Source organism: Sinohyriopsis cumingii, chromosome 18 (genome assembly GCF_028554795.1).
Source record: "Sinohyriopsis cumingii isolate HCF-2022 chromosome 18, ASM2855479v2, whole genome shotgun sequence".
Taxonomy (NCBI): Eukaryota; Metazoa; Mollusca; class Bivalvia; order Unionida; family Unionidae; genus Sinohyriopsis; species Sinohyriopsis cumingii.
This window is the reverse complement of record NC_142978.1, coordinates 80,716,434-81,004,791: the sequence shown is the minus strand read 5'-3', so window position 1 is coordinate 81,004,791 and position 288,358 is coordinate 80,716,434. Positions and strand designations below refer to the sequence as shown.

At 37.0% G+C, this 288,358-nt stretch overlaps 2 protein-coding genes across 2 annotated transcripts; one reads left to right on the top strand and one right to left on the bottom strand.

Annotated features, from left to right (window-relative positions):
• Positions 1-68,329: 68,329 nt before the first annotated feature.
• Positions 68,330-219,403, bottom strand: LOC149777149 (trafficking protein particle complex subunit 11-like). Its single transcript, XM_089941840.1, has 31 exons — positions 219,308-219,403; positions 209,992-210,200; positions 206,377-206,546; positions 200,688-200,873; positions 197,997-198,096; positions 196,419-196,492; positions 190,671-190,767; positions 186,194-186,327; positions 168,865-169,006; positions 168,171-168,261; positions 167,731-167,810; positions 165,798-165,876; positions 164,823-164,877; positions 157,309-157,454; positions 156,451-156,512; positions 149,073-149,199; positions 147,255-147,327; positions 146,237-146,294; positions 133,601-133,759; positions 129,937-130,121; positions 118,732-118,857; positions 112,703-112,746; positions 111,789-111,880; positions 109,948-110,007; positions 102,691-102,816; positions 96,732-96,839; positions 95,449-95,497; positions 93,734-93,839; positions 81,265-81,496; positions 79,798-79,965; positions 68,330-71,695 (listed from the first exon to the last, which is right to left on the bottom strand). The coding sequence occupies exons 2-31, from the start codon at positions 210,193-210,195 to the stop codon at positions 71,663-71,665; spliced, it is 3,366 nt and encodes a 1,121-aa protein (XP_089797966.1). The 5' UTR covers positions 210,196-210,200; positions 219,308-219,403; the 3' UTR covers positions 68,330-71,662.
• Positions 219,404-219,585: 182 nt separating this feature from the next.
• LOC149777148 (RWD domain-containing protein 4-like) lies at positions 219,586-243,324 on the top strand. The gene is made up of 7 exons (XM_089941839.1): positions 219,586-219,675; positions 224,034-224,111; positions 225,993-226,073; positions 229,572-229,681; positions 231,129-231,174; positions 231,545-231,655; positions 241,676-243,324. Exons 2-7 carry the CDS (start codon positions 224,088-224,090, stop codon positions 241,868-241,870), a joined length of 567 nt encoding a protein of 188 aa, XP_089797965.1. The 5' UTR covers positions 219,586-219,675; positions 224,034-224,087; the 3' UTR covers positions 241,871-243,324.
• The last annotated feature ends 45,034 nt before the right edge of the window (positions 243,325-288,358 follow it).

Here is a 288,358-nt window from a genome sequence, read left to right as displayed (position 1 = left end):
AATAATGATTGATATCTGGGGACGACCGGTTTCGGCGCTGAAAAAACCCACGGAAACGCTCGCCACCGATGACATAAAAAAACTAATCGAGGATGAAATCGCTGATACGTTAAATTTAATCAGTGTTGACCCGGGCGAAATAGTTGTATTTCAAGACCGCCAGGGTAAATTGAAATCCAGTAATATGTCGCTGAATGACGTTTTAATACGACAGCGTGATGCCGCCGAGAACACCATCGCGTTGTATACCGATGACGGACGACTTAAATCAGGTGAATCCATCTTGACGATAAATGGAAAAATAAGTACACTTGGCAACAATTATATAACCATGTCGGATTCGTTAAAAAATTTGTATGATAGACTTAACGCGCAAGCAAATCAGTTCGAGGGGATACAAAAGTCTGTCACCGATATACAACTCACTACTGCTAGTTTTTTTGGAACCCCGACGGTAACCGAACCGAATCTTGTGGGGATAAAAAATACTATTTCGGAGTTTACAACGCTGTCGGGCCAATTTTACACGTTACGAAAAAATTTTAACAGGGCTGATAACACCATTGATAAATTCTTTGGTAAAAAAAATACCAGACCGGATGAAATTACAATAACTATAAATGATATCACTGCGTATAGACAGGAAATAGAAACAATCAAAACTGATGTTGAAGCGAACAAAAGGAGCGTAGACGCGCATACACAGGAAATAGAAATAATCGGCGCTAATATTGAAATATTCAAAGAGGGTATAGAAACGCATACAGGGGAAATAGGAACAATCAAATTTGATGTTGAAATGATTAAAGACAGACTACCGGAGGTGACAAAAATAAAAATCCCTAATTGGAACACCATCAACACAGTATACACGATTCGGCATAGATCATTCGTTTGGACTCCTACACAGAATACAGTAGAAATCACCGCAACTGTTAAGGGTATTTATCGATTGACACTGGTTTCAATGATGCAGTTTAATATATTATCGTCGAGTTCATCCGGGTTTAACAATACAATATCAACAATTATAGACAAGGACGCAACTGAACAGTTTACAATTTATGCCGTCGATAGACATTTAATCGAGGCAAACATTACATGGTATGTGGAATTTGTAACGGATCTAAGTAATTAAAAACACTAGCTCTTTTAAAATAAAAATAACCACCAAGGTAATTGAATCAGAGGTATCACCGACGTCACATCAATATCGATTCAATACCGTAAAAGAATTCTCCGCGAATTTGAAAACGCTTTCCGAACAATACCGTGTAAAAATAAAAAAATACCGTCGAAAAATAACCACCATCGACGCGGTCGTGTACTCGGTGTCGGGTATAGTAGCCGGTACCGGTGTTATTTTATCCACGGTGACCATGATGGCCCCGATCGCTGTTCCAATCGCTATCTCCGCGGCGACAACAATTGCTGGAGTCGCCAACGCAATCACTAGAAAGATATCATCGTGTTCTCAGAAAAAACTCAACGAGTATACAGTAAAACATCAAATAGTATCCGACGCGTACTCGAAATTATCCGGGTTGATCTCGTTGGCGATAGATAATTCGTTTATATCCGATAATGAATTCTCCACGATGGTCCAGTTGCATGACTCCGCGATATCAAAAATCGAGGATTTTCAACTGGAAGCTGGAAACCACGTGGCTGAAACAACTTCAATGGGCTTAAAACATTCTCCTGAAACAACTTCAATAGGGTTAAAACATTCTCCTGAAACAACTTCAATGGGCTTAAAACATTCTCCTGAAAACAAGCAGGTTGTTAATATTCGGTGTTGAAATTAAACACTAGAAACAGATTCCCAAAATTATATTATGCTGACTGATTATCAAAAACGTTCAGCTCTCGGTGGGGAGAGCTTTCCAAAACAGAAACTTTTCCTTTTTGTATGCGTGGGTGTTTGGGTTTTTTTTGTGGGTTTTTTGGGGTTTTTTTTTTGTATTTCACACCTTCTTTCCAATGTCGTATCTTCCTCTGTTCACAGTATTGTCAAATGGTGAGCACTCCAATTGATATTTCGACAGATAATTTGTACTACTCTGTTGTTGTACACTAAGTAAAAGTAAAGCCAATAACAACATGTTTAGAAAAATCCAACAAAATAATTTAATTATCTTAGCTATAAAATGAAAATTTAAGAGAAACTTATAGTATTTTGAACTAAATCCCAAATAATCCTAAATGCAGAGGAATGTAGTAAAGTCGACTGTAAAGATTTTTACTGCATATTAGAGGTAAAGTTGACTGTTGAGGGTTTAATCGGAAATGTAGGGAAATGTAGTTAAGTCAACTGTGGAGATGTTATTGGATATTTACGAGTAATGTAGTATAGTCGACTGTGAAGGTTTTTGTGGTTATTGTAGAGGAATGTAGTAAAGTCGACTGTGGATATTTCTGTGGGTATTGTAGAGGAATGCGGTAAAGTCGACTGTGGAGATTTCTGTGAGTATTGTAGAGAAATGTAGTAAAGTCGACTGTGGAGATTTCTGTGGGTATTGTAGAGGAATGTAGTAAAGTCGACTGTGGAGATTTCTGTGGGTATTGTAGAGGAATGTAGTAAAGGCGATTGTGGAGATTTCTGTGGATATTGTAGATGAATGTAGCAAAGTCGAATGTGGAGATTTATGTGGGTACTGTAGAGGAATGTAGTAAAGTCGAATGTGGAGATTTATGTATGTATTGTAGAGGATTGTAGTTAGATCGACTGTGGAGATTTATGTATGTATTGTAGAGGATTGTAGTTAGGTCGACTGTGGAGATTTATGTGGGTATTGTAGAGGAATGTAGTAAAGTCGAATGTGGAGATTTATGTGGGTATTGTAGAGGAATGTAGTAAAGTCGAATGTGGAGATTTATGTATGTATTGTAGAGGATTGTAGTTAGGTCGACTGTGGAGATTTATGTGGGTATTGTAGAGGAATGTAGTAAAGTCTAGTGTTGAGATGTATGTGGGTATTGTAGAGGAATGTAGTAAGTCAAATGTGGATATTGTAATGGGTATTAAAGTGGAATCTAGTAAAGCTGACTGTAGAGATTCTAATGGATAGGTAGTAAAAGTCTACTGCGGAGATTTTAATGGGTATTGCAGAGGAATGCAACAAATTCGACCATGGAGATTGTAATGATATTGTGAAAGAATGAAGTAAAAGTGACTGTGGAGATTTTAATGGGTATTGCAGAGGAATGCAGTAAATTCGACCATGGAGATTGTAATGATATTGTGAAAGAATGAAGTAAAAGTGACTGTGAAGATTTTAACTGGTGTTTTTAGGGAATGTAGCAAAGTCGACTGTGGAGACTTTAATGGGTACTGTAGAGGAATGAGGTTAGGTCGACTGAGAAATGAGAATTTAATTATGATGCAGAAGATAGAAAATATACATAAATAGATTAACCAGTAATTCATGTTGTGTTTTTAACAATGAAAATAACAATAACAACGACAAGTATAACGTTAATATGTTATTTAAGGTCACCTGCCCTGATGCAATTCGTCTTATGACAAATTTTACATAAGAAAGTCTTAATAGAACATTAGTGTATTTAGTGCTAATTAAATTCAGATGCCTTACATCTTCTTGTGTGTGTGTGTGTGTGTGTGTGTGTGAGAGAGAGAGAGAGAGAGAGAGAGAGAGAGAGAGAGAGAGAAACACTACATAAAAAAGAACACGTTAACATTAACTTTACAGTTGGAATATATCAGACTGGTAAACATTTTTAAAACTTTATTTTCTTTTGAAAAGCGTGATAAAGAAAGACAGATAAATATAAAGAATTATTGATCTTTAACATTTTACTATGCGATTAACATTTTTCTTTTGTAGGACAAGATTAACAAACTTACGGATGATAAAAATCAATAGATCATGATCAGATGATGATATTTGTAAGTCAACACATACAGACGCGTTAATTTAGGTTAGGTTGGCATCCGTTGGTCTTGAGAGACAATGGAAGTGCGCCCATGAGAGATGTCCCGGTTGGTGGTTGTGCAGCGTCTGCTGTGGCTATGTAGCAAAACACGGGAGTGGCAGTCCTTGCTGCACTTGCTGCACTTGAAGGCTGTGTCTGGTGTTGATTGGAGCTGCTTCTTCGTCAGCTAGCAAGCGTATCTTGTCCTCATCGGCTTTCATACCAGTGATCAGAGCATGTCGCCAACTGGACCTGTCTAGAGCAGGCTCTTCCCAGGTGTTGACATCGATGTCAATGGCTTTCATGTCGCACTTACAGACATCCTTGAAGCGGAGATGTGGCCGTCCGATTAACCTTTAGCCAGAGGCAAGTTTCGAATAAAGAATGTCTTTGGGGATCCGTTCATCATTCATCCGACGTACATGGCCCACCCATCTGATGCGACGTTGGCAGAGGAGTGTGACCCTGCTAGGAATCTTGGCACGTTCAAAACCTCGTTGTTTGTTACTCGATTGCTTCTTGTGATCCTGACTATGCGTCGGATGCATCGCATGTGAAAGGCGCTCAGTCGTTTCTCTTGTGAGGCGAACAGAGTACATATTTCACTGGCGTACAGGAGAGTGCTTAGCACGCAGGCGCGGTACACAGAGATTTTAGTGTTCAGGGTCAGCATGCTGTTGTTCGACACTATCTGCGACAACCTGGAGAGACTTGTTGATGCCTTTCCAATCCGCTTGTTGAGCTCAGCATCGAGCGAGAGGCTGCTGCTGATCGTAGAGCCAAGGTACGTGAACTGACTGACTACCTCAAGCTTGTAATTGTTGATGATGATGCTTAGGGAGTCCGCGTCCTGAACCATCGCCTTTGTTTTTATTTAGGCTAATGGTCAGTTCAAACTCATCGCATGCTTTAGCAAAGCGGTCCATCAAGCGCTGTATCTCAGCTTCTGTGTGAGTGGCTAGAGCAGCATCGTCTGCGAAGAGCATGTCCCTGATGGTTGATTCACGCACTATGCTATTTGCATTCAGTCATGCCCGGTTGAACAGTCTGCCCTCTGATCGCGTGTGCATGTAGATCTCTTTTGTGGACGTCGCAAAGGCGTGATTGAGCAGGACAGCGAAGAAGATGCCGAAGATCGTGGGGGCAAGGACACAGACCAGTTTCATTCCGCTGCGGATGTCGAAGTGGTCGGTCTTTGAGCCATCGTACTGCACTGTACCTTCCATGTCATCGTGGAAGGACTGGATCATGCTTAGCAGCTTTGGAGGGCATCCAATCTTCGCCAGGATTGTGAAGAGTCCGTCTCTGCTGACCAGATCGAACGCCTTGGTGAGGTATGTAAAGGCCATGAAGAGGGGTCTGTGTTGTTCTCTGCATTTCGCTTTCAGTTTCCCGACAGAGAAGATCATGTCGATTGTGGACCTCTTTGCGCGGAACCCTCACTGCGACTCTGGATACACTCTGTCAGCAAACGTCTGAAGTCTGTTCATGATCACTCGTGCGAAGACTTTACCCATGATGCTGAGAAGGGATATGCCCCTGTAGTTGTTGCAGTCGCTTCTGTCGCCCTTGTTCTTGTACAGGGTTATGATGTTGGCGTCTCTCATGTCCTGAGTCACTGCATCCTCATCTGAGCACTGGCAGAGGAGGCCTTGCAGATGTGTGAGCAGCACGTTGCAGCCGCACTTGATGACTTCTGCTGAATGAAATCCTTCCCTGAGGCGTTAATTTACTGGGGTTTGTGTTGTGTCTGACACTTTTAATCATTAAATAGTAGAACATCAAAACTTGAACGGGGACCAAACTTAAGACAATATTTAACATTTAGCTTAGATTTAAATGATGCCCTTTTATACATTTCTATATGGTTGAACTCCATCATTCGTATTGCAAGGTATCTTATAAACATTGTTTGAAGGATAAAAAACAAAGTTCTCCATCACTTAAATCTTGTCAGATCCACAGATGTCCCAAGATATATCGATAATTTCATTTTTGCATCTATAGGTTTATCTTGACCATGCCCCACGATATATATATATATATATATATATATATATATATATATATATATATATATATATATATATATATATATAGTGAAAACATTTACATTACAGTATGATGTAAGAAAATTAAAATGAAAAATTAAAGCTGACAAACAAACATATTAAATTAAAATAAATATATATTAAATCAGATATACGTAAAACCTTCCCCCATGAAAAAGAAAGATTTATATGCTATAATTTTCTTTTTACCACAGACTAATTATACGTGAGTTTTAAGAAAAACACAAGAAGTACTCTTATGAACTATAAACAGTATACATTAAATAATATATTTCTATACACGGGAAATTCAGAGATAGCCTTGTCCTTGGCATCTATAGGTTTAACTTGTCCATGTCGCACGATGTGTCCCAGAAATGTTATACTAGCACGGCAGAACTCACTTCTAGACAAATTAATTGTCAAGCATGCATCTGTGAGTTTGTCAAAGTATTTCTGAATCGTTGCTAAAAGTTCTTTCCTGGTGTCGTTGTAGGTGATGACCTCATCGATGTAAGCATCACAGTCGTCTAGACCAGAGATAATCATATTCATGAGGCGTTGAAATGTACTTGGTGACCCTTTCATCCCAAACTGCATTACTTTATATTGGTAAAGTCCATCTGGAGTCACGAATGCCAATATTTCCTGTGCTCTTTCCGCTAGTGGAATTTGCCAAAATCATTTCAGACGGTCAAATTTGGCAACATACTTGGCATTCCCGATCTTATCAATACAGTCTTCAATTCTTTGTAATGGGAATGAATCTGTTTTGTTACACTATTCACTTTCCTATAATCAGTACACATATGGAATTTTTTTACCTTGTTTTGGAACAAGTATGCATGGTGAACTCCAGTCACTTTTACTGGGCTCTATAAAATCATTCTCCGGCAAATACTGATTTTTTTTCCCCAAGTATTCCTGGTTGAGATGGTCCATCCTGTACGGGTGTTGTTTCACAGGTTTGGAATTTACAATTTCAAGGTCATGGAAAATTGTGTTCGTTCTTGTAGGAACATCTGGAAATAAGTGTTCAATATTTAATAACTAATTAAGTTCATTTTTTTTCTTGCTCTTGCAAATGTGAAAGTTTCTGGTCCAGATCTTTCATAGTTTCTGAATTTTTATCATATCTTGACTTCATATTTGATTGAGTAGAGTGCAGATTTGCTCTTGCAACCTCACACGCCTTTGACAACTTATACTCAAAATTGGAAACATAATCAAGAAGATTATTTTCAGTATCTTCATTTTCTCTTTCAACAACTTCAATGGTCCACGTACAGTGTGTCCAAAACCCAGTTCAAAGGGACTGAAGCCTAGAGATTCTTGAACGGATTCCCTAACAGCAAACAATAGTAAATGAATGTCTTCATCCCACTCTTTAACCGTATCAAAACAATATGATCGAATCATATTTTTTCAAGGCATGATGAAATCTTTCTAATGCCCCTTGGCTCTTAGAGTGATATGCAGAAGATTTGAATTGTTGGATGCCTCATTCGTACATAACTTGCTGCAAAATTGCAGACATGAAATTTCAGCCTTTATCAGACTGGACATATTTGGAAAGGCCAAACTGAGTAAAAAAAAAAACTTTAACAAAGCTTTTACTATTGCTTTGGGTTTAATATTCCTAAAAGGAGTTGCCCCTGGAAACCTTGTTGACGGACACATTATATGACTGTGACCTTGACCTCTAAGGAAATAAAATCATTTAGAATAGGTCTGTCTTGATTTAAAAAGAAATTTTGAGTTAGAAAATACTCATCATCAGCACGAGCAGCATTTGCCAAGGTTTCGATCTGATGCTCGTCAAGATAAGTTGTTTGAGACTTTTATAATCTTGTTAAACTGTCTTGGCTAAGCACCATCTATCAAATAACTGCTCTTTTTTCTCTCGCAAATTCGACACGAGTTTTTCCGGCTTCTGATTTATAGTTTCTGAATTTCTGCCGATAAACTTTAGGAACAAACTCATAACCCCTTAAGATGCATTCCTTATCTGTATCATAGTCACCACTTTGTTGAACTGACAGTGAACGGTAAATATCACTAGCTTTACCAATTAGTGCACACTGTAATAATTTAGTCCAATGCTCCCATGGCCATTTCAAATTTTCAGCAGCTTGTTCAAAATATGGAAAATATTTGTTTACATATTTTTCTTTAAAAGGGGGCACTAACCTAATATTTTTGCTACATCAAAACTTAAATTTGTATTTGAAGTGGGAATGTGCTTTTTCTTGCCAGCTCCATTTATTTTATTGTGCATTGATATTCCCTCTCTTCCGTCTCTCTTTGCATTTGCATCTCTCTCTCTCTCTCTCTCTCTCATCTAATTGCATTTGCATTTGTTTTTCTTTCTCTATTTGCTGTCTCTCTCTCTCCTCCTTCTCATATTATAACTGCGCTTGTTTATCTTGTAATAGCATTTGTCTTTCTTTCTCTTTTTCTTCCGCTTGTAAATGCATTTGTTCTTTTTCTTTCTCATATTGCAACTGCATTTGTTTTTCTTCTTTATCTTTCTGAAGTTCCAGCTTCCTCAACTCCAATTCCATCTTGTATTTTAGTTCTAATTCCTTTACTTTTATGTTAGAGTCTGATACAGACTTACTCATGGAAACCAAAGCACTTTTATCCAAAACATTTTCTATCAAGTACTAGACCACAATATTTTTATTTCTTGCTTCGTCAAGGAAGCCTTTACCTCAGAAAGATCATATTTTCTGGCATGTTGAATTAATTCTTCATTTTTTAAAAGGCCTAATTGTTCCTCGGTAGGACTTGAAAGATGTGTTTCCCATTTTCATGAGATTTTAGAAATTGCATGCCGATTTCACCAAAGATTTCAAAAACTAGGGGAATTTAAATTTAAAAAAACAAAGTTTTCTGAAATATTCTAGCCAAAATTCAAAACTCGAGGACGAGCAACCCAGATCTTATCTTACGTGTTTAGGCTATAATTAACAGTAACCCAAAAAAAGAGTGAAAACAACACATTTTAAAAATTTAACAAATAATTTTTTCCAAGGAAAGAAAAAAAATTTTAAAAATGACAAAATAAGAACTTACTCTTTCAAGAACCAATTGCAAGAATAATCCACGAATTGCGTTTTAGAAGTCCTAGTAATGAAATATTCTAATGAATTCAAGTTCGAGTCCCGACGAAAATATCAAAATGGAAGGCGATGACGTATACTGTAGTCAGTATAGAGCTGATGTGTACAGTCCTTTGTGAACCACAGAAAATAATATCCCGGTGTTTGAATTCCGAATAAAATTTAAATAAATATCTTTGTTCAAGAATTCTGTATGAGCACTGACATATTTCCAGGAAAAAAATAATTATCCTTTAGAATCCTAATAATCTGAATAAAATTAAATAGAACTCCAAACTGCCACAACAGACACTTTCCAGAGTAAAGAAAAAAGCCCAACTCTGAAATATCTCTATTGACATCGGTATAAAACCTGACTACTGCGCAATTTCGGAAAACCCAGAATTGCGAAATAGAGGCGGTTTACATATAAAAAATGATGTACTCCTAGTATGACATTGATAAAAACAGATCATTTCACTCCAATAAAATAAAAATAAAAATTTGTTCACTTGACCTTCAATCAAGGCCAGGAACTAAGTCAGAAATAAAAACAGTGTTTCTATTAGTAGGTAATTAAGAAAAGATTCAGGTCAAACTGAATTTTCTGGAAAATATCAAATTCCTAGTAAACAAAGTTACATTACATTGACATATAATGAAATTAACAATTAAAAAAATTAAATCTTACAAACAATTAAATTAAATCAAATATAAATTAAATCAAATATACGTAACACGGGAAGTGGAGTTGGAGCATATTTTACAATTGACATAGTCAATCTTTGTCAGTCAAACATGGACGGATTCAGACTGCTACAATGCTGAGAAATTATGAACGATACGCTCGATATTGAGACGGAATAGGAATATTGTTTTAAAATATGTAACAAAAAGGGTGAAACAATCATTTAAAGTAAAATCAACAAATTGTTCGTTTCCTTACAATACATAGTAAAAATTCAAGGGACACATCTTTATGAATTAAATCCCAAATAATCCTGAGTGTCCTGTCACAAGTACAAATATATAGAATGTTATGAATGGATTCCAATAGTTATGAATATTATGATGTACCGCAATGCTACAATCCAGAATGTCTTTGAATGAATTCACAAAAATCCAAAATAGTGTATAATGCCAACAGTCAACGAGCACTTTAGTGATTCCAATGAATATTTTAAATAAATAAGGCCTCTCCTCGAATTATATCTGATATCTAAATCTCAACAGCAAACTTTGATCATGGAGACCCACAGACTGTGATAGAAGAGGAATGAATTATTTGTTTATGAAATTCCTATTTATACACATTTTCAGTTGATCATAACGTATTAGAATGGGAATATTTGCAACGGTGAAACCTAGTCTAACTGTCAACAAAACTAACGTTTAACTCTTGATACAAAAAAATAATGTTTTTTTTCTTACAGCTTACAATCATAAACAAAAGTTAGATAGATAAACATGGTGTTTGTTTACGATTTTCAACCATGGACTAGCGTTAAGCACACAACAGACACAAAAAACATGACAATAACGAGGAACTGTTTGCAGATGCAACGAAGTTCTCAAGAAAAGAAGCAAATTTTGGAAAATGAAACGAAAGTTTTTCTATGTTATTTGTGAGTAAAAGAAAAATTTCTTGATCTCTATTGGGAAACTGAGTTTTCATGATTAACTCACAGAAGGGTATATCGTTTTGGCAATTGTTAAAATGACGAGATCCGTTTTTCTAAATTTCTTCAAAATGTATATGTATAGTCAACTCCATTTAAGTCTAACGCGGAAGATACAAATTTGGACTCAGTGCGAACACATTTATTGGGAGTTAAACGTATTTTATTTGCTAAAGTATGAAAAAAGTGTCGAGCTATAAGTTCTCACAACATTAGCTAACCCCTTCCCAATAAAAATACAGTGGTACAAACTTAATCCAACATGACAAGATGCAGTAGAGAATGAAAACAACAACAAATAACGTGTGTTGATAGTTAAAGAATAAAGCTTCGAAAAAATAATAAAAGCAGAGAGATATCCAAGACAAGTAAACAGTGAATGTTACCAAACTTTGGAAGGAATTGCATTTAGTATCTAATATACCTACATCACTCTCAATTAGTCATTATACAGTCTGAAGTTGATAAATATTAATAACCGCATTTATATTTAGAATAAAAAAGAAACATTAGTTAAAACACTTCGTATTCTTAATTTACTTTTATAACAATTTAAAGATAATCCAAAGTTGTTCAGTTGCATGTTGTGGTGTGCCAAATAACAGATGTCTTTAAAAATCTGGAAGAGCATTCTGTAAAGACTAAGTATTCGATTTTGCCTTTGATCTGTGTATTAAGTACATATGAAAATAGAATGGTACGCACTTGCTGCTTCTATCCACGTTATTAAAGGGATTGTCTATCAGGGGATTGTATTACTGATCATTTTTATGTCGCAGCATTGGTTTCTCGTCCTTAGTATAAATAAAAGAGTAGTATCGATTGCCAGAAAGATGATAAAAAGGAACGCTATAGTTTATCGGATAATATGCTTTTGTACATTTTAAGAAATCACATTCTGAGTTGATATTTTCATGTGGTGCGTTCAACGTGAGAATAGAAGAGCTAAGGAAAATTTTTTTTTTTTCAAGTCTGGCATTTCATATAGAGATTTTGTAATTAACATAGATTGTATCTTGACGTTTCTCAAAGATGGAAGCGGTTCATTTAAATAACTAGGCGAATAATTATAAATAATTAAATGACAAGTGCAGAACTTGTGAACATTTCTTTTTTCTGCGAGTGGGGGCCAGCCGCACTCCTCATAAAAATTGCATGCGTGGGCACTTTCTGAATAGACCTGTGACTATCCTAACTGCCGCTAATGGACACTTTCTGGCTAGACCTGTGACTATCCTAACTGCCGCTAATGGACACTTTCTGGCTAGACCTGTGACTATCCTTGTAGCCTCTAACTGAAATCTCTCTAATCTATGTGAGTCTGCTTTTAAGCATCCATCCCAAACGATATTTGCATATTCTAAAATAAGCCATATATGTATATATAAGTAAGTAAATGTGTCAAGAAGGCATTCTAATATATATATATATATATATATATATATATATATATATATATATATATATATATATATATATATATATATATATATTAGAATGCTATCTTGACACACTTACTTGCAGTTCCATATCCACGTTCCAAAATAATCATATGAAATTATTTCCGCTTGATAATAACGTTGTTGAGATGATGTTACGAAAAAATATTTTCCCCCGTCAACTTTCAGGTGTAATGATTTATTGATACCCATGCTACCAACCATATAATGATCGCAACTTTTTTCAAAGTTTTCTAAGTCATACACTTTCAGTGACGAAGACTGCCATTGCATACATCCCGATTTATATGTTCACTGAAATTGTGAACCTCTCTTCATTGTTTGCCTAATATAACACTTCAAATCACGAATGATGTGTGTAGTTTGGGTTCTTTTAATACGCTACACAAACTTAACAGTTTTCAGATTCAAAGAGATGACGCAGAACTCGGTACTTCATTCATGTTGGACTGAGATACATGCTATCAACCCAAATTTCAAAGAAATAACTATTTGAACAAATAATGAAATTATCAATTATGTTAATGACTGTCCGTTTCACTGTCTGTCTGTATACGTACCTACTCACCTACCTATTGATCTATTTATATAGCCACCTCGAATCTGATCTCTCAATCTATCTCGAACGACTTGCAGTGTTGTGCAGATCGTGACGGTAATCACTGTATTTAATTTAATGAGTAAATTTATTGTTAAAAAGCTACGTTGCTTAGCTTTGTGCATACTCTACGAACACTTTTGCACCAAGTACTTAAAAACCCAGGCATGCGCAGTATCGACATACAGGCAGGTACAATGCGTTTACAGACCAAAAGTTTCAGCTATTTGAATACCCCATGAAAGAGTATACCCAATGTGTAAATAAGGGAACTGCTTAGTATGAACTTTTTGGTTATCAATAGGTGTAACGGAAATTAAAAGAGTCATATTAGTGGTGGCTGCGTAACTGAGTCTATAATGGTCAGATTAGCTGTGCCTGGGTAACTGAGTCTACAGTGGTCAGATTAGCTGTGCCTAGGTAACTGAGTCTACAGTGGTCAGATTAGCTGTGCCTAGGTAAATGAATCTACAGTGGTCAGATTAGCTGTGCCTGGGTAACTGAGTCTACAGTGGTCAGATTAGCTGTGCCTGGGTAACTGAGTCTACAATGATCAGATTAGTTGTGGCTAGGTAACCGAGTCTACAATGGTCAGGTTAGATGTGCCTGGGTAACTGAGTCTACAATGGTCAGATGAGCTGTGCCTGGGTAACTGAGTCTACAATGGTCAGGTTAGATGTGCCTGGGTAACTGAGTCTACAATGGTCAGATTAGCTATGCCTGGTTAACTGAGTCTACAATGGTCAGATGAGTTGTGCCTGGGTAACTAAGTCTACAATGGTCAGATTAGTTGTGGCTAGGTAACCGAATATACAATGGTCAGGTTAGCTGTGAGTCTACAATGGTCAGATAAGCTGTACCTGGGTAACTGAGTCTACAATGGTCAGATGAGCTGTACCTGGGTAACTGAGTCTACAATGGTCAGATTAGTTGGGGCTAGATAACCGAATCTACAATGGTCAGATTAGATGTGCCTCGGTAACTGAGTCTATAATGGTCAGATTAGCTGTGCCTGGTTAACTGAGTCTACAATGGTCAGATTAGCTGTGCCTGGATAAATGAGTCTACAATGGTCAGATTAGCTGTACCTGGGTAACTGAGTCTACAATGGTCAGATAAGCTGTACCTGGGTAACTGAGTCTACAATGGTCAGATAAGCTGTACCTGGGTAACTGAGTCTACAGTGGTCAGATGAGGTGTACCTGGGTAACTGAGTCTACAATGGCCAGATTAGCTGTACCTGGGTAACTTGGTCTACAACGGTCTTTAAACTGCCCAAATACGTTTTGCACATGCTTTCAGGCGATGACATGTTAATTTGTAAACTGATAGAAAATACAATTTACTACGGGGTTTTTTGTGCACTAATGATACCAAATAGTTCATCAGGTCATCTTAACGAAACGTAAAATTACATCACTAAAAGAGAACATTCCTTTACACGTTTTGACATTTCTGAAAAAACGTTACCTTTAAACCATACACATCGTATGCATCATGTGGCATAAATGAAAATAAAGCCTCATTTTATACTGGATTACATCCCTAATAGTAAGAAAACACTTCATTTTATACTGGATCACATTCCACACTATAAGACAGTATTTTTTTAAATACTTGATTACATTCCTCACTATAAGACACTACTTCTTTTATAATGGACTACATTCCTCGCCATAAGATAGCGCTTAATTTTTATACTGGATTACATTCCTCACGATAAGACATCACTTCCTCATATATTGGATTACATTCCTCGCTATAACATATCACTTCCATTTATAATGAATACCATTTCTCATGATAAGGTAGCACTTCCGTTTATACTGGATTACATTCCTTGCGGTCAGATAGCACCTGAGAACATTAGTATAACAAAGAAAGCACGAGCTGAGACTTGACCTGTTCGAATTTTCACATGCTGTTTCATTTTTGTTGTCAGTTTCTAAGCAGTGGTGCCATGATGGAGGATTGAAGATGATATATTTTCAGAAATTATATGTGATACACACAACTGTTATTCTCATTAAAGTGAGTACAAATTGTGAATTGTGTGTTTAATTACTATTACTAGAAAGAATTGGGCCATCTCCCAGAGGATAAATAGAGTTTATATGCTGAAAATAAACGTAAAATTTATCAATTTCTTCAAATAACCAAGATGAATTTTTTATCCAAAAAAAAGCCCCCAGAATATCCGTTTGAACTGGTGTGAAGGTGAATTATGGGTAATTTGTATTACGTTATTCAAACAAACCTAGATATTTGGCTTTTGTTTTGGACTTGGTATTTCTGTGTAACTCTAAATATTTGCTCTCCATGTTCCAATAATGCACCCTGTACACCGTCAACAACCACTCCTGAACCATCAGATTGCTTAAACAATGAATGTAATAGGTGTATATTTGTCAATGCAATTCCTGTCAAAAAAGGATGTTAATGCAAAGTAAAAAGAAAATATCAGATGTAAAAAGCGTTCGAAGAAAAAATGGAAATGAAACAAGCAGATAATAATATTCAAATTAGAGGTGTTATCATGATAAGGCTTTTTTCATTTCATATGAGAGTAATAACTTTCCAACCATTGATGGACTCCCCCTATTCTCGATCCGACGGTATTTCATGTCTAGATTTCTAATTTCTGGACACAAGATCGGCCGTTCACGTGAAAAGTCCAATCGTCTACACATTGTCAAGGACAACTAGCAGTCATGGCTTCCAAGCTTATTAAAAGGTAATCATTTGCAGCTCATTGTTGCTCAAAGTGACGATGGAATAGGTTGATGGATGGGATTAGCGTGCCAGTCACTGTCTAGCCGTCACATTTCTATCGGATTGGCGAAAATAGTTTGCGTATGTTTTGATTAAATTCTCATATTTAGATGTTTTTCATTTCCTCCTTGATATATTCTAGTCATACTTGAGATAAAATCGTTATGAAGCTACAACAGTTCATTCTAAGACATGCTCACTTCTGACCTTGAAGTCAAGGTTATGCATAGGAAAATCTGAGTTTTTGGGTAAAGGTTTATTGAATTGCCTATGTTTCCTAAATACCTTGGTGGATGTTGTTCATTTTGAAGATGACTCCTAAGAAAACTAAGGCAAATCAATATATGAGTTGGTCGGATAACCTTTGACCTTGGGATTAAGGTCACGAAAATCACAGGAATTGGTTGTGGGCTCGACATATAGGTCATTGTCTTATTGTATGTATCAACTGGTTATATTTTCCCAAATGGCTACTAAATGTTATAAATATATTTTGGCTATGGCTTTTCTTTATTTGGTCGTTGTAAGCTGGGTACGTGCGTCGTGATAACCACGAACATTTAGCCTATTGGTGTACTTTTGGGCTTTGCAATACGTATTTTATTTGGAAGGTGCATAAAACATTGTGGCAGACTTAATCTCCGTTGCTGTATATAAAGCATTATTTGGAAAATTCTGAATTCGGAGAGGAAGATGGTTCATGCGAGTACTGGCGAATATTTCAATTTCGAAGATCAACAACGTTTGTAGCGTAGGCTATGCACACGCTAAATATCTACAATCAAATAGATTGATTAATCCAAATGCAGTAACTCACAGTCACCATATATTATATTGAAACATTACCTTGAAATCAATGTTTATTACAATCAACCGAACCAAATGAGTACGTCATGTAATGGAAGTAACTTTGCCATTGCTTATAGCATGAATGATTTAAGCGAATAATTTATTGATTAAATTCCATATAACACAGTTTGCGTAAATGTTCTTGTTCTCTCTCTCTCTCTCTCTCTCTCTCTCTCTCTCTCAGTGCATATTAGAGCAACGGCAACCTACTTCTCTTGAACATTATCAGGCAAGCGGAGATCTTATTTTAATCGGGTTGAGAATGATACATTTTGTCCCGATAAAAATAAAAACTGGCAGTTGTAATAAAATTTTGCACTATAACAGAGAATGGCCTTTCTCTGGTCAAAAAAGTTTCAACTGCAGAGCAAAATGGCAGCAGCAACAACAATGATTGGTTGAGCAATATATCTCGGAATGGCATTGCTAGACACGACTACCTTTGTTCAAGTATGCGATCCAGATGGGTTTCAAAACAGAAATAAAGCAGTATGGTAGCATCGAAGGTTAGCAAAGAGAAACTTCAGAGTTAAATGCAAACGTTGAGCAAAGACAATGGAGTACTTGAATGACAGAATGAGAGAATAAGGTTTGGTGACTTAATATTTAAATGACTTCTATATTATTTTTACCTATGTGTATCTACTTATCCTGATGCATCTACTCCCAGAAAATAAACCAAAACCCGAAAAAACATGATAATCTCAATCTAACTTCTGATGAACAGATAAAACACGGTTGTATATTCATTGCACTTTTGATAGATATTGCTGTATTTGTTGCTTACGAGTTTCGTTGATTATGCTCCGCTCAACCTCGACTGGGGAGAGCGCGTTTCTACCTTTTTGTTTTTGTTTGTAGCATATAGATAACATAGTTTAAATGCTAGATGGATAGCGTAGCATCTGCATATCAGAATAGTGTGTGCGAAAGACACAGCATTTATTGGGTTCTTCGTATCACTATAAATTCATGCCTCCTCAAAAACACACAAAAAAAAACCAATGATATACTTAATCCTGCGTCATCTGGATCATTTTTAGCAATATCCTTTACAGTTTCCCGTCATAATTTATCAGAGTTTTCATAAACAAAGCCTTGTAAATTCTCCAGTACAATCTTTTCCTCAATAATTTTTCATAAACAAAGCCTTGTAAAAAAATCAGTAAAATCTGTTCCTCAGTAAATTATTGGCTGGTATCTCTTGTTGATTGGTTTATGTAAATTCAAACCTTAATGAAATGTGTTTGTCCGTTTTCATTGCTCAGCATTTGTCAGATAATTGTTTACAAGTTTGTTTCCTTATCACGACATGTTCCACATGCTCGTGTAAATAATCAACAACAATAATTTTAGGAATGATGACTGCGTAACAGTGATATGTATATGTGTAAAACAAGACCCTAACCTACCGATCATGCAGGAAGTATGAAACAAAATCACACTCTCCAGCAAAATATTATGTGCACCTGCATAGTGAGCTCAAGATATAACAAGAGTCCCTCGGGGGGACCGATGCTTAAAAGGGTTTTAAAAAAGTCTAGGAATTCAAGAAAAGACCTCCCTTCATTTTAAATGTATTGGAATCATATCTGATACTCTACAGTGATAACAAGATTTGTTAAATCAACAGATGTGGTGGACATACTGTAAATCAAATTGCCACTATTTGCATTTAGAACCAAGCAGACATCATCACAAGTGCGAACCATATGTGGGGTAGTGACAGTAAGGTTTGTATTACAGCTGTCATGGATGCCATAAAGGATTACAAATGACACCATTTTAATTTCGAACCAAATAGGTCTCATAAGAAGTTTTTTGGTGTAAAGCTCATCTTGATATGACCATCCTTTTCGGAAGAATATATGTTCCCTCAAAAAGTCTCAGATTTTCTGTGGTTGTAATCATCATCGTAATGTTTCTTCATTGATTTTACAACAAAATAATTTTGTCTGACAAGATGAAAGTCAACACACTTGACAAGAATGTGTGCCACTGTCAGTGGACAGTGGCATACTATGCACTCTAGTCAAGGTTCGCCTACAAGAGGCATGCATGTGTCATGTATGCATCGTATGCACTCTAGTCAAGGTTCTCCCAACAAGAGGCATGCATGGGTCAGGTATGCATGCTATGCACTCTAGTCAAGGTTCGCCCTACAAGAGGCATGCATGGGTCATGTATGCATCGTATGCACTCTAGTCAAGGTTCTCCCTACAAGAGACATGCATGGGTCAGGTATGCATACTATGCACTCTAGTCAAGGTTCGCCCTACAAGAGGCATGCATGGGTCATGTATGCATCGTATGCACTCTAGTCAAGGTTCGCCCTACAAGAGGCATGCATGGGTCAGGTATGCATCGTATGCACTCTAGTCAAGGTTCTCCCTACAAGAGACATGCATGGGTCAGGTATGCATGCTATGCACTCTAGTTAAGGTTCGCCCTACAAGAGGCATGCATGGGTCATGTATGCATCGTATGCACTCTAGTCAAGGTTCTCCCTACAAGAGACATGCATGGGTCAGGTATGCATAGTATGCACTCTAGTCAAGGTTCTCCCTTACAAGAGACATGCATGGGTCAGGTATGCATGCTATGCACTCTAGTCAAGGTTCGCCCTACAAGAGGCATGCATAGGTCAGATATTTTTCTGATACTCGATCTGTACGATAACACTTCATCTCTGTGATTTCATCTACATGAGGTATGCCACTCTCCAACGTTGGGTCGGATGTTCTTATGTTTGTGGAGTTTTCATTCCACATGTTTTAACAAGTATGAATGACAAGATGATTTATATAATATTTTAAGTCGGTAGATGGAATCTTACACTTGGAAAGTAGTGGCTGCTGGAATCAACCATCTTAGCTTTATGGCGATTCACCCAAAGTAAGAATAAAATCCATCAATGGTTTTTGGAACTGCAAACGGATGATAAAAATATCAAAATGCATTAATGCAAATTTTCTACAATTGTGACCTTGACCACCAGGACAATTGTGTAAGTGATCGTGTGGCAGAGAGACTTGTCTAAGCTCCATTACGATTTACCACAAGTGTAAAGAAAATACATTAGGCAAATGTATTTTTTTTTGTATAAAAAAACAATCCTTCTCACAAAATTTCTATGACTGTGACACTGATCCCAATGTCACAGAGGTTAGAGAGTGCCGATAAATGAATCCTCTTCGATTTGTAATGATTCGATTTTAATAAGAATCTATCAAGGGATTTAGGAAATCTAAGCAACAAAAACCTTTAACCAGAACCTTAACACAATTTTTCTATGAGTACCTTGATCTCAAGGTAAAATAGACGAACGAGCTTGATACGAATATATCAATGGGTTTACGAAGTACATGCAAAAACAAAAACGCCCTAACCAAAACCTACAAATTATTTGGACACAATGATAATGCTGAAGAAAAAGTGATTTTGACTCATTTTCCACCAATTTGGGTTCAGCAAAACTTGTAAGCACTGGAATATCAATGCTAGGCAGATTTTCAGACGGCTGTTTTGTGCTTTCGCACAAGAGTGTTCATCTGTGATGATGATACTATTCATTCTGAAATTTCATTGTCAGATATTCAATCCTCTAATGACTATGCCTGCAACATCAATATAATTATCATCATCATCTGCGATAGAGAGGGAGAAAGAAAACGATCATGCATTCATTGAGGTCTTATTGGCCAGGCCTATTTTTCTCGACCTAAACAAGAAATTCAAGTGAACGAACTATAATTGTTGATGTAAAGTAGGCTTTTCTTTAATGTTATTGTTAGCAATGAAGGTATCGGTAAGAGAATATCATGACGCCATCAATAATTACATGCATAATTTGTAACTTGTGTACGCTATTCAGCTTAAAGGAAAAATAATATTCAACAAAGCGTTTACTGAAGCCATCCTTTTTGCAGGAGAAGCTGCGTTGGATACCAGTACATCACGTTCTGCAAACAGGTTTCTGTCAAGTTTGATAAAATATGATTAAATAATTCATAAATAGATTTTCATATGTTTTCTCAAGACATTAACTCAGACACGATTACATTACTGCACTAGGGCAAACAAATCTATAATGCAAACTGTAATAAGACTGGAGACATGCACGGTCAGTTTTGCCATGTGTTTAGAATAGAAGCAGTAACGTTTATTTGTTGCTTGAGAAAGTTGTGAGTTAACTATTTATTGACTGAGAAAAAGACGGATACGTGCAGTTATGAATTACCATTGATGGCAGTTCAATGAAGTAAAACTGAACACCAAAAACATACTGTTTAAAAACTTAAAATAATAAAAACTGCCAAACTTCCAAAGTTTGTATTGAATAATATTGTACTAGGGTTTATTTTATAAACAAAAAGAAATTCTGCCTAGAAACAATATATCAGGTGGAGTAAATGTAAATAAAAGTGTGAGCTTATGGAAAAGGTATACAACATTGGTTACAGAGATATAGCACAGTCGTTTAAAAATGTTTTTAAATGGATCGATAATCCACATTGTACCGCAACTGTATAAGGGCGGTTTCTTTACCAAACTTATGTTTTAATTTGGTGTTCCATGCAACGCCCATCTCATAGAACAATGAAAAACTCTCCCCCGGGTGACAGTTAAAAGAAATGTGGTTTCCGTATATAGTTTCTTATAAGTCAGGTTCAACTGCAAACAACACAGACCCGAATCTGTCATTGCATATTGTGCCGGGAGATCAGAGTCTTTGGTGTTTGCTCTACTGATTATTCATGGCAAAGTGCACAAACCCAGATCTGACAGAGTATGATGCGATGGCAATTATGGGTCTGTGCAGTTTGCAGTTGGAAACCTCTTATAAGTGAGCATAATTGGTAGTAGTGATGTGGGTCACCAAAGCGTAAATGGAAAACCCAGTCGAAAAAGTCGTTGGCCACTATAGCGTCAAGGGTTATTTAACATGGGAAATATTGGGCTTGTATAGCGTCAAGAGAAAGTGGTGTTGTTGATCAATTTCGTATTTTTTTCTGCCAGGTGTTTGGCAAAAGAGAAGACTACATGTAGTTCTTGTTCTGGCAATTGGGCCATCTGGACCTCATCACTATATCCTTTTCGTATTTGTCTTGACGTTCTGCTTCCACTGCATCCTTTCATTCCATTTCCATAGATTCTCCACCATTCAAAGAGGGATTACAGTCTTCCATAGTTTCTAATAGTCTAGAATGACTTCTCTTAAGCTGTTGATTTTTATGGTATTATCGAATTCGGCATACAAGATGACGTTCACAGTATTGTCTGCGCGTAGAGCTTTTGCAAACTGTATTTCCACACGAATCTGGCCGGATTTTATAGGGTATAAACGTCCCTCGTCGCTGCCTTGGTCTATAGTGAAATCAAGAGCAGACAAAACATCGCCTCCTGCATAATCCTCGTACGTAATGCCGTGACTGGTCTTAGGCCCTATCTGTCCCGTGACTTTGAACAGGGACAAGTACGATCTCAAGTATTTCTTCTCGTTACCAAAATTAGGTTCGAAAGGTCTAGTACGCAAGGTATTGCCATCACGACTGACCTCAGTTTTGGACACGCTGTTATGCTGAGACTGGAAAGGCTTTCAATGGGGGCTCCGTTGAAGGCATTTATAGGAGTTTCTCTTCGGCCCAAAATGTCTTTGCCCGTTTGACATGTTTGCCTGCTCTCAAGAAAGTTTCTTTGGGGTTTGGTTTGTCGATGATGATATTTTGCAGAAATTCTTTGCCGTGCGTCAATGCAGCATATTTCAAGGCGTGCAATCCTCGTGTCAACATCGGTTTCAAAAGGGGGCCACCGAACAAAAAGCCGATTTCAGCATATCTCCTAAACCATCTCCTCGCTGGCGAGAGACGCCTCTGTACACAGGATACATGACTTACGAGTCGTTAGAGAATCGTTTTCGAAAATGGTGTTTCACCGTGACTTTCCCTTTGGTGAATGGAATATTTTGTCCCAGATCTCCTTTTATAGCAGTGTTAACAGTGTCGAAATACGACTTACTGACGGGCAAATAGTTAGGATGTACAAATCGCGGTTCGTGATAGGTGTTTCCACCTTCCTCGTCAGCGTTCGTGGCAGAATCCATTTTGAAAGGAATGACAGGCAGTTACGGTGCGGATGTGTGTCCCACCACGTTGTATTCCACGACATCGGAGTATACAAAGAGCAAACTGAGTCCTTGGTTCAATTCGACCGGGGAACTAAAATATTTTGCAAAATCCAGGTTGCTGGTAATGATTTGTATTGGTTCATTTCTCCACCCAAAATGTCATACAATTGAGGACAAAATCTAATACCTACCACTTAGTCCTCAGTCAAAAATTGTATCTGTAGGTGACGAGCTACTTTATAGTACTCAATGGTGACACTTGTTTGTTTTTTGTCCAAATTATTTTTACCAAGCAGTGCATTGAGTCTGGTAGCAATCATGTTCACCAAATGTTGACCGCTAAAGTAATAGCGGAACGAATATGCAATCCAAAGGTGTACTATTTAATTAGCTCGTTTGGTGGTATTGGCTGAGCGTGAGCTTTAGTTACAACAGCTGAGTGAGTGTTCAAGTATCCTTATACTTGAACGTCATAAACTTCGACCTTAAACCAGTTTTAATTTTCGACGGCATTTAGGATTTGTGTAGCGTGAATGATTTCTATCAAAGCCACTTCCCAATGGGGTTCATGATCCAATTGGATGGCCTGAGGTAATTTGGCCGTGAAACAACACAAAGTATTGCTAGTTAACACCTCCATGGAACTGTCACTGGGTAGCGTCAAGTAAAATTGTTTGTTCTTGTTCATAATTCCAGACTTCTGCTGCACGAGGGGTCACTATAAGTTAGACGAGTGTCTAAAAGAGGATTGTTTTTGGGGTGGTGACTGATGGGAGGGTGACTGACGTTAGGCGCAAGAGTACCGTTGTTACTGTTAGAGGAGTATTTAAGGGAAGGATTGGGAAGAAGGTAACCAATGCAGCTGCTCAGTAAAATGGTCCACAAATGTTTTTCTCCTTATTGCAAACTCAGATTGACAATGATCACACCGATGACACAATACACCACACAGATTTGGCAGGAAAAGACGATTTGCGCTTTAGGCACACGTTCTCCGCACCACACCCACACTAGTTGCTTTTGTAGATCTTGCAGAGAAGAATACGTTGAAGGAGTGGTCACTGTGGTGGTAGCGGTTGAGGCTGTGTTTCAGGGCATGATGGTCACTTCTTTTTTCCTACTTTACGGGTTCTTCGTTCGAGAATACTTTCAATCTCGTACACTTCATCTTCATTTTTGGTCACCTGTTACTTCCTTTTAACACTTCCCCGTTCATGTCTTCCCATTTATAGATGGCAGAATGGCGTCCACGCACTCGTCCAGTGACACGAAATAATTCGATCGCCCAGTTGGGTAAGTAAAAAAAAAACATAGAGAATCCATGGTGGGGGGAGTATTCTTCTCTATGTATGTCATTAGTTATAACAGACGTATTGATCTAGAGACTATTGGGGTACAGAGTATCTGGATCGAAGTAACTCTTGCCCAATCAAAGCCAATGCTCTTATGTTCAGTTTACAGGCCAGCTAGTTCCACAGCTGATTGGATTGATAGACTTGAGGTTCAAATTCAAAAAGCATTACTAAAGGAAGATTTAGAAACTATCATATTAGGTGATTCTAACTTTCACTACATGAAAACTCCACCATTAACATGGATAAGTAGCTTTGTAACTTTCAACTTTACTTAATTAATTAACACCCCAACTAGAGTAACAGATAAAAGTGCTTCTATCATTGATCTTGTCTATACTAATAAACCTGAAAACATACGAGAAATTAATGTGCCAGTGTATGCACTGAGTGACCACTACCCAGACTGTATAACTAGACATGTTCCGAAATCATTTAAAAATGGCCAACACATTGAAATACAATACAGGGACTTCAAACAGTTTGATGAGGAAATGTTCTTAAATGATTTAGTTTGCAAACCCTTCCAATCAGTCTGCATTATAGCTGATGTCAACACTGCCTTTGACAAATGGTATCTGATGTTCAATGCAGCCTTAGACAAGCATGCCCCAATTAAAACAAAAAGGGTTAAACACCAAATTACACCCATGTGGATTACCCCTGCGATCAATGAGGCTAGGAACCTAAGAGATAATTTCCACAAGAAAAAAGAAATGAAAAGCTAAAGAAAGTGGAGGAATAAAATTAAGCACCTGATAGATAAGGCAAAAGAGAATTACTATAAACAGGCTATTGATGAAAGTAAAAGTACCAAAACATTGTGGAGGCATCTAAAAGAGCTGAACCCACCCAAGAACAGTTGCAGTTGTCTTCTCCCTAGACTTAAGCAAAATGATGATACAACATCAGTAGTGAAGTGGGATACTATACGTACAATGGGAATTAGCATTAAAAACACCCCTGGGTCAATATACGTACAACGGAAATTTAACATGGCGAAAAATCGTGGGTCAATATACGTACAAGGGGAATTAACATGGCGAAAAATCGTGGGTCAATATACGTACAAGGGGTAATTTAACATGGGAATAAATCGTGGGTCAGATTACTTACAATGGGAATTAACATGGGAATAAATCGTGGGTCACTTTACGTACAAGGGAAATTTAACATGGGGAATAGATCGTGGGACTGTCTAGGGACAATGGGAAATTTAACATTACGGAAACCCCTGGGGGATATAGCCTCAAGGGAATTTAACATATGGAAATTGAACATGGTGGATCTGTATAGCGTCAAGGGGAATTGAACATGGTGGGACTATCTAGGGACAATGATGGTAGAGGGTCAAACACAACAGAGAAAGAAACATACATACACTAGTACAAGCGTGGGATTTATATATAAAGCATTACCAAGACCTGAAATCTTGCTGGGGTGCTCAAAAATTTGCATAATTGTAATGATGCTATAAATAGCTATAATCAAGGAAATGCTCAACGACAAAATGGATGTGACTAAAAGTAACGTTAAAATGACGAAATTGTCCCAGAATTTAAAGGAAAATAAACATATCCCCGAAAATTAAGTTACCATGGTTTAGACTAAAATGGATAAAATTAGTAACTACTTACAATATCAACTTCTGTGACGATCGTGGATAAATACCTATGTATCTATAATCAGCTGAAATTCCTATGAAATCCCACTATCTATTTATAGCTCCAACTTGTGGGTTTTTCCTTTGGAAAATCCCACTATCTCTTCATAGCCTCAGCTTGAGTGACGTTCCTGTTTATGAATTCTAGTATATATGTATAGCTACAAAATGTGGAAATCCCCAAGTCGACATTTATAGTCTCAAAATTTCCAGCGTCAGTGACGTCACTGTACTGAACACTAGGGGATAAATGGCAACAGTGTTGCAAGTGGCTGACCTGAATACGCGCTACTGTAGGTAGGTAGGTAGGTAGAGTGTATCTGATAGGGATAAAGTGAGTTTTATAGGGACAAACAGAGACCAATACACACACACACACACACACACAACATACGCGCGCAGACACACTCACACACACACACACACGCACACACACACACACACACAGAGGGAAGAGGAAAAAACAAACCCCAAATATACTATCCACACTCGGGAGGAAGAAAAAAAAAACAACCAAATATACGATCTACACAACGTACGCTAACACACACACACACACACGCGCGCGCCCACACCACAGAGGGAAGAAGAAGAAAACCATTATACACTATCCACACGGAGTGAAGAAATAACCCTTTATATTTACTATCAACAGAGAGTGAAGAAAATAACCCATTATATTCCATCAACACAGAGTGAAGAAGAAAAAGTTTTTTGAAAGCACCTAAGCCCTCACCTGCAATGACCAACTCTGCCAAACACCTACACCTCACCCCACCCCCACTCCCAACACTACAAAACCCATTTAACCCGTTATTTTATGGCATCAGTGTGTGATTTAGGAAACATCAAGACACAAAAATGATGGATGAATAGACTGACTATTGTTTACGGACTTGCATGCCTAAAGAGCGTGCGTGAAGGAAAACATCCTTTCATTTCAATTCTAACTAAAACATGATCCAGAGGGATAGAGAGAGGTGAAAGAGCACAATTTCATAAAGTGTGAGTAAAAACAAAACACGCCATCCTTATTATACAATGTCAAGACCAAGAGACACTTACGTTTTCTTTCTGGTCTATTCTCTTTTAGAAGGTAGTATGAAATTTCACATCAGGGCCAACGCATCGGCTCACATTGTCAATTTTTCCATTTCCATGTCTTTACTGGCACAAGTTCTTCATCATCTTCAATTTCTTCTTCTTCTTCTTCTGAATCCCTCTTCTCTGTTTCGTCTTGTTTTTTGTTTCTTCTCTTTTCTCGTAGGGCACTCTGAATTCCAGTGTCCTTTCCCCTGACAACGATATTAGGTATCTTGACTTTTGTCTCTCTTTCTTAGACGAAGCAGGTATTTTGGAGACAAATACCCATTTACCTTTGCAGATATAGCAAACTTCATTAGCACACACTTTCGTATGACTCTCATCAAATCAACGACCAAAGAGTAAGTTTTGTTGCCACTTTCGCCTGTGAATTACGCTTTCGTATGACTTTTAGCAAATATTTGACCAGCAGGTCGATCTGTGCTGACTCTTCCATCTTCGTGATCGTTTGAGAGCGGAATGAATACTCTGACGCTAAGACACTCTCCTTATATACAGGGACCTGCTGCGTATGAAACCTAGTCAAATGTAATTTTGCAATAAGATGAAACGATTTCATTGAGGAAGTAAAAGGCAATGATGTACCGTATCGCCTCACACAAAACCTGAAGTGTTAGCTCAGATCCGTGTCAGCAATTTCGAAGACGATATAACTGAGCTTTCATCAATGCTCTCCAATTATGCCACAAAACCACGAGTCCTGATTCACGCCAAAAGAAATTTCGTTCGGTCCATAAAAAATAGTATCACATCTGAGAAACGCAAAAACGAACTTCCAGAAAACTGAGAACGACGGCTTACACCTACAACGTAAATGTATGAGTTCAAGTAGTGCGTAAAACTTAGTGAAATTACATTTTTATAGTCAAGACGAAACGATCTCTTTTCGAACAAGAAAGCAGACACCAAGCGACAATGGCAATCCGTGTCACACAACACTTTTCAAAATGTATATTATCAGAGGTTTGTTCTAGCGATCTGCACGGTTAAATTAAATGTTGATGTATTTTGCAATAAGACGGACACAATTTCCGTGGGATCGCCCATGGTACGATTGTTCGTGCATTAGTTTAATTTTTACAAATATTTTTTTATATAAATCGCCTATAGGATAGACCCAGTAAAGCATGGCCATTCTCGTCACTGTCTGAATAGATACTCAAGTCAATTCGAAGTGAACGCGGTAAGAAAATAAGTATAGCCAATGAAATGGCTTACAACGGGTGATGCATTGTTTTGTTCTAGGACTGTGTGGCATAATAATCCCTATGTTCTTGCGTTGTTACCATTACAGTGCAGACAGACTGAAATGTGAACTTACAAGCCCTCTTTGTCTGTGTTGTACCATTTCTTCTTACCACATCAAAATACTGAGCGTCACAGTATTGGTTCGCGTTTTCAAGCTGACCATTTTTTTATATCTCACTTAAACATTTTAACATAAACACTCACACTCACATCGGTAGAGTCAGAACAGATGTGTTACAGTATTGAGGGGCATGTTATCTTTTTTTTCAAACTAATAAATTTGGGGTTTGTATGAAGTAAAGAACCGAAAGTACAGTGAAACTCAAGGATGATGACCCAATCTGTCTGTCTATTGATGCGTGTATTTACTTAAGAAGAAATATGACCTCTAAAACACAAAGAGATACGGCAAGCATGATTAGAATGAACATAACGATGTTTTCCTTCACGTCCGTGTAATTTAGAGCTTCAATCCTCTTTGAAGACAAACTTGGTCTCCTTTTGTAGGGCTTGAAATAATAAAAAACCTGAAAAAATTTTAAGCACTTTGCTATAGATAATTTCATCAACAGACTAAACAACATAAATACCGTTACAACACTAGAAAGCCTTAAATCTTCTATCAAAAAGAAATGCATCAAAAAATTAAAGATTAACGATAACTAACCAATGAAACCGAATTTAACAAAGGCAGTGACATGTGAAGAAATGGCTCTCACTTTGGAAAGGTAGGCGAATGTACTCTGTCATGCACCATCAACTTGAAAAAAAATTATAAACAGAGAGAAACCTGAATTCAAAATTCAGTTGTTTTTTCTTCAAAATTGTTTCGTTTCTTTTTTCTTTTTTGGAACAAATCTAAGCACTAATATAGAGTGGAAAAGGGAAAATGCACATACAAGCTTTGATATTTCTGAAAAAATGAGGGGATATTCCTAACGTTCATAACCACCCATATATGCTTGGACTTGTCTGTGACTTATCCACAAAACAAGATGTACATATTTCTGGTCAAGCTGCAAGTGTGTGCGTGTTTTTGAAAATGGTAAAAATTGGATATACAATTTTCTCGTGACACTTATAAAGTGAAGAGTCTGTGCAAGTGTCAAAAGCCAAAGTCATATAAGTTTTGTATTTTGTACGGCTTGTAAAGATTTCCACTTTAGAAAATGTGAAGTATCACAAGTTATTATCACAAACAGAAGTGGAACATAGGGGCTTGCAAGAAAGAAAATAACCCAGACAGTTGGTGTCATCAAGAGTGCTAGAGACGGTACCCGAACTTGCTTGCTTGCTTACTTGAATTAAAGTGATTTTCGCTCTAATGGAGCATATATCACTGGTTTAATAACGCACCGCGTGATTTTTAATTACTCCTGGGGAAGGAAAGAGAGCCTCATCCCCCAGGCTTTTATGTACTCACAGACTATTTTTAAATTTAGCCACTCAGGTGTAGGACTAACTAGTCCTTAACAACCTGACTGAAAGGCTTTAAACATGAGTGGGAATAGTCTCACCACACACTCATTTTTCTGTCCGAGCGTGGTAAAGGAGGGAAAAGGTGCTCAGCAAGACAGCCATGGGTGTTAAGTACTCAACAAAACGCTAGCCCGTACTTATTTCAAATCAAGTCCCGTTTTTGCTAATGGACAGTGAAAAGTACCAATAATGTGTTAACCACTTGTGCAATTAGTTCAAATCTAACGATTCTGTTAAATTTCCTACTTCCTAACATATCTATCTAATATTAGTACTTAGTGTACATAAAAATAGCCATACTGATCTTATTTAAATTATTATGTCTAAGCGACATATACCAGTTTGGTCACTGTTAGGTTTAAAAAGTTAAGTTTGTTGCGGTGTTCCAATGGGTCAAGTTTGTTTCGAGAATAGTTTAGTCAAGGAGGGATACCAAGCCAAACATGGTTCCCTAGTTAATAAAAAGCAATCTTTTGGAGCCCTAAAAAAGGCTGTTTTTTCTGTTAGAAGGTAACACGTCTCTCTTTTGCTTTCACGTTCTTTCCCGCACTCCTAGTCTCATGATTCTTGATATCAGGAAATGCGTAGCCATGATGGGCGGCAATGTAAGCAGCGGCTTCTACCAGTTGACTGAGGGGGTATCCAGTGTAGGTTTGTCTGTAGAATTGGGGAAGAACTCTGACCCTAATCACCATTGAGAAGGTCTTGGTTTAAAGGTGTCTAGAGATTTGTAGGCAACGTATTGTATGGCTCTAATAAACTACCCTGCTTTGTTGACGTCATACAATGCTTGATCTAGTCCCATTTCGGTGTACTTCTCAACGAGTGTCAGCGTCCCCCTCCTCCTCCTCCTCAACCGTCTCAATTTCCTCTTCTGGTTCTGATACTAATTCTTTAGTTGAGGTAGATAGTTTCAAATCCGCTATTTCAAATCTGTCGCTGTTATTGTTGCTGTGGTTGTTCTTTCAGCTGAGATTGCCTGTAGTATCGGAGTGAGAAAAGAACGTTGTTGTTGTTGTAGGGTTTAACGCCATTTTTCAGCACGCGATAGGCTATACATGGCGGCCAGTATTAATGGTGGAGGAAGAACCCGGGAAAAACCCGGAAAGAACCACCGACCCACGAGAAGCTACTGGCAAGCTTTCTCACATACCCACATTAGCCGAATCCGAGACTCGAACCCACGCAGACAAAGGTGAGATGACAGTGATCCGTAACGGAGAGCGCTCTAGACCACTCGGCCACTCGGGGCCCCAGAAAAGAACGTAGTGCCTCCGATAATTACATTTGAGTTTGCCATACCGTTTGTCTAACATAATTGGCCCTTTGTTTTGCCACCACTCTTTCCGGGGCAGGTTGTTTGTTAGGTATAGTCGGATGTTGACTAGATGTTATTTGTGTTCTCGAGGTGGGTGGAGTGCTAACTGTCTAGGTCTGCATTTCTTGCTCCCGCTACTGTTGCGTATATTTCTTGCCTCCACACCGAGTTCTGGACCTAATTCTTTTAATTTCGTTGTACCCGAACTTACATTATCCATATTATCATCAACAACAAAAAAACGCACAAACCTAAAAGAAACACTCACTCACTTTTTTACAGAACATTACTATTTTTAAAATTTTGATAAGCAACGGAAACGAAGGACTTAGAGTCGCACTTTCTAACCAAGATAAAGAAATCATGTGCTGATAGACTCACTTCTGTATTTTTTCTTCTAACTGACTAACATATCATAGGCAATGGAATGTTATTTCTTTTCGAGAGAATGGGGTAGCCCTGAATATTTTTTTTGGAACTTGAAGCTATGGCGGTCGCTTAGGTTATAAGATGGCGACCTCCTCTGACGACAGGCTTTCTCACAGGATAAGGTCTGCTTCTTCGGAAAAGAGAAGAAGAACTCTTTGGTGTCGATACAACTGTTGACAAAGCCTCTGTCAGGTTCATGCTGCTGCTGTTGCTGCTCTCTCTGCTGTTTATGAAGTCTGTACTTCTCCATCCATTCTTCTTTCTCCTTCTTGAATTCCTCCTTGAAGAGCTCTTCTTTCAGGTCTTCAGTGACTTTTAGCATTCTCACATTTTCTATCTCTTCTGGCTTCGGTATCAGACTATGTCTGACCCTATGCAAATTCACGTAGGCTTCGTTTAGCTTAGCTAGTTTGGAGCACATCTTCGTAGGAGGATGAGTTAACAATGGATGGGCAGACTGGAAACTTCCCCGGTTCTTAAAGTCAAAGCGCGGACGTGAAGGAAAACATTACTACACGGTTTTCTAGCCGGAACGTTCAAATAGTGTTATGGGAGGGATAGAGAGAAGTCAAAGAGCATGAATCAACATTCCTATAGCCAAACAAACCACAAAGGCATTTTTTTTCTTCAAAACACAACATATTATTTATACTAACAAACAACTCTAACATGTTTTTAACAATAATCCAACGCTATAACATCAAACATTTTTTTCAAATACCAAACATTTTTTTTTTCAATTCACACTCTACTTTAAACAGGGCTGACAACGTTGTGAATGAAATTGTGATTTCCACTGTTGGAAGTCATTAGGCCATTGATGGACACTACGTTTCCTAGTTAGAGACAAAAGATAAGCGTACTGGTCACAAAACCATCGATCTACTTTCACATCGTTTCTAGAAGAATGACGAGGATCAAAATGAGTCACTAAATGTTCTAAACAATAGCCCAGGCTGCAATGATGCAGAAAATACACACAGTACTATCCACACACCAAGGAATATGTGCCTTGTTATTTCACATTATTGAATCGTGTGGTCTGAGCATTTCTTCTCATAAAGTCAATGATATCGTCTTCCAAAGGGGGCAGTCCATAGGAATCAAAATATTCCACACATCCTTCTTGAGGAAAGTAGACGGCTACCCAGTGGGTTCCTGGGAGATGACTGTCGTCCGTGTTGATCACATAAGCTTGATGGTTTTGAGGTGTGCAATGAGGGAGTTCATCTTTAGCACAGACGACAGGATTCCAAGAAGCAGTGTACAAACTGTGGTTCAAAAGGTAATAAAATTCTCAGGTATCCATTTTTTGTTTTTTTCTTCTTCACAGGTAATGATAAGTCATCAATTCGATCCTGACTTTTTGCTTGAAAATGTCTGACAAGTAACCGTTTCTTCACCTTGTCTCCTCACTCTGATCCAACAGAGCTTCGATGCGATGGATCTCTTGAGTTGTTAATGGAGGACAATAATGTTCACGCAAGCCTTTATACCACTGTTGTAACACGTCTTCTTCCGAGATGAGACTCCAAGCTTCGTCCAGATATTCGTCCAATTTTTCTTCTTGACTCAGCATCAGGCATTTATCGTGTTGAATTTCACTGGGATGATCGTTATGACATCCATAGCAATCTTTCTTAATCAATTCCTTAATTTTTTTTCTGTCAAGACTAGAGCATAACAGGAAACTAAATGTGATTCTTGTTCTGGCCATCTAGACTTCATCATGATGACTTCTTCGTCTTTGTCTTGGGGTTCTCCTTCCTCAGGATCTTCACATTCCATGTCCAAAGAATCCCTACTATACAAACATTGATAAAAGTCTTCCATGACTTCTAATAGTCTGGAATGACTTCTCTCAAACTGTTGGTTTATATCGTATTGTCCAATTCAGCATACAGGATGACGTTCACCGTATTATCTGCGCGTAGATTTTCTGCAAACTGAAATTCCACACGCATCTGGCCGGATTTTATTGGGTGAAAATGTCCCTCTTCGCTGTCTTGACTTACAATTTGTTAGAGAACCGTTTTCGAAAATGGAGTTTCACTGTAACTTTCCCTTTGGAGAATGGAATATTTTGTCCCAGATCTCCTTTTATAGCAATGTTGACAGTGTCTAAATACGACTTACTGACGGGCAAATAGTGAGGATGTACAAATTCACGGTGTACGTGATAGGTGTTTGCACCTTCCTGGTCATTGTTTGTGGTACTATCCACTTTGAAAGGAATGACACGCAGTAATGGAATAGAGGTGTGTCCCACCACGTTGTACTCCACCACATCGGAATACACAAAGATCAAATTAAGTCCTTGGTTCAGTTCTACCGGGTTTCCAAAAGCTCTGTAAAAATCCATATTACTTTTGATCTTGGGGCTCATATTGTTTGCGACCATTTCTGCATGTCCACCCAAAATTTCAAACAAACTACCATTGAACCTGAGGGACAATGTGTCCGTATCTTGAAATTTGATCACGAGACGATGAGCCACTTTATGGTACTCAATCTTCACACTTTTTTGGCTCTGTTCAGTGCTTTGCCAAAGGCTAAGTTGAACCTGTCCGCAATAGTGTCCACCAAATGTTCACCACTAAAATAATAACCTGAAGGAATTTTCAAGGTGTAGATAATGAAGGCTGGATTGCTGGCTGGTCTTGTGTCCCCTAAAATCCCGATTTTGTTGATTTCTTCTTCCAATTGGGCATTCAGGATTTCCACCTCGAAAGTGTTTTGCTTTTCGGTGATGTTTTTGATTTGTGTTGGGTGAATGATTTCCACTAAAGCCACTTCCCAATGGGCTTCGTGATCTAACTGGATGGTCTGAGGCAATTTGACCGTGTAACAGCACAACGTGTTCTTGGGAAACACCTCGATGGAACTGTGACTGGGTAAGGTTAAGTAAAATTGGTTGTTATTGCTCATAATTCCAGAGTTTTGTGGCTCTCCGAGGCGATACTGGAAGTTAGAGGAGTGTCTCCGCCCAAAATGGGGTTGTTGTTGTTGTTGTGGTTGTTGTTGTTCGACTGGTGACTGGCACTGGCACTGGACACTAGGTTCCCGTGGTTCCCGTTCGAGGAGAATTTCAGGGAGAGATTAGGAAGCAGGTAACCGATGTAACTGCTCAATACAATGGTCCACAAGTGTTTGTCTTCTTGTTGCAAACTCAAATTGGCAATGGATGCACCGATGACACATCACACTACGAAGGTTTGGCAGAAAAAGACGATTTGCGTTTTAGGCATACCACACACACAAGGGTTGTGTTTGTAAATCTTGCAGAGAAGAATTGGGTGAAGGAGTGATCGCAGTAGCTGAATCTGTGTGAAAGGGCATGATGGTCACTTCTTTTTATAGTGCGAAGCGTCGATGCAAGAATCAAAACTGGCTGGATATCCTTTCCAACGTACTTTGACTTCTTTGACACGTCGTTTGCCCACTTCACGGTTTCTGCGTTTGACAATGCCTTTGATGTCGTACACGTCGTCTTTTTTGGTGACACGACTTGATTTTGAAATAAGTACGGGCTAGCGTTTTGTTGAGTACTTAACACCCATGGCTGTCTTGCTGAGCACCTTTTCCCTCCTTTACCACGCTCGGACAGAAAAATGAGTGTGTGGTGAGACTATTCCCACTCATGTTTAAAGCCTTTCAGTCAGGTTGTTAAGGACTAGTTAGTCCTACACCTGAGTGGCTAAATTTAAAAGTAGTCTGTGAGTACATAAAAGCCTGGGGGATGAGGCTCTCTTTCCTTCCCCAGGAGTAATTAAAAATCACGCGGTGCGTTATTAAACCAGTGATATATGCTCCATTAGAGCGAAAATCACTTTAATTCAAGTAAGCAAGCAAGCAAGTTCGGGTACCGTCTCTAGCACTCTTGATGACACCAACTGTCTGGGTTATTTTCTTTCTTGCAAGCCCCTATGTTCCACTTCTGTTTGTGATAATAACTTGTGATACTTCACATTTTCTAAAGTGGAAATCTTTACAAGCCGTACAAAATACAAAACTTATATGACTTTGGCTTTTGACACTTGCACAGACTCTTCACTTTATAAGTGTCACGAGAAAATTGTATATCCAATTTTTACCATTTTCAAAAACACGCACACACTTGCAGCTTGACCAGAAATATGTACATCTTGTTTTGTGGATAAGTCACAGACAAGTCCAAGCATATATGGGTGGTTATGAACGTTAGGAATATCCCCTCATTTTTTCAGAAATATCAAAGCTTGTATGTGCATTTTCCCTTTTCCACTCTATATTAGTGCTTAGATTTGTTCCAAAAAAGAAAAAAGAAACGAAACAATTTTGAAGAAAAAACAACTGAATTTTGAATTCAGGTTTCTCTCTGTTTATAATTTTTTTTCAAGTTGATGGTGCATGACAGAGTACATTCGCCTACCTTTCCAAAGTGAGAGCCATTTCTTCACATGTCACTGCCTTTGTTAAATTCGGTTTCATTGGTTAGTTATCGTTAATCTTTAATTTTTTGATGCATTTCTTTTTGATAGAAGATTTAAGGCTTTCTAGTGTTGTAACGGTATTTATGTTGTTTAGTCTGTTGATGAAATTATCTATAGCAAAGTGCTTAAAATTTTTTCAGGTTTTTTATTATTTCAAGCCCTACAAAAGGAGACCAAGTTTGTCTTCAAAGAGGATTGAAGCTCTAAATTACACGGACGTGAAGGAAAACACCGTTATGTTCATTCTAATCATGCTTGCCGTATCTCTTTGTGTTTTAGAGGTCATATTTCTTCTTAAGTAAATACACGCATCAATAGACAGACAGATTGGGTCATCATCCTTGAGTTTCACTGTACTTTCGGTTCTTTACTTCATACAAACCCCAAATTTATTAGTTTGAAAAAAAAGATAACATGCCCCTCAATACTGTAACACATCTGTTCTGACTCTACCGATGTGAGTGTGAGTGTTTATGTTAAAATGTTTAAGTGAGATATAAAAAAATGGTCAGCTTGAAAACGCGAACCAATACTGTGACGCTCAGTATTTTGATGTGGTAAGAAGAAATGGTACAACACAGACAAAGAGGGCTTGTAAGTTCACATTTCAGTCTGTCTGCACTGTAATGGTAACAACGCAAGAACATAGGGATTATTATGCCACACAGTCCTAGAACAAAACAATGCATCACCCGTTGTAAGCCATTTCATTGGCTATACTTATTTTCTTACCGCGTTCACTTCGAATTGACTTGAGTATCTATTCAGACAGTGACGAGAATGGCCATGCTTTACTGGGTCTATCCTATAGGCGATTTATATAAAAAAATATTTGTAAAAATTAAACTAATGCACGAACAATCGTACCATGGGCGATCCCACGGAAATTGTGTCCATCTTATTGCAAAATACATCAACATTTAATTTAACCGTGCAGATCGCTAGAACAAACCTCTGATAATATACATTTTGAAAAGTGTTGTGTGACACGGATTGCCATTGTCGCTTGGTGTCTGCTTTCTTGTTCGAAAAGAGATCGTTTCGTCTTGACTATAAAAATGTAATTTCACTAAGTTTTACGCACTACTTGAACTCATACATTTACGTTGTAGGTGTAAGCCGTCGTTCTCAGTTTTCTGGAAGTTCGTTTTTGCGTTTCTCAGATGTGATACTATTTTTTTATGGACCGAACGAAATTTCTTTTGGCGTGAATCAGGACTCGTGGTTTTGTGGCATAATTGGAGAGCATTGATGAAAGCTCAGTTATATCGTCTTCGAAATTGCTGACACGGATCTGAGCTAACACTTCAGGTTTTGTGTGAGGCGATACGGTACATCATTGCCTTTTACTTCCTCAATGAAATCGTTTCATCTTATTGCAAAATTACATTTGACTAGGTTTCATACGCAGCAGGTCCCTGTATATAAGGAGAGTGTCTTAGCGTCAGAGTATTCATTCCGCTCTCAAACGATCACGAAGATGGAAGAGTCAGCACAGATCGACCTGCTGGTCAAATATTTGCTAAAAGTCATACGAAAGCATAATTCACAGGCGAAAGTGGCAACAAAACTTACTCTTTGGTCGTTGATTTGATGAGAGTCATACGAAAGTGTGTGCTAATGAAGTTTGCTATATCTGCAAAGGTAAATGGGTATTTGTCTCCAAAATACCTGCTTCGTCTAAGAAAGAGAGACAAAAGTCAAGATACCTAATATCGTTGTCAGGGGAAAGGACACTGGAATTCAGAGTGCCCTACGAGAAAAGAGAAGAAACAAAAAACAAGACGAAACAGAGAAGAGGGATTCAGAAGAAGAAGAAGAAGAAATTGAAGATGATGAAGAACTTGTGCCAGTAAAGACATGGAAATGGAAAAATTGACAATGTGAGCCGATGCGTTGGCCCTGATGTGAAATTTCATACTACCTTCTAAAAGAGAATAGACCAGAAAGAAAACGTAAGTGTCTCTTGGTCTTGACATTGTATAATAAGGATGGCGTGTTTTGTTTTTACTCACACTTTATGAAATTGTGCTCTTTCACCTCTCTCTATCCCTCTGGATCATGTTTTAGTTAGAATTGAAATGGAAGGATGTTTTCCTTCACGCACGCTCTTTAGGCATGCAAGTCCGTAAACAATAGTCAGTCTATTCATCCATCATTTTTGTGTCTTGATGTTTCCTATAGCACACACTGATGCCATAAAATAACGGGTTAAATGGGTTTTGTAGTGTTGGGAGTGGGGGTGGGGTGGGGTGTAGGTGTTTGGCAGAGTTGGTCATTGCAGGTGAGGGCTTAGGTGCTTTCAAAAAACTTTTTCTTCTTCACTCTGTGTTGATGGAATATAATGGGTTATTTTCTTCACTCTCTGTTGATAGTAAATATAAAGGGTTATTTCTTCACTCCGTGTGGATAGTGTATAATGGTTTTCTTCTTCTTCCCTCTGTGGTGTGGGCGCGCGCGCGCGCGCGCGCGCGCGTGTGTGTGTGTGTGTTAGCGTACGTTGTGTAGATCGTATATTTGGTTGTTTTTTTTTTCTTCCTCCCGAGTGTGGATAGTATATTTGGGGTTTGTTTTTTCCTCTTCCCTCTGTGTGTGTGTGTGTGTGTGTGCGTGTGTGTGTGTGTGTGAGTGTGTCTGCGCGCGTATGTTGTGTGTGTGTGTATTGGTCTCTGTTTGTCCCTATAAAACTCACTTTATCCCTATCAGATACACTCTACCTACCTACCTACCTACAGTAGCGCGTATTCAGGTCAGCCACTTGCAACACTGTTGCCATTTATCCCCTAGTGTTCAGTACAGTGACGTCACTGACGCTGGAAATTTTGAGACTATAAATGTCGACTTGGGGATTTCCACATTTTGTAGCTATACATATATACTAGAATTCATAAACAGGAACGTCACTCAAGCTGAGGCTATGAAGAGATAGTGGGATTTTCCAAAGGAAAAACCCACAAGTTGGAGCTATAAATAGATAGTGGGATTTCATAGGAATTTCAGCTGATTATAGATACATAGGTATTTATCCACGATCGTCATAGAAGTTGATATTGTAAGTAGTTACTAATTTTATCCATTTTATAGTGTGTGTGTGTGTGTGTGTGTGTGTGTGTTCGCGTACGTTGTGTAGATCGTATATTTGGTTGTTTTTTTTTCTTCCTCCCGAGTGTGGATAGTATATTTGGGGTTTGTTTTTTTCCTCTTCCCTGTGTGTGTGTGTGTGTGAGTGTGTCTGCGCGCGTATGTTGTGTGTGTGTGTGTGTATTGGTCTCTGTTTGTCCCTATAAAACTCACTTTATCCCTATCAGATACACTCTACCTACCTACCTACCTACCTACAGTAGCGCGTATTCAGGTCAGCCACTTGCAACACTGTTGCCATTTATCCCCTAGTGTTCAGTACAGTGACGTCACTGACGCTGGAAATTTTGAGACTATAAATGTCGACTTGGGGATTTCCACATTTTGTAGCTATACATATATACTAGAATTCATAAACAGGAACGTCACTCAAGCTGAGGCTATGAAGAGATAGTGGGATTTTCCAAAGGAAAAACCCACAAGTTGGAGCTATAAATAGATAGTGGGATTTCATAGGAATTTCAGCTGATTATAGATACATAGGTATTTATCCACGATCGTCACAGAAGTTGATATTGTAAGTAGTTACTAATTTTATCCATTTTAGTCTAAACCATGGTAACTTAATTTTCGGGGATATGTTTATTTTCCTTTAAATTCTGGGACAATTTCGTCATTTTAACGTTACTTTTAGTCACATCCATTTTGTCGTTGAGCATTTCCTTGATTATAGCTATTTATAGCATCATTACAATTATGCAAATTGTTGAGCACCCCAGCAAGATTTCAGGTCTTGGTAATGCTTTATATATAAATCCCACGCTTGTACTAGTGTATGTATGTTTCTTTCTCTGTTGTGTTTGACCCTCTACCATCATTGTCCCTAGATAGTCCCACCATGTTCAATTCCCCTTGACGCTATACAGATCCACCATGTTCAATTTCCATATGTTAAATTCCCTTGAGGCTATATCCCCCAGGGGTTTCCGTAATGTTAAATTTCCCATTGTCCCTAGACAGTCCCACGATCTATTCCCCATGTTAAATTTCCCTTGTACGTAAAGTGACCCACGATTTATTCCCATGTTAATTCCTATTGTACGTAATCTGACCCATGATTTATTCCCATGTTAAATTCCCCTTGTACGTATATTGACCCACGATTTTTCGCCATGTTAATTCCCCTTGTACGTATATTGACCCACGATTTTTCGCCATGTTAAATTTCCATTGTACGTATATTGACCCAGGGGTGTTTTTAATGCTAATTCCCATTGTACGTATAGTATCCCACTTCACTACTAACATCATCTGTACAAGACATTGTGGAAATGTTCAGAAATTTCTTCATAAGCATCTCCAGTAACAATATTCAGAACCAGACTAACATCCAAATTGAACTTGATGCTCTTCTATTATTTATGAGAGCTAAAATTCCTGAAGATAATTATTTTTCAAAAGCTAATGTTAGCGAAGCTGATGTCTTTGATATGCTAATTAAGGTGAATATTAATAAATCCTCTGGATTGGATGGTAGTGGTTCACGAATTCTTAAAATTGCTGCACCAGTAATAAGAAAGTCACTAACGCATATCATAAACTTAAGTATAATGAGTGGTAATTTTCCAGAAACACTGAAATGTGCAAAGGTTACACCTATCTTTAAGAAAGGAGAAAAGGAGGATCCAAGAAACTACAGACCAATATCAATTATACATGTATTGTCAAAACCCTTTGAAAAGCATGTAACCATTTAGGTCAATAATTTGTTTGAAACATACTCTCTATTTCATAAAGCGCAATCAGGATTTAGAAAGTACCACTCGTGCCAAACATAACTTACAAAATTAATTGATCTTTGGCTGAAGGATATGGATAATGGACATATGGCTGGGATTGCTTTCCTTGACTTCAAGAAAGCCTTTGATCTGGTTGATCATGAAATTCTGCTGCAAAAGTTGAACTGTTACAGGTTTGAAAATCCTTTAAACTGCTTTAGAGCATATCTAAACCAAAGGTCTCAACAAGTAAGCATTGGCAACATTAGCTCTCAAACTCGCACTATTCATTCAGGGGTCCCTCAAGGCTCAGTTTTAGGCCCTCTCCTCTTCCTTGTCTATATCGATGATCTACCATTAAATAATGAATCCACAAATTCAGATTTGTTTGCAGATGATGCAACCTTGTATACATCTAGTTCTGATACTGAAGCTATCCAAAAAGATTAAACTCAGACCTTATTAGAGTCCAAAACTGGGCATAACAAAATAGGTTGGTAATTAATGAAGGTAAAACAAAATGTATGATTTTGGGGACATCACAAAAGCTACACAAGTCAAGGAACCGAAAACTATCTCTTGCAAAAAATAATTATCCATTAGAAAATGTCAAACATGAAAGGCTTGTAGGTGTGTCCGTAGATAATAATTTATTATGGAATGACCATATTGATAAGCTTTGTAAAACACTTTCATCCAAAATTGCCCTTCTCAGCAGAATCAAGAAATATTTACCTATGGAAACTCGCAATCTATACTACAAGTCATATATTCTTCCAACAATTGATCATTGTTCTAATGTATGGAGAAACTGTGCTAAATCTGAGCTTGACAGGATTTATAAACTTCAGAAACGAGCAGCACGTGTAATTTTAGATGCATCTGTTGATCATCCCTCAAAAGCATTATTTACAGAACTCAAATGGGTCACAATATATGACAGGATAGATTTTCACAAGGCAGTTCTTTGATATAAATGTCTACATGGAACTGCACCAGAGTATCTTCAGGACTTATTCAGGCCTTTTTCAACACAATACCAGTTGAGATCAATATCACATGGAAACCTTCTACCACCAAAACCATGAACAGAGCAATTTAAAAAGAGTTTCCAATACTCTGATACAGTTCTGTGGAATAAGCTTCCACTACATGTAAAATCTGCTGAAAATATTGGAGGATTTAAGAAGAGATATCATGAGCATTTATGTTTTTTTCTAATAGATAATGGAATTTAGTATTTTAATACTAAACATGTTAAAATGAACAGTATTTATTGCTATCTTTATATAAAGTGCATTGTTATACTCTCCTTAAGAGGGCCTCAAGGGAGAGTAGTCCTTTACTAATGAGTCACCCTCTATAAATAAAGCATTATTATTGTTATTATTATTATTATTATTATTATTATTATTATTATAACCTTTGTCGAAAGTGCGTTTGGATTTGCCAATGCGCACCCAATCTCCTGCTGCCAACACTTCGCCTTTCTTGGGACAGCCACAGTTCGGGACTCACCAAGCAGGCTCTGCAGACGGTTACTTAATTGTTGCGAGTCACTTCTTGAGATTCACGTCCGATGCTTCAATGGTAAGATTAGTTGTACGCTTGAACCATGTGCGGTAAGACGTCGATGTACTTGAAAGTGTGTTGATGCGTAAAATACTTTCACGTGCGTTCTTTCAAGGTGCGTTGAAAACGTTCCACGATGCTGGCTTTGGTTTCGGGATTCTCGGTGGTAAAACAATGAATGTCATGTTTCTTTAAATCTTTTTTGAAAGCTTGGTTCAAACATTCGGTGCCTTTGTCGGTTTGCAGTCGAAGAGGGTGATGACTTTGTTTCAACACCAGTTTGAGGGCTCGCATTAATTCACTGTTCGATTTGGAAGTCTATGGCACGATCAAGGCAATTTTGGAAAAGACGTCGATCACACAAAACAAATATTTGTAACCACGATTGTAGGTGGGCAAATGAAAGACATCGGCTAAATCGGCTTGTCATTGCTGGTCGATGCCCACCACTCGAATGTGACTTCACTTCTGGAACATTTTCGTCGAATGGGTTTGTGTAAATGTGTACGTGGCTTGTTCTTGTAACCATCGTTGCACTTGGGGTAAACGGAGACTTTTCAGACGGATTTTGGAAACACGATACAATTTCTGAACTCCTCCGTAACCTTCAGGATGGGCTGGATGGTAGTAAATGCTGGCTAACACCTTTTCCATTTTTTAATAAGTCACCCACTCTTCGCTGATGCTAATTTGGATGGTTTAGAAACGGCTCTACGTATCCGATGTGCCACGGGAGTAGAAGTCGAGGGTGGGGGTGGTAATGGGATGGCTTTGGTCTTCTATTCTTTATTCTCTTCTGGTTTTCCTTTTTTCTTTTTGACTTTTGTCGAAGGAGGAGTGAACATCATCTTTTTAACCCAAGCTTTAAGTTCTCGTTGGGGAGTGGGGGAAGGGGTCAACAAAGACGCTGAGATCTTACAAGGAATGGGAGCTGCTGACGTTGTTTGAAAGACTTTCTGGGGCTGCGTCTACCTTGGTGGTGTTGGTGCTGGTGGTGATCATAGATGTTTCATCAGGGTCTTAAAATCTTTCAGAGCTGGCAGAGTTGTTTCATCTAAAGCTTTCTGGTGAAAGAGGTGCAGCCGTTGCAAAAATTGACCTTACCGTTGCGATTTATCCGTTTCTGACAAATCGCTGCGATCCATCAACAATTGCAATTTGTGTTGTAATTGGCACATCTCGGTCAAATGAGATTTGGGAAGTAAATGTGGGATCCGTTGTTCTTGCCAACGATGGATTTGCATTCATCGTTTGTAAGGCACTGAAGTCAGTTTTCGTCCTTCCATCATTTCTTTAATCTCTAGAGGTCCCTTGTATCTTCTTGATAAATACTTCCTAGGAATCATCAACGTAGGTCATGTTATTGCTTTGGTAAGAACTCCCAACAGAGGTAAAAAAAAACCTCCGCGTTGCGCCAACATCTTTTCTTTTGACGAATGGGTATTTTCCTTTGGACCGTTTGGCGAAGAACGTGTCGGTGCTTGGCTAAGCGTTTTTTCTGATGTTTAGACAAAGGTGTCGTGCCTTACAAGACAGTCAAACAACATTCACACGCGGTATCTATGACATCTTTGGAGGCCGTTTGAATGATTTGTTTTCGCATGGGTGGAGAGGATTTGGACAGGACGGACAACACGTCCCAATGTTTGGCTAACTGAGGAGGCAGTTCATTCCTTTTCTTTCCTTTAGAGGTAGAAGAGGAATATCTTCTGGGGGTGACATGTTTGTTTGTTTGTTGGTTTGTTGGTTCCGGGACACACACCAGAAATACACTGACGTTTCGTTAAAAAGGTGTCCATGTCTTTTCCAAAATCGCCAAACAATCCTCCCTTTTAGCTGCTCCTCCTTTTTTTTTTTGGACGACTGTGTCTTTTCTGAGGGTGACGTCGGTTCTTGGCTATGGGTTTCTCGGATGACAAGACTGTCCTTTCCTTTTTCCTTTCCTCTTTGGACAGAAGAATGATGATGGTGATAACGGTGTGCACTTCTTTGAGGGGACATCTTTGGGCGTGCAGAAACACAAAACACTGATTCCTATCTTTTACTGATGATCTTTTTTAATACGTCGCCACTGATTGTCTTTACGACGTATAAACTTGATGATAGGTATCACGCGCCGTGGAGGGGTTCGCAACGGACTAAATCGGGACATTTGTTGCTTGGAAAATCCAGTAAACTCTGTAACATGCCCGATCTCTCCTAACTTTGATTATGGGGGCAGGTACTTTGTAAGCAGCTGCTACTGCAGCTTAAGAGGCGGAGGGTGTCACCGCTGGAGAAGACGTTCTTGGAGACGCGGGTTTCCATTGCTTCATCAAATGAGGAAGAACATGTCTCAAATTGGGTTTGGCTGGCATCACCAAGAACGGAGAAGTGAACGAACCTGAGGACGCTGGAGGTCGTGAGCTGCGTATGTAAGTTTGAGTCCTGACCGAAGTGCCTCTCTTGGGGTTAGAAGCTGTTTTTCTGGGGGCTTTTCCTTCTCGGGGGTTGTGACTTGATCTTGACAGCACTTCTCTTTTTTGGGGTCCGTTTGCCTTTTTTGGGAGTGGTTTTTTTCTTGGGAAGGACATAGGGGGCATTGGGATCCCATTTTAAGAGGGAGCGAATGATGACACTTTCTAGAGAACCGATACCTCCAGGTTTCAAAATGATTTGCTTTTTGGTTTGAGTGTCGATGCGGAGATCGCCAGTTGCGTCAAGGCTAGTTTGTTTCTCTCAAAAAAGCGTTTGGTTTGATGCGGTAATTAACGTGCTTTCACCGTAAACCATCGTAAGACTTTTTTGAGACTGGCTTCAAAGACAAGAGCACGTATTTGTGGATTTTTTTCGCGACTGATGTCGTACAATACACGAATCAATTTGACGGGAAGATGAGACTGAATTGACGCCATGTTGACGCTGTGTGAAACAGACCCAAAGTGTCCGAGGATTTTATATATTTTTGTTGTTGTAGTTGTTAAGTCAACGAAGGGGATGTGTACACGACAGGCACCAGTGGTTAAACAGATGGGTACGAAATCGCAAATAATCGGGGCGGTGGGTTTTAAATCCACGAGTAAATAGGCTGGTGGGGTTTGAGTGGCATGAGTCGGCTAAGGAGTTCCTTACTATTTCGCTAAGACTTGCACTTGTGATTTATCTCTATCTGTTAAACTAGACTACATAATGAGCACTGAGACTGATGGTGCGATGGGCTTTACTTTGTTGAAACAAATTTTGGGTGATGTAAATGATACTGGCATTTCGATGATGCAGTTTTCTCGTAAACCAGTTTAATTTCTTCTTCGTCTTCTCCTAACATGTCGTCGAAAATGACCAGATGGGTTTGTCTGGGGTCAGAAACGATCACGTCGTCTTCGCTAGGAATGCCATCCACAAACACGATGGAATCACCTTGACTATCTCGCAAGAGGTTGAACGCCGATTGCCACTCTTCGTAACATCACACGATCCGTTGAGGTGGACGCTCGATCAAACGACGTTTATATTCGATCAAATGTTTGATAAATAAAGTTTTGCCTGAACCGCTGGGTCCTGCAATTAACAGTTTAAAGGGATGGCGAAGATATAAGGCCTCTCAACTAGCACAATCTAAGTGTTCGTCGATGACTTTGAAAGTGGAGGAAGAAGGAGTAGAGACAGCAGAGGTAGCCATAGTGCAGGAAATATCACTTTTGACACGAATACAAACAAGAGTTTTTATACTTTTTTCAGGACACGTTTATTTCAACACATGTTTAAAATGGAAGAACACGAAAGACAAAAATATGTAAAAGCCAAAGGGTTAAGTACAACGATAACATACACATTACAACGATTAAAGTGGTATATAAACATGTCTCTGTACAGTATGTTTTTTCTAACAAAAGTGTCTGGGGACAGTATAATGTTCTTACAGTCTCTACATTGGGTACAGTCACACAGGGGTCCTCCCGGGATGACCTTTCGGGAATGTCCTTGACAGTCCTGTCCTGAAGGAAGTGGTTGTCCTCGGTGACAGTTTCTTCTTCGTCTTGTAGCAATGTTACTAACACAGGTTTAAAAGTTAAATTTTTCACTGGACGTTTGAATTCATGATCACATTTCTTGGGCATAATTGGCCACTTCTTTGGTCCAAGCCTCGAAACCCCAACTTTTCCAGTCACGTACATCTGTCCAGTGAGGGTGTAAGTCACAAGCTACACACACATTGTCGTACACATCTTCAGTACTTAAAGTTGACGGATCTTGTTTTTCCGTAGAGATCGATGATTATCTAGATGAAACAGAAGGAGTCTCTCATGGACATTTAAAGGGACCACTTTCATGTTATTTTGGAAAGGAAGTCACTAAGACACACATAACACGTCGACCCCAATTAATGGGACACGGTTCTCCTAATAAGTGTTGGTAATCCTCCACCGTTTGAAGACTCAATGATTTTCTTCCACGGAATCTGTTATATCCCACTGATAAAGCTCGTGGCATGGTAGTCCATTTTTGTGCTACTTTTTGCCGGAAGAAGTGTACTTTCTACAGAGAGATGATCGTACTCCAGTGGCGAATCTAAATGGTTTAGTTACTAACTTGCATATCACACACCGTTCAGAAGTTTATTCTTGAACTTAGTTCACGTTGTGTATTAAGTGTTGGTAATCATCCACCGTTTGAATACTCATTGATTTCTTTCTGCTGAATCCGTTTTATCACCACTGATAAAGCTTGTGATATGGTAGTCCGTTTTTAAACCTCTTTTTGTCGGGGGAAATAAGTGTATTTTCTGCACAGAGATGATCGTACTCCAGTGGCGAATCTAAATGGTTTAGTCACTAACTTGCCCATCACACACCGTTCAGAAGTTTCCTCTTGAACTAAGTTTACGTTGTGTAAAAGATGTTGGTAGTCCTCTAAATTGTCTTCTGAAATTCGTTGCGGTATGTCTACCTTGTAGAATAAAGAAGTAGTCACAATAAACCAAAACTTCTACCCACGTGCAGTTTAACAATGTCTGACCACTAAAACACTTTCATCTGAATCAGTCCTCTTATAGCATTCAGGTACCAGTGGTTTAAACATCGGTGACGTGACGGATGCAATTGTTATTTGCGTTGCACGTGTATTTTGACCATCTCTCGGGAAATGCGTTCTCTCAACTCCACAGGCAAACCACGAATGTTCTCTTGTAAAGTATCCATGATCATGTCAGTCAGTATTTATACCCATGTAGGGTCAATTCTAATTGTACTTATTTTATTTAAATTCTTCTTCTAGAGCAAACGTAATGGACATAGTGAGTAATTTATGACCACTACTATTCAGGGTAACGGTCAAGAATGGTAATATAATTTTCTGATGTAAACGGTCTAAAGCGGAATAATCGGATGAGCACAGACTAGATCCAGAAATATCTGACAAGCTTGTTGACTTTTGTCAATTTACACTTGTGAATTTCTCGACACAAACGTTCTTCAGTTACCAGTTGAGATTTTGCTCTGTCATGTCCCTGCCAAACTTTCTTGTAGATCTTCTCTTGCAATTCGTTTGGTAATCCTTGAATATTATTTTTAAATGGGGTTAAATACTTGTATAGGTGTTGCCCAACGTTTGGCTCCTAGCCAAGCTGGTTTCTTAAACAACATGGTATACCACTTCAATGACTAGGGTCCCACTAAATGTAGGTAGTGACAATGCGGAGACCATCGAACATGTTCCAGGTAAGCCGAATCTTTCTGCTTCCACACGTGAAGTGGCACACCGCAACTGAAGCATTTGACTTTATCCCCTTCACCCAAGTAGAAAAATCCGGCTCTGGCTAATTCTTCGAGGGTAGGTCCTCCCATATATTTAGGCCATTTTCCTTGGAATGTTTGAAAACGACTTTCAAAGTCGCAGTATTCCAGCAAACACACAGGTAACCAATATTCGTCTTTCACAGGCTCATTTCGATGAGGATAGGGTAAAATCCGCAAGAATTTACTTAGCGTTGGATGAGATCCATAGGATGGTAGCCGCATGGTTTCACGTGGAGGATGACACTGACAATGAAAACCGGTGAAGTGATAAGGTGTTCTGTGACGAGCGGCATCGCTTTCGCATCCGTCAGATTTGACACGCACAGCATCACATTATGTAGTAGTGGTAGTAATAGTCATAGCAAAGTTTAAATGATGTGATACTGAATTGCTGAGGTCAAAGCGTACCGCATCGCTCTCATCGCAAGTCACAGCATCGCACTCCACTTGAAAATCGCCGAACTTGAATGATGCCTATTTAAAAGTATTAATCTTTCTCGCTTGGTCTTTGTAGTTACAATGATATATCGGTCTTGGACGTTGTCCCTTTTTATATGCTGACCAATATCGATGTGACCGTACGGTAAAGTGAAATAGTTGGGAAGCCGCACTCGCTTTTGGTACACGATTTGATACACTTTTTTTTATAAAGGTCGACTGACAATTTGGTGTGTGGGTAAAGGTACAATCTTGTGCGGTTCGTAGTTGGTCGCTGTAAAATCTCCATCCTGTCCAGACTGCAAGGCTTCTTTCAAGACTCCAAAGTTCACAACGCGACTAGTGCGATAATTGAGAATCAATATTTTCACTTTGCACTTCGTGTAACCTCTGTCTGCGTGAGTTCGAGTCTCAGGCTCGGCTAACGTTGGTACGTGAGAAAGCCTGCCAGTAGTTTCTCGTGGGTCGTTGGTTCTTCCCGGGGTTTTCCAGGGTTCTTCCTCCACCAATTATACTGGCCGCCATGTATAGCCTATCTTGTGCTGAAAAATGGCGTTAAACCCTACAACAACAACAGCAACAACAACAATCGCTGTAGACTTCGCCTTGTTTGTTCGGTATTCGTAGCCGAAATGTTTAGGACCGCCACTAGCAAAACTTAGAATCTTGTCGTCGGGGTGCTCGTCCGTCTAGGCTCCTAAACCGTATCCTTCGATTTTAGGCTAACAGTGACCCAGGCGATCGATGTAGACGCAACTGTCCGTGTCAAAGTACAGGACGCGATCTCCTAACAGTTCTAAAGTTTCGTACAATTTTAAGTGAGCACGGGCTGTCACATAAGCCGCAATGATGACATTTCCAAATTCGTCGGCTTCTACAACGTCGAGTTCTTCTTCGTAATTGACCAGGATCAAGTCCTCATGAAGGACGTCCACGTGTTTCATGTATTTGGTTTTGTCGTGAATCATCTGGAAGTAGCGGTAAGGTTCAGACAAATACCCAGCCTTGGGTAAACACGGTCGTTATGCCATTTTACTCCACCAGCAATTTAATATTACTTTGGCAAACCATCGCCTTCCTTCGTTTTTCTCAATGTGGTTTAAAGTGATACCTTCCTGCCCCCAGTATTTCTTTTTGAATTTATCTTGGTCTTCGGGAGTGTGGCATCAGGAAGGATAGCCACTGGTATCTTCTTTCAATTCAAAAAGGTATCCACATAGTCTGTGAAAATGCCTTTCTGAGTCTCGTCACTCTTGTGGTATTCGTCTGTCTTGGGAAAGTGGTAAATTTTGTACACTTCGAACAATTGGTATCCCAGGTCCAGAGCTTGAAATAATTTCATGCTGACCCACGTTCACCTCAAGGTGCGTTCTTCCTGGGTGTGCTAACAAGGTCGGTCTTCGTTGCACGTTTCTGTACAAGGGAAACATCAGTTTTCTTGACAATTGTGAGGTAAAACGGGATGGTACAAGTCCGTGGGAGGCACGACTTTACATTTAATCAATCCTTCGTATTGATGAATGTTGTCCACGTCAATGTGTTCCGTCAGCAATTGCGGGTGCCCTGCGGAAAAGTTAATTTGCACACGTAAGGATACAGCGAACAAACGTCCAAGTATTTCATTTCTTCTCCTTTCTCCTTGTCGGCATTGTACAGCAAACAGGTGGCATTCGTGCATCCTCCGTACAAACTATTCCGTGGGTTCAGTGGGTCCACCAACTTGTAACTTTCCACGATGCGTTTAAACTCAGGATCTGTTTTCAAACGGTGATCGTACTCGTATTCCCACATTTCCACCACTTTGTATCCTTACTGCTCTAACTTCAAGCGCCACTGACAAGTGGCCTGGTACAACTCTTCCATGGTACGTTGTAAAAACTGATTTTCTTTTGTCATGTTGAGGATAGCAGATGGGACATTTGTGAAATAAGCACCCGTTAAACTCGTACACGATCTGGGGTTTTTCTAAGTCCCAGCCATCCACCGAATACGTCCCGATGGTCTTTTCGCCTCCTCCGTTGCGGGTGTGTTGGATCCATTTGTCTTCCTTGTCGCACAAGTAATGTAGCCAGCGTACGGCTTTGACCGAGTATTGACGTTTGACAAAACTGGTCGTTTGAGGGCTGATGACTGATGACAGCCAGTGTGTTTTTGGGCATGAATCGTTGACGGTAAACTAAGGAACACGCTTTAGCACGGGTGCAGGTTTCTTTCAAAGGATTGAACCCTCCTTGCTCCATCAATAATTTTCGAAATGTTCCACAGGAATTCCGTACAATGTTCACGTCGGCACGACAATACTATAACATTTCTTCTTGAAAGTCGAAGGGGTCTGAGGCGTGAGCCTGGTACCAAGCGTAGAAAGCTTCTCGTTGTTCGGTACGTATGTTGTCGGGGTACTTTGTTCCGTATAGTATCTGAAAAGAAACTGTCCATTGTATCCCGAGAAATTGTGAGCCATCACTGTGGCATGGCGATGACACTTTCTGTAACGTTCGATGTCCTCTTGACTCCACATCTTGTCGATGGGGTATAAGATTCATTGGGCGAAATCGGTCAACGTGTTCGGTCACCGAAAGATTTTTTCACGTTCTCCAGGAATCTCGCTGCAATGAGGGCAATGACTAAAGATAGGCTCTAGGATGCACTTCTCGCACGTTCGGTGCCACGCAGAAATTAGGAATGTGAATGCCAGTCTCTTCATTGCATTCGAAATCGAAAAAGATGAAATTCCCTTTCTTCTTTTGGTCATCTTCTTCCTCTTGATGTTTGGAATGGTATTTTTGAATGAAACATTCGTGTTCCAAGTTCACGATTTGGCGACAAATGTGACATTCTTTCCTGGGCATACGTGTGCGTCTTCAAATGTTGCTGGTAACAGGTTGGTCTGACAAAAGTGTGCTGACAAGCAAAGCAATGCATCCGTTCTTGTCCTTTGTACATACAGGGTTGAGAGACCAAACATCCTGAGCATTTCGATCCACAATGCTTGTATTGCTCTCAATAGCTATATCCATAGTTACATTTCGCACAATAATATCTGTATCCCAGGAATCCGGTGATACTGGTGATGGCATCGAAATGTTCATCGTGATGATAGACGTGAATGTATTTTCAGTCTTTGAAATCTTGGCCTCGAAACAACAGCGGTCCACTCACTTCTTGAGGGTGCATTTTTAAGGTGTAGCGAGGAGCTAAGACATCTTGCAAATCTTTGCATTTCATAAATGCCACAGGGTGTGTCTTTAGATAGTCCTGCTTGCTGTAATAGGAGTTCTGCTTCTCATTGTTGTTTAGCTCGGTCCGATTGTTGAATACTTTTCCAGGCTCTTTTCCGTTCTGCCGTGTCGTTCTTGTCGGTATACGTTCGTCCTACGACGCTAGCACAGGCTTAACACATCTGGTCTTGAGGGTTGTTAACTTGAACGAGAATAGGCTCAATGCTGCGAAGGTCGTCCACCAATAATACCTTTTTGCGTCCTGTCCATGGGCTAAGAGACACTTGGGCCATGTGTAGTGTTGCTTTTTCATAGGTTATGTGAAATTTGTCGTTGGATTGATGTACGTGTTGAATCTTGTCGATGACTTTGGAAGGTGTCAATTCTGATGGTCTGCTAAACTCGATCCAAATGGGGGACTTCAGACTGTAACGATCAATGGAGAGGGTCAAGTGATCGTCTTCTTTGGCTTGACATTGCCGTTTCAGTGTGGTTAACAAAGAATACCACACCTCGGTGATGATCTTTTCTGCTTTCTCCAGCAGTGCATCGGACTTGAAATCTTTAAACTTCACCGTGTACGTGTAGGCAATGGTTCTAAATTTTATAGAGGAGCGTTTGTCCGTCTCTCGAATGTGGAAGTACTTTTCAGGGTTTACTGGTTGTGGTGGACTTTGGATGGGTGAAGACTCTCATGGCCTAGATTCGAGCTCACTCATGTCATTTTCAAAATCGCTTGGATGAATTTGGGTCAAGACTATATCTACTATGCGAGACGATAAATAACGTTTCTGCCTCTTACTTTCTTCTCCTTTCTCTTCGAAATGATGTGATCGTTTCATCTTGACTGCAAAAAGTCAAATGACTACATTTTAAACGCTACTGGTCCCTATATTCAAGTTAGACTAGTCTTTCCTATATAACGGGTCAGTGTCTTCCCTGCCAGTATTCATTTCACTCTCAAACCGAGCAGAACGATGGAAGAGACCACATAGATTTGAACTTCTAATCATAGCTTTCATACGAAAGTTTTCTTCAGACAAACCAACGGCCTGCTCCCTCTTCTTTCGAGAAAAAAGTCAAGATACTTGTTATATTTGTCAGAAGAAAGGGCATTGGGCTACAGAATGTCCAGACCATCATAAAAGGAAAACAGGTGTCAGAAGAGACGAAAGTCAAGATACCTGTTATCGTTGTCAAGAGAAAGGACATTGGTCTTCAGTCTGCCCTAAGAAATAATAGCACCAGGAAGACGAGAGGGGTTTAGAAAAAGAAGAAGGGGTACCCTCCAAAAAGAAAGAACCCAAACACGTCAAGAAAAACAAGAAAAGAAGACGAGAAGAAAGTGATGAAAAGAAAAGACCTGTGACAGTGAAGAATTTCAAAAAACAGAGAGAGAGAGAGAGAACAAAGATAAAGAAGAAACTAATGAACTTTCTAAAGTGTTGTGTTGTAAATTGGATTGTGTATTTATACCAGAATAGACCAGTAAGGAAAACGTAGGTGTCTCTTAGTTCTGAATTTTATAATGATCAGGACCTACACTCACGCACTCACACGTACATGTACATCATAAGCAAAAAAGGGATTTTGTGTTTTAATTTATTTTGGCAAAATTAATACTATCTCTTTTCGAGAGAAGTGAGTGTCCCTGAAAAGGACTGTTGGGTGTTGCTTTTTTATAATAAAAAAACAAACCCAGGAACGGGACTCAATCAGCTTTAACTGCCTTAAGCCTTTGCCAAGGCCAAGGCCTACTCCTGGACTTGCTAGTGTCGATGATGATTTGGTAGCAATCACTAGTTTTGGTATCTCAGGCGTAGTAGATGTATGAACGGGGTTGGACTGTTTGGCCCAGGAAGGTGTTTCTCTCTTGGGTCCTATTAAAGAAGTCTGATACATTTCCTTAAGACTCCTTAACTCTGCTCAAATGTCTAAGAGTACCGTCACCGTTTGACTTTCACCGACCTCCTTCTCTCCTAGACCTTGTTTCTTCTCTGCTTCTTCCTCTTCTTCCTGTCGTTTCCTTCTTGCCTCTTCTTCTTCTTCTCTCTGTTGCTGTTAAAGGAGAAAAGCTTGTTCTGCTTCTTTCTGCTGTTCTTAAAATTTCTCCAAGTCTTGTTTCTGTCTCTGTTTAAAATCCTCGACGTGTGGTACAGAAGGAGAAGGCGGTGAAGGTGCTGATACTGTAACAAATTCTTGCGAAGAAGAGAGAAAATCCACTAAATCCCAATTAAAATCGATCTCTTCTGGAAGTAGGACTGTGTTGACTTTAGTAGCCGCTGCTATGCCATCCCTTCTCGTCTCCACGGCCGGTGCACCCCAATTAATCGTCTTCTTAGTTTCAGTCATGTTTGAAAACTTTGTCTCATTGATTCACCTCGAAAAGACGCTAGCGCTTCTGTATAGTGAATGTGGCGTCACAGGCAGCTCTCTTCGGATTGGAAGACAGACTCAGCACTGTGACTGAAGTTTGTAACGCGTCTTGGGATAGGTGAAAGAACTCGATCCGTTTCGATCCGCTCTTCCATTATGGATAACAACGGTTCACTACATTCCCATCACCTGTTCTCGTCACAAGATTTGGACTAACGTTGAATCATCTACCCTCGTATCGTCGATGACCTTTCGTATCGACTTACCCATGTATGTCAGATCATCATGGACAATCATGCGGATCACCAATATGAGCGTATGGAAAATAAGAATATATGTGGACAGACAATGCTGTCTGAAAAAAAGTCCTCCTATACGGACCAGAGGTCAGACGAAGTTTGAGGAAAAGAAGATCTGTGATATGCCCTCGATGTTAACGGAATGGTGTGTACATAAAAACCCAAAGGCCCTTTTCAGGTCCACTCCTAGTTATTCTCTTGGCTATGTCTGTGTGTTTGTGTGTCTTTGTCTATATCTCTATTGTATTTGTCTCTCACTAGAGTAGCGCGTATTTTGGTCAGCACCGTGCTACATTGTTACCAACGTCCATTACCGTGAAGTCACCTCACCTGTTCCATTTCTGTTATCCCTATGCAACAACCCCACTTTCCCTTGACACTATACAAGCCCAATCTTTCCCATGTTAAATTTCCCTTGATGTTATATTGACCCTCGGGGTTTCAGTAATCCTTGACGCTATAGAGGCCACGGACTCTTTTTACTTGATTTTCCACTGACGCTATTGTGGCCCACATCACTACTATTGGTACTTTTATTATTGCGTGATGAAAACATCTATCTTAATGATTCTTTTTCGTTAATAGTTTTAAAAGTTAGAAGAACAAATGAAATAAAAGCAGAACGAACCACTTTTCAAAACAAAGAATAATTACTGCCTTGGACTTTTCCTAGTAACCATTTTAATATCACTTTCACTTTAATAATGGTAGATCTGAACAAAACTGAACAACAAATTTAACCGCAATAGATAATAAACATTAAAGTTTAAGTGCTCACGATTCAAGCAGTAACTGCTGTTAATAATTATTAACTTTTCCATTATATATATATATATATATATATATATATATATATATATATATATATATATATATATATATATATATATAGTATCTTATTCTATGACTGAATTTTTAAGGGTAATGGCAGAATCAGATGCTGCAGTCGGAGATTTTACTCGAATTAAACCCATTTTGCTCTTGAAATTCATGTACAATGAAATATATCCTACTTCATTAGGTTCAAGTTGTTACCATGATAAAGCATGATAAAGTAAAAACACCAAATTATTGTAAACCTACTCAACATCCGAGAATTTGATGCAATTATCAAAGAAAACGTGTGTGCGCACGCACGCGCCAGTGTGTGTGTGTGAGAGAGAGAGAGGGAGAGAGAGGAGAAAGAGGGAAGCAATATATATCGAACATATCAAGTATAACAGTTTCCTACTTTATGATTCATATTAGCAAAAAATTATTTAAGTTTTATAACTGATAATAATTAAACTTCAGCTAATAATTGCTTGGCTATGATTTCCGGGCTGCCCAGTCCAAATGGCTTCATTACACCTTTCCCAAGCCAGATGGCGTCATCACACCTTTCCCAATCCAGATGGCTTCACTACACCTTTCCCAGCCCAGATCGCGGCATCACACCTTTCCCAATCCAGATGGCTTCATTACACCTTTCCCAAGCCAGACTGAGTCATCATATCTTTCCCAATCCAGATGGCTTCATTACACCTTTCCCAGATCAGATGGCGGCATCACACCTTTCCCAATCCAGATAGCTTCACTACAACTTTCTCATGGTACATGGCTTCATCATACTTTTCTCAGGCAGAGATGTACAACTGACACCCTATTCAAATGCTAATTGTGTCGATACTTTAAAACAATGTTGACACAAACTGAAACTGATCATAATACATTACATATTCGGTCCAATTGCAACAAAATTACAGCTAGCTCAAAATCGTGAACATGTGTTATTATTGACATTATTCCATTCCTGTTTGAATATTTAAAAAATGGTCTGTATTTCGGTGTAAATATTGTACAATTCTCTGTGATTTATTATAGCAATTGTTGTCACATTAATTTTACTTGTGCATACTTCTTCAAATCGTTTTTACTGTCAAACAAGATACATTTATGCCTTAGATAAAAAACAATTTATTCTAGTAAATGTTTTTTTTTTTCAATAATACTTACCGGATTATAATACCTTATCAGAACTACTAAAACATCAGTGGCCTAGTGATTAGAGCGTCCGCCTTGGAAGCGGGAGGTCGTGGGTTCGAACACCAGCAGAGTCATATAAAAGACTTTAAAAAATGGTACTAACAGCTGCCTCGCTAGGCGCTCACCATTAAGAGGTTAGTGTTAGGATTGGTCGGCCTGGTGTCAGGATAATTGACTGGGTGGGACATCATACTACATGTCTGCGGCATGATGCCTCAGCGATAGACATCACAATAAACTGCCACACTGCAGATTCGTAGCGATATGACTGAAAAATTGTTAAAGCTACGTTAAAAATCCTAACCACACACAAACACACACACTAAAACAACGCAAATCCAGCACTACCACGTTAAATGGTTAAACTAAAAATCTAAAAGTTACCTGCTAACCTAAATGGCAGTTTTGTAGTGATCTCCCCTTGATACGGTGATTGGCGCAAAATACCATGAATACTTCAGTTGCTACTCGAGCGGAAGGCACGCTTTCTATATGAATGTAACTACTAGCAGGCAGCGAGAGTGATTGTGTTTTATCATCGAGTAAACGTTATTGAAGAAATACATTTTACTAGAAGAAAAAAAAACTGGTTTATTCTTTAGATACGCTACCCGATCATGATTCCTAAGGAAAACAGGTTGGAGCGATATATATCCCCTAACCCCAGACAGACCATCTCCAGTCACATGGGGTATGTGAGACAGTCTTTAGCTAACCCGAGTGGAAAATAGACTATATATTGGGGAGCGGCTTCAAAAGGGAAAATGTTTCCTCCCGCAAACTCAGCAGAAGTCAGTGATCTGAGTCCTATAAAGGTATCGAAAACAGTCAGGCAAGTTCATGTATTCCGATGACATTGCTCTCGGGACCCAAAGTCGCTCATTTACTGAGCTTGAGGGGGTCCTCAACAATGACCTGGAGGATATGACAGGCTTCTTCAAGAAATGGCGTCATTAGCCAAGCGCAACAAAGACAGTCTCAAGCGTCTTCCACCTTAGCAATGCAAATGCAAACCGTGAGCTTGGCATCCTCCTTCAATGGACACCAAATAAAACACGACCCGACAGCAACATATCTTGGTGTGACTCTGGACAGATCACTGACATTCTACAACCACCTCAAGAATACTGCAGCAAAACTTACCATTCAAAACAAACTACACCGCAAACTGGCTGACTCACCTGGGGGCAAGTGCTCAGACACTCAAGACATCAGCACTGGCCCTCTGTTATTCGACAGCCGAGTAATGCGCTCCTGTCTGGGTACGATCATCCCACACCAAAGTAATTGATGTCTAGCTCAACACAACAATGCGCATACTCTCTGGAACACTACGTCCTACTCCTTTACCATGGCTGCCGGTACTCAATAACATTTTTCCTCCACATCTGCGTTGCCAGGAAGTAACCACAAAAGTGTTGGCTCAAGTCTATACCAGTGAGAAACTTCCACTATACAAGGATATCACTTCACATCCAGCAGTCCGTTTAACTTCGAGACACCTAGTCTGGTCTGGTTCGTTGCCCGGGGGGGGGGGGTCCCGAGTGGCCGAGTGGTCTAAAGCGCTCTTCGTTACGGATCACTGCCATCTCACCTCTGTCTGCGGCGGTTCGAGTCTAAGATTCAGCCAATGTGGGTATGTGAGAAAGCTTGCCAGTAGCTTCTCGAGGGTCGGTGGTTCTTTCCGGGGTTTTCCCGGGTTCTTCCTCCACCATTAATACTGGCCGCCATGTATAGCCTATCGTGTGCTGAAAAATGGCGTTAAGCCCCACGACAACAACAACAACAACAAAAATCGTTGCCGGGGGATATGACAGCTATTTCAGCAAGAAGTGTCGAGTGGTCTTCAACAGATGTTGTAAACCACTCCTTCATAGCTGAATCATATGTCTGCCCTCCTGGCTTCACGTCATATGTAGTCCACACTGAGCCGCTTTCAGACAGGACAGGGTCGTTGTGCAGTCAACTTTGTCCGATGGTGCCAGGCCACTGACTCTTCCTGTTGCGGTTGAACTCTACACATTGTGTCACTCACTGTTAACAACTGTTCACTGACAAAGTTCCCCAGTGGACTGAAGGCTCTGCACTTTGAGGATGATGAAGTTGTTAAATGGCTGAGAACGCACTGCACACAATAATAATAATACTCAAACGACCCGAGAAGGTAACCTGTTGCGACACGGATAAAGGTCCAACCAAATCGGGTTGAGTCTTTTAGGATGAAAGATCTCTGAGACAAAAGCTGGAAAAGTGGACTCGGATCTCCATCCAACGGCACTGATAATGACAGAGAACAGTTTCGCTCAAACTGTGTGAGCCACGGTGCGAAGCAAATTAAATTGGTATTGGTTTTTTCCGATATACGGAACGAATAGCTCACTTCATCCAGGTCGAACGCGTCTGTGCTGATATGTCGTCCTTTTACTCTGTGAGGGATACGAAAAGGTATTAACTCCCTCTACGCAACGGCCGAGTCCTACAGACGATCTTGAGATGAATTATACAGGATTTTCATTAGAAAAGTCCGATTCCTCATAAATGGGAGAAAGTTCTTGGCAATAAAAGCAGAAGCCGCCATGAGTGCTACTGGCCCATCTTGACAGAACTGCATATATTTTGGGTCCATTGAGTGATCATGTATTTCACTGATTCTGCCTGCTGCATTGAGGAAGCAAATCTTGTATGAGAAGTGAAACAGAGCGACTCTTGGAAGTAGTTTAAATGGTGTCTTGTTCAGCCAGGTTAGTACCAACGATAGTTTCCCTTTAGATAAAAAAACTTAAACGTCTTTGGATGTGTGTAATCGAAATTGGACAGAAGATCGGATAGTTCTTTGATTTGTCCCATCCAATCAATGAAAAGAGCATCGGTTGTCCATGCCTGAGACTGGTGGGATGAAGATTGGGAGTTTGGCGTTGTCGAATGGTGGATCCCAATCAGGCACATAGTTGAGTAAAATCCGAGGGGTGAAATAACCATTCAGTTTGAAGTAGTTAATTCTTTCGGGACGATGACTCCGCTAATACATTTAGTCGGAGTGGAAGTTGACGAAGTGGAGCATGGATTTGTCGTTGAAGACAACACTTTCGAAAATTACAAACAAGAACAAAGAATTCTGGGGACATGATTTCACCTTGCCATTTGAGATAGGTCGTGGGGACCTATCTCAAATGAGTTGTCAGTCAGAATAAGAACGCCCTTCCCATGAGATCCTCCTGCCACCAATGAAAGGCTTTTGTAATGGCTTTCATCTCGAAAATGTTGATACGCAAATGACGATCATGAGGGGCAATACTCATGATGTATTTCCGGAATGATGGATGGTGTGCCCTCCCCTCCCCCTCTGCTCACATTCATACAGATCGCAATTTCAGGAGGTTGTACTACAGAGGTATATCCGACTTCAGCCATGAGAGGTTGCCCCATCTTTTGAGACGGAACCTGATATTAGTTCAGATTGTGAGAATGGGCAAGGTCTCCTTCTCTATTGGAAAACAGCTTAATTTGTAACAGGCGCATAAATAGGCGATCTTGGTCTAAGAGGTGCACTGCTACATTTAACACGCCCAGCAGGCGAAGGAATTATCGGGAGGATAGATCGTCCCGTATACGCAAGGAAGCGTGTTCAGTATATTGAATTTTGAACTCTGTACTTATATGAACAAAATGTTAAGATAGTGCAAGGTCGGATTTGTCTTTGTTGACAAGGAAACCAACGTTAAGAATGGTAATAACAAGGGGTATCATGTCTTGCTTTAAGATATAACTCACCTGATGTTTTTCCAGAATGTAGTTGATGTTGCTGCCGAGGAGCTGATCCGGTCCTTCAATCGACTGACACTCCAGGGACTGATGCCGAGTCTAACTGGGAGTGTCCTGAACTGGCAAACTGTGTCTTTGTAGGAGAATTGCAGGAACCCCCTGAAGATGTGTGAAAGGGGACGTGAAGATACGTTATTTTGCATCTTCCAATTCCACACTGATTGCGTAGTCTGCTTCCTGGATGGCATTTAAAACCCATCATGGTGTTTACATCATGACTCAAAGGGCGTGAATGGAACGAATGAGTGTGCTTTGTTCAATGATATGGATAAGAGTGCTGCGTTTGTAGTGGAAGGAACTCCCGACAAAAGAGGTGCGGTGAAAGTTATACTTAGTCCCTCAAAAACCATTCAATTTAGACAACCTGACTATTAAAGAGAAGATTAGATGAAAACGTTTGCAGTCCCATATCCGGTGGAATTCAGCATAAGAGAAGATGCTCTGTGTGTTCCACCTGTTGAATGGTCGCCATATGTACTAGAACCCACATAGAACGCATGGACAACTGCCGTGAGTCATTAAAAGACTTATAATCCATGAATACAGAGGATAGCTTTGTCATCCTCAAAGCTGTGATATCTCGGCTGACTGCCACGGTACTCAAATAGAAAACAGGTGTGTGGGACTAATAGAACCACCAACTAAAGTTCGAGAGAAAGCGTAGTTGTAATATATGCAGCCCAGAATGTCAATAAATTCTTCCTTTCTTAGTCAATAATGAACTGATGCCAGAACTTAGACCAGGCAGTTGTTGTAGATGGAGGAGGACCCAACTCTGGTAGTAACAGGCGGAGAACTTCTTCAGTTGACGCCTGTAAAGCTGAAAATTCGCACATCAAGTAATATCTAATAACGCCAAAGGGACTTGCAAACTGCACATGTTGCTGCCCATACCTTTAGAGTATTGGAGCATTGCTATTAATACTTAAAAAGTGGAAGCTAAAATATCAACTCCAATAAATGATACCTTTAGGAAAAGCCAATTGACTGCCTATATAAGTAAAATCACAGAAGCGTTGCTTACAGTAACTTTGTAGTTGATGCTGCGACTAAATCATGCACAGAACACTTACCTGTACATATCTAACTGCAGCAGAAACTATACAGCATTATAATCGAGTTTTCTACAGTATACATCATATATTCCCATATAAATGCACTGAAAATTTCATAACTGATACATTTGAAGTGGACATTAATATTAATTGTAATACAATGTTCCCTGTAGGAAAGGCCAAAGGATGGTCTATCCATGCAAAATGTATACAGTGTCATGTATATAACTATAAAGTGGACACTAAAACAAGACAAATGTACCTGTGTATATATATATATATATATATATATATATATATATATATATATATATATATATATATATGACTGTAATGAAAATTATACAGCAGTATTATAAGTTTCTATATCGCACACCATATCTGCACCTATTTAAATACTTCCTTTGCGATACAAGGGGATGCAATCCAGAAACGTCATGGGGGGGGGGGCATTTGTACCCCCCCCCCCCGAATTCGCATGTGCTGTAAAATTGCTGTAGCCTATATACGAAAATTAATCAGCTCGTTAAGTTTTGCCCACCCCACCCCAAAGTTGAAATGACGTCCTTGATGCAATTGCGACATGCTGGTACCTATCAGGGGTGCATAAATTTGTGAGGGTGGCAAAGTGATTACACTGTAAAGCAGTTATATTTATATAGTGGGTGTCCCTTCTGCTCCAGTAAATAACTGAAATAGTCATAGGATTAGACAAAAATCCCTGTATCAAGAGGAGATTAAACTATATAACAGCCACCAAGATGGGCAGAAAACTTCCACTTTTTAGCTAAACGTTTTATCCAGGAAGGGTTAGATTTTTGAGGTAGCAATGTTTTACCTAAGTTATTATGACCAGGTAATGTATTTGAAGAAGAAAGTTTAAAGTTGTACCTCTCATCAAGTCACTGCACAAGTTGGTTCAGATTTGTATACACATTATTTTGCTCTTTTTTTGTTGGTACCAGTTGATTTTATCTAATTCGGTTTGTTATTCCTAACCATTCTTGAATCTGATCATCTGTAAGCTCTCCAAAGCACTTTAGTTGTTTGAAACGAAAAGGGTGTAAATTACTTTCCAGATAAAGCTGGGATAAATTTTTGCTTGTGTTACACTACAGGCACTTTAAAAAGGCAATCTTGATAACATAAAAATGTGCAGTAAATTAATGGATGAATGAAAATCACAACTTATCATAGTAAGTAACTCATTATTCATACCATCAGAAACTATATATTTTGTTATTTGCCTTTTTTAAATTTATTTATTTATTTATATATTTATTACCAGCAGCATATGTGAACACAGTTCATTGTTCTATGTTTGAAATTCTGAGAATTGTCATGATCATGACAATAAATTTAAAAACTGAATATCAAAATATAAAAAAATTCAATTTTTACAAATTTCAACAAAAAATACCAACCTGTTTTAAGTGTGCTAATTCTTACAAATATTACCATGACAACTGTCATCAATATAGTTTGTGGAGAATATACTTGATTGTATCAAGTGAATAATGGATATATTTTATTGAGTCTGTGAAAGCAACAAGCTAAAACAAGAGTTTTTCACTCAGAAGATGAAATATATCCATTTCTCAGTAGAACAAGTATATTTTTTATTTTAGACTCAAACATATTGCTTAGCAAAATGTATTCTAGTACTGAAGAAGCAGATTTCTTACAGCATCCTACAAAATAATATCAAGTGTTTACCAATTAAATTCATATGTTTATATATATATATATATATATATATATATATATATATATATATATATATATATATATATATATATATATATATATATATATATATATATACACATATATATAAATTGGTTAATTGAAGTGTGTAACAGAGTGTATATATATATTTGCATGTAAAATTTGGAAAGTAATACAATTCTCTTTCTAAACTGAATGTAAAACATAGCACGTTAAAAAATATATATACATATGAAATTTGGTACTCCTGTCTGATAGATTACCATGCTTACCAATAGATTAAGTAAAATGGCATCACAGATGAATTTCTTTGGTTATAATGTTATTTTTTATAATTTATATATAACATGAAATATACTGTAATTAACTCTTATCAGAATTATTTCTCTCAGATAATCCACTATTCACAAACTGGATTGAGATTATTTGCTTGTCTTGAATGTAAAAAGAATAAACTTTTATCTAGCCACAAGTGAAGATACACAAGTTTTCAATTGTCGAGTGTAATATATTGATAATTCATTCGTAAACAAGAAATTTTCTTTTCATTTTATGTTTAAAAAAAATATTGGCTAATTGAAGTGTGTAACAGAGTGTGTGTGTGTGTGTGTGTGTGTGTGTGTGTGTGTGTGTGTGTGTGATTTGGATTTTTAACGTAGCTTTTTAAAAAATTCAGTCATATTGCTAAGATGTCTAAAGTGTGAAAGTTTATAGTGATGTCTAGTACTGGGGCATCATGCCGCTGACATGATGCATCATGTCTCACCCGGTTATATTATCCTGACATCAGGCCGACCAGTCCTAACATTAAACTCTTAATGTTGTGCGCCAAGCGAGGCAGCTGTTAGTACCATTGTGTATAAGTCTTTAGTATGACTCGGCTGGGGCTCAAACCCGCGACCTCCCACCTCCGATTTAACAGATTGAAGTAGCAGATTTATTATGGTATGAGTGCAATAATGTCAGCTGTTTTATCATTTATGTTCTGTTGTGTTTCGTGTGTATTCGCACAGTAAATAGGAAAAACAAAATTCTCTTTTCTAACTGAAGGTAAAAAGCACACACATTAACAACAAAAAAGTTAATTAATTGTGGGATTCAAAACTGGTAGTTCTGCATGTAAAATTACAATGATTACGACTGGACCAACGAACTGACAAGATAGCCATTGAAAGCAAATATTTTAAAGTAAATTGTCTTTCCTGAGAATATATACCCAATCACATACGTTTAGGGATATTAGCCTGCCACCATGCGAATCTAAAAGAATAAAGTCTTTTTCTCTCCATCACACAGGGAATTAGCTCTTAGCCATTACTTCTCCTTGCCACCACCAGGTGTCATTTTAACTAAACGATACACTAACGAGGATGCTCACATGGCGGGGTGTTTGGGAGGGGTTTTAATTAATGTATTATCGAGAAACATAATTTACAAGTTTGCTTTCTCCTTCAAATACGTTCTCCAATCACATTATGAAAATGGACATTAGAAGGATGGAATGCTGAGCATCTGACCTCTACCTCGGGTATCATTCCCTCGAATGATAGCCGGATACCTCATGCAAACGATAACCCATTTAACTAATTACATAAGCAACACAGCCTAGGGCCACTTGATCTGTGGTTAAGGAGATAATTATTTAAGTCTTGTTACAATTAAAATTTCATTGTGAATCCAGCGAAGAGGATAGGCTGTGTTGTTTTAATTGGGTCTGGTGGTCAACTGGGCTTCCACCACAGTACCAAACAGATTCAACATTTGAAACTGCGAAGCTAAATCTCTGAGATAAAAACTCAATAAATGTTGACTCTGCTTGCCAGCCTACAGACACTCTACTATATAACATATAAAAACGTTACGTTCGAACGCGAGGCTCTAATCTCACGAGCAGTAATCTTCATTAGACAACTCTAATCTTGTGGGATTCATTTCAGCCATCAAGAATGGGCTTGATGGGTGTCATTTTGTTTCCCAGCTTTCACAGGAAGTAAGAGGCCCTGGCATGTGCAACGACTTGTCTCTGTGTTTCACGTAGTACTTGAGTACGCAAACAGTATCTTCCATGGCCGTTGCTCTCGACCTCTCTATGGAAGAGAGTAGCGGAAAACTCCTTGATTAGCGACAGACAAAAACCTATTTTTGTCTACAAAGCCTAGCCATGTTAAGAGGACCACCGAACCATACTTGATATCATTTCTACCATGATGCTGGAATATGTCAGATATCATGGAGTGGTAGCCTTTGATAATAACTGGGGCCAACTGTTTCCCTTTGAAGAGCCAGAGAAAAGTCAGCCAGTTCAGGGACTGATACACTCAAAAAGATGATGTTATTCATATAGCACCAGGTTTAAATTGTCCCTCTCGCAAGGCTGTCCGGACAAGTACCAAGCTTGAAGAAGACGGTCCAGACAGGGATGTAACATCCATGACCTGACTGCTTGAGAAGATTCGGGTTGGCCAGAATCTTCCTTGGTAGACCTATCCCTAGATCGAGTAGATCGGTAATGCAGGACTTGTTCCATCTAATTGGGGCTATTATAATCATCTTGCTTTCTGACCCCATAACTTCTTGACTATTTTTGGTACCAAGACCGTGGAAGGGTAGGCAAATGCCCACAAGCCCTCCCAACTGATTCACAGCGTCCACGGTCCTGGATAAAGGGTCGGAAACTGGAGAGACAAAGGTAGGCCAATCGCAAACAAATATCGATCATTGCACACACCTAAAGTGCATAGACCCGAATAAAGACCAATTGTTGGAGAAACCAATCTGTGTGAAGGACTTGACCCTTCCTGGATAGAATGTCTGCCAAGTCATTGAATCTGCTGGGAATGAGTCTGAATTGTTCACCGATGTGGAGATTGTCCCACTGTCTTAGAAACTGCTAACTCAAAACACGCAGGTTGTGTGATGTGGTGCCACCTTACCTGAGGAGGTAGGTCATCTAACAGGTTGATATGAAGAGGCCGCTCCCCATGCCCCCACGCCCCGCTGAAGGTAGTTAAGTCCGGCAACAGGTGGGCACTCCAACTGTACGTACTGGCATTGGTACATACTGTTATTTCGATAGGGCTTCTACAGCGGGATCCGCATGGTCAGCCAACCTGGGTTGCACATCTGACGCAGGCATGATTGTCTCTTGGTAGCGATCATGGACTGGCTGATCAAGGAGACTTGAAAAGGTACGCCATTGTGCAAGCTACGTCTTTGTAAGAGGTGCATAAAAAACACGACCGAGCGGGATCAAATCTGCTGACACATCTAATGATTTCACTGATTTCCAAGTCCTGTTGGAAATGGATTTGACGATCCTGATTACGTGAACACGAGAAAGCCGTAGCAGATTCTGGTAGACGATCAACTCCATACCCAGACGGATAAAAAGCTGAGATAGATGGAGGCTGGACTTTTCCCAATACAATAGAAGACATAGATGATCTAAAAATGAGAGATTATTTCTGTCTTGGAACAGAAGAGAACTTACCATACGTTTTTGGAGGACGTCATCCAGATTATTGGAACAGGATGGCGACACTATCCACAATTTTGGTTTTAAAAAAAACAAGGACTGATGTTGAGGCCAAAGAGTAGGACACTGGAATGACAGAACGAGTAATGGTAAGCAAAAGGTAGAAATCTTCGTAACGCATGGTGGACAGGGACGTGAAAATGTGCATCGGTTGGATCAAGACTGATGGCGTACTTGTCCCATCAGACTGACAGACGGATCGATCTTGCCATCTCCATCTTGAATTTCGGTGACAAAATGAATTAGTTGAGGAAACTCAGGTTGATGATTTGCTTCAATTTGTCATTTACCTTCTGAATAAAAAGCTACTTTGGATATAACCCAGGCGATTGTGGTCTGTGCACAAACTCCAATGCCTTTTTCAATGAGTGACTCTATCTCCTGTTATAAAAAGGCAGCTTTTTCCCAAACTGACATGATGTCTGTGAACAGAGAAAAGGAAAAGGTGAAATCTGAAAGCTTTCCAAAATGACCTGGATCACACAATCGTTTTAAATGAATAGGGTGATCCTGTAAGCCTGATATAGCAGAAGTTGTCCATCCACATGCAAGCTGTCTGCAGGTGGTGGGGAGGGTGGGACAATGTTTAAAGCTAGGGGACTTCAAGGTGGAGAAGGTTGGTTTCTTACCTCTTTTGTATGGTTGCCTCCTAGCATGGTTAGGCTGTTGTCTCTTGGAATTGGGCTGGGATCTGTATTGCACATTTGACTGAAAAGATCCCTTGTCTCTAGTCTGCTTATCATCCTTCTGCCTTTGCGACAGCCGATGGTTTCAAAACACCTATGTAGGTTAAGTGGCAAATTGGAGGGGCAGTTCCTAAGCTGCCTGCATCAGAACTTCTTCAAATCTTCCTCCAAAATGCAATGGTGACTCAAACAGGGTCGTCCATAAAGCCTGTTTATGATGAGGCTTGAGCAACATGGACTGCAGACATGCATCATGTTGTATGAAGTCTAAGTTGGCCAAAGCAGTCAAAGCATTGGCCAAGACATGGTCAGCAACCCAGTAATGACTCAAGCAGTTCTGGCTGTTGCCTCCCAAGCATTGGTTATTGCCAGATTTCTCTATTGGTCGGAAAATGCCAATGATGTCAAATCTAACACTAAAGACGTAGTGACTACATTCTGGACTAGCTTTGACATGGCATGGAACACATTTTTGTCCACTTTCTAAAACAGTGGAGTGGACATAAGAATGGCTGCTAGATTTTTATCAAGTGCCAGGAGATCAGTATTTAATCATTACTGTAATCTTAAAAAGATAAAGTCTATAAGATTGACAAAGTCACTTAAATTGGCAGAATTTTTTAAAATAATGTATACAACCTGTATTTAATTATTGTCCAGCACAATAAAATCCAAAATTATACATGGATGGTCCAATTTGACAACTAAAATGGCTTGGATTGTCAGAAGTAAAATGTATGATGCAATCAGTATAGCAGTGAAGCTAAAACCTAACAACACCTGGCAGCTGCAAGAGGATGTGATGGAAAAGAGTTATTGCCCTTTATCTACATTAAACAGGAAACACCTATAGCAAGGTAGCAGGCTAATATACCATACATAATATGACTTGGGCATGTATTTGAAGGAGAAATTCGTTGGTCATAATGTTACTGATGTCCAGTGAATGTTACTGATATCATATGAATTTACTGATGTCCAGTGACCATACATTTGATGCTTTGAATCTAAGTATTTTTGTCTGTCTCTTGACCATATCTTTATTGCAGGCCTTATATATTTGTTAGAAGGCCTCTGTAGACAGTGCATATCATGTTTAGTCAGTGGCAAACTTTTTATATTGATTAGTAGACAGTGATGTCCAGCAAATTATCAAAATTATTTTCTTGGAAAATCTACTTATTCACAGGTAAGTATGAGATCTACCGTAATAAAATAATACTGCATAAATACAGATATTAAAATCACATTATTTAAAAATAAATGACTGAACTAAAAGTGTAAATGACATAGAAAATATCTTGTATTTAATAATATTTTATTTCTTGCTTTCATATTCAAAATCGCCATTACTTTTGATTTTGAAAAGAAACAAAAGAACATAATTCAGAGACATAATTTACCCCCCCCCCCCATGTTAAAACAGAAAAACAGAAAAAACTCTTCTGGAATGATACTCACAGGAACAAAGCCATGTGTGTACATAACAAATGTCACCCTTCCAACATTCATAACAAACACATGTGATACACTCAAACTGTTACATTATTGGCATATATATGTATACACAACATGTGAATAGAAGTACAATTATATTGCACATATGTGGATTCTTAACAAGTCCTAAAACACACTGCACATTTAGGACTGATAACAGAAGTCCTAAAACACATAGTACATGTAGAACTGATAACACAAGTCCAAAAACACATTGTACATGTAGAACTGATAACACAAGTCCTAAAACACATAGTACATGTAGAACTGATAACACAAGTCCTAAAACACATAGTACATGTAGAACTGATAACACAAGTCCTAAAACACATAGTACATGTAGAACTGATAACACAAGTCCAAAAACACATAGTACATGTAGAACTGATAACACAAGTCCAAAAACACATAGTACATGTAGAACTGAAAACACAACTAGTTTTTGTGCAACCTGAATAATCAAAGTATTTGGAATACCACATGTATTTACTGCAAAATGTATAGATAAAGATTTGCCATTGCATAATGCATTGGCAGATTGTGGACTATGCAGTTTTTTAGGAGTAATAAGTAGAACAAATAGGAAGGACTCTTATCTGCCAGTTCAATGATGGCAAATTAGGGTCTATGCTGTTTGCAGTTAATTTGAATTGACTTATAAAATAGCACTAATGGTATTATGTTTTGGAGGAATAGGGAAATATGACAACAAAAAAAAAGAATTTACATCCGTTTTCAAATAGTGATAATCATGTAAAATTTTATGACTATAAGCACATACCAACACCCCTGTGAATACACAAAATCTGAATTTTAAATGTTTAAGTCATTTCTTCTCTTGGGCTCCTTATTCAATTAGGAAGTCATAAAACATTCTGATAGAAAATGTTTACACAATTACCTTTTGTAAGGATTTTGTATTGAAATGAATCTACATAAAAAGTGTAAAATATCAAGGTAGGTAGATATTATCATTTCCTCAGGTGATAAAACTTTGAGTTATGTCCCTTTATATAGCTAGCTTTACTTTTTTGATGCCAAGAACCCATTGGAGGTCAGTAAAGAAAATGGTCCATTGTTTGCAATGTAAACTGTTCTTTCTGGTTAAAGATAGCATGCCATAAGCTTGAAAGGGATATATCAAAAGGCTGCATGAATGCTACTGTTAATTACCCCTACATATTGGCCACCTCTATATACTGGCCACCTCTATACAACGACTGAGGACCTACTGTGAACAAGCAATACCTATGTAATCATAATCACTGGCATGTGAATGACAATTTTACATGTGGATTAAAAATGCAAAGTTGTCTGTCTGGAAATGCACCCATAATCGACTCCCAATACATATGAAGATCCTGCAGATTCTGAAGAGAAGAAATGACAGGTCTAAAATCAAAATCTTATCCTTCTCAATTTAATCATTCAATATCAAAAAACAGAAATCAGAGTGAGTCCTTTTAAGCATTAACATTTAACAGCATGTCAACACAATAATGACCACATGCACCTAATAAAAAGAAACATTCTAAGAAAATGTAAACCTGCACACAAGAAAATGATTATTGTAATGAACTGATCATAAATTTTGTCATACTCTGATTTTATCCTACATCAACTGCTACAAGTAAATTGCTGTTTGCAATAAATCAGCCCATGATTCGGGTCAAAACAGCATCTGTTCTGTAAGTAATATTGTAATTCTTTTTGTTCTTCTGAATACACTGGATATTCTCAATTCTCATTCCTAAATGAATATGCGGTAAGACATGTCTCTTGAGACCACCCTTCTGCCAACAAAAAATGGCCTAACAAGACAGGTGGTCTTTGAAAAGAGGTTTGTGCAAGATCACAATTTTCCATGGTCAAAATGCAGCAGGTTTATGAAGGAAAAATATCCACAATTGCTGTACATGTGTATTTCTTGTTATCCATATTTCTTGTCAAAATATTGCAATCATTTCATTTTAAAGTAATTTTCTACAGCAAGAAACATAGACATCTATCATAAAACATTTACCGTTATATTTGAAGATCATTTTGTTCATGTAGGAAAGCATATGATTTGCAAAATTAAAAAGGTAATGTTTATTTATCCTGTCCAAAAGTTCACCTGACATATACACAAATTTCATTACTGGGGTTTTGTGGTTTTTCACGAAAGATAAACAATACAAACTCTGAATTGACTATGTACATCAGTTAAAGCTCCTTTTAAAGATGCAATAGTTAATAAGAATGGGGATTTACTGGACCTCAGCACTACAACGGCAGTTAGTAACATGTACTTTAGTTTGGTTTCAAGTATGTAACAACTTATGGAGAACCTACATAATTTAAGAACTACTATCCGGACTCAACAATTACAAAAATATTTTTTAAAGAAACAAACACTCTCATAAACATTCATGACTTCAAACAATTAAATAAAGGAAAGTGGTAGTTATCTCTGTTGTCTTAGAACAATCTGCTCTTTGTTTCTAGAAACTCCTAAGTGGTCATGGTTAAAACAGATTAAATAAATAGCAGTGTTCATTTGCTTTTTGCAAAAAAATGCATTTTTTGCCAGAAAATCATCATTGCTGGTGGTGTTCTGCAGGCGGCACTGTCAACAGTGCATTATTATATAATAAAAACAATTCATGTATGATGATTGTGGTCATAAATAGCCAATGGTCACTCAAAGTAGTGGTCACTCAAGACAGGTTTAACTGTATAATCATTCTGGAAAAATCAGGAAATGTAATTCTTCTGAATACATATTATTTTTAGGCATTATTTCAAATCCACATGAAATTTTAGCACATAAAATACATACTTAGAAGTACTGTACTGTCACATTATGAAAACCATACTTCACATAGTAATGCAGCCCCAACAACATCACATATTGTTAAGAAATAATAAGTCTTTGAAGTTCAGTCATAAGCTGAATCTCAGCTCAGTTATCACTTGCAGCAACTTCATGTTAAGCAAACACTTAAATAACATCCTTTATTTATTTCACAAGGTATGACAGGTCACATGTCTTACCTTTTGAAATATTTTGCAAAAAGAAAAGAAGTTTAATTTGCCTTTTATCATTATTTTGTATTAGGAAAGTGATGCCCATTTTCTTCAACATCCATCTTCTATCATGCTGCTCTTTCTAAAGTTTTTCCCATGGGCTGAAAAAAGACAATAAAATGAGTCAAATATTCTCAAAATTATGATAGCATATCAAAGGTAGACACATCAATCTCTGTCTGTCTGTCTGTCTCTCTCTCTCTCTCTCTCTCTCTCTCTCTCTCAGGGAGTGTGTGGTGCTTAATCATGAAATACCTTAATCATGAAATACCTTTCTGACTATTCAGAAGAAAGGTCACAAATGCAGATGAAACAGTTGTAGTTGTAGTAGGGTTTAATGTCATTTTTTCAGCACACAACAGGCTATACGTGATTACGAACAGAAAGATAACAACCAAGTGCAGTGTGTGACATATCATTTAATGAATTTTATATTGTTATGACTCTAGATCTTCAAATAAGAAACAGGAAGTGAGCCTAACAATTTAAGCAACACTGAAAAAACAATTTATTTCCCAAGAATACATAGTGAAAATTCAAAAGACACTTACAGTATTGTGAATTAAATCCAAAATAATCCTAAATGTTACAAGTCCAAAAGTACAGAATGTTCCAAATAAATTCCAGTAGTTTTGAATTTCTGATTTGACACTATGATACAAGTTCTCAATAATCCCAGAGTAGTGTTTAAGTCTAAATGGTAAATGAGAACATTTTAATTCCAATGAATAATTTGAACAAATAATTCCCCTCAAATTATGTCTGGACACAATTATAAATGATTCCAAAAGACTGATCACAGATTCCCAAAGACTGATATGAAACAGGAATGAATAATTGTTTACCATATTACCATTACATAAAAATATCAATTGACATAGAACATTATAGATTTCCTACAGAAAGACCCATAAATCAAAAACAAGGTCAGGTCTTAAACTCAAATTCAAGTAAACATCTTGTTTATTTCATAGAACCATGACAAAACTCAGGTAGGCATTAATTCCACAACCCTTAATCACGGACAAAGAATAAGCACACAGCATAGATATACATACCAATATATATATATATATATATATATATATATATATATATATATATATATATATATATATATATATATATATATATATATATATATATATATACACATATATATATACACACATATATACATGTGTGTGTGTGTGTGTGTTTGTATATATATACTAAATTTCAACAGATGGCTCTAATGTCATACAGCAGTACGGCAAGTATGATAGCAAACTTAAAACAGACAAATGACCTTGACCTTGAAGCTTAGAACCCCAATACATTATACTACATGCTCTGTAGTGATAATATATACCTGTAAGTATACACAGTTCATCTCAATGGCTTTAAAGGTATAAAGTAGAAAAAAATGACAGATGGAAGATGGAAATTATTAATACTATGACACCCACTGTTGATATCTCTGAAAAAAAGTGGTTAAAGATGAAGATCTGGTGTCACTATGAACTGTAAAGTCATATTTCATATCTGATATTTATATATGGGAGCTAAGTTGTTTAAATGTCGGATACATTCATTGCATATTCCATCATATATGACAGTGAAAGACATTGGTGACTGTAAAAGATGTAGGAGCAAAACTAGTAATTTGGAGTTTGTATTTACAAAATTAATATTCCTTGATACATAGTTAATATGTACTTTTGACAGAGCGACGCATGTAAAGTGAAGTTGTTTGCATTTAAAACATGCACAGTGGAGAGAATGTTGGCATACCTCTATGATTCTTTAATGTACTATGGCTGACATTTTTTTGAATACTGTACTATTGTAAATTGTAAATGATATGAGCACATTGCTAACTAAAATAACTGCTCCCTTGTGCTCTAAATATCAGCCTGAATTTGTATAAAGTACACTATCCTTACCAGCTATTCAAATAGGGTAAATGAATTTTGCCCGACTAGACAATACCAGCTTCTGAAAGTGCAATGAATGAATTACCAAATATAAAAAAGGTAAAAAAAAAGTTATCGGCTCTTTTTTATACAATTTACCTCTGAAGTTCAGGAAGTGAAAAGACCAAGTAGAGCTAGTACTTTTTTGAAAGGTGCACATCTGCAGCAAGGCCAAGCTGTATACTCTGTAACCCATATTACACCCATCAATCATACAGCAACATAATGGGAATTTAAGGTTCTTTGAACCATACCTAAGATATACAAGGTCTTTTTTAAAAGGCCAGTATAACCAGTGAGGAAAGCCAGGGAAATTCTTTTTCTTTAAAATTGTAACCCTACGCAAAATATGAAACTGTAGAGCGCCACCTTAAAACAAATATAAAAATGTATGCAATTTTTTTATTTATTTTCATATTATGTACGATGTTCTGAATAAAATTGTACATTCATATTGATGTTAAACATGAAAATAAACTAATTATGCTCATTTTGCTCTTGCTTACATAATTTGCCATGAGGCATGTTTGTGTGACTAGTGACCTTAATTATGGGAAAATTAGAAGTCTTAGAATATAGGAATAGAGTCAACTTAAATTTACAACTGTTGCATTAAGTAAAAGAAATATCTAGTGAAAATGTTTCTTTTGATTTACTTGCAATGAAATTAAAAAGGAAATGCTGAAAAAGCAAATTCGCTTCTTCCATATTAAACAATAGGCAAATATGTTACCCTCTGACCTTTGACCTTTATTAACCTGATCTGTTCCATCCTTTTCAAACTGTAAAATGTGTTGTTGATATTTCAGAAATAATTCTGGCTAGCTTCATGTTCCTGTCTTTCAGCATAATATTGGTTGCTATTCACAAAAAAATGTAATGTGCATTTTAAAATAGCTCACTTTTTGTCGGGGTGGGGGGCTGGACTTGTTAGAGACTCTGACACTCATAAATACTGTTCTGTGGGGGAAATACATGAGAATTATTCAAAAGGACTGTTTTGATGCTTGTGACTTAAATGTTTCAGCCATACATTCAAACTTAAATCATACAATATAATACCAATGTTCTCTTTAAGGGGGCACCCACCAGTTATTATGTACTTTTGAGAGAGTGACATATGTAAAGTGCAGTTGTTTGCATTTAAAACATGCACAATGGAGAGAATATTGGCATACCTCTATGCTACATTAATGTAGTGTGGAAGATATTACTTTGGATATTGTACTTTTGGAAATTATACATGATCTAAGCAGACTGCTAACAAAAATGACTGCTCCCTTGTGCTAAAAAATCAGCCTGAATTAATCTAAAGTACACTATCCGTAGTAGCTATTAAAATGGGGAAAATGAGTTTTTCCAGACTAGACAATACCAGCTTCTGAAAATGCAATGAATGAATTACCAAATATATAAAAGGTAAAAAAAAGTTATAAGCTCTTTTTTTAATACAATTTACCTCTGAAGTTCGGGAAGTGAAAATGACCAAGTGGAGCTAACACTTTTTTGAAAAGTGCACATCTGGAGTAAGGCCAAGCTGTATACTCTATAACCCATATTACACCCATCAATCATACACCAAAATAAAGGGAATTAAAGGTTCTTTGAACCATACCTAAGATATACAAGGTCTTTTTTAAATAGCCAGTATAACCTGAGAGGAGTGCCGGGGAAATTCTTTTTCTTTAAAATTGTAACCCTATGCAAAATATGAAACTGTAGAGTGCCATCATATGGCCATGACAAAATCTTACTCTTTTATGAGTAAATCTTTTATGTTCTTCTAAATAGAGATCCTTCCAAGGCAGTAAACTCTAATTAGATTTAAAGTTATATTACTATTCTAACCCTAATGCCCTACAGAATATTTCCTTTGAAATAGCACAAGATCTCACATATATTTTGTCTTATTATACTAAGGCCAAATAAAACAGTGTGTTATTCTGGATACACCTGACTGACCCTATTTTTTCCTGCTGACCTGACATTAACTGAGGAAAAAAATTAGAAAAAGAAACAAAAATATTCAAAAGAGAAAAATGTTTTAAGAAAAGGGATGTAGCTATGATCAAATTTAAAGTTTACTGCAGATCCAATGGTATTTGGGAAGAAGAAAAATTTGAGAAAAAAAATCGGGAGAAAAAAACATTAATAATAATAATAATAATAATAATAATAATGAGGACTTTGTATAGCGCCTAATCTTTAGAAGCTCTAAGCGCTTTACAACTTTAGACAACACCTATAAGATAAGAAACATAATAATATTATTATAAAAACAAAAAACATGAAATTAGAAAAACATTAAAAAATAAAATACATGCTGATAATATTTCAGGTAGGAAACATTATTAGGTCTTTAAGTTTGTTCTTGCAGTCGAAATAAGTGAGTTTTGAGAGCCCTCTTGAATGGGATCACTGTGTCTTTGTGTCTAAGTTCAGTGGGCAATTCATTCCACGTTGCTGGGCCCTGGTATGCAGAAGAACGCTGTCCATATGACTTTGTTTTCATAGTGGGAATAATGAGTATACGATTGTCAGAAGAGGAGTGTAAGTATCTTGCTGGTGTGTACACATGGGTGAGGTCAGATAGGTATGTTGGACTGGAGTCTGACAGTAAAATGTAGCACAGAGAACAAATTTTGTGTTTGATTCTGGATCGAATGGATAGCCAGTGTAGGGTAAAGAGCAGCAGGGAGGTGTGCTCTGATCATGGTACTCTAAGTATGATCCGAGCTGCTGTGTTTTGAACTTTTTGAAGTTTCTGGAGTAGATATTGAGATGAACCAGACAAAATTGAGTTACAATAGTCCAGTCTTGAATGTACTAATGAACACACAAGTGTTTTAGTGGCATCAACTGAAAGATATTTGCGAATTGAGCTGATGCGTCTCAGCTCAAGATATGCAGCCTTGCATATGTTCATGACATGTTGGTGCAATGTGAGAGTACTGTCCAGAGTAACACCTAGGTTTCGTACTGATTGTGTGAATTTAATGTTGGTGTTGCTGATATTTATTGTTTGAGGTAAAGGATGTGAATGAGAAAGTCTTTGTGTTGTGATCAGAATGGCCTCAGTTTTATCATCATTCATCCGTAGCTTGTTACAAGTCATCCATGATTTCACATCAGAAATGCACCTCTCTACACCCTGGATGGTAGCATCAACTTCAGTTGGGTGGCTAGATTTGTATATTTGGGTGTCATCAGCGTACAATTGGTGAGACACTGGATGATCATCTATGACACTTGAGAGCGAGTGAGTGTACAGAATGAAGAGAACAGGTCCAAGAACAGACCCCTGTGGAACACCACAAAATAGATCAACTGGGCTGGAGTGTATTCCATTTGCAGATACAATTTGTGTCCTGTTGACTAAGTAGGACTTGAACCACAGTAAGACTGTATCATGAATGCCAAATACATGCTGGAGACGGTGAAGTAATATATCATGGTCTATTGTGTCAAATGCTGCAGACAGATCAAGGAGGGTGAGGACTAATCTTTCCACTATCCAATGCAGAGAGAATGTCATTAACTACTTTTAGAAGAGTAGTTTCAGTACTGTGGCAAGGGCGATATGCAGATTGTACATTGCTAAAAAGACTATTTGAATTTAGATGAGATACAAGCTGGGATAGAACAACCTTTTCTAAGATTTTTTAAATGAATGGGAGATTAGAAACTGGGCAGTAGTTCTTTAAATCATTATGGTCTAGCGTTGGTTTCTTCAGCAGAGGCTTTACAATGGCAGTTTTGAAAAATGATGGTAATTCCCCAGATGAGAGAGAGGTATTAATAACATCAGTTAGTGAAGGCAATACTGGATCTAAGCACTCAAGCAGCAGTGATGATGGAATTGGATCAAGTTCACATGACTTTGGTGCACTCTTCATCACGATTGTACGTACGAAATCCATAGAGACAGGTTCAAATGCTGCTAATGGTTGCCGCTCAAATTCTGTATCCCAACTGTATGGTGACGACGAGTCAATTGAAATTGTGGTGTCAAGCTTATCTCTAATTGTTTGTACTTTGTCACGGAAGAAATTTGCAAACATGTCTGGAAGGTTGACTGAAGAGAAGGTAGTTGGAAGTGGTGTTGATTTGTTCCTTGACATTAGCTTGTTAGTAATCTCGAAGAGCTCTTTGTAGCTGGAACTTTCCATGATCTTATTAGTGTAGTGGGCTGATTTCGCTGCATGGACTATATTTGTGACATTCTTCTTAGCAACTTCAAAGATTTGCTTATGAATAGTGAGTCTGGTGGAAAGCCAGAGCCTCTCAGCTATACAGTGGTCTCTTTTAGCAGTGCGAAGCTGGTCCCTAACACTGCTATACCATGGAGAACACTTTTGAATTGATACTCTGCACTTGGTAGCTGGGGCATGTTTGTCAAGTAATGAATGCAGACAGTTATCGAGTTGTTCTGCGGTAGGAGGTAAGCAAGTTGTTAGGTTAGCTTGGATGTCGTGCATTAATTTGGTTCTATTTATCATATGGAGGTTTCTCTTAGTAGCAGATAAAGTTGGAGGGTTAGGGACTGATATGTCAAGATGACATATAATGCAGAGGTGATCTGATGCAAGGTCATGGTATACAGGGAGGACTGTAGAATGTTATCATCAGGTCTATGAAGAATCCAGTCTAAAATGTGACCATGTTTATGGGTGGGTTGTTTAACTGACTGTTTGAGGTTGAAAACTTTAATGGAATCTATGAATTTTGATGTATTTGAGTTTCCGGGACAGTCAAAGTGAAAGTTGAAATCTCCAAGAAAAGTCAATTTGCCACCTATTGAATTTCCATAGTCCAGGAGATTCAGAAACTGCTCCAAAAAGAGAGAGTCAGCCAGCTTGTTTTTTCTACTTGGAGGAGGGCGGTATAGGCAGAAAAAATGGACTGACCTTTGATCCAGTGTGAGTGTGGTTTGGACTAGTTCAAACGATGTGTGGTCGAAATTGAATGTTGTGGTATAGTTAAGATGTTTTATCATGGAGTTCTTTGTGATGACAGCAATTCCACCTCGGCGAGAATTATGGGGGAACGACTTGATGGAGTAACCAGTGGGTGTTAGATCTGCACACTTGGGCTCATCACCTGATGTTTTTAGCCATGTTTCTGTCACGAAAAATATGTCAACATTTTGATCATTGATAAAATTAACTATTTCTGTGTGCTTTTCCAGTGGTCCTACTGACTGGGCATTGAATAATGCAATGCGCTGAGGTATTTCTTGGATAGTTGACACAAAAGTTGACGAATTGGGATTTGAATTAGGTTATCTAAATTAACGGTTGAAATTTTTTTAAATGGTTGTGTTGAAATAAGGGAGATAACTGGAATTCTTCTTCCTGTTCTACGCCGGCCAGCTTTGAAACAACGTTTCTTTTTTCGCTTCTGTTTACATTTAGGTAATGATGAATGTAGTCCCAGTTCATTTAGTTTAGAACACAATGTAGTGTGGAGAGCCAAGGAGTGAACATTTAAAGCAATTAATGAGGGTCCATCGTAACATAAACGGGTCGACTGGCGAGTATCACGTGATGGCGGTTTGTTCAAAAACAGTGGAGCAAGACAGCTGAGAAAAAGTCTAATTATTCTCGTTTCCAAAATAAGGAGATGAAGAAACACATCCGAATTTAACAGCCAATACATAATGAACACAATAACGAAGATGAAAACAGGCAACAAGCACAAATATCATGAAAACGTCACTAAAAAACAAAACAGCTGCTTCAAGCTAATTAAGCGATAGCGGCCATCATGTTCAACATTAACTAATGGATGTATCTATGGTCAAAATTTAAATTTTCCTGCTGATCCGACATTATTTGGGGAGAAAAAAAATTGCCAAAAAAAAAAAACAAACAAGTCAGTGAAAAACAAATTGACAAAGGGATGTAGCTACAATCAGTCAAAAACTTCCTGCAGACAAAACATTATCTGCTGAGAATAAAAATATAGAAAAACCAAAAAAATTCAGGAGTAAAAAACCCAAACTGATGTAACTACAACTGAAGTTAAATTCAGGATGCAGATTAATTTCTAGTTTATGCATCATTTTAATCCATACAGACCAAAGAAAAGAAAAAAAATTTTTACCAAACTACCAACCCTAATCTTTTTTTCCTCAATATAACCAGACCTGAACATATATGTTTTTTTCCCCGCTAAATTAACTGCTTTAGGAAAGCTGTATATTTTCATAACTGTAATTTATCACAAAAAGTCAAGAAAAAGGTTACCTTTATAAATATATGTGTTGGTAAAGACTTTTGTAGAATCAAGTCCATTGTTCCAGGATATCGCAACATGTTCAGATGCATCTTGGGAAGCATCACATGACCTGGCACCAGGGGGAATAAGTTGTACATCAAATTATAAGCTTTTCTGGGCAGAACTCGAAAATGGACCTGATAAATTAAGAAAAATAAAACAATAGTTTTAGAATGAATATAAGCATCATAGAAAGTTTTATGTAATTTTATTTTCAGCCCTAATCTGATTTTGAAACATTGAACATTTTGGTGAAACAGCCTGTAAGAATAAATGAATCACTCTTAATCACCAATTTTTTAAAATTAGGATAAAGTGATTAATTAATTGTTAAAGCTGATGGAAAAGCAGGGATAGATGGCAAGTAATTTTAGCAAGGTGCTCTTTTTAGACATTGTGACCAAAGAAAACAAGGAAAGATATTGAATAAAACTGCAGTAAAATTTTCCATCTCTGACATCCTATATGTGATCCTTTATTCATGCACTACCCACACAATAAATTAAAATAGATGATGTTCAATAAGTTCACAAATTTATGAAAATATGAAAATTTGATATAAGGTATACAAATTCATTTGCCTACATCATATGGTTTTGGCTAACATGCTAACAAGTTTTTCATTAATAAATGTGTAAAAACAAGTATAAAATTGCTATAAAGGCTTGAAAATTAAATCAGATTACATACATATGAATCCAATTAAGCCTAAAAAATTTCAAGTCTCAGCAAGGTTTTTGTTCAAATGTTATCTACAATGAATATGAATAAACTACCAAATTTATTTTTGCATATGCTAAATGGCTTTTGTGCAAACCCTGCTAACAAGCTTCTTGGGACAGATGAACAGACAACCAAATCAAGATAGCTTCACTGCAATAATTGGGAAGCATAAAAACATACAGTACTCCTGCATTAATAATGTTGTCTATGAGTCAGTGAGTAAACCACCTTATAATGAAGATACATACAATTTTATACTGTTTAATGAAGGGCCTTATAGTGAGGGAATGATGTAAAGTCAAACTCCCCTAAACCAGCCTCTCTGTAACAATGTTTCTTTTGTAGACTGGCCAATTATTTTCATCCCAACAAGGTTATTTTGATATTAATTGAACCTTGATATACTGGCCAGCTCAACAAGATGGCTAACACTTTATTATCTCAGCAGCGTCCAGTTTAGGGAAACTTCACTGTACATAAGTTGTGAGGACCTGTCATGCCATCAACAAAAACATAAATTAAGGTTGAGCTACAATGAAAGACAGACAAGGTTTGAATGTGAAAGCCATACTCACATAACATTTTTTGTTGTCAAAACCATATCAAAGTGTGGACATCAAAGATGTCATCATTGTCACAACCCCCACCCCCTGAAAAGTGTCCGCTATATTTTGCCTCCCCACTTATTTGGTCTCCAAAAGAAAAAGACTAACCTGTTTGTTTCCAGCAAACATGAAGCTGTCACTGGCCTCCACATTAACCTCAATCTCCTGGGGATAAGGTGTTTTGTTGTGAATAGTGTAGCAGACAGGAAGCAGAGTTTTCACGCTTCCGTATGCAGGCAGATGCAAATCAACTGAGATGGGAAGTTGCTCAAGGCTCACAGTTGGCAGAGGGAAGACTGTCGACACGAATGGCTGTTCTGTGATAGAGCTCTCATATTTCCTGTAATTAATGCAGTGAGTAGTTAAATGATAGTTTTTTATCCTGGTGGAAGCATATATTATTTCTTAGTCCCATTTGTAGTTGTAGCGAAGGATCCAAAGTCTGTTATTGTAATATTGACAGCAGATCTAAGATAATGTATTAACTCATTTCATACATGAGCTTGACAAATTTTAACCATCCCAGATACTTATATGATTGAATCCTGATTGTGTTATGCTAAATAATGTTGAAAGAATTACTGCATGAACACTTGATTATTGACTAAAACAATGCGCCCATAAAACTTAATTCCTGGTACATATTTTGAAGATAATTTCATACATAGCTGTAAAGTAAAAAGCCTCAGAAAAAGTTTATTAAACTTTTTAATTAAAACATTGCTGGGATCTAATACACATTTTGTCTCTATAACCTATGCAGGTATCTAATATAAATTTTATCCTTGTATCCGTTGCTGGTATCTAATATAAATGTTGTCTCTGTAATCTAAGCTGGTATCTAATATAAATTTTGTCTTTGTATCCATTACTGGTACCTAAGATAAAATTTTGTCTCTGTAACCTATGCTGGCTTCTAATATAAATTTTGTCTTTGTATCCATTGCTGGTATCTAATATAAATTTTATCTTTGTATCCACTGCTGGTACCTAATATAAATTTTGTCTCTGTAACCTATGCTGGTATCTAATATAAATTTTGTCTTTGTATCCATTGCTGGTATCTAATATAAATTTTGTCTTTGTATCCATTGCTGGTACCTAATATAACATTTTGTCTCTGTAACCTATGCTGGCATCTAATATAAATTTTGTATTTGTATCCATTGCTGGTATCTAATATAAATTTTGTCTTTGTATCCATTGCTGGTACCTAATATACATTTTGTCTTTGTATCCATTACTGGTACCTAATATAAATTTTGTCTTTGTATCCATTGCTGGTACCTAATATAAATTTTGTCTTTGTATCCATTGCTGGTACCTAATATAAATTTTGTCTTTGTATCCATTGCTGGTACCTAATATAAATTTTGTCTTTGTATCCATTGCTGGTACCTAATATAAATTTTGTCTTTGTATCCATTGCTGGTACCTAATATAAAATTTTGTCTTTTTATCCATTACTGGTACCTAATATAAATTTTGTCTTTGTATCCATTGCTGGTACCTAATATATCTTTTGTCTTTGTATCCATTGCTGGTACCTAATATAAATTTTGTCTTTGTATCCATTGCTGGTACCTAATATAAATTTTGTCTTTGTATCCATTGCTGGTACCTAATATAAATTTTGTCTTTGTATCCATTACTGGTACCTAATATAAATTTTGTCTTTGTATCCATTACTGGTACCTAATATAAATTTTGTCTTTGTATCCATTACTGGTACCTAATATAAATTTTGTCTTTGTATCCATTACTGGTACCTAATATAAATTTTGTCTTTGTATCCATTGCCGGTACCTAATATAAATTTTGTCTTTGTATCCATTGCTGGTACCTAATATAAATTTTGTCTTTGTATCCACTGCTGGCACCTAATATAAAATTTGTCTTTGTATCCATTCCTGGCACCTAATATAAATTTTGTCTTTGTATCCATTGCCGGTACCTAATATAAATTTTGTCTTTGTATCCATTGCCGGTACCTAATATAAATTTTGTCTTTGTATCCATTGCCGGTACCTAATATAAATTTTGTCTTTGTATCCATTGCCGGTACCTAATATAAATTTTGTCTTTGTATCCATTGCCGGTACCTAATATAAATTTTGTATTTGTATCCATTGCTGGTACCTAATATAAATTTTGTATTTGTATCCATTGCTGGTACCTAATATAAATTTTGTCTTTGTATCCATTGCTGGTACCTAATATAACTTTTGTCTTTGTATCCATTGCTGGTACCTAATATAACTTTTGTCTTTGTATCCATTGCTGGTACCTAATATAAATTTTGTCTTTGTATCCATTGCTGGTACCTAATATAAATTTTGTCTTTGTATCCATTGCTGGTACCTAATATAAATTTTGTCTTTGTATCCATTACTGGTACCTAATATAAATTTTGTATTTGTATCCATTGCTGGTACCTAATATAAATTTTGTATTTGTATCCATTGCTGGTACCTAATATAAATTTTGTCTTTGTATCCATTGCTGGTATCTAATATAAATTTTGTCTTTGTATCCATTGCTGGTATCTAATATAAATTTTCTATTTGTATCCATTCCTTATACCTAATATAAATTTTGTCTTTGTATCCATTACTGGTACCTAATATAAATTTTGTCTTTGTATCCATTACTGGTACCTAATATAAATTTTGTATTTGTATCCATTGCTGGTACCTAATATAAATTTTGTCTTTGTATCCATTGCTGGTACCTAATATAAATTTTGTCTTTGTATCCATTGCTGGTACCTAATATAAATTTTGTCTTTGTATCCATTACTGGTACCTAATATAAATTTTGTCTTTGTATCCATTACTGGTACCTAATATAAATTTTGTCTTTGTATCCATTACTGGTACCTAATATAAATTTTGTCTTTGTATCCATTGCCGGTACCTAATATAAATTTTGTCTTTGTATCCATTGCTGGTACCTAATATAAATTTTGTCTTTGTATCCACTGCTGGCACCTAATATAAATTTTGTCTTTGTATCCATTACTGGTACCTAATATAAAATTTGTCTTTGTATCCATTACTGGTACCTAATATACATTTTGTCTTTGTATCCATTGCTGGTACCTAATATAAATTTTGTCTTTGTATCCATTGCCGGTACCTAATATAAATTTTGTCTTTGTATCCATTGCCGGTACCTAATATAAATTTTTTCTTTGTATCCATTACCGGTACCTAATATAAATTTTGTCTTTGTATCCATTACTGGTACCTAATATAAATTTTGTCTTTGTATCCATTGCTGGTACCTAATATAAATTTTGTCTTTGTATCCATTGCTGGTACCTAATATAACTTTTGTCTTTGTATCCATTGCTGGTACCTAATATAACTTTTGTCTTTGTATCCATTGCTGGTACCTAATATAAATTTTGTCTTTGTATCCATTGCTGGTACCTAATATAAATTTTGTCTTTGTATCCATTGCTGGTACCTAATATAAATTTTGTCTTTGTATCCATTGCTGGTACCTAATATAAATTTTGTCTTTGTATCCATTACTGGTACCTAATATAAATTTTGTATTTGTATCCATTGCTGGTACCTAATATAAATTTTGTCTTTGTATCCATTGCTGGTACCTAATATAAATTTTGTCTTTGTATCCATTGCTGGTACCTAATATAAATTTTGTCTTTGTATCCATTGCTGGTACCTAATATAAATTTTGTCTTTGTATCCATTACTGGTACCTAATATAAATTTTGTCTTTGTATCCATTACTGGTACCTAATATAAATTTTGTCTTTGTATCCATTACTGGTACCTAATATAAATTTTGTATTTGTATCCATTGCTGGTACCTAATATAAATTTTGTCTTTGTATCCATTGCTGGTACCTAATATAAATTTTGTCTTTGTATCCATTGCTGGTACCTAATATAACTTTTGTCTTTGTATCCATTGCTGGTACCTAATATAACTTTTGTCTTTGTATCCATTGCTGGTACCTAATATAAATTTTGTCTTTGTATCCATTGCTGGTACCTAATATAAATTTTGTCTTTGTATCCATTGCTGGTACCTAATATAAATTTTGTATTTGTATCCATTGCTGGTACCTAATATAAATTTTGTCTTTGTATCCATTGCTGGTACCTAATATAAATTTTGTATTTGTATCCATTGCTGGTACCTAATATAAATTTTGTCTTTGTATCCATTGCTGGTACCTAATATAAATTTTGTCTTTGTATCCATTACTGGTACCTAATATAAATTTTGTCTTTGTATCCATTGCTTGTACCTAATATAAATTTTGTCTTTGTATCCATTGCTGGTACCTAATATAAATTTTGTATTTGTATCCATTGCTGGTACCTAATATAAATTTTGTCTTTGTATCCATTGCTGGTACCTAATATAAATTTTGTATTTGTATCCATTGCTGGTACCTAATATAAATTTTGTCTTTGTATCCATTGCTGGTATCTAATATAAATTTTGTATTTGTATCCATTACTGGTACCTAATATAAATTTTGTCTTTGTATCCATTGCTGGTACCTAATATAAATTTTGTATTTGTATCCATTGCTGGTACCTAATATAAATTTTGTCTTTGTATCCATTGCTGGTACCTAATATAAAATTTTGTCTTTGTATCCATTGCTGGTACCTAATATAAATTGTCTCAGGTTGTGAGTTCTTCTGAACAAGAGTCATGTAGAGATGACATGGTTCTCCACTTATTAACCACTCCTACTACAAGTACCCCTTGTTCTACTCTCTCAATTTGTATACCACTCAGGGGTCACGCTACCAGGCAGAGTGGGTGACTAAGTCACCTAAAATGTAAACTTTGCCACCTTCTGTTAGGAAAGCAAGAACAACTTTGCCCTATGAATTTTTTAGAGGAACAAGGAATGACCATCCTTTTTGAGATGCTCCCTCATCTTGGTCAGATGAGTTCCAGTGTTATGTTTTTTGTATCTCAAGGCAAAATGTAGGCTTCAAGCCATCAAACAGTTAGTGTTGATATCAATTACGCAGACAAACAAACTCTCGCACATTCACGGGCATGTGTTTTGAGAGCTGATTCACCATTAGCAACCATTACTGCCCAATTTCCTCAAGTTTTCCTTTGATGATAAAAACATACAAACTTGTGTTTCAAAACTTAAACTTATGTAAATAGCAATTTGAATTTTAAGAATAGAACTGATAACATAAATATTTTAACTGCTGCATGTACATTATTTTCTTGATAAAAATCAGTTTGGAGCCATAAGCGAACATGTCATGGGGAAACAGACTAACATGGTTGTTCTGGAAAGTACTGTTTTATTAGATTGTCTCTTTTCATAAACCATTGGACAAAAATGTTTGCAAAAATTGATTTAGCTTAAAAATGTAATTATGTAGGTCACAAATATACGGAACAATGCTATGTTGTGGAATTCAAGAGATACCATAAGATCATGGTTCATGAAAAAAACACCAAAAAAAAAAAAAAACAAACAAACTGCAAAGCAAATACTATTTAACCAATGCCTACCATTACACCAAGCATGTGTCTTGACAAACAATAAAACCTTATATTTGCAATCATATCAATTGACTGTCATAACAAAGCTATAAAGTGAGTGGTTACATTAAAAAAAACCTCTTCCTAAAAGTAAATGCACTTGTATGTCAGCTATGTAGATTCAGTTGGAAAAAAAGGTTTAGTTCATTCATATACTGAATTTAATTCTTCAGTGTGCTGTCTATGAACAGTTATGGTAAAATTTTATCGGCAACAAAGAAATTAGGACAAACAGTATGATCTGAAAGACGTGTGCATTTGCTCTAATGTACACGATACAGGGGTTGACTAAAACAGGTTTAGAAATCTTTTCAAATGCCATTTTATAATGGACTTTCACAAAGTAAAAAGAAAAAAATCTTGATTAAGGGTAGTTGATTAAGCATTTGTACTAACTTGCAATTACAATACTGTAATCTAATTACTTAGTTAAAATTCATTACAATGTATAGCTTCTGTTGTTCTCTTTTTAAGTCATATTGCCAAATCACACTGAATATGAATATGATAGTTTTAAACATGCACCAAATGTGTTTATAATATTGATAAAACTCAGAAAATTTTCTACTTGAAAACAAACAATGTTAATTGCAAATATGCTTACTGGGATATAGATGGCATATTTCAAATAAGAGAATGAAAACAACACACACACACACACATATTGTGTGTCTCGCTTTGCTCCAACTGGGGCCCCGAGTGGCCAAGTAGTCTAAAGCGCTCTCTGTTACGGATCACAGCCATCTCACCTCTGTCTGAGTGGGTTCGAGTCCAAGGCTCAGCTAATGTAGATATGTAAGAAAGCTTGCCAGTAGCTTCTCGTGGGTCGGTGGTTCTTTCCGGGGTTTTCCCAGGTTCTTTCTCCACCATTAATACTGGCCGCCATGTATAGCCTATCGTGTGCTGAAAAATGGCGTTAAACCCTACAACAACAACAACAACAACAACAACATTTGCTCCAACTTATCCCTGTTCAGATTCCACTTCTCCCTGTTCTATCCAAAAGGAGAAGTCACTTCTAACAAATATTCAAGTCTAGCTTGACCTCTGCCACTTATGCTAGTAAGTTATGGTCCAACATTCTCAATTTGTTTACTACTATTGCTAGTATGTTATGGTCCAACACTCTCAATTTGTTTACTACTATTGCTAGTAAGCTATGGTCCAACACTCTCAATTTGTTTACTACTATCGCTAGTAAGCAATAGTCTATCACACTCAGTTTGTTTACTTCTTATGCTAGTACCCGACGATCTAGCTCCCTCGTATTTATTCCATTTTATTATTTTTTGGAAAATACAAAACAACAATTCTATCTTCAATAAGTGATTGTTTTCTATTCTCTCATATAAATTCATGTTCTGGCAAAATTCAATTGGCCCCACTAGATGGAATTGAGCTCATGGAATAAGAAAATTCTGAGGTATAAGCTAGAAAAGAAGTCTGCTGCACAGTATGAATTTAAGAGTCATTCAAATCCTAGTCTTGTGGTAACTGCCTAATTTTGTGGGAGGAAATATGCAATAATTCATATGATCTTGGGTTATCTCCCCTATATGCTGAAAAGATAACAAAAAATATCTGGAATGATCGTACCTACTTGAGGGAGGTGTAATTGACATCTCCCTCTTCTGACTGGCATGGTGTGCTGGAGGTACCACTTCAGAGTCCTGACAAAGTCTTGTAAACAGTGTGTTGACTTTGCCCTCACCCCACCATATCTTACAATAAACTAGGTAAACAGAATGCTTATTTTTTTTTATATTTTTTTAATTCAAAAAAGACAAATGTATCGACTAAAATAATCTGGACCTGTTATGTAGCATATAAATTCATCGCTTAAACATCGGTAAAACATCGCCATTTTTGCTAGCATGGGTTAAAAAAGTAAAGATAATTAATCCACTGTATGACGCTTTACCTTGCTGACATCAATGCCTGTTTGTATCAATTAGGATAACAATGTGGCAAACAATAGCGTGTGATCTGGATTTGTAACAGAGCTATATATAAAAAATCAGTAATATTGCTACGATGTTTGAAGTGTGACAGTTTATAGTGATGTCTAGCATTGGGGCATCATGCCATAAACATGTAGAATCATGTCCTACCCAGTCACATTATCCTGACACCAGGTCGACCAGTCCTAACACTAACTCTTAATGCTGAGTGCCAAGCAAGGCAGCTGCTAGTACATTTTTATAAGTCTTTGGTATCAATCTGCCAGTGTTCGAACCCGCAACCTCCAGCATCCGAGGTGGACATTTTTAGTTACTTGGGCCACTGGAGCAGTGCAAACAACTGAAGTTTGGTTGAGGAGTAAACACCACATAGAGAGAAGTAAACCCATTGTCTCAACTCACACTATCAAATACAAAGGTTATTTTAGTTACAAAGTAAGTCGAGTCTGAAACAGACTTTGAATTCTTTTAAGCATGCAAATCTTTTTTTACATACAATGTTTTGGCTGTCCGGTATTCACCAAAATTTCAAACACAGACTCGGACACTCTGAGCATACATCAATGAAAATGCATTTAAGCATACGTTACACAGAATAGGTGTCAATTAAGTGGCATGATCACAGAAAGTGCAAACTCTGTTAAATGAACACAGGGATCAACTTGGCAGTGAACAAGTATCAAATTCACAGTTCATGAGTTGAGAATACAAACTGAGTGCTGTCATTACAACCTAAAGGCTTAGCACTGGCAGATAACTAAATGTTACTTGGGAATTAGATCTGACTTCCAAAAAGGCAAATATCAATCAAATCTGAATTTTAATTTATCAAGAAGAAACAGTTTATAGTAAAACACAAAATATAATACAAATACAAGTTGTCTGGTCATAACGAAAATGGAAACAGCATACTAGTAAACACATGAGGGTAAACAACACTGAGGACACTTGACGTTCTAGTGAGTAATATTTAATGTAATATTTTCAAATTGTTAAAATCCAAATTAAGTAATAGTTTAATGAATACCAAAATGAAACAGATAAATTCAGTGCCTACCATGGACTAAATGAATATCTGGATACAAATATTGTATTTTGTACATAATGCAAATATAAAGTTTCCAATATTGCCCATAGATTTATCACACTGTTCTCTTCAAATGTTTGCAGCTAGGACCCCATACCATACTAACGAAACCCAAAAGATGAAGATTTCAAAGTCTGAAAATAGATTCTTTGAGTAAATAATAAATACCAACAAAATGATTCAAGATAAATTCCCAAGAGAGAATAGTATTCAAAAGGGCTCAGAAATATGCCCAAATGAATTAAAAGATGGGATGTGATAAGGTCATATTATCCCTTGCTGAAAAGGAAGCTAAAGCAAAGCAGTGGTCAAACAAGTACTTTACAATCTTAGTGTGTGTGTGTGTGTGTGTGTGTGATTTGGATTTTTAATGTCGGTTTAACAATGTTTCAGTCCTATCGTTATGATGTCTGCAGTGTGACATTTTATAGTGATGTTGAGCACTGGGGCATTATGCTGCAGACATGTTGCATGATGTCCCACCCAGTCACATTATCCTGACACCAGGCCAACCAGTCCTAACACTAACCTCTTAATGCTGAGTGCCAAGCGAGGCAGCTGTTAGTACCATTTTTGAAAGTCTTTGGTATGACTCAGCGGGGGATCGAACCCACGACCTCCCCCATCCAATACGGACGCTCTAACCACCAGGCCACAGGAGCGGACTTTACAATCTTAGTACAACAATGACTAACTTGATTCTTTTGAGGAATACTAATCAGGTAGTTTGATGTCACAGACATGGAAGAGGTTTAGAAGTGCAACATAATACATGATTCACATGAAGGTAATATTCAAAACAAAGCAAGTACCTAAACTGTACACAAACCTTTATGAATTATAGGATGTCTTCTGAATGTGACAGTCAAGGTATGCACTGGCTGTGGCAACATCATCTTGAACAGTGTTGAGTACCAATCACAGTGTCTGCATTCAAAATGTGGTGTCAAAATGAAGTGGATGACTGAGTTTGATCCATTAAGTAGATGATGCTTACCATTAACATCAGGACCAATGAGAAGGCATGGAGTCAAATCCTAGTGAATTTACCAAGTGAACAATCTCAACTGCCCTTTGTGTAACGAAAGTATTGATTTCTGCTGCTGAAAATCCACTTGAATGGGACACTTGTGACTCATTAGAAAAAGCAGACTTTGAGGGCTTTGAACATGGTATAGCAGCCCTCTGAAACAATATGTAAAACCCAGAGGTCAGTTAGGCAGTATCCACAGGTCATTTAGGCAGTATCCCTTCCATGCCTTAGAAAGAGCTAAACAAATCCTCCCCCTTCTTTTCCATGAGTCCATTTTTGATTGGATACACATCATTCCCACGCTTTTCTAAAGATAAATTTCCAGGTCATTTCCAGGGTTTTTCCAGGATGAAATTAATTTTTCAAGGTTTACATATGACCATTACTGAATGGAATTAAAGAACCTTTTAGATTATAAAACATGCATTTTCTAAATCTAAAGATGTTTCTTTTTCAAGACTCTCCAAAACATATAAGTCAGAAAAGATGATGATGTACAAAACCATACAATGTATCACGTGAATCAAGTTTGGTCATATTCCTATAAATTGGCATGTAAAGTCATTTCAATGTATGGAATAAAAATTCTAACTTTATTTTGCTGACCTGCATTATGTTGCTAAGTGGGAACAACATAATGAACATAAATTAGTTTTGTTTCTTTTCAAACCCTTATAAATAGTTAGAATCTTGTCTTGTAACAAAACGAGTTTAACCCTGAATTTATCTGTGTCAATAAAATCCCGAACAAGATTTTTCAAACAACCTAATCTTCTTAAGGCAATCTGGTTAAAAATCCATCATTTAAAAAAACAGTTTCAGAAGAGTTGATTTAAATTCTGACAAAAGACCTTCAAAATTATATACTGATGTATAAACAAGGACTGAATTTTCTGTAAAATCAACTTGTCTTCTTGTAATTTGTTAAACCAGTCCCCAAACCTGTATTGATACAGAGGCTCATATCATTTTTAATATATAATACATGTACAAGAGACGACAATTTCTCATTTCAGCTCTGACAGTCAACAATTCGGACTACAAATTTGGCTTAAAATGAATAGCAGTCCATTTTCTAATCTGGGTTTCCTCCTAATATTCCCACCCCATTTTTCATATTTGGACATCTGGGTGTGGGGTAATTGCAATTGCATATTGAAAATTTGGAATTTGCTGCCACCATGCGGTAGCGACATATGGAGATGGCAATAGGTATATTGCTCCTGTTTACTCTACAGGGGGAATAAAAAAGCTTTTTCCTTCCACCCACCCACTTTTCGTGTAAAGTTCACAAGAAATTACCTTACTGTACTCAGAATTTTCTGCAAAACCAAATAAAAGAGATGAATGAAATACAAAAAGTATAATTTTCAAATTTTCAATAGGTCCTTCATAACTAAAAGTATATTCACAGAAATTAATCTGGCAGCTGGATAGCATAGCTATCGTATTTTGCTTGTTTTATATTTTCTGTTCCTAAATTCAATTCAGTAAAATGCCAATTTCTCAGACCCAATGGGAAACATGGATTTTGTATAGATAATTGGTTGTCTGACTAATTGTTGTTGTTGTTGTTGTAGGGCTTAACGCTATTTTTCAGCACACGATAGGCTATACATGGCGGCCAGTATTAATGGTGGAGGAAGAATCCAGGAAAACCCCGGAAAGAACCACCGATCCACAAGAAGCTACTGGCAAGCTTTCTCACATAACCACATTAGCCGAATCCGAGACTTGAACCCACGCAGACAGAGGTGAGATGGCAGTAATCCATAACAGAGAGCAATTTAGACCACTCGGGGCCCCTGTCCGACTAAATAAACATAAAGAAACATAAAGTGTTCATCGTGGAAAACCCCACTGTCCCATATAATCAACAAGTCTGGACAACCAATATTTAGATATCAACATTTTTCTACATAATCAGATCACTGCAAGAGTGTGTGGTTGCACATCCAAGGTCAGTGGTTTCCTTTTGATACTTTAGTTTACTCCACCTCTAAAATCAGCTTATGCTGACATCTAAGCCATTCAAATTACAAGTTCTTAACACTTTTTCCAGGTTATAATGAAGGTTACAAAAGAAAAAAAAATTTGATATAGAATTTTTTTATGCTAATGGGTAAATGTATGTCATGCTAATGTGTCAGTGTAAGTTATGCTAATGTTTCAGTGTAGGTTATACTAATGAGTCAATTAAGGTTAGTCTAACAAGTAGGTGTAATTGTAATGTGTAGGTGTAAGCAGGTGTATGTTATGCTAATGTGTAAGATTAGTTTTGGTAATGTGAAGTTTAAGTCAAACTAATGTGTTAGTGTAGGTTATGATCATGTGAAGTGTACGTTACACTAATGTGTATGTGTATGTCATGCAAATGTATATGTGTATCTTATGCTAATGTGTAGGTGCAGGTTATGCTAATGTGTGGGTGTAGGTTATGCTAATGGATAGGTGAATGTTATGCTAATGAGTAGGTGTAGGTTATGCTAATGGATAGGTGTAGTTTATGCTAATGGATAGGTCTAGGTTAATGTGTATGTGTTAGGTGTAGGTTATGCTAATTTATAGGTCTAGGCTATGCTAATGTGTAGGTGTAAGTTATGCTAATGTATACGTGTAGGTTATGCTAATATGTAGGTGTAAATTATGATAATGGATAGGTGTAGGTTATGCTAATGGATATGTGCAGGTTATGCTAAAGTGTAGGTGTAGGTTATGCTAATGTGTAGGTGTAGATTATGCTAATGGATAGGTGTAGGTTATGCTAATGTGTAGGTGTAAGTTATGCTAATGTGTAGGTTATGCTAATGTTTAGGTGTAGGTTATGCTAACGTGTATGTATAGATCAGGCTAGGAAGTTGGCATAAGCATCTTGACTATGTCAATTTTGTATTATCCCCATATTTTTTGTGTTTAATGTTCTCAGCTTACCTTCTCCAGTGTAGCATGTACGTGCCAAGTGAAACTGTGGGATGAATCGAGTTTAAAGGCTTTAGACTTATGCATTCTGCTGCACATTCTGTTTTCTTCAGGCAAACTGAAAATAAATATATATATATATATATATATATATATATATATATATATACATCAGAACAATGCATGGTTAATATACATGTACTAGCTCATAATGTACAATGTATATGTACAAGATATCAGAAATTTTGCTTTATTAAGCCAAGCTCTCTTCTTGCTATAATAGATCACTAGTAAATCACAAATATAAAACTGTGTTGCTCCAATGACTATACAGTCTCTTTCTTACATCACCTTGAAAACACTGGTCCTAGAGAAATAACTTGTCAAGAAAGTTAGATTCTATCAATCAATCCCAATATGGTTTGGTTTTATGGGTTTAAATCCCATTTTTCAGCACATGATAGGCTATATATGGTGGGCAGTAAATCTGGTGGAAGAAGAATCTGGGAAAACCCCAAAAAGAACCATCAACCCACGGAACACTACTGGCAAGACTTTTCATATACTCATACTGACTGAGTCAAGACTCAAACCCCATGTGAATAGAGGTGAGATGTCTATGATCAGTACATGCAAACACCTTAGACCAACTCTTTCCACTTGAGGCCCCTGTCCCTGTATAAACTTAGCATATTTTACTCAGTAAAAAGAATTATAAGTATCAAATTCATACCAAAAAAATGCAAATTCTTGAAATTATACAAACATTACTAGTGTGTAGCTATTAATTTTGTTTATCACATATTTTTTGACTTTCCCTACATCAAAGTACTGCAAATACTGATGACTTGATCTGTTGATGTGAGATTAATATGAGACTAATATACACAATATCTGATGGTAGAATAAAGAGCCTGAGACATCGCTATTTGTTATCCTTTTCACTATCTTAAACATACTGCTTTAGATAATATTTATAATAATTTTCTAAAGTTTGTTTTCTTTATATGTCACCAGAGAATTTATATTAACATCTGAAACATTACTGACAAATTATTGTGGTGATTTCCTTTTTTTTTTAAAAAAACACTTGTTACTATTGTTTTAAGCATTATTAATTGAGCAATATTCAGTGGAGACCACTATTATTAGGTGTAATCAATTACCTAAATTTAAGCTGCTTCCCTTGACATAAAAGAACTGACCTGAAAGGCCAGTGGATCTATACTTTGTTACTAAATTTAGAAAAACCATAAAGCTTGCTACTATTATTAATAATACAAACTATACTTGGTAAAAGAGAATAAACAGTATGCCATGTGCATGGAGAGACTGAATTTCCTCCAGGTTAAAAAATCGTCATCACAGTTGTAAAGTATGTCAACCCTCAACCTCTTGTTTCAAATGGATTGAACAAGATTTTAGTTCTAGGATGTACCAGATTTGTGACACATTGTAACATCATTTATTTACAAGCATAATTTAGCCGTCATGTCTGGCAACCAAACTGTCATCTTCACATACAGTGCATACATCAACTAACTTACGAGTTTACTTTGGATAAATGAGTACAAATCTCATGCTTCATGAAGCATATAATCCACAACTACACTGTAATACCTTGCTTTTTAAGAACATTATTTGTTGGGGGGGTAAAACAAATTGTATTCCTTTATCTGAGTAAATATAATGGTTATAAATTCTGATTTGAAAAAATAAGTGCTTACCTCCTTGTAGCTGAGACTGGAATGTATCAGTGTGAACTACATAGGAAGTCTGAAAAAAGAAATTTAAAGAAATATTGCATATTATCATCTGCTGTTAATTAAGTTTTCTAAAACCTGAAACACTTTACTCCTAGGATACCAGTATTCCTAAATTTCATGGTTACTGTAAATTACAAACTTACCTAAAGTTCAAGTGAACAAAAATCCATCTGTGAAAATAATAGGACCCCCTTCCCATCAGAAATATATCATTAAGAAAGTACCAACGAAACTATTAATGTGATGCAAGGATAAGGAAAAGAAATGATATTCATGAAAATAAATTAAATAAAATTAATGACAATTTATTCAGTGCAATTTATTTCAAGAATGACAGGTGCCTTATTTCAACACTCCACAAACCACTGTAAAAATAGCTGCAAGATACTACCGATCTGAAAAGGAATATTTTGTCCTACTCAAGTTGGAAAGTGATCAACATTCACGGTATTTATGTAGCTAGAGCACAACACAATGTGCTAGTAAAGCCCTCATGGCAAACAAAACTCAAGTGCATAATATTTGTATGATCAGAAGTATGCACTTGTCAAATGTCAGGTGTATTTTGGTGTTTTATTAACAGGTAGTCGCACACTAGCAATGCATAACTGTTATGCCTGTTGATGAATCAAATCCACTCCATGGGTTAGAATACATTTGACACTATCCCTAACAGATCCGTATCAGTAAAAATTATCAGTATTATTGTACTCAGGGATGGATTTTAAAAAAGAAAAAATGTTGTTACACATTTGAGCTAGAGGCCAGAAGAATTGATACATTAAAGAGAATCGTGTTCATATGCAAAGTCTATAGCAGTCAGGAAGACAATCATGAGAGAATTAAAAGTTGAAATGTTAATGAGAACACAATGATCAGTCATACAAGAAATGGAGCCTACTTAACTCTACCCAGGATTTCTGCCACCTAAACTTCCCAGAATGACATCCATGTACCATTTTCCACTTGCTTTTCATAAACAAATTTCTAGGTCTACATTATTTTATCATCTTCATCTCTCAAAGCATTCTCCCTACTAAGAGCCCACAGGTCTAAGTGATCCGACAGTGAATGTGCAAATATCATGGAGGAACAACAAATACCTCAAGAGCTGGGAAAATGCATTTTATGCTAATCTGTAAATACGATAAGCTCTAGTAGCTCCATGTGTCTGTACATGTCTTGATGCATTCCTTGTGGGCTTTTAATTAATTCAATTTGGTAACAAATAAAGGATTACTTACCAGCTTTATACTGCTGTCTTGTATTTCTACTGGCCAGGGTGATGTACAATGAAGCTCTGGCATGGCCAGGAAGGGCTCATCAACCTGAACCACTTCTGTAGCTTCAAACTGGGGAGACAAAAACAGCAATATTTACAACGTCTAACAGCTAAATTCCAAACAACCAATGACTGTTTTCTCTCCTGCAGAGACAGCTAGGAACTATCATACCAAAATCATTAGCTGTATATCATTATTGACACTGAAACACTTGTTAAAACTTGGCAATTCATTTAGTATGCTTTATAAAAATCAACACTAAACGCATAACTAAAAATCATATGATCATAACAGTATGATGTTAACAATATGACATCACTTTTTAAATAGGTGTATTGTGTATAGGAGTACAAACCCAGGAAGAAATTGGATTTAAAATGAATTGGTTGCAGTAACTTTCGTTTCTTATTATAGTATAACCTGTCTTGAAAAACCACCTATTCTGCCAAAAAATAATGGTCTCACAAGACAGGTGGTCTCTCATGATAGGTCATAACACTATATAACCAATAAATCTGTGCAAAGAGAACCTGGTCTCTCAAGACAGGTGGTCTTTCATAGCAGTGGTCTCACAAAACAGGTTTCACTGTAATAAAAAACTTAATACAATTTAATAAATGCAATAACAATCCTGTGAAAAAAAATCATAATGTCAATGAAAAATATTTGAGACTTTCAGAAATTTTTACAACTCGCTGCAAAATCAACCATACAGTCCTTCTGTTGTGAAAAGCCAATTTAATCTCAATAACTGTCATATAATAAAACAATTCATCAAAAACATACACATTTTGTGCATTTGATAAAAGAAATCTCTGATGTTCAACCTGTGCATATTTAAGGAATTTTAAAACACTCATTCAGCAATTATTTGCTGGGCAATTAGCGAGAAAATACTTTATCTATACTTGCCTATGTCATGACCATTACTTGGGGAAATATGTTTAACTAATGGTACAAGACATTAACCAATAAACTTTGAAGTTATCTGGAATTGCTTGCAAAACATAAATTTATATTTAAAAAAAGTTTATTACCTTAATATTTCACAAATGATGATTCTTAATGTCTAACCTTAAATGTCATGTGGCAAATTCATTTCAAATTATTATTAAGTTCATTATAAATTTTTTTGCACCACTTACTTTTGGACATCTTCATGCCTTAATTATTGTCTGTGAATGTTGCACAAAGTTAACTTTCACAAATAATACCTGATCTACTGCTTAACATCAAACTTTACCTGACACAATGGCTATCAAAATAGGGACAATATAAAGCGAACAAAACGCATAAAACTATTTGGATGAAGAATATCTTGGACTATGAATGGACTTCTGTATATATCATTCAGAACATAGACCCATGTGATGCTGAGAAACCCAAATAGCATTATTAAACAAAAGTTAGTAACATAAGTACGGGAATTTTAATGGAACGAAGCTCATCTAAAGCTTTAAAGACCTGATCAAGAAAAGTATTGGCCAATTCTAATCCTCAAGATAATAGTACAATTCACATAGGTCATGTATGCACATTTACTCATTTTAAATTAAATATAAATTTTTCTTTTTAAAATGTAATACTAATTTTCTTTAACCAAAGTCTATTCAATCCTGATTGTTGAATGTTCTCAACCTTAAATGTCACCAAGAAAATTCCAGACGAATATTATCTATCGTTATTGATTTTCACAATGGTAGCCATGTTCTAATCTTGGGTCAAAATAAGAGCACGTCGAGTGGAATTGGCACAATTGAGTGTAGTACGAATTTGTTTATCAATATGCATAGCTTTCATTGTGACATCACAGCATGCGACATTCAATTTGGATTGTACTGGATCACACCTTTAGGTTCATTTCGTCCAAAAATGTCTACATACTTTAATATTTATTTTGCTGCATGTGCCTATCAAGGCATCTAAATAATGACCTTCCAAAGAATATGGATGTATACAAATCCAAATGAAGTGAATACTTGCCAATTAAAGGTATGTAGAATCAAATTCTAAAAAATGATACCCATTATTGAAATAGTGTTGAATGCCTACATGATCCATGTAACTTGTACAGTGCGACCCTGCTATAGCACGCTCCGTTATAACATGAATTCGGATATAACACGGTTGTTGTGTGGCTCCCAAAATTTCATATATATGTATTTTTCTCGTACACAAAAAAAAAAATCTTTCTTAAAAGTATGAAAAAAATGTAAAAAGTTTATTATCATTTTGGGGAAGAGATCGCGTATGAATAATACAAGGCGATCATGGCATGACTCCTAAAATTTTATATGTAATTTGTCGTACATGAAAAAATAGTTTTTTCTTCTTAAAAAAAAATAACATGTAAAAAGTTTATTCTGGGATCGCATAGGGCTTTGCCAATGTCACAAACTTGGATTTTTTTTCCTTATTGTTACACAGAACAAATTCTTTGTCCATATTGACAAACCATCTAAACAGTGCATTGTTATATCATAATCAGCTTATCTTGATATCTAGCATGAGCACTGTATGTTGTAAGATATCCGATTTTTTTGTTGTTGACATTTCTGGTAATGGAGATCAACCAGATGAGGCATTATCTCGTAATCTATCTTTCATTGGATTTTTGGCCACTCGCTAGAATTTAATATATTTACATAGACTGACATTTGTATGTGGATGGTAAGTAAAATTCCTCTTCTTTTCACTCAGAATTAAATCCTTCAGAACACTCACATTTTCTGTAATAATCCCTGTCATCAGACCAGAACACCCACGTCTCTAATGTCGGTTGATGCTTTAATAAATTTCTGACACATGCGTGGAAGGCAGCATCATGCTGCTACCACAAATATATATAAAAAAACTTCTTACTGGTTTATTCAATAGGCAGGGAGGAACAGTAACTAGAATAGACCAAACAACGGCCAATTCCTTTTTAAAAATGTATCCTGATACTTTGAAGCACCAATTGTTATGAAATCGTATTCAGCATGTGGAAAAAAATCAGTCTCAATCATGCAATACAATTATTTGATGTTGCCGCCACAATAAGAAATGGGCATTTGTTTGGTTCTCCAAAGCCGTCCTTTAGCGGTGACTTCAATAACACATGCACCCTTCATCAAAGAAAGCCGACTACAATCTTCAATAAAAACAAAAAATGTTTCTTCAAAGGAAGTCAGTACCAAACTTAAATAAAAGTAATGGAATCTGATGGATTTTTGCATTTTCCATCATGACTGGAGCATGTTAACTGTACCGTGAAAGTTTCTTTTTAGCAGGGAAAAAGTGTATGCTTACGAACACTACCAACAGTGGCTTAAAACGAAAACTAACTTTTACCAACTTGGGATGTACTGAAAAGTAAATGTGCTTCGTCATTTGTTACGTGATTGTGCTATGTTTTTCCATTGAATTCAGTGACCAGTGATAAACATACTGAATATTTTAAATCCGTTTGTGTGCATATTTTCGATGGAATCACTTGTATTGTGTATTGTGGATTCAATGTATATGATGAAATTTGCAGGTGAGTACATGGTGTTGATACTCTATTTATGCTATACATTAGACATGTATATATAAACAGTATTCATGTATATGTACCAATTTGTGGTTCTCTAAATAAAGTAAATTATTATAAATGCCTTCTCTGTTTTCACTACAGGTGTATTTCTCATTTAATATACATCGATTTAAGATGGTAACTGTGCAGATGAAGCATGTATTTTACTGCCCACATTTATTACCTACCCCCCTGCACATTTTTGTGGGGTACGTGCATTATTTTCTTCAGCTAACTGACCTGATTGCTTATAACATGGTTCAATCTATAACACTGTTGGGTTCTATGGCTCTCAACTACCATGTTATAGCGGGGTCACACTGTACTATGGGAGTCATCAGTATAATTAACTGAATTGATCCTTAAATGACTGTGTTCATAAACACTTCATCTTTGCCTGAGATGATGTTTTGCGATGTAAAATGTCTATCTTCCACATAAATTTACATATCTCACATCCTTGGTTTTTCACTTTTTCCTCTCCTGTTGAAGAATTTTCCCATATTCAACCTGCACTAATTCATTCTGCATACTTTCTTTTATATAATTCTGCACACCCATATACCCCTAACCTTGACTCAGGGGTCATAACCCACAATTGACTGCATAAGTGTCCTCTTTATATGACTTTGTGTATAGAGTTAAATTCCATGCAATTTTTTTAAAATATCATTGTAATCACATCTTCTGTTTATTTGACCTATCATTTTCCTTGGATTCCTGAGGAGGAGGCCAAATATTTTATATCCATCTTGCAGTTAGTTACTATACAAACAACTTAGCTACCAAGTTTGGTGAATTTCCAGCCAGCTGTTTAGGAGACTGAATAATGGACAGAAGGAAAGATGGAAGTTATCACACAATCCACAAAGCTAAAGCATGGGAATAACAATTCACTTTTTATCATCCAGCAAGTCTGATGACCATCCATTCTGGCAAAGAGATTACCAACTCAAAATTATAAGCAAAACTTAACATACATCAGATAGTGATAATAGTGTCACTTCGACTCATTGAATTCTGCAAAGAATCTTAATAGTGAGAGAATGAAACAAAAAATATCCAAATATTTCTGTTATAACACTTTAGGGCATAAGAAACCACATACAGAACAAGATTCACACTCACTGGGGAGTCAGGATTATTTATAAATTGTATAAAATATTGTCTGTAATTTTTATAAAAAAATTTAAAAGTATTTATTTTTTCAAGTATACAAAAAATAAAGGTAAAAATTTATTAACATTTTCTTAGTCGCCTTAAATTTGATAAAGTTTAGAAAGAATAAAGATCTAATATAATGAAAGTTACATGACATAACCAGTTTAATATAATTTTGATGGAATGGTGGTATGAAAAATCTGAGGTTATGACAAATGACAAATTGGCAAGAAAAGAAAAATGTGAGGACATAATAAATTGAAGTGAATGAAAATTCAAAGTATGACAAAATAGAGAGAGAGAGAGCAAAATTAGAGTGAAAAGAAATATTTGAGGATATAAGAATCAGATTATGAAAAAAAATTAGAGTGTATAAAAAATTACAGGATATGAAAAATTAGTGTATGAAAATTAGAAAGCTAGAGTGTATGAGGGCTAAAGTGAATGAAAACTCAGAGGGTTAGAGGGAAGACAAATCAGAGGCCATGAAATGATACTGTTAATGCAAACAGTACATACATGAAATGAAATGATACTGAAAATGCAAACAGTACATACATGAAATGAAATGATACTGTTAATGCAAACAGTACATACATGAAATGAAATGATACTGTTAATGCAAACAGTACATACATGAAATGAAATGATACTGTTAATGCAAACAGTACATACATGAAATGAAATGATACTGTTAATGCAAACAGTACATACATGAAATGAAATGATACTGTTAATACAAACAGTACATACATGAAATGAAATGATAATGTTAGTACAAACAGTACATACATGAAATGAAATGATACTGTTAATACAAACAGTAATACATGAAATGAAATGATAATGTTACTTCAAACAGTACATACATGAAATGAAATGATAATGTTAATGCAAACAGTACATACATGAAATGAAATGATAATGTTAATTCAAACAGTACATACATGAAATGAAATGATAATGTTAATTCAAACAGTACATACATGAAATGAAATGATAATGTTAGTACAAACAGTACATACATGAAATGAAATGATACTGTTAATGCAAACAGTACATACATGAAATGAAATGATAATGTTAGTACAAACAGTACATACATGAAAAGAAATGATACTGTTAATGCAAACAGTACATACATCAATGAACATACGCCTGGGAAATGAAATCCATGTATTATCTGCTTCCACCCAAACTTACTTTCATGGACATAATCTTGACTGTGACTTCAAATGGTTCCACACAGTTCAACATAAACATCTCTTTCTTCTGACACATACATGGAATAACCTGATTCTTTTTCCTCACTTCCACCATGTAGTTTATCTAAAGGAACAAGAAAAAGCATTAAACTGTATTTATTCTGTAAGTATGGAACTTACTTTCTAAGTAATCCCAAATTTTCCTTATACTAGATGAAAAACATTACTAAATACAGTGTTTTCTTCCTAACTATTGTTAATGAGTTCTATTCAATTCTGATTAAATTCTTAAAAACTGTGTGAATTTAGAATAAGAGGTGAAATAAATCAAAGCTTGATGGAAGATCTAGATTTTATCAATATCATAATGGTTTTATGACTAAGAATCTAACTGCCTAAGGAACAGTGCATTAAAACAACTATTTCTGACTGTATTAATCTCTGTATGTGAATGATGGGATGATGTCATCTTTCAATGTGAATGACTGAGTAATGTCATGTTTCACTGTAATGATGGGATGATGTCATGTTCGATTGTAATCATTTTTCATTGTGATGATGGGATGTCATGTTTCATTGTGATGACTGAGTTATGTCATGTTTCATTGTGAATGATGGGATGATGTTATGTTTCATTGTGATGATGGGATGATGTTATGTTTCATTGTGATGATGGGATGATGTCACGTTTCATTGTGATGATGTTATGATGTCAAGTTTCACAGTGAATGGTGGGATCATGTCATGTTTCATTGTAATGTTGGAAAGATGTTATGTTTCACTGTGATGATGGGATGATGTCATGTTTCATTGTGAATGATGGGATGATGTTATATTTCATTCCATGTGATGATGAGATGATGTCATGTTTCATTGTGAATGATGGGATGATGTTATATTTCATTCCATGTGATGATGTCATGTTTCACCGTAATGATGGGATGATGTCATGTTTCCTGTGATGTTGGGATGATGTCATGTTTCCTGTGATGATGAGATGATGTCAAGTTTCATTGTGAATGATGGGATGATGTTATATTTCATTCCATGTGATGATGAGATGATGTCATGTTTCATTGTGAATGATGGGATGATGTCATGTTTCACTGTGAATGATGGGATGATGTCATGTTTCATTGTGAATGATGGGATGATGTTATATTTCATTCCATGTGAATGATGGGATGATGTCATGTTTCATTGTGAATGATGGGATGATGTTATATTTCATTCCATGTGAATGATGGGATGATGTCATGTTTCATTGTGAATGATGGGATGATGTTATATTTCATTCCATGTGATGATGTGATGTTTCACCGTAATGATGGGATGATGTCATGTTTCCTGTGATGTTGGGATGATGTCATGTTTCCTGTGATGATGAGATGATGTCAAGTTTCATTGTGAATGATGGGATAATGTCATGTTTCCTTTTGAATGATGGGATGATGTCATATTTCATTCCATGTGAATGATAGAATGATGTCATGTTTCCTTTTGAATGATGGGATGATGTTATATTTCATTCCATGTGAATGATGGGATGATGTCATGTTTCCTGTGATGATGAGATGATGTCGTGTTTCCTGCGATGATGGGACGATGTCACGTTTCATTGTGAATGATGGGATGATGTTATATTTCATTCCATGTGAATGATGGGATGATGTCATGTTTCCTGTGATGATGGGATGATGTTATATTTTATTTCATGTGATGATGAGATGATGTCATGTTTCCTTTTGAATGATGGGATGATGTCATATTTCATTCCATGTGAATGATGAGATGATGTCATGTTTCATTTTGAATGATGGGATGATGTTATATTTCATTCCATGTGAATGATGGGATGATGTCATGTTTCCTGTGATGATGAGATGATGTCATGTTTCCTGTAATGATGAGATGATGCCATGTTTCATTGTGAATGATGGGAGGATGTCAAGTTTCCTTTTGAATGATGGGATTATGTCTTGTTTCCTCTGATGATGGGATGATGTTATGTTTCCTGTAATGATGGGATGATATCATGTTTCCTTTTGAATTATGGGATGATGTTATATTTCATTCCATGTGAGTGATGAGATGATGTCATGTTTCACTGTAATGATGGGATGATGTCATGTTTCCTGTGATAAGGGGATAATGTCATGTTTCCAGTGTTGATGGGATGTTGTTTGGTATCACATAAACATGGACAGATTCAACAAATAATCACACTTCTGCATTAGCATCCTTTTAACAAAGTAATGTTTACTGATATACCAGTGCACATAGTTTTGGTTTGAAAGCTTGCAGAAAATATGTCAAGATAAATTATCAGATAGCAATAAATGTTCTTCTTGTTTCACTTCTACACAGTTTAACCAAAGCACATTATATTGGTAACAGTGATCAATCAGGCATTTCACCAGACTATCATATGGCCATAATCTCATGAAGCCAAGTAAAAATATGGTTGAATGAGACGTTAATATCAAGTGGACACTATGACTCAGAAACACAAGCAAATTATGAATTTATTGATTAAGGCATTTAAATTTGGGCATACATTAATGCAATCCTCCTTCACATGGACATAATTAGTCATCATCAAGCTGTTGAGAAGACAAAAAAAAAACAAAGAACACAAGAAAATAAAACAGATTCAACCAAGATCAGTTTACCAATATTTACTGCTGAAAGGTTTTTCTTAAATTAAAAGGAAAAACAATTTGCTCTATGGAAATAATTTTGGCTAACTTCATCTTATTGAATTCATTCAAAATAAGAAATGACTGAATGAAACAGAAAATTTCAGCCAGCAATCAAATTACAAAAAGTTCCCTAAATCTTTTATGAAGGCATGATTATCTGCTATACCATGTGATGTCATATGAAGAACACCATTATTAATTCCCATACCCCCTCCGATACATTCATGTTCATAAGATTTCTTATAAATCTTGAAAAGAAAAAAAAAAGCAAGAGAGAACTTTCTTGATACAACATTATATACCAGTAATCTATATCCTGTTTAAATAGTAAAGTCGTGGTTTGCATAGCTTTACACCTAATTTCCATGGAAAACTATTACCACTGAGCAGTTCATACTGTTATGAGAAGCAATTACATGGTAAAGGCATTCAGAAGCAAAATAAAAATACCATTCCTAAGGTTTCCCTAACTAAGAGTAGCTATTGTTATTTTGCCTTGCTAGTCTGTTTAATGAAAAGTGCATTAGGCTAATTTGCATAGGTAAAGCACATAAAATGGAACAACCCAATTTGTTGTAAGTAAATCAGAGATGCATATGGATGAAACAAAAGTTATTACACTTAATTTCCTTGAATGAAAATGCTGAAACCATTACACTTTGCTGATCTGAATAAGAATGTTAAAGCTATCTTTATTAAAGCTTTTTGGCTAGTTTGTGATCAGCAGCAACGTTTTTTAGAAGTTGGATTTTACTACATACATAAAATGCAAAACATGATTATTCTGGTAGCTGGAAAGGTAAAGTTAGGAACAGTGTGTAAACCTGATTCATTTTTGAAAGCAAAATAAATGCAGCTGTAATTCTGGGTAAGATGCATAACCTGCAAAGCTTACAAAGACTAGAAAAACTGAATTTCAGAACTAACTGATGCCTGAATTTGACTTTGTGAAGTACAGCAGCATGGAGTTGCATTTTCTACTTTGCACATACTGCAAACAACATAATTGATATTAGTCATTCTGGAGTATACAACAGCTGTTGCCATAGTAACAACACCATACATTGGGATAATTGATGTGTTCAATCTCAAAAGTAACTAATATTTCAGCAGTTACTGAGACATCAAGTCACAAATGCTAAAGTGTTTATTTCTACTAAACAGTAGCAACCAGTCTCTAATGAATGCCAAATAAAACATTAATGTCACTTGCATAACCTTCAAACATTCAATGGACTACTGAGAGCAGCAAAATCTGCATCTACAAGTTATAAGGATTTTAAAGACAGTAATTTTGTATTTTATTATGACTGTGATTTTGTTAGTGTGTGTACATATGTGTGCATGTCTGTGTGTTGTGATTATACATGCAAATACTCCAATCTACCATCTATTTTTTGTTTGAAAGTGTAATAAATGCTTCAAGGAAAATATATTTTATTTTCTTGCATTCAATTTTAATTTCCAGTCATTTGTTATAAGCTTATAACAGCATATAACTTATTCTAAACTGTACAACCAGGGCTCCGGAGTAAAAATTGTCTGGACTAATCAAAATGTTACAAAATACTCATCCCTGGGCTCAGTACATGCATCTTCACATCTTGAAATCAAATCTGAATGCGTTTTTGACTCTTGCCAACTACTTAAGTTCAACATTGCTTGACATCTGGCATGCCTCATCTGCCTACCTGTTGCCAGTCTTGAACATGTTGCAAAGAAAACTACATTTTTGTTTTTTACCTTAGGTATCTGATGGAAGCTTGATACTACAATGAGTAAACATTATCAAAATATTGTGCTGTAGTTTTACACTTAGCCCTTGATGTCTTAATGGTGTTTGCAATTACACTGACAAGTAAACAAAGTCTGACCTGATGAAAAATCATATAAATTAGACAATCTGTCTCTCTTAACTTCTCCCATATTTAACTCACAAAGACGTGTGATAGCTCACTAAAAGGAAAGGTATGACACCTAGAATACTGAAGGTTTCAATATACATGTGAATAGCACTAAGAAATGCAGGGCTATATGTGCAACTGCAATTTTCTTGGGTTATTAACCTTGAGTCTTAATATATGTTTATCTAATGTGCCACGTACAAAAATGTAACATTTTCATGACTTTGACCAATTTTAGTATCAAGCATATGTCAAGTACCTGTGGTTCACCAGAAAAAGCATAATCAGTTTAGAGAAGTATGGTGTGTTGAGTATAATGAAGATAGGGACGAGTAACTCTTTTGCAACTCAATCATCTCATGGACGAATGTTTGGGAATTTTTTTCCTGAGCACTGACATCACTTATTTAGGTGCTACACACCAACTTGCCTAGGGACCACAAAACAAACATTTTGAATCTCAATGACTCCCCTTATGAGCACCAAAAAAATGTTTGGAGACTCAAAAACTTCCCGTGGGACACAAAATAAATGTTTTGAGCCTCAAAACTTCTTGGAAACCACAAATGTTTTGAGTCTCAAAAACTTCCCAACACTGTCTGAAAGGTTGGCAGATATGTGAATAATGTGGGTGATACAAAATACCAAACACCAACTGGCACAGAAATACTGATAACTTAAAATATTAGTTTATTCCAATGTCATGTTTTGACTAAACCCACCATCTCTACTCATGTACAGGTCAGACCCAACTGATAACAATACAGACCCTCATTTGCCTCATGATAATGTGCTGACAGATCAGGGGTTATGTTGTCTGAGCCACTGGTTAGTAAGGTTGAAATGTTTATGGATCCAAATAACTTAGTTGAGTTTATTGTCTGTAACTGTTTACAAAATCAGCAACTGTGTAAATAAATTATGCATGTGGCATTGAAGAACTGCCCATTCCAATTAACAGATTTATAATTTACCCATATAATCTTACATCTCTGATCTGGCATTAGATACAGGTGTTCTATCTGTAATTCTCTTTTGCACACCCATCCTGGAACTACTTTTACAACTTGAAAGAGTCAATAATAGTCCACTAATAAAATATCGGGAATGATTTATTGCTATATATTTTAAATTATTAAAACAATGTAACATTTTTCATTTTAAGAAATGCAGTCATACTGTGTGAAAATGGCTGCATTTGCCACTGGGGATAATGGGGAAAATAGAGTAAAGTAGCGAAGAACAGTTTATGGGCTTTTCACAATATCTTCTGCCAAGAACGTAAGAGTTAGATGGGGTATACAACAATATGAAAGTTTAAAAAATCCAGACAAAGTAAGAAAGACTCAGGAAGTCATGTCAATATTCAAGGCATTGTTAGAAATGACACCAAGTTCAGAGAAACTTTACCCCATGTTTAACTCCCAAGAGACAGTTCACAATGTATATCATCTAAAATAACAAAAAATTTAGCCAAAATCCATTTCAGCTTTAGAGTTTCAAAAATGAAGTTGGCAAAATTATATTTTTTTAAGAAGCAAGTTTATGTGGAGGGACTTTCAATTTGTCTATAACACTGAGGAATTGAATTTGTATAGTAAACCTGGGGATACAACTGACAAACATTTGCAACATAAAGTAGATGTATCGCACAAAGCAGCAGCTGTTTTGATTGTGACAAATTTAGAAGAATTATATCTTGTTACAATGTTGCTTAGACTTTTTCATCACCAAAACATCTTTGTATTGTTTAGAATTTTCTAGTTAAAATATATGCAAATAAATTTTAAAAATCTAGTTTGCATGTTAGAAACTGACCAAATCTTCAATTTCTTAAATTGATATGCTTAAATTATTACTTTAAGTTCACTTAATCAATAACTGCTTGTATTAAATGAAAACATACAAATAAAAAATTTCAAAGTACTGTAAACTCATGAGCTATCTGTACAAAACTAAATGTATTTAATTACTGCTTGTGAAATTTGATTGGAAGTATAGTGTCTATTCAGTAAGCAGAGTGTAAGAAAAAAGATCATTTATGTGTCCAAAACCCGGGTTCCATTTTAAGAATTCCACTTGCCTGTGACTGTAGTTTAAATCCATTCCTATGTCCCATACATTTTTTTTAAAGGAAGATTCTCAAGGTGGTTTGCCTAAATTGTCAGCTATACTCGTGAAGGACATGTCTTGAAACCTGAATCTCATTACATTATGTGGAAAAAGATGTAGAGTAAATGAAAGAACTACAACCTGCATGCACACTGTCATCAGTTTACATATCAATAACTGCCAATGTAAGCCTACAATGCAAATCGTTTCAATTAAACTGCATTGTTTAGGTTAAAGTTTACGATGTATACATTTACAAAGTTGGTAAACATTGCAACTTGACCGATTAGTCCTAACAAATAGCACAAATCCAGCTCTGTGTGAGTATATACAGTTATATGCAGAGCTGGTACAACGTCAATTACCTGGGCATGCACAATAAAAACACATGTACTTTCAATGTTTCTTTCAAAAACAATAAATGAAGTGAAATAGTGAGAGAGACAGAGAGCAATGTAAATCTATTAAAGGATGGTGTGCAATATAATATAATGAAAAATAATAACATTTTACAAAGTCATTACAAGGTATACTTACAGATATGAAAATGGTTCTGTTTCCAGTTTGCAGACATTTAATGAATAATGTTTTGGAACTCTGGAAAAGCAAACGTTTCAGTTAGAATATATGTCAGAACCACCTCAGAACTAAAAGTGAAGGATGAGAGGCACAAATTTCCTTTGATTTTTGGATTACACTGCCTACAAAAAACAGTTGGTAACCTCAGCTAAAATTTGATGGATAATGTGTGCATTTTATTTGTGCCTCCAAAAACCACTGTCCAAGTTTATTTCTGGAATTTCCCTTTAATCAGATCATTTTATGCCTTCCCTTAATAACACAGTCATCACAATGGCAATGCACTTTGTAAAACCACACTGCAGACATCATGGCGATGTGACTGGAAAATTGTAAATGTTACATTAAAAATCCAAATCACAGATACACACTCTTTGTAAAATCTTATGAAATTTATGTACATTTATTCTTCAAGAAAAGGGTAACAACAAAATATAAAATAAATTACCAAGCAAGTACATACACTAGGTAAATTAATTTTGTAACCAAAATTGACTTTCTTGATTCATTAAGAAAAACCTGACAAAAAGCATAATTAGACTTTGCTCTGAAACCAGGAATGTGTTTATGGAACACACTGCCCCACTAAAGTGCTTGAAAAACTTACATAAAAGGAAAGCTTGGCACGACAGATGGATGGATGGATGGATGGACAAGGTAATACCACATTCTCAGTGGAGCATAACAACTTTGACATGATAGTATCCATCTATTCAACTCCTGGAATCAGTATACTCATAGCCATCATTCATTGAACAAGATGTTCCAGCATTTTGATGAAATCTTCAAAATCTTGATATCATGTGTGCCAACTTTGTAACAAAATAGGATGTTTTCTACATGCAACGAGTTAAACTAATAGAACCTCCACGAAATGTTACTTTTTGGCAATTGTTATAAGAATAAATAAATTCATCTTTAATTTCTGGTGGACCCAGCGGGGATAGGGGTCTTTTGAAAAACATCATTTTCTAATTCGAGAAAAAGACTTTTAAAGGGAACAATAATGAAAGGTGATAATTTAAGCAAAATGAACCAGGCCATTTTTAAATTAAACCCTTGAAGAAAAAATATGGATTAGATATTGCAAAGCATTGGATATAAGTAAGTTACTTTTAACATTTAAATTAAATTCTGTAAGCTAGATTTTCTATTAATTTTGTTACTTTTAAATTCAAATTAAATATTTTAAGTTAAATTTTCCATTATGTATGTTACTTTTAAGTTTAAGTTAAATTTTTTAAGTTAGATTTTCTATTATGTATGTTTCTTTTAAGTTTTCTATTATACCCACAGCATGACTCTAATCCATGAAAACCAGTGCCACTTACTGTAGTCTTGGTTTTACTTATAATTAACATTTATAATATTTTGAAAAATCTGTAATATTTTGAAAAATCTTTCATTTATCGGTGACAGCAGTGTTTACAAAAACACAAGCTCATAACACTCTTTATGTACATTTACGAGCTCAAAATATTTTGAAAATCTTTCATTTATCGGTGATAGCAGTGTTTAAAAAAACACAAGCTCATACCATTCTTTATGTACATTTATAAGCTCAAAAGATAATAAACTGAAAGTCTTCACTTATTTTGACTTCCAATTCTTTCAATTATTATTTCATATTCTTGTGAAACAAAAGAGAGAGAAAGTGATTGCAATCAAAAAGGATATCATGCTCTGAAGTAACATATGAATTGAAAGTATAATTTAGTAGAAGTTCCTTGTGAGAAAATATTATTATGACTGAATCGATTTGCTCTTCTTTTTAAAATATAAACCAATTATAGTGTTACCTTTTCTCCAGGTGCAAGCTCATCCAATGAAACTTTGGATATGTTGGATACAATGTGTCCACCAAATATAGCTTTATCTAGGCAAAGATGAGCTGTAAAACAATAAATATTTAGATCACTGTTTTGATTTACCTATATGGTAAAATTTTGTTTTATTTTCTGTCTTTAATTTCTGACTTTTAGAATGTATTTATAAAGTTCAGTGACTGCACACAATCCACAGAGTCGAATGGTATGCATAAGTGAAAGGGATAAGATACAACTATAACTCTACAGACCTACACACCAGCCACCTACAGGTGGGGAAAAGGGAGACAATCAAGAAAATAGTGATTGCCAGGCCTAATCTTCTGTGAAAGTTGATGCCTATAAGATTCATACACTACAAGAAACTCTACAGATTTACACTTTGTAATCAAGACTGAAAAAAGCAGCAAACAAAATTATTCCACGAACTGGTCATGTAATAGATCATTTGCTAATCAACAGTGTGGATGCAAATTTTTTACAATTTCTTACAAGAAACAAGAGAGACTTCTCTTTCTGAATAATAAAGGGACAAAGCAATACATTTGCTCTTTGACTGAGCAATTTTAAGGTCAAATTCTTTTTAAGCCTATATACTTATTATCCCAACTGATACAGGGATGTCTTCTACCCACAAGAATCATATGAAAGAACCATACTTCTCTGCAAGTAGTTGTTTTACACCACTCATGAAAATGAATCCATGAATTCTCTCAGTTTTGGCATAAGGTCATAATTCAACATTTCTAAAACTTGAGCACAAATAAAATTAGAGTGAGAGTAAGAGTCAGACAGAATGAGATTCAAAGTGTGAGTGTCAAAGAGAGGGAGTGCATGTAAAGGTAATATATGTAACACAAAAATTGACTGAAACATAGAGTTCATACTTGTCTGATCTTCTGCCTCTGATTCTGAAGTCTCTATGCTCAATCTGAAAAGAAAAAAGTCAATCAATTGATTAAAGCCTTCGAAAGATATTAACGCTTATACTTTGTTGATATACATTTAACAATTATCTTAAGTTTAGCGAACTTTTTCCCAGCTATTTAGGAGAAAACAGTATAGCATATAGTATACATGTATAGAGTTTAAAGGCACATCAGCACTCTACTGGTTACTCAAGGCCAGGCAACAGACAGACAAATGAACAGATGGGCAAACATATTAAGGGTATTCAATATCAAAACACTTTTTTACAAGTAAGACAAAACCATTATGTATAATGAGGTCAAGAAGACCAAAGGTAAAAAAACTCCTATTAAAAAATTTCTATACAGTAAAACATGTCATGAGCGACCTCTGCTATGAGCGACCACCTGTCATTTCCAACCACAATCGTAATGCATGGATTGATTTTACTATATAAACACTCTGTTATGAACGACCACCTGCTGAACGTGACCAGCGACCGCGATTTCTTGGCAAAATATGCATTTTGACACTGCTATGAACGACCGCCTCGCCAAAAAAAAAACAGATTGACACCACTGACCTTAACTTAATCCTTTGTAAACACTAGAGCTCGGGATAAATGTAGTATGCAAACAAAGTGCACATTAAATAACACTATAGTTGAACAACCATATATCGAGATAAACACCTCTAACCATCATTTAATCCTTTGTAACAAAGACTGCACACATGGTAAAGATTGCTCTAATAAAGTATTTAAAAAGAATGTGTCTTTCTACAGTATCAGTTTTGTGAAATTTACAACTCCAGCGTACGGTGTCATTTGTAAACTGCAGTAAACCAGACTGAAGTACATGTCACTAACCACCACTGTAGTGCCAAAGTCATGTGAATAGCCAGTAAGAGTAACATCAAAGAGAGTAATGATGGATATACGCAGTCAATTTAGAGGTTTGTATTTTTCTTTATCTTTATGAAAACTCACAAAACGCCGGTAGTCCATATGTCCCAGTGAGAAATTTTTTGAAAGGGCTTCAGTGTAGGTTTGAGTACATCGTTTGTCTTTCCAGTTAATCCATAAGTCCTGGAGGGTGAAAGAGCTCATTGTCTTTAATACTAGTAAGTGAGAATCATTTCCGGATTTTTTTAAAATTATTTTTTATTTATTTTGTTAGTGTTTCACCAAGCCACTATCTGTTTACCTGGGTGCAGATGGTCGCAACCTTTGTTTATCGAGCTATAACGCTCTTAATTTAAACTTTGTCTCAGAATAAATGTATTGTTTCTTGATGAGTTAATTATGTCTTTGGTTTCATTCATTGGTACATAATATATATTTATTCCACATTTCCCCAAAACCTGATAAAAACCGATAGTCTTTATAACGTCAACACTAATAACAATGGCAGAACCTCCGCTGAAAAAAAGAAAAATTTTAACACTGGAAGAAAGGATTAATGTCATTGAAAGAAATGAAAAAGGGGAGACTACTCACAAAATAGCAGTCAGCTTAAGCGTTGGTAAAACGCAAGTTCAAAATGTAATCAAAGACAAGGAGTCCATTAGAAACAAATGGCAGAAAGGTGCACAAGCACAGAGGAAATATGCCACGGCACGACAGACAGTTTACGGAGATCTGAACGAGCAAGTATGGGAGTGGTTTTGTGTTGCAAGGAGTAAAAACATACCAGTAAGTGGAAAAGTGATTCAAGAAAAGGCAATAATTGAGATACATGTTCAGACCAAACATCCGAGTAAAACATGTCAACAAAGAAGTATAATGGATTTCTTAAAAAACAAGTGAAGAAGTGTATAGAATAAGATATATACATCATATCTAACTGTTCATTTTTTGTACATATTAATGTGATGTTGAAATACAAATTTTATTCTCGTTGTTTGATAGATGTATATCTTTATTATATAAAGATATTTTGAGAGGAATGCATGCAATATTTAACAAGATTTATGAATATAGGATATGATACATGTACAGTGAGTATGGGTATTATTTATTTTTCAACAATGCTAACTATTGACCCTGAAAACCAGTCCATTTTCACACACCTCTTATGACAGACCACCTGTCTTGAGAGACCGCTTTTGGTTGGCAGAAGGGGCGGTCTCTCATAACAGGTTTTACTGTAGCAACTGACTTGAAATATCAAATTTCAAAGCTATGTTGATCACAAGAAATTCTAAATATGCAGGAAGTTGTATTCATGGGCTGATGGACAGATATAAAACTGGTTACTGCTTCTTTTGTTAACCTCCCTATCAAAATCATAATACAACAAAGACTGGGCGTGAATTCCTAGTTACAGAACATTTTTATCACATTATTGCTGTTTGATTTAGGTCAGTATACCCTTTCATTATCATTCTATATGTAACATGTATAATAACACTGTATGATGTCACAAATACCATCACAAGATTATTTAGTGTAAATATGTAACAACCAAGGCATCCCTCTCTATTTCAAACTCAATCAAATGCAATTTATGAATTTTTTTACAAAATATGAATTAAATGACAAGGAATGCAAAAGATAGAAATTATTCCAATTTTTGGAAATAAATTTCACTTGATCACCTTGTGTATCAGACGACATAATTTGTATGATGTCTTATAGCTGAACACCAGAAACTTATGATGCTTGCTTGTGAGGGCTCTCACGTGAGAGTGATACTCGTGTGAGAGTGCTACTCATGTGAAAATGCTACTCATGTGAGAGTGCTACTCATGTGAGAATGCTACTCATGTGAGAGTGCTACTCATGTGAGAAAGCTACTCATGTGAGATTGCTACTCATGTGAGAGTGCTACTCATGTGAGTGTGCTACTCATGTGAGTGTGATACACAGCACAAGTTAAAACAGAAACAAAGCACCCCTGGGTATTGGTGCCAATACCTATTTAGGGGTCATGCTACCTGGCGAAGTGGGCGACTAAGTCACCTAAAGAATGTAAACTTTGCCTTCTTCTTTTAGGAAAGCAAAAAACAACTTTGCCCCGTGATTTTTTTAGTTACATTGAGTGACCAACCTTCTGAAATGCTCTCTCACCTTAGCCAGGTATGTTATGTTATAGCTCAAGGTTAAATGTATACTTCAAGCCATCAAGCTAGTGTTTATATCAATTGCACTGACAAACTCTTGCCCCATTCACAGACATGTGTTTTGATTGCTGATTGATGATTAACCCTTTCCCTAGTAAGTTAGCAACTATCACTGCATGATTAAGCAAGTTATCATTTGATGATAAAAACATACAAACTTGTGTTTCAAAACTTATAAAATAGTATGTAAAAGCAATTTGTATTTTAAAAAAAGAATCAGTAAAATTAGCATTTAACTGCTATGTGCACATTATTTTCTTGATAAAATCTGTTTGGAACTGTAAGTGAATCTGTCATGGGGAAATAATGGTGGACATTGCTGCGTCAGGGAAGTACAACATCATTAGACAGTCTATTTTTGTTGTTGTTCTTTCTGTTACAGGGTTTAATGACATTTTTCAGCACAGGATAGGCTATACATGGTGGAGGAAGAACCCAGGAAAACCCCAGAAAGAACCACCAACCCACGAGAAGCTGCTGGCAAGCTTTCTCACATACCCACATTGGCCAAATACAAGACTCAAACCCACACAGACAGAGATGAGATGGCAATGATCCATAACGGTGAGCACTTTAGACCACTCAGCCAATTGGGACCCTGTCTAATTTTGTAAACCACTGGGCAAATATATTCTGAAAAATATTAAATTCTTAGAAAGCAGAGTCTAAATATTATGTTATTCAAGATTTAGCATAGAAATGCAATTTTGTAGGTCCCACGCATTTTTGTGAAAACTCAAAGAAAAAACAGCAAAGCAGCTACTATTTAACTAATGCCTAACATTACTACAAGTACACTGATGAATAATAAAACCTTACATTTGTAATCCTATCAGTGGACTGTTGTATCTATAAAGTCAGTGTTTACATTAAGAAAACTGCTTTTTCTAAAAACAGATGCACTTATATGCTGTCTGAGTCAAATTGGTTGGAAAGAAGGGTTTCATTCATTCATATGATTACTTTAATTCTTTAGTGTGTTATCTATGGACAGATATGGTAATGTTTTATTGGCAGCAAAGAAATCAGGATGAACAGTATAATCTGAAAGACATGCATTTGCTCTAATGTACATGGTACAAGGGTTGTTTCAAACAAGTTTAGAAATCTTTTCAACTGCCATTTTATAGTGAACTTTGATAAAGTTAAAAAAATTCTTGATTGAATGTAGATGATTAAACAATTTTACCAATTACAATTGCAATCTGTTTACTCGGTAAATTCATTACAATGTAAATCTTCTATTGTTCTCATTTGAAGTCATTTGGCCAAAATACACTGCATACGAACATGGTATTTTATAAACACATACCAAATATATTTATAATGTACATACAATTCCAAACAATTTGTACTTGTACATAAAAAGTATTGCTTAAAACTAATGTGAAATGCATTACTTAATTCAAATAAGCGAACAAAAACACACATGCACGTACACACATATGCACAAATCACACACACACACACACACATCACACACACACACACACACTGTGTTTCTTGCTTTGCTCCCACTTCTCCCTGTTCAGTTCTTACTTCTCCCACTCTGTCTGAAAAGAGAAGACACTTCTCCCTAAAGTTCGAGTCTAGCTTGACCCCAGCTATATTAATGGGTGATCACTCTGTCTGACTGTCACATATGCTGGAAGACAACTTTAGCTCCACAGCTAATATTTTAGCCTAGGAGAGTGGATTTTCAAAAATGTGGCAGTACTCCTAAAGTATTATGATCAGTAAACATCTGAAGAAGAAACATCAATATATGATTTGAACCAATGTCAAATGGCTCCCCAAAAAGAAGGCTTTTTAATTACTGGAGTTGTGAATTTTATCCAAGAGATGCCTGCAAATTTCTGCAATCTCTGATGATTGTGGTAAAATTCTAAAGGATGGATGTTCATCATGTTCATCAACGTGCACCAAGACCTTGACCTTGTAAATTGTATTGAACGTTGGTAGAGTGCATTCTGATGGAGGCAAAATTCTGTACATTTCTACTGCTACCTTAAAAATGAATTCCATCCTTTCCATGCTTGGATCAGAATGTTCCTACAAGTCAGTGTTGCCCACTTACACACACCCAAACAACAAAAGGGGTGGTTGGATCAGGTAATATATTTGATGGAGAGATTTCCATTTTGTGCTAAACATGAGGTCATATCATCACACAAATAGCAACTTTCTCCTGCATGCAGCCTTTAAAATTCAGACATCAACAGATCAAATAACCACCATCACTCAAAATGACTTGCACAGTCCCAGCTTGCAGATTTATATTGCCTGCTGCCTTGAAAACTCCAAATAACTAAAAACTGGAATAAACGTTAGGAGCCTAAGGCATCTTCAAGTTTCGAAGTTTAATGTACTTCATATAAAATGAGCACTATGCAAAACTCACTCAATATTGCATATCCCTATTCACTTCTTGCCAACATTTGATAACTGTACTCTATACTGCACATCCCTACTTGCCTCTTGTCTAACAAATGAGATAGCTGTACTCTATATTTCATATCCCTATTCACCTCATCTAACATGCAAGATAGCTGTATGCTATAATGCATACTCCTATTGACTTCTTACCTAATATCTGAGATAACTGTACTCAGTATAGCATATCCCTATTCACTTCTTTCCTAACTCTTTTGCATGTCTCTATTCACTTCTTATCTAACATTCGAAATAACAGTACTCTATATAGTATATCCCTATTCACTTCTTGCCAGATATTTGAGATAGCTGTGCTCTATATAGTATATCCCTATTCACTTCTTGCCAAATATTTGAGATAGCTATGCTCTATACAGCATATCCCTAGTCACTTCCTACCAAACATCTGCAATACTATAGTCCATATTGCATATCCATATTCACTTCTCACCTAACATTTGAGATAACTGTATCCTCTTTGTTGGTAATGGTCAGCTGGCAGACATAGAATTCATTCTGTAGACAGGGTTGGTGATGCTCTATCAGTATGTCCAAGAGGGAGGCTCGTGGGATGACTCTATAAAAGTAATTAACATAGATCAAAATATAGTGAAACCTGTAAAAAAGAAGAGTCAAGGAAAGCAATAAAATTGTTATTTAACAACTTAGACAGTACACTCAAAATGCATCAAAGTTCATACAACTGTGACTCCAAGTGTTGCACAAAATGCTAAACGTCTGAAATTTTAGGGACAAAAACTATTTTGCAATACTTGATTCAATAAATGAAAATCCAGCAATGAAAATGTTGAAATAATCTAGCAGTGAAATTAAGTAATAAATGTATGACGAGTTAAAATTAATTAAGAATTCTAGTGAAAATATTAATTACATTCAAAGGATTTGTAATCATGGTCATCAGCAAATAATTTTAAAATTGCACAAAATGCATTTGAATACCATCTTTATATTACAACATTTGGTAGAGTCATCAACTATGATTCTGACTGAAATCATAATGCAAAATTATCGTTTATATTATCTATTCTTACTTGCAACCTACAATCTTCCTCTACAAGTCCAAGACTGCAATATCATTAACAAAATTTAATAATAAAACAAGAGTCTTTTGAAGAAAAGCTTGTTGATAAAGCCATTCATTTGAGTGGCATATGTGTGTGTGATTTGGACTTTCAAAATAGCTTTAACATATTTTCAGTCATATCACTACAAAGTCTGCAGTGTGGCAGTTTATAGTGATGTCTAGCACTGGAGCATCATGCCACAGACATGTGGCATCATGTCCCACCCAGACACATTATCCTGACACCAGGATGACCAGTCCTAACACTAACCATTTAATGCTGAATGCCACATGAGGCAGCTGCAAGTACCACTTTCATAAGTCTTTCGTATGACTCACCTGGGATTCGAACCTGCAACCTCCCACATCAGAGGCTTATGCTTTAACCACTTAGGCCATTAGAGTGGTCTAATTTGAGTGGAGTAGGGATAAGAATATTTTCAAGATAGTTATCATGGTAGCCATACTGATGGTTAGTCATTTAGGTTCAACTAGAAACTATAAGAACTCTTCTGAAGAAAACCCCACGTCAAAATGACTTTCCATTTAAGAGTAGCAATAACAAGATTTTCAAGATGGCTGCATACTGGATGCATGTCAGCACCATTGTTATTCAGAACCAAATACACATTATTAGAAGTCTTTTAGTGAAAACCGATGGGATATGACCATTCATTCTGTCAGAAGTAGACGTAACAAAATTTTCAAGCTGACCACTGTGGCAATTATGTTAGACATCAGATTGATATCATTTTCATTAATTTTCACTAACCAGACATCATAAAACACCATGTCAATATGACTTTCTGTGTAGTGATAAGAGGACTTTCAAGGTGGCTACTGTGGTAGCCTTATTGCATGTCAGATCAGCAGTATTTTCATTTAGGTTCAACATTATGTCAATCCTTAAATCAATATGACTTTCTGTGCCGGAAGAGCTGCTGGAACAACAACCAGACATCAGGTCAGCACTATTTTTATTTAGATTTAGCACCAGCTTGGAATCATGTCTTTTAGTGAAAAACTCATGTTGATATGACCATCCATGTGTGAGAAGTGGTGATAACCAGATCTGCAAGATGGCTGCTGTGTCAGAAAGGAATAGCTATTACAAGATATGCAAGATGACCCCCATGCTGGTCATACTGGTCCTCAGATCAGCACCATTAGGACCAAGCAGACACCATAATAAGTCTTTCTGTGAAAACCTCATGCTGATATGACCATCCATGTGTGAGAAGTGGTGATAACCAGATCTGCAAGATGGCTGCTGTGTCAGCCATAATAGACATCTGAGCAATACCATTTTCTTTTAGGTGTCTGTGTACTAAGGTGTCTGCCATATCAGATTTGACCGGAACAGATAAAGGAATGAAAAATGTCCTCAAAAGGTTATAATTAATCAAACACCAGCTCACAAATTTAGATCCCTAGTGTGGCATTTCTCTAGCCACCACCTCTCTCTCTCTCTCTCACTTGCTAAACAGAGTTATAATAAATTCTGTTTAGAGACAGACTAAAAAAATCTTCTCCTATGTAAGTAGGAAATAAAACTTTAATGCAAGCAGATAAATATTCACTAGGGACAATCTTGCACTAATATAAATATTATTCTCTGTGGATCAGATTTTCCTATTCTGTCCAGAGATACATGGTAAAGAATATTTTTCTTGCCTATTACAAGTCTATAAAACAATATGGAAAAACAACAAAATACATATGGAAAAAAGTCTGTGTACATCTGGCACTTATCTTGAAGCAGTTATGTCATTTACATAGCATCACAAAGATTCAAGGTGCATTATACAGTGTGATTCCGCTATAGCATGCCCCGTTATAACATAAAATCTGATAGAACATGATTTTGGCATGGCTCCTGAAATTTCATTTTTGTATATTTTTCTCAAACTCGAAAATTTTTGTTTTCTGTCTCGAAAGTATGAAAAGTAATGCAAAAAAGTTTATTATCATTTTGGTGAAGATATCGTGTATGAATACTAATTAATACAAGACGATCGTGTCATGGCTTGTGCAATTTCATGTACATGAATTTTTTTCATAGGGAAGAAAGTTTTTTCTTCTTAAAAGTATGAAAAATAACTTGTAAAAAGTTTATTTATTGATCAAGCTGGCTTTGGCAATGTCATAAATTGTGACTTTCACTGTGATTTTGCGACAAAACATTCCAACTGGATAACTTTTTTGCAACATTTTTGGCCGTTTAAACTTGTATATACAACCTTGGGTTTGAATAATGCAATTCAGAAGCAGCATGAAAGGAAGCCACAACCTTAATATAAAATGCACTGGGATTTATTTATTGTTAGATAAACAAATTCTTTGTTCATACTGACAAACCATCTTAACAGTGCATTGTTATATCATAATTCGCTTATTCTAACATCTAGCCTGAGTACTATATGCTTGAGAGCTCTGCATTTTTTTAATTTCTTTTTTAAATTTCTGGTAGTGGAAATCAATCAGATGAAACACTATCTCATAATGGATCTTTTGTACAAAATAGTGTTTGATATCGGCCGCTCGCAAGTAATTAATATATTTATTTAGGCTGACCTTTGTATGTGGATGGTAAATAAAATTCCTCTTCTTTTCCCGCATAGAATCAAATCCTTCCGAACACTCACATTTTCTTTAGTAATCCCTGTCATAACAGAACATCTGTTGGCCTTTTATTTTTTATGTAATTTCTTACATATGCGTGGAAGGGAGCATCACTCCATTACCAGAAATTTCACGAAACCCCCACCCACAAAAATGAAAATCTACTTGTTGGTCTATCCAACAGTCATGCTACCAGGACTAACGAAAATCAACCAACTTTTGAAGGAAGGCAGGAACAGAATTTGCTACAATCAACCAAATAACGGTTAATTCCTTTCTGTTTTGAAAATGTACACAGTAAAGAAAGTTTTCTGAACTTCAAAGAAAACTGATTACCTTTGAAGCACCAATCATTCTGTATAAATACTAAGTAAATGAAGAAAAAAAATTCAGTCTCAATGTTCTAAAATTATTTGATGTTGCCTCGCAAAAAGAAAGCAAATTTTTAGTAAATTGTGTTTCTCCGAGAATACTTACCCGATCACATTAACGTTAGGGATATAAGCCTGCTACCTCTTGAATCCAGCCCTATTAAAAGACAAAAATTCGTCTTTTCGGTCTATCTCATATAGACCAAAGGGCAATAACTCTTGCCCCTGACCTCTCCTTGCCACCGCCAGGTGTCACTAGTTTTTTAAGCTGAGCGATATATATTATACGAGGATGCTCGCATAGCGGGGTGGTTGGGAGGGTTTTTAAGTAATGTGATCGGGTAAGTATTCTTGGAGAAACACAATTTACTAAAAATTTGCTTTCTCCTTCAAATACGTTCCCCGATCACATTAACGTTAGGAGAATAAGTAATTGGAGGAGGGAATGCTGAGCATCCTACCTCCACCCCAGGCACCTTCTAGGGAATGATAGCTGGATTCCCCATTTGAACAATAACCCGTTCTCCTAATTTCATCAGCAACACAGCCTAGGGTCACGTGATATGTGACCCCTATATACGGTTAAGAAAATAGTTATTGAAATCTTCTTACCTATGAAATTTCACTGGCGAATCCAGCGAAGCTGATAGGCTGTGCTGATTGTTTTAAATGGGTCTGGTGGTCATCTGGGCTGCCGACACCGGACCTACCAGATTCAAGGTTTGCCTCTGCGAAGCCAAATCTCTGAGATAAAAACTGGAGAAAGTTGACTCTGCATGCCAGCCAACAGCTTCTATTATATCTCGGATCGAAACATTGCATTCGAATGCCAGGCTCGCCGAGATTGCTCTAATCTCATAAGCCGCAATCTTCATGAGGCGACTCTGATCTTTTGAGACCTCAGAGTACGCTGAGCGTATAACCCACTTCAGCCATGAAGCAAGGGCTTGTGGGGTGATATGTGATATCCCGTTTACCAGCTTTGACCGGAAGAAAGAGGCGCTTACGTGTGTCCCGTTTTAAATAGTGCTTGAGTGTACAAACAGGATCTTGCATGGCTGCTGCTCTTGACTTATCTATGGAAGAGAGCAAGCGAATGACGATTCTTTGATTGCCAATGGACGGTAACCTATTTTTGGCTTCAAAGCCTGGTTGCGTCAGGAGGACCACTGAACCATCTGATCTGAACTGAAGAAAGTTCGGGTCACTGGAAAGGGCATGTAAGTCGCTCACCCTGCATGCTGAAGCTAAGGCTATCAAGCTACATGTTTTGTATGATAGTAGCTTTAACGAAGTGTGGGCTAAAGGTTCAAATTTGTCCGAATTAAGCCATGTTAAAACCCAGGACAGATTCCATTTTGGAAACAGGGTGAGGATTTTGGCCGACTGAAATCAAAATTGTCTAAAAGATCTAATAGATCTTTGTCATGCCCAATATCACATCTATCATGATGGCGGAATGTGTCTGATATCATGGAGCGGTAGCCTTTGATAGTAATTGGAGCCAACTGTTTCTCCTCGAAAAGCCAGAGAAAAAAGTCGGCCAGTTGAGGGACTGAGACACTCAAAGGGATGATGTTATTGATATGGCACCAGTCCCTGATAACACGCCACTTTCCCTCGTAAGCCTTCAGAGTGGAGGGCCTTCTTGCTCTTGAGATTCTCTCCACAATCGAAGGTTTAAATTGTTTGTCTCACAAGGCTGCCCAGACAAGAGCCAAGCGTGAAGAAGGAGACGGTCCGGGCAGGGGTGGAACACCTGTGACCACGGTTGTTTGAGAAGATTTGGGCTGGTTGGAATCTTCCTGGGTAGATCTATCGCTAGACCGAGTAGATCAGTGACCCAGGACTTGTTCCATCTGAGAGGGGCAATCAGAATCATCCGACAGTTCTGACCCCTTAACCTCTGGATTATTTTCGGTACCAAAACTGTGGGAGGGTAGGCGAATGCCCACAACCCCTCCCAGCTGATTGACAGAGCGTCCATGGCCCAAGTCTCTGGGTCTGGAACCGGACAGATGAAGGTGGGCAACTTGCGATTCAACCTTGTCGCAAAAAGATCGATCATCAGACGCCCCCAAAGTGTGCAAATCCGAAGAAAGACTGATTGATGGAGTGACCATTCCGTGCGAATGACTTGACCTTTCCTAGAAAGAGTGTCGGCCAAGACATTGAGTCTGCCAGGAATGTGTCTGATTTGTACGTTGATGTGGAGGTTGTCGCACCAACATAGAAACTGCCAGATCATAATGCACAGGTCTGGTGATTTGGTGCCCCCTTGTTTGAGGAGGTAAGTCACCACTACAGAGTTGTCTGACATAATGAGGACAGTTTTTCCTGAGAGTTGATCCTTCCAGAAATGAAAGGCATTGATGACAGCCCTCATTTCTAAAAGATTGATGTGGAGAGGCCTCTCCCCTGGCTCCCACGTGCCGCTGACTGTAGCGAAGTCCGGCAACAGGTGGGCACCCCAACCGTAGTTACTGGCATCGGTACATACCGTTATCTCCGCTTGGGGCATCTCCAGAGGAATCCCCGTGGACAGCCAACCGGGGTTGTGCCACTGATGCAGGAACGATTGTATCTCGGGCGTGATCAATATTGTTTGATTGAGGGGACTTGAAAAGGGGTGCCATTGTGCCAGTAACGTCATTTGTAAGGGACACATAAAAAGACGGCCAAGCGGGATCAAGTCCACCGCCGCACTGAATAATCCGAGGAGTTGCAAGAATTCTCTCGTTGAAATCCACGTCCTGTTGGAAACGGACTCGATGAGTTTGACGATCCGGATTACGCGAGCACAAGGAAGCCGTACCAGATTCAGATCGGTGAGAAACTCCATACCCAGATGGACAAAACGCAGTTCACGAGAAAGCCTAGATGACCTAAAAGTGCTAAAAGATCGTTTCTGCCTTTGAGCAGAATGGAACTTACCATATGTTTCTGGAGGATGTCGTCCAAGTACACTGCCATCCCTGTAGATGAAGTCAAGCGGAACAGGGTGATAACGCAATCCATAACCTTGGTAAAAGCCCAAGGGTTGATGTTGAGGCCAAAGGGTAGGACCTGGAACTGATAAACCGCATCGCAGTAAGCGAATCGGAGAAATTTCCGTGACGCGGAGTGGATAGGGACGTGAAAATATGCATCGGTCATATCTAGACTGACGGCATACTCGTCCCACCAGATGGAAAGACAGATTGATCTCACCGTTTCCATCTTGAATTTCGGTGGTAAAATGTATAGGTTGAGGCGACTCAGGTCGATGATCGGCCTAAACTTGCCTTTTGCCTTCTGGATAAGAAACAGCCTGGAATAAAACCCCAGCGATTGCGGTTTTTTCACAATCTCCACCGCCCGTTTTTCTATGAGCGACCGTATCTCCTGTTGTAGATAGGTATCCTTCTCCCGATTGGATGGTACGTCCGTGAAGAGGGGAGAGGAGGACAGGGGAGGGGGTTGGATAAATGAAATCCTCAGTCCCTCCAAAATGACCTGGATCACCCAATCGTTCTGAGGAAAAAAGGTGGTCCAGTGGTCCTGAAATTGCAGGAGGCGGCCGCCCACAGGTAGGCTGTCCGCGGGTGGTGGAGAGGGTATGTCAATTTTTAGAGTTAGGAGGCTTGAAGACGGAGAAACTTTGTTTCTTACCGCCTCTGCATGGTTGCCTCCTAGCTTGATTAGACTGTTGTCTCCTGGCATTGAGTTGGGATCTATACTGCACATTTAATTGTAAGGATCCCTTGTCCCTGGTCCGCCAATCATCCCTCCGCTGTGGCCGGGGCTGATTTTTTCTAAACGCCTGCGAGGGTTGGGCAGCGAGTTGGAGGGGCAGTTCCTGAGCTGCCTGCTTCCGAACTTCTTCAATTTTTCCTCCAAAGAGTAAAGGCGACCCAAACGGAGTCATCCGTAAAGCCAGAGTGTGATGGGGCTTGAGCGACGTGGACCGCAGACATGCGTCACGTCGTATCAGGTCTAAGTTGGCAGAAGCAGTCAACGCATTAGCCATGGAATGGTGAGATGCCCCGTTAATAACTCTAGCGATCAGGGCCGTCGCTTCCCAAGCATGGTCATTGTTGGATATTTCTGCGAGTCGGAAAATGGCTAATGAAGCCAAGTCTAACATTGAAGACGTAGCGACTACATTCCGGACTAGCTTTGACATGGCATGGAACACATTTTTGTCCACTTTGTAAAACAGTGGAGCTGACATGTGAACTGCTGCCATATTTTTGTCCAGGGCCGGAAGATCCATACTAAAGGTGTCTGAATGAGACCACCTATTCGTCCTGATAGACGATCATTGATCTCCTTAATTTTTGCCGACTGGGGAAGGAGCCAGAAGGACGGCATCTCTTCCTCCCCGTCAAGATCTACAGACGCCTTAATTTTGTAGTTTTGAGTGGCAGTAGGAGGTGGAGGGCATTCTGAAGTTGCCAACACCCTATAAATTTCTTCTACTGCCACCTTGAAGCCAAACTCAGTCCGTTCCACAGTTGGATCTGTGTACGGCTGATTTGCAGGAGTTTCATCACCCTCACTGTGTGCCGAGTCGTGTTCTGGAATAGCTTGCATTTCTGGATAGAGCATACCAGGTGGCATAGATGACGCGATTCCGTCATCCTTAACACTGTCACTAACTCTCCCTTGTGGATAAGCCATGAACATATGGATGGTCGGCCCTGCCGGCTGGTTTGTCTGGCTTGTGGTCGGCCTGAATGTTGGCGACGGTCCTGCTATCACCGGTACCGGCTGCTCCAATGGCCTGGCTGGACGGACAGATTTCTCACTAAAATCTCCGCCATAGTATTGGTATGTTGCCGGCAGTACAGCTTGACGGACAGATTTATCACTAAAATCCCCTAAGTCATATTTGGTCGGACCGTTTTAGCAATAGGGTCCCCATGCTGGGACGGCTGGATGGCCGGTGCTGTAGAGGTTGTATAATGAAATGGATCCGATGGATCTGGTAAAAAACCCATGCATCCTGACTTACAGGCCTTAAGGCCATGCTTGGACATGCGGGGGGACTTACGCCCACTGGGCAGCCTAAAATTGGGGGAACATTCCCCCAAAGAGTCAGAAAAAGCTGTGGAAGAGAGCGAGGGAAATAAGGGTAATATCTGGCCTGATGTCAATAGCTGCGTCGTCGTTTCCTGGACCAAACGACGCGTCTGTTCCAAGGTGGACTGTTGTACCCTGTCAACATTATTTTCCTCCATTGCCGCTGATGTTACTGAGGCTGATGGTTGCAAACGACGAACTTTAGGTGGAGGGGGGACCCCAACGTCCCCCACAAGGCTCGCAATGGAGGCTGTCTCTGGATGTATACTGAGGACATCAATGCTATCTTTCTTCGACTTATTCCGTCTATCCCTCCCTTTTGCTGCCTTCTGGACTACATCAGCCCACGTTTGCTCTGTCCAAGTATTACACACACTGCATGGTATAGATGATGTACACTTGGTACATACAATACAAGAGTCATAGTTGTCTTCGTTTGCTTTGAACTTTTTGCATTTCATGCATCTGGTTGACATTTCTACTGAAACGACACAAGAAAAGAAAACAAAGCACAAATTAGCAATTCAGCATGTTATTAATTCGCTAATACCACAACAGTTACTAACGGAGTAAGCGAAATTAGTCAGTGTCGCATTAACTCTTAATTGACAACACGAGTTCAGTGATAGCGTGTGCAACATGGTCTTCAGTAGACGAAATCCATAAGGGTGACAAAGTCACTCAATTTTGAAAAAAATTGTTAAAATAATGTATACAACCTGTAGAAGAATGATTGTCCGACGCAATAAATCCAAATTTAACTTCGGATGGTCCAATGTAACACTAAGATGGCTTGGATTGTTTGGAGGTATAATGTACGTGTTATCCGTACAAGCAAAGCTTAAAAACTAGTGACACCTGGCGGTGGCAAGGGGAGGTAAGGGGCAAGAGTTATTGCCCTTTGGTCTATATGAGATGGACCGAAAAGATGAATTTTCGTCTTTAAGTAGGGCTGGATTCGAGAGGTAGCAGGCTTATATCCCTAACGTTAATGTGATCGGGGAACGTATTTGAAGGAGAAACAGACATGTGTTTGGTCCTCCAAAGCTGTCCTTTAGAAGTAACGCCAATAACACATGCACAAATCATCAAAGAAAGATGACTACAGACTGTCTTCAATAAGAAACAAAAACAAAAAACAATTACATCAAAGAAAGTGAGCATCAAATTTGTAAAAAAGCATTGGAAACTGAAGGATGTTGCATTTTCCAAAGTTACTGGAACATGTTTATTGTGCTGTGAAAGTTTCATTTTTGCAGGAAATAAATTATGATTTCAGTCACTACCAATGGCGGGATAACATGCAATTAAATTTCCAGTCTTTTGAAACTATAGATATCTGGAAGTCAAATGAACTGAAGATGCAGTATCTTGTACATATGTTTCTTAAACTTTTTAATTTGTTTACATTTTCCTTTCCTTATCAATAGCCTCATCCCCTGGGTAGCCTTGGCAAGATGACAGGCCAAATTAAGTACATGTACATGTAGCATGTAAACAACTATAGCCACATGCTTTTTGCAACAGTTGTAGTGACTTGTTTAGTGACAATCGGACTTAGACTACTGATCTTTTATGTGTGTTGTTTTTTCTAACGGGATGTGAGTCATACACAAATTTTATAACATGTGATGAATACTCGAATTCATAGATTTCTTATATACATGTACAGTACTCAACTGACTATAGATTGTACAATACAAATGTAAGTTGTCAATGCACAAATGTTTTCAGACTAGTTAATCTTCATTTAATCAAAAGCATGTAGTTTTGCACCCCCGTTTATTACACACACATCACACACCCTGGCCATATTTTAGGTAAATGCATCATTTTCTTCAGCTAACAGACTTAGTTGGTTATAACACGGTTCTGTCTATAACATGGTCACCACCGTGTTAAATCGGGGTCACACTGTAATATGAAAATTTAATGATGAAATCACATACAACACATATTCTTATCTACCCCTAAGTCATGACAGAATGATATAGTTTAGGGTCCAGTGGGCAAGAAAAAGTATGTAATACCTAATAAGTAGATACTGATTATACTCGCTTATAAGTCCAACTGCAAACTGCACAGACCCAGTTCTGTCATTGCATAATGTGCCAGCAGATCTGGATCTATGCAGTTTGTCAGTAGGAAACAGAAGAACAAACAGCATAGACCAGGATCTGCAGGCACATTACGCTATGGCATATCAGGATCTTTGTTGTTTGCAGTTTGACTTGACTTATAAGCAAGTATATATGGTAGGTTTACATATGGTAGGTTTTCAAAGAACTTTTCATGTCACTTACATTATGTCATAGATGCACCTAATGTGATGTGCTAATTTACCTGAAATTTTCTTTCTAAAAACTGCTAAAACTAAATATATAAAAAAAATGAGGAATTAAGTGAGTGAAAAAAATTATCTTCCCTCATCTATATACAGGATAGGGAAAGTAATCTCTCAGTAGGAAGTGTACAGGAGTTTACTATATATTGAATGTCAAGTTGACAAGAGTACCTGGCCAACCCTTGAGCCTCAACAGAATCCCAGTTCAGAGTATCCTCTATGGGGCAGACAGGTTGCCTGGGCAGCAGATGTTGGGCAGTTTGAATCTGGGCAACAGCATCTCCACCAGGCCCCATCCAGTGCAGCTGGGCACAACGGGCTGTCCTAGTACCCAATTCTAGAGTCACATCTGTAATCTGTAAGAAATTATCACATAGTGCTCACATACACTGGAATATAAGTGTCATATAATAATCAAAGTATTGAAAACACTGATGGTTTTGGAGTGATGAAGTGATCCTAGTTTATATAAGACCAGATAGTTGTTGTTGTTGTTGTTGTTGTGGGGTTTAACGCCATTTTGCAGCACATGATAGGCTATACATGGCAGCCAGTATTAATGGTGGAGGAAGAACCAGAGAAAATCCCGGAAAGAACCACCGACCCACGAGAAGCTGCTGGCAAGCTTTCTCACATACCCACATCGGCTGAATCTTAGATTCGAACCGCCGCAGACAGAGGTGAGATGGCAGTGATCCGTAACGAAGAGCGCTTTAGACCACTCGGCCACAAGACCAGATAGTAAACAGACTGCTCCAAAATATGTTTGTATTATTATTTGGCATTTTCTTTTCTTTATGTCTTACAAGTAACTTTATATTTATATCTGAGTAACATTATCTGAGAAATTATGTCGATTTCCTTTTAAAGCATTTTCAACTATTCTTTCAAGTACTATCAGTGAAACAATATCCATGAGAGATACATGTCTAATCGTTTACCTAAATCTGCATTGCCTCCCTTTCAATACAAACACTAACCTCAATGGCCAATATAAAATTGGTTATTAATTTTAGTAAGAACACAGTTTGTTAGTACTATTATTATCAATAGTTGTTGTTATGGGTTTGATGTTATTTTTCAGCACATGACAGGCTATACATGGCAGCCAGTGTAACTTGTGGATGAAGAACCCTGGAAATTATCAGTAAGAACCACCAACCCATGGGAAGCAACTGGCAAGCTTTCTCACGTATCCAAGCAGTTAGAGGCAGCATTATTAGTAATACAAACTATATTTGGTAAAAGTGAATGGATGCTATGCCATTGACACTGACGGATTCAAATCCCTACAAGTTAATATTGCATGTAACAGTCATTATTTATGATGGTCTTTAATGATTTAGATTTAGCTATGACCAATTACATTTGAAGCTTAATTATGATTTAGTCAGAACAAAATTTAAAATCATTGACAGGTCTTGAAAAAGATCACAAAAATACACCTTTTAAACATAACTACTAAAAGTTAATTGTAATCCACAATACTGTAAGTCTGTAGTTCATTTAAACATAGAAAACACAGTGTACCCTCTCTTAAAGGAGCCACCTTATATAGAGATTGGCTGTTTCAGAGAGATGGCTGTTGAAAAATGAAAAATGTATGATGAAAATATAAGGAAATGCATAAGCTGGGTGGATAAGAGATGTGATAAAAGATATGACTGTAGAAGAAATGTGATATCCTGTGACTTTTACCCCTGTGTCGGAAATGGATCTCTTTTCTTAAATGAAGCAATCAATAAAGATTAACAACATGATGTGCATTTTCAAACAAAAGTACTTTTTGCTTGAATCAATATGCTTCCCAGGGCCATTACAAAATTTATATATTAAAAGGTACAAAGTATTTTGCAGATTCTAGATAACAGACATTTTTTGTCTGAAGGATCAATGTACAGATGAAGATGAGATGCAGGAAAAATTTTAGGTCTCACGGATGCTTTAATAATTTCATTGATAAAAAAATAGGAATAAATGGTAGGCCTGGTGCAGAAAATAATCAACCATCACTTAATTGATTGATCTACTAAGCAAGTGTTAAACACAATTATCAATACAAAAGTTATGCAATCAATGTTTCAGGAAGGCATTAAAACGACTCTTTTTTAAGTTCGTATTACAGTTAACATAAATTCAACCACAGGAGCTTGCCATGAAGTAGTTATTAAATTACTCATAATAAAAGTTCTAAGCTAGTGATCATTTTGAAGTCAAAGAGATGATAAATAGCATAAGAAAGCATATAAACAAAGTAACCAATGGCTAATATGCTTTCATAATATGAGAGCAGGAAGTACCATTCAATTCTGACCTGGTGCTTTCTGACTATAAACATTCTAGTGTTAAATTCATATTGGCATCTTGCAATAAATCAAAAACATCATTCAATGCAATTCCTAATATCAAGTGTACAAGACTGATCCATTTCAGGATGGAAACACTCAATTATTTAAAAATGTTTTTTTTTATTCTTTAGAAAAGATGGCAACTGTTCAAACATGTCCATTCTTGTCTTTCTTTCTATCTGATAATGTGACATGGAAATGGCTAATCATCATCCTAGTTAATAGTATTGTGAACAGTACATTAATTTCACTGACTGTGAGTGACTTCATGCCACTTGATAGTAAAATAGTATCAAGAATACCTTGGACAGCATATTATACACCCACCCCATGTTTAATAGCCCTCAGTGTAGGTAACAGTAATGCATGGTTGACTCGGGAGATTATTGACAAGTGGGTTTCAATGGTCCCCACTTTTCATCAAGGTGTGCAGTCTTACAATAAATAAGTATACAGAAGCTATTATTTTCTAATTGGACTTACCATGACCATGACCTTTGAGCTATAGATTCCAGAATCTATTGGTTGTTTTAAAACCATTAGTGCAAGCCATCAATAAATGTTTGGACAAGGAGCTTATTCTAAAATAAGTTATCCTGCAAAACCCACTTTTATTAGCGACAATGGTTTTAACCTTTGAACTCTTGAACAGACTGCTTTGTTATCACATATCCAAACACTGGTCAATGTACATGATTCAGAACTAAAGCTACTTCTGCCACAACCATTTTTCTTCTTTCAGTTGGTGATGTTAACCTATGACCCTTTAACCTCTGGATTAAAAGGCTTATTTCTTGCCTAAAAGTGAAAGACATCCATGAACCTGGGTGAAGATACATGATCAAAACTTTAATTTTCATGAAGAAACCATTTCTCTTCTTTCAGTCAGTGACCTTGATCTTTGATCCTTTTGCCCTCAAAATGATAGGCTTCTTCCATACCTTCCTCTGGCAACATTGACTTTTGACCCCAAAAGCAAACGGTTTCCTCTTTCCACCATGTGCAATATATATGCAAAGATTGGCCTTGGTATGTAATGTAGAAATAATATTATATTGTGGTTAAAATTTTAAAAAATCTTACACTCAGTGATCTTGACCTTTGACCTTTTAATGGCAAAATTAAAAGGCTCTAACTTACAACATGTGCAAGATATCCACTTTGTGAAGGTGTCAGACAGATGGATTGACAGTCAGGGTCACTGCATAGTGTGCTCTGCCAGGATGGCAGATGCATACAGTGTGTTTGTATTAATACCAAGCTCATGCGATGTCAAGCAAAAGGACTATGTGAACCAAATACTGCCCATTTTACAAAGATGGTCAGTATAAACAGGCTGATTAGTAATAGAATGGCTATATTGGGACTACATTTTGATGCCAGTCTGCAGAGGAAACCAGGTTAAGAATGAACTGGTTTAGGAACGTTTCAATTTTATTTCTTTCCTAACAGGATTTTAGACTACCACACAATTACAAAATAGATACCTCAATTTTTCCGTCCACATCTTCCTGGGCAGGAAGAAATGAGAACCTGAAGACCTTGGGTCTGTCAGGGACTAGATACAGATCTCCTCCTCGACTCTCCGTCTCTGAAGCTGCCGATATCCCATGTCCATCAATGATTTCACAGTACTGGTTATAAATCTGCAGTACAAAAAATAATCAAATGATATGGTTTGCTGACATTATCTATAAAAAAAATGTTAAATATTTGCTAATTCTCCTGTTTATTACCCTGAGCATAATAAGCTACCCAATGTAAACAGTGTTGGTCCAGAATCTTCTGTTCTGGGCATAAATCAGTTGGATAGGACACCAGTAAATAAAGTTGTTGTTGTTGTTGTTGTTGTCAGGTTTAACACCATTTTTCAGCACAAGATAGGCCATACATGGCTGCCAGTATCAATGGTGGAAGAAAAACCCGGAAAGAACCACCGACCCATGAGTAGCTACTGGCAAGCTCTCTCACATAGTCACAATGGCTGAGACCGTGACTTGAACCCACGAAGACAGAGGTGAGAAGGCAGTGATTCGTAAATGGTGAGCACTTTAGACGACTTGGCCACTCAGGGCCCCAGAAAATACAGTACCTGACGGGATGCCAAAGTTTAACATAGAATGAGTGCTCCCACCAAATGATTGCTAATATTAATAACAAATTATTTGCATCTTATTAATGCCAAAAGAGAGACCTGCTCCATTTTAAAGATCACATATGGAGGTTTCTGTTTACACTTATTTTGTAATACTTTACACCCAAAAACCTCAAACTTCATTTTACTTATAAAACAGCATTGCCTAGTTTAGGAATTATTGCAAAAAAGAAATCCATTGTTCCTTTATACATTTTTAATCACAGATTGTCACCACAGAGACAAGTTTTCGCTTGAAATTACCAATCCATCATTATACTTCTAAAGTAGAGGATGTTCACTTCATTTTAGAATGACTTCTCACACTGCAATAAAATCAGTCAAAATCAAAGGAAGTAATACAGCTATAATTTTGACAATCTAAATCTTCATTAATTCTAGTTATTAACTGTTACAGTTCTGAGAGGGATAAACTGCACCAGGGCAAATGATTATTAATTTACACAAATGGTTTCTACAAAAAGTAAATACTTGTTAATTTAGATTTCTCCATATCTGACCTTGAAGAAAAGAAGAGGACTTCTTTAAAAAACAACATCAAGATCATTCATTCTGATGATGTGGGATGAATGCACAAAAAATACAATATCTACATTATTGTGTTTTGATTATATGGAATGAATGCATGAAAACTACAATATCAACATTATGTGTTTTGATTATATGGGATGAATGCATGAAAAATACAATATCAACATTATGCATTTTGATGATATGGGATGAATGCATGAAAAATACAATATCAACATTATGCATTTTGATGATATGGGATGAATGCATGAAAACTACAATATCAACATTATGCATTTTGATGATATGGGATGAATGCATGAAAAATACAATATCAACATTATGCATTTTGATGATATGGGATGAATGCATGAAAAATACAATATCAACATTATGCATTTTGATGATATGGGATGAATGCATGAAAAATACAATATCAACATTATGCATTTTGATGATATGGGATGAATGCATGAAAACTACAATATCAACATTATGCATTTTGATGATATGGGATGAATGCATGAAAAATACAATATCAACATTATGCATTTTGATGATATGGGATGAATGCATGAAAAATACAATATCAACATTATGCATTTTGATGATATAGGATGAATGCATGAAAAATACAATATCTACATTATGCATTTTGATGATATGGGATGAATGCATGAAAACTACAATATCAACATTATGCGCTCTGATGATATGAAATGAATGCATGAAAACTACAATATCAACATTATGCTTTTTGATGATATGGGATGAATGCATGAAAAATACAATATCAACATTATGCTTTCTGATGATATGAAATGAATGCATGAAAACCACAATATCTACATTATGTATTTTGATGATATGGGATGAATGCATGAAAAATACAATATCTACATTATGCTTTCTGATGATATGAAATGAATGCATGAAAACCACAATATCTACATTATGTATTTTGATGATATGGGATGAATGCACAAAATATACAATATCTACATTATTGTGTTTTGATTATATGGGATGAATGCATGAAAACCACAATATCAACATTATGCATTTTGATGATATGGGATGAATGCATGAAAAATACAATATCTACATTATGTGTTTTGATGATATGGGATGAATGCATGAAAAATACAATATCAACATTATGCTTTCTGATGATATGAAATGAATGCATGAAAACTACAATATCAACATTATGCATTTTGATGATATGGGAAGAATGCATGAAAAATACAATATCTACATTATGTGTTTTGATGATATGGGATGAATGCATGAAAAATACAATATCAACATTATGCTTTCTGATGATATGAAATGAATGCATGAAAACTACAATATCAACATTATGCTTTTTGATGATATGGGATGAATGCATGAAAAATACAATATCAACATTATGCTTTTTGATGATATGGGAAGAATGCATGAAAAATACAATATCAACATTATGCATTTTGATGATATGGGAAGAATGCATGAAAAATACAATATCAACATTATGCATTTTGATGATATGGGATGAATGCATGAAAACTACAATATCAACATTATGCTTTCTGATGATATGAAATGAATGCATGAAAACTACAATATCAACATTATGCTTTTTGATGATATGGGATGAATGCATGAAAAATACAATATCTACATTATGTATTTTGATGATATGGGATGAATGCACAAAAAATACAATATCAACATTATTGTGTTTTGATTATATGGGATGAATGCATCAAAACCACAATATCAACATTATGCATTTTGATGATATGAAATGAATGCACAAAAAATACAATATCAACATTATTGTGTTTTGATTATATGGGATGAATGCATGAAAAATACAATATCTACATTATGTGTTTTGATGATATGGGATGAATGCACGAAAAATACAATATCTACATTATTGTGTTTTGATTATGTGGGATGAATGCACGAAAAATACAATATCTACATTATTGTGTTTTGATTATATGGGATGAATGCACGAAAAATACAATATCTACATTATTGTGTTTAGATTATATGAGATGAATGCACGAAAAATACAATATCTACATTATTGTGTTTTGATTATATGGGATGAATGCACGAAAAATACAATATCTACATTATGTATTTTGATGATATGGGATGAATGCATGAAAACTACAATATCAACATTATGCATTTTGATGATATGAAATGAATGCATGAAAAATACAATATCAACATTATGCTTTTTGATGATATGGGATGAATGCATGAAAAATACAATATCTACATTATGTGTTTTGATGATATGGGATGAATGCATCAAAAATACAATTATCAACATTATGCTTTTTGATGATATGAAATGAATACATGAAAACCACAATATCAACATTATGCTTTTTGATGATATGAAATGAATACATGAAAACCACAATATCAACATTATGCTTTTTGATGATATGAAATGAATACATGAAAACCACAATATCAACATTATGCATTTTGATGATATGAAATGAATACATGAAAACCAGAATATCAACATTATGCATTTTGATGATATGAAATGAATACATGAAAACCACAATATCAACATTATGCTTTTTGATGATATGAAATGAATACATGAAAACCACAATATCAACATTATGCATTTTGATGATATGAAATGAATACATGAAAACCACAATATCAACATTATGCTTTTTGATGATATGAAATGAATACATGAAAACCACAATATCAACATTATGCATTTTGATGATATGAAATGAATACATGAAAACCACAATATCAACATTATGCTTTTTGATGATATGAAATGAATACATGAAAACCACAATATCAACATTATGCTTTTTGATGATATGAAATGAATACATGAAAACCACAAATATCAACATTATGCTTTTTGATGATATGAAATGAATACATGAAAACCACAATATCAACATTATGCATTTTGATGATATGAAATGAATACATGAAAACCACAATATCAACATTATGCATTTTGATGATATGAAATGAATACATGAAAACCACAATATCAACATTATGCATTTTGATGATATGAAATGAATACATGAAAACCACAATATCAACATTATGCATTTTGATAATATGAAATGAATACATGAAAACCACAATATCAACATTATGCATTTTGATGATATGAAATGAATGTACAAAAAATACAATATCAACATTATTGTGTTTTGATTATATGGGATGAATGCATGAAAAATACAATATCTACATTATGTGTTTTGATGATATGGGATGAATGCATGAAAAATACAATATCAACATTATGCATTTTGATGATATGGGATGAATGCATGAAAAATACAATATCAACATTATGCATTTTGATGATATGGGATGAATGCATGAAAAATACAATATCAACATTATGCATTTTGATGATATGGGATGAATGCATGAAAACTACAATATCAACATTATGCATTTTGATGATATGGGATGAATGCATGAAAAATACAATATCAACATTATGCATTTTGATGATATGGGATGAATGCATGAAAAATACAATATCAACATTATGCATTTTGATGATATGGGATGAATGCATGAAAAATACAATATCTACATTATGCATTTTGATGATATGGGATGAATGCATGAAAACTACAATATCAACATTATGCTTTCTGATGATATGAAATGAATGCATGAAAACTACAATATCAACATTATGCTTTTTGATGATATGGGATGAATGCATGAAAAATACAATATCAACATTATGCTCTCTGATGATATGAAATGAATGCATGAAAACCACAATATCTACATTATGTATTTTGATGATATGGGATGAATGCATGAAAAATACAATATCTACATTATGCTTTCTGATGATATGAAATGAATGCATGAAAACCACAATATCTACATTATGTATTTTGATGATATGGGATGAATGCACAAAATATACAATATCTACATTATTGTGTTTTGATTATATGGGATGAATGCATGAAAACCACAATATCAACATTATGCATTTTGATGATATGGGATGAATGCATGAAAAATACAATATCTACATTATGTGTTTTGATGATATGGGATGAATGCATGAAAAATACAATATCAACATTATGCTTTCTGATGATATGAAATGAATGCATGAAAACTACAATATCAACATTATGCATTTTGATGATATGGGAAGAATGCATGAAAAATACAATATCTACATTATGTGTTTTGATGATATGGGATGAATGCATGAAAAATACAATATCAACATTATGCTTTCTGATGATATGAAATGAATGCATGAAAACTACAATATCAACATTATGCTTTTTGATGATATGGGATGAATGCATGAAAAATACAATATCAACATTATGCTTTTTGATGATATGGGATGAATGCATGAAAAATACAATATCAACATTATGCATTTTGATATGGGAAGAATGCATGAAAAATACAATATCAACATTATGCATTTTGATGATATGGGATGAATGCATGAAAACTACAATATCAACATTATGCTTTCTGATGATATGAAATGAATGCATGAAAACTACAATATCAACATTATGCTTTTTGATGATATGGGATGAATGCATGAAAAATACAATATCTACATTATGTATTTTGATGATATGGGATGAATGCACAAAAAATACAATATCAACATTATTGTGTTTTGATTATATGGGATGAATGCATCAAAACCACAATATCAACATTATGCATTTTGATGATATGAAATGAATGCACAAAAAATACAATATCAACATTATTGTGTTTTGATTATATGGGATGAATGCATGAAAAATACAATATCTACATTATGTGTTTTGATGATATGGGATGAATGCACGAAAAATACAATATCTACATTATTGTGTTTTGATTATGTGGGATGAATGCACGAAAAATACAATATCTACATTATTGTGTTTTGATTATATGGGATGAATGCACGAAAAATACAATATCTACATTATTGTGTTTAGATTATATGGGATGAATGCACGAAAAATACAATATCTACATTATTGTGTTTTGATTATATGGGATGAATGCACGAAAAATACAATATCTACATTATGTATTTTGATGATATGGGATGAATGCATGAAAACTACAATATCAACATTATGCATTTTGATGATATGAAATGAATGCATGAAAAATACAATATCAACATTATGCTTTTTGATGATATCGGATGAATGCATGAAAAATACAATATCTACATTATGTGTTTTGATGATATGGGATGAATGCATGAAAAATACAATTATCAACATTATGCTTTTTGATGATATGAAATGAATACATGAAAACCACAATATCAACATTATGCTTTTTGATGATATGAAATGAATACATGAAAACCACAATATCAACATTATGCTTTTTGATGATATGAAATGAATACATGAAAACCACAATATCAACATTATGCTTTTTGATGATATGAAATGAATACATGAAAACCACAATATCAACATTATGCATTTTGATGATATGAAATGAATACATGAAAACCAGAATATCAACATTATGCATTTTGATGATATGAAATGAATACATGAAAACCACAATATCAACATTATGCTTTTTGATGATATGAAATGAATACATGAAAACCACAATATCAACATTATGCATTTTGATGATATGAAATGAATACATGAAAACCACAATATCAACATTATGCATTTTGATGATATGAAATGAATACATGAAAACCACAATATCAACATTATGCTTTTTGATGATATGAAATGAATACATGAAAACCACAATATCAACATTATGCTTTTTGATGATATGAAATGAATACATGAAAACCACAAATATCAACATTATGCATTTTGATGATATGAAATGAATACATGAAAACCACAATATCAACATTATGCATTTTGATGATATGAAATGAATGCACAAAAAATACAATATCAACATTATTGTGTTTTGATTATATGGGATGAATGCATGAAAAATACAATATCTACATTATGTGTTTTGATGATATGGGATGAATGCATGAAAAATACAATATCTACATTATGTGTTTTGATGATATGGGATGAATGCACGAAAAATACAATATCTACATTATTGTGTTTTGATTATATGGGATGAATGCACGAAAAATACAATATCTACATTATTGTGTTTTGATTATATGGGATGAATGCACGAAAAATACAATATCTACATTATTGTGTTTTGATTATATGGGATGAATGCACGAAAAATACAATATCTACATTATTGTGTTTTGATTATATGGGATGAATGCACGAAAAATACAATATCTACATTATGTATTTTGATGATATGGGATGAATGCATGAAAACTACAATATCAACATTATGCATTTTGATGATATGAAATGAATGCATGAAAAATACAATATCAACATTATGCTTTTTGATGATATGGGATGAATGCATGAAAAATACAATATCTACATTATGTGTTTTGATGATATGGGATGAATGCATGAAAAATACAATTATCAACATTATGCTTTTTGATGATATGAAATGAATACATGAAAACCACAATATCAACATTATGCTTTTTGATGATATGAAATGAATACATGAAAACCACAATATCAACATTATGCTTTTTGATGATATGAAATGAATACATGAAAACCACAATATCAACATTATGCTTTTTGATGATATGAAATGAATACATGAAAACCACAATATCAACATTATGCTTTTTGATGATATGAAATGAATACATGAAAACCACAATATCAACATTATGCATTTTGATGATATGAAATGAATACATGAAAACCACAATATCAACATTATGCTTTTTGATGATATGAAATGAATACATGAAAACCACAATATCAACATTATGCATTTTGATGATATGAAATGAATACATGAAAACCACAATATCAACATTATGCTTTTTGATGATATGAAATGAATACATGAAAACCACAATATCAACATTATGCTTTTTGATGATATGAAATGAATACATGAAAACCACAATATCAACATTATGCTTTTTGATGATATGAAATGAATACATGAAAACCACAATATCAACATTATGCTTTTTGATGATATGAAATGAATACATGAAAACCACAATATCAACATTATGCTTTTTGATGATATGAAATGAATACATGAAAACCACAATATCAACATTATGCATTTTGATGATATGAAATGAATACATGAAAACCACAATATCAACATTATGCTTTTTGATGATATGAAATGAATACATGAAAACCACAATATCAACATTATGCTTTTTGATGATATGAAATGAATACATGAAAACCACAATATCAACATTATGCTTTTTGATGATATGAAATGAATACATGAAAACCACAATATCAACATTATGCTTTTTGATGATATGAAATGAATACATGAAAACCACAATATCAACATTATGCTTTTTGATGATATGAAATGAATACATGAAAACCACAATATCAACATTATGCATTTTGATGATATGGGATGTGACAGAAAATCAGATTGACCACATCTGCATAGCCAAGAAGTTCAGAAGATCCCTGCAAGATGTGAGGGTGAAAAAGGGACATCTGGCCACCACCTGGTTGTCGCAAGGCTGAAACTTAAGCTGAAGAAGAACTGGATGGGCACAAAAGAGAAGAAAACAAAGTATAACATCAGCCTGTTGAAAGATGCAAAAACTAAAGAAGAATACAGACTGACGCTTAACAACAAGTACAAAGTGCTACAAGAGCTTCTTGAAAATGAGAAGGCCATGCGATGAACAGATGGCAGAAATTTAAGGAGGCAGTAAAATCAACATGCCAATATGTACTAGGTCCCATGAAGCACCAGCAGAGAGAATGGATTTCAGCCAAAGAATTGCACAAAATCCAGGAGCAGAAACAGAAAAAGCAGCAGTAAATAACAGTAGGACAAGATCTAAAAAAGTAAAGGTACAAAAAAGTACATGGATGCCCACAGAGAAGTGAAAAGAAGCAAGATAGACAAGAGAAACTACACTGAAGGACAGACAGCAGAGGCAGAAGAAGCGGCAGGAAGTGGAAACATGAAGAAGCTGTACGACATCCCCAAGAAACTGTCCGGCAAGTACAGCAAAACAGAGAGACCCGTAAAGGACAAACAGGGAAAGATCAATAGCAAGTACAGAACACCAAATGAATAGATGGGCAGGATATTTTGAAGGACTGTTAAACAGGAATACACCTCTAAATCCCCAGAAATCCACCCAGCCAATGCAAATTTCCACATACGCTGTGACAATCCCACCAGAGATGAGATCAGGAAAGCCATCATCCAGCTGAAGAACGGCAAGGCAGGTGGACCTGATGACATCCCAGCAGAAGTCCTCAGAGCAGATCTAGATGCTTCTGTGGAAATGCTATACCCCCTCTTTGAGAAGATCTGGGAGGAAGAAGAAATACTGACTGACTGGAAGGAGGGATACCTCATCAAGATCCCAAAGAAAGGCACCTTCAGCAACTGCTCCAACTACATAGGAATCACACTCTTGTCAGTATCAGGGAAAGTCTTCAACCAGGTCCTCTTGGAGAGGATGAAGCAGGCTGTCAACCCCCAGTTTTGAGATGAGGTGAGATGATGAAGCGGGCTTCCAGCAGAACAGATTGTGTATGGACCAATAGCTACTCTTCACATCACAGTATACCAATCATTGGAGTGGAATTCTTCGCTTTACATCAACCTTTTCAATTATGAGAAGGCATTCAAAAGCATGGACTGAGAGACACTCTGGAAACTTCTTTGCCACTATGGCATCCCAACCAAGCTGATGAACCTAATCAAGAACACTTATAACGGAATGTCCTGCAGAATCATTCATGCAGGACACCACACAGACAGCATTTGAGTGTGGACTGGCGTGAGGCAAGGCTGCTTGCTGTCACCATTTCTCTTCCTTCTCGCCATCGACTGGATTATGAAGATGTCCACCAATGGGTGGAGAAATGGGGTTAAATGGACACTGTGGAGTCAACTTGAGGACCTAGCACTCTTGTCCCATATTCAGCAGCAAATGCAGGAAAAGACTGACATACTGGCAGCCACATCAGCACAGGTTGGCCTCAGCATCCACAAAGACAAGTTCAAGATCCTCAAGATCAATTATGTCAGTAACAACCCAGTCACACTGCAGGGAAGTCCCCTGGAAGAGGTGGAGTCCTTCACATACCTGGGCAGCATTATCAACCAGCAGGGTGGCACAGATGCAGCTGTCAAGGCAAGGATCGGAAAGGCAAGAGCAGCTTTCACACAGCTCAAGAACATCTGGAGCTCCAAAGAAATTTCTCTGGCTACCAAGATCAGACTGCTAAACTCCAACATGAAGTCAGTCCTATTGCATGGAGCAGAAACATGGAGAACAAAGTCAACTGTAAAGAGTGTTCAGACCTTCATCAATAGCTGCCTAAGAAGAATTCTCCAGATCCGCTGGCCAGACACCATCAGCAACACCAACATGTGGCAGAGAACCTCCCAGCTTCCAGTAGACGATGAGATCAAGAAGAGAAGGTAGGGTTGGACAGGACACATGCAACGTAAACAGCCAACCAACATTACCAGACAGGCATTGAGGCGGAACCCTCAATGCAAGTGAAGAAAAGGCCGACCAAGAAACACCTGGTGAAACAACCTTGAGGCAGACATCACTAAGATGGGTCACACCTGGAGTCAGCACGAGGGGATGGCACAGGACAGAAGCCTCTGGCGATCTTTTGTGGGTGACCTATACCCCGGCAGGGATGATGGGCAAAACTGAAAAACTGACTGCATGTAAACTGCAACATTGACATTATGCTTTCCTGTGATATGAGATGAATACATGAAAACTAGAATATCAACATTATGCACTTTGATTATGTGGGACGAAAGCATGAAAACTACAATATCAACATCAGTGCTTTCTGAAGATATGGGATGAAAGCATGAAACTAAAAAGTATAAAGAAGCATAAAAACCACCCATAAAAATGACATCTTAAATCTAGCACATAACACTAAGTAAAAAGTACAGACATCATAACTAAATGGAATGTGATGGGAATAGTACTCATGTAGTTAAATCATCACACAATGTTTCTTGACAAGGCAAAAACAAAAACAGATTTTGTTCATGTATCACTAAAATTAATGAAGCATGAAATATAAATCATAGGACCCAACCTGAGAGAAGGGTAAAACTCCAAAATCCATATAAAATATCTTCTAAACAAAAACAATACTGTTTATGCATCAGTCATTGAGGATATAGTTATGTTTGAATGTAGGCACATTTATAGGTTACTGCATTTGCATGAGCATATATTAACAAAAAAGTTATTCGAGTTGTATGGGAAAATAGTTTTTCGGATGGATATACTGCACGACCTTGGAGTGTAGCATACCCATCTGACAAAATGAGTTCATATTTTCACATACAAATCAGTAACCTTTTTATTATATGGTCATTTTCTTATTCTACCCAAGGCTTAATTATATAAATAAAAATACACTACAAGAAACAAAGTAACTGAATTTATGATGTATTCCAAACCAAATACACAAGCGCAGATTCATCAATACACAACAACATTATTAATGCACCCATAACTCTGCCCAGATAAATTTGAACTTAGTCGTGCACTAGACATGACGTTCGAAAGAAAATGGCATTTTGTCTACTTAAAATTGAAATTTAGGTTCATATTGTGAATGAATGTGCACTGCAACAGCTTTTCCATTTAACCTGAAATGAATAGATTTTGGTGTTTTTGTTGATTCTGCTAAATTTCATGATAATGACTGGATTTATCTTTGTCAATTCTACATGAAGACATCTGATTTCAGCAGCGAGGGAGTAACGTGTTGACATCTGCAAGTGTGTTTATGTTCTGTCATTGAATGTTTGAAATCATAATATGGGAAAAATATGAATTCTTTCAATTGTAATTATCAAAAAGACGCTATGGTATATAATGTTCATTTCATTTTGAGTGCAGTAAGGAGGATGCAATTGCACTTGGAATGTAGAATGACCTGTCTGGCATTTATCGCTAGCCTAAATCTGAAACACTGCATCAAGAAAGTTAATGCAGAATGTGGCAAAGCAGCTGGTATGTGGCAGTCCACGAAACATCTGCTTTAGTTCATTCAGAAACAAATGTAATCAACCAAAACATAAAGTGTCTACTACATGAGTGTACTTGATTTGTTTACAAAGTAGTTCCTAATACACTACTGGGCAAACCTGTCATGTATGTAAGTACAATATGAGTGCACTTGAGTGCAATATCATAAAATATTGCACGATTCTGACAATGTAAAGGTAACAGAGACAAAAATGAGTAGATAATATTTTTTTTAAATTACATGAGATAAAACTTTCTGACAGTTTCATTCAACATATGTGCAAATGAATCCATTACCTGGTTATTCAAAGCTACACTCAGCCTGTAAAACCTCACTGGAAATGGACATTTTACTCTGTAATAACAAAACATAAAAAACTGAAATAAATGTGAATTACTTCATCTAACCAATAAAGTTTAATACATCTAGGTATGGAAAAAGAAACATTTTGAAACATATTGTCAACTTTAAAGTCAGAATTAGTATGATACATGAAGCAGTTTTCTATATTAAAAGCTAATATTATCCCTTACAAACAGTGAACTTTGCCCTGTCATGACTATTTAAAGGTGCATATATTATCTACCAGCAGATAAAAGTTCAATAAACTGCAGACAGGATTGACACAGATCTGCTCTCATAATGTGCCAGTAGAAGATCTTGTTATTTCAACCAAACAGACCCTGATCTGCCCATATCCTAAGTAATGATAAATCTGTATCTACCCATGTTCACAGTTGTATATTCATTACATGCAGATTACACAGCAGTTATTTTAGCATGGTAAATTAAAACTAATAACTACAAGTTTTGACAATACAAGAGCTTAGATACTGAGGAGCAGTATATGAATGTTAAATCCAGTCAATGATTAAGGTAAATGAAGAAATTGTTGCACAACTGGCCATTTTTTTAAAAGTCACTGTGGGTAATTTTCTTATCTTGATCATGGGTATGACTGGCATTAAACGTTTTTGCAAACATTTTCGTAGCTATAGGGATGAACTAGCAAAAGTATAACAATGTACCAACTTTACCCACAATGCCTTACCAAAAATGACCTGCTCAAAGTAATTTGAGCTACATGTTGTCAAGGTTTGTAGTTATAATTTTTAATTTGATGAAGTATTTGTTCCAAAAAACAAGAAGGTATACCTATAAGACCTGGTTGAAATGGACTTTAATATATTACTGTCCTATTATCCCAAAGTGTGCAATTAAGACCGTGGTGTTGAAAATAATACAAGATTAATACTAGATACAGTAAGAAATGTATATGGAGTTTTTGAATGGATATACTTGAATTCATTTTACCTTAAGTAGACTTCTATTTCAACTTCAACATCAGCAGGAACAGTATCTGCTTTAAATTTAGCCTTACATTCAACTGAAGTATAAAACAAATTTAGGCTTACATTCAACTGAAAATATAAAACAAATTTAGCCTTACATTCAACTGAAATATAAAACAAATTTAGGCTTACATTCAACTGAAAATATAAAACAAATTTTGCCTTACATTCAACTGAAAACATAAAACAATCATATAATAAATATGTTCATAATAGATTATCAAACTTTGGTTGTCACTAAGTATATATTCAGCTTAAGAGAAACAAAAAAATGTCACCCCCATTCAGACAAAATATTATATTTGCTTTATTGATAAATCTGCTCACCAAGAGGCCCAGTAAGGTTGATATCACTCACCTGGCTTCCATAAATCAACAAACATTTCACATAGCATATACCTCACCTGGCTTCCATAAATAAACAGTGAAACATTTCACATAGCATACTTATGTAGTAAGAAAAAAACCATAAGCAAACTATCTCCCACACTTTATATCATGTCAATTTTACCAAGATTACTATAGCTTGATAAAAAAAGGACTCTCAAAGCTACAATAATAATTTAATAACTAATATGCATAGTGTCAAAATCAAACTCATCAGTGATCTTGATGATACCAAGTTTTACTGATATTGGATGAGAAATGAAGTCTCTCATTAACAGGTGTATCTCACTCATTGGAGAACATGCCTATTGACAATGGTGATATAAGCTTATTCACCAATCTGCAGCAAAATGCAACTGAAATTCAACCTCCACAGTGGTAGCAGATTCAGTCTCCAAATTGGTACCAAGGTCAGTCAGATACAAGATTACCTCATAAACATGCATAGATCTTAATCAAATCCATCCTATACCTCAATCATATAATGAGATTTAAGAAGTCTGATATAAAATACTGATGATAGACATTTTAAAACTATAGATATAAGATACACATTAGCAAGCCAAACCCTAGTCCCACAGAACAGTTCTGTGTTTCAGAGTTGGGGATATTTGCAGACTATTTATAGACATATACCCTACAATTTCAGCAATTCAGAAACATGAACCCAATCCATCCCACCTGGGACTCCCTCCTCACAAGTGCTTCACTTGTAGAAAGAGGTCAAGAATCCATGTCATTCATTCTGGGATCAGCTGCATGACTTTGATTTCTACCAAGAAAGCCTGTCATGCAGAAGATCTGTAATAGATAAGACTTCAAGACTAGAGTTTTGGTGTACCCTGCAACCTCTTATCAAACATCTGAGGTGAATCTGAGTTATGCAGCATTCAAGTAGCTGGTGGCCTGATTTAAAATGAGTTTTGAGCACTGCTGAAAAGTCTGGGTGACATTCAAGAACACTTTCAAGTTATGTGGCAGGGGAGTGTAGCAGCTGAGACATAAAAGGCCATTTACTAACCAGCCTTACTGGTCAGGATGTTTTAGTCTAATTGGTAGGTGTACCTGACTGTGAAAAGATGCAGTGGGTTCTACTCCTCCTCCCTCTTCAGTTACATCTTATGGTTGGTCTGATTCTCAAGAGCTGGTGGCCCAGTAGAGAATGGGTTTTGACTGCTCAACAAGTTGAATCTGGCCAACATTTAGGGATACAAATGTCAAAGTAACCAGGAAAAATTTAGTGGCCCAAGGTTACAAGTTCACTTACTAACCAGCTGATCTGGACATTTTAGTCTAAGGGTATGTGTACCTGACTGTTGGACATACAATCTGGATTAAAATTCCAAACTGTGCCTCTCCCATACAGGTTAAATCTTCTATTTGCACTCCTTACCCAATGGAACAATGGACTGCATCTCAATACTGAAGACACATGGTTCAATGCTGTTTGTACTCCACAAGGCTTTGGCTTTTTCTACACAAGCTGGATCAAGACCAGGTTCTGGTTCAGGAGCATCATTCTGAAAAGTCGATTTAAATGCCATAAAGATAAGAATGTACAGAAAAACAAATCCATAACCTCTCACAAATTTAATACAAACCGGTTCTGAATTGTGAAGAAACACAAAAACAACCATAAATTTTCACTTCTTGTGTTACAGAATATTGATTGTTGTAAGATATAATTGTGCATCCCTCTATCATTACAGTAGTAGGAAGTAGCTGTTACAAACAGCTCATTTGCTTACAAAACAAACAAGAACTGCCAATAATTATGGATCATCTGGAAAATGATTGTGTGCCGGCTACCACCAGAATGAAGGATGCTCTTATTTGTGATTACTTACTTATAAGTCAAGTCAAACTGTAAAGAATCAAGATCCTGATGTGCCGCCGCATTATGCATCTGCAGATCACAGTCTACTCCTAACAAACTGCACAGTCTCAGATCTGCCGACACATTATGCAATAACAGATATGGGTCTCTGCAGTCTGGAGTTGGACTCTTCTTATAACTGAGTATATACAGCAGTCCAATTTATGGATCTAGGTCATTTAAACACTATAGTCATTATAATTGGTGCATTGCAAATGGCCCCATTCAATGCAGTTTATTGGGTTATGAAACCAAAGGCTGGACTAAGGCAATAATGCTGATGAAGAAAAACACAAAAGGAACTTGACCCATAAAAGGCACATGCCACATAAAAGGCACATGGCCCATAAAGGTACTTGACCCATAAAAGGCACATGCTGCATAAAAGGTACTTGACCCATAAAAGGCACATGCTGCATAAAAGGTACTTGACCCATAAAAGGCACATGCTGCATAAAAGGCACTTGACCCATAAAAGGCATATTATTCTATGAGACAACACCCATACCAAACTTCATCTGAATATTTTGAATGGTTGTTGAGCTGTGCCTATTAAAAACAACATCCCATGTGATGATATGAAGTGAACTGTCAAGGGCCATAACTCTAGTCAAACTGGAACCCCAAGCTGACACATCTAGGGCTGTGAGACTGAACTGCATCAGATGCATCAGAATTTGTTTGAGCTATATGAAAGAAAGACTACTCCTAAAATTAACTGTTAAGGAAAGATAACTCTCTTTATAGGTAAACCTTTCAAAGAAATTATGTTCCAATATATGTATTACATTTATATCATTAGAAGACATTTTTTCACTCGTACATTTGACCTAGTTATGGAATTGATGGGTTGAAAAACCAGCCTCTAAACATGTCAAGTATGTATTTAGGTATAACATTTATGTCCATGCCATTCAGCAATGTAACATGAATCTATCAATGTATTTCTGTGATGCCTCATGGTCAAATGACATCTGTACTTTTCTTTTCTTCTCTTTGATCAATGTTGTCTTTTCAAATTCTCACCAAAGCTGCTCGTTTGTTTCACTGGTGATGCAAGGTTTGCTGAGGCATATTTGGGTGTCAAGGAATATTACAATCTGGAACACACATGAAATCCACAGACCTTATTGCTGTATTGTCCCCAGTTGAATCTATGGTCCAATGGCAGCTACAAGTCACTTTCTATCATGGCTGAAACTGTGCTGGGGATGATCAAGATTAACTTTTATGCCCAGTCAGGGCTTTAGGTTTTTATTTGGCAGTTTTTAAAGGGAGAAGAAAGGGTAGGAACTGTCTTTTCTTACACTTATGAGTGTGGCTGATATTCCAGCTTCCACCATTTTGAGATAGATTGTCATGAGAATCAAGAGAGCTTATGATTCAATTACTCCAAGGGATCTTTCACTCATGAAGATTAAACCCCATGAGGTTGATGCCATTGCTACCTCATAACCCTATCTAACTCATTCATCAGGGGCCCCAAGTGGCCGAGTGGTCTAAAGGGCTCTCCGTTACGTATCACTGCCATCTCACCTCTGTCTGCACTGGTTCAAGTCTCGGATTCAGCCAATGTGGGTATGTAGGAAAGCTTTCCAGTAGGTTCTCATGGGTCGGTGGTTCTTTCCAGGGTTTTCCCGGGTTCTTCCTCCACCATTAATACTGGCTACCATGTACAGCCTATCGTGTGCTGAAAAATGTGTTAAACCCCACAACAACAACAACAACTCATTCATCTGTGGAGGAGTGATGAAAGCCGCATTTTTGCAAACTCACAGCCTTCTCTTCTTTCTACCTTTGTTTCTTGGCACACCAAAGCATTTTATCATATCACAAAAGACAACAGCATTGTGATCACAGGAGACAGAACCCACATTATAAAAATGTTACTAGCAATGTGGCCACAGGGGCAGAACTCACAAGATGCTACAGTGTCATATTACAAAAAACAACAGCATTGTGGCCACAAGATCAGAACCTTCTAGTTTTATCAGGTCATAGGGGTTTGTAATGATGGGTATGACATCAACTGAGTAGAAAGAATAAGCTCTATACATATTTTAAACCTAAGGATGTTACACTGTCCATGCATATGACTGGGATATGTCAGACAACCAAATGGTGAATGAAAGTGATTCTATTGTCAATCAGAATGGTTCATGGCTAAAGTCATTGTAAAAAGCTGTCTCTGGGTAAGGAAATAAGAGCAAAGAAGGCATCACCTGATTGAAACAGGTAGTAGAAAATGTTTTTGGCAACTTCTTTCACTGGACAATCAGTCACTATGAGCAAGATTCTAATGGTTTCACTTTTGCAGGACATTTCCCCATTACAAAACTGAATGTTTCAACTGTCATGCCATACCCACATGCAATCAACAACTATACGCCTGTGAGAGTGGTTCAAGCAGAAGAAATGCTCAAAACTGTCTCTGAGAAGTTTGGATAACTATGTTTTGGCCAAAGGTACTTCAGATGTTTAAAGTTTCAATAATGTAATGAACATCTTTCAATAATAAATGCACTCACAGTCAGCATATCTGCAATGGAATGAAAATGCAGACAGCATTTTCACATCCATTTGGAACCCAGAAGTCACATCAGTTTGGAATCCAGAAATCACATCAGTTTGGAATCCAGATGTCACATCAGTTTGGAATCCAGAAATCACATTAGTTTGGAATCCAGAAATCACATCAGTTTGGAATCCAGAAATCACATCAGTTTGGAATCCAGAAATCACATCAGTTTGGAATCCAGAAGACCCATTAGCACCATGATATTGAAAGGGAATTACAAATCTCTTGGATACAAATTGAAGCAAGATATGGCATATTTATGTTAACAGTATTTTTCATTTGACTCATCAACACAGAAGAAGACAGAAACTATTAGTTCTCACAAGATAAAGACATGGAATTGATCTAATTTAGTAATAAACAAACTTTTAACATAAAGAAAACTACTAAATACAAGGAATTCAACCATAATGTGATAATGTATGTTTGCAACAAACAAATTACATTATACGTGTATTTTAAACCTGATAGTGAATGGATTTTATCTACATATAAATTATGATTCTTTTAACAATTAAACTCTTGACTGCATCAAGGGTCCATATGTTTCTTTGTTTATGGGATAGGGGTGCAGTCTCTCTGCAGGCACATATTGGCTGGGCCAGCTAACACTGCCAAATCAGACTGATGGCATCTATTTGGATTTCTATTTCAGTAAGTCAATCCCAGCCAATTAACATACAATCTTAACATTCCTGATGACAATGATGCCTTTACCACCGACATCTCTGCCATGAAAGTGTTATGTATTGCCGGTTGCTAATGGTGGTGAGACACAAAGTAATAAAAACTCAAATGCACATACATATACTTGAAGAATATGTTGTAAGGAAGCACCTGCCCAATCTAGCACAATATCGACAGCTATTTAATTATGTGACAAAAACATCTCTTAAGGTAGTCCAGTACTGTGAATTCTACACTTACTTTGCAGCTCAAAATGACATAATCATTCAATTATGCATCATCAATATCAAATTTCTAATACTTGTTCAGTTATTATTTTATGGGTAACTAATGACCAGGTTCTTTTTCCCTCACTTTTCTATGTAATTACCCTTCACATTTCATGTAACGACCCATCATATTCCATGTAATTACCCATTATATTCTATGTAATCACACTTTATTCGGGTTAGACGTTTACCTAAGCATAGTAAAAGAAAATGCACATCATCCCACACAGATTTTTTTAGTGATTTTGGATTGCATAAACCCTTTGCTATATAAACAAATCAAATTTTAAAAAAGTTAAATATTCCAACTTTCTAAAAGCAATCATCCTTAATTTCATATATGAATGAAAATGATGGTCACTAGCACTGACAGCATAGTTTGCCCATTTAACAAAATTACTCCAGACTTTTAACTATGGGAGACTGGAAGTATTATCTTTCCCAAAAACTTGACAGCTCCAATATATTCAATTAAAAGATATATTTTAATTTTTAGTGGCAGAAGGTGAGAACAAGGTTAAGTAATCTGTTTGAAGCAGGAATCATTTTTCTTTCATGCTGAATAGTTATGGGATAAATTTAATATGGGTTTTTATTTAATCTTATTTTTGTTCTTGTAATTGATAAGTGTAATTCCATTTCTTGGACTATGGCAGATCAGTGTATAGATTGGATCAATCCAATTATGCATAAGTTAAACCACACGCCTATGTCTAGTCACATACATGAACTTTTGTATGATGCAACTTATGCAAGGCAGTTTCCTGGTGGCTGGCTGAAACAGAAAAGAATCTACTTTCTTTAGCATGCCACAAGGCCTAGAATAATATTAAGTGCTTTCAAATTTTTTCATGCATCGACAGATATTTCAACTACTTTACTGTGTTTTTGGCATATGATAAGCTATTAAAGTGAAATGTGAATTTTTTCAACATGATATGTAAATAGGCACTACTAGTACCACGCCATTTTAGACACTGGACCATTTCATCAGGCTATATGTTATTCTCTATTTTTTTTTTTGTGTACGATCATTCATGAGGTTGTACATTTTTCTCTTTTTATGTGCCTAGGAAAATAGGATAATACCTGCAAGCTGAAGTACAAAGAATGTTTGAAGATTCTGTTCTACTTTTTACTTTGAGATAACCTGCATGATGACAAAGAGTGAACTCAAATAGTCAGACCTGTAATTAAACAGATTAGTACCATCACAAGTTGTCTCCCTTACACATCTAATCAATGCCTAATGACTTTTTACAGCATTCCCTTATACATATTCTACGCATTTAAGAATTAAGATAAATATGACACTGTGAAATTTCCAAATGCAACAGACATTGAAAGACAGTCTAGTAAATATTCATACCAATACAAAAGTCTTATTAGCATATATAAAATATATGTAATAATTTCATTCTGGTCTGCAATTGACACCATCTTAACCGACTGTTGTAAAAACAAACAAAACAAATGCCAACATTGAGTTGAGACAATAATTAAGTTCTGCTTGACCAGTGTTGCCCCAGACTGTTTGTCAGAGCATGGGGCTAATTCCCTGCCTGGGCATTTTAAGCAAAGCAAGGTCTCTTTTGAGGGTACAACTTTATACTGGTGCATTTAAGATACGTGCAATGCCAGTGAAAAGCATGTGTAAATGATGACAATTTGATGCCCAAACTACACCATCATATGCAATGTATTACATCTCTGGACATTCACGACAGGGGTAACCCCAGGGACACACTCTTGACAGGGCAGAGCAGGACCCAGGGAAGGTACAGTGCAGCATCCTCCTAAAACAGGCTTGTCTTATATTACATGTTTAGGCTTGAATAAACAGTAACACAAGAAAGAGTGAAAACAACAAGCTTCGAAAAATTTAACAAATTATTTCCCTGGAAAAATACTGTAAAAATGAAGAAATAAGAACTTATGGTTTTAAGAATCAAATCCAAAAATAATCCAAGAATAATACATAAATACAATTTTAGAAGTCTTAATGATGAAATGTTCTAATGAATTCAAGTTCAAGTCCCTATGAAGAATCCAAGATGAAAGGTGATGACATATGCTTTATCCAGTACAGTGCTGTTGTCTACAGTTCCTTGCAGAAACACAAAAAATAACACTCGGGTGTTGGAAGTCGAAATAAAATTGTTAAGAAATGTCTTTGTTCAAGAATACTGTATGAGCACACATATATTTCCAGGAAAAAGAGGATTTAATCCTTCTGAATCCAAATAATTCAAATAAACGTTAAAATAACTCCAAACTGACACAACAAAGGAACACCTTGACACCAAGTGTTTTAAGCCCAGACTGAGAGATCACTATCTTAAGCATCACTATTAAAACTAAGTAATGTGCAATTGGTATTAAAGTTAAAAAAGCACCCTGTTCATTTCTGGAGTGCTATTTTTGGTACAAATGTATTACAGTTAAAAAAGCACCGTTCATTTTTGGGGTGCTATTTTTGGTACAAATGTATCAAAGCTAAAAAAACACCCTGTTCATTTTTGCGGTGCTATTTTTGGTACAAATGTATTAAACTTAAAAAAAAGCACAGGGTTCATTTTTGGGGTGCTATTTTTGGTACGAATGTATTACAGTTAAAAAAGCACCGTTCATTTTTGGAGTGCTTTTTTTGGTATGAATGTGTTACAGTTAAAAAAGCACCCTGTTCATTTCTGGAGTGCTATTTTTGGTACAAATGTATTAATGTTAAAAAAAGCACCATTCATTTTTTGGGTGCTATTTTTGGTACAAATGTATTAAAGTTAAAAAAGCACCCTGTTCATTTTTGGGGTGCTATTTTTGGTACAAATGTATTAAAGTCAGAAAAAAGCACAGGGTTCATTTTTGGAGTGCTATTTTTGGTACATATGTATTGAAGTTAACAAAGCACCCTATTCATTTTTGGGGTGCTATTTTTGGTACATACGTATTGAAGTTAAAAAAGCACCCTGTTCATTTATGGGGTGCTATTTTTGGTACATTACATATTTTTTCTTGCAAGATCTGATTTTACACAAATCCCAAAGGGGCATGTTCTGGCTGGAACACTAAATCTGGCAATTGAAAGCAAGTGGTCTGTCAAGCAGTAGTGTTTCAAGACAGGCTTTACAGTAAAGATGACCATAACATCATTAATTACTGTTTTTATTAAATTATGAACAGGTAGCAAAATGTTTGGAAAAGGCAGTAGAGAAATATAAATTTCAAGCATGAAATAAAGGATTTTTGAAAATAAAAACAGCCAGGCCACCACCATTCTCACATTCTCAAGAACAACAAAATATTAAAAAAACAACCATTCCACTGGTAGCTAGATTACAACAACAGCACTCTGAAAACATACCGATATTACACGAAGCAAATTCATCTGAATCCTTGTCTTGTCCTCTGCAGCACATTTTGTATCTGCTAAATGTCAAGGTTACAATCTTCTGACAATAATAAATGGAAAAATTGACTATCAGTACTTCTAATAAAATACATCTGGAAGCTTATAAAAGTCGGTTATGAATTAAGGTTAAATGTTTGGCCAGGTTAACAAGAAAATGGGTCAGTATTTAAATGTTTTCTAAGTACTCACAGAACGTATACAGACAATTAAGATGGTACTGATGAACTCACTGTGTGATGAAGATAAGAAATAAATGATAAATTAATCATCAGAAATGAAAGTGGAGCAAGAACAATGTAGAAAAAGATGCAGTTTATTTCCCTGTGGTGAGAAAACTTCAATATATTACTCCAACACTAGAAAAGCCGGTTAATCAGTAGAATTTGCAAGCCCTCATAAGAAGTGTACACATCAGCATGAAAGGAAGTAATAAATCATGACTATAAGGTATCCAGTACCAACCCTATATCCAAGAGGAGACTACTCTTGTCTGACTTCCTTTCTGGGTGGGCAAGAAGATCAGAATTTACCACTACTGTTAATAACTAAGCCAAAGATGGTTCCAGCATCTTTTTGAGCTTGGGCGGGCTGAATCTGTGAGCTAGTGGATATATTCCCAACATATTATGATCAGATAATATTTGTAAAGAAGAAACAGACATCCTTTCCAGAATGTAAAACCAGTGAAGACATATATTTAAATCTTCATAATTGCTTCCTTTAAGGAAATGTTTCCTTTGTATATAGATGCCCTTAAGGCAATTTCCCTTTTTTATATTTCAGTTGTGGACTAATAGTGGACAAGGATACAAGGTCCAATGAGTTCCAGACAATTGGAGACATAATCTTGAACTTTGGCTGTCAAGTAAGCACACTTCAGTGATATCACCAGAATCGATGTCAACAGAGGCCACCATCTCTCTCCTCTGTAGTCCCACATCACTTTACACAACAACCTAACAAAATAAAGGGATTTGAAGCTGATTGTCATAACAAGTAGTGTTTGTGAGGGTTAAAACTAGTGTTACTTACATAATACTTACCTGTCACTACTGCATTGCTTACCTCTTCTAGGATGCAAATCCCTTTCAAAAGCTCATAATTCCATCCTCCCATTAGATGGAAAGTTCTAGAAACCTAAAACTGAAAGAACACAGATCCAGTCTGACTCTCATGTCATCCATGTTGATAGGTCTATATATCAATCATGTTTGTTTATGTAACAGGCATGGTGAACCCACCATACAAGGGTCACATGCAGCCCAGTCCTTTACATTGTGCGACCCATGGTCATGAAGGTAGTCTGTTCGAAACAATGCAATTATTTGCATAATTAGTGATAAGGAACTGTTTTTGATCATGCGGCTCACAACCTTAAGCATTTTATCTGTTTTGGCCCCCAGCCAGGTTGGTTGCCCAAGGTTTATAAATTCCACATCTTAATTCTTATTTGGCTACTCACTGAAGTTACATCTTCCGATTAGTTCCAGTTAGGAATGATATAATTTCTTTATATCAGTTGTTTAACTTGGTTCATATCATTCTGTTAAATCCATTGTTGGACTTAATGTGCAAGAGCATGGTGTCAGATTCATTCATTTTCAATTACATGGTAAAGATCTCATTTGCGAAACAGCTTTCAGTATCTTCCCTATATCCAATCACACCTAACCTTCACTTCCCTAAACCCAATCACACCTAACCTTCACTTCCCTATATCCAATCACACCTAACCTTCACTTCCCTAAATCCAATCACACCTAACCTTCACTTCCCTATATCCAATCACACCTAACCTTCACTTCCCTAAATCCAATCACACCTAACCTTCACTTCCCTATATCCAATCACACCTAACCTTTACTTCCCTAAATCCAATCACACCTAACCTTCACTTCCCTATATCCAATCACACCTAACCTTCACTTCTCTAAATCCAATCACACCTAACCTTCATCCTGTTACACTGTTTCTGTTCTGATGAACCCCTTTCACACTCAATTGTGTCCAAGGAAACGACAAAATGTATTCTTCATTTGTCTATGACGTGGAAGTCAAACTGGGTCTGTGTTCTGTCTGTTCTAGGTTTCAAGGACTTTCCCTCTTTTGGGAGGATGGAATTATGAGCTGGGACTAGGAGGTCTGCATTCCAGATGAGGTAAGCAAGACAACAGTAACAGAAGATGCATTACTGCTACTAAAAGGTACTTTAAGTAATGCCATAAAAGTGGTGTGTGAAAAACATAAAAACTTATAAAGAAAATAAAATTATAAAGTAAGCACATCTTCTGAAAAGGTATATACAGGGCTCGAATTTAACACAAATTTCTTTGTAGCCATAAGGACTAGTATATTGAGAAATGTACTAGTCCTGCCAAATCTTTACTAGTCCTGTTCACAAAACAATGTCACACAGCTTTCATGTACGTTTACCGATTCAATTTTAAACTGGATGTTTGCTTTTTGTTTTTGCGAACTGCATACACCAGTTACACCACATAACATTCCTCTCCTCGTCATAATCCAGCCATTCCCTGTCTATTGTCCATTTGTTCTGAAACTTTCCATTACGCTTTTCCCTATCGTAAGAATTATTCCTCATCATTCTCATTCAACGTTTGCTTTCTTTTCCCGGTGGCTGAACACCTTCTATCAAATGCCACATTCTGCCTGTCTTATAAGGAAGGAATGTGCCTTGTTTTGAAATACGAGATGTTATTGTATAGCTGACACGAATTATTTAAAGCAAGAAAAGGAATGGCACAGTGTCCTTTATATCAGAAAATCAGAGCAAGAAACACGTTTCAAAACACGTGTCTTTGCCCCCTCCCACAATTAAATGGACTCTCCCTAACAAAGACTTAACTTCAGCGGATGTTCTACATGATCAAAGCAGCGGCTATTGTAAACACTGCTATAAAATAGTAGCATCAGAAGATAGTGTTAGTTTTAGTTTGGAAAAAGTGTGTTCCCATCAAGCGAAGCCATCTGACACTTGGCGTGTTGTATTTAACAGCTCCAATTACGGTATCATAAGTCGTAAGTTTGGTAACTGTTCCAAATTAATCACACCTCAATGTATTGTTGAAATTAATAATAAGGCAGAAAATTCTCAAATCTTAGATGCCCATGCTCAGAGATTTTAATTCCCAACAAATGTGCAGCAATCTGCTTGCATATATCCATGTGTATTCAATTATTTGTTCATTCTTGTAAGGGAAAAATATAAAAACTATTCTTATCATCATAGAAAAAGTAGCTGTATGGAAAGGATGTGTCAATAACGTAATCGTAATAAACTGATCTAATTCTTATAATTATTTCGATGGAAATGTAAAACATGCAGTTTCCTGTTTGTGACTGTTGGAGCATCTGGATAACGAGCAAAAAAAAAAACAACAAACCTTAAATAAAAAAATGTGCAAACTAATTTCTTTGAATAGTTTTTGCCGTGTTCTTTTGTGTGGTATACCACTTTGTAGTTTGTTACTGTGGTCGAGTGAATGAAGTGTGACACCACGTCATTGTTTCATTTAATTCATTATCAGATTAATTAGGATCAATTACCAAACTTCCGCTGTTTATGACGGGACCATAATTTGCGCTGTTAAGTGAAATGCACAAAATCGGATGGATTCTTGTTATAGAAACGCACCTTTCCGAGGCAGAAATTGACTGCATCTTCTCATGCTAATATGTTAGGACTGTGTTTACAACGGCCACTACAGAACATCTGCTAATTCAAGCCTTTATTAGGGAATGGCATAAACAAATGCTGACTATTGATAACCGAAACTTACTAGCCCATCGGACTATTAACATTATGAGAGTTACTAGTCCGACGGGAAATCTGCTAGCCTCGGGCTAGCGGACTACTGCTAATTTTGAGCCCTGTATATATAAGGAATATTGTAAAGAAATTGAATTCCATTTTATGCCATTACTGTGAACTTGAAATTAAATTCCTTTCCTTCATGTCTTTGAACTTTTCTTCATCTACACTGCTTTCAAATTCAGAAGTAATGAAATTAATTTTCAATGTATGCAGTTTTACTGGGTAATTAGACTAATCCAGGTCATCAGTAAATAAAAAAAAATCTAACAGATCTAATGATCTTTTCTTTTATCCTACAGTAGTTATTTGTTACTATGGCTTATTTCAGATACTGGCTACATGTGATGTTTTGTAGAATTATACAGTCCCAGTCATGACTGGGTATGACACAGAGAAAAGTATTTCTTATTAGCTTCATTTCAGGTAAAGTACCTCAAGTTTTCTCTTCAATAGTGAATTTAAAATCTAAACAGATGTATGGTAGAAGCTGTAAGGTTATAATATTCTTGCAAAAAAACATCCATTATTCTTGCGAAAGTGCATCCAAATTTTCAAACACTTGACTGTATTGATTCCAGAATAAATTCATCATTAGACAGTGTTACCATATATACTGTACTAATTCTTTGACAGGACTTTTCTGGAAACAAAAACCTTCAAGATTTGTGCTATAACAACATAATATGCAAGATTTCTAGATTAAGAAATGAATTTATTACAGGAAAGAAGCTGTATTTCTTTGACAATCTAACTTCTTTGACAACAGTTACCTGATTTTATTCTTTAAGAAAAACATAACTTTCTCACAAATCAAGCCTTCCCAAATGAAGAAAGATATTAACCACATCTTTGTACTTGTTTTTACAATAAAAGCACTAAAACATTATCTGCCGCCGAGATGAAAGTCAGATGAGAGTGGTTTCCCTTTGGAATGAAGGATTTGCACCCAATGCCATCATTTGTTAGTTAGTACTGTAACAAAATTGTGTTTTCTTCTAATCTGTAGACTGTGGTTCAAAATGTGCCTTGTTCAACCACATCAGATCCCACAAAAGGTTCCATCTGATACAAAGGGCCAAAGGCATCAGTGAGAGAAAACTTTACGGTTTCGGTAACAGGTTTCAAAGTCATGGGCCTTCTTGCCTAAGCAACTGCATCCACCACTTGCTCTGAGAATGGTTTGATGAGCCAAGCATGCAGATTAAGCATCAAAATACTGGGATTCAAAACTTGCATGCACAATAGTTTCATCTGACAAGGAAAAGGCAGGATTGTCCTTGGAATCTCCAGTGCTAGATTCAGCATGTCACTGATCTATTATATCTTGCACTTAAAATCAATTAATCAGAATTTACCTGCCTTCAGTTTCCCTCAGTTTCTGAATGACCTTGGAGACTGGGGTAAAGACATCTGCATTGAGATCAGATCAGACAACGGGTATCAACTGATTAGGCTTTCAGGTCTAAGAGTACAAAGACAAGAGTTGGGAGCTAGGTGTTCTGACTTGTCTAGCTTGACTGAGGTGAGATGATTTTAAATCTATATTTGTTGACAATAACATTACTGGTGAAAATCTGAAGTAAGAAGAGTGAGATCTGAGGGATAATTCCCACTGGCTTTACTTTACAGATAAGTGATGATAAAGGTGTCAGAAGAAATTAGGATGCCCTTTCCAAATTGTGTCTCCCGCCACTGTTGAAAACCATTCACTGTGACTTTTATCTTCTGGCAATTGGTGTGCATGGACTGCTTATGAAGGGACCAATTCCAACTCAGCAGGAAGGAGATCTGTAGATGGGCACCGTAGCCAGTCATGCAGACATCTATGTGATTCAAAACTTCCAGAGGCTGGTACTAAAACAGAATGCCCACCATAAGCTGTAAGATGGAGCTGCATGCGGTCACAAGATTCTGTTATGCTGCCAGGAATTGGATGCAGACAGGAACCTCCTCCAATGGCTTCTAAAATAGGGTGGGGGTCAGGAAAATTACAGGGTAGTAAAAATCTTGCCAATAACACCTAAACATGCAACATTCCTTTTTTCCCCTTCCATGTATCCAGTACTCTGTCAAACCTTCACATACACCATGCTGTAACAGTATTATCATTATTCTGCTGTCATTTTTAAAAGTTGATCTGTTTATGATTGAAGTGTAAATGTTTTTCTTCACAGAAAACTACCTTTTACAATCTGAGGTCTGGACAGCAATTTGCATGCCAGCTTTGCTAGCTTTAAAAGGTTAGGAAATATATTTGTATGATTGCTGTCTATGACCCTCCTCCACTCAAAAGTATTGTCTCCAGGATACTTTTATTTCAAAATAATGTTTTATGCCAGTGTGAGTTCTGCCAAACAAGCATTCCACTAAATGAATGATTTAATACTTTCTTGATCTCCAGACTATGTTTGTCACTTCCATGGTGCTGTATCAGGACTTTGACCCCAATCAACATCGAAGTTAGACTAGTCATCCTTTGAAAGGAACAACATGTTTCTACCATCAACACCATAGTAAGCTTGGTCATACATTGAAAGGAATCATAGGCTTCTACCATCAACACCAAATATGGCCTGGTCATAATTTCAAAGGAATGAGTGGCTTTTACAATCAACACTAAAGTTAGCTTAATCGTCTTTGGAAAAAACTGACAGGCTTTTACCATCAGCTCATTAGTTTGCTCATCCTTATAAAGGACTGACAAGCATCTACCATCAACACCATAGTTAATTTGATCATCCTTGTAAAGAAATGACATGTTTCTACCATCAACACCATAGTTAATTTGGTCATCCTTGAAAAGAAATGACATGTTTCTACCATCAACACCATAGTTAATTTGATCATCCTTGTAAAGAAATGACATGTTTCTACCATCAACACCATAGTATGCTTGATCATTTTTTGAAAGGAATGACAGGCTTCTACCACAGGCACCATGGATTGTATGGCAGAATGAGCTTGGGCATCCTTGAAAGGTATGGCAGACTTTTAAGTCCAAGCAAATGGGAATTTGTTGCAACTGAGGTGTTGGCAACAGGAAATCCTCCAATTTCACACTTATGTTTTCCAATGAATTGTTTTCTCACCTCTTGTAATTCTGTAACTACAATCTTGATGCAACATTGCCTAGTGTGAAATGTAAAGTTCTACTTCCATTCTTGGTAGTTCACTTCAGTTTTTTTTCTTCTAAAGTACAGAGTTTTGTTGATAGGCTTTTATTTCCCCTGACTCTGCCAAATCAACAGTCAAAATGAAACCTTCAACTGCAGGTTGAACTGCTGCACAAACCTGTACAAACACTTCCAGATGAATGTGTTCTGGATGAATGCGTTTCATTAATCCGAACTCTAAAGTGGCATGACTGGATGCCAGATTTTGTTTTGTATTTTGGTCCTTGTCTGAGTATGTCATACCCAATACCAGTGATGCTGGACATAAATGATTCTTAACTTGTAGTTAATGCCTTTCCTTCACCTGGCAGGGCCAGATTTGTGATGTAGTAGATGTTGTCCTACTGTATTATGACTGGATAATGTATCTAAAGAAATTAAAAACATGTACATCTCAAACTGAGCCAATATAGTGAAATTTTCCCTGTCAGCATTCATTTTCCCTGATATACACTACACATCTGCATTTGGTAAGGACCATTCAAAGCATAAAAATCTTCAAAGATGAATATATCAAATTTAAGTTATGCTATATATTTCACATATTCTGGTTTTTTTTTGTTCTACATATTTTCTTCTTTTACTGGTCTGATATATGTATATACAGCTGTAGTACTTTGATCTTGTCAAATTCTAATGACTGTGATTAACTTGTAATGTCATAAGACCTGCTATGGTCTTCACGAAAAAGATGGCTTGCAAAATTACTAATAAACAAAGAAATGGTTAGGAGAGCTATCATCAAGAGTGCGCAATGATATAAAAGAAAATAAGCATCTGCTAACATTCTGTACCTTTATAGAATCCATAAGTTTGTATGTGGATAATTAAATGTCCAACTACTTCTGGAAGATTTCCCCAAATCTGCTCTTACTTCAATGCTTTTGTTGGAGTCAAATCTCATTTACACAGTGAACTACATGTATCAGAGTGCACTAAATGAAGCCAAGCGTGTTTTTTATTCAGCCTGTGTTGATCTAATAAAAATAACACATCTCGAGCAACCAAAAAGATAGCTTTATATCAATATTCATTGCGACAAATACTTAGCACTTTAAGTGTCCCCTCTTAGTCTAATCCCTACATCTTACTAAATATAACAGACATTAATCCATATAACTAGGCATTTTAATGTCTTGTATTTTGAAGGGTTCTGAAAGAGGTTCTTACAGTACTACACAGTCAAAGCTGTTATACAGTATCTAAGAATTTTAAAAATGACATCAAACATATAGGACTTACTATTATTCCATGGTACAAAATAAAACTTTTAATTGAAGTTAGAGATATTACAAAGGATTGTAGCTGGTACTCACATCAGTGATCTTTGATAATCTTTACCATGATAATATTCCTCTCCCATTTGGACCACTAGAAGAAAAACAAACCAGAATTTCACAAAGTTAATAATATTTGCAAATTCGACATAACCAGACCAACTGCAATTGCGTGCCATTGCAAATGCCCATGATTTTTAATGCATATTCCTATCCCCCTCCCCACTCCCTGGTACTCACCCAGCCCCCCCCCCCACAGTAACCCAGGGATCATATGCAAATTTGTCATGTATGACTAATCTTCCTCTGTGACTGCATTTATACAGTTTGATCAGCAAGTATTTTAAAATGTCTCAGATGTTGATATTTTTGCAAAACAGACCTTCAACCCTCTCCCATGATCCTCAGAGGTGTTATTCGAGAATGACACCTCTGTGGAAGATTGTTATCCTAAGGTATGTGGATACTCCACATGTGGAAACTCCACAAAGTTTAGGGAAATTCCACAAAGTGATTTTTAAAGATGTGGTAGAGGGCCTGTGTTGATCTAACAAATATGCAAGATCTCAAGCAACCAAGCAAGGAGAGATGGAAGGTATCATAATATCCACCGCTAAAATGTTTGGGGATAATAACTTGAGTAAATCAAATGGCTTTATCAAATTCCTCCTATTATGTACATCTAACCCATCCAACAGTAACAGCCTATATAAATTTATACTGTATTAATGTTTGCATAAAAAGATTTGGCAAATAAGTGGCCAGAACACCAACTTCTGTACCTTGTAAAAACTTTTTTATGTGGAATTCAGACAAAATTTATTATTATTTATATGGAATCCTTAAGCTAAATTCTCATTGCTTTATGCTTTAGTCAAATTCAACCATCTTCAGTGTACAGCATATCTTGATTTTTCCAAGAAAATATTATGCATCCCAAAAGCATTTTGTTCTTGTTTAAACTTTAACATCACTCAAATATCAAAAGAAACCATTATGGTTTCTGAAACTTACTCAGGTATCTCTTCATTCGTGGTGACTTGTATTTCTTGAATTGGGCAACAGCACTGCTAAGCTGAGGAATAATGATAGCCTAAGAAGAGAGGAAATAATAAAATGATTATCCAGTGTGTGTGTGTGTGTCTGTGTGTGTGTATTATGAAGTCCTCCCACATGAAGCCCAGACACCAGACAAATTGTCCCAATACAACAGTTACATATTGGAACAGGTCCTAAGTTTGATTTCTTAACTTTGTTCAGTACAGATGTTAACCTGGGAACAATGGACCAATTATGAGCACAATTCAAAGGTATTTTTGTGTGTGTTGTTGTTGTTGATGTAGGTTTAAATGCCATTTTTCAGCACAGGATGGGCTATACATGGCGGCCAGTATAATTGGTAGAGAAAGAACCTCAGAAAGAACATCAACCCACGAGAAGCTACTGGCAAGCTTTCTCACATACCCACATTGGCTGAATTTGGTTACTCAAACCCACACAGACAGAGGTGAGATGGCAGTGATCCATAATGGTGACTGCTTTAGACTACTCGGCCACTCAGTTTTTGTGTGTGTACATTTGTGCTTGTTTCAAATTCATGGTTTTAAACTGGATATAGAAAGTCCAGTGATTCCAAACTTAATGAAGATCTGGATAAATATATACTTTTTCCTCCATATTCTTTATTTGCTAAGATGACAAGGACAAGTACAAAGACATTAATGGCAATAAAAATGATGATTAAAACACCACTACTCTGCAATTGCTGATACAATTACTACTGCTTTTGTTATTGCTGTTGTTGTGTTGTCAATGATGATGATGACGATGACAATGATGATAATGAACTTTACTACCTGAAGACTGGGGTTAGGCTGTATACAGTTTGATGGGGTTATGATAATCTATGAAACCTGACAGAAAAGGAAAATGTCTGACAGAAAAGGAAAATGTGTGACAGAAAAGGAAAATGTGAACTACAATTCAATTAACGCCTTCTGCTGATGAACTGTACTCCTAATGTTGTCTGGTAGGCATGGTGACCAAATACAACAATACCATAGCCTTCCTTCATCAGACTACCCTAACAACATCCTACTCAATTTCGTCAATAAAACGTTGCCTGTATTTCAGCTTTCAGTATCTTTTCAATATTAAAATTAGTTTACTTCATCAGCTGAAAGAATCTAGTATCTAAATCATTCCACTACTGAGTAATTTGTTTTATTTAAGTACACTGATTTCCTTTCCATTTTTAAATTGAAGATCTTTGTTGTGATAATCATTTTAAGATGCATCATTATTCAAGAAACAATCACTGCAACTTGCAATAATGGCTGTCCACATTTTCCCAAACAGGAAGACCTCAAAACAATGTTAATATGATGCTATCCACAGAATATATGCAATTGTTAAACATAATTGTTGCTCATTTAATTCTCAAATAGCATTTATTCCTTCAGTTGTCTACATGTACATGTAAGTATAAAAATAGTCCATAACTATTTTGCCATACTAGCTTCCTACTGTGCACAAGTGAACTGAGTAAATGTTTCCCTTGAAAACAATGTAAACAAGATGGACTGATTAATTAAGATCCAAATTTTGAATAAAAGCATTCATATATTGATGACGTTTCTTCAACTTACTTTTAACACAACAAAAGGCTGAGACAAAAAAGAATTAATTAATTAATTTAAATCTAAACATTTAAACTCTTTGTGAAACTCTAACTAGTTATGAAGAGAAAAAAAAAAACAGATTGAAAAAGTTCCCAAGGGAGAAGGCAATAACAGATTTTATACATCACATGACACCAACAGACAAATACACCTGTTTGAGCTTTATACTTTGTGGTTTTTCTGTAAATTTCCATGGCAACTGCATATATGCAAAGGGACATAACTAGGTAAAATATACAGTATAACAAAGTGGCAAGTTTACTTACAGAATGGTCAACTCTTAACTCCATGTTTTGCAGCTCTGCAATACCTTCCTTTTCTTTTACAGGATCTGGAGGGTCAATACCTATTACAGGAGAATTAAAGAACCATTTAATAGTTAAAGTATATAGCAAATATATAAGTGTGTTCAATATGCAAGTATTCCAATGGCTTACAATGCTTGATACTTTTAAAATAAACCTATCTGTAAATATGGTGACATAGCACAGTAAGTAGGATAAAGTGCTCATGAAGAATGTGGAGTTTTCTCCAAAAACCTGATGATAAGGCCTAGATGTCAAAAGGTTAGGTTTTTAGGTTTAACCTTGTGAATAAATAGGGTAGACAGATCATTTGGCACATAATAGGGTAGACAGATCCTTTGGCACATAATAGGGTAGACAGATCATTTGGCACATCATGTCTTGTGTTTGATGATTCTTACTTTGATGGTTAGGTCTCCAGTATCTTTGACCATAGAAGTCAAGTGCCTTCATTTTCTCTAAATTATCTGGCTCATCAGTCTTGAAACTTGGCTGTCAAGAGAAAAGTATGAAGCAAAAATTCATTTTAACTAAATATGTATACAGTTTCATTATGAAATTAATGCAAAAATGTCCTTTAATTGGAGAAAAAATAATCCCTAAGTGTTATGGTTTAATTATAGTATAGTCAACAGTGATTCAAGCTGTGGCTCTTGCTGGATACTGTATCCCAAAAATTAATATGGCAGTCATATACATGTGAAAATTAATATAAAAATATTCAAAGTAGATATGACAAATTGTGACAGAAAAGAAAAGACTGATATACCTAATTATAAAATCTGCTAAATCATATTAATATTCATAAATCTAAAAATTTATTTTCATTCAATCTGATGTATATTTAAATTTATAAAATATTTTAAAGTTGTTGCATGTATTTCAATTCACTACATTGTAATCTCCTATTTTTGTAAAGATGAGCTTGAAAATCTTTGCCATTCTTTAATGTGTGTTTTCGTCCATAAATAATGAAAAATATCAGATATTTGTACAATTTATTTTGACATCATCTTTAAGACGATAACTTTTAAAGAAACATTCATCAAGAAGACATGTACAATAAAACCCTGTGACAAACTAAAATTGACTGACCTTGCAAAAGCCTCTGCAAAGCTGTTTTCGGGCAATGGCATGGTTGGCAGCCTGCTGGTAATAGAAGCCAGGGTGTTGAGTCTGGATTGCTGTTAGCCCAAGTTTAATAGCCTCATCAAACAGGTCTCCAAACAACTGGAACCTGATTATGAATATAAGTATTCACAGTACTAAAGGTGTCATTTGTTAAAATTCTACAAAAATTACCCTTTCATTTAATGTAAAAGTAAAATATACAGGTTTCTGTTTAAATGTATTTCTCGTTAACATCTGAAATCCCATATTCACTGTTCATATTAAATTTTTTCTATCACGCAATTTGTTAATTAATGCATGTAAAAATGTTACCTGCACTTAAGTTGGAACATGTGTATATTACACGTGTGAGGCAGTGACACTATACTGGAATGCTAACTCATCATAGGTTTGCACTTTAAAGATGAGGTCACTCTTGTAGCTCATGATGAGATTGTACTGTATGACAATGGAGATTATAAAATGATCAGTAATTCTAGGAAATTACTGAACTGAGAAGACTAATACTATACCCCATTTACAGATTACATTATGTAGGTATAAACTGTTTTGTTTATTTTCAAAAGAAAACAAATAAGAACTGTATTTTATGAAACACATAATAAACCCCTCAGCATATCAGAGAGCATAATCCAGTGACTCTGAAGCCTCAACCAGGGTCATAACCCAATGACAAAGGATGCAAGGGCAGTATATGATATTATATATTCGAAACTGCACGTAAATTGTATGCCAAGAAAACTGTAACTGAAATAGTATACTTTCTGATCCTATCAATGACATAATCCAAGAGCAGGACTGGTACAATGTAATGTGTATGAATGTGATTAAGTTATAGTCCAAGCATGCACCAAAGAGAAAGATAGCAAAGTAATGGATCATATTCAGTGAAATGAGTGAGTAGTTATATGAATGTTAGGAAAAAAGTAAACCAAACTGTGACCTACATATTGATCTGATGGCCTCAAATAGGAATGTCACACACACACACACATACATATATATACACACACACACACACACAAATCAAGCAAGGTTCCATAACCCCAAACACTTGGTTCGAAATTTTAGTGAAAATCAAACTTGACCAGGGTTTTCCTGATGTGAAGCCTCATTCTAAAGTTATTTTCAATCCACGAATGTTGTAAAAGATATTAAATAGAAATAAATGGGGCCATAACAGAATAAAATTTTCAAGGAAAACAGAAAATCAAACTTGATCAATGTGTATTTTTCATGCAAAGCCTTATACCAAATTTGATTTAAATTCAACACATCCTTCAAGAGTGGAAACAATAATTGCAAGGCAACGTGCCAAGTCTAGCAAGGATAATAACTTCAAAAACGTTTATTAGGAAATGGTAAAAACTGAATCTGATCAAGGTCTTCTTAATATAAACCCCCAATTTTCTGAATCAGATTTATTCTCTGCAAAAATTGTTTCACTGTTACAGAAAGGGAACATAAAAAATATATCACAAAACAGGAAAGATTTGCCAATAAGGCTATAATGAAATGGACTTTAGCCATACAGCCTTATACAATCATAATTTTCAAAAAAATGAAATAAAACTGTCATATTCTTATTTACAGCTCTTACACATTATTATGCTGTCCTTGGCAGCCATAGGGTATACTGCCTTATAATTAAGTACATGATATGTGTACTACCACTCAATGAAATGGGAAGCAGCAGGGAAGTTCTACAGACCAGACGTTCCAGACCAAATAAAGCCTCCTACGAGAACATTTCCCGTAGAAGCCTCGGATTTCAAAAATAAGCCTTCCTACGAAAATTAATTTGCGTAAATTCGTTACCGATTGCAATTTTTTGTGTGCAAAATCAATGATTCTAGACAAGTAAAAAAGGGGGGGGGGGAATTTATTCTGGTGTCGACGAAGTTTGCAAAGTTTGGCTGCTGATCCTAATTTTACCTCGCATTAAAACAATATAGTTGAAAATAATATGAGTCGGAAAGCTAGTAGAGTTGGAGAGCCTCACTCTGCAAGATTAGCGCGAGAGCAATTAGCGGCAGTGAAGAAACTTATCCCGGTAAAACAATTACTTAAGAAAAAAGTTCGTGATTACGAAGATTCTCAGTATGGAATTACCGAGATATCGTCAAAGTTGTTGAGTCCAGTCACTGGAGCAATCGAGCAAGTCGCATACGGCGACAAAAAGGAAGATAAGGAACTTAGGAAGAAGGGGCTTATTCCTATGACACAGAATATCGAGCAACACACTCGATTATTGCCGGAGCGAATAGTACAAACACAAACACGAGCACAAGCACAAGCACGAGCACAAGCACAAGCACAAGCACAAGCACAAGCACAAGCACAACAAGAACAAGCACAAGCACGAGCACGAGCACAAGCACAAGCACGAGCACAAGCAGAATTGAGGACGGGGCAAATTCCTGAAGAATTAGATGAAGATCAAAAATTACGGCAAGAACAAACGCAAGAAGAAGAACAAGCTCAAGAGGAAGAAGAAGAAGAAAGGAGGGTGTTAAAAAAAAAGAACCTCGAGATATAATAATAGAAAAATTTACCAAGAGTGGTTGGGAAACAATGGAAAAACAATTTGAGGTAATTGGAGATAATATTAGATTATTTGCTATTTTTGTTGAAGATTCCTTTGACAATAGAAAGGCTTTTTTAACGGAGGAGGGATTGAAAAAAATTAAATCGCGGGATGTTTGGTATAATAATTTATTTCGAGTTAGATTTAATTTATCTGAGGTGAGAAAAACCAGTGCCCTGTATAGTAAATTTCTGGATATCGCAGATGCAAGGAAGGAGGAAAAAAAAACTTCGGATAAATCACAAGAAATAACTCAACAAGAGAAAGAAACTGCGAAGTCCGACTATGAAAATTTTCATAAAGCTATCGGAAATGTTTTTACCCGTGATGTGCATGAACAAATCGCAAGGGGAGAAAATTTAGCAGATATTGCCGCGGATTATAATGATAGGGATAAATATTTAAACCCCAATGTTCGTGGAAAACCTCTTGAAAAAAACAAATATATCGAATGGATATATTTTGCTAGTAAAAAACCACCTTACAAACGTGATGACGAATATTTTAAATTTATGGAAAAAGTAAAACAAAAAGAAAAAGAAAAGGAAGAGAAGGACGTGTTAACGGATTGGTTTAAAGAACCATCAACACCAAAACCAAAGATAGGAAGCGGATATACCATTTGCCCTGACAGCGTTGTCAACGACGTATCTCGCCTCGAGGTATTAATCGGAGGAAAACGAGCTGGAAATAACTCTCGCGAAGTAATCAACGAAGCCTCGGATATTTGTCAGCGATTATTCCGCGGTGGTGTCATCGACTCTCACATTTACAAGGAACTTATCGATGAGCTCATCGATTAAAACAACACAATTGAAATAACATGATTGTTCACAAATATCAACGTAGACCTAGACAGGTCCGCGTAGTAAACTCTAGATTGCCTGTATACAGATATATTCACGGTAATGGACTCGGTGATATTGTTGGAAGTCTCGTTACGCGAATAATACCTAAAATCGGACCAATAATTAAGCAAATTGGCTTAAAAGCAATAGGAAATATCGGCAAGAGTGCTGCCATTTCTGGTATCAAAAAAATAGCTAGTAAAGGCTACGATTTTGTCAGAGAAAAAATATCAAATTTAATACGAAAAAGAGAGCCAGTTAAATTGCCTATCACCAGTGAAATGCCACCCGAAATCAGCAAGGTCATAAACGACGCAGCAAATAAAAAAATAAATGATCTAGCGCAGGAAGTTGCTGACACAAACCTCGCACAGGAAGTTGCAAAGAAAATTACTAACACAAATCTTGCAAAGAAAATTACTAAGGCAAATCTAGCAAATGAAATTGCTAAGGCAAATCTAGCAAATGAAATTGCAAATACGAGCTTCATTTCAGGTAGCGGTCTTCGTTTTAGATGATATTCTTAATAATAAATGTTCGCACAAGTGTCAAATGAAGTGTTCGACATGGACGAGCCTGTAGGCAGAGACACATCCGTGCGAGATTTCCAGTATTTCTCATACGATGCGGTTGAACCAAATACACCTAATCGCTTGGAAATTCAAGTTCACGATACAACAAGGTATTTTCTTCCATCCGAGGCATATATCGAAGTTGTTGGGAGAATTGCAAAAGAAGATAATACCAATTTTGCAGCAGATTTTAAAGTCGGATTTGTCAATAATGGCATTATGGCATTATTCAAGAGCGCCGCTTACATGATCGATGGAAGAGAGATCGAATCAATTACCGACAATGTTGATATAGCAACAACGATAATAGGACTAGCGAGATACTCGGATGATTTTACCAGATCAGCCGGTCCTAGCATGATGTTCGCCAAAGATAACTCTGATACTGCTGGTCATATCCAGTATACCTCCAGGATACCGAAAAAACAATCTAACGCCGCCGAAAACGCCGACGTCGAAAGTGTGGTTTTAAGCGTAAATGAAGATTATAATCTTGGATTTGCCACGAGGAGAGCTATGTTGATTGGCAATGAACTAAGATTTTCCTGTGCAATTCCGCTATCTCACATTTTTGGATTTTGCAGGCATTTCAGGAAAGTTATTTACGGAGCAAAACACACGATAACTTTCGTTTGGGACGCTACTGGCAATGACAAAGCCATCTGGCGAGTAGCAGGCGATGCAGGCAAGGTAATCCTAACTAAATTTACCTTGTGGATGCCAGCGATAACCCCATCGATACTTGAGGAAGAAAAATTATTATCATTCATGAATCAAGGCGGAAAATCCGTCATGTCCTGGTTGACAACGATGACCGACTCCTGCGATGTTAATATCAACGGAATATTTACTTGGCGAATTGCGTCACAACAGGGTGTTTCCGCACCTAGGCACATCTTCGTTGCTCTTCAAAATGCAAACAGATACGATCAACTTCACAGTCATATGATATTCGATAGATTCGATGCAACAAACGTCTCACTGAGAATAAACGGCCAGCAAGAGCCATCCGAGGAAATAGCCATCGATTTTGCCAATTATTCGACTGCCCGCGCGTATCATCGCTTGCTAACTTTCATGGGCCGCGATCAAAATATCGATACTGGATTGCAAATATCACAGTTGGATTTTAATACTCGCTATCCTATCTATTACTTTTCCCTGGAGCATCTTGATTTGGTAAAACAATCCGTTGTTGATATTCATTTCAAAGCCAGAATTAACACAGCCGGAGCAGCAAGAGCCATCGCGGTAATCCTCAGCGATAGAACAATGATACTGGAAGGAATCAGCGGCAGAATGAGAGTCATCGATGCTCCTGTCGAGAATATGTGATAAATTCCAAATTTAGACTAAGCGATTATTAATATGCCGTACGAGCACGTCAGTGTAACTCTGACCCCGGGTCAGATAAAAAAGCTCCAAGCAGCAACAACAAGGCGAAGTGGTTTGAGTTTAACCTTGAAAAACGATCAAATTCACGGTGGACCTAACAAACTATCGCTAACTAGAAGTCAGCGTGAAAGATTTACCAGAGCCAAATCAGCGAATTCTGGTGTTCATGTGAATCTCTCCATAGGCGCCATCAGAGATATGGTCAAAACAGGCGGATTTCTTCCTTTTCTCCCTCTGATAAAAATGGCCCTTCCGATTATTGGAAAGACATTAGGATTAGGCGCGCTCTCGGGCATAGGTTCCAAATTAGGAGAAAAAGTGGTGGGAGGACGATACGGTAAAAAAAAGGGAGGGTTACTTCCCGTCCTCTCTCTCCTGTTGCAAAAACAACAAAAAGGATCCGGCCTTTATCTAAGACGCCCCCCATACGGATCCGGCCTAAGATTAGCACGGCCTATTCAAATTTAGATTTACTTAGCGAAGCAAGGAAAAAAAAAATAAAATTTTTCAGAGGCGTATTTATGCGGGATCAACTACCGAACAAACCAAACCCTACCGAGACGGGAATAATAAATCTCGATAAAAATACCGGCCCTGGAACACACTGGGTTGCCTACGCGATTAATCCTCGCGAAGTTATTTACTTTGATTCGTATGGATTAGCACCGCCAAATGAATTTATCAACTATGTGTCTTCGCTGAAACTTCCGGTTTGGTATTCGACTCTTCCAACACAAACATTAGCTGATCCACCAATATGCGGTCCAGAGTCAATTAATGTTCTTGACGCAATTTCAAAATCATCCGGTCCGTATCACAAAATTGTATTTGAATACGCCGTAGATAAATATCATGGTTGATATTTACGGTAGATTTATCTACAGGAAGGAAAAAGCAGAACTGACTGACGTCGATCTATCAAAGTTCGCAACCAAGAGCGATATTAACAATCTTCTATCGCTGTCAGAGGTGGACCCTGGCGAAGTTGCTGTTTTTCAAAATACCGAAGGAAGATTACAAACCAGCAACGTGAAAATAACTGATATAATCAAGCGAGACGAATACCGCGATCATATCAGTCAGTTTACTCGCCAATCGGAGATGGTATTAAAATCTATTGCTGATATTACCGATATTATCGCGGTATTACCACTAAAGGCCAATATCGCGGATGTGGAAAAATCCGACAAGGAGCTATCAGCGGCGATGCTTCTAAAGGCCGATAAAGCATTACACGACGATCTTCAGGACAGAGTGACAAAAAGATTTACCAAGCTAACTAACGATCTTAAAAAACTAGACGATACATCAAAAAATCTCAGTAAAAAACTCGACGAGGATATAAAAAAATTCATCGAAACCTCCTCAACTACACATAACGACCTCAACGAGAAAACAAAGAAAATAAACGAAGATATCGCCCAAATCAACAGAGAGATTGAATCGGCACGTGCATTAATATTTCAAAAAGCCGATAGAACATCACATAACGATCTTACCGAGAAAGTAAAATCCATCAACGAGGAAATTACCAAAATAAATACCGCGATGGGTCAGAAAATCGATAGAACATCACATAACGATCTTACCGAGAAAACAAAGAAAATAAACGAAGATATCGCCCAAATCAACAAAGATATTGAAGCGGCACGTGCATTAATATTTCAAAAAGCCGATAGAACATCACATAACGATCTTACCGAGAAAACAAAGAAAATAAACGAAGATATCGCCCAAATCAACAAAGATATTGAAGCGGCACGTGCACTAATATTTCAAAAAGCCGATAGAACATCACATAACGATCTCAGCGAGAAAGTAAAATCCATCAACGAGGAAATTACCAAAATAAATATCTCGTTAGGTCAGAGAGCAACAATCGACGATATCAACAAGGAAATTAATAAACTCAACGATCTTGTTGTTCCCGAATTTACCAAGGGGTTTAACGCGATACGTGAATCGACAGATGAGAAAACAAGAAAAATCGACGAGGATATTACTAAAATTAACGATGAAATTAACGCGGTACGTGAATTAGCGCGTCAAAAGGTTGATACATCAGCAAACGATGGAAAAATTCAAGAAATCAACGCGAAACTTCTCGCCGTAACAACAAGCGTCGACGAAATCAAAGTAGAAATGTTACCATTGGATATTACTGCGTTGGGGCTTATTACGGTACCACCGGAGGTATATACAGCAAATCTTCCTCTCTATATACCATTTATGCTGAGGGCAGAATATTTTACATGGACACCTGATAATGATTCTTTTAACTTTACCGCGCCATTTCAGGCTGTATATCGAGTGTATATTATCTCGAAGTCATTAATAAAATTTAACGTGACGGCTCTTCTTCGTGAAATTTATGAATACCATCCTGGATTTTTCGTTATTTCCATAGATGAAAATAAAACTGAAACTTTTAAATTAACGCCATCGGATAGAACCAACATGGGACCAGTGCATTATTTTGTAATTTTCGAATATTTAACTGGTTGGGGTGCGACCAATCCCCCCAAGACGGTCAGTGTTGCCGAAGAGGAGGATCCCGAGCCGTTTAAGGTTGCCGAGATAGAGAATCCCCAATCAATTGGCTAGATAAATAACTTATAAATGACCGCATCGGATTACCGTTACAATCAGGCGCGATCATGGCAGGATTCGCTAAAAAAACTCCTCGACGAATACCAAACAAAAATAAAAAAATACCAGCGTAGATTAGTTATCATTGACGTCGCCGTGTACACGGTATCCGCGGTAGTCGCTGGTGCTGGAATAATTTTATCCGCGGTAACAACAATCGCGCCGATCGTTGCAACAATAATAATCTCGTCAACAACGACAATCGCAGGTGTTCTCAATATCGTAGCGAAAAAGATATCCTCGTGCACGAGTGAGAAATTATCGTTGTACAAAAACAAACTAACCAAGATCAACGACGCGTATTCGAAATTATCATCGTTGCTTTCGGAGAGTCTCAACGATGGCGTTATCTCCGATCCAGAATTTTCGGCAATGATCAGTATTTACTCCGAGATTGAACAAATGAATATTAATAATGTCCGAACTAGCCCAGATCGTGACAAACACGACACCGCCGACAACAACGTTAATATCGTTAAGCTCAACTAAGCCTGAATTTAGCATTAATTTTTCAACACCAATCAGCGTCAAAGAAATTGCGTTAACGCAATTGCGTGTCTACAATAGTTGGCCTAATGTTAGATCGACGTCGTTCGGTAAATTATCATCGAATAATTCGCTTGTTTTTGCCAACAAAAACAAACCCGATGGAACGCCTGATTGGATCGTCGTTGGCATACCAACAGGCAGTTACGAAATTGATCAGCTGGATAAGGAATTTACCAGTAGAATATCAAATATAACCGGCGATGCTACTCCGGGAATAAAAATATCTGCGCATGAACCAACACTGTCATCGATGATAGAAGTGAAATCGCCGTACATGGTAGATATTTACCAATCATCGATTAGGACCATATTAGGTTGGCCTGAAATCGCACCTCTAGCAAAACCAAAAAAATCAGATTTTATTATTCCAGGTTGGTACGAGGAAGCTCCTCCAGAACTACCGGAACCAAAAAAAGAAGATTTTACCACCGACGAAGGATGGTATGGAGATATCAAACACAAACCTCTGATCGATAGCGCCATCAACCTCATGAATAACCACAAAATTAACCTGGTAATATTCGCTTTTACTTTTATTAACGAAAGAATTCTCTCGTGGTTGCCTCTTCCTAAAATTCCCCCCGGTGTGAAAATCTTCGACGCTACCCACATTAAGATAATAGCCCCCATAGATGGTATCTTGGTAAGAAGAACCCTCGACGAATTTATTCAAGATCATACAATACAATTAAATTTATTGCGGGAATCCTTTCATGAATGCATCTTAAATAAATCAGGCTCATGTAGCGAAATTATCAAACGCGTGAAGATTTTAAATCAACTCGCGAATGATGTTGAATATTATCATGGTATGTTTATTCAGGCGATAGTCGACGATATATCAATTGCCGATTATGTTCTTCCTATTAGTAAATTCGAGTTGATCAGAAATTCAGGAGAAAAACAAAAATTCATGAGAGTATTTGGATTAACCGAGGAAACGCTACCAAATTTCAAATTTCCTGATTATGACGTTGATAAAATGAGAAAATCTGTTACTGATACCATCGATGATTTATTTCCGAAGTTACATGCCGCGTGGACTAAAAAAATACAATCAGAATCGATTCTCAAACACGATAATGATCCCGCCGGGCAAGGTTGGCATATCTCGCCAGGTATCGTTAATATAACGGAAGTTATCGCGATTTATCTTCACGTGGATGTTGTCGAGGGCAGTTACAATGTTGATTCGTCAGAGTCAAATCAGGCACAACAGGGATTCATCTTGTATTCGTTTTCACCTAGCGCATCTCTGGGTTATTTGATAATAAAGGAGCCGGTGAATCCGTTTTATCTGCGATGTCATAATCGATTGTTGTCAAGGATAAATTTCAAACTGACGGACCAGAAAGGAAATTTGCTTGATATCCGAGGGGAAACTGTTAGTATCAATCTGCTGGTGAAATCGTAAATCCATCCGCCATGGAAAACAGGCCAAAAAAATAAATAAAAACCGGGGAAATTTTCAAAATTAATATATTTTTTTAATTTTTTTTTTGTTGTTTGCGGAATTTCTTCAGGAGGATATTTCCTTGGCCTTGCTCTCATCGACAAGCTTTTTCAGTTGTCTGATGCGCGAGCTTGTAATTTTTCTTGACTCGTATGCTTCTGATAAAATCAATCTAGCTTTTTCCACTAGCGTAGATAATTTAACAAAATCCTCGATGCGATCATCGCTGACTGTTGCAAGCGATTGGTACATCGCGATTTGGATCTTTTTTATTAATTTGTATTCGGATGGTAGCGTGTATTTGTATTCGAGTTTTCCTTGAATGATTGTTTCGAATTCGGATCGGATTTTATTTGTGTCCAACTCCGAGGGAAGATTTATTTTTTTCTTCAGGTCATCGATAGCTTCGATGATGTTATTTATATTTTCTTCGTCCATGTTATATTAATTTTGTAATATTCAATTATTCTTCGTCGCTTTCCGAATCGAATATTATTGGTATATAAGAAAATTTGATCCAAGTGCCGAGATTGTAGGAAAATGTCGCATTGATTTTTCCTTCTGCCGCGAATTTCACCGAGCGTGAATTAATTTCATAATATTTCGCAGCTGCAGTCATCGATTCGAATATCATCTCCTCGCCCGTTTCCTGATTTATCGATTTGACCGCCCTGGCATATTTCGGATGTTTGCCAGTATTACCATATATACAATTTTCACTCGGAGTTACCGCGCGTAGATTGGATAGTTTATTATTGAGTTTGTTTCCGTCGATATGGTCAATGACCAAATTATTCTTGATGAGTCCGCGGAAACACTCGAATACAAACCGATGAAGGGCGTAATTTGTGGATCTTCTCTTTCCACCATTACTGAAGTTACATATCAAATAACCAGTATTACTAACATTACCAACATTTTTCTTCGTCCTGATATGTCTGACGGTACCATCGGATGATGCTTCGTAACCCTCGATCGTAGGATGCGATCTATACTCGTGTGTGATTTTCATTGCAGGAATCATTGATTTCATTTCCATTATATAATAATTATCTGTCTAAATCATAATTTGCCTTGAATCGATTAATGTAATCCTCTTCGCATGTTATCACCGACGAGGATCTTTTTTTGTAATATCTGAGCAATTCTCGATAATTTTTCCCTCCACAGGATAAACACAATCGAGTCTTTCCTCGCGTGCCAACTTGGCAAACTAAACACCGCTGTGGTCCTTTACTGCCTCGTCGAATCGCATATATGTGAGCGCCACAATAATCGCCTCTGCAGGATTTGTCGCATGATTTTGTTGATCCGATTGGTATCCATTTGCACTGCATATTATAATTTAAATATTTGTCTAAAATATAATAATGGATATTTTTGATCTTGATGAGGCAGAATATATCATACCTGAGGTTGATCGTGCCAAGAGAGAATTCCTCGATGATGGGGGGGTTCATGTTTGGTCGACATGGAAAACTAACGCTGTTGATGCTACGATGAATCTGGAACGGGCCAAGAAGATAATCGAGCATATAAAAAACTCGCATTCCGAGGAGCGATTTATCTTTGGAATAAAATTTATTGCACAAATGCCTGACGACACTTGGATTATTCGCGATAAACGAGATCCAGTGCGTGGCGGTAAGAAAAATGTTGTTCTTGATAAAAATTCGAAGCCAGGATTATTATTGGGAATTGACGGTCCTTATTATGCCAGGGCGTATCCATCTAGCGCTGTTGTTTATGGAATTTATCGGCTAAATAACAACCCGGATGTGAAAAATCTACCCGCGATGAAAGAATCGCCGATGATAAATTGCGTTGCCGAGCGCGTTATCGAGCATATGAAAAACGCTCGTCGCGGATCCGGATTGACTCAGTTGAGGTTGAATAAAATTAACGCGTGGGCGAAGACAGTTGTTGATGGCGCATCGATTGACGATGTTGCTGTGTTGAGCAAGAAACTTAAATTTCCTATCACGGTGAAAACGCTATCGGGAGAAATATTATACTCGTCGCCATATAAATCTCGAGGAGTACCAATCGAGATTGTTGATCATAATTCACATGCGTGGTCGCAGTCGGTAATGATATTCCCGCGAGATCGTGCTGTTAAATTTTATCCCGTGGAAGACGCAAAAGACAATTCCGATGCCATGTTTCGATATATCAAAATATTAGCCGCATCTGATCCGATATCGGTTTGGTTATTCTCGAGCGAAGAAAAATATGATCAGTTTATCTTGCCACGCGGAGATATTTACCGTGATGAAAAATTGCATGAATCGATGAAAAATATCGCGGTGAAATATTCGTCAAATCCTGATCAGTTACTGACAAATTGTTTTACGGTTCCGTCTGTTGCTGCTCACGCTGCCAGAGAAAGAAATTCGTGGAAACCTACAAGGAACGAATTTCTCACTGATATTCAACTTAGCTGTATCGAATACGGCCATGGCGGATTGTGGAATACCAAGTATTATTTCGAAGACATGATATCCGTTGATATGAGCGCGTGCTATCCTGGAAGTTTCCTAGGATACGGCGATTGTGCGGATTATTTTGCTAAATTTGGTCATCCCACCAGCGAGATGACGAGAGTTGCAATTAACGGACCGTTGCCTGATTTTGTCATGACCGGATTCGCTTATGTTACTTCATTCGAGTTTGCTGAAAATTTACATAAAATTTGTTATATTTGGTTTGGTCGGCATTTATCTCAACGCAGATGGGTTCCCACGGTGTTGTTGAGATATATGCTGGATTCGTCAATGTTAGTATCGTTGACGGTTAGCGAGGCAATTATATCATACAGGAAACAAACTGAAGTGTGGCTACCAACGGATTGTGAAAACGCGAAAGATATCGGAAGAAAAATAATTGGTAAATTTACTCAAGGAGGATCCGTTGATCATAAACATCGACACGCTAGGTTGTTTATCAACGATGCCGAGATGGACTTTATTATAGCCGATACAGTGTCGCGAGGAATATTCTGCAACAGAGAGAATATTATTATTGACGGAGAAAAGTTAGGTACCGTAATTAGTTACCTTGACGGAGAATCAGCGCAGTATACGCATTTGAGATCATCGATGCTCGCTTATGTGAGTATAAATTTACTGTCGATGATAAATAAATTTTCTGATATCGCGGTAAGGGTCGCAACGGATTCGTTTTATATCGATAAGAAATATCAGTATAGGCTAGAAAATTTAATCGCCGATGGTTCTTGGGGAACTTGGAGGATAAAAAACGAGGATATCCTAGATTACTGTGAGGACGCCGATGTCGAAGATTGCGATAAATTTCATCGAGATAAATTTGAGGAAATATCAACGGCTGCATCTGCATTTGACCCGATTTCACGTAGTAAATTCGTTTACCTAAATGGACCTGGTGGTAGCGGTAAAACAACGCGAGCGATAAATTTATTTGCGAAATCTGATATGATAAGTGTTGACTCCAACTCACAGATTAGCGCGAGAAATAAGGCAACGCGGCGTTGATTCTTGCACGTATCACAGTTATTTCAAATACAGCGGTGGATTATGGGATTCGGCTCGCATGGGGAACAAATATATCAACAAAATTATAATATTTGATGAAATTTGCACAGTAAATTTAGTTGTATTAAAATCATTCCTGGCCTGGCTGGAGGAGAAAAATACAGCCGTGATAATGTGCGGAGATCATGGCCAACCTGATCCTATTGATGGAGAATCTCCTCATGAGTGGCTCAGGAACTTCGTTGACTATTATGAGGAAATCGACGCCGATTATAGATCCGATGATATTTTACTGACTGAATTTAAGAAAATAATTCGATTACAACCGAATAAAATTCAATGCGATGTGATGAGAAAAATAATCGACGAGACTCCGATGGATATTTTTCTAAATTTGTGGCGTCCCGATCATCTGATTGTTGCTAGTAGGAAAATTGTTCGTGATATTATTCAGGAAATGTTATTCAAGCTTCATTGCGAGAAATTTCCAACATTGCAGGTGCCGTTGTGTTACAGGCCCGCTGATACCAGAAAACAAAATATCAGTGTTACTTTACCCTGCGGAGAGGAAAAGATCCTGGTCTTGAACGATATTATTCTTGTTGATATTAATCTTGTTAATGACGCGATAAACGCAGAAAGATCGCCATGGAAACTAGGATACGCAACAACGATACACTCATCGCAGGGATTAACCGTGGATGGCCAAGTTTGGATCGTCGATGATAGAATTTCCTGGTCAAATTTAGTTTATTTAGCCGTGTCAAGAGTAAGAAAATTATCTCAGTTAGGTAGAATTCGGTTTCACATTAATGACGCTGGCGGTAGTTGAGTATCTTTCGGTATTATTTGTAATTCCTCCTTGGTAAATCCGCGTTGTGGCGCTAGTGAATCTAGGAAATAAATTGCCGGTCTTCCCGATGATCTTGTTACGGCTGATATTTTGTGTGTTGTTACGCTCCAATTTGGATCGGTTGCTCTTTTTCTTCCTCCTTCGGCCTCGCCTTCTTTATATAAATACCTAACCGTGACGCTACCTAGCACAGGCGGAATTGTGGAATCTCGCTTTAGGGGTATATTTGGTTTTGTAATTGCAATTGCAGGTTTCATTGCTATTGTTCTCGTTGTCTCGTTATTTAGTGCGTTAATCACATGAGGCAATCTTGATACCCAATCATGAGATCGATTATCTTGAATAAATTCACGCGCGTACTGGTATCCGAATAATCGTTCCGCGAGAGTTTTATTGAATCTCTCAACGATAGCTTGATTGTGATGAACACCTACAATACCGCGACGGATTTTAACATTATTCTTTTTCATCAGTGAAGTAACCGCGCCAAGAAATTCTCGACCTGGATCAACCTGGAGAAGCTTCGGCCATGTTAATGGAGATCGTGAATAAATTTCGCTAAACGCCTTAGCGATCTCCGTTGCTGTTTTATTCGATAACGGCTCGGCTTCTTTATACCTGCTGGCGATATCAACGACTGTCAAGACATATTTATATGTGACTCCGTCGACGGTATCGTAAGGAAGAAACATTAAATCAGCCTGATGGACTTCATTAGGGACGCTGACAGAGAAACTCGCATATGATATTTTCTTAGGTGGAGGAAGATAAATTTGCCAGACTGCCTGTTTCGATAGCCACGATTCAGCGGTGGATTGTTTTACTTTTGCTGCCTTGGCGAGTTTGGCAATTGCTGATTTTCCTCGCCAGAATCCTCGCGGAGAATAATATATCTGCTCCATTATTATTTACCAGCACCGAATACTAATTTACCTTTCATTGCGCCTTTTATCAACCAAGTTGCCAATTTTTCTTTGAAACTTTTGTTAGGAATCGCGTCTATTGCATGAATTAGCCTGACATCAGCGAGATGCCGTTGTTGTAAATCCCCGCTGCGATACGCAAGATCGTGATAGTAACACGCGTTATCGATGGCGTTTACTGGATCCTCGCCGGGATTTGGTTGATTATTATCGTTGAGTCTTATATCGAGCCTTGTGCCGGGTCCGCAGTAATTGTATCCTGGCAGATGCTTTTCTCCGGGATATTTCGCCCAGGGCAACCCAGGTAGATTTTTCAAAAAGGTGGTAATGTCTCCTCCGGTTCTATTTTTTTTTTTACAAATCTGAACTTGCGTGTCTTACAAACTTCGCATTCTCCTGCAATTGCGTTTCTGTTATTGCGTGTGACGATTTCGGTTGGATTTATCGTAGCTGTGCGCGTGCGACACTTAACACAATATAGATCCATAATATTCTAGTAACATGAATGTAATTGATTTTTCCGCCACGAAGAAACGCGAGCAAGCGAAACACAACGCGGCGTTACCGAATTCGATAAGGATGATAATTATTGGCCCATCGGGATCTGGAAAGACGCAATTGCTGCTAAATTTGATAATGCGATGGTTAAAATGGGATAAGTTGTATTTGGTTGCACCGTCCGTTGATGATCAGCGTTGCTATCAAGTACTAAAGGAATTTAGCGACAATACCGACGAAGGCACAATCGAATTCATCACAGACATCAATGAAACTCCATCCGTGGAAAATTTAGATGGCGATGTTAATAATCTTGTTGTTTTCGATGATGTTATGCTGGACAAGCAAACTAATCCAGCTAGGATATTCTCGCGTGGCCGACACAAGAACACCGATGTGATTTACGTGACGCAGCGATATACGCAAATTCCAAAGGTAATTAGGGACAATTGTAATATCTTATCGGTATTCAATGGCGTCGATACTCACACGCTGAGAAATATTCATCAGACTTGGTGCAACGGCGATATGGACATAAACAAATTTAAAAATTTCTTCAGCCGCGCCCAGGCAACACCGCATGGTTTCATCACGATTAATCTTCATGATCCGCGTAGTAGATATCGAATCGGTCTTGATCAAATTTATTCATGAGACTCGCAGCCAAACTTTGCAAACTTCGTCGACACCAGAATAAATTCCCCCCCCCCTTTTTTACTTGTCTAGAATCATTGATTTTGCACACAAAAAATTGCAATCGGTAACGAATTTACGCAAATTAATTTTCGTAGGAAGGCTTATTTTTTAAATCCGAGGCTTCTACGGGAAATGTTCTCGTAGGAGGCTTTATTTGGTCTGGAACGTCTGGTCTGTAGAACTTCCCTGCTGCTAATGGGATCTATGACCATACCCAACTTACAACAGGAACTGTGTTATAATGAATATGCTCTGACAATTCTCTTGCCCCATTTTGTATTCCAATGAGGACAAAAATGCTATGTAAACTCATGTATATGATGCGCTGGCAGCTCTGGGTCTATGCAGTTGGTTTGGAATATTCAATAGAAAAACAATATACACCCTGATGTTCAAGCACATTATGTGATGGTAGATCAAGGTGTATGTTGCTTGCAATTGGAATCAACTTACACACAAACATATACACTATAATTGTTCTCATATAATGTGTATTCACAAAGACCTTCAAGCATTTCTTATTACCAAATAAAGCAACCATATATTTTCACTTTAAAAATCAATTAGTAAAGGTCCTGTAATAAAATGATTACATAATAAAAAAACAATGGGTGGTCCTGACACGAGTTAATTTACAAGTCAAACCATTGCATTAAACTCAATTAAAAGATGACAAAGTAGGCCCAAAAAGAACTTTTCCAACAAAATGTTCTGAAATAACAAAACAAATTTTTCTTGATTTCAGATCTGCCACTTACTGTTTAGACATCCAAGCACTGTGTTCAAAGGCCAGCTCTGCTATTCCCACTTTACTTTTAAAGAAATCAATATGTTTCCGGAACTGAGCAATACCATCAAGTGGTGCATTGTGCAAAAAGGACAGCCGGCATAGCTGAAACAAGAGCATATCTACAATAAAAGATAAAAATATGCTTTTGTTCAAATGGTCATTTTCATCTAAATTTATCAAGTGAGTGAAGTTGTTCTGTCTTCTCCACCTTCATGGTGATTTATTGTTGTTGTTGTTGTTGTTGTGGGGTTTAATGCCATTTTTCAGCACACTATAGGCTATACATGGCAGCCAGTATTAATGGTGGAGGAAGAACCCGGGAAAACCCCAGAAAGAACCACCGACCCACAAGAAGCTACTGGCAAGCTTTCTCACATACCCACATTGGCTGAATCCGAGACTAAAACCGGCGAAGACAGAGGCGAGATGGCAGTGATCTGTAACGGAGAGCGCTTTAGACCACTCGGCCACTCAGGGCCCCCATGGTGATTTAAAACTTAAGATTAATCAGTTCCAACACTCCCATCCCATTTCTCTAATTAAACCAATAATATTATGACCACAATTGTAAATCTTAATGGTTTTTTTACTTTAAAATTAATGTTTATAAGTATGAAAAACTGTAGCAATATGCTCTGAAATCAATTTTTCTGCTAATGATCTTTTTTACTGCCTACTATATAAATATGAAACTCTAGGAAAAGTGTAAAAACTTTAAATTTTTCAAACCAAAACCAAATATTACATCATAATAGAAGTTTTGAAACATAAAACCATGAAGATAATGAATTTGTCCAATCTTTCAACTGAAAACATTATGTGACAATTTAATAAGCCTATGACAAGCATCAGTCACCTAGTTTTGGGAACATTCTTGAGGTTACAGTCTAATGCTGTTACCATGGCTACATACCATTTTTCAGATTCAAGATTTAAACATTTGAATATTTTCATTCAGGTTACAGTCTAATATCATTACCATGGATACATGCCATTTTTCAGATTCAAGATTTAAACATTTGAATATTTTCATTCAGGTTACAGTCTAATGTCATTACCATGGATACATGCCATTTTTCAGATTCAAGATTAAAACGTTTGAATATTTTCATTCAGGTTACACTCTAATGTCATTACCATGGATACATGCCATTTTTCAGATTCAAGATTTAAACGTTTGAATATTTTCATTCAGGTTACAGTCTAATGTCATTACCATGGATACATGCCATTTTTCAGATTCAAGATTAAAACGTTTTAATATTTTCATTCAGTATGAGGGGCATGATGTGCATTATAATACTAACTGCAAAGCAGAAAATATTGGCTACTAAAGATCTTATTTTATCATTACAAAATTTTACCCCATAATCCTATTGTTCCATCACTTAACAAAACAAAATTTTACCCCATAACCCTATTATTCCATCACTTTACAAAACAAAATTTTACCCCATAACCCTATTGTTCCATCACTTTACAAAACAAAATTTTACCCCATAACCCTATTGTTCCATCACTTTACAAAACAAAATTTTACCCCATAATCCTATTATTCCATCACTTTGCAAAACAAAATTTTACCCCAAAACAAAATTTTACCCCATAACCCTATTATTCCATCACTTTACAAAACAAAATTTTACCCCAAAACAAAATTTTACCCCATAATCCTATTGTTCCATCACTTTACAAAACAAAATTTTACCCCATAACCCTATTGTTCCATCACTTTACAAAACAAAATTTTACCCCATAATCCTATTGTTCCATCACTTTGCCCAGCTTAAATAGAAGGAAGCAATTACTTCATCCAAAATTTAAAATCTAGCATACCCCCAAATAGAGTTCTAGTTATAAAAGCATAAAATTCACTGATTTTATTCCATACACTTGAGTAGTGATACGATTTGTCAATACCTGCTGATGACCAACATTGCACCTTGCCCTGTATGACTTCATGTCACCATTTGTGCTATCATGGCATGATATTACATGCATTGACAATAATGAGCAACTTCTGTTTTAGAAACTCACAAAACTGATAAAGACCCATAAAATCATAAAAAACTCTGAAAAATTTCAAAGTATATGGATTCTGATGACTACAAAATGTATAAATTACCCACTTTTTCAAGTTTGACTAGGATGAATAAACTGTTGAACAAGTTTAAATTAAGACTGAGAAAGGTGTGATTTAGTTTTCTCCCAATTTTTAGCAGATCACAGTGGGAAAGGCAAAAGAACAAAACAAATGTTTTTGTACTCTATAGAATTCACTTTGTTTCCCTGTCCAAAAGTAACTCTTGTTAATCCAGTATTCCTTGTAACACAAACAGTACGGATACAGTTTGGATGATAGTGTCCAAGACTGTTCACTGTAGCCAGGGTTTTTTATTCATTATTACTGTTGAGAAAAAGGTTGTCCACACACTCTTTAATACATATGCATTTATTTCTACTTCAACTTCAGTGTGGCTTCATCTGAAAATGAAGGTGTGCTAAAACAAGGTCAATATCACCTATATTTCATGGTTCAACTTTCCATCTTTGGAGAACACACATTGCATAAAAAGGCAATTGTGAGATACTTTCCATGATTCAGTCTACACTGCTTAAAAACATGCCCAGGCCTTTTTATTACAGTTTTGCATCATTTTTTACAAAGTCACAATACATATGACATTTTATTGTAAAATTAAGTTGAAAATACAGCCAAACCTGTCTACAGCAGCCATACATGGTAAATGGCAAAGGTGGCCTTTGTAGACAGGTAGCCACTGAAGACAGGCTTAGCTCTCAAACTTTGTTCATGACAAATTTATACACTATGAACTGAACAGCTTTAGCATTATTAGTTGTAGTATTTTCATTATTATTTCACATGTATTATTATTAGCAGTAGTAGTATGCTACAAAGATATATGTATTTAGTTAAGTTATTTAGCAACAAAGAAAAATAACTAAACTTAATAAAATAATTACCACACAAAGATACTGTATCGTCACTTGGATTTATTTGTATTTGCCAATGACAAGAGGTTGTTTTCTTCTCTCCTCTAGAGAAACAAGTATGCATATATCAGTTCCGAATCTGCTTTTCATTTGTTGTCTCATAAAACAAATCAGAGGCTCATAAATGAAATTATTAATTGACAGCTTACCTGTCATTGTGAAACATTTGTTAGGGCAGCTGGTATAATTAGGCATGAAAACAAGTGTTTACACTTTAAACAACTGAAACATAAGCAGCCAAACTCACTGAGATCAAAGGACAGTCGGCTTGTGTTTGTGACCTTTGATAATTAAATAATGTAAAGAAACTTCCTGGGGCTATTGTTTGTAACTCATACACCATTAGTACAAGTTTCATCTGAACCTTCCCACCCCATTTTTTATACTATATGGACAATTATGAATTATTTTCATGTATTTAATCTGCTGACAAATGAGATGAAACTACACGATTGATACAATTTGGCCTGATACTCTCCACTTGCATTTCTAGTCACATGACTACACAAAATCTCACTACCTACACGTCAATGACATCAGAGGTCGAATAATCATGTGATATCAATAATAAACATTGTTGTGCAAAGATAAAAAAATATTAAATTAAAATCACATGCTGTTTGTAAAAGAACAAAATGACACATAACTCTCAAAATATTATCCTAAGAACAATGACCAGAAACCTGTCACTATCACAGCAACTTGGAAAAGAGGCCCCGAGTGGCCGAGTGGTCTAAAGTGCTTTCCATTATGGATCACTGCCATCTCACCTCTGTCTGCGTGGATTTGAGTCTAAGATTTGGCTAATGTGGGTATGTGAGAAAGCTTGCCAGTAGCTTCTCGTGGGTCGGTGGTTCTTCCCGGGGTTTTCTCGGGTTCTTCCTCCACCATTAATACTGGCCGCCATGCATAGCCTATTGTGTGCTGAAAAATGTCGTCAAACCCAACTACAACAACAACTTGGAAAAAGTCAGATTCATCAAGAACAGAGAACATGTCAACAATGGTTTTGTTGTATCATGTGACTAACATGCTGACATGTGCTCTCTGCTTCATGCTTTGTCAGAAACGTCAAGTTTCACTGTATTACATTAAGTACAATTGAAATATGAATGTTTAAACATCATTCATGAAATATACTATGCTTTGCACAAAAGAAGATGAATTTTCATACTAAGGGTGGTCACTGCTATGTTCTAGTGACTACAGAAGGCAGGGTGAAACCACTGCCTGGCTAAGAAAATGACATTTATATCTGGGGAAAATCAGAATGGTCATTGTGACCAGGTGATTGCTGAACTTGGCTGACCATTAGGATAGGTTTGACTGTATTAGAAAATAAAATTACCAATTCAGTAGACATGAACATGGGATTGACAGATACATTATATACATGGCAAATGAAATGGACTCAAAATACTAAAGCTTACCTTGTAGTTTATAAAACCAGCATTGACTTTTATTTCAAGCAGATTGGTGTCATGCATTCTTAGCTCTAAGAGGTGACCATATGCTTGTTTGTAATGCCTGAAATACAAATGATTACAGAAAGAAAAAAAATGATTAATACGATTTCTGTTTAGGTTATGTGTTATGGTGTTATTTATATCTATATTATGTAAGTTAACTCTCATGATTATAGACTATCAGGGTAATTTGTAAATAAAATATTAAATACTAATTTTATTTATGACTATGGGTTTGTACTTTAAGATATGATCATTTGTTTCAAAATAGTGAGCAGTACTTTTACTGAAGTAAACATGAAGTGAACAGAGTTCAGCTTATGGGTTTTCTTGAAAAACCAGGCTAACCCAATTCCTGACAGGCTGGCTGCTAAAGTACTTGACATTTCTGTCAAGGTTAGATTTATCTAGAATTGATATTCAACCCACATCCTGGTTTTGAAACTGCATCTTAGTTTACTATTTGATAGATATTTACCTGCATATTAGCTATTCCTAGCAAAAACATCAGTCTTAGAGGAGTAATTTAGTTGCGATCATTGGAGACAATTTAATTTATTTTAATTATTCACTGGAATTACAAAGTGCTCCGATTTTAGGATTTAAAAGATGTTTTGGAATTACTGTGAGTTCATTTAAAGACATTTTGTATTTCATCTCTGTGATATATTAAGACTATTGGCACATCAGCACAACATATGGAACTTCATTTGGAATACCACTGTAACTTATTGGAATACTCAATACTTTTAAATTTGTTCTAGAACTTTAGGACTACTTAGGATTTAATTCAAAAGTTATTTTTAATTTTTCACTTTGTATTTAAAAGAAATAAATTATATTTTGAATTATACAAACTTTTTTGGTTTCACTCTTTTCTGTTAAACAATATCAGAAGGACCAGTGATCACAAGGCCATAACTCTTAAAAACAAGACTAAAATAAGTCTAAATCCATTTGAGGCACATGTAAGTCTATGAGACAATAACTCTTAGAAACGAGACCTATTCCATATGTGATACATGTAAGTCTGTGAGACAATAACTTAAAAACAAGATTAAATCCATATGAGTTACATATAAGTCTATGAGTCATTAACCCTTAGAAAGCAATTTTTACATGAATTGTGTTTCTAAAAGAATACTTACAGAATCACATTAACATTAGGGATATTAGCCTGCTACCTCATGAATCCAGACCTACTAAAAGAGCAAAATTGACTTTTTCTGTCTATCTCATATAGATAAAGGGCAATAACTATTGTCCATTACCTCCCCTTGCCACCACCAGGTGTCACTTGTTTTTTAGCTGAATGATATACAAACAAGGATGCGACAAAATTTCACTGGTGAATCCAGCAACGCTGAAAGGCTGTGTTGATTGTATTAACTGGATATGTTAGTCATCTGGGCTGCTACCACAAGACCTGCCAGATTCAAGGTTTACCTCTGTAAAGCTAAATCTCTGAGATAAAAAGTTGAGAAGGTTGACTGCATGCCAGCCAACAGATTCTACCATAACTCAGATTGAAATGTTATGTTTAAACATGAGGCTTGCAGAAACTGCTCTAATCTCATAAGCAGTAATCTTCATGAGGCAATTCTGATCTATTATAATCCAAGGTATGCTGAGCGTATAACCCATTTCAGCCATGAAGCAAGGGCATCAGGGGTGATATCCTGCTTCCATGCTTTCACCAGAAGAAAGAGGCATTTGTGTGTGCCATGAAATTTCCTGTTGCGTTTGAAGCAGTGCATGAGCACATGAACAGGATCTCGCATGGCCACTGTTCTCAACCTATCTGTGGAATAAAGCGAGCAAATGATGACTCTTGATTACTAACAAACAGTAATCTATTTTAGACTACAAAGCCGAATTGTGTCAAGAGGACTACAGAACCATCTGTTCTGAACTGAAAATAGTTTGGGTTAATGGGAAAGGCATGTAGCTTGCTCATCCTGCATGCTGAAACAAAAGCTTTCAGGAAACATGTTTTGCATGACAGTAACTTTAGCAGAGCGTGGGGTAAAGTCTTGAATTTATTTGAATTGAGCCATGCTAAGACCCAGGCAAGATTCCATTTGGTTGATTGAGATCAAAATTGGCTAAAAGATCTCATAGACCTTTATCATGCCTGATGTCACATCTACCATGATGATGGAATGTGTCCGATATCATGGAACGGAAGCCTTTAATAGTAAGTTGGGTCAACTGTTTCTCATCGAAAAGCCAGAGAAAAAAGTCAGCCAGTGGAGGGATTGAGGTCCTCAGAGAGATGACAGTATTGATATCACACAAGTCCCTGAAAATATGACTCATAAGCCTTCAAAGTCAAGGATCTTCTTCCTCTCAAGATTCTCTCCACAACTGAAAGTTTTATTTGTTTGTCTCGCAAGGCTGTCCGGACTATAGCCAAGCGTGAAGAAGACAGTATGGAAGGGATGGAACACCCACGATCATGGTTGCTTGAGAAGATTCGGGTTGGCTGGAATCTTCTTGGGCAGATCCATCACTAGATTGGGTTGATTGGTAACCCAGGACTTGTCCCATCTGAGAGGGGCTATCAGAATCCTCTTGCATTTCTTGTACCAAGACCATGGGAGGGTAGGCAAATGATCACAATCCCTCCCATGATTGACAGAAAATTGAAAGAGCATCCAAGGCCCAAGTTTCTGGGTATGGAATTATTGAGACAAAGGTGGGCAACTTGATTCCACCTTGTCAACAAAAGATTGATCATCGGACGCCCCCCAAAGTGCACTGATCCAAATAAAGAATGATTCATGGAGATCATTCTGTGTGAAGGACTTGATCTTTCCTGGATAGAGAGTCTGCCAGGAATGTGTCTGATTCATACACTGATATGGAGATTGTTGCACCAATGTAGAAACTGACATATCAGAACAAACAGGTCAGGTGATTAGGTGCCCCCTTGTTTGTGGATGTAGGTCACCACCACCACCGAGTTGTCAGACATAAAGAACCGTTTTGTTCGAGAGTCAATCCTTCCAGAGGAAAAAGGCATTGATGACTGCCTTCATTTCTAAAAGGTTCATGTGTAGAGGCCACTTCAAATCCAGCAACAGATGGGCACCTCAACCATATGCATTGGCAGAAGTACACAGCTATTTCCAGTGGAATCCCCCGGGTCAGCCATTTGGGTTGCACCAATGAGGCAGAAATAATCATCTCTCAGGCATTAACATGACTATTTGATTGAGAGGACTTGAAAAGGGGGGCCACTGTGATAGAAAAGTCATTTCTAAGAGGTGCATAAAAAGACAGTCAAATCTGCTGCCAAATTAAATAAGCTGAAGAGTTGCAAGAACTTTCTCATTGAAATCCAAGTCCTGTTTGAAACGGACTTGACGAGTTCAACAATACTGATTATGCAAACTCAAGGAAGCAGTACCAGATTCTGGTTGGTGATAAACTCCATACCCAGATGGACCAAACAGCTGGGATGGATGGAGAAATTGGGCTTTGCCCAGTTCACTAGAAAGCGTAGATGATATAAAAGTGAGAGAAGATTGTTTCTGCCTTGGAGTATAACAGAACTCACCATATGTTTCTAGAGGATGGCATCCAGATATGCTGTTGTCATTGTAGATGAAGTCAACTGGAACAAGGTGATGACACAATCTGTAACCTTGGTAAAAAAACATGGGTTGATGTTGAGGCCAAAGGGTACAACTTTGAACTGATAAATTATAACACGGTAAGCAAAATGGAGAAATTTCCATCATGCAAGATGGATAGTGATGTGAAAATGTAGCTGTCAGATTGAGACTGATGGTGTATTTGTCACGTTAGATGGAGAGATGGATTGATATCACCATCCCCATCTTGAATTTTGGTGGCAAACAAATTTGTTTTGGCAACTCAGATCAATGATCTGTCTCAACTTGCCATTCACCTTCTAAATAAGAAACAGCCTTGAATAAAACCCGTGATTGTGATTTCTGCACAACCTCCATTGCCTGTTTCTTGATGAGTGACTCTGTCTCCTGTTGTAATCTATGAAGAGAGGAGAGGAGGAAAGGGGAAGGGACTGGACAAATGAAATCTGAAGCCCCTCCATAATGACCTGGATCACCCAATTATTCTGGGGCGATCCAATGAGACTGAAACTGAAGGAGTTGGTCCACCAACAGGAAGGGTTTTTGCAGGCGGTGGGGAAGGTAGGTCAATGTTTGGAGCTAGGAGGCTTGAAGTGGGATCTAAACTGCACCTTTGACTGACAAGACCCTTTGTCCTAAGTCCACTTATTGTCCCTCCACATTGGAGGGGGATGATTGTTTCGAAACAACTGTGTGGGTTGATCATTGAGTTGGAGGGGCAGTTCCTGAGCTGCCTGGCTCTACACTTCTTCAATTATTCCTCTAACAAGCAACGATGACCCAAACGGGGTCATCATTAAAGCCAGGGTATGACAAGACTTGTGCATAGTGGACTGCAGACATGTGTCATGTTGCCATCAGTTCTAAATTGGCTGAAGCAGTTAACGCATTGGCATGGCATGGTGAGCTAAACAGTTAATGGCTCTAGCAATCCTGGCCATTGCCTTCCAAGCAGGGTTATTGCCAGATTTAAGAAAATTGAGACCAAATCTAACACTGAAGATGTACCAACTATGTTCCAAACTAGCTTTGATGTGGCATGGCACACACTTTTGTCCACTTAATAAAACAGTGGACTAAACATGTGAACTGGTGAATGATTTTTGTCAAGGGCTGAGAGATCAGTACTGAAGGTGTCTGAGTGAGATGCAAACATCACTGGTACTTAGCTTTCTGAAAAGAGTATGGCTGATTTGAAGAAGCTTCACACTCATTGTGATGAGTCTGGATTTGGTTCCACTTGCAACTCTGGATAAGTCATACCATGTGGCATCGATGACTCAAATCTGTCCTTTTTGAAAATGTCACTAACTCTCCTATTTTGATAAGCAGTGAACATATGAAAGTCTGGCACTGCCAGAATGGTTGGCTGGTTTGTCTGGTATATGGTCAGCCTTGATGCTGGCAGTATGGAAGACAGTCCGGCTTTCACTTGTACTAGCCACTCCAAAGGCCTGGCTAGGCAGATAGATTTGTCACTGATATCTCCATCATAGTAAAAGTATTATGCTGACAGTACAGCTAAATGGATGGATCTGTCACTAAAATCCTTGTGATTCTTAGTTGGCCAGGCCGTTTTATCAAAAAGGTCCCCATGCCAGACAGCTGGATGGCCGTGAGGTTGAACCAGATCCAATGGATCCGGTACAAACCCCACATGTCTGGACTTACAGGCCCAAAGGCCATGATCGACCAAGCAAGGGGACGTATGCCCACTATGCAACCTAACAATGGTGGGACACTCTCCCAATGAGATGGGAAGAGGTACGGAAGCAAGCAAGAGAAATAAAGGTAATATGTGGCCTGATGTCAATAACTGTGTCACCGTTTCCTGAACCAGACGATGCATCTGTCTGAAGGTGGATGGTTGTATCATCTCAACATTATCATCCTCCCCTGCCACTGATACTACTGTGACTGACGACTGCAAGCAACGAACTTTGGGGCCAGTGAAAATTGTACTTATTTTCCATTTGATACATGCGTTTCAGCTATCTTATATTATTCTGAAGTTTTAATTTTACACATGCATTTTGTGCTCAAAAATTGTTTTAGTAAATCTATTTAAAAGAAGATGCCAAGTAGGACTTACTTGAGTGCAGTGTGTGTATCCTGTTTTAGCTCATTATAAAAAGCAATCTTGAACTGGTGCCTTACAAACAGCAACTGAAATAAAAATTCATTATATATTACAAGAAAAAAGAAAATACAAGAGCAACAAAATAATACATCAATGTAGTCACGTAGGTCGCTTTACTGATCTTAAATAAAATATATCAACTGTTGTTCTACAATTTCATACTAAAGTAGTTTTACCAGTCTGCTCATTCCTGGTTGTTAAGTAATCTACACCTTTGTTGTCATCAAAAAATTTCAAGATGAGACTCTATCAATTGCTACGGACTTGTACAATGTTGGCTTGGCACTACATTGGGTCATGAAAAGCAGATGAAGAATCTAGTCATTATCAGTGTAGGGGGCTTTTCTGTGATGCAAATTAAATCTACTGTACTCTGTATCACACCTCTTGGTTGCCATTAACTAGTAATGTCAACAGACTTTAACACTGATTTTGTCTTATGTATTCCTTGGGGCTTTTTATAATGATCTTCAAAGGAATATTTGAGGAGGAGTGAATATATTAAACAGTCATCATTTAAAAGCACAAATATAAGCTGATTCTAAAATAAGACACCTATATTTTAAATAGTCAGAACCAAATGCCAACATGACCCATGTGATTTGTACTTGAATAGATGCCAAAAATATTTTATTACAGGTATTTCATTGCTTTAATCAGAAGGCAAAAATGATTGATATCTATACAATCAGAATAAGTAAATTAGTACAACTGGTATTATTGGTAATTATGTGACCAAAATTGATAAACCTTATCATGCAGTGTGTGGACACTAACTAAATATTCTAAAATTGATTTGAATGAAAAGAAAAAATACTTTAAAGCAAGTAATCCTACAAAACGCTTTAAACTAGATCAATGTTAAATGGCACGAAGTTTTTGAAAGTATTTACTTTACTGGAAGAATTCTTCTGACCTTTGTTCTTTAGTTAAAAAAAATTATACTCTGCAAGTATAAGAAAGTTATTGGACCCTCTAATATGACTTAGGTCAAATGCAATGATTAATTTCCTAATTCAGTTTCAAAAACGTAACCAGCAAAGTCCGTTTAAGACTGAGAGGTAAGTACATGTATTTATCTCAGTCATTTTGAAAATGACCCCTCTTCTAATTCTCTACCAGTCACATAACTACTGACCACATCTGAGTTCATGAATCATTTTGCACAGCAATAAATATACTTTTATTGTTATTCTGTGAGAACAAAATTTAGCAAACTGGTTTGTTTGAGTGTGATTCACTTCCAGCAAATGAACAGCTGTATAAAAACAGCTGAATCATACTCTGATACACAACTAAATAAAATTACATGTGAAAGCAATTAGATGGCTCTAAATTAAAGAAAAACAAGAAACCAGAAGCATAATCCCTCCCCCCCCCTTCAGCTTTATGGTGTTGTCAGTTTAAAATGGCACAGATGTCAGGGCTGCTAATAATACTCACTGTAAATTGTTAGAACTTGTGTAATTACTCTAACAAAAAGATTGTTTAATTTAAAAGTATAGCTTGTCTGCGTATGAAAAAGTTTACCTGGTGTGTGGTTTTGTTCAGAAAGTCCCTATGTGCCTTAACTTTCTTGGCTTCCCCATGGTAATAGCTCTGAGACAGCTCATAAAATGCATTCTCCAGCCTGAAGAAGAATACAAAGCAAACGAGTTTAAAGCATCTCATACAACAAATCACATAACATGATACTTGTAAGATATGTTGTATCACTGGGTGACACAGAATCATCTGATATGCAGTGATTCACAATACTGCACTGTTGTGACATCCATGACTTTAATGTGACTCCATGATCTGCTATTATGACATTGCAACTGAAATGGCATTTTCACTTTTTTTAAACAAGATAAATTTCAAAGTTTTGCAACAAAACCATGTAAAAAAACAAATTACAGACCTTTGCTACAATGAACATGAAGTTTTAAAAAACAATTTATAGTGAATCAAGTATTATGCTCAATAATTGTTCCAGCACATCAAATATTAACAGCCAAATACTGTATATACTCACTCCAACCATGCCAACAACACAGACCCTCACCTGCCAGCAGATCAGGGGCTATGTTCCTTGTTCTACTGATTACTCATAACTAACTGAATAGACCCAACAGAATGCTATGGTCTCCCAGTACAATGTACATGTATTTGAATCAGACCACCAGTCATTATCACATGTATTGACTTAAATATTCTGAGTGAAATTGTAAGATATTCTTAAATTCTTTGTGATTTGCTCACTTAGTGCTCTTATTAAGGCACAAAATATTAATCTTTATCAATGAGAAGCTTGCTGCATGACCTGAGCAATAAGCTCAAGCATCTTGCTGACTTGGTGACTTGCCTAATAGTCAAAGCATAGAGCAACAACATGAATCAGTTGTTATTATTTTTTTTTTTTACAATGCATTGTTGAAGAGAAAATGGGTATGGGTGCAGGATGGAGAAAACACTGGATATGATAATATAATTATCTGACCTTTAATCTGTTCTTCAAAGTGACTGTTAAGAGCATACAATGCATGTATTGATATGTCACTGACACACTTTTATCCCCTAGGTTAATAGTCATCAATATAAATGTCATATCATAAATCACTTGGTGAAGGAAATAAAAAATTATAATAATTTCAGGAAACAGTGATGGGAGAACCTACTTTGAAAATAGGTGTCTCTACACTTACCAGCTTAAATTTCTTCACCAAGTTTCTTTTTTCTGATTCCTCATTTATTTCTACCCATATACTTAAAAATCTTTCTTAGGTTTTATCATCCTTTCTAAATAAGAAAGTCTTATTAAGTATACAGTAAATCTTTAAATAAGAAACTTAACAGGCATCAGAGCCAATCTTCAAAAAAATTCAGAGTTGAAAACAAGAAAGGTTACTCCTGCCCAGGTCACAAGCTGAAAACTACAATCTCAGGATCTGATTGGAAAATGCCTAAAAACTACAATCTCAGGATCTGGTTGGGAAATGCCTAAAAACTACAATCTCAGGATCTGGTTGGGAAATGCCTAAAAACTACAATCTCAGGATCTGGTTGGGAAATGCCTACAAACTACAATCTTAGGATCTGGTTGGGAAATGCCTAAAAACTACAATCTTAGGATCTGGTTGGGAAATGCCTAAAAACTACAATCTCAGGATCTGGTTGGGAAATGCCTAAAAACTACAATCTCAGGATCTGGTTGGGAAAGTTTATTATATTCAGAAAATTGGGTTATTGGGGTGGGGGAGTAAGAGAACACTCTTTGGCATAGACCAAAAAAAAACAAGCACAGACAAATTCCTATCGATACATATTGAATAATCTAAAACATCTGACAATCTTAATACACAGGTCTTTACAGGTTGGATAATCATAATTTCATTAATTTAATTACATTCCCTGAATAGATTATTGTATTTTTATGTGAGACATGTAAAACAAAACACTCTACATGAGTTATCAATTTAGAGACCATCTCATAAATAAAAGGTCAATGCCATTTTTGTCAATAAAATGTTTTTCACATTCCAACAATTAATTAGTGCACATCTGAGGAAATCTAAGTTCTGATGTTTTAACACCAGTTCATAATGGTGCAAAGCTCCATGCTTTCTGTCATGGCTTCTTAATGTTCATTTTACTGACTGGGTCTGCTTCAAAAGAAGATGAAAGACATCAGTAAATTTGTGTGGACATTCAAGCAGCCATAGGACCACTGAATAAATTAATGTATGTACTCACTTATAAGATGAGTTCCACTGCAAACTTCACAGACCCAGATCTGCCATAACATAATGCGCTGGCAGATTTGGGTCTGTGCAGTTTGTTACTAGCAATCAGTAGAACAAACAAAATTGACCCTGATCTGCAGGCAGATTATATTATGGCAGATCAGGATCATAGCTGTTTGCAGTCTGATTTGACTTATAAGCGAGTATGTGTGGTATACTGATGAAAGATAAATGGAGGATATAGATGGGAAGGAAAGATGAGAGATAAAAGCATACTGTATTGAGTTTATTTACTTCTATAGGACACCATAAAGTTTACCTTAGAGATTAGATAGGAGTCCTAAACTGAAAAATAACAGTAACCTATACAATATGATCATAATACCAATAATGGCACAACTAGGGTAGAGCTAATATAAAATATGCCTGTGGCCAGAAAGCAATCTGTTTCATTCCCACTTCTGCCAATTAAAGAGCTATAATAAGTAACACATACCTTATCGTGTAGCCAACCAGATGGTCAGTGTGTGGGAGGACGTACAGGTGCTTTGCTGAAAGGTCACATAAGCTGCACAGAGAAGCAGCTCTCTCGACTGCAACTACATCCTCACCAGGAGGTAGAGGTGCATTCTTCTGTATCAACACAACAGAAACTTTGGTACCTCTTCCTTGTAGAGTATTCCTGCATGAATAAGATGATGACACCAATTACATGTTTCTGTTTTATTGTTTATACAATTTATCAAATACCAGCAAACTCATGACATGTCACACAAGAAACAGCAGTTTTTATCTATCAACCCCCTGGCATAGTCATGAATTCTCAGAAATGCATCCATGAATATCATGACAAATAAAAAATGGAGAGGGAGGGAGGAAAGAAATCAAATGAATATTTTCATTGGTGAAGATTTTCGAGTTAATAAATACCTTTAGCAAGGTATAATCATGAAATTAACATGTTTTACTGACTTCTGGATGGAAAACAATAAAATATGTATGGAATGTAATTGTGAATTACAATTAGGAGCACACTTTGCAACACTGACCAGGAAATGAATTTCAAAGAAACAACAAGAGTACTATAAATGACCTATACACATGTCCTACTATAAATGACCTATATACCTGTCCCACTATAAATGACCTATACACTCGTCCTATATTTAATAACCCTCTATGTAGAAGACCTAAAATTTTGTGCAAAAACCATTTTTCTTCTTACTGTCAGTTACCTTTGACCTACCGACCCCAAACTGACAGGTTTCTTCGGGGGCCCCAAGTGGCCAAGTGGTCCAAAGCGCTCACTGTTATGGATCACTGCCATCTCACCTCTGTCTGCGTGGGTTCGAGTCTCAGGTTCGGCCTATGTGGGTATGTGAGAAAGCTTGCCAGTAGCTTCTCGTGGGTCAGTGGTTCTTTCCGGTGTTTTCCCGGGTTTTTCCTCCACCATTAATACTGGCCGCCATGTATAGCCTATCTTGTGCTGAAAAATGGTGTTCAACCCCACAACAACAACAACAACAGCAACAACAACAGGTTTCTTCCTTATGCTAAGTGCAAGCTATTCACAAAGTGTGGGCCAGGTTACTGACATGGAACTGATGTTATTGTGGAGAAATCATTTGGCCTTTTTCAGTCAGTGACCTGCCCTTTGATTTTTAACCCCCCCCAAATCAACAGCCTTCTTCCTTATTCCTAGTGCAAGCTATACACAATTCAAAGAAAGGCAATTATTACTTTTATTATTTCACATTTTAATAAAGGCTCCTAGAATGCATACAGGTGCTTGCTTCATACAGGTGTTTGCATCATACAGGTCTTTGCTTCTACATATTCTACTAACTAAAAAGCTACACCAGACCAATTGAAATCCTTGCATGTGCTTCACATTTACTGAAAAACCTAATGCACCCTTTATCCAGTATCAACCTCTGTTGTATGCTGTGTGGCTTTGTTATATGTCAGCTTGCCAAGTTATGTGATATAAAAAGCACTGGTCACTAGATGGGCTACACTAATGAAGTATCATGTAACCTATGGATTCCTGCTAGTGCCAAGGAAAAAGGCACATATTATTTCAAGCTCTTATGGAAAAAATGGCACAGGTACAAAAAGATCCTTAATCTGCATTAATAAAAGCTATGATAAAATAAAAGCAAACTTTTCCTGTAATATGGTTTAACATTTTTTAATCTCATCATCATCTCATATAAAAAAATATTTTAAAAATTCAATCATTTTTTTCTGAACCATTTCAACAATCACTGTGGTTCTTATTCAATATATCTTGTTTTGTCTACAGTCTATGGTCAAGGTAAGTGTAGGTTCTTATTCAATATGACTTGTTTTGTCCACAGTCTATGGTCAAGATAAGTGTAGATCTTATTCAATATGACTTGTTTTGTCTACAGTCTATGGTCAAGATAAGTGTAGATCTTATTCAATATGACTTGTTTTGTCTACAGTCTATGGTCAAGATAAGTGTAGATCTTATTCAATTTGACTTGTTATGTCCTCAGTCTATGGTCAAGATAAGTGTAGATCTTATTCAGTATGACTTGTTTTGTCTACAGTCTATGGTCAAGATAAGTGTAGATCTTATTCAATATGACTTGTTTTGTCTACAGTCTATGGTCAAGATAAGTGTAGATCTTATTCAATTTGACTTGTTATGTCCTCAGTCTATGGTCAAGATAAGTGTAGATCTTATTCAGTAGTACTGGTTTGAATATGGTCTACAGCATATCCTCAAAATAAGTGAATATTCTTATTTAATAATACTTGTTTGTCTTTAGTCCAAAGTCTATTGTCGAGATAAGTGTATGTTCTTGTTCAATATTACTGGTTTACAAACTGCATAGAATCAGGTCTTCCACTGTATAATGTACCAGCAGATCTGGGTCTATGCAGTTTGTTAGGAGTAATCAGTAAAACAAAAAAACAGACCATCATCTTCTGGCACATTATGCACCAGCAGATCAAAGTCTATGTTGTTTTCAGTTGGACTTGACTTACCGTATTTACCACATATGTTGGGACACAATAAAATAATTATTTTTTTTCCTGTCCCTGAACTTATGGTGAAATATTTTTTTCACTTTGGTCATATGTCCCAAGACTTAAGAAACGAAATAAATTTGTATTCCATCAGTGCTTGCCCCCCCCCACATGTTGCAATAAAATAGATAAATAAAACGCTTAATTGATAATAAAAAGAAAGAAACTAACCTTGTGTTGTTATCATTTATTCCTTTTTTCAACATGAGCATTAAAGAATAAAATATTTCCACGAAATCCGTATAAGTGGCGTAGGCTTCTATACTGCAGTGTGTATCAATTATGTCCGATACCACACACCATGTTGTTCATTGACATGAACATTGAGAAACAATTGTGTGTGGTTGTGCTCAAAGGTTTGAACATGTTATCCGACTGAAAACTGGAGCCAACAAAATCGCAAACAAGAGGGAAATAGTCAACCGATATCTTGAAGACGCCATACACGCATGACATGGTGTTGGGTGGAAAATAATCAAGACTGAATTATATCCAGGTCTACAGTATGACAGTATGTCGCAAATAAAAATCATCATTTGGAAACACGTTCACTTGAGTGTAATTGACAATCTTTTCACCAGCTCGAGTTACAAAATTATCCTTACTATTTACCCGCAGACGTCAATGATCCTTTGTATTAATTGTAACCACAGATGCCAAGCATATATAAGCCCTGGTGGTGAATAAACACGACTGGCAGCAAGCAGTTAACTCCTTTGAACCTACTGACAGGACATCAAAGACAAAAGATTATTTTTATTACAAAGCAAGCTGATCTCAGAAGTCGACTTTGGTTACTTTTCTGGTAAAGGATATCAGTACAAAGGTTATTTTATTGAAAAGCAAGCAGACATCAGAAGCTGACTATGGATTCTGTGAAGTGAATCGATTTTTTTTTTTTGAATATACAAAGACAGCCGAGATATGGAAGTAAACTTGGGTTCATTTTCAACTGTATTCACGGGAATTTTGAAAATAAATTGAAACAATGGAACAAATTTTAAAGTGACACAATATAGTGCTTTGTGGACAGATGTCTATGACCCAGCTATATTTGGAGAAAATAAAATCATGTGATGAATTCGTGAAGGCCAGAAGAGAAGCAAACGATTTCGCAAACCAGAAGGAAATAATCAACCGATGTTTTGAAGACAACTGCCATTCATGCATGATACGGTGTTAGGTGCAAAATAGCCAAGATTAATTTATATCCGGGTCTTCTGGATGACAGTATCTCGCAAATAAAAATCATTATTTGAAAACACATTCACTTGGGTGCAAGTGACAATCTTTTCGCCGGCGCAGGTTACAAAAGTATCATTACTATTTACCTGCAGACATCAGTGCACCTTTATACTAATTATTACTACAGATGCCAAGCACAGAAAAGCCTTGGTGGTAAATAAATACAACTTGCAGCCAGCAGTAAACTTCTTCTTTGAACTTACCGACAGGACATCAAAGGTTATTTTTATTACAAAGCAAGCTGACGTCAAAAGCTGACTTTGGACTCGGAAGCCAAATTGTTTTTCAAAGGATATCAATATAAAAGGTTTTTTTATTGCACAGCAAGCTGAGTTCAGAAGCCGACTATGGATTCTTTTAAGTGTGCCTATTTTTTATTTTTTAGCTTTGAATATACAAAGAAGGCTGAGATATGGAAACTAACTTTGGTTCCTTTTCACCACTATTCACAAAAATTCTGAAACTAAAGTGAAACAATGGAACAGTTTTTAAAGTTACACAATATAGTGCTTCGTGCACGAACATCAATGACCCAGCATCATCCAGAAGGTTTGGAGAAAATAAAATTACATGATGAATTCATGAAGGCCAGAAGAGAAACAGATCATTTCGCTGACAATATGATCATTAACATGGCTGAAACTCTAGTGTACTTTGCATTCCTGGATGGACTGATGATAAGATGGGCGTCAAAAGTGTGAGAATTAGAAAGACTAGTGCAGATTTGAAAAAATCTGACCTATGTCGTTGCAGTTTCTGCTTCAGGTGGTGTGGTGCCTGTAACAATTTTTCACAGTATGAGAAAGCTAAAATAAAATATTCATGTACCAAAAGAATAGATCGTACGTGTGCAGGAGAAGGGTTGTGTTGATGAGATGCTGCTGCAGTGGATTAAAGAGTTTTATCTCAAGTACACAGTTTTACATTTTTTAAAATAAAATTTCAGCTGGAGTACAATTTCCGACATGTAATTTTCAAATGATTTAAAAGGTGTCCCACAACTTACGACTTGAAAAAAACGATTTGTCCCAGAACATACAGTGCACAAAAAAATTACTTTTAAAATTAATTTATGGTGTCCCAACATATACGGTAAATACGGTACAAGCAAGTATATATCTGTATTTGTTTGCCTATGGTCTACCATCACAAGAGCCGGGGAAAAAGTGAATTTCACACTGGATTTATAATTAATAAAGTTCTATTCAGGTTGATATTGATAACAGGCTTGAGATTTTTCTGCATAAGGAACTGATGACACTGAGCATTCAGAAAGAAATCAGTGTCTCCATACTCAGTACAAACACTTTTGGAAGTATTAGCTGTTGTACTCTATGAAAAACATACATTTTCAACAACAAGAGCTAGCCATTGTTTTAAATGATATTATGATCGGCTACTTGTATGTAAGAATCCAATCAAATGAATGATTTGAAATAAATGTACACAGATTCATAATTTTGTAGACACCTTTAAAATGTCAAAGAAAACGTTCACAGAAGTGTATCCATGATCTTGAAAAATAGATGATTCCTCTGAAAATTTGTTACCTCCTACAATGATGATTATACAATATGAAAGAATACAATCAATCTTCACATATTGCATAAAGGTAAGTATGCTTGATACATAAAGCTTTGATTAAACCTGCATATCTGGATAAAAAATACACATAAAAAAACATCAATATACACATGCTACTTGGCACTCTGTTAAAGCCACTCTGATGATACAAAAAAACAATTAACATATTAAGACAGGTCACATAATAAGAGAAGACAGTAAATTAATTGTTTCAACTATCACATTATATCAATTAATAAAATATATTAAAATTTTCCCAATACTGTAGAAGAAAGAATAAGCTCTCTAACATATACCTGACTATCTCAACCCTTGTGGCACATTCCATCTGTTTTTCTTTCCACAAAGGCTCATCCCAATCAAGGTCGAAGAAAATTACCACTACAGCTGGCACCAGGTTCAAGTGCTTGCGCATCCAGTTGGTCTTCAGGATCCCCTTGGGGATGTACCACTCATATGACTGACGCTGAGTAAGTAAAAATGAACAATGAACATGGGTTTTCTGAAGCACTATGTCCCACCAGGGATACTGCAGTATGTAAACTTTCCATGCAGGACTTTAACCAACTTTAAAACATGCAGCAGAAACTAGTCAAACTTGACTTAAACAGTGGGAATTGGGAAAGGTTAATTGTGAAGATTTTGTTTTAGTTGGTTCTAAAATCAATTTTAGCACACTATACAAGCTGCATCATGCAAAAGAAATGGGAACCAACTGCCTTCCCCAAGGACATACAGCAAACCTGGGCTGGTATTGAACCCTCAACCCTTGGATTACATGTCTGACACTCTACCAACTGAACTATTTGGCTCCCTAACAGGTAACTACTTAATGTAAAGTCAATTTCTTCAAGAATTTACACAAGGGATACAAGTTGCTTTTTTCTGCATCTGTCCTGGCATAAATAATATCACCATAACAAGGATATTTACAGTTCACAACATGCTTTTTATGGAATTCTTCAGAGTCTAATCGAATCAGAAATTTAATGTGCCCTTTGCACATCTATACAGAGTAAAATCCATCAAAAAAACTTAAGGTACCCTTTGCAGGTTTATTCTAAGATGTGTAACTGCAGTATTTGTACTGATTTCTCAAATGTTTTACTGACATATCAATCAAATGTACCAAAACTGCAAGTCATATTTTGAAGCACTATAATTATTTTTTTGTTAAATACTCACTCCACTCTTATCTTCATACCCATTTTAAGATCACCTGTCTTTTAAGCAACAAGTTTTGCAAAGTCCTAGACAGATGGAGACAAAAAACAACAAGTATTACTTGTGTAAATTCTTTTAAATTTCCATAATCTCAACTGAAACAAGTATCTACACAGAAAAATGTATAATCATAACTTTACCAATGTATATGGCAACAACATGTCACAATCAACATAATAAGATAACTACGAAAGTAAAAATGCATTAAAAAATACTCCACTTCTTGTGCATGAAACAACTTTTTTAATCAGTTATTAAGTTAATGACTCTGTAGTGAGTGATTAATGGCATGAAATGACATGTGTCTGAGTCACTAATGGCACTGGAGTGATTAATAGCATGGGAGGACATGTGTCCGAGTGATTAATGACCTGGGAGGACATGAGTCTGAGTGATTAATGACATGGGAGGACATGTGTCGGAGTCTCTAATGGCATCAGAGGACATGTTTTAATGATTAATGGCAGGACATGTGTCTGAGTCACTAACAGGCATTGAAAAACAGGACTTAATATGAGAATGCGGACAGACAGCCAACAAAGTATCTGCTGATTCATCACACGTAATCATATATATAAATTTAGACTACATCAGCATAATTCGGTTTTTAAAATAACATTTAACATCAGCATGATTTAAAATAACAATACAATATAAGTTTTAATAACCATTTTACTGACATAACATAAAACAAAGGAGTCATTACAACAAGCATGATTTGCAAGACATACAAACACAGCATTTTAACAATCAGTGATTCTGGGACAATTTCAATTTAAAAAAAGTAATACAATTATTGTGAAAAATTGAAAATTAAATGTGGAAGCACCAAATTATGACAAAAAAGCATACTGTGATGCAGCTTACACCTAACTTAAAAAAGGAAGCAGCTAACAGCAGGGCACACTTGATAGTATAATACAATGACAGATAAACAAAAAACATTAACACAAACATTAGGTGTAGTTATCACGGTGGAGGGAGTTTATTATTTACAGATATTATATTTACAGTCTTTACCATTCCAGAATAAAAATAAAGATCTAAATGAATTAAAATTTGATTGCTCTCTTAAGTGACTTAGTAGCTCATTCCATAGAATGGCAGCTGCATATCAAAAATATTTCTTGCCAGATGTAAAGGTTTTAATTCTTGGGACATGTGAAATATTTGAATATAAAAAATTATATTTATTGTGTTTAAAACATACAAAATCATACAAATATTTGGGAATGCACTTATTCAATATTGTGAGAGTCTCTTGAGCCATAACTCTGAAGTCTGTACACCTCTGGGGTTGGCATTTTTGCCAGAAGTAAGAGTTTATCTTAGCTGCTTGTGTAGTCATCATGTACAAACCTTAGAGCAATCTTTTGAATTTTTTTTCAAACTTAGTAGTGTTCATGTCATTGCAGAAATAGTATGCTAAGGGTCAGAAATTGGAGAAGAAAAATGGATGTAATATTCTCAGTTTGTTGAGCAAATAAAATTTCTTTTATAATCTTGTGTCACAAATTATTATAGGTCATAAAAAATTATTTTTGGAAATAATTAGGGGTGTCCCTAGACTTATAGTGTCCGAAGACTTACCAACATTACCAGGATGGTACAGAACAAAACTTACAGTGTTCAAAGACTTGCCATCATCTACTGGTACAATACAACAGCAAGCTTCTAGTGTCCGAAGACTTACCATCATTACGGTATGGTGCAATAGAACAGCAAGCTTCTAGTGTCCGAAGACTTACCATCATTTAAGGTATGGTGCAATACAACAGCAAGCTTCTAGTGTCCGAAGATTTACAATCATTACGGTATGGTACAATACAACAGCAAGCTTCTAGTGTCCGAAGACTTACCATCATTACGGTATGGTACAATACAACAGCAAGCTTCTAGTGTCCGAAGACTTACCATCATTACGGTATGGTACAATACAACAGCAAGCTTCTAGTGTCCGAAGACTTACCATCATTACGGTATGGTACAATACAACAGCAAGCTTCTAGTGTCCGAAGACTTACCATCATTACGGTATGGTACAATACAACAGCAAGCTTCTAGTGTCCGAAGACTTACCATCATTACGGTATGGTACAATACAACAGCAAGCTTCTAGTGTCCGAAGACTTACCATCATTACGGTATGGTACAATACAACAGCAAGCTTCTAGTGTCCGAAGACTTACCATCATTACGGTATGGTACAATACAACAGCAAGCTTCTAGTGTCCGAAGACTTACCATCACTACGGTATGGTACAATACAACAGCAAGCTTCTAGTGTCCGAAGACTTACCATCATTACGGTATGGTACAATACAACAGCAAGCTTCTAGTGTCCGAAGACTTACCATCATTACGGTATGGTACAATACAACAGCAAGCTTCTAGTGTCCGAAGACTTACCATCATTATGGTATGGTACAATACAACAGCAAGCTTCTAGTGTCTGAAGACTTACCATCATTACGGTATGGTACAACATAAATTTAAAGTGTCTGTTAATGAGCAATATCTGAAGAAAAAGCTTCATCACAGTAAGTAAGGGCGAACAGGTAGTCGTTACAAATAAAAGTAGCACACCATTATTTTTGTCCAAGGTAAACACTGAATCATTTTACTGTTTTTGAAACCAAAAGCAATATCATTCATTCATTTATTCATCGCTTATCCTCTATCCAAACCTTGTTTGTCCGGCACTTAGGAAATTCATGGTCTCCCTGTACCACAATAAACTGTAGAGGCACCCTGTCAGGCCGTCTATTGTTGCAGAAAGCATCCCAAATGGACTTGTGAATAGCATTGTAAGTAATGTCCAGTCCACTCAAAGCAATGAGGCCAGTTGGACGACACAACAGCTCAGCTGGGAGCTCACTTCCCCAGGACATCTTACCTGATCAAATACGGAAAAGATACATGAGAGGCATACCTGTATGATAATGCAAACATTTATAAAGATGCACAAATTCTGGTGAATTACAGAGGTCACTCACTATAGTGAATTCTGATTGTACCACCTCATATACTGTGATATAGGTGTAGGTCACATAAAAATGTGGTTCCTCAATTAATATGTGTATAGATCCCATAAAATGTGTGATTTGGATTTTTAACGAAGCTTTAACAATTTTTCAGTCATATCACTACGATGTCTGCAGTGTGTAAGTTTATAGTGATGTCTAGCATTGGGCATCATGCTACAGACATGTGGGATCATGTCCTACCCAGTCATATAATCCTGATCCTGACACCAGGCCAACTAGTCCTAACACTAACATCTTAATGCTGAGTGCCAAGTGAGGCAACTGCTAGTACCATTTTAAAAGTCCTTGGTATGACTCTGCCATGTTTTGAATGCACAACTCCCACATCCAAAGCAGATGTACTAACAACTTAGGGAGGGACAGAGAGAGCAGCATTAGTTATGTGTGTATGTACGACATAAGGACAATTTGATAAATCTACAAGTATTATTGAAAATTTTCTATGTTTAAGTATGTCAATGAGTATTATAAGAAATTTTCTTTATTTAAGTACATCGATTAAATGTAAATTAAAATGTTGCAAAGTTATCTCATTTTCTCGATGAAACTATCTATCTATCCAACTTAGAAGTTCATGATATAAAATGAATTAAACTGAAAAAAGGTAAAGTTGTATATCAATATACTCTACAATGATTGGTTAATCTTACAGCCTGTTTGAACTGAATAAGTTAGTTAACGTGTAGTATTTACCATTGTGCAAAATGCATCTAACAACACTGAAATCATAAGATGGAAACACTGAAATCATAAGATGGAAACACTGGAATCATAAGATGAAAACAATGCATTGTGTGACAGCAGATCAGGGTCTATGTTGTTGGCAGATAAGTGCCTATAATACACAGGTCAATACAGTATTCAATTTGTGATGGTAGTTTATTTCATACTAATATTTATAATAATTTTTTAAAAAGTGTCACCTGAAATGACCTGATTTTAAAGTAGTTGAGAGTTATTTACAGACCACATCAATTTCAGTGGGACTTATACAGCTGGTGGTAAATATTCTAATACTGGCATTTTTCTGCAATGTATAAAAATTAACTATTCATTGAACAATAAACACAACTTATTTAAACAGGGTCAAATATACAATCTATTCACAAACTAATAATTCACAAAAGCTAAGCTTGGTATGACCACACCCCATTTCTCATGGTCTACAAGAAAAACAGTTATGACAGATCACAATTATGTTGTACTAAAAGGAAAGTTCCAGTTGCATCACATTTGCTATGACAGGTTTTTGGTCTTTTCAGCTACTGGGACAACCCCTGCAATGGGAAATTTTCTCAGTAAACTAGATACCATTTTGGTAGTGGAATCCATGGAAAATCTTTGTCTATCCTAATTAATTTGCAGAATGGACTTATCCTAATTATGGGGATGATCTCTTGTAGTAATCATATTAAAAAATTAATAAAATTAACTGAATGAACAATGTGTTTACAAACTGGAATTATGCTTTTGATAAAAATACAAAAAATGATACCATAAGCTCATCTTGCATATACCATAAACGAGGGTTGCCATTCAGATTTTTTTGACAAGACTGTCACTGTACTTGGCTTGTTTCATAGTTTTGACAATACTGGATAAATTCAGAATATGTTTTCTATTTAGGCCTAGTTATCTTGTTTGATTATTATTGGAGAAGGCACATATTTTATCTTTCTTCCTATAATTTTTCCTGTTATACCACAATGACAGCATGAAACAGGTGTATGAACTTTGTTATATCATACCTATCTTCAGTATTCAACTAAGGGAACCTGGTGACAGAGTGGTCTAAGGCACTCACCTGTACAGATCACTCACAACACACCAATGTCTGCATGGATTAGTCTCAACTTATACAACCCCGATATTTGAGAAAGCTTGCCAGTAGATTCCCTTGGGTCAGTGGTTTTTCCCAGGTTTTCCTACACCAAAGCAATATACTGCTCTCCATGTATTACCTATTGTGTATTGGAAAATGGTGTTAAACCTCACCAAACCAATCAATGTTCAACTATGATGCATATTTACACAAAAATATTTGCTAACCAAGCATACTATAAAGTGTTATGACAGTGTTGTGCTTGTGGTCTCACTACACACCCCAAGACTCTCCAAGAACATCCCAAGACTCTCCAAGACACCCCAAGACTCTCCAAGACACACCAAGACTTTAGATAATCACACCATAACTCTAATAAATGCTTCATGGAGCAACAAAAAAAAAAAGAAAAGAAAAACACCAAATACACAAACATGGACATCATTAATAATATCAATGTGAGAATTGACTGATGACCCCATTTCAGATAACCTATGGAAAATCACTCTTAAGCATCAAATCTTTTTAATTTTAAATTTTTTTGAACAAATTCCTCATTATATGGCAATTCACTGTACTCACTTCATTTATTGTCTTATTAACTGTTTATATACAAATTTTCATTTCAAACTTGCATATTGCAAATTTTGAAAGAAAAGCTCAGAATACATGACCAATGATTGTTACAAACTCCACAGCAGTAATTTCGCTTGATTTTACTTAGACGACAAGGAAAATTGCTGTGTGGACTACTTGATATACAAGATACAATTTATCTAAACAGTTTGAATATATAGATCTTTTAATGCTTGGTACTTTCACACAGACAACTAAGTGACTTTTTATCAACAGTAACTCAAAAACCATGACGCAGTTTGATTCAAATACATTCAGATTCAAATTTGCAATATAAAATTTGTTTAATGTCACATCTGTTATACGCAATTACGTATAATAAGTGCACAACACATATTCTTTCCATTAATCAAGCATTAATATAAGATAAATACTCATTTGCATGCTCTAATATTCAGGTGTTAAAGACCAAAATTACCGGGGCCCCGAGTGGCCGAGTGGTCTAAAGCGCTCTCCGTTACGAATCACTGCCATCTCACCTCTGTCTGCATGGGTTCGAGTCTCGGATTCGGCCAATGTGGGTATGTGAGAAAGCTTGCCAGTAGCTTCTCGTGGGTCGGTGGTTCTTTCCGGGGTTTTCCCGGGTTCTTCCTCCGCCATTAATACTGGCCGCCATGTATGGCCTATCTTGTGCTGAAAAGTGGCGTTAAACCCAACAACAACAACAACAACCAAAATTACCTTTTTGCTTATATTTTGATTAGTAGACTTCTAGGTTGCAAAAGGCTTTAAAAGAGTTGTCCGAAACAGTACAAATGAACATCGGATCTTAACTGACCCTGTTCTTCTGCACAAAGACACTTTTTACAGAACTTACAACAGCTTTCTAGAGTGTATTGCAAAGACACTTTTTACAGAACTTACAACAGCTTTCTAGAGCGTATTGCAAAGACACTTTTTACAGAACTTACAACAGCTTTCTAGAACGTATTGCAAAGACTCTTTTTACAGAACTTACAACAGCTTTCTAGAGCGTATTGCAAAGACACTTCTTATAGAACTTACAACAGCTTTCTAGAGCGTATTGCAAAGACACTTTTTACAGAACTTACAACAGCTTTCTAGAGCGTATTGCAAAGACACTTCTTATAGAACTTACAACAGCTTTCTAGAGCGTATTGCAAATACACTTCTTACAGAACTTACAACAGCTTTCTAGAGTGTATTGCAAAGACACTTCTTACAGAACTTACAACAGCTTTCTAGAGCATATTGCAAGGACACTTCTTACAGAATTTACAACAGCTTTCTAGAGCATATTGCTCCAGCTATTGATAGACATTCTGCGAAAGTAAGAGTGTCTGAAATGATGGGATTTGGAACTGATGATGAGTAAGGCATAAGCAAGGTCATAGAGCACATTATTCCCTCAACTACACGCTATCTTTGCACTAAACATCTTAAGAATAATGTCAAGCACTCTCTTCGAAAAACAAATTGGGGTGGTCATAATAAAGGTCCAGATATCTGATACTGGTAACATGGCAGATGCAAATAGTACAAGAGATATTGAAGCCAATCAGACCATATGGAAACAATGAATGACACCTGATATTTGCACCATACTTTACAATCAACTTGAAAGTCAGTCTACAGAAATATGTTTTCAAACCTACCCACAGAAATAATGAACATAGGGTTTGGACTAATAACAATGCCTAGTCCAACAACAACATTCTAAATCTCTCTGTTGATTAAAAACCAAAAAGACACCCAAGACCTAATACATAAACTTTACAGCATGACACAACTTTATTTCATGGATTATAGTGTTCTTCATGACATTGTAAATCATCAATTAACTCAAAAAAAGAACATATTTACCACATAGATCACGGTACTTGGCAATGAAAATCCACAAAACAAAAGGCAGTTTTTTGCAAACTTCCACAAGAACATTAAACATATGCAAAAATCAAAATAAAGTGTGACCCTCCTATAACACAATGGCTGGGGTCCACAGAACCCAACCAAGTTATGTACCAAAGAGTGTTATAACCAACCAAGTCAGTTAGATGAAGAAAATGATGTATATATTAAAAAATGGCAGGGGGAAGGGTAGAATAAAAGCAGACACAAAACTATAAGATTCTGATTAAATGAAGACAAACCTAGTCTGAATTACAGTTGTATATTGCCAACTTACATCTGTGTGGTACAATCCATAATGCACTGTAAAAGTATATGAAAAATCCATGAACTGAAGTATAGATCACGTTATGAAATTCTTAGTCACATACCATCAGGAAACACAAATAGAACATGGATGTAAAAATGGTAGTCTTCTATATCCATTGTCAACAAACATGGCACTAAACAATTCACTATGAGAGTCAAAGTTGCCAGTAGTATGTGGCATTAGTTTCTTACAAGACATACTTAAATTGGTCTATATTTTGGTCAGCCAGAGACAGTTATCATCATGCCAAAGCCTACCCAGAGGATGAGGTTATTCACAGGGAAAAGAAAACATGTGAACATGCCCCATCTTCAATTAACCTGATAGCCATATATCTACAATTGCAAAAGATTGGATATTTAATTTGCATTTTATGCTGCCATTGGCAGCAATCATAAGCATAAACCTTTTTCCTGCAAACAGGAATCTTTCACAGCACAATAAATATATTCCAGTCACATTGGAAAATCTAACAATCCACCAGATTCCATTGTGTTTATTTAGATTTGGTATTGACTTCCTTTGATGAAAGTTGCTTTGTTTTTACTGAAGATTGTAGTTGGCTTGCTTTGATGAAGGGTACATGTGTCATCGAAGTCACCACTAAAGGCCAACTTTGGAGGACCAAATGAAATCCCATTTGTTTTGCAGTGATAACATCAAATATTTGTAAAACACTGACTGAGACTGAAATTTTCTTTCAATTGCTTAGTATTTATATAGAATGGTTGGTGCTTCAAAGATAATCAGTTTTCTTTAAAATTTCGGCAAGACTATTTTTTTCTGTGTACTTCTTAAAAAAAAAAATTATTCATAGTTTGGTTGATTGTAGGCATTCCAGTTCCTGTCTTCTGAGCTTGGTCGGTTGCAACTGGTCTGGTACAATGACTATTTGAGTGTATAATCACACCATACAGTACTCAGGCCAGATGTCAGCATAGCAGAATATGATATAATAATACACTGGTAAGATGGTTTGTCAATATGAACAAAGGATTTGTTTATGCAATAGATAGATTCCTGAACATTTTATATCCAAGTTCGTGGCTTTAGTGGTTCCTTTGAATTTCTTCACTCCAATCCAAAGCTTATATATAGAAGTACAAACAGTCAACAATGTCACTAAAAATATCTAAAACAACATATATTTTATCGCCAATAAGTAAAAACAAATCTTAATTTGCAACATTGATGAAGCCCAGCATGATCCCTAATAAACTTCTTATATGTTATTTTGTGTACTTTTAACAAGGATTTTTTAATATTTTTACAAATCGTCAAGGAATGGCTAAATTTGTAATTTATGTGCAATGTCGATGCACAAGTGATTAAATATGCAAGGAATATTCAAATTTGGTGATGTCATCAAAATGCACCCATTAACACATTAACCCCTGGAGGTTTTTGTTGTTTTCGTCTGAAATTCAAGTAGGAAACACATTTTGAAAGCTATTTCTGAATGCATCCGAAAACACAGAATCCCAGGTGATCTTTCAATAACATACTACCTAGTTGTGTTAGAAACATTGTTTTTCATAGGCTACTTGGCTCACACATGAGCAGAAGGGTAAAAGTTGTAGTTCTCTTTTTTTGTGTATTTTTGCTACCACTCTTTATTCCATATGCCCATCTTATCCTATTTTTTGCAAAGGTTCATCTGTCTGTTTACAGTTCATACCAGTTTGCCTTACATTTGAGATCAAAAAGTCAAAAATCCGGACACAAAATCGGATTCCGACCATGGGCCAATTTTGGATAGAAAAAAGTTGGGTCCAAAAAATGAGGTTTTTCACTCTGTATTTTGTGGTGCAACTAGAAATTCCATATTATTTGGTATCACTGTAGAGCTACATCTGTCTACCTTTCTATAATACCACCCATGACACTACAAAGCTCGGCAGTTGGCTACTACCTCCTGCCACGTTAACTCGTCGCTAGGGGTTAATGTGTTAAGAAGAATAAAGTATTTTCCAAGATAAATAAAGTATTTTTTCATGTACAAGAAAAATACATGTATGTAAAATTTAAGGAGCCAAGCCATAATCGTCTCATATTAGAATTCATGAGTGATCTTTTCTCAAAATGACAATAAACTTTTTACACATTATTTTTTGAAATTATAAGAGAAAAAATATTTTGTTGTGCATGAGAAAAATACATGTATATGAGATTTCGGAAGACATGCTATGATCGTGTGACAGTGGGGCTACACTGTACATAAAATTACATAATGGATAATAGTCCATAATCAATAAGGCTAATGGAACTGAATGAAAACAGAGTCAGCGAAGAAGGCCTGTCAATGAAGTCAAATAAATGCTTGAAATTGGCCTGCAGACATCCAGCCAGTATGAGACTTAGAGTCCACAAGAGATCAAAGTGATTGTCAGACATCAGCCAGAAACTTCTTCCTGAACAAATATTCAGACATGCTTATGTTAACCAACTAAGGCATGTTGTATTTTTGTAAAATCCCTTATTTTATAATAAATGGACAAATATATACAATGACATATCCTGTAAATGCATAGTAATTAACTCAAATAAACAAATGAATAGTTTAATCGTTTATGAAATATACTAATAATTTTATATCAACATTTACCTGACCATTTGATTTCACTTATTTAATTTCTTATTTAATGTATTAAATTTATTTGGTTGCCACTTTTTCTTAAAATGCTGAAAAATATTTTTGTCACATTACTTTAACTAGACACTCTTCATCAAAACAAGTTATTTCCCTTGGCAACTCTTGACATCAATACTTTTCTCATTACACTACAAAATCACAGTTTTTGTTTGTTTGTTTGTTTGTTATACTATAGTCTGACAATACAAACCTGTTTGTTTGTACCCCCCTACCGATTTAAATAATGGAAACCTTTAATGTGATAAAAAGTGCAAGGAACTTAGTCAATTCATTCAATGATTTATAGTTTCTAACCTGACTGTGAGTAGAGTGGCCCTAACACCATCATCATATACACATTTCATGATTAACGGAACTTTTCAGTGTAATAGACAGACATGCGCAGATCCATTTCCAGTCTCTGGACAAGTCCATTTTCAGCAAAGGGGTGTATCACAACAACAGATGTACATATGTAAGTCGTCTGCTTCCGATATTTACAATGTCAAATCAAGCAAAGGAAAATAATGACAACTATAAATTTGCTTTCCTTGTGGATTTAAGATTTCTATGTTCATATATGCAAAGGGATATAATTCCAAACTCTCAACATAATGTAATTTACACAATTATTCAGCAGGGGCCCCGAGTGGCCGAGTGGTCTAAAGCACTCGCCGTTACGGATCACTGCCATCTCACCTCTGTCTGCATTAGTTCGAGTCTCAGCCTCGGCTAACATTGGTACGTGAGAAAGCCTGTCAGTAGCTTCTCGTGGGTCGGTGGTTCTTCCCGGGGTTTTCCAGGGTTCTTCCTCCACCAATTATACTGGCCGCCATGTATAGCCTATCTTGTGCCGAAAAATGGCATTAAACCCTACAACAACAACAACAACAATTATTCAGCAGTTGCTGAACAGGATGAACTACGTCATTATGTTGTCTGATGGAAATAAACTAGCCTATAGTGTACACAATATGGTGCCACGTTAGTATGGAAAGTCTGTTAAGCATGAAATGGTGCAGGGGATGCCAGCATTAGTGTCATTCTGGTCACAGTCAGGTTAGAAATTATAAATCAATGATTCAACTGACTTAGTTCTGTGCACTTTTTATCACATTAAACATTCTCTTTTTTAAAGCGGTGGAGGGTACAAACAAACGGGGATGCAGAGTCAGACTATAATTGAAATTAAAAGTAGGCATTCTCTAAAGTCTGAGGGTGTTCTTGGAAAGTCTTCTGATGTTTAGCGAGCCCCGTTGTTCCCGTTACCTAAGCATTTCACAAACCTGCTGAAGACATGCAAAGAAAGACTATTCCTGCAATGTAAGAAGGCGGCCAAGCAAAATAAATATGCACCGATGGACGTCTTACATTGCAAGACATGTACAGAAACCATCTTTCCTTCCATAAAAAAACACGTTCGATCTCATGCAATTATGAAATTTTCCGTTCTTAAACTGTGATTTTGGATAATGTTAGTGGACTTCGTTTTGGGTATGTTATCCAAGTAGCAACGCGGTAACCGTACGTTCCATCAGTTTCATACACAGACCAGTATGCAACTCTACGAAAATAGATGACACCATTATCAATGGTGTTTTACCCGAAAGTATTATCAGGATCAAATAAACCAAACAAGTTTCTCGTTTTTATCTTCTCTGATTGCATTGAATATTCGAGCTATTACCAGATAATTGTGGAAAAAGCTCACAACTTCGTCAAATTTAGGAAAATGGGGTGAACTTCAGCATCAGAAAACGGGTGTATTACGGCTGGAGTATTGTCAGTTAAGAAAAGAAAACACTATATTATTTAAATAAAACGAAATTAATTGATTCTTTTGCAACATGCAGTGAGAACATAACCACTAATATAAACTGATTTTTAGTATATTATTCACTTTCTTACTTGTATTGATGATGTGCCAGGAAAATCTCAACAAATTACATTATTACATTTCGTTTCAAGAGACAAAATCAATGTGCTGTTGAAAGATAGTGCTATGTGGTGCGGCTGTCATACAATAACAGCTTTTTCAGCAAAACAGCTCTTCGTGTCAGTACAAGTATATTAGACCTTCAGCTCTGTGCTATATTAATTTTAGGAGACAATGTGTTTAGTAGTATATGAACAAAAGTGATGTAACTGTTAAAATGCGCATTAATATAAGTAGTGATATGTTTTCGAGGCCTCATGGTAATTGTGACCCATAGGATATTAATTAAATTTTATTTAGAGTTTAAATTGCTTTTAGCTCTTTTACAGACTGTGAGCAACAGTGTAACAATTTATTTCAACAATCAAACCATCAAGTTGTTCTTGGCCTTTTTTGTTACATGACTGGAGAACAACTTGTTCATGTGAACTTGATCCAAAGTCCTGTGAACTTGATCCAATTCCAACATCACTGCTGCTTGAGTGCTTAGATCCAATATTGCCTTCACTAACTGATGTTATTAATAACTCTTTTTCATCCGGGAAATTCCCATCATTTTTCAAAACTGCCATTGTAAAGCCTCTGCTGAAGAAACCAACACTAGACCATAACGATTTAAAGAACTACCGCCCAGTTTCTAATCTCCCATTCATATAAAATTTTTTAGAAAAGGTTTTTTCTGTCCCAGCTTGTATCTCATCTAAATTCAAACAGTCTTTTTAGCAATGTACAATCTGCATATCACCCTTGCCACGGTACTGAAACTATTCTTCTAAACGTAGTTAATGACATTCTCTCTGCATTGGATAGCGGAAAGATTACAGTCCTCACCCTCCTTGATTTGTCTGCAGCATTTGACACAGTAGACCATAATATATTACTTCACTGTCTCCAGCATGTATTTGGCATTCATGATACAGCCTTACTGTGGTTCAAGTCCTGCTTGGTCAACAGGACACAAATTGTATCTGCAAACTGAATACACCCCAGCCCAGTTGATCTATGTTGTGGTGTCCACAGGGGTCTGTTCTTGGACCTGTTCTCTTCATTCTGTACACTCAGTCACTCTCAAGTGTCATAGATCGTCATCCAGTGTCTCACCAATTGTACGCTGATGACACCCAAATATACAAATCTAGCCACCCAACTGAAGTTGATGCTACCATCCAGGGTGTAGAGAGGTGAATTTCTGATGTGAAATCATGGATGACATGTAACAAGCTTCAGATGAATGATGATGAAGCTGAGGCCATTCTGATCACAACACAAGGACTTTCTCATTCACATCCTTTACCTCAAACAATAAATATCAGCAGCACCAATATTAAAATTCACACAATCAGTACGAAACCTAGGTGTTACTCTGGACAGTACTCTCACATTGCACCAACATGTCATGAACATATGCAAGGCTGCATATCTTGAGCTGAGACGCATCAGCTCAATTCGCAAATATCTTTCAGTTGATGCCACTAAAACACTTGTGTATTCATTAGTACTTTCAAGACTAGACTATTGTAACTCAATTCTGTCTGGTTCATCTCAATATCTGCTCCAGAAACTTCAAAAAGTTCAAAATACAGCTGCTCAGATCATACTTAGAGTACCACGATCAGAGCACACCTCCCCGCTGCTCTGTACCTTACACTGGCTATCCATTCAATCCAGAATCAAACACAAAATTTGTTCTCTGTGCTACATTTCACTGTCGGACTCTAGTCCAACATACCTATCCAATCTCACCCATGTGTACACACCAGCAAGATACTTACGCTCCTCTTCTGACAATCGTATACTCATTATTCCCGCTATGAAAACAAAGTCATATGGACATCGTTCTTTTGCATACCAGGGCCCAGCAACATGAAATGAATTGCCCACTGAACTTAGACACAAAGACACAGTGATACCATTCAAGAGTGCTCTCAAAACTCACTTATTTTGACTGCAAGAACAAACTTAAAGACCCAATAATGTTTCCTACCTTAAATATTTTCAGCATGTTTTTTAATGTTTTCTAATTTCATGGTGTTTGTTTTTGTAACCATATCATTATGTTTTTTATCTTACAGGTGTTGTCTAATGTTGTAAAGCACTTAGAGCTTCTAAAGATTAGGCGCTATACAAAGTCCTCATTATTATTATTATTATTACTATAGTCATACCAGTCTATATTACAATGCTGTCAGGCATTACTGTGCACCTAAGGTTTGTGTCATCAATATATAAGCGAAACGCATACCGAATTCAACCGATTGACGAAAATAAAATACAGTGCTTACTATTTGAAAAGAGACCATTGTCACCAGAATATTCTGTTCAAAATAATATTAATTTTGGACACACGGGATACCACTCCCATATTTTCATGACCCTCGATATGACGACCTATTCTGTGCACAGCTTTGAAAAGATGTAATATTTATCCATCGGGCTATATAAACGAAATACATTTCTTTGGACTGTTTCTGTCAGCAGTTCAGTCGGGTAATTAGGTCAGCTTTATAGCTAGTTTGTACAAAATTCAGTGTAACAGGGACAATAAATGGCAAGAGATATTAAGAAAGCTAAACTGATCTTATAAATTTGTTTTTAAAATTCAACATTTTGTAAAAAATAAGCTATTTCCGGTATGTGGAAGAGGGACAACAATGAATAGGATGTAATGTGTTTAAAAGTCTTGTTTTGGGGGAAAAAATACTAAAGAATTTAGAAACAGACTACGCTGGGGAATTTCTTGAGAATCTTGTTCTTGCAGCAAGTTGACATGTTGGAAAGCAGATGATTTTGTACATGTAGGACAACTTATTGCAAACTTGGATTAAGATGCAGAATTTTTTTTAATGTATATATGTATATCTTTTGAATAATATATTTATTTGTTTGATTCCAAAAGATACATAGAAAATAGGATTTTGTCGGTTACAGGTTTAAAAAGGTCATGGAGTCTTTATGTTGAAATTATATTTTCATAATGCAATTAGGGTAGAAATGCAGGATATTTGTGTACACTTTATGAATATCACTTCCTTAATAAAAAGATGATCGTTCATTTGTGATACAAACTGAATATTTGATCAAAAAGAACACATGATCCAATGTTGACAGAAATGACATATCATTGCACAGAATTACCCAATGCACAGAATTGGCTGACATGGTGGTATACATGTTTTTTTTCTTTCTAGTTATGAAATTATGCTTCTTTGCAAAACTGAATAACCGTCCCCCATTTATAATTTATGCATTAATAATCGATGCAGTAAACACAATTTAAGTGATGTGAGTCTACTCGCCAGTTAAAATGCAAATGTGTAATGGTGAGCTAATACACACTTAAGATACTCCTCTCCCCACTAATTTATGATTTCTGTTTAAAAATGAAATACAGAGAGATCAGTTTACATGAATAGAATATTCTCTACATTTACATGTGGTGTTAAATACACTAGTTAAAATAATACCAGGCCAATCTATCCTTAAGATACCTTTTGATTTTAAATGTACAAGATGGACAAGACAATGCAAAACATACAAAATAACATATATATGATAAATGTTAATACATTTGAAGTATATAACTATTAGATGCTCAATCCAAAGTAAAGAAACTCTTCCAAACAACATGTAAGTGACATAAGCCAACATTTAAGGCAATCAGATGCTGCAAGCATATATGCAAGACTAGAAACTAACCTCTAAACATTCAGACAATTAAGGTAGCAGCAGCAGCAGCCTATTGTGTTTACATATAGAGCATTTACACCATAAACTCCCATAAGTGTTCAAGAGGGATTTAAAGTTGTTAAACTCCATGTTCGTATGTTATTGGGGAGAGAATTCCATAGTTTTGATTCTGCATACCTGATAGATTGTAGCCCATACCTCAATGCTTGTATTTCTGAGATCTCCACAGTATTTACCAAAAAGATCAAGAAGATTGTTTGGCCTGAATGCTACTTTTGGTGCGGACATGTTGAAATAAAGACTACGGCTGCCTGTATAGGATCAGGTTTTGCAATAAGCTCTGTTTCTCTGACACTTTAGTGTGTACAGTCATAAAGTTTGATGGGTATTTTCAATTTGGAGGGCAATGTCCAGCATGTACAAAAGTAGATTATGGTGACCTACTGTTCACACTACACAGCATGGACAAAAGTAGATTATGGTGACCTTCTTTCACACTACAGTTATTATGTTAACATTTGCATTTTTGCATTTAGCTCAGTTTCTCTAACATTGTTGCATGTACAGTCATGTAACTTTATTGGATTTTAAATATTGAATGGTTCTACTCATCACCTGCAAAAGTAGGTCACTGTGACCAATGTTTGATACAACATTGATTATATGAAATCTTTGCATTTTGCTAATGAAACATAGACTTGTTATTAACAATAGACATTGTTGAACATGCAGTAATCAGATTAATACATTTCACTTATTCATTATATCAAGAATATTTTCCTATTTATAGGTTGAACACCCATATTTCTTATGATGTCAAAGGAGCTTTTTATAGCCATCCATAATGAGCAGTGAAGAGACACAGCAGGTACAGTGATGTTGCTAATGTTATATTATTCAGTTTTACATACTCAATAAGTAAGAGGCAAAGGGCAAAAATGTTAGTAATTCAAGGCTACTGGCCTATAATACATAATTTACATGCATAATTTATCCTAAATTTTAGAGTGCACTTACATGTATATATCTCCACCCCCACCATGGTGCATGAAGAAATGAAACATTGCATGAGCTGTACACCACTCAGGTGGTCTAACTGGCTTGAGCATCTGCCTCAGATAAGGGAGGTCACATGTTCAGACCACAGCAGAGTCATATCAGAGATTAATAAAAATGGTACTAGCAGCTGCCTTACTTGGAACTCAGCATTAAGAGGTTAGTGTTAGGACCAGTAGGCCTGGTGTCATGATAATATGATTTGGTGGCACATGATGCCGCATGTCTGTGGCATGATCCCCCAGTGCTAGACATCACTATAAACTGCTACACTGAAGACATCATAGCAATATGACTATAATTGTTAAAGCTACATTAAAAATCCAAAAACATATACACACATGCATGAGCTGTACTGTATCACAACATGAAGTCATGTGGAACCAATATGTCTCTATAAATATGCATTGTCTCCAGCCAGACTGAGTTGCACCAAGGCTAAAAAAACAAATCTTGCAACACATGCGATGAAGTAGGTTATCTCAGTCAGCAAAATATAATGTAATAATCCAAGAATAATTCACGAATAAAATTTTAGCAGTCCTAATAATGAAATGTTTTAATGAATTCATTTTGAGTCCCAACAAAGAATCCAAGATGGAAGGCAATAACGTATACTGTATCCTTTATGGTGTTGGAATGTCTACAGTTATATGTTGTTCACAAACAATAATCCAGTGTTGGAAATCCAAATAAAATTTTTAAGAAATGTCTTTGTTCAATAATTCCGTATGAGCACTCAAAATATTTCCAGAGAAACAAATTAATCTTTTAGAAACCAAATAATCTGAAGAAAACTTAACATATAACTCGAAAACTGGCTACAACAGAACAAAACGACTTGGCATCAAGTGTTTAAAGTCCAGACTGGTATTATTTTTCTGAAACAATGGTTTTTAACCTGAATACTGCGCATAAAAAAAACAGATGCCCGGATGAGGGTCACAGGATCATGTTTACATCACGTACTCAAAAACATGGCCATGACGAAAACCAATCATTTTACTCTAAGAATAAAACAAAAAAAAGGTTGTTTACTTCACTAAAAACTATTTACAAGCCTAGGGTCACATATTCAACACAGTCTCGATCTCAGCCTTATTATTCCCCCAATAAAAAATAAAAATTTAAGAAACTTGTTCACGTGACTGTTTCTAATTTTGAATTAAGGTCAAGAACTAGGTCAGCTTTATTTGTTTACAATTAAATCGGTCACAGTCAAATTATTTTCCGGAAAAAAATTCCAAATCATGTAAACAAGATTATATTATAATAGCATGTACAATAAAAATTAATTTTTAAAGCTGACAAACAAACAATAAAATTAAAATAAATATGAATTAAATCAGATATACATAACAAAAGCCCATGCACTCATGTGTGTTGGTAATGGACCTGAGAGCAAAAATAGTCCCCCACCCCATCCCCTTTGACTGCTGTCTTTGACCCATGATTTTCCATTTGAGATTTCATTGGCTACACATTCCTACATGTGTGTTGAACTGATACAGCTTAATAGGCTCCTCTTCACCCCATCTCACTAACCACACCTGTATGACAGCAAAAGTTATATTGTTTTTTCCCAAAATCGGCAGTTAAGCTTCCCTGATTTGCACGTTCAGCATTCAAGGTGATGTACAGTATCAATCAACATGAATATTTCTAATGGAGTATACACTTACTTTATTTTCAGGAGGAACTGGAAGTGTTGAGGTCAATCTATGAAGGAGATGGTAATTTCAAGGAAATTTCCCCCACAACATTTCATTACAAGGTATAAAACATGTTGCTAAAAGTGGATGAGATACTTAATCAGCCACCACTACTAACACCCATTTATGACTGAAAGTTTTAAATCTATTCATATGATGTCATTGGTTGTCACAAATTTTATTAATGCCTTCATTGATTTTAATGTTGACATTGTTTGGTCTCTATGGAAACCATATAGCCCTTAAAAGAACCCATTGGCCTTTGATAAGTGACCACTTTTGCAAGTCACAGAGATCAACCCTGGTGCTGTACAGGTGCAAATGAAGTGTCACCACCAGTACCTAGCCTCCCTCTGCAACTTCTATGTTTAGTTAATTGGTAAAAGGTAGATTGATACTAGGTCATGCTTTTCATATCAGTAAACATTTTATTGATTGGTAAATGTTATATTCTTTAAGTCCAGTTGGAAATGGCAAAATTGATGCAAGTACAAGTCCTATTAAAGCAAGTAAAAGCTCTGTTGATTCAAGTACAAGTCCTATTGATACAAGTACAAGTCGTATTGATTCAATTACAAGTCCTTTTGATTAAAGTACAAGTCCTATTGATTCAAGTACAAGTCCTATTGATTCAAGTAAAAGTTCTATTGATACAAGTACAAGTCTTATTGATTATAGTACAAGTCTTATTGATTAAAGTACAAGTCCTATTGATACAAGTACAAGTCTTATTGATTAAAGTACAAGTCTTATTGATACAAGTACAAGTCTTATTGATTATAGTACAAGTCTTATTGATTAAAGTACAAGTCCTATTGATGCAAATACAAGTTATATTGGTGCAAATACAAGTCCTGTTGATGCAAGTACAAGTCCTGTTGATCAGAATATTATGTACCAAGGTCATTCATGAAGGTGAAATCAAGGAGATCCAAACATTGTAAGTTAGTTTAACAGACATCCAGGCTAGCCTACACAGCATAATATAAACACTATCAACATACATCATTTTACAGAGAATATGCATGCTTCACTATGATTGGTTCCTAATTATCATGAATATTTCAACAGTCTCATTATCAACCAGCTGCTGCTTCAATTACCGTTACATTTCTGGCAGGGCCATCCATTTTTACAAAACTGACATTATTTTTTACATTATATTGCTGCATCACTTATCTTATTCTTTTGAGCTGGCTACTTCAAAGACAATGAGAAGGCAGATATTTTTGTATTGAGTTGTTAAGGCCTTCCATTGAGATATGTGAGCCCTATAATAATAATAACCTTTGCTGTCTGCCCATCTGTCTGTCTGTTCACATTTCTTGTAAGCATAGCTCAGCAATGCTTACACATAACTTGATTCCATTTTGTGGGTGAATTACCTATTACATGTAGGTGTGCCTTTTAAAGATTTTGTCTTTCCAAGTCCAATTTTGTTATTTCCCATTTTCCATGGATATTATATCACTGCTGCAGGAGATCCTTTCAGTCAGCATAGCTAAGGAACCATCCAACATATTTTGAAGCAGTTTGGAATGTACATTCAGTGCTCAAAGAAATTGTTTTTTAGACACAGGTCCCGGTCTGGTAAATTAAATTAATTCAAAAGCTTTGACTGAACATCCACAAGCCCAGACCCCAATTTCCACACCCAAAAGTTCCCCTTTTTTAATATTGTCACACATCGTTGCAATAGCTACAATTAGAATATAAATTCAATAGTGTTCAGAGGGATTTGATACATGCGTGCTACATGTAACGGACATATACTGAAAGTGGTGGGTTGGGGGAGTGAATTAATAAAAATTGTGTTTACTGAAAACATGGTCATGTCAGGGTGCTTGGGAGTACAAACTTGTAATTTTATCATGACACACTATGCTTCATTCTGATTAAAATCATATCTCAATTTCATGTAGGACAGTGGTGATATGGTTTGGATTGTGCTGTGTTATGGCAGGTATGTCAACATCTTGAAAATACATTTACACATTGTATCAGCGCAATCAAAGTTTCCTCAGGCAAATCAATTTTTTTTCAACAAGCCTGATGGGCACCTCACTTAGAATATAGAATGGACCCAATCTAAAATAAGAGTTGCCTTGAGCATCGGGTTTTTGGAATTTAGGGCACTGACATTATTTATTAAACATAGATATGCCTTTGTTAAATTTTGTCTTGTCGACCCCTTTTGGGTTAGGGTTATGGCTCTTGATAATTGATTTTATATCTTCATATGGGATGTTGCTTGTAATCAACATAGCTCTGCAATCCTTACACATGATTAGATGCTATTTTGTAACTGAATTGTATTTTAAATATTGGTGTCCATTTTAAAGGTTTCAGTTCCACGTTTGATGGCATTAAGGTCATGGAGTTTGTGAGAGAATGCTGTTTATAAAACAGGTTTTAAGGATTTTACATTTTACTTCTATCAGTTATTTTACATACATTGTTTAGAATATTAATATCTTTACATTTTATATTTTATCTTGGTGGGTTGGGGGTTTCATGTTTTTTTTAAAGGGTTTTTCTTAGAAACATTTTGTACAGTTCATCTTTACATTTTTGGAACCTTTTCTAGTTACTGAGGTGCCATAAAACACTACTTCATACATACATACTGCAGGTTTATGTGTACATTGTCTCTTATTCTAGGTGTGCCTTTTATGTGTTTTGTCTTGTCAATTCTAAGTATAGTTATTTCCCTTGGCAGTGAACTTAATATCTTCACATTAGATGTTGCTTGTAACCAGCATTGCTGAAGAACCATTCCACATTTTTTGATGCTGATTGATATGAACATGGTCGCACAGAGTAGACCTACACATACTATTATGGATGTAGTCTCATTTTTTTGAGTTAATAACACTGAGTGCTTGTCATCATAACTGGTCTTTCCACAAGATATTTTTAGCAAAAGTTCTTGGATTTCAGCCTGATCTGGCTTGTGGCTTGATGACACCTTGAGCGAGTTCAGTTTCGTGCATTCCAAGACATCATTTACCAGAGTTATGGGACCTTATATCCCAGCATGACTTGACTGAGCTTTGCTGCATTTGATCCAAGTTTGGCATTCAGCCTTATATTGACCAGATGTTGAACGAGTTTAATTTAAAGGATATCAGTTTATTATTTTGAAGTGATATGTGCCTTTATTGCAACAAACAGCTCCTTTTGATAGGTATATGACAATAAACAACTTCTGTTGATAGGGATATGGCAACAAACAGGTCCTTTTGATAAGGATTTGGCAACAAACATCCTTTTATTAGGGATATGGCAACAAACAACTCCTTTTGATAAGGATATGGCAACAAACATATTCCTAATAGGGATATGGCAACAAATGGCTTGTTTTGATAGGGATATGGCAACAAACACATCCTTCTAATAGGGATATGGCAACAAATGGCTTGTTTTGATAGGGATGTGGCAACAAACACATCTTTCTAATAGGGATATGGCAACAAATGGCTCCTTTTGATAAGGATATGGAAATGATCAGGCCCTTTTGATAAGGATATGGCAACAAACAGGTTAATTTGAAATTTCAGTATGGTGAAGATGGGAATTACAAGTCTTTCATTCTGGAACTTAGCTGGCCAGACTCCTATCCAGAGGAACCCCCATGTGTCAATCTGCAGATGTTCTATAACAAGCACATGTAAGTGGGATTCTTTTGTCCAAATGTATTAATTATTATCCCCAAGCTCTTGCATCAAGCATGGAGACATTGTTTGTATCTCTCTTAGTCTGTCATTTACCTCATCTCTTAAATCACCAGGTGAAAATTCATAAAACCTGGTAGTTATATTGCCCACATGGAAACCACTTGAAAGAAGGGTATTTTAATGGATCTCACCCATACAGTCACCAGGAGGGGACTTCAGAAGTCAAATTTCAATTACATTGACATTTCTAAACATTCTGTTGATAATACATATATGCAGTAACAGCAGAAAAAAACACAGTATAATTGTCATGGTTGTGGTAGTGTGGGGTTAGTAATGGGTAGATATAATACAATTGGGGGTATTTGAAGTGTTGAGCCCATTAAAGATCCCACTATCTATTTGAGCAAATACATGAATATATGATACAGGAAATATCTTGACCACAGGAACTTAAAACAGTACATAAATTTGATTTTCATGACAATGCCATTTAAACTGTAACATTTGAATGTAAAAATTGATACAGTAAAGTCTGGAAAAAATCATTGTACTGCTGGTTCAATTTTATACTAAAGTTTCAAGTGTTTTCAGTCACAGGTAACATAATGCTCTGTGTCACTCCTAGGAAACCTATTCCAGAGATGTTGAGCTTTCAAGAGATTAATTTGTACCTTATCAAAGTTTTGCAGTATGGTTTTCAACTGATAAATGTCCAAGTTATCATGGTTTTACAGCATAGTTTTCAGCTGATGTATATATGGTTTATCATGGTTTTACAGCATAGGTTTTCAACTGATTTATGGTTCATCATGGTTTTACAGCATAGTTTTCAAATGATGTATGGTTTATCATGGTTTTACAGCATAGTTTTCAACTGATGTATGGTTTATCATGGTTTTACAGCATAGTTTTCAACTCATATGGTTTATCATGGTTTTACAGTATAGTTTTCAACTCTTATATATGGTTTATCATGGTCTTATAGTATAGTTTTCAACTGATTTATATATGGTTTATCATTACAGCATAGTTTTCAACTGATTTGTATTGATTTATCATGGTTTTAGGGCAGCTTTCAACTGATTTATGTGGTTTATTTTGGTTTTATAACAGTTTTCAACTGATTTATATATGGTTTATCATGGTTTTACAGCATAGTTTTCACCTGATTTATATACGGTTTATCATGGTTTTACAGGATAGTTTTCAGCTGATTAATATATGGTTTATCATGGTTTTATAGCATAGTTTTCAGCTGATTTGCAAATGAATTATCATGGTTTTACAGCATCATTTTCAGCTGATTAATGTATGGTTTATCGTGGTTTCACAGAACAGTTAAGTGATTAATGTACAAGTTATCATGATTTTCAGCATTTACATGTAAAATACTGATATGTCTTGATAATATAGTAAGTTAAATTCATATTATTTCAGATTGGAGAAAGTAAAACAGAAGATTGTTAATGATATTCTAAATCAAGTGAGTTCAGTTGATTTACTCCTTATTTTGAAAATTGCATGTAAACATAATAATCGTATCAGTAAAAATGTATGGAAAAATGATGGTGTTTATTAACAGCAGCTGATTACCAATCATAATTATCTGAAAAAGATTTAATGTTGTGAATAAAAACTGACTTTTGTACTAAATTTAAGATAAATAAAAAGGAAGATAATGTTTATTTTTAAATGGAAACAAACTTGATCCAGCTGAACATTTGTTTATGTATTACTGAAAGAAAAATGCAACCAAATTTAGAAGTTCAGATCCGAGTGTTATTGAATTAGATAGCTTTTCAAGTAATTGCAGATTTGATTTTTTTTATTGTTCTTTTTTGTCATTATTCTAGGTCCAGGACCTTCTTGGAAGTGCAATGACTTACACCTTATTTGAATGGGTACGTGAGAACATTGATGACCTTTTAGCTGACCAGCCTGATGCACCCCCAGTTCATGAACAGGTAATTGAAAACACATCTGTTGATTTTAGTACCATATATAAATGTTATTATACAGTTTAACTAAATCCTGCTTTTATCTTGATATATACTTCCCTGTGCCCTCATTGCTAGAGTTATATATATCCCTGAAGTGTTTACATAGCCAATATGAACAGGCAGAGAATTTATCAAACAATGTAAAAGTAAATAAATTTCATCATCTTTATTTTCTACCAGCTTGTTAGGTAATTTCTTTAACTTTTCACCTCCAGTGTAAACTGTATTTAATAAAAGATGGCTACTGCCTGTAGAGATATTACAGGCTTTCCATACCCTGTAAAACTCATTTCAGAATGTTCATACAAAAATAAAATCTTTACAACTGCTGTCTAATCCCTTCCCACTGTTATTACAAGAGCCAGAAAATTTATTTTTTGAGATTTTAAAGATGATTTTGCATATATATATATTGAATAGAAAATGCTATAAAATGATAAGATCATGGGTATGATATTTGCTATAAACTCCATTTCATTCATTTATGACTCAATACTTGTTGGAGTGCAAAACTTGTCCTTTGAATCCAAACATTTTCTTTTTATATTCCTTATCTACATGCAGATTAAATTCAATTTTCTGGATTTTAAAAAGGATATTGGCTTTTTTTCATATGCCAAAGTTTAGTTTACTAAATATTCATTTATTTTGAAGACTATAGCTAAATTCAGTATATTTGTTATTACTTTAGTTCTGGTGTGTGCCTGAGTCCTATTTTCATCATAGGAAAATATTAAATCTTCTCTGTATTTTATGTATATTTAACATGTTATTTTTGTATAAACATGTATTTCCAAACTTGTAAAAATATCTTTTAGTGTCAAAAAAATATAATCTGAGTGTCTTATTATTCAGGGTTTTGAATGAACAACAGAATCCACAAAAATTGTTACCTCACCAAAATATGAATTGTATTCCTTGTAGCGTACTATGTATACTGCAAGATGTTTTCTTACACTTGCTTGTAAGTCGAGTCCAATTGCAAACTGCACAGACCCAGATCTGTTGTTGCATAATGCAGCAGCAGATCTGGGTCTGTGCAGTTTGTTAGGAAGTATCTGTAGAAGAAAGAACATAGACCCTGATCTTCAGGATAATGTATATCATGGTCTGTGTTGTTTGGAGTTGGACTTGACTTTTTAACAGATATGTTATCCATATCTCCTTCTCACAGGCAGAACAAGACTAGTATGACCCTTCTGCTGTATTGATTGTAATTCAGCTCATGCTACTGTTGCATTGCTTTCCTTTTTTGGGACTCTTAGTTCTCTGTTCAAACTAAAGTTTTCCTTCCCCCAATTAGTATTGGAGGGCCAAAATTAAAAAAACAAACATGATCCCAGTCTGGCTCCTTAGTCATACCCAGTACATGGAATGCCTTCCTCTTTTCTTTGGACTTGTGCATAGTACATGAGTGCTGTATCACGTATCAAATTCGTCTGTGTTTTCATCTTTAAATGTCTTTTAGCCCTATCACATACCTTTTTGTGTTGATTAAGTGTATGTCAACTCAGTCCTTGCTTTTTGAGTGCTTTGCTTGTTCCTTTTAGAGGGTTTTGGCAGCTTGCTTAGAAAGCAGTGATTCGGTAAATTGTATTCTCCTGATAGTCCCGGTGTTGGGTTAAGTGTTGTCCACACTTTTTGGGTTCCTGATTTGTGTGTGGGGGGGGTGCTTTTTATCCCATTTATGGCTTATTTGCCACATGATCTGGGCATGTGCAGTCATTGGAAGGCCCTGTGGGGTATGCACCACCCCACCTGCATATCGACCAATGGTTGTGCACACTTGGATGGAGGTCCATTTAATTGTATCTGGACTGACTAAGTGTGGGATGTCATGGAAAGTTGACTCACTTAACAAAGGGAAGAAAAGGGACCTTCTTCCTCATCTTCACTGGATGACATTATCTCCTGAAGAATCTAGATCTTTTCCCATGTTGGGAAAGACAAATGCCCTTGTGGGACAGGAACATATCCTGACCTCCATGTTTTGGAGATCATCTAAAAAGCCATGGATTGGTGATGTTTATTACCATGCCATCAGTACTGGTGAGGGATTGATCCTTGGAAAATACCTGAAAGTGATTCATGCCTCCTGGTTAGGGATGAGCAGCATCCTCACAAGGCCAGTGTTTCATTGACAGAGATAAGCTAATCACATCTTCCAGAGAGAGAAGAGTGCAATCTTGATCAGATAAGTCTGTTGTGGATTGATCCATCTGATCTTTTTGCCAGACCAGTCACTGAGCACTGGGCACTGCCATCCACCAGTCACATGGCTTTAAGCACCAGTCATTGGGTTTAATCATCTGTCTAGTGTTGATTTTCCCCACTGTTCCTATGTCACTAATTAATCCCTATGGAAATAGTTGGGTTGTACTTCTCCAGCTAGAGAGGGAGATCATATCAAAATCCCTCCTTTCTCCAGGTTGTCCCAGATGTCCTTTCTTTCATTTTGAGATAATGGCAACCCCATTTGGATGTTTCCCACTCTGGTGAGAGATACTGTAAAGGACATTCCTGTCATGCTTTGGGAGTTGGTTTAGGATGTTAGTGGACTCAAATGAGTTCCCAGACAGAGGAACCAGTGTCAATGGTTCCTACCCCACCATTGGGGTCTTCTGTTTCATCCCACCTGTTGGGTCAGGTGTTGGAGGAGGATTATGAAGTTTGGACATTCGATAAGGTGGTGAACAGAGTTTATTGCCTCCTCCACCGAGACTTCTCTCCTTACTCCCACATAATGATCAGTGTTTGGTGGACTCCTTCAGTAACTTGAAGGAGGAATAATGGTCTCCATTGGTGGACTCCTTCAGTAACTTGAAGGAGGAATAATGGTCTTCAGCATTTACTGTAAGCTATAGTGAGGACATGGTATCATGCTAAGATTCTTAACCTCCAAAGCATGTCAGTTTGAGATGCATATGATCTTACTTTTGAAGGCCTGTCAGTTTGAGATGCATATGATCTTACTTTTGAAGGCCTGTCAGTTTGAGATGCATATGATCTTACTTTTGAAGGCCTGTCAGTTTGAGATGCATATGATCTTACTTTTGAAGGCCTGTCAGTTTGAGATGCATATGATCTTACTTTTGAAGGCCTGTACCACTTCAGGCGCAGATGCTCTTTGTAGCACATGATCTGTTGGACCAGCAACACAGGTCCTTGGCAGTGGTTCTGGACCCATAAAAGAAGAGCACCTACCCTGACCACCCTATGTGACCTTCTCCCAGGTTCTTCAGGCAAGCACAGCCTCAACATTCTTCCATTCATCCTCAGTTTAAAGCTTCCTCCCACCCATACATCACAAGGCTAGGTGGTCAATTTCTCACTTTCTCCAAGAAGGGAGGGGATCAGTCCTAAAATGTTGTAGCCTTCTCCAGCAGTATCTTCCTCTTTCCAGAATCCCAGTTGTTTATCTAGCCCTTTTTACAGGAGTTTGGTCTGGCATCACAGATGATGTGTGGATCTGTTCCAGTTTAAAGATGGCTACTGGCTTCATTTCTGGGAACATCTGCCCCTTTTACACCAAACCCCCCCCCCCTTTTTTTTTTCACCATTCCAAACTGGTACAATTAAGGAAACAGATACACACCCTTCTGAAGAAGGGTGCATTCAAGAGATTGGCAAATGACCAGACTCTGAGTTTCTATTTCTTTATTTTACTGATGTCTAAACAAGTTGCAAAGTTTTGGCTCATAATCAATCTCTACCTAAAACAGATTTCTTCAGGAAGAACACTTCAAGATGCAAAGTTTTGGCTTATAATCAATCTCTACCTAAAACAGATTTCTTCAGGAAGAACACTTCAAGATGGAGACTACCATCTTGACCAGGAATGTCTTAAGGCCCTGTGACTGTCTTGATTGACCTTCACAATGATTACCTTAACATCCCCATCTTCCTTCTCCAAAGAAAATACCTCTGATTTTTACCATCCTCTAGTATTTTGACAACTGGTTGATGCACATGGACCTGTCCCTCTGTTGGTCAGTGGTGACTTGTCTCTGTGTTATCTCAACCTAGAAAATTTGGATATAATCCCTTCTCATGACTTTCTATGTATGTAGATCAATATCCTCACCAGCCTATGGAGGGTATTTTTTATATCTGTATGATGAATGTTCGTTTTCATGATTATAGATTGAAAAGGGTGTTTATGTAAATAATATATAAGATACTATATTGGTTTTTTATTTTAAGATGAGGGGCCCTGAGTGGCTGAGTGGTCTATAGTGCTCACCGTTACGGATCACTGCCATCTCACCTCTGTCTGCGTGAGTTCGAGTCAAAGGCTCGGCTAACGTGGGTACGTGAGAAAGCCTGCCAGTAGCTTCTTATGGGTCGGTGGTTCTTCCCGGGGTTTTCCAGGGTTCTTCCTCCACCAGTTATACTGGCCACCATGTATAGCCTATCTTGTGCTGAAAAATGGTGTTAAACCATACAACAACAACAACAACTTTAAGATGAGGTCATTTTAGTAAACATATTACATAGGTTCAGGTTAGTGTGTTTGTACTTTAGGATGAGGTCATTTCATTCAGGTGAAGATGTTATTGTGGCCTTTTGACCTTGAAAGCTGTAGAAGATGACAAATTGATTGGCTTCCACCTTGGAAAACTGGGTGACCTAATTCCTAATTGACTAGCTGCTAAAGTACTTGACCTTGTTGACAAAGTTAAAGTGATTTTTAAATAATTATTTGAACCTAGTTCTGGTTCTGAAACTGCATCTTAATTTTTCATATAGGGGATGATTTACTGAAAATTAGCTTTCCCATCATAAACATCAATCTTGGGGGGACAAACAGTTGTCTTCCATTCAGCTGAGTGGATTTAGTTTATTTATTTTAATTATTCATTGGAAATACGAGTGCTCAGACTTTAGGATTTAGTAGCTGTTTTGGAATTACTGTGAATTCATTTAAAAACATTTTTGATTATATCATTGTGATGCATCAAGACTACTGGCACATCAGCACAATGGATTGGACTTCATTTGAAACACAACTGGAACTCATTTGGAATACTCAGTACTTTTTTACTTGGGAAAGAACTTTTAGGATTATTTAGGATTTCATTCCCCATACTGCACACTGTGTTTAATTTTTCCATTTCTATTCTTAATATTTGTTCAGTTTTATAAAATTTGTTGGTTTTCTCTCTTTTCTAAAGTTCTAATGGGTTTGTATTCCTCTAAAGCGGATCAACCAGATTCTGACCCTTCTAATGGGTCCTCTGTCCATGACTTCATCTGCTCACATACAGCTACAGATTTAGTTTCCTGCGAAACTTGACTTGTGCACACAAACATGCTATCAGCTTAGATCTCTCTAGTATCTGACTTTCACCACCACCTGTGCTGGTATTTGGATCAGTACATGTTTCTGATCAGAGTTCACGCCCCTAAACACTACTCCTTTCTCTACACCAGCACATAAATGCTGACCTGGAGTCAGAAGGGGTGATTCTTTAAGAACTTTGGTTGGCCTTCATATAAACAACTTGGAATACAGGCAGTGTTTCTAGCCTTATAAGGGTGTGTCAACCTCAGAATGCATTGTTGTGATATGGTCACCTCAGACAACATATCAGTAGTAGCATACCTGATGCATGAGGGAGGTACAGATGCTCCTCTTTGTGTGGAAATCCAGGACCTTCTCTAATGGACAGCCTTGAAGGAGATCACTCTCCAAGACTGCCACTTTCCAGGCACAAGGAATATACTGGCAGTCTGTCCAGAGGGGGCTGTGTGGTCCTCACAGAATGGTCTCTGCACCAGTTGGTTGCCGAGTCCCTTTGCAACGGTGTAGACCCTTGGTACACTTGCTCATTACAAAACTGAACCAAAAGCACCCCTTTTATTTGTCTCCAGTACCAGTTCAGAGGACCTGGACATTGGATGATTTCTGTCTAAAGTAGGATTGTCTGTCTTTCAACATAATTCCACATGCCCCATCAAGCCAGGACCTCCACTTCTCATCTCATCCTGGTATCCCCTCTGCGTTCTCAATGGTCGAGGCTCAGTGACATACCTGACCTATTGATAAACAAGACCATGAGGGCATCAATGAGGTGGAACCTGCTGTGCAGCACAGGGTGTCTCACAACAGCATGCAGATTCTCCATCTTCATATTTGGTTCATCACAAATGATCAGTTTGCAAGAACCCGAGATGCCCGTCGTCCCAAATTTGGTGTGAATATCCCAAGTTGCCGAGCCAGTTCATGAATCAATCCGAAAAAAAATTTTGGTTGAAGTTGAAGCCATATGTGAGTATTTTCAGTCCTTTCAAGCCTTTTCCAGTAATTTGTAACAAATCATCAGCTTCCAGCATACAACTATAGTGTTTTAGGCCCTTTCCTGTCTTCATGGCAATTTACAATGCAAAACCAGTTTCAGTATGTAATGTGCCATTATAATCCAAACAGTTTGTCTCATTCCTTCCCAGTCTTTCCCGATAATTTCTATCACATGATCAGTTTTGCACCATTATTCAGACCACTTCATTTTGCTTGATTGTGTTTTCTTCATGATGTACTGCGTTGTTTGTATTTTTTTCAAATTAGATTTCTGCTGTTATGTGTATTTGATTTAATTTATATTTGATTTAATTTAATTGTTTGTAAGTTTTAATTTTTTTTTAAATTTCATTATATGTCAAAGTAATGTAATTTTGTTTACTAGGAATTTGATATTTTCCAGAAAATCAGTTTGACCTGATTATTAGTTATAAACACCGAACTTTGTATCTTATGCTGACCTAGTTCCTGGCCTTGATTGAGAATCAAGTAAACAACTTTTTTTTTTAAATTCATTTTTAATGTGTGAATGATAATAGTGAAATCACAGCTGTACTGGACTACGTGCCATTAGACTTGTAGATACCTTCTAAGCCATTCTAGAATGTGATCACGTGACCCTCGTCTGGGAATCTGTTTTGCGTCTCAAGTTACTGTATAACCTTTGTTTATAGAGAAATTAGGCAGTTGGGCTTTTATACTGGAAAGTGTGTGTTTGTGACCAGTTGGAGTTATTTTTTATTTTATATTCAAATTATTTGGATTCTAAAAGATTAATTCTTTTTCCTGGAAATATTTGAGCACTCATACAGAATTCTTGGACAAAGACATTTAAATTTTATTCAGAAATTCAAACACCGGAATATTATTGTCTGTGGAATTACAAAGGACTGTAGACACTACAGCACTATAAAGGCTACAGTATTATGCCATCGCCTTCCATTTTGGATTTTTCATCGGGACTCAAACTTGAATTCATTAGAACATTTCATTATTAAGACTTCTAAAATTTAATTCTTTGATTATTGTTGGATTATTTTTGGATTTGATTCTTAAAACCATAAGTTCTTATTTTTTCATTTTTACAGTGTTTTTCCAGGGAAATAAATTATTTGTTAAATTTTTCAAAGCTTGTTGTTTTCACTCTTTCTTTTGTTGCTGTTTATTAGAGCCTAAACACGAACACTGCAACATTTGTGTTTACTTGCAACTATAATCGGCAGTGTTTCTATAAATCTTTCATGTGTGCCTTGACTCTAAAATGTCGGACAGTGACTTTAAACCAGTTCTGAAAGCTATATGGAATCAAATATAATTAAATTCATCATTTTAAAGAAGAAACATGCCTTTTATGTTTTAAAGATACAAAACTCCTTCCCGAAAATTTAAAGAGCTGAAAATGGAGCCATGCGGTTTGATAAACAGGGATTTGACCTTTGCTGTGTGGAAAGGAGTTTGGAAAAGGATCTTACGGAAAAGCTGAAAAGAACCAGTAGCAGCTTATAGGATAACTAAAAGAATACACAGCGCTGTGTACTGTAAATAGTGTTATATAACTGCACATAGACATATTTTAAAATGATTTTATCATTCTTCTGGCTTCCACATGGAATTTTTATTTACTTCAGTAAGTGTCATGAATTTAGAATCATGAATGTTTACACTTTTGTCCCTAATTTCCCTGGCTGGCATTGGGCATTTCTGAAGAACCAGTTTTTAAGCAAGGAGGCAGTCTGTTTCCAGGGTTTATGATGCAAAGGGGAGAATCTAATTGTGTGCTGATCCTAGCTGACACCATTAGAAGCAGAAGCAGACTTTCTTCTGTTCCTCAACAAGGAAAGAGAATGTTCCGGTCCACTGTTAAGGGTCACCTTTCAAATATTCTCAAGTTTGCTAGGGGTTCTGCCATTGGGTAAGATCCTCATCTTTCTGATATCATCAGATACTGGTATCTCTCTCACTAATGCCTTTGTGGAGTCTTTTTTTCTTTTGGAGTTGTCAAAACCTCTTTATAAATCATTTTGTTAGGCTTTCTTTGTGAACCTTGCACTTAAGTTTGCTTTCCAGCTTTAACATCATTGAAGAGAAGGAACAAGATTCATGTCTTGCTGATCCCTCTGGTTAGAGAGTCTGCCTGAGATGCAGGAGGTCGCAGGTTCGAAGCCTGACCGATTCATATCAAAGACTTTTAAAACATGGTACTAGCAGCTGCCTCAATTGGCACTCAATATTAAGAGGTTAGTGTTTTTTTAGAGTTTTGTGATTTAGGACTTGTTGTCCGGGGTGTCAGGATGATGTGCCACACTGCAACATCACAGTGATATGACTCAAATTGTTAAAGCCATTTTACCAATCCAAAAATTCACAACTCATGTCTTGTTATAGGAAAACGGTTGTTTACAGTTTAGAGATAATTATGATTCATTTTCTCTTGAATGCCAACACGTGCTTTTGGCTAGAATCAGCTACCTACAGTAGTACACTTCCTATTGAGATTCCCAGTCTCAGCGAATCTGGACTGGGGATGATCAAGATAAGACCCCTTTCCATGTTAGGGCTTTGAGGTTTTATTTGGCTTCCTCTGAAGGGAAAGGAATGGTCAGAATCATTTACCTCTACAGGCTCCCAATTACATTTCATCAGCCACCATGTCCAGGTGGATTGTCCTCACTATCAAGATAGCTTTTCTGTCCCTCACTGTGATGTACCTGTCCTCTGATTTAAAACACATCAAGTTAAGGCTATTGCTATGTCTTGGCCTATTTTTCCTGAGAACTGCCTTACAGTATCTCCATTTACATTCGAACTTCGGATCATCACAGCAAAGGCTTTTGAGGGGATTGTCATATAGTGATGGCACAGCATGTTTCCCAACCTTCTACTGGCCTACATTAGTAAACACTCCTTTTGTATGGGTAAATGCAGTTGTTTTCTACACTGGATTTGTGAGGTCATCTGTCTCCTTCCTAACTGGTAAATTCTGTAATGCGGTATTGGCAGGTAATGTATAACTGCTTTTAAAAGTGGGGTTGGGGTTTGGGAATGAAACTAATTTGAATTGTGTAATACTTACCTACTGCTGTAGTAAACATTCCCCCTCCCACCCCACTCTGATGTCCTGTACTCTTGGCCAAACTCTAACAAGAGAGATAATCCATATGTTGGTAATAACTATGGAGTCAGATTGGGATCATGTTTCTTTCATTTCTGGTCCTCTAATAATATTTGGAGGAGAGAATGTGTAGCTCAGACTGAGAGATAGAAGTATTGGAAAAGAAAAGCAATGCAGTGGTGATGAAAATTTTGATTATTTAACTTTTTGTGTTTGAAGTAATAGTAGTTACATAGATAGCATAATAGATGCACTGGGTTTGCCCATTTTGTCTGGTACAGACTGTGTTTGCTGATATTTTTGTGCTTGTAAATTATTTTAGATTTCTGGTACATTCTGTACACCAGCGGTCTCAAACCACCCTCAGGGCCGCATGAGGGCATTTTCGATGCCCAAAGGGCCACATCACCTTTGTTATTTCTCATGACACATTGTGATGCCAATCATTGTGCGGGCCACAGGATACAGCTTAGCAGGCTGCATGCAGCCAGCGAGTTATGTGTTTCAGACCCCTGCTGTACACTGAGATTTCGGGTCGAGAGTGTTTCAAGACAGATTATCTTCATTGCAGGCAGAGGCACGTGATCATGAAACAGTGGTAAATCAGGATGAAGGAAAGAAAAAAGAAAAGAAAGAGCAGTTCTCAAAGTCTCAGAAGCGAAAAATGTTTGATAGAATGACTAATGCTGCCACTGGAGAGAAGCCACGAGGCTGGGACTGGGTTGATATCGTGAAACACCTAAGTCAGTGTGGCAATCAATCCTGACATTGGGACATAATGATTAACATTAATACAGTTTTACTCCACTGATGTTCCTGTGTACTCATAAACAGGAATATGTGTCATTGATTTAGTTTGAGGATTTTAAAATGTATTATTATAACCTAAGATGGAAATCAGTGAAGAAAATTGTATCTACACAAGGTTTTAGGTGTTTAAAAATGCACACAGAAAATTAACATTTCTTTCAATACTTTGTTTAGTATTATGATTCTATGGTCTTAAACTAAGTAACAGAAATAAGCAAAAGCAATAAGTTTAATGAAATCGGCAAACAATTGAATTCAGTAGGTTATAAAATGAAATTACAAGAGGAACTTACAGTATTATGAATTAAATCCCAAATAATTCTAAAAGTTATATCACAGGTCCAAAAGTATTGAGTGTTCCAAATGAATTCCAGTGGTGTTTGCAATAAATAACAACTGTGAATGTACTGATATACCAATAGCTTTGAATTAGCTGATGTGCCAACAGTTTTAATGTTTCACAATTATATAATCCAGAATATCCTTCACTGAATTCACAATAATCCCAAAATAATGATTTAGTCCAAAATATCAATGAGCACTCTGTAATTCCAGTGAATAATTTAAATAAATAATTCCCCTTAATTATATCTGAACACAACTAACTGTGATTCAGGAAAGACTGATATTAAAACAGGAATGAATAATTGTTTACTTCTAATTTCTTTTATATGGACTGTCACCTGACTTAGGACACAACCACAACAAAATGCCCTGGACCCATGTTATTTTCAATGGAAATTTCCATTAAATTTGTAAACAAGATTAGGTCTGTTTACTTAAAATTTAGTGAACAACCTGACAGAAATCAGATAAACCATAGAATTTGCAAGGAAAACCAAGGTCCTGAGCGCAAATCCAAGTAAATATGTTGTTTACAAATGATTATTATCTTATTATTTGCATAATCTGCAATCATGGACAAAAGTAAGATGTGTAATATGTTGTTTACAAATGACCCTTACAATCAACAATTATGGACAAAAGTTAAACACAATATAGATATATATAACAGTATGTATTTATTAAATGCTGCATATTCCTTAAAAATCTATTTCACCATCTGATATTATGTTATTGATGTTTATCCTTAAATATTATGTTACCAACTTATAGAACTGGATACAACTGTGTAGTAGATATCTATTTTCTGAAACAAGTGGAACGGCTAGTTTCTACAGTACCAAAAAAATGGAGCTTTTTTATATATAAAAATATTCGTCAACATTCATATCTCTACTTCATACTTTCTAAACTTAGATTAATATTTTTTAATTTGTTGTAATTTGAAACAATAAGCATATTGTAACAGTCAGTCAAGATAGATTTTTAAAAGACAAATTCATTTGTACAAATTTATTTGTAATAAAGCATATTGACAACCCCAAGGGGCAAAATTCTTTCTGAAAATGTCTTATCTGTTAGTTGTTTGTTCTTGATCTGATTCTTTCACTTCTCATGTGCTAACACTACTGGTAAATGTAACTTAACCTGCTTAGCTGGTGCGAGATGGATGTTAATGCCATACTATACATATACAAATTACTGCACAAAAATTCTTTTTGACCAATAAACACAATGTTGTGGTAAACAGGACACTATAGACTGAACCAGAGATTATGGCATTGATCCTTATTTTCTCAGTATTGATCATTTAATCATCATTATCTTAACTGATAATAGCCTTCCTTAAACATATTTGTATGCCCCCCCCCCATTTATTTATTTAATAACGTTTGATGGACTTCATGGATTTAAATCAGATTTAGTATGAGACTTCACAGTTAGAAGACCCAGATCAAAATTGATTTTCTGAAAGAATTGTATGAATTATGGTCCCTGTTTATATGAATTATTGTCCCTGTTTATATGAATTATGGTCCCTGTTTATATGAATTATTGTCCCTGTTTATATGAATTATGGTCCCTGTTTATATGAATTATTGTCCCTGTTTGACTTGGAACTGTTTCCATTCAAGCTTAAGAATACCCTGGTCAAGTCCAGTTTTCACAATTTTGTAATAATCTTTTTTGGTATTATGGCCCCTATTTGACTTAGAGCTCTGCACCTTGGCCTATCCATTTCCTCTCTACTCAGTACCTGTTTAAGGACTTCTTGAACTGAATGGAAATTAGGTATTGTGTTTTACATTAAAATGACTTGGGTGAAGTTAACATTTTTACTGTTTTTCAGAAAAACTTTTCAGAGTTGTGGCTCTTGTTTTGTATAGTCCTTTGCCCTTCCATTTATTTCAACTAAGTAATTTTTGTTGTAATCAAATTTTGGTTGAGGCTTTACATGAAAAAATACCTATATTGAGTTTGGCTTTCACCTTTTTCCAGAATTATTTAAAACTTATTTATAGAACTTTGCCCTTTCATTGCATATCATTTGTTGGGGGCATACATGTCATGTAACTTGGTTTGTTTGTTTTGGTGTTTTATGGCACAGTAACATAAGTAGGTTATTTAGTGCCAAACCAACCTGGAGTAATATGGTCCCTGTCAAATGGACACACTTCAAATTCTTTTTATAAATATTTAATGTAAAATGCATTAAAAAATGTATAATTTAAACTGCTTTGTTTTAGTCAGCTTGAAATTACTGTTATTCCTAATTTAAACTCACTTTTATTTGTAACGGTAAAATTTTGTGATTGCTGCAAATCCAGATTTAAAGACCCTACAAACTATGATCCATTTGTGGAAAATTTAAGATAAACTTCCCCAAATCACATTTTTAGATACCAATATAAAAATCTCAATTTTTCTTTAATTTTTATTTTGACATCCATATTCATGAAAACACAGATATGAGATTATAGAATTTTACTTTGATTATTGTTGTTTGACTTGATGTGTTTACTTATCAATATATCTATTCAAAATTGCTAATAGAATGATATTAACTGGATTACATGTAATGTATGTGCCTCACTCTTCTTCAGGGATATTAAGTTTGTGGCTTTTCTGTTTTCCTCTTCTTTCTGTCTTTCCATTCATCTATCATTCCACATGACTGCTTTTCCATCCACTTTTGTTTCTACTCAAACAACTCAGCCAAGACACATTGGGATTTGAACCAGATTTTGTTAACTTGCATGGACTAGAAAAGGTCACCTGGTCTTACAGTACTTCATTTTGGATCATAATTTTTTTGCATCAGTTAACATTTACTACATTTATATCATCTCAAAACTAAACTTCTGACCCAGATTTAATCACATGTTGCAGGATTGTTACTGATTCTATACTTCGTCAGTGATTTGGAGTAGGGGGTGTGGATGGGTGGTCTCACTAAAAGCATTACTATTTTCATAATCTGCAAAAGTACAACTCAATTCAAATAGCTCTTCCAAAACTACTTGTCTAGTCCAGAACAAATTTGTCAGGATGTTTCCAATAACTACACTTTATATTGTCAGAAGTATTCTAGCAACCATTTTTTTTCTGAGCCACTGTTGCTCTGTTAATGAAGAAGGTGAATCATGTTTTTGCTAGCACAATGTATTGAGATAGTGTCATTTAAATTATCTTTGAATAATGTTCATTGTAGCAAAGCAAACACACTAAACCTAAATATACAGCCCTATTATAAAATGTTGGATTTAGAGTGCTGACAGAATTTAAACAGAAATCTTGATCCAGATGGATGCAATTCATATCTTGTTTTTTGTAATGGAAATTTTTTCTGGAATGTTAAGTCTAAAAATAATGTACAGCTACAGAAGGCACCCTGTAAAACCCAGTTTCTTTGCAGTGATCAGTCATGGCTCTATGGTGCTGCTAGTTTGCCTAATTTGTTCACTATATTCCTGGATAACAAGTCTCTTTCCTCATTTCAACAACAGTCGGGCTTTTTCTTGGGCATGTCTGTTTTTTTTATAGCAATTTCATTGATGAATGTTGGAATTATTAAACTTTGAAGAAACATGTCAGATAAACCAAACAGAAACTATATAAAGAAATGCCTGACAGATACAGATATAAAATAAGTGTAAGTGTATTAAAAGAAACCCCTCAAAACTGAATCCTCAGTATATTGAAATCCTGTCCAGATAAAAAGTTTATAGTGATGTCTGGCACTGGGGCATCATGCTACAGACATGTAGCATCATGTCCCACCCAATCACATTATCCTGACACCAGTCCTAACACTAACATATTAATGATGAGCGCCAAGCGAAGCAGAAGTTTTATTTGTGATTTGACAGTGGTTCGAACCTGTGACATCCACATCCGGTGCACACACATGCATTAATGCATACATACATACACACACACACACACACAGGCAATACCTACATTAGGAGGACCTTGTAAATCCACATACATTAGGAGGTCTACCTCAAGGAAAGCGTTTATAAGTTCCTTTATAGCGGATTGTGTTTGATTTTAAACGAAAACATATATCAGGGTCTAGATGTTTTGAAAAAAAACTACATTTTTATTTTGTTGATATGATGTGTTTTCCACGTACACTGGGGGGATGACACACGTGGTAAATGGCATACACTACGGGGACAGAGATTTACACACCTGTAGTTCACTACACTTAAGAGGACTTAGCAGAATTACCTCCTCCTTGTCCAAGGGAAAATTTCAGAAATCGTTTGCTTCGTAAATTTTATTTATTTAATTGATCTATGTTTCCAACTTTACTTGGTGTAGTATAAATAAAAACAGAAACAAAACAATATATAAGTATATACATTATTTCTAGATTTGTTTTACTTTAGTATAAGTCATTCCGATGACTATAAATGACCCAGTAAGAGCTAAATATCACTTTACGTTTGACAATTTTCTGAGACAATTTAAAATTTTAGGGATTTTATGGATCCAAATAAGACAATAAAAACATGCGATTACACAACAATAAATTATTTTGGCAGTAGCATATTTTAAAAATTTGTCAATTTAAGACTATGCATTACTTGAGAAAGGGGAAATAAAAAATGTTAAAAATAAGACAACTAGAATCGTAACCAATACAAACATTTTAGTAACTATTGAAGTTTTATGTCGGGGAAAAATAAGGCTGGATAATCATGGATCAAAACTATACAAACACTAACTTACATTTCTGTGCAAAATGGCAACTGGCTCAATTCTTCATTCATTATAATATCTCCGATTGTACCAGTTATTAGCGACATAGCTTATGACGTAAATAGCTTCCAATCAATACAAGCTGGAGTAAGAGTCTTTACTATAACTTTTCTTCCTTTAGTCATCTGACAGAGAAACACATTGTCTCTCAAGACTCGTTAAAGCGATTCCATTAATAAAGAGGACATTTAACAGTCGTGACAAACATGTTCACAGACACTGTTATTGGGTAGAATGAAGTATCATTTTTTTCCTCCTCGACTTAATACAAAGTTCGTCTCAAGTAATGAACAAACATTTAAAACTATTTAATTGGATCACCTCTATATTGATGTTTAATTGAAGAAAGTACACAACACATGTTTTTCTCTTGCGAAAATTACATAGAACATGGCCATGTAATGTTCCAAACCTTATTCCATATTGTAAATTAACTTTAGATATCTTTAATATGGTAATACAATGCTCCCATATGAAAAAAGCTTTCATGTATTTAGGTCAATCCAAATTTGTTTGACAATCATGCCTGCTGAGATTCGAACAGCCAAACTTTTGCTCAGAAATCAGCCCACAACACAAACGATATTTGTCATTGATGAACCCAGTTTTCGGCTATCTTTGTTGTGGTATCTTTTGTCAGTTTAAAATATAGAAGGATATAAAGGATGTTATTGCATGTGTATAAAACAGTGCTGAAATTCATATCTCAGTATGATTTTGTTTTTCATTTCTTCCCTGTGTTTACATGTTTGAAAATGATTAATACCGTAGAAACTTATTAATTATTAACATAGGATCTATAACTGTCTCATTTCTAGAAAGACAGCTCCAGTGGCCTAGTTGTTAGAGCGTCCGCTTTGGATGCGGGAGGTCACAGGTTTGAACCCCGGGCGAGTCATACCAAAGACTTATAAAAATAGTACTAACAGCTGTCTCACCATGCGCTCAGCACTAAGATGTTAGTGTAAGGACTGGTTGGGCTGTTAGGATAATGTGAATGGGTGGGACATGATGATATATGTCTGCGGCATGATCCCCCAGTGCTAGACATCACTATAAAATGCCACAATGCAGACAGCATAGATATATAGCTGAAATATTGTTAAAGCTACGTTAAAAACCCACATTGCACACACTCATTTCAAGAAGAATGCGTGTCCTGTAAGCAGCTATAACATATATTCTATTGCTGTGTATTTTATTGATTGTGTTGATTTTCTGTTGGAGTTAGCTTGACCTGGCACACATTCAGATATCATTCTGTTGAGCCGTCTATCCTCGTCTCGTTTCACCACCACGGGTCCGTATCTTTTCTAGGGAGATTTATGTTCATTTATTATGCAAGTAAAGATCGTAATGTGTTAATTATCAAAGTATTCTATGTGTGCTTTTATTGTACCTTCTGTGCCCCACACAAGATGGTGTCATTAAAATAAATTGCTTATGCGCTCGTGCTGTACTGGCGCCCCCTACGCAGATGCTCGTGATTAAAACACTACAAATTTACTCGTAACCATACCTGAGATGGTATGGACTAAAATTTATGAGTGCGATTGTGATGTACGCATTCCCATACACAAACACGTGATATATATATATATATATACACACACACAGCCTGGGTACAGCAAGTAGGTATATCATTATATAACGACAGTGTGGTAGTTAGCAAATTTGAGAAAGTTACTTCTTTATTCAGACCCCATACCAAAAATATAGAACTATTTTAAAATTTACGCTAAACTAAATTAAATTCACTACTTTGTTTCCAGCATGGTCGGAATGTTTAAATGTGTTGAAATGTTTAAGTTTCATATTTGGAAACGATTTGTATTAAGGCTAAGAAGGAAATAAGATGTTCTTATAGACTCTAATTTTGGTGGTGTATTTGTTACCTCTCAAAATATAAACCATCCTTTGCTATCTCACGATTATAATCCGTATGTATGTATGTGTTGTCTCATTTGTAGTATTAATTTGTAAATGTATACTTTGCATGTATAATGGTCACACTTTATATAAAAATAATGTATAAACACGGCAATCGTGATGTGCTTACAGGAATAAATTCTTCTGGGTTCTACTGAATTCCATTACACAGTATCATTTGCAAAATGATATGGACTAATTGATAAAAGTGACTGTTTACTTTGGTTTGTCGCAATAATTTTCCAACACAATGCTAAATGAAACTAGTCACACATGACACCCCAAAGAAGTAGTTGTAATTAAAAACTTTCATCATAAATGTATACTATATTGCTCGGGGAAAGGCATTTGTTTTCATGGCGTTGTAAGGAATTACAAAAATTGAATTCAACATTGAAACACATTATCCAAACTCTATTGGTTATTGGTAACTGTAGATTTGCTAGATTGCTGTATACAAATGTACGTTTGAATTCTTTATTTTGCTGCAAGGTTCCAGATTTATTGGGGATTTAAATAACACATTTTTATAGTTTTTCTGAGCTGAATTCAATCAATAAAAACTGAAGGCAACACCATAGGTCATATGTATTTTTAGAATGTTATTCAGTGGATACAGTATCAAAGAACTTTCAAGAAATGCAAAGTAAACTTTTCATTTCCCACTATTTCGGTCTTGATTATGAAAAAGTATACAAAATAATTAGATCAGTATGGTGTACAGTGACTGTTAGAGAAGCCAACTAGACATAAAATAGATTGACTATGAAAGAAGCAACAAAGTTTCTATATATTTTGCTGAAAGTCATTGAATCGCTATTAAAACGCGGCAAACATTTGACTGGTTAAAAACTCTGTTCATAAACGTTAATCAGAGATTTGTATTTGAAAACTGAGCTTTCCAAAAATAATACCAAAGATTGTATAATCGATATGGAAACACGATACACTTTCGAATGGCTGAAACTACATATATTGATCTTAAATGATAGTGTGTGTGTTGGGTGCGGGGGTGTTGCATTGTGTCCAACGCACCATGAGATACATTGACTTATCATAACAATCATGGAGAGCAACATGCAACATGTTTCATGAAAGGTCCATACGATTTATGACATGATTTAATAATCTCGATTAAGTAACAGTAAAGGTGCACGTTAAATAACTGAAATAAAACATAGTCTCGTATCAGTCCGATTAGCACAGCTTATCACGAAGACGGTGAAGCCAGGTATCCTGACAGAACAAATCAGACAGATTTTCATGTTGAGGTCATTCAAGAAAGATATTTAGCTGGAAGGACTATGTCTGTCAAAAAATTTGCTTCGTGTTTTTTAATGATGACACATAGGAATGGGTGTTACGAAACACCCAAATCCACCCAAATCCACACCCTAGTGCAATCTTTCTACTTTAATCTCCACTCAATTAATAAATAAATGACAAATCGCTCCATCGCATCACTTCATTGCTCCATCGCCCAGCCAAATACTACAAGATGTAGCGATTGTCCCTCAAAGGATTCCATATAAATGACCTATAAAATATATAATAATGACCAAAAACAAATGTTGCAAATATTTTATTGTCATACAGAAAATGTTATATTGATTCAATATTATGATGGTGAAAAAGAATAATCTGTAAGTACATTTCTTTGGTCATTTATAATATTTTTTAGTCCGTTCTGATGCTGGCCTGGCTTTTTCCCAACATTTTCGGAAGCCTTGGGACACTTAAAATCTATGTTGCTGGCACTGATATATCTGGATTTTGTTGTTGTTGGTGGTTTTGCCAGCATGAATTTGTGTATATGCCTGTCTTTCTCCATTTGTGGCATACCATGCCATATTAGTTGTGGAATAACATGCTTTTCCATTGAAGGTGCTAGACGCCAGTCTCCTTTGCTATAAACAGCATATCTGAGAAACAGAATTTGGTTTTTCATAATAGTTCTGATCTCTTCAATAAGTTCTGGGAATTTGTTTCTGTCCCAATTAACTGCTGCCTCTAACTTATGGTTCATGGACTCGCTATTATTATTAGTCCATGGTGCACTGATTACTCCTTCGCGTAATGGGCGGAAAACATAAGTGTTTATTTTGCCCAACAGGAATCTTTGCCAATATGATTTAAAAGCTGGAAATTGTTTTAAATAGGGTTCCAAATTCTAACATCTTGATTCAAACTCCGTATCATCTGAGGCAAAAATTACTCCATCATTTTTTCCAAAAATGATTTGGAGTATTCTTTTACGGGCCAGTATACATGCCCCATTTTCTTGAAGATGTCGTTGGACATTGTCATAAATGTGTTTGGTACATAACAAAAAATTTGCATGCGGGAATTTGGCTTTCAGGGCATTTGTCATGCTCTTTTCTTCATTACTTCCAATGGTTAATCGCGCTTTGTGTCCAAATCGATCGCTTACGTGTGAGAAAAATTTCCCGTAAGTTTCCTCTTCGGCATCAAAATGTATCATGCACGGCCCAAACATTACCGGAAAATCGTTTGTTCTATTGCTTATCACACATCGGTTTTTGTAGGAAAAGACTGTGACATAGAAATTTCCCAAGTTGAAAGTTCTATCAATGCCTAGAACACTCCCGTCATCACCTTCACAGTTTCTGATCGTATCATCCATCTGTTGGTTGCTATAAACAATGACAACACGTTTTTTTGAGTTTAGTCAAAATTATTTCTTGGATGACTGGATTAGTGTGAAGCTCACCTAAAACACTGACCACATCATCAGCTATATTTATTCTGGAGTTGATATTTTCTTCACGTTTTCGTTTGCGGTCTCTAAATTTCTTGTCGTTTATTTGTTTCATCGATTTCGGAGCAGTGAAACTGTTGTCTTCCATAAGTTTTGTGAGAACGCTGCTGACGTTCTCATGCTTTGCCATTTCAGCTGCTCTTTGAATAATTTTTGGGTCTGTCCTTACATATGGCTCCGATTTCTTAGAATTTCCGTGCATTTTGCCGCAGTATTCCACAACGGCCAGCATTTTTTTCTCTACAGGAAAAGAATCGGGCCGTCCAGCAATTGTTGTTACGCGTTTTTTTTTTAATGATTTGTCTTCCATCAATTTAGTATAATATCTATGCAGTGTTAAAACACCCGATGGCTGAGGAAATATTGGTTCATATGTGATCTCTCCATTGACCATTTTCTTGACACAGTACTGTTCCTTTTTCATATACACTGTACGTACTTTGTCAACAGAATCGGTGACAACAAAATTCTGATTAACGGTTGTTAACTGTACTGATTTGCTTTCGTCTCCATACAGGAGAAGGGACACTGCATTGAATAGGCAGTCGCCGTTACCAGTTGTGATTATTGGGTCACCACTGACTTCATCAAAATATTTAATCATCACTTCCTTCGCAATGGCATCCACTCTGACGGGAGCGAAAACAATATCCTTTTCACATACTGGTTTGAACTCGATTTTAAAAAGGGTCTAACGTTGGACTGCTGTTGTTAACTTCGCCATGACCTTCATATCGACTACCTGTAATCAAGAGATTTATTTGTCAGAGAGCGTGCACAAGTGACACAGTTACATTATCTTGGGGGGGGGGGGGGCACCAGACAAATGCCCCCCCCCCTCCAATTTTTATATACTAAGGATTTATATCCGGATAATGGTCCACATTTTTATTTATTTTGTGAATGTTTCCCCTTATACGGCATATGTCATTCTCCTTTATTTTAATAAAAAGTACTACAAAATTCTCGAAATATTTTTTTTTGTTTTTGTTTTTGTTTTTTTTTTTATATATTAGTTATGGGTTAGTAGACATCTACTCTATTTGTGTGTGTTGTTTTTGTTTTGTATGTCCATTTTCCTCCGTGTGGGTTTTTCTGCTACTCTTCCGCAGGCCTGGCCACTTCGCATAGCGCCATGTGATTTAGCCCTGCGTCGTCTATGCTGCTTACTTCACCCACACGGTGGTTCCCTGTGTTCCCTTCGTCTGTATTAATTTTGTTTGAAAATAATAAGTAGGAAAAAAAAGAATAAAGGAGGGGAAAAAATGAAATATATGTTTTATATACATATATATTCATACCTATACATACATACACACACACATATATATATATATATATATATATATATATATATATATATATATATATATATATATATATATATATATATATATATACATACACATACAATAATATGCAGTATACATATTAAATTAATTTAAATTTAGAATTAAATTTTGAGTAAGTTATTTAAATCAAATTTAAGTTTATTTCAAGTTTTAAGTTTTAGATTTTTCAAGTTTATTTTGGATGTTTGAAAATTGTTATATACGATCATTTGTTTATTCTTATAACTTGGCCACATTGTATCATTGTATCTATAATAAAATTTACTATTTTTAAAATTACTTTATTATCACAGTCAGTGTCTAGATATAAAATATTGTTTTTGTTATATTTATGTTTTTTTATAAATATCCATAATTAAACTGATCCTACTCATTTTTGTTATTTCACATTGGGCTATCGTATTTAGTTCTGAAAAAATTTCTTTTTTGCATAATGGGCATTTAGGTAATTGTATGATCATACGACGTTTTCTTGCTTCTTCGCCTGTACATTACCTATAGCCGTTGAAGATACATAGATTTGATCAATCCGTGGTGTTGAACGGTCGAGTGTGACTTAATCCGATTACAATTACGTAACAGATTTGAATGTGATGACAATTGACTTAATTAATTGCTGCTACAAATCTTGTTTATTTATCAAAAGAATTTACTATATGCATATCATCGCACGCGTCTTTAACATCGACTATTTTTCTACTGTTTGACATTTGGCTGGCATAACATTACTAGACTTTATTAGCCAATAATATATTACAATTAATAATAATAAGATTCCAAATTGAGGTTGACAATAACTTAATACAACGGTGAGTGGAAATAGACATTGACACGTGGACCATATCAAACTCTAATAATTGAATCATTTTAAAACAGTTTTCACACAAAAAGTGCAATACACTATATACACATGAATGCATTCTTGTCCCATCAGATGTGAAGGCTGTAACTTACATCATGTTATGAAATTCACCTGGTGCGACATGGTGCGATAGATTTGCAATGTAGTGTGATCCGGTTGTATCATACTTATAGCACACATTTATGTTGCTTTAAAAAAAAATATAAATATTAGACACATTAAATTATGTAAATTCGGGCATAGGCTGCATTTGTTTGTAGATAAAAATAATTATTAAGAGAGTAATATATAATTACCCTATGCACGGGCCTTGGGAGAATTACTCAAGACATTATGTTACGAGGTTTATTTTATTATGATTTTATTTTATTAAATCAATATTGGTTCCACATCGGGATTCGAACGGCCCTCTGCTGCGAGATATGGCAACTATCGCCTGCCTGCACGTTCAAGCGTAAATAATTAGGGGCCTAAAGCAAAACAATGTATTTTTTGCGTGTGCTAACATATGCGAATTAAAATTAGTTACAAATTATAAATGCCGATACTTACATTCTGCAGACGATGCATGGCCATCAGGTAGTCAAACTCTTCACCGTCCAATGTACGACACGAAACGCACACATAGTCCAGTTCAATATTTCCCCACGTTTTCAATTCATCATCCGAGATTTCTTGACATTTTCTATGATGCCAGTTCTTACACAATGAACATTTAACACAGTCATTTGAACATCTTGATTTGCATCCACCACATGGAAACCTGGCTACGCATTTCTTACTGAAATCTGCCATGATTCACTTTAAAAATCACAATTGAAAAAAAGAAATGTGCAGTATTTAAGCTTTGTTTCAAAATGAGAGACGAGCTCACGAAACATTAAGATTATATACTATGTATTTAGTTGCTTGTAATTAACAGTAATGTTTTGTTTAGACTGTCATATAGTCTATTAATGATGGATAATACAAAAACTGAAACTTACACAAATTCCAAAGAAAACACGCTGGCAATTGTCAGTACTCATTATGCATTGAAAAACAAATCGAGGCTGGTTTCAGCTGGTTGGTTGTGAACTAATATGATGTTTAAATTAATTGAGTAACAGAACTTGCCGCTTGACCAACTTATTCGGCAGGTTCTTTCATTGGTTTCGTTTTCGTAATCGTCAACAAGAAGCAATTTACCTGTTATTATTCACATTTTCTAACTCTTATAATTAACACCTGGCCTCGATTGCCCAAAGGTCGAGTTATCTTTCTGCTATTCAACTCGCACCAAAAGTTCATAATCCTATAATTGCTAAAGAAAACATTAAAATTGTAGTATAATTAGCACGTATGTAATATTGCAGTTTTGTTTCTTTTTACATTCTGTTTATTAGATAACATTAGGGTTTTATTCGTTTTCGATCAGCACAATGTGTCTCTGTCTGTTTGCCTGTCTGTATGTCTGTCTCTCTCTCTCTCTCTCTCTCTCTTTCTCACACACACACACACACACACACACACATACACTCCTACATAATTAACTTGATTTGTTATTACATTGATGCAATATTAAGATGGTGAAAAAGAATAATCAGTAAGTACATTTCTTTCTCCAATTGGTCATTTATAATATTTTTTAGTCCGTTCGGATGCTGGCCGTTTCCGCTGGCCTGACTTTTTTCCAACATTTTCGGAATCCTTGAGACACATAAAGTCTAGGCTGCTGGCACTGATATATCTGGATATTGTTGCTGATTTTGCCCAACAGGAATCTTTGCCAATATGATTTGAAAACTGGAAATTGATTTAAATAGGGTTCCAAATTCTGACATTTTGAATCAAATTCCTTATCATCTGAGGCAAATATTATTCCATTTTTTCTAAAATGATTTGGATTGTTGTTTTACGGACCAGTACACATGCCCCGTTTTCTTGAAGATTTCGTCGTACATTGTTATGAATGTGTTTGATACATAACAAAAAATTTGCTTTTCTCTTCGTACTTTTCAAAACGTTTTTGAAATTTTAATATCCAATGTTTTTTTTTTCTTTCTCCGGATTACACGACCTATAGCCGTTGAAGATACATAGATTATATCAATCCGTGTTGTTGAAAGGTTGAGCGTGACCTTAGAATAGATATTTTGTTGAACATGTGCCTCTGATTTTGTATAGAAATAGAACAGTGAAGAATTAAAGCATATAATTAAAACTATACAACAGTATATAATATGTGTATGTATCTTATTAAGTACGTCTTCATGCCTGCCTATACGAACGTCTTCCATACTGGCAAATAAGTCATATCAATCTTAAGCAACCACCGAATTTGACAAATATGATACCAATTTATAGGTTTCTCGTCAGTCTAACTAGACCTAACCCAATAGAACTGTGTAAAACTGCACAATAAAAAAATAATTCGATTTGTGGAAAAAGATTTGTTTTAATTTTTTTTCAAAAAATGGGGGGAGGGAGGTACCGTTGCAATTTAGAGATGAGACGACAGACAAAATGCGATTTGGTGTGGATTTGGGTGGATTTGGGTGTATTTGAGTGGATTTGGGTGGATTTGGGTGTTTCGTAAGTAGTGAAGTGGGGCACCCTAGCGTCAATGGGAATTATCATTAAAAAGACCCCTGGGCAACTCTAGCGTCAAGGGAAATTTAACATGGAGAAAAATCGTGGGCAACTCTAGCGTCAAGGGGAATTTAACATGGAGAAAAATCGTGGGCAACTCTAGCGTCAAGGGGAATTGAACATGGGGGGAATAAAGTGTGGGTCTATCTAGGGACAAGGGGAATTCAACATGGAATTTTTTTTTTTTTAAATAAAATAAAAAAGGGGTAGGCAATTGAAAGTCATTCTCTTTTCGAGAAATGTGGGTGGCCCTGAAAAGGGCCTTTGGGTTTATGTTAATATGCCCTTAACATAAAGGGCATTTGCGGCATCTTCTTGTCCTCAAGCTGCGTCTTACTCGAGGGCCATAAATCAGTGTCCTCTTGAGGCAACCTTGTCTTTCTACGTACACTCTTCGTATCCACAGACTGGTGTCTGACTTGTCGACAACGGTCCACTTGGACCGGACATACATGAGCATGTCCGTCCTAAACATCATTGAAGACACTAGGGTGGATGATTCGACTGTGGTCAACATCTTGAAGCGACGAGAACAGGTGAATCAATGCAGTGAACTGCGCTTATCTATAGGTAGAGGAAGGATTGAAACGGATTGAGTTCATTCACCAATCCGAGCAGGCGTTACAAAATTCAGTCAGCCCGCATCCAATCCGAAGAGAGCAGTTTGTGACGTCACGTGGTCTATATAGATTCGCTAGCGCCTGTGTGCAGTCAATCTATGCGACAGTGATTCAACATGACGGAAACTCAGAAAACGATTCATTGGGCTGCACCAGCAGTGGAGACCACCCAAGGGAACCCGGACTTACTTTCAGAAGAAGTAAATTGGGATTTTGTGGATTTTCTTACCTCGCAAGAATTTGTTCCGGAACCTTCGTTGCCTTCTTCATTACCGCAAGTGGAGAATTTTAGACAGAGACAGAAAGAAGAATTGGAGAAATTTATACAACGACAAAAGAAAGCGCAACAAGCTTTTCTCCTACAGCAACAGCAGCAAGAAGAAGATGTAAGAAAAAAAAAACAAGAAGAAGAAGAAGAAGTAGCAGCAAAGAAACAAGAGGGTGAAAATCAAACGGTCACGGTACTGTTGGACATTTTAGCGGAGTTAAGAAGTCTGAAACAAATGTATCAGACTTCTTTATTACGACCGAAGAGAATACGACCTTCCCGAGCTAAACACGTCAACCCTGTGACTAAGCCTGTCGTACCACCCTTAGTGATTTCAACCAAATCATCATCATCAACAGTACGCAGTCCAGAAGTAGGCCTTGGCCGTGGCAAAGGCTTAAGGCAGTTAAAGTTGATTGCTTAAACTCACCCCTACACCAAAAAAAGGCCCTTTTCAGGGCCACCCACGTCTCTCGAAAAGAAATACAATTTCAATTGCCAATAACTAAAAAAAAAAAAACATTTTACCCCTATAGTACGTGTCTGTGTATGAGTGCGTGAGTGTACCTTCTTATTTTAAAATCAAAACTCAAAGACAGTTACCTTGTATTATTAATTTATTCTTTTATCCATAGTTACAATCCAATTCACAATTCACAACAGAACACTTTAAAAAGTTCATACACTTCTTCTGTCTCATTGTTTACTCTCTCTGTTTTTTAAATTTCTTCACCTTCTTTTCCTCTTCTTCCTTCTCACTTTCTTCCCTTCTTCTTTTCTTCTCCTGTTTCTTTGCCTCTTGTAAATAGAATTGTCTTCTTTCTTCCTCTTCTTCCTCTGAAGAATCCATCTCCTCCTCTGAAGAATCCCTCTCTTCTTCTGAAGAATCCCTCTTTTCTTCTGACTCCTCTTGTTTCTTTTTTGGGCAATCTGGAGACCAATGTCCTTTTTCTTGACAATAATAACAGGTATCTTTACTTTTGTCTTTTCTAGCCCCTTTTTTTCTTTTTTGACGGTCTGGACACTCTGAAGACCAATGCCCTTTCTTCTGACAGATATAGCAAGTATCTTGACTTTTATCTCGAAAGGAAGGAGAGTAGTCCGTGGGCTGGTCTGAAGAGAATTTTCTAATGACCCCTCGCAAAGCTCTGATGAAACGTTCGATTTGGCTAGTCTCTTCCATCGTTGTGCTCAGTTAGAGAGTGAAATGAATAGTAAAAGGACAAGACACACACCCTTTTATATACGCTGGTCTGCCATGACTATAAATTAGTCCATGGTGTTTAAACTTGAGTCATTTGACGTTTTGCAATCAAGATGAAACGATCCTATTCATTTGAGAAGAAAGAAGAAGAAAGTAAGAGGCAGAAACGTGATCTATCGCTTCGTACCAGAGCTGAAGTCTTGGCACAAATTCATGCCAGTGATTTTGAAGAGGACATGAGTGAACCAGAATTCGAACCCTCTAAACCAAGTTTGCCACCCTTAGTCAACCCTGAAAAATACTATTCCATTCGAGAGACCGAAAAGCGCTCCTCTAGAAAATTTAGAACCACGGCTTACAAATACACGGTGAAGTTTAAAGATTTCAAGGCTGAAGTACCGTTAGAGAAAGCAGAAGGGTTTATCACCGAGATGTGGGATTCTTTGCTCACCGCACTCAAGCGACAATGTCAACCCAAAGAAGACGATCGCTTGAGACTTTCCATACAACAAGACAGCTTGAAATCCCCTGTTTGGATCGAGTTCAGCACCCCTGCAGAATTGACTGCTTCCAAAGTCATGGACAAGATTCAACACGTGCAACAATCTAATGACCAGTTTGACATCACCGATGGAAAAGCCACACTGGACATGACCCACGTCTCTCCTCCTCAAGGGACTGGACGCAAAAAGGTCTTATTGGTGGACGACCTTCGCAACACCAAAACAAGTCTCGTCCGAATTAACAACCCTCAAGACCAGATGTGTTTAGCCCGAGCCATTGTGGTGGGACGAACCTATGCCAACAAGAACGACACGGCAGAATGGAAAAGAGCCTGGAAAACTATTCAACAATCGGACCGAGCCAAACAATGAAACGAAGCAGAACTCCTGTTACAACAAGCTGGCCTGTCCAAAAACACACCCTGTGGCATTCCTGAGATGCAAAAATTGCAAGATGTCCTAGCTCCACGCTACACCTTGAAAGTGCACCCTCAAGAAGTGCGTGGGCCTCTGTTGTTTCCAGGCCAAGACTTTAAGGACGGAAAATACATTTATGCTATTATCACGATGACCATTTCGATACCATTACCAGTATCACTGGATTCCTGGGATACAGTTATTACTGTGAGAAATGTGACTATGGCCATAATAATCGAGAGCAACACAAGCATTGTCGATTGAAATGCTCAGGATGTTTGGCCTCTCCACCCTGTGTGAGCGAAGGACCAGTGCCTTGTTCAACTTGTCTGCGCACGTTTGTCAGCCCTACCTGTTACCAACAACATCTGAAGACGCAAGGTTCACAGCAGAAATGTGCTTGTCAACTGCTGAGATTGTGCCCTACGTGTGGACAAGGCATACTTACCAATAATGTCAAGGCACACGTATGTCGAGGAAAGAAAAAATGTCACATTTGTCACCACATCGTGGACTTGGAACACCAATGCTACGTGCAAAAATACCAACCCCAACCAGAGAAAGAGGATGGTCACAAGAAGAAAGGCAATTTCATCTTTTTCGATTTCGAATGCATGCAAGAGACTGGAATTCACATTCCTAATTTCTGCGTGGCTCATCGAGCGTGCGAAAAGTGCATTCAAGAACCTATTTTCAGTCATTGCCCTCACTGCAGCAAGATTCCCGGAGGGCGTGAAAAAATCTTTCGGGGACCGAACACGTTAGCCGATTTTACCCAATGGGTCTTAGACCCCATCGACAAGACGTGGAGCCAAGAGGACATCGAACGTTACGGAGATTGTCATCGTCATGCCACGGTGATGGCTCACAATTTCTCCGGATACGATGGACAGTTTCTTTTGAGATACTATACGGAACAAGGCACCGAGCGTCCTAAAGTGACTTTGAACGGAGCCAAAATCATTTTCATGCAAGTGGGACAAGTACAGTTTAAAGATTCGATGAGCTATTTGGCCATGCCTTTGAGTCGAATGCCTAAAACGTTTGGAATGACAGAAATGGCTAAAGGGTACTTTCCACACTTTTTCAATACGGAAGCCAATCAACACGCCGTTCTACCCCATTTACCTGAGGCTCACTATTACGACCCTGACAATATGCGTACCGAACAACGAGAAGCTTTCTACGCTTGGTACCAGGCTCACGCCTCGGACCCTTTCGACTTTCAGGAAGAAATGCTAAAGTACTGTCGTTCCGACGTGGACATTTTACGGCGTTGCTGTGGAAAATTTCGAGAACTGTTCATGGAACACGGAGGGGTCGATCCTTTGAAAGAAGCTTACACCATTGCCAAAGCGTGTTCCTTAGTGTACCGGCAACAATTCATGCCTGAAAACACCGTAGCTGTCATCAGCCCTCAAACGACCCACTATGTCAAACGTCAATACTCGGTCAAAGCCCTACGTTGGTTACATTACTTGTGCGACAAGGAAGACAAGTGGATTCAGCATGCTCGCAACAGAGGGGGTGAAAAGACCATCGGAACGTATTCGGTAGATGGCTGGGACTTAGAAAACCCCAAGATCGTGTACGAATTTAACGGTTGCTTATTTCACGGATGTCCCGTCTGTTACCCTGACCGTGGCACTAAAAACCTGTTTTTGCAACGAACCATGGAAGACTTGTACCAGGACACTTATCAGCGACGCCTAAAGTTAGAACGGCAAGGATACCAAGTGGTGGAAATGTGGGAACACGAGTACGATCACCGTTTGAAAACCGATCCCGAGTTTAAACGCCTCGTGGAAAGTTACCCGTTCATGGACCCACTGAACCCGAGGGATAGTTTGTACGGAGGAAGGACCAATGCCACCTGTTTGCTGTACCAAGCCGACGAAGAGAAAGGAGAAGAAATCAAATACTTGGACGTGTGTTCGCTGTATCCCTACGTGTGCAAATATTGTCGCTTTCCTGTAGGGCACCCTCAATTGTTAACGGAACACATCGACCTGAAAAACATTCGACAATACGAAGGCTTGATCAAGTGTAAAGTTTTGCCTCCCACGAACCTATACCATCCCGTCTTACCTCACCATTGTCAAGGCAAACTGATGTTTCCATTGTGCCGTACTTGTGCCGAAGCGTGCAACCAAGACCAACCTTGTCAGCACACCCAGGAAGAACGTGCCTTGACGGGAACCTGGGTCAGCGTAGAATTGTTCAAAGCTCTGGACATGGGATACCAACTGTTAGAAGTGTACGAAATTTGCCACTTTCCCAAGACACAACAATACCACAAGGGTGATCCCAGTCAGAAAGGCATTTTCGCTGACTACGTGGATGCCTTTTTGAAACTGAATCAAGAAGCCAGCGGCTATCCGTCCTGGTGTCACACTCCCGAAGACCAAAAGACATTCAAAGAAAAATACTATGAACAAGAAGGCATCACTTTAGACCACATCGAGAAAAACGAAGGCAGGCGATCGTTTGCCAAAGTGATGTTAAATTGCTTGTGGGGTAAAATGGCACAACGACCGTGTTTACCCAAGACGGAATATTTGACAGAACCTTTCCGCTACTTCCAGATCATTCACGACAAAACCAAATACATGAAACACGTGGACGTCGTTCGAGAGAATTTGATCTTGGTCAATTACGAAGAAGATCTGGACTTTGTACAAGACGACCCCTTTGGAAATGTCATCATTGCGGCTTACGTGACAACTCATGCTCGCTTAAAATTGTACGAAGCTTTAGAACTGTTAGGGGAACGCGTCCTGTACTTTGACACGGACAGTTGCATTTACATCCATCACCCGAGTCAACAGCACCCTGACATCGAAGGAGACCGTTTAGGAGCCTGGACAGACGAGCATCCCGACGACAAGATTCTAAGTTTCGTCAGTGGCGGTCCCAAAAATTACGGCTACGAATACCGGGACCCACAAGGAGAAGTGCACACGACGTGCAAAGTGAAAGGACTGACTCTGAATTATCGTACCAGTCGTGTGGTCAACTTTGGGGTATTGAAAGAAGCCTTGCAATCGGGAGAGGATGCAAACTTTAAAGTGACCACCTATCAACCGAACAAGATTGTACGTTTACCCACTCACCACATCGTCAGTCGGCCCTTGGAAAAAGTCTATCAAATCGTGTACCAGAAGCGAGTTCGACTTCCCAATCATTTCACCTTACCGTATGGACACCTCGGTATTGGTCTGTATATAAAAAGGAACCCTAGGCAAGATCGATAGTTCATTGTGACTACCAAGACCAAGCGAACAAGATGAATACTTTGAAAGAGACATCGTTCCAGTTTGGGGATTGTAAAAAAGTTGTATCTTCCTCTAGTGTGACTAATATTGGATGGATAAGACCCAGGCATTGCGACGGAAAATGTCCGGAAGGAAACTGCGATTGTCCATGTGGTTACCATTGTAATTGCGTAACGGAGTTTGCAGACGAGTGCGATTGTGAGCCTTGCGATGGATACGATGCTGTACCTTGTGACCTGAGCGATGCCGTAAAGCATCATGGGAACTTTGTTCTCACTACCCCTATCATGGAAAGTGATGCTGTGCGTGTCAAACCTGAGGGATGCGAAAGCGATGCCACTCGTCCTCTTGGACATTTTGCTGGGTTTCGTTTTAAAGGGGGATGTTCACCTTCATGTCTACCCCCCTACGGATGTCATCCAGCCCTGAGCAAACTCCTACCCATGTCACTCAACCCTCATCGAAACGAACCTGTGCAAGACGAATATTCGTTCCCTGTGCGTTTGTCGGAATACTGTGACTTTGAAAATCGTCTTCAATCGTTCAAAGGAAAATGGTCTAAGTATCTGGGAGGCCCGACCCCCGAAGAATTAGCCAGAGCCGGATTTTTCTACTTGGGCGAAGGAGATAAAGTCAAGTGCTTCAGTTGCGGTGTGTCACTTCACCACTGGGAACCGCAAGATTCGGCCTACGTAGAACATGCTCGATGGTCACCGAATTGTCATTACTTACCCTTAGTGGGACCGAGACATTGAAGTAACTCAGCATGATCTGTTCATGGATACTTTACAAGAGAACATTCGTGCTTTGCCTGTGGAGTTGAGAGAACGCATTTACCGAGAGCTGGTCAAAATACAAGTCAAACGTAAAGAACAATTGCATCCGTTATGTCACCGGTGTTTGAACCACTGGTACCTGAAGGCTATACAAGGACTGATTCAATTGAAAGCGTTCCATTGGACAGACATTGATCAACGATCCCCTAGTTTTAAAAAGGATTGGTTTGTTATGGACGATTCTATCTACTACATCATTGTAAACTTACTGCATCGAATTCCAGAGGAAGAGTTAACGAATTACCAATATCTTGAACACAATGTCAACTTAGTGAAAGAGGAAACTTCTGAACGAATTGTAATGTGTAAATTAGTGACTAAACGATTTAAATTCGACACTGAAGTAAAACCATGTCTGTGCAAAGAGTACTTTTCTTGTGTCAGACCAAAGAGGATTTAGTATGACCTATTCATGGATACTTTGCTAAAGAACATTCGTGCTTTGCCTGTGGAGTTGAGAGAACGCATTTACCGAGAACTGATCAAAATACAAGTGAAACGCAAACGCAAAGTTATTGAACCGTTTTTAAATTATGCTCTGTTCCAAAGTATAAGAAGACTGATCATGAGTGGATATTACATCAGGCACAAAGGTAACGAGGCTATTGGCCACCACCCAAGGATTCCAAAAACAGTGTATATACTTATGGATACTTTACAAGAGAACATTTTGGGCTTGCCTGAGGAGTTGAGAGAAAGGATTTACCGAGAGCTGGTCAAAATACAAGTCAAACGTAAAGAACAATTGCACCCGTTACGTCACCAGATCTTTAACCACTGGTACCTGAATGGTATAAGAGGACTGATTCGTCAGAAATTGTTTCAGTGGTCAGACCTTGTTAGTGAGTTAGTGAATGAACGAAATGTTCATCATTTTGGTTACTTCGAGATTCACCTAGAGCAACGCATTGAGGAAGACGAGTTAAAGGATTACCAACATATGTTACATGGAATCTACTTAGTGGAAGAGAAAACTTCTAATCGAAGTTTGAACTGTAGGTTACAGTATTCTAGATTTCCTTCTGGAGAACGAAGATATCTGGGTAGAATATACGTGTATTGCTTCCGAAAAAAGAGAGTACAAAAACAAGAATCCATGCCACGGCTTATGTCACATATCATTGAACAGATTCCGTGGAAGGAACTTAATAAACATATTCAAACCGTGGATCATTACCATCGATTATTACAAGAACTGTATCCATTCAATTTGAGTCGACAAGTGGTGTGTGTCTTAGTGACTTGTTTTCTGGGATTTCGTTTACCATCCGATTCTTTGTGGACTCTTTACGATCAGTACTTACCACCTCAATGGCCTTAAATGGTCACGAAAAACTCCTTTTGCTCAAAGCCTTGCGTTTTCATCTGGATACTTCTCGACCTCAACAGGAAAAAAAGATTCGTCCACTTTTAGCTAACCAAGACGTGTATGACGATGTGTGTGTAGCTTGTGACTTACATCCCCACTGGACAGATGTCCGTGCCTGGAAAGAATGGGATTTTGAGGCTTGGACCCAAGAAGTGGCCCAGTATGCACGAGAGTTGTTCAAGGAAAAAAGTTACTTTTCAGCCCGTGTTAGTGACGGTGCCAGAAGAACCTGTCACCCAGGACGGGACTGTCGTGGACAGGCCTGAAAGACCCTTTCGGGAGGACACTTGTGTGACCTTACCCCCTACTATAGAACTGGTTAGAACATTACCCAAAACATGTTGTACAGACACTTGTTTTTATTCCACGTTAATGGTTATCATGTGCCTTTTATCCTTGTACTTAAGCCTTTGGCTTTTATGTACTTTTGTCTTTCGTATTCATGTTTGAAACATTCAATAAACGTGTTCTGAAAAAAGTATATAAACTCTTGTCTTGTTTGTTTTCGTGTCACAAGTGACATTCCTGACACTCTGGCTACCTCTGCTGTCTCTGCTCCCTCTTCCTCTACTGTCAAAGTCATCGACGAACACTTAGATCGTGCCAGTTGGGAGGCTTTGTATCTTCGCCATCCCTTTAACATGCTCATTGCTGGACCTAGCGGTTCAGGCAAAACCGAATTCGTCAAACGTTTGATCGAACATAAACATCATTTGATCGATCGGCCACCTCAGCGGATCGTGTGGTGTTACAAAGAGTGGCAATCGGCGTACAGCCTCTTGCGAGAAAGTCAAGGCGATTCCATCGTGTTTGTGGAAGGCATTTCTAAAGAAGACGATGGCATCGTCTCTGACTCCCGTCAAACCCATTTGGTCATTTTCGACGACATGTTAGGAGAAGACGAAGAAGAAATTAAACTGTGGTTTACGCGCAAAGGGCATCACCGTAATGCCAGTGTCGTTTACATCACCCAAAATTTGTTTCAACAAAGTAAAGCCCATCGCACCATCAGTCTCAATGCGCATTACGTGGTCTTGTTTGAAAGCCCTCGAGATAAATCGCAAGTGCAAGTCTTAGCCAAACAGTTAGGAACGCCTTGGCTGACTCAGGTGTACGACGATGCCACTCAGACTCCACACGCCTATTTACTCGTCGATTTGAAACCTACGACCCCCGAGGTTTTGCGATTTCGTACCCACTTGTTTCACCACTGGTGCCAAGACGGAGGGCCTGTCCTGTACACGTCTCCGTCCTCGACTTAATTTCACTCCACATAAAAAAATCTATAAAAACCTCAGACCCTTTTTCGTCTGTCTCACACAGTGTGAACATGACGTCCCTTCAGTCGCATCTTCCCGTCAAATTGATTCGTGCCTTGTATGGCATCAGTCGAGAAAAAAATCCACAAATACGAGCTCGTGTCTTAGAAGCTAGTCTCAAAGAAGTCTTACGATGGTTCACGGTGACGGCACGTCAATTACTCCAAGGAATAATTCAGATTCCTCATCAAACCAAACGCTTTTTCGATCGAAACAAAGTCGCTTTGACCCAACTGGCTGATCCCCGCATCGACACTCAAACCAAAAAACAAATCATTTTGAAACCTGGAGGGAGCGGTACTCTAAGAGGGGTCATCATTCGTTCTCTCTTAAGATGGGATCCTAATGCCCCCAAACTTCTCCCCAAGAAAAAAGTCCAACGAATCCCCAAGAAGAAAAAGACCAGGTCCCCAAGAAGAACTTCTCCAGTGGCGGGACCCTCCTCTTACCAGACACTACCCCGGAAAAAGAAAAGAAGCCCCCACAAAAAGAAACAGAGAAAAAGTCCCCAGAAAAAGAAAAGTCCACAGAAGAAAACTAATCGCAAGAGAGGCACTTCGGCCAGGACGCAACTTTACACTCGCAAACCACGACCTGCCACGGCGGTGACCGCGTCTCCGGCAGCCTCAAGTTCATCCACTTCTCCGTTGATGACACCAAGAACTGAAGAGTACTTGGAGACGTTGATCACACCAAGAACTTCTCCGTTGATGACCCCAAAAAGAACTTCCCCAGTGGCAGGACCCTCCAATTTAGTGGCAGTGGCTGCTGCTCACAAAGTACCTTCTCCCAAAATCAAAGTTCAAGAAAGATCGGGCATGTTACAAAGTTTATTGGATTTGTCCAAGCAAGAACTGGCTCGATTTAGTCCGTTACGTACCCCTGCACGACGTGTCATGCCTGTCCTCAAACTAATACGACGTAAAGACAATCAGTGGCGACGCGTTCCAGTATAAAAAAGGCCTGTGACCAAGTCGGGGGTATCAGTGTTTTGGTGCTCCTGAAGATGTTACCATCCAGAAAACCCCAAGGAAAGAAAAGGAAAGGACTACCACCACGTTTAGTCAAACATGGAGACATGTTATCTGTCCTGTCCAAAGCTTCTCCACCTCTACGAAAAAAACTCATTCAATCGGCCTCCAAAGAGGTCATCGATACCGTGTGCGAATGCTGTTTGAACGTCTTGAAAGGCACGATCCCTTTGTCCAAACACCAGAAACAATGCTTAGGCAAACATCGTCACGTTCTTCGCCAAATGGTTCAAAAGAAAATTCCCATTCGTCAAAAGAAGAAGATGTTGGTCCAACGTGGAGGCATTTTACCCCTCTTGTTAGGCCCCATACTGAAAGGAGTCTTGGGAACCATGTTGGGAGGACTGGTGGGAGCAAGATAAAAAGGCCCTCGGAAGTCCCAAGATCTCAGAATCGACCGTTGACAACCCCATGGAAGGACGAAAACTAGCTTTAGTGCCTTACAAACGATGGATGGAATACCATCGGTGGCAAGAACAACGCACCCCGCATTTACCTCCCAATCCCCATTTGAGCGAGATGTCCCAGTTACAACACGAATTACAGTCCTTGATGGATCGCCAAGATTTGTCCGAAACAGAAAAATCGCAGAAGTACGGTCAACTCTTGCAACGACTGCAACTCTTTCACCAGAAAGCTTTAGACGAAACAGCTCTACCCACTTTGACCTTGATGAATAGTCCAGCACCATCATCACTACCACCACCACCACCACCACTACTACCATCCCCAGGGGTCACCAGAGATGCTACCCCACGAAGACCAGAGGAAGAAGAGATGCGAGAAGTGTTTCAAACACCGTCAGCAGCTCCCATTTCGAGTAAGATTGCAGCACCCTTGTTGACACCGTCCCCCACACCCCAACGAGAAGAAATGAAAGCTTGGGTTAGAAAGATGATGTCCACTCCTCCTTCGACAGAAGTGAAAAAGAAAGAAGGGAAACCAGAAGTGAAAAAAGAAAAGAAGACCAAAGCCATTCCATTGCCACCTCCACCACTACCTTCGACTTCTACTCCCGTAGCCCATCGGACACGTAAATCCGTTTCCAAACCACCCTTTCGTCCCACCCAAAGTAGCATCACCGAAGAGTGGGTGACTTATTAACACACCAAAAAATGGAGAAGGTGTTAGCCAGCATTTACTACGATCCCTCCCATCCTGCAGGTTACGCAGGAGTTCAAAAATTGTATCGTGCTGCCAAAACGCGACTGAAAAGTCTCCGTTTACCTCAAGTGCAACGATGGTTACAAGAACCAGCTACCTACACTTTACACAAACCCATTCGACGCAAGTTTGCCAGAAGTCGCACCCAAGTGGAAGGCATCGATCATCAATGGCAAGCCGATTTAGCCGATGTCTCTCATTTGGCCAGCTACAATCGTGGTTACAAATATTTGTTTTGTGTCATCGACGTCTTTTCCAGATTTGCCTGGGTCGTGCCCTTGACTTCCAAATCGAGCAGCGAATTAGTGCGAGCCCTGCAACGGGTGTTGAAACAAAGCGGTCGTCACCCTCTTCGACGGCAAACGGACAAAGGTACCGAATTTCTGAACCAAGCTTTCCAAAAAGAATTAAAGAAACGTGACATTCATTTTTTTACCACCGAGAATCCCGAAACCAAAGCCAGCATCGTGGAACGTTTTCAACGCACTTTGAAAGAACGCATGTGGAAATATTTTACGCATCACCACACTCTGAAGTACATCGACATCTTACCGCACCTGGTGCAAGCGTACAACCAATCTTACCATCGAAGCATCGGACGTGCCCCGCAAGAAGTGACTCCCGAGAACGAAGTGTTGGTGTTTGAGCACCTGTTTGGTACGTCCCTGACGAGGGCTGTCCCCAAGAAAAGTGGAGAGTTGACCGTAGGAGATTGGGTGCGCATTAGCAAAACCAAACGCACTTTCGACAAAGGTTACTTACCTAACTGGACGACCGAATTGTTTCGCGTCACTGGACGAGTGCATGGCCGTCATCCTGCCGTCTATAAATTGGAAGACATGAACGGAGAAGTGCTCAAGGGAACGTTTTATTTGCCCGAGTTACAACGTGTCACCAAAAAAGAAGACGACGTGTACGACATCGAAAGCATTCTCGAACGCAGAACCCGTAAAGTGGGCAAACGACGTGTCAAAGAAGTGAAAGTACGTTGGAAAGGATATCCACCCAGTTTTGATTCTTGGATCGACGCTTCGCAAGTCATCGACTATAAAAAGAAGTGACCATCATGCCTTTTCACACAGACGCAGCTACGTCGACCACTCCTTCACCTAGTTCTTCTGTGCAAGATTTACAAAAACAACCCTTGTGGGTGTGGTGTGGAGAACGTGTGCCTAAAACGCAAATCGTCTTTTTCTGCCAAATCTTCGTGGTGTATTGTGTCATCGGGGCAGCCATTGCCAATTTGAGTTTGCAACAAGGAGACAAACAATTGTGGACCATTTTATTGAGCAGTTGCATCGGTTACCTGCTTCCCAATCCCTCCCTGAAATTCACCTCGAACGGGAACCACGGGAACCTTGTGTCCAGTGCCAGTGCCAGTCACCACTCCAACAACAACCACAACGACCCTATTTTGGGCGGAGACACGCCTCTGACGTGCAGTAACCCCTCGGACAGTCACAAAACTCTGGAATTATGAGTCACCAAAACCAATTTTACTTAACCTTACCCAGCTACAGTTCCATGGAGGTGTTTCCCCACAACACGTTGTGCTGTTACACGGCCAAATTACCTCAGGCCATCCCCTTAGATCACGAAGCCCATTGGGAAATGGCTTTAGTGGAAATCATTCACCCAACCCAAGTCCTCAATGTCCTTCCCAATCAAAATTTTTTTAAGGTGGAAGTTCATGACGAGCAAATGCAAAAGTACTTGAATAATGTCAAATATGACAATAAAACCTATGATCTCACACGTGGACCTACAACTTGTTCGTTCCCCCAGGCTATTATTTTAGTGGTCAACATTTGGTCAGCACCATAAACTCCAGGTTTAATGTCGTGTTTCTGAAAGCGTTGGAAAGTGCCCAAAAAAGTGTCACCATGGAGTACCACAAAGCAGCTCGTCGCTTCCTGATGAAATTTCCTGAGGAGAGTAAAATCGTGTCCATTTTATTTTGTCCTGAATTGTTTGACATGTTGGGCGGAGACATGGACATGAGAATGACCATGATGAAGAAAAACATTTCACCCATCGTTTACGACAACGAGTCTTTTAGCAAGTTATTTCGTACCCCGGTAAAACTGAACCAAGGACTGAATTTGATGTTCGTGTATTCCGATGTGGTGGAGTATAACGTGGTGGGACACACCTCTGTACCGTTACTGCGTGTCATTCCTTTCAAAGTGGATTCTGCCACGAACGCTGACGAGGAAGGTGGAAACACTTACCACGTCCACCGCGAATTTGTACATCCTCACTATTTACCTGTCAGCAAGTCGTATTTGGACACGGTCAACATTGCTATAAAAGGAGATTTGGGACAAAATATTCCATTCACCAAAGGAAAAGTCACGGTGAAACTCCATTTTAGAAAACGGTTCTCTCACGATTCGTAAGTCATGTATCCAGTGTACCGAGGGGTTGCTCGACAGCGAGGACACGGTTTAGGAGATATGTTAAAATCGGCCTTTCGTTCGGTGGCCCCGGTGTTAAAACCGATGGTGACACGCGGATTGCACGCCTTGAAAAATGCAGCACTGACGCAAGGCAAAGAATTTCTCCAAAATGTCATCATCGACAAACAAAACCCTAAAGAAGCCTTCATGAGGGCTGGCAAAAATGTCTTGCTGCAAACGGGCAAAGACATTTTAGGCCGACGAGACACACCTATAAATGCCCTGCACGCTACCGAATCAGGCATTCAGCAAGGACAAGGCAGAAAGAGACGACGAAGAAAACACCCTTTCACCAGACTTCAAGCTAGAAAGGCCAAGAAAAGAAGAACCGTTCGAGACTTAGACGTTTTCGATTATTGAGACACAGCAACAAAAAAAAAATGATGCACCGAGAATCTTGCGCTTGTTCCAAGACGGAACTGGACCTGTTTGCCATGCCCCCCACGATGATGACGATGCAAGAATCCCAGTGGGTGGAATTTCACCCCGTCTCCTCTTTGACGGATTCCGCTCCCATCGAGTTTGAAATCAAAGGACAGCCCGAAGATTACATCGATCTGAATAGCACTTACCTGTACTTGAAAGTGAAAGTGATCGAACCACCCAACACTAACATAGACAATGATGATGTAGTAGCTCCCGTCAATAATTTAATGCATTCCTTGTTTAGCGAAGTGGACTTGTACTTGAATAACAAACTAGTCAGCAGCAGCATGGATACTTACCCTTACCGTGCCTACCTGGAAAATCTCTTGACGTACGGAAAAGAAGCCAAGAATACTCATTTGGATGCTTGCGTGGTATGGAAACCTGACCAAGCGACTACGTTCAACGGCATTACAGTTGCTGGGGATGCTCACAATTTAACGGGATTTGTAGAACGACGAAAGAAAATTCATCTAAGTCGTAGTTTAGAACTGATGGATCGCGTGCATTTGGACATGTGGTTACAAGAAAAGTATTTGTTGAACGGGGTGGATATCCGCTTGAGACTGAATCGCAGCAGTGCCGCTTTCCATTTGATGGCTGCTGATGGTTCCACTTACAAAACCATCATCCAAGAAGCCAGACTCTACGTGCGTCGTGTGGAAGTGTTACCTAAAGTGGGAAACGACGTCAGTCAGACGTTGAGCAGAACGACCGCCAAGTATCCGATACGACGCGTGGAAGTGAAAACCTTCACCATTCCTTCTGGACAGCGATCCATGATCGAAGATCATCTGTTCCAAGGACAGTTACCCAAACGTTTGATTGTTGGTATCGTCAAGAACTCAGCCTTCAATGGAGCCTACCACGAAAATCCTTTCAACTTTCATCATTACAATGTGTCCAAGATCGAGGTCAGTCGTGATAGCAAGACCTTGTGTACCCGACCTTTCGAGCCAAACTTTAACCAGAAGAATTATTTGAGATCGTACTTGTCCCTGTACGAAGCCACCGGACAGTTAGGAACCAACACCAGTCACGGTATTACGTACAATGATTATGAAGGAGGCTATGCTTTGTGGGCTTTCGATTTCACTCCAGACCAAGGCAGCGACGAGGGACATTTCCACCCTATAAAATCTGGTCAAATTCGTGTGGAAATTCAGTTTGCGAGTCCACTACCTCCACAGAACACAGTCAACGTCATCCTGTATGCAGAATTTGATAATACGATAGAAATCAACAGTTTGAGAGAAGTCATTCTAGATTACTAGAAACCATGGAAGACTGTTATCCCTCTTTACCTAGTGGAGAAACTTTGGAGATGAAATGTGAGGAGACCGTGGAAAAAGAAGAAGTGATCATGATGAAGTCAAGATGGCCAGAACAAGAAGCCCATTTAGTCTGCTGTTTTGCCAAACACTTGGTCGAAAAAATCACGGAATTGATCAAGAAAGATTGCTATGGATGTCAAAACGATCATCCCAGTCAAATTCAACACGATAAATGCCTGATGCTGAGTCAAGAAGAAAAATTGGACGAGTATCTGGACGATGCATGGAGTCTCATCTCGGACGAAGACGTGTTGCACCATTGGTATAAAGACTTGTGTGAACATTCTTGTCCACCATTAACCACTCAAGAGATCCAGCGTATCGAAGCTCTCCTGAATCAGAGCGAGGAGACGAAACGAAGAAACGTTTATTTGTCAGACATTTTCAAGCAAAAAGTCAGGATCGAATTGATGACTTATTATTACCAGTGAAGAAGAAAAAACCACACAAAACATGGATACCTGGGAACTTTATTACCTTTTGAACCACAGTTCGTATACGGCTTCTTGGAATCCTGTCGTCTGTGCTAAAGATGAACTCCCTCATTGCACACCTCAAGACCATCTAGCTTATGTCATCAACACGGACGACAGTCATCTCCCAGGAACCCACTGGGTAGCCGTCTACTTTCCTCAAGAAGGATGTGTGGAATATTTCGATTCGTACGGATTGCCCCCTTTGGAAGACGATATCATTGACTTTATGAGAAGAAATGCTCAAACCACCCGATTCAATAATGTGAAATTACAAGGCACAGATTCCTTGGTGTGTGGACAATATTGTGTGTATTTTCTGCATCATCGCAGCCTGGGCTATTCCTTAGAACATTTAGTGACTCATTTTGATCCTCGTTCTTCTTCAAGAAACGATGTGAAAGTAGATCGATGGTTTTGTGACCATTATGCTTATCTTTTGTCTCAAGCTAGGAAACGTAGTGTCCATCAATGGCCTAATGACTTCCAACAGTGGAAATCACAATTTCATTCACAACGTTGTCAGCCCTGTTTAAAGTAGACTGTAAATTGAAAAAAAAATGTTTGTGATTAGAAAAAAATGTTTGATGTTATAATGTTGGATTATTGTTAAAAAAATGTTAGAGTTGTTGGTTAGTGTTAAGTGATTTTTGAATAAAAAAATGATGTGTTTTGAAAAAAATGCCTTTGTCTTTTGTTTGGCTATAAGAATGTTGATTCATGCTCTTTGACTTCTTACTATCCCTCTCATGACACTCATTGAACGTTGCGGCTCGAAAACCGTGGAGGGATGTTTTCCTTCACGTCCGCGCTTTGACTTTAAGAACCGGGGTAGTTTCCAGTCTAACCATCCATTGTCGACTCATCCTCCTACGAAAATGTGCTCCAAACTAGAAAGCTAAACGAAGCCTACGTGAATTTGCATAGGGTCAGACACAGTCTGATACCGAAGCCAGAAGAGATAGAGAATGTGAGAATGTTAAAAGTCACTGAAGACCTGATAGAAGAGCTCTTCAGAGAAGAAGTGAATAGGGAGAAATAAGAATGGACAGAGAAGTACAGACTTCAGAGACAGCAGCAGCAACAGCAACAACAACAACAGCAGCAGCAGCAGCAGCAGCAGGAACCTGAACCTGACAGAGGCTTTGTCGATTGTCGTATCGACACCAAAGAGTTCTTCTTCTCTTTCCGAAGAAGCAGACCTATCGTCAGAAAGTCTATCCTCAGAGGACGACGCATTCTTAGAAACTAAAAGATTGCCATAGCAAACAAAAAAACCAAAAAAAAACAGCCCTTTTCAGGGCTACCCCAATACTCTAGAAAAGAAAATAACCATCGATTTGCCAATGTGTGTAGGTAGAGTAGTGTGAATATAAACACTAACTCTTTTTTTTAATAGTGTGAGGGTATGTGTTAGTGTATAGGATTGTGTGTTTGTAAGTGCTCACGTACGTTGGTATGGATAGTAGATTAAGATGATGTGGGGTTTTTTTGGTGTTTGAGGTGTGGGGAGAGTAGATTTGGGGGTTTGATTGGATTGCTTTGCGTATGTGGATACATATTGAAGTGATTAATGAAAAAAAATTTTAGAATAGTGATGGGTAGTATAAAAAAAGTGAGTGAGTGTTTCTTTTAGGTCCGCGCGTTGTTTGGTCATGCTCTAGGTAAGATCAATTTTATGTTTTTAGGGGGATGTTCTCCTTCACGTCCGCGCTTTCACTACAAATTGAAACTCGCAGGGCAGTCTAGCTACCCTTGTTGATTGATCAACACCAGAATGAACACCAGACTAGCGAAACTGTTGGAACTTCATGTGCATCTGGAATATGCCAGGTGCCTGTTGAACGAACTGGCCGCGGAGGCCATTGTCGAAGAGGGAAGAATGAGAGAGGAGGAGGAAAGAAGAAACAAAGAAGAGGAGGAGAGAAGATACAAAGAAGAGGCGGAGAGAAGATACAAAGAAGAGGAGGAGGAGAGAAGAAACAAAGAAGAGGAGGAAAAGGAGAGAAGAAGAAGAAATTTCAGAATCCCAGAGACAGAAAATTGGGATTCTGAAGCTATTTATCCTCCCTCTGCTCTCTCCCCAAAAAAAGTAAAAAGCAACTGGGGAACAAGATGTGTATATGGCGCCAGGCCCGGAAGGTGCCATCATTAACCAGGTGTCCATGAAGTTCAAAAAAAAAAACAGCCCTTTTCAGGGCTACCCAATACTCTAGAAAAGAAATAACCATCAATTTGCCAATGTGTGTAGGTAGAGTAGTGTGAATATAAACACTGACTCTTTTTTCATAGTGTGAGTGTATGTGTGTTTGTGTTTGTGTTTGTAACCGCTCACGTAAGTTTGTGTGAATAGTAGATTATGGGTTTGTTTATTGTTTCTTAGCGTATGTGGAGAGTATAGTTTGGGTTTTATTATACGAAATGAGAAAGTAGGGGATGTTTTCCTTCACGTCCGCGCGTTGTTTGGTCATGATCTAGGTAATATCAATTTTATGTCTTAGGGGGATGTTTTCCTTCACGTCCGCGCTTTTTATATAAGAACCCACAAGGTTCGTCGTTCGCACCATTCTACAAAGAATAAAAAAGAAGATGGCTTCAAACCACCTTGACAAAATGAAAAAATTGCAAGACGTTTTGGACAATTTAGGAATAATGGAGCAGATGTTAGTAAGACTCAATGAAGACCATTATTCTTATAGTCCCCATCGAGTAAAGATGGAAATTAATAACTTAAGAAAAGTAAAGGACATAATAAGTGGTGTCATGAAAGAAATAAAGGAGGAGAAGGAGGGTGAAGAGGAAAGGATAAGGATAAGAGAATGGAATGAAAAAATTGAAAAAGAAGAAGAAAATGAGAAGAGGAAGAAAGAAGAGGAGGAGAAGAAAGAAGAGGAGGAGAAAAAAAAGAAGAGAAAGAGTGTAGGAGAGAAAATAAGAAGTTGGTGGAGAAAAAGAAGAAATTAGAAGCAGAAGAAAGCAGAAGAAACCCAAAGGCCCTTTTCAGGGCCACCCACATTTCTCGAAAAGAGAATGACTTTCAATTGCCTACCCCTTTTTTTATTTTATTTGTTTAAAAAAAAAATCCCATGTTCAATTCCCCTTGTCCCTAGATAGACCCACACTTTATTCCCCCATGTTCAATTCCCCTTGACGCTAGAGTTGCCCACGATTTTTCTCCATGTTAAATTCCCCTTGACGCTAGAGTTGCCCACGATTTTTTTCCATGTTAAATTTCCCTTGACGCTAGAGTTGCCCAGGGGTCTTTTTAATGATAATTCCCATTGACGCTAGGGTGCCCCACTTCACTACTTTCGTAACACCGCATAGGAATACCCTCCTTTCTATTATACTGATGTGTGATATTTATTTGCTTTGGTCCGCCTTTCCGACTGTCCTAAGATTATTAACACATTAACCCCTGGAGGTTTTTGTCGTTTTTGCCTGAAATTCGAGTAGGAAACACATTTTGAAAACTATTTCTGAATAGATCAGAAAACACCAAATCCCAGGTGATCGTTCAATAAAATACTGCTTAGTTGTGTTAGAAACATCGTTTTTCATTGGCTATTTGGCTCGCGCATGAGCAAAGGGGTAAAAATAGAAATTTTTAACTTTATTTTGTTAATTTAATTTTTATGCTAAACGGAGCCATTATTTTTGTATCAACACCACTCTTTATTCCAAATGCCCGTCTTATCCTACTTTTTGGGGGGCCCCGAGTGGCCTAGTGGTCTAAAGCGCTGTCCGTCACGGATCACTGCCATCTCACCTCTGTCTGCGTGGGTTCGAGTCCAAGGCTCGGCAAATGTGGATATGTGAGAAAGCTTGCCGGTAGCTTCTCGTGGGGCGGTGGTTCTTTCCAGGGTTTTCCCGGTTCTTCCTCCACCATTTATACTGGCCGTCATGTATAGTCTATCTTGTGCTGAAAAATGGCGTTAAACCCTATAACATCAACATCAACATCCTACTTTTTGCAAAGGTTCATCTGTCTGTTTGCAGTTCATACCGGTTTGCCTTAGATCTGAGACCAAAAAGTCTAAAATCCGGACACAAAATGGGATTCCGACCGCGGGCGAATTTTGGGTAGAAAAAATCGGGTCCAAAAAATGAGACTTTCACCTCTGTATTTTGTGATGCAACTAGAAATTCCAGATTATTTTGTATCATTGTAGAGCTACATCTGTCTACTTTTCTATAATACCATCCACTTTCTTTAGTGTTTCATGTATGACCATGACGCTACAGAGCTCGGCAGTAGGCTACTACCTCCTGCCACGTTAACTCCTCGCTAGGGGTTAATGTGTTAACACGATTATGCAATAACCATTCCAACTAAAGAAATAAATATACATGTAATAGGCTAAATATTTAAGGACCAATATATGACCTGTCTGACCTTTAAAACTTCTAAACGATTACTGCATTTGTTCACTTTATCTTTGTATGGACTTGCATTTTGTGTTTAAAAAAACTGGTCGGAAAAGCATAGATGAAATTTCACGTGCTAATTTAGATCATCTCATCGGATTTTTGTCTGCTTTAACAGTTTTCTCAATGTGGTGTGTTGGTATCTTTTTTATGGCGACGATGCAGCTTAGCAGAACAGTTAAACTTACAGGTGCGAAAGTTGGCTATCATTTGCTTATTAACGTTCACTGGATGCTAGGCTTTTATTAAAGGATTTATGGCAGAATTAATTTATTCCCGGTTATGTATTAACCTGAAGCCTAAAATTAAATATCTCATTACGCTACCCTTATAAACATGTATAAGTAATCTATATAATATTACCTTATAAATCAATATGAATAATTTGATCGGAAGACTTAAAACTGAGGGTGTCTTTGTGCAGTTGCATGTGTTTTATTAGCATTAAAAATAAATGTATATAAATGTTTTAACTAGAACAAGCAAGATATGTCAGTTTGTGTTTTCTCTCATATATATGTACGTTACGAAGTATGATTAATTATTTTCTTTTAAAGAATATCAAGATAATTTGGGTTGTTTAAAGTTAGTTGTTTTCCTTAAAACCTATTCCTAAAACCTATCTTACATAGTATATACTTGTTGCTTGAAGGAAAAGAACTTGTTCCAACTATTGTTAAGTAGGGCCGAATTGTCTTTCGAGTTGGGCCGAATTGTCTTTGGGCCAAATTGACTATGATAATAATAATAATAATAATAATAATAATAATAATAATGAGGACTTTGTATAGCGCATAATCTTTAGAAGCTCTAAGCGCTTTACAACTTTAGACAACACCTATAAGATAAGGAACATAATAATATTATTACAAAAACAAACAACATGAACTTAGAAAAACATTAAAAAAAAAAAAAACATGCTGAGAATATTTCAGGCAGGAAACATCATTCGGTCTTTAAGTTTGTTCTTGCTGTTGAAATAAGTGAGTTTTGAGAGCCCTCCTGAATGTGATCACTGTGTCTTTGTGTCTAAGTTCAGTGGGCAATTCATTCCACTTTGCTGGGCCCTGGTATGCAAAAGAACGCTGTCCATATGACTGTTTTCATAGCGGGAATAATGAGTATACGATTGTCAGAAGAGGAGCGTAAGTATCTTGCTGGTGGGTACACATGAGTGAGGTCAGATAGGTATGTTGGACTAGAGTCCGACAGTGAAATGTAGAACAGAGAACAAATTTTGTGTTTGATTCTGGATCGAATGGATAGCCAGTGTAGGGTAAAGAGCAGCGGGGAGGTGTGCTCTGATCGTGGTACTCTAAGTATGAGCCAAGCAGCTGTGTTTTGAACTTTTTGAAGTTTCTGGAGTAGATATTGAGATGAACCAGACAGAACTGAGTTACAATAGTCCAGTCTTGAAAGTACTAATGAACACACAAGTGTTTTAGTGGCATCAACTGAAAGATATTTGCAAATTGAGCTGATGCGTCTCAGCTCAAGATATGCAGCCTTGCATATGTTTATGACATGTTGGTGCAATGTGAGAGTACTGTCCAGAGTAACACCTAGGTTTCGTACTGATTGTGGTGAATTTAATGTTGGCGTTACTGATATTTATTGTTTGAGGTAAAGGATGTGAATGAGAAAGTCTTTGTGTTGTGATCAGAATGGCCTCAGTTTTATCATCATTCATCTGCAGCTTGTTACAAGTCATCCATGATTTCACATCAGAAATGCACCTCTCTACAACTTGGATGGTAGCATCAACTTCACTTGGATGGCTAGTTTTGTATATTTGCGTGTCATCAGTGTACAATTGATGAGACACTGGATGATGATCTATGACACTTGAGAGCGACTGAGTGTACAGAATGAAGAAAACAGGTCCAAGAACAGACCCCTGTGGGTGACCACAACATAGATCAACTGGGTTGGAGTGTATTGCATTTACAGATACAATTTGTGTCCTGTTGACCAATTAGGACTTGAACCACAGTAAGGCTGTATCATGAATGCCAAATACATGCTGGAGACGGTGAAGTAATATATCATGGTCTATTGTGTCAAATGCTGCAGATAAATCAAGGAGTGTGAGGACTGTAATCTTTCCGCTATCCAATGCAGAGAGAATGTCATTAACTACTTTTAGAAGAGTAGTTTCAGTACTGTGGCAAGGGTGATATGCAGATTGTACATTGCTAAAAAGACTGTTTGAATTTAGATGAGATACAAGCTGGGATAGAACAACCTTTTCTAAGATTTTTGAAATGAATGGGAGATTAGAAACTGGGCGGTAGCTCTTTAAATCGTTATGGTCTAGTGTTGATTTTTTCAGCAGAGGCTTTACAATGGCAGTTTTGAAAAATGATGGGAATTCCCCAGATGAGAGAGAGGTATTAATAACATCAGTTAGTGAAGGCAATACTGGATCTAAGCACTCAAGCAGCAGTGATGTTGGAATTGGATCAAGTTCACATGACTTTGGTGCACTCTTCATCACGATTATACGTACGAAATCCATAGAGACAGGTTCAAATGCTGCTAATGGTTGCAGCTCAAATTCTGTATCCCAACTGTATGCTGACGACGAGTCAATTGAAATTGTGGTGTCAAGCTTATCTCTAATGGTTTGTACTTTGTCACGGAAAAGATTTGCAAACATGTCCGAAAGGTCGACTGGAGAGAAGGTAGTTGGAAGTGGTGTTGATTTGTTCCTTGACATTAGCTTGTTAGTAATCTCGAAGAGCTCTTTGCAGCTGGAACTTTCCATGATCTTAGTAGTGTAGTAGGCTGATTTCGCTGCATGGACTATATTTGTGACGTTCTTCTTAGCGACTTCATAGATTTGCTTATGATTAGTGAGTCTGGTGGAAAGCCAGAGCCTCTCAGCTTTACGGCGGTCTCTTTTATCAGTGCGAAGCTGGTCCCTAACACTGCTATACCATGGAGAACACTTTTTAATTGATACTCTGCACTTAGTAGCTGGGGCATGTTTGTCAAGTAATGAACGCAGACAGTTATCGAGTTGTTCTGCGGTAGGAGGTAAGCAAGTTTTTAGGTTAGCTTGGATGTCGTGCATAAATTTGGTTCTATTTATCATACGGAGGTTTCTCTTAGTAGCAGATAAAGGTGGAGGGTTAGGGACTGATACGTCAAGATGGCATATAATGCAGAGGTGATCTGATGCAAGGTCATGGGATACCAGGGAGGACCGTAGAATGTTATCATCAGGTCTTTGGAGAATCTGGTCTAAAATGTGACCATGTTTATGGGTGGGTTGGTTAACTGACTGTTTGAGGTTGAAAACATTAATGCAGTCTAGGAGTTTTGATGTATTTGAGTTTCCGGGACAGTCAAAGTGAAAGTTGAAATCTCCAAGAACAATTAGGTTGCCACCTATCGAATTTCCATAGTCCAGGATATTCAGAAACTGCTCCAAAAAGAAAGAGTCAGCCAGCTTGTTTTTTCTACTAGGAGGAGGGCGGTATAGGCAGAATAAATGTACTGACCTTTGCTCCAGTGTGAGTGTGGTTTGGACTAGTTCAAACGATGTGTGGTCGAAATTGAATGTTGTAGTGTAGTTCAGACGTTTTATCATGGAGTTCTTTGTGATGACAGCAATTCCACCTCCGCGAGAATTATGGGGGAACGACTTGATGGAGTAACCAGTGGGTGTTAGATCCGCACACTTGGGCTCATCGTCTGATGTTTTTAGCCATGTTTCTGTCAAGAATAATATGTCAACATTTTCGTTGTTGATGACTGGGCATTGAATAATGCAATGCGCAGAGGTATTTCTTGGATAGTTGACATAAAGGTTGACGAATTAATTGGGATTTGAATTAGGTTATCTAAATTAACGGTCGAAATTTTTTTAAATGGTTGTGTCGAAATAAGGGAGATACTGGAATTCTTCTTCCTGTTTTACGCTGGCCAGCTTTGAAACAACGTTTCTTTTTCGCTTCTGTTTATATTTAGGTAATGATGAATGTAGTCCAAGTTCGTTTAGTCTAGAGCACAATGTAGTGTGGAGAGCCAAGGAGTGAACATTTAAAGCAATTAATGAGGGTCCATCATAGCATAAACGGGTTGACAGGCGAGTATCACGTGATGGCGGTTTGTTCAAAAACAGTGGAGCAAGACAGCTGAGAAAAAGTCTAATTATTCTCGTTTCCAAAACAAGGAGATGAAGAAACACATACGAATTTAACAGCCAATACATAATGAACACAATAACAAAGATGAAAACAGGCAACAAGCACAAATATCGTGAAAACGGCACTAAAAAACGGAACAGCTGCTTCAAGCCGGTTAAGCGATAGCCGCCATCTTGAGTCACCAATGACGATGATAAGGTCAAATGTTTGTCAGTAGCATGTGTAGATTTAATATTAATTATAAGTACATAGTTGCCTATAGTTTGAAATATTTATAAGAGTTTTTCCCTGATATAAATATTAAGCAGATGCCAAATCATGTTTTTAACTGTATGAAAAATTAAATTTAAAGCATGTGAATTATTTGTAAGCGTTTGCAAATGTAACATCTATGATTTAATAAGCATTTAATGAATACTAAGATTCGCATTGAAATCTGTGTATTACTTGCCGTACGTGTCAAGTATAGATGTCTTGTAAACTTTTGTATTTGTTGGGTTAAAGATCTAATAATGGTTTAGTGAATATTAAACTTTACGTTCAATGAAATCTTAAGTAGTGAGTTTCATAAAATCTTATTTTGGGAGTAAATTGTAAAAACCCTTGCATATAGTTTCCCTCTTCACAGCACAAATATGTGCTTATGTAAATAGTTATTGGGATGGCCGAGTGGTCTAAAGCGCTCTCCGTTACGGATCACCTCTGTCTTCGCCGGTTCGAGTCTCGAATTCAGACAGTGTGGGTATGTGAGAAAGCTTGCCGGTAGCTTTTCGTGGGTCGGTGGTTCTCTCCAGGGTTTTCCTGGGTTCTTCCTCCACCATTAATACTGGCCGCCATGTATAGCCAATCGTGTGCAGAAAAATGGCATTAAAACCCAACAACAACAACAAATAGTTTTTGCTTATGCGCTGTGATAAAATCGTTCTGACGAGAATAATAGTAAGTCTGCATTCTTTTGAAATTTAGGTTCTCCCCCTGATAAAAAATAGAATATTCCTTTTGGAATGTCATCATAAACAATAACTGGAGTTGGTCAGGTTACATTCATGTAGTTATTAATCTGCCACGAACTTCAACTAACTTAATGCAACTCCATTAAAAATGTGTATAAAGTTTTCAAAGTTAAAATATACTCATTCAAAGTCTCGTAAACGGCGAATACATAACATTACTTTAAAACGTACTTTTTAATTAAGTACCAAATTTTATTTTATCAGTATATGGAACAGTAGGATCTAAATAAGCTTAAAACATTAGGCTAGGAAAATGTTATCTTCGATGCCGCCTTGACCTGTACTTAACCTTTAGTTTAGCATAACCACTGCAGTAGTGAATAGCGACGATTCAGCGTCAAGGGGAATTAGCATTAAAAACCACCCTGGGACTGTTTAGCGTCTATGTAAATTTAACATGGACAAAAACCCCTGGGACTGTTTAGCGTCAAGGGAATTTAACATGGGAATATGGGACTGTTGAGCGTCAAGGGAAATTGAACAGGGTGGGTCTGTTGAGCGTCAAGGGGAAATGGAACAGGGTCGGGACCCTATTTTAATACGGTCCCGACCTTATGGGTCTATGAAAATGGAACAGGGCAGAGGGATGCAACACACACACACACACACACACACACACACACACACACACAATGTAGACAACATACATTTTTTTAAAAAAGGGGTAGGCAATGAAAGTCAAGGTCTTTTCGAGATATAGGAGTGGCCCTGAAAAGGGCCTTTGGTTTTCTTCTTCTTCTAATTTCGTCTATTCCTCCACCAGCTTCTTATTTTCTCTCCTACACTTTTTCTATTCTTTTCTTTCTTTTCTTCCTCCTTTTTCTTCTTTTTCTTCTCTTTCTGCTTCTCCTCCTCTTCTTTCTTCCTCTTCTCATTTTCTTCTTCCTTTTCAATTTTTTCATTCCATGCTCTCATCCTTATCCTTTCCTCTACATCCTCCTTCTCCTCCTTTATTTCTTTCAACAGATCACTGATGATTTCCTTTAGTTTTCTTAACTTGTTGATCTCCATCTTTATTCTATGTGGACTATAAGAATAGGGATCCTCATCCAGTCTTACTAACATCTGCTCCATCATTCCTAAATTGTCCAAAACGTCTTGCAATTTTTTCATTTTGTCAAGGTGGTTCGAAGCCATCTTCTTTTTTATTCGTTGTAGAATGGTGCGAACGACGAACGTTGTGGGTTCTTATACGAAAAGCGCGGACGTAAAGGAAAACATCCCCCTAAGACCCAAAACTTATATTACATAGATCATCACTTAAAAAGCGCGGACGTGAAGGAAAACATCCCCTACTTTTCTCTTCTCATATTATCTACTGTTCACAAAGTAATGACTAGACAAATAACATAACCATAATCTACTATCCACACACACACACACACGACAAGCAGCAAAAAACATCATAATCTACTATCCACACAAACGTACGTGAGCGCTTACAAACACAAACACATACACTCACATTAGGAAAAAAGAGTCAGTGTTTATATTCACACTACTCTACATACGCACATTGGAAAATCGATTACTATTTCTTTTCTAAAGGTTTGGGTAGCCCTGAAAAGGGCTGTTTTTTTTAAGAACTCCACTACACCTGGTTAATGATGGCACCTTCCAGACCTGGCACCACACACACATCTTCTACTCCAATCTTTCCAGTTGACTCTTTTGACTTTGAGCGCAGAGGGAGGATGATTGGCTTCAGCACCCCAATCCTCTGTCTCTGGAATATTGTACGACATCCTCTCTCCGATTTTCTTTTCCTCCTCTTCTTTTTTTTTTTTTCTTTTGCCCCTCTTCCTCTTTTATTCTCCCTTCTTCAACAACGGCCTCCACAGCCAGCTCATTCACTATACGCCTGGCATATTCCAGGTGCATCTGGAGTTCTAGAAGTTTTACAATCCTTGTATTCATTGTCTTGCTGTTAACAGAACAATGATGGGTAGCCCGACTGACGATTTGTTTCTTATTTATACGAAAAGCGCGGACGTGAAGGAAACATCCCCCTCAGACCCTAAACTTAGTTAGTTAGTTAGTTGGATTATAGTGGTTTTCGTTCTTTTGAACATGTACCACTTTTTTATTCACGCACTGCGTGATTTTTAATTACTCCTGGGGGAAGGAAAAGGAGCCTCATCTCCCAGGCTTTTATGTACTCAAAGAGTACTTTTTAATTTAGCCACTCAGGTGTAGGACTAACTAGTCCTTAACAACCTGACTGAAAGGCTAATAGACATGAGTGGGAATAGTCACACCACACACTCGTGTTTCTTAGTTGGATTGAAATGTCCCAGGTGTCAAACCAAGCAGTATGTGACTCCCGCCACGATTGGTCGGCAGCGATGAGGTCACATTAGGACACCCGGTCTTGTGGCATTGACGAAGTGGCCCGCTTTTTTGATATCATCAATTGCCTTTCCCAGTCCGATATTCCGGTAGACAGAGCCTTCCTTTTTTCCACTCTGTTTAGGTAGTGCAGGTTCATCAGCTTCATCGCCGCTGGATGATGATACTTCCAGGGCCGCTGCCAGCGTGGAAGTTTCAAATTCTTCAGTGTCGTCTGCCAACATTGCCTGGATTTGGCTGAGTATGTTAGTAGAAATAGCTGTGGAAGCTTGATTTAAAAGTTCAGCCAGATGTTGTTTAAGAGACAAGGAGACGGTTAGGAGTATTTTTTTTTTTTTTTTTTTTTTTCATCAATTCCTTATTTATTTTGATTCCCTATCTTATTGGTTTGGAATGAAAACTTGTTTTTATGGTTGTTTGTATGTTATTATGGAGTCCTGTTTTAATTAATTCCTATTTTCCTATTTTAATTTTTTGTGGCCTTAATTGGTTTTTATTATTCGGGGTATGAACGGCTGTGTCAGTTTGTGAACCTACGAGACCTAGCAGGCCGTCATAATTCCCAAACAGTGATTTTGTAATATTCGTCCTTAACTGGTTTTTATTATTCGGGCTATGAACGGCTGTGTCAGTCTGTGAACCCACGAGACCGAGCCGGCCGTCATAATTCCCAAACAGTGATTTGTTATATTTTTAACTGGTCTTTGATTTACTTTCTTAGACTTTTTTGAGTAGATTGGATTCGTGTATAAAACTTATGATATTTTTGAATGTTAGATTAATATTGGGGTTTGTGTTCATCAAGAATTCTGGGTATGTTGTAGGGGATCCAATTTTATGCTGTTTAACTTTAAACTTAGCCCTTTCTTTTTCAAGTGTATGGCAGTTGTTAAAAATATGCTCTATGTCTTCTGGGACCCTGCAGTGGTAGCAGTTAGGGTTATGTGGTTGTGGTCCTATGTACTGTCCGAAGCTGTTAGCCAGCTTGGTTTTGCCCGTGAGTATTCTATTTATGAATTTTTGTTCACTGCCTTTTGTTTTGGGTGGTTTCCTATTTCTACATACTTCTTTAATGATGGTTTTTAGTTTCCTGCCTTGAGTGCTTGTGTTCCATAATTCCTGCCATTTATTATCAATGAGGGTTTTAGATATGCTATTGAGTTCGCATATGCTATAATCTAGGTTGATGTGAGTGGTTTCGTTTAGTTTTTGTTTAGCTGTTATATCTGCCATATCGTTACCTGGTATGTTAATATGGGATGGTATCCACATAAATTCTACTTGTAAGTTATTATTGTTCAGTATTTTTAACAATAAATTGGTTTGCCTAAGATAGTTTTCTCTTGATTTGGTGTTGTTATTAAGTATTGAGTTTATGACGCTTAGCGAGTCACTTATTATTACCGCTTGGGGTATTTTGTTCTCTTTGATCCATTTGAGTGCTTCAAGTATGGCCCAGAATTCAGCTGTGTATATAGAGCAGAGGTTAGGTAGTCTTCTTCCTACTTTAATGTTAAGTTCGGGGATTACGTAAGCTGCTGCTGTTCTGGGTGGTTCTGTAATTTTGGATCCATCAGTGTAAATCTTAATGTAGTTGCAATATTTTGAGTTGATTTCTTCTGTACAGATTGTGTTTAGTTTGAGTTCCTGTTCGTTTTTATTGCCATATTTCGTAATGAGGGTGTTAACTGTGGGGTTGATATTTATCCATGGTTCTTTGTCATAGTGATTTGCAATTTCTGCTTGGAGTTTGTCTATAGGAAGTTGTTCAACTAATTGATGGACTAATTTCCCTGCTGGCATGTTTTGTGATAATTTAGTTCTAAAAGGTATGTTGCATTTATTTATAGCTAGCCGGGTGGGGTGTGTGTCGGGGTGTGTTGTTAGCCTGGCTGCATATCTGAGGGTGAGTTCTTGTCTTCTAAGGTGGAGCGGCAGTTCTCCAGTTAAGATTTGAAGTTCCACTAGTGATGTGGATGGTAGTGCACCAGTGCAAATAATTAGGGCCTTTCTTTGTATGCTATCTAGTTTTTTGAGGTTATTTTGCGGTGCCGAGTTGTAAATTTGGCATCCGTAATCTAGTTTAGATCTAATTAACGATTTATATAAAGCTAGTAAGGTTTCTTGATTGGATCCCCAGGTGGTTCCTTTAAGGGTTGTAAGGAGGTTAAGGTCTTTATTACACCTTTTGACTAGTTCGTTTATGTGGTGTCCCCAGTTTAGCTTGGAGTCATAATGCATTCCTAAAAATCGTGCTACATTTACGAATTTAATTTCTTGATTTTGGATGGTGAGTTTGGGAAACTGATTTTGTAATTTACGTTTGGTGGTGAATAATACTGCTATGGTTTTTTCATGGGATATTTTGAAACCCCATTTATCAGCCCATTTCCCTATTTTGTTTAAACTTGTTTGAATATCGCTGATTACTTTGTGGTTGGAAGGGTTTCCTGCTCTCCATAATCCACTATCATCAGCAAATTGTGAGAGTTCAATTAGTTTTGATGTTAAGTTGGTGTCCAAGTCATTAATCATGATGTTGAAAAGGGTTGGGCTGAGTACGCTCCCTTGTGGTGTACCGTTTTCAAGTGTGTGTGGTTCAGAGTAGGTGTCGCCGACTCTGGTTGATATTTTACGGTCAGCGAGGAAGTTTTCAATGAATTTAAACATTCGACCTGTGATGGCGTAGTGGTTGAGTTTGGCTAATAAGCCTTTGGTCCATACAAGGTCGAATGCCTTTTCGAGGTCAATAAATACTGCAATTAAATTCCTATCAGCTTTGCGTTTGGAGTTGAACGCCAATTTAATTGCGGTTTCTAATCGTATTAGTTGATCCGTGGTGGATCTTTTGTTTCTAAATCCGCATTGATTATCGGAGATTAAATTATTGCTCTCTAGGTGGTGTTTGAGTCGGTTGGTGACTATGGTTTCCATGATCTTACAAATGTTGTTTGTTAGGGAAATGGGTCTGTAGGAGCTAATATCGTTAGGGTCTTTTCCTTGCTTGGGTATTGGAATTACTATTGCGTGTTTCCATTTATCGGGTAGTTTGCCTGAGGTCCATATTTGGTTTAGTAATTTAATAATTGTTTGTTTAATGTTATTTGGGATATTTTTGTATATTGTGTATCCTATTT

Excerpts from the sequence above, each read along its gene's own strand:
- LOC149777148 (XM_089941839.1), top strand. The coding sequence starts at position 224,088 with ATGAGCAGTGAAGAGACACAGCAG. Across the intron at positions 224,112-225,992 it reads GCAGTGAAGAGACACAGCAG|GAGGAACTGGAAGTGTTGAG; the intron begins GTACAGTGATGT and ends CTTTATTTTCAG. Across the intron at positions 231,175-231,544 it reads TTAATGATATTCTAAATCAA|GTCCAGGACCTTCTTGGAAG; the intron begins GTGAGTTCAGTT and ends TCATTATTCTAG.
- LOC149777149 (XM_089941840.1), bottom strand. The coding sequence starts at position 210,195 with ATGTCCTGGGGAAGTGAGCTCCCAGCTGAGCTGTTGTGTCGTCCAACT. Across the intron at positions 167,811-168,170 it reads CTGGAGACCTAACCATCAAA|GTATTGACCCTCCAGATCCT; the intron begins GTAAGAATCATC and ends CTCCTGTAATAG. Across the intron at positions 111,881-112,702 it reads AGAGGCAGAAGATCAGACAA|CTCATCTTTGCCTAGATAAA; the intron begins GTATGAACTCTA and ends ATTGTTTTACAG.